The 213,886-nt window shown below is 42.3% G+C and overlaps 5 protein-coding genes across 14 annotated transcripts; 4 read left to right on the forward strand and 1 right to left on the reverse strand.

Annotated features, from left to right (window-relative positions):
• Positions 1-17,390: 17,390 nt before the first annotated feature.
• On the forward strand, positions 17,391-27,367 carry etnk2 (ethanolamine kinase 2). Of its 2 annotated transcripts, XM_089010621.1 has the most exons (10): positions 17,391-17,601; positions 17,688-17,770; positions 19,830-19,967; positions 20,049-20,170; positions 20,748-20,888; positions 21,641-21,783; positions 22,729-22,812; positions 22,921-23,081; positions 23,187-23,260; positions 24,352-27,367. In XM_089010621.1, exons 2-10 carry the CDS (start codon positions 17,714-17,716, stop codon positions 24,422-24,424), a joined length of 993 nt encoding a protein of 330 aa, XP_088866747.1. In that variant the 5' UTR covers positions 17,391-17,601; positions 17,688-17,713; the 3' UTR covers positions 24,425-27,367. The 2 variants fall into 2 exon arrangements, with proteins under 2 accessions (XP_088866747.1, XP_088866746.1); XM_089010620.1 differs by having other exon boundaries at positions 17,391-17,770.
• A 3,402-nt stretch (positions 27,368-30,769) lies between these two features.
• LOC148889846 (protein TMEPAI-like) lies at positions 30,770-41,606 on the forward strand. The gene is made up of 6 exons (XM_089010819.1): positions 30,770-30,921; positions 32,963-33,059; positions 35,110-35,270; positions 36,095-36,142; positions 36,220-36,530; positions 37,263-41,606. Exons 1-6 carry the CDS (start codon positions 30,919-30,921, stop codon positions 37,420-37,422), a joined length of 780 nt encoding a protein of 259 aa, XP_088866945.1. The 5' UTR covers positions 30,770-30,918; the 3' UTR covers positions 37,423-41,606.
• A 2,942-nt stretch (positions 41,607-44,548) lies between these two features.
• Positions 44,549-50,045, reverse strand: pck1 (phosphoenolpyruvate carboxykinase 1 (soluble)). The gene is made up of 9 exons (XM_089010118.1): positions 49,889-50,045; positions 48,871-49,105; positions 47,070-47,458; positions 46,807-46,994; positions 46,562-46,724; positions 46,261-46,485; positions 46,051-46,182; positions 45,466-45,561; positions 44,549-45,331 (listed from the first exon to the last, which is right to left on the reverse strand). The coding sequence occupies exons 2-9, from the start codon at positions 49,092-49,094 to the stop codon at positions 44,874-44,876; spliced, it is 1,875 nt and encodes a 624-aa protein (XP_088866244.1). The 5' UTR covers positions 49,095-49,105; positions 49,889-50,045; the 3' UTR covers positions 44,549-44,873.
• Positions 50,046-54,031: 3,986 nt separating this feature from the next.
• LOC148889848 (gamma-glutamyl hydrolase) lies at positions 54,032-60,763 on the forward strand. Of its 2 annotated transcripts, none has more exons than XM_089009494.1 (10): positions 54,032-54,279; positions 56,178-56,292; positions 57,459-57,509; positions 57,591-57,675; positions 57,788-57,926; positions 58,079-58,185; positions 58,275-58,365; positions 59,307-59,444; positions 60,373-60,507; positions 60,558-60,763. In XM_089009494.1, exons 1-9 carry the CDS (start codon positions 54,177-54,179, stop codon positions 60,492-60,494), a joined length of 951 nt encoding a protein of 316 aa, XP_088865620.1. In that variant the 5' UTR covers positions 54,032-54,176; the 3' UTR covers positions 60,495-60,507; positions 60,558-60,763. The 2 variants fall into 2 exon arrangements, with proteins under 2 accessions (XP_088865620.1, XP_088865619.1); XM_089009493.1 differs by having other exon boundaries at positions 60,566-60,763.
• A 139-nt stretch (positions 60,764-60,902) lies between these two features.
• On the forward strand, positions 60,903-188,296 carry ptprt (protein tyrosine phosphatase receptor type T). 8 transcript variants are annotated; one of them, XM_089009492.1, is made up of 39 exons: positions 60,903-61,358; positions 62,032-62,129; positions 79,834-79,932; positions 87,540-87,700; positions 87,789-87,899; positions 88,860-88,941; positions 89,836-89,951; positions 90,919-91,093; positions 99,931-100,224; positions 108,491-108,606; positions 108,726-108,906; positions 110,723-110,832; positions 124,269-124,470; positions 126,608-126,710; positions 128,247-128,523; positions 129,921-129,957; positions 131,930-131,986; positions 139,612-139,747; positions 143,527-143,559; positions 146,699-146,728; positions 152,441-152,595; positions 154,102-154,182; positions 154,820-154,855; positions 160,171-160,263; positions 160,923-161,032; positions 161,845-161,932; positions 169,248-169,324; positions 171,700-171,736; positions 172,015-172,112; positions 172,842-172,958; positions 175,771-175,925; positions 177,899-178,034; positions 180,244-180,393; positions 180,905-181,078; positions 181,144-181,275; positions 181,414-181,539; positions 183,025-183,188; positions 186,271-186,406; positions 186,490-188,296. In XM_089009492.1, the coding sequence occupies exons 4-39, from the start codon at positions 87,545-87,547 to the stop codon at positions 186,541-186,543; spliced, it is 4,335 nt and encodes a 1,444-aa protein (XP_088865618.1). In that variant the 5' UTR covers positions 60,903-61,358; positions 62,032-62,129; positions 79,834-79,932; positions 87,540-87,544; the 3' UTR covers positions 186,544-188,296. The 8 variants fall into 8 exon arrangements, with proteins under 8 accessions (XP_088865618.1, XP_088865610.1, XP_088865613.1 ...); XM_089009484.1 differs by lacking the exons at positions 60,903-61,358; positions 62,032-62,129 and adding an exon at positions 67,610-68,025; XM_089009487.1 differs by lacking the exons at positions 60,903-61,358; positions 62,032-62,129; positions 131,930-131,986 and adding an exon at positions 67,610-68,025.
• Positions 188,297-213,886: the final 25,590 nt, after the last annotated feature.

The following is a 213,886-nucleotide window of genomic DNA, read 5'->3' on the forward strand; positions in this document are numbered from 1 at the left end:
AAGGAATGAAAGTAGAAAAACAAAATACAGGAGCTGCTGGAAAGGCAGCCACTCTCACGGTGCCGTCTTCAACTCAAAAGAACAAAAAAAAAACACGAATTAACAAATAACATGACGACACAAAGACACAGAGAGTCATTCATTCTGAAGCACTTTCTGTACCCTCTTTGTTACACGAAGCAGTTCCAGATGAAAGAGGAGAGGATCAAAGGGTCTCTTCAGCAGTGGATCAGTGACATCGTGGTGGAATGGTGGATGAGTAACAAGAAAGCATCTTCTCTGAATCTGAAACAAAAAAATGGTGTCGGTTGTCCTTTAAGGTTTACATGCATATTTTACAACTTGTTAACTCCAGATGTTATGTCTGGAGTTATGCAAAAAATGTGTCCATTCCAGAGCCAGGGTTGTTGTCATTTTCATTCAAATTCCACGACCTACAGAATATTGAGTTATAGGGCTACATAAACATTCAATGCAGCGTAAGAAAGCTTCGACTCTCTCTTTGTCATCAGAAAAAGAGTTAATCCCTAAATGATACGGGTCGGGAGTTATATGATCTTGAAATGAAACACGCTAACCACGAGTGAGCCGTACTGCCCCCCTTGTATAATCCTATCAAAGCTATCAAGTCCAAAATAAACACCACGTGACGCTGCCCCCGTCGTCCGTTATGTCACCTTTACCACCAACGGCTGCTTGTCAACTCGTTGTTGACATCGTTGGCGCACTCGGCTACACTACGACCTGAGGCGACGGGGTCAATTTGTCAAAGTTTTGACCCCCAGATACAGAGTGTACTCCGACGGCCTCCCGTCGTCCTGCTGCCCGTTGCCCTTATCTTATCACCATAAACAGCAGTCCCTTTGATGGATGTCAGCATGCACCACTCTGCTGTCAGCTCAACAACTGGTAGGCATTCACACGTCGGAATGAACTGACAATACATTTCAAGATCTTATTTTTTTTTAGGGTTTTAGTTGAGCGTATTTTCTGGTGTATGAAGGCACACTAGAGTATAAGGCGCACCCTTAATTCGTATTCTCTTCCCACCTTCCAATCTCATATCAAAAGCCACCTATTTAAAGGACACACTTTTGTTTCCTAACTGACACCAGAAAAAAAAACGTTTTATAGCATCTAAAATACCCAAAACACACAGTATGATATTTGCAGTCAAATGCAAAACACCAATCAAAATGACTTCAAGTGTCCAAAATGTGTAAAAAAAAAAAATAGCTACGAATTGGGCATTTTCAGAAAGTCCCGCCCCCACTTTGTGATGTCACGCCAAGACGTCTTGCATTGCTGGAGAATCAAAACAATGGCTTCAGATTCGGAGAAGATGCTTTCTTGTTACGCATCTAGTTATGAATATGATTCAAATAGTTCTGAAGAAGAAAGCATACATGTTTGCAAAGAATTTATTCCATGCCATTTTGAGGTATCTGGGGGCGGGAAATGTAGCACCAAAAAGAGGCAGAAAATGGCGACCAACCTCCTGTGAGGAATTAATCAGCCCGTTTCCACAGGCTGATAAATTCCTTATATGGAGCTTGGTCGCCCTCCTCTGGCTCTTTTTGGTGCAACACGAAGTTTTCAGACCAAACAAGTACAGCATTGACGTGATGGAAGGACTGCTACAATGTGTCCTTTTTTCGGTCAGGGGCATTCCTTCAGTGACGTAAGGTGAGGACTCGTCAACAACTCAAAAACAAGACTTCCGGAATATTCAGAGCGCGTCTTAAAAGGTAAACTATAGCTACATGCGGTGGAATCTTTGTAAAATACGCTCAGTAGAAGTCAATTTAAGCCATTTTACAAATTATGGACACAACTTGGAGACGTCGGTTGTCCTTTAAAATTGCATTTTCTGTGTAGCTCCATTTCTTGTTTCTATTTATAATTGTATTTTATTTGTTATTGTATCTATGCTTGTCTGTGACTGTAAAGTGTCCTTGAGAACTTTGAAAGCGCTATGTATTATTATTATTATTATTATTATTATTATTATTATTATTATTATTATTATTATTATTATTATTATTATTATTATTAATGAATGGTTTATTTTCAAACTTTTTCCATATATAAGGCGCACAGGACTGTAAGGTGCACCTTCAATGAATGAAAACGTTTATATAATAATAATCCATTTCATTTCAAAGCGCCTTTCAAAACTCTCAAGGTCACTTTACAGTCACAGGATTCGTTTTTCTGTGGGTGAGCAACAGCAGCGATACGCGCCAGTGTTCACTCCACCCGGAATAACTCAAATAGATACAACGCTAGCTAGCTAGCTAGCTACCACTTAGTGTACATGAAGTGCGCCTTATACAGGGGAAAAGAGGGTATTTTTCAAGGGGTGTGGCATTTGACGTTGAGTCATCAGCCACGTTTGTCTCTGCTCTTTTTTTTTATTGTTCTCAGAAGGGGATTGAAACCTCATGTGAAACGGCGGACAGTGGACTGAAACCCTCCTGCGCAAGTACAGGCCGGTTTTAAGATGGCCGGTGACTCACTCGGAGAATGCACGAAACCAAAGTGGAACTTTTTGGCATCCATTTTGACAAGGCAAATGTGAAAATGTGAGTATGACCCAAAGAAAAACATCCCCACTGCCAACCATGTTAAGTGGAAACATTTGATATTTGGGGTGAAAGGGAGGTTTTAACGCAGTGAGGAGCTAATAAACGCAGCCGGGTACTGTCATGTCTTGGATGAAAGCCTTCTTTCAACAAGAAACAACAACCATAAAAGTGGAGACCTTCGTTTCTTTGGAAGTGAGCAAAGGTTCCAATTCAGCAGGGATCCTGATTTCCTGCCAGAAGCTCACCGACAAGAATGAACTTCATGAACTTTAAAGAACATCCCACCCCTGCACTCCCATTGATTCATCAGGGAATTTTTGGAGGCTGTCATCCATATAAATCCAGCATCGCGCAGGATTATGTTTGTCAGAGGACGATTAAGTCGGTTCTCTTAGGACACGCCCACTGGCTTCCTAATGCGCTGTTTCTGTTCAAGGCTGTGATTTATCGTGTGCCACAGAGGAATGAAAGATGCTTTGGTTGAAGGTAAACACGGGGAGGATATACAATATTTGACTTTACGGGCAATGCAGTACAGTTCCAATGACCAGGGCGGCGGGCCTGGTGGAGACTAGCCCGGCTTCCTGAACCGTCGCCCGCAAGGTACACGTCAACTGACAACTATCCGTGCTCACGTTCACACCTACTGGCGGTTTAGTGCAGTGTCTGGAACTTGCATGTTCCCCCTTGGCCTGCGTGGGTTTTCTTCGGGTATTCCGGTTTCCTCTCGCATTCCAAAAACATGGCTGATTGAACACTCGAATTTTTCCATAGGTGTGAGTATCAAGTGTCTCAACGGGAGGGAATTGGTGATGATCGACAGAAAAAATGTGACAAAAAATGAAAATGGCTTGAGTCACAACTGGAAAACCAAAATCTGAATCATATAGGTTAAACAAATCGGGGCTATCTTCACACCCCAAAAAGTCAGTATAGAAAAACGGGGCTGTAACATTGAAAGGTGTGAAAAACTAAGAGAAGTAGATGGTCCTGGTGAGCGTGACCTGTGGAAAAGCGACACAAGGGTTTGCCGATGCAAAGGCAGAATAGCAGCCTGTGAGACGACCACTCCTTGATTGAAGGTTGAGGGGTGGTTAAGAGCCAAAACTCTTGGGTCCATGGCGGGTCGGTATGTAGCATCAATGCTAAGAGTGGGATGAGGGCCCAGACGCAGGCATGTTCTGGACGTTGCAAAGTCAAAGTCTGTATCTATGTAACGACAAAGTAAGGAGAGCAGAAGACACTGATGACATCTGATACTCTAGTACAGTAGTTCTTAATCTTGTTGGAGGCACGAAACCTCACCAGTTTCATATGCTCATTCACCGAACCCTTCTTTCAATGACTGTGCCAACTAACTGCAGACCAGACTGAGGATCTGTGCGGCGGAGGATCCACCGGACCCCTGAGACCGACTCACCGAACCTCTAGGGTTCCATCGGACCCGGTTTAAGAACTCTAGTCGAAAGCTCAACATACCGACAACTTGTCTGTCACTGAGTATTTCATGTTTATAGACTGTAAGACATCAACCCTGAACGACAGAATCAAGATAAAAAGCCTAAAAGAGCCTCAGCAACTGCAGATCAACCAAAACAGTATGAATAAACGGTCACAACACAAAGTTGCGTCTAGACTAGAGGCCCCTTTCTTCATTTTCCATGTGTGAGACGACTTCTAGGGTTGAAAAGTTTTCCTTTTACATTTTATTTCTCAATGGGTAATGTCTTCAGACAATCAGGAACGCTAAAATGTTTCATTTGGCTGCGCCGTTTATAGCAATTTTGTGATCTCGCATCGCATGGATTCACCGTCCGAGATTTTGCTATGGGAAACCAGATGTCTCGAAAGTTGTAGCGTATCGGTATCTCGCCCCCTTGACGTCTTTTACAAGGAATGTTTTCCTTTAAATTCCGCCTTCTGAAGGTCAGCACTCCCTCGGCGCGCCGCTACTCTACTCTAACTTCATTGTTTTCCATGAATGAAATTCACTTGCCTGTGATGCTTGTGACATAGTCGCGTGACAGTAGCCAATATCTCCACAGACACTCCAGGCATTATTGAGGTTCTTTGTGGCGGGGTGGTCTCCCACCCCCCACCCTCACTGTCCTCCCTTGGGCAACAACGAGGGTGAGGTTGGGCAGAGGTGAAGCATGACAAAAAAATTACTGATTGGGGCCAACACTTGGAACACACACACGCACGCACACATACATACATACATACATACATACATACATACATACATACATACATACATACATACATACATACATACATACATACATACATACATACATACATACATACATACATACATACGCATTTTCATGTTTTCTAGGGACCATTTTTTGGATCATCACTTGAATGACTTGCAGCTTGAAAAAAAATCAGGCATGCACACGATGGCTGTGTCAGCTGAGACACATCTTTAAATATAAGACTATGTAGTCATGTTTGGTCCATGTCTTTTGGGGACCTCAGAAAAAAACGATTTTACGTGTGTAATGGGGACTCAATTTCAATTTATTTAAATGTATTGAAATAATTCACACACAATCCTTACCAGGTACTGGGTAATGGGGACCTCACACACACACACACACACACACACACACACACACACACACACACACACACACACACACACGCACGCACGCACGCACACGCGCGTACTCATACTTTTCCTGGAAAACATGTTGCTTCTGATTCATAAAGTGAGAATGAGAAAACAGCGGAACCCTAAAACGAGTGATGGAGGGACGGTTGGTGAGGCGTTGGGGGGGGGGCCTTTTCAGGAACAGGCCCAACTGTGCGAATCACACACACATCCCGCTACTCATCGGCTGAAAAACATTCCTGAGCCTACAGTAACGCGATCGAGTTTCATTGCCGGCTGGCTGACGTAGTAAACAGCCCAGCGCCGGGAAAGTCGGAAGTGGATGTGAAAACCATCAAGACAAGCGTGTCGGGACAATCTGGAGGCTGAAATAAATCTCCCGTTAGCATCAAGAGAGAGCGCCAGTGGAAAAGTCTGTGTGAGGTATCAGCATGGGGGCCAGTTACGCTTATCACAATGGCTCCATGTTGAAAACAGATGATGTTTACTTGCCTTTTCCAACGGCTTTCATGTCACGGAGAGGACGATGAAGCCGATTAAGCCTCAACTCATGACAAATCTCAAGCGGGACATTGACGATTAACATTTGCTTTGATGGGCTTGCGGTCTGAGGACCTGGTTCAAGTGGAGGTGGCATCTTGTTTTGTTTTGCTCAAAGGCGAACGGACCATGTGCTCAAGGTGGCATGTTAACTCATTGACTGCCAGACGATGTGCAAAAATGTGCCCACTCCAGTGCCAGGGTTTATGTCATTGTCAATTGCAGGACCCACAGAATATTGAGTTTTAGGACGACATAAACAGTAACCCAAATAGAACTGTATAGTGCCTACATTTTCTCCATTTTTTTGATGATACTAGTGCAGCGTGTTCTATCAGAGACACATTCCTTGTGGGTTCTACATACTTGGCGATAAAGATGATTCTGATTCTGAAATTATTGTGATCTGATACCTGAAATTATATGAGCTTGAAGTGAGGGTGCCTGTCATTGTCACTGAAATGCAGGACCTGCAGAATATTGATTTTAAGCCTACCTAAACCTTCAATGCAGCGTCAGAAACCTTAGACTTTCTTCTTTCATCAAGAAAAATAGTTAATTCCTAAACTACATGGGTCTGGAGTTATATGAGCTTGAAATGAGGGTGGCTGTCATTGTCACGGAAATTCCAGGACCCGCAGAAAATGGAGTCTTAGGACGACCTAAACATTCAATGCAGTGTTAGAAACCTTAGGCTGTCTTGTTTCATCAGAAAAAGTTATTTCCTAAATGATATGGGTCTGGAGTTATATGAACTTGAAATAAGGGCGGATGTCATTGTCACTCCAATTCCAAGACCCGCAGAATATTGAGTTGTAGGACTACCTAAACACTCAATACAGCATTAGAAACCGTAGACTCTCTTGTTTCTTCAGAACAGGTTATTTCCTAAATAATATGGATCTGGAGTTATATGACCTTGAACTGAGGGCGGCTGTCATTGTCCCAGAAATTCCAGGACCTGCAGAATATTGAGTTTTACAACTACCTAAACAGTCAATACAGCGTTAGAAACCGTAGACTCTCTTGTTTCGTCAGAAAAAAAGTTATCACCTCAATTAAATGGGTCTGGAGTTATATGAGCTTGAAATGAGGGCGGATGTCATTGTCACAGAAATTCCAGGACCCGCAGAATATTGAGTTTTACGACTACTTACACGTTCAATGCAGCGTGAGAAACCTTAAAATGGTGGAATTTGTGTTCTGACTTCCATTAAACTTGAATTGGATGTTATTGGTTTGATGTGAACGCTGCCAAACCACAAATTCTAAGCGGGTGTGCGCACTTGTGCAACCAAGCACATGATCTTAGTTGTTTACTTTGACTTCCCCTCTGAGAAAGGATTTGTTTTTCAATTGACTCCGATAGGTTGGAGGTCACGAATGATGCTAGAAAAAGAATTCTTGTACCCACCCGAGATTGGACGCCATCAGGGTGGTCATGCGTCACCTCTTCCACTTGATTGCTGTCAATTAAGATCTTTTTGTTTCCTGTGGATGAGCCTGAATGACGATGAACTCATTCACTGCCAACTGATTCGGGAATTGAAAATATGACACCATTCGGGTTTTGTTTTTTTCATGTTTGGGTGCCAATAAAGTGTCGGCCATGGCCTCTGACAATGTTTTTCCTTTCCACAAGGGGGCTGCGTTTACCTTTTTTCCATGTTAGCGCTTTGTTGCAGCTTCAGCTGTTGTTAAACCGCCATCTAAACCAATAGGAATGTTTTGGATTTTATTTTGGACAGTCACCACAGACACTCATTTCAAGCTTATATAACTCCAGACCCATATCATTTAATAATAATAATAATAATAATAATAATAATAATAATAATAATAATAATAATAATAATACACTTCCTTTCAAAACTCTCTAGGTCACTTTTCAGTCACAGGATATGTTTTTCTGTGGGAGAGTAGTGGCAGCCATACGCGCTAGCGTTCAGTAATCGCAGAAGGAAGTCAAATAGATAGAAAGCTAGAAAGCAAATAGATAGGTAGGCAATAGATAGCTAAAGATAAACAGATATCTATCTAGCAAGATAGCCAGCTAGATAGATGGCTAACCAGCCACATAGCTAATACATAGCACATAGATATATAAACTATAAGCTATATAAACCAATATTTATGTATTGCATTGTATTTTGGACAGCCGCCCTCATTTCAAGATCATATAACTCCAGACCCATATCCTTTAGGAATTAACTCTTTTTTTCTGATGAAAGAAGAGCTTCTAAGGTTTCTAGCGCCTTGTCCTTCTCATTCCCATTCCCATTCTCTGGCGAGGCGAGCTTTTTGGAAGACTGCTAAGACTCTGGAATTAGTCCCTCAAGGGAAGGGTACATTAAAGTTTCAATTTGCGACCAACAGGTGGCACTGCGGGTCTCTGACTGCAGCTGCACACCTGTTGGTCATTACCATTCGTGACAGTTAATAGGATTCCGGCGCCATTCAGGAGTTTGTTTCATCCTGTGAGGTTTGTTTGCTCTTGTCTGGTTTGCTTTGTTTTCAGTCACGGTTTTGTTTGTTACTTTGGACTCTTTTTTGTTCTGATGACTTTGTTGTTTTAGATTTAGTTCTGTATTTCATACAATTAGACGTCTATACCCTTTTCCTCCCTCCCGTCTGCTTTTTTGGGGTCCAAATCATGCCAATAACACCTCTCGTCAATACTATAGGCACAAAACACGCAAAGATTGTACAAATACGCACATAACCACACGCACACACGTCTCTGTAGTTTTAATGGTGCTTCCCGGGTGTTCTCGTTAACACACTAGTGGGACTTGTTCAACACAAGGCCAGTATGTCAACAGTTTGATGACTCCACAACATGAGGGATACCTGTTACACACATGCACACACACACACACACACACACACACACACACACACACATACGCACGCGGACCGCACGCACTGAGTTTGCAAGAGTTCATAACAAGGTACACAAGGACCCCTCTGAACTCTCCAAGTTGGCTTCTTTCCAAGGACTATCTCACCTCAGGAGCTCAAAGCAGAGGTCTTCACGCCCTCCTTAGGCCTCACAACACACACACACACACACACACACACACACACACACACACACACACACACACACACGCACAAAAACACGGCAGTCAAGACAAATTCCAAAACAAGTGAGAGGAACGCCGAGTGCAGCGAAAAGTCCCACGTTTGATCAGGCCTGAATGAGCCCAGGGTGACACCCCGGCACGATAGCGCGTCCAGACAGATGTGGTAACGAGCGTCCTTTGAAAACACAATGCTAAAGATGATAGCGGGAAAACAAGGATGTGGGGAGAAAAGAAAGACGCACGGTGGGAAGTTTTGGGAATGTTTTGGGCGAACAGAGAAGTCACGGATGGATAACAAGCATGCACGCACACACAAACGTGCAGGCAGACCTCACAACAGGCATGCGTGAAGAGTTTTAGTCAAGTATTTTCGGGTGTATAAGGCGCACCGTGGCATAAGGCGCACCCCCAATGAATGGTGTATTTTCAAACTTTTCCCATACATAAGGCGCACCTTCAATGAATGAAAACTATTTTCCAAATACAAAATATAAATGACGTATTTTCTGGTGTATAAGGCGCACCGTGGCATAAGGCGCACCTCCAATGAATGAAAAAAAATTCCAATTATAAAATATAAATGTAGAAAGGTTTTCCAAATATAAGGCAAACCACATTATAAGGGTTCCGCACTACTTCTACTCGGGAAAATGGAGTTGGTGGCTGCTGACAGTAGTTGCGAGAGCAGTTGTGAGTTAATAATGACTTCACATATAAGGCGCACCGGCGTATAAGGCGCAGGATCATCTTTTGAAGAAAAATCAAGGCTTTTGGGTGCGGAAAATACGGTAACTGTTGCTGTTCTTTTTTAGTTGTGTTTCAAGCGATTGGAAAAATGAATGAATGAATGAATGAATGAATGAATGAATGAATGAATGGCAAGTATGGAGTTTACATAAATACATTTACTTGCAAATATGCTCAAATAAAGAGTACTGTATTTTCCGCTGTATAAGGTGCAGCGGAGTCTAAGGCGCACCCACAATGAATGGTGCATTTTCAAACTTTTTCCATAAGTATGCTTTATATGACTGTTAAATGAACCAACGCCCAAGTAAAATTGCATCATTGTGTCGTACAAGGAAAATAATTGTGAAATTGTAAAAGAGCAAAATGAAACTCAAATGAGAAGGCAACTACCATTGGAGTTAAGTTTGTTTCTCAAAAAGAAGATAAAAAGCAACGTTATACTTTTCCAACCCCCCCCCCCCCCACCCAAAAAAAAAAAAACTACTAAAAATGCCATTTTAGTCCACATTTTATTTCACTTTATTTTTTGTTGATCATCACCTAAAAATAGAAGTCATCAATGAATGAAAATCAATGAAAATCCTACTGGACCCTCCGCACCCTGCCAACCACCTTTTCCAGGGACTCCCCATGCTCAGGCAGGCGCTACCGATCCATGCGCACCAAATCCAACAGACATTTCAACAGCTTCTTCCCCCGTCGCCATTCACTCTCAATAACAATAAGCCAAATAGAACTGGATAGTGCCTCTTTAAAAGTTTATTTGTAGAATGTAATGCTTTGTTTTCTTTGTCAAACTGTTCATTTGGGATTTTAAGACAAAATGTACATAGAGCGCGCTGATGACAGTTATTTTACGCTCCATTTAAGATGTGTTGCACATTGTGAAACACTACAATGTTTTGCATTTGCTTTCTTTACTGTACAAATATGACCTTGAACCGTGACCTTAAAATCAACTGTAACTTCAAACATACAGTATGTTTGTCCTGATTTGGTGCAAGAAAAAAAAGAAAAGACTCCATTCCACATGGAACATTTGTCCCTCATTATATCCGCTACCACTGGTAATAAATAAGCTAAAAAATAAAAATACGCACATAAAAAATAATTGGCCGCTCTGCAGATTTACATCAGCCTCCATTTCCAATTGGCGTGTTTACATTTTATGCGCACGCTTTTGACCCGTTTCCTGCATGTGCGCCATTGTTGTAGCTAAGGCTGAGTTTTTGTTATCACCACTCCTAAAATCAGGAGGCGGGGCCGCTGCCAAACTTTGCCGTTTCATTCTAATTCATTGCGTTTTGTCTGTGACTCACCGGCGCGCTACGTTCACAGCCTATGCGCTCGTTTCCCAGAAATGAGCGTAAATGACCAGAAATGAGCGTAAATCAACAGAAACGGAACTGCTCGTACGCGTGCGTGCGTGTGAGAAAGGTTTTAAGGCCTGTCATGAAACGAACGGGATAGAAAAACAAAAACATTACAGAACATTGTGATTAAAAAAAAAGTAAAAATGGAGGTTGCAACCATTTTGCAATACCCTTCTGTTATGAATCGTACATTCAGAACAGCGCTAGAAACCTTTCATCAGAAAAAAAGCGTTAATTCCTAAATGATATGGGTCTGGACTTATACGAGCTTGAAATGAGGGCGGCTGTCCAAATCAGAATCAGAATCAGAATACCTTTATTCGTCCCACAATGGGGAAATTTGCAGTCCACAGCAGCAATTGAAAAGGGATGGGGTTGGGGTGGGGGTGAAAGGATAGAAAACAAGATATTCTAAGCATAACAAAATAAAAATGTCAACTGTATACTGTGCAAATGTAAATGTGCAAAACCGTTCCATTAAAAAAAAAAAAAAAAAAATATCCAACTTTGCTAGCATGACATGGCATGTGTGTTTTTACATCCACGCACGGCTCACGATTGTCAGGAGGGCATTGGGGCCAGAAAGCGAGTGACCTCTCCATGCATGTTATTACACATCGATGAGGCCGCCCATCTGATCATTAACCCACTGTGTAATCATTTGTGTGTGTGTGTGTGTGTGTGTGTGTGGCCCTCTGTTTTTGCCACCCACTGTCTTTCATTGGACCCCATCGATTTCTCCCTGAAGCACCTCCTCAAGGCCTGCTTGCCAAAGGACTCTGCTCTGCACTTTGTGGCCGTAAACTTGTTATGTTCTGGAAAACACACACACATACACACGCACACACACACACACACACACACACACACACACACACGCACACACACACACACACACACACACACACACACACATGCGGCCTGTGATTGGGAATTAGCATCCCTGTAAAAATGTCCTTGTTAAGAAAAACAAGGCGCAGTTGCTCCTATTAATACATCACTGACACTTTACTGGGTGATCAATCATATTTCCCAGTGCTCATGTTACTTGTTTTGCTCCGCTGTGTTCTGATTTTTTTTGCTGCAAGTGCATTTCTTTCTTTTTTTTTTTGCACTCAAAATAAAAATTAATAATAGTATGAACTGGTTGCCAGCCAATCACTGATCATAATGAGAAGAATAAATAAATAAATGGAGTAAATGGAAGATTAATATTAATAACAACATTAATATAAATAATAAAAATTACGAAATTATAATATTATTGATTTATTATTATTATTAATAATAATAAAGAAATAATAATAATTCTCAATAATAATAATAATAATAATACTCACCCAAAGAAAAACTGTGACTATAAAGTGTCCTTGAGAGTTTTGAAAGGTGCTTATAAATGAAATGTATTGTTTATTTATCAGTAATAATAATAATAATAATAATGATAATGATGATGATAGTGGTCCACCTCACAGTGTTGAGGTCATTAGTTTGATGACCTCAACACTGTGAGGTCAAATGCAGCCAGGAGGAGGGTGTATTTGACAAATGGTATTAAATAAAGTCAGCTGGAAAAAAATCTTAAACAACAAAGTCATCAGAACAGAAAGGTCCAAAGTAGCAAAGAAAACCATGAGTAAAACATAACAAGATGAAAAAAACCTGACAAGGTGAAACAAACTATGACCCGACACTGAATGGTCGGGCCGGGAGTCCTTTGATTGCCACTGATTAAAATGACCAACACCTGTGAAATTGCAGGCGCGGCCTGACAGCGCCACCCGCTGGTCGCAAATGGAAACGTTACTGAGAGGGCGAGCTGGGAGATCCTTCGGTGACATGCATCGCACTGAAACCTAATGCTTCTCCTCGATCCCCCTCAGAATGATTGGGACCGGAATCCAGAGTGTCCTCTCCTCATTGGGTCTTCTAAATGTGTAATAACTCTAATTGGTAACCCTTGTTAAGTTGTGTTAATCTGCCCATCATATGCGTCGCCGAAAACATCATCTGCAAGGGAAGAGAAATCCACTTTATGCACTTTATGTGTGTCAACCTCATGCGTAAACCCCAGCGAGTCAATATCTGCTTTCACAACGTCAAGCATCATTTGCGCTTCGACAGCCTTGATTTTAAAGGGGAAGAAGGGAGCCATTTCCACTGCCTATATTCCATCCCACAAAATGGCTTCTTCCACTTGTGCCAGTCTAGGAAAAGAACAAAATCAAGAAAACACCACCCATGTGCGCAGTTAGACGGTGCTTTGGACTAGATCTGCTGAAAATAGGGCCCCATACAATTTTATTCAAAGTTGCTATTTTTTCAGAAACAGATTTTTTATAGACGTTATCCCATAAAAGAAAGGTACCATATTTCCCGGTGCACCAGAATAAAGAATAAAGGTATAAATAAATAAAGGATAAAGGAAGAATAAAGGTGCAATGGTGTTTTTCGAAACATTTTCCACAAATAAGGCGTGCCAGAGTATAAGGTGCACCTTCAAATAAACAGACAAAGATCGAACGACGGACCGTTCGACCGACCGACAGAAAGACCGACAGACCGCCCGACAGACTGACAGATAGAATGACAGAAAGACCGGCAGAAAGACCAGCAGACTGACCGACAGACAGACCGACCGACAGACCAACGAATGAACAAATAAACAGATACATAGATAGACAGACACAGAGACAGACACCAACAGACCAATAGACCGACCGACAGACCGACATACAGACCGACCAACAAACATCAAACAGACATACAGACTGACTGACCTACGGACAGACAGACCGACCGACCAACGAATGAACAAATAAACAGACAGGCAGACTGACCGACCAACCGACACAGACAGACAGACAGACAGACAGACAAGCACAGCTGTGATGTTGATGCCTTCGACATGAACTGTGTTCCCATTTAGCATCCTTTGGAGAAAGCCAAGATCCGGTGACGTCTTTGTGACCCCTCGAGGAGATGTATGTCTGTTTGTCATTAAAGCAAGTCTGTCTGTCAACGTGACCAGATCACATAAATATTATCCCGCCTGGCAGTTGCGTGTGCGCGTCTGTGTGTGTGTTTGTCCGTCATCCTTTTTTGTGCAATCGTGGGTCCTCTGCCAGTACAACTTGTGTCTTATTGTGAAATTAGAGGGACACATGGACGCCTATTGCGGATGGAACAACTTTCATATTTACGGCCCTCCAAAGATATTATTCTTTTTGTTATATGACATTTTCTGAAGGCTTGCGGTGTGTGTTTTTATGATTATTGTTTTTGTTGTGGTTGTTGTCAGAACTACTTTTTGAACTGATTGTGAAGGTGTCCATGTCGATTTCTGACCCTGGTCACAAATGATGCCTGAAATGTGATTGGTTAAATGTTTTATGGACAAAATATAATTAATCGGTCTGTGATTCAGATATTTTTTCGGCCAGCAGAGAAGACCTTGAAGGCCGCGACGGCCCGCCACTGGAATCAGCACACATCTGCCACCATTTATAGTGCTTCTGATCAGCCCTAAACAAATTTCAGATGTTCTAATTCTCTTTTCCAGACATTTTGGACATCACATTTGAGTACACAAGTCACAGTCCGCAATGAGCTTCCAGATGATCATATGAATCTTATTGTTCCAAGTTTGCAAGTCAATCAAAAGAATTTCCGTGGCATGAAATATACTATAGAACACAGTGAAGAGCGTCATTATGATGTGGAGAAAATATGCCACAATGGTGCCAGGATGAATGAACTGGATGTTCCTAAGAAACGGATGAAAAGAGAAAAGAAATGATCATGGAGGTTGCCAAGAGGCTGACAGGGACATGGAAGAGCAGCGGGAATTTTTGGCAAGTACTGGTCCTACTGTTTCGTACATGTTGACAAGATCACATCTCGTAATTGGGGAAGGCTGGCAAGCCGCGAGGCCAGGAAAACATCCACATCCTATCGTGTGGGAAGATCTGTCATACTAGGATGAAACCAAGTTGCAACCTTTTGCTCATTCGATAAGGGATGTTCATTCATTCATTCATTCATTCATTCATTCATTCATTCATTCGTCTTCCGAACTGCTTACTCCTCACTAAGGTTGCAGCTGTCAAACGCTGCCAAAGTCAATGCGGCCAAGGTTTTTGTCATTGTCACTCCAATTCCAGGACCCACAGAATATTAAGTTTTAGGACTACATAAACATTCAACGCAGCGTAAGAAAACTTAGACGCTTTCCTTTCATCAGAAAAGAAAAGTAAATTCCTAAATAATATGGGTCTGGATTTATATGAGCTTGAAATGAGGGCGGTGTGTCCAAAATACAATGCAATCCATCCATATTGATTAATATAGCGCTTTAACAACAGCTGAAGCTGCAACAAAGCGCTAACATGGAAAAAAAAGAAATGCTGCCCCCTTGTGGAAAGAGAAAAACACACTGCCCGGGGTCTGGCTAGCGCTTTATCGGTACCCAAGCACGAAGAAAAAAAACAACCCAAACACATTCAGGAATGGCGCTCTCCGTCATATTTTCAATTCCAAAATAAATTTGGGAATGGTTCAAATCAATGGTTTGGCTTGTTCTCATTTTGTCATATCACAAAAAGCTTGCATTTGAAAGGTTTTTGCCATCTGGAGGTCAAAGCGTTGGTCAGCGCTGTTGACCAAACCTAAACCTCACGATCCAGTTGCTCTTGTGTGACTGACACAGATTCAGCGATGGCATCTTGTTTGGCTTGAACCCAAAGCGCCCTTTTCCGCCGCACACAAAAACACGGCCAAGTATGCCAAGAGTTGTAAGAGGCCACGCGGGAGTAACTTTACTTTCCCAATTACTCTCTTTGCTTTGGAGTCAAGCCAAGTGTCATTCACCTGAAATGTGCACAGAGATGAACTCAAAACACGTGTCATGTGTTCATGTTGTACCCACGTTCGCCAAGAGGTGTGTGAGCATGTCTTTTGTAGCTCAAAAGAAAATGGCAATTTGTGTATACCTGTAAAATTCTTTTCAAGGTTAGTACATTCTAATACAGTGAGACCTCAGTTTACGAACCCCTCGGCTTACGAACGTTACATTTATGACAATTTTACCTTGGCACACGAACAGTTAAAATATATGGGATATTTTAACTGTTTTTTTAATCAATTTTCTCACTATTCTCACACTCTCACACTTTTGTTCAGGCTCCACAAATAACCCGCACATGCCATCTGTACAATTGATGCAAAAAGCGATCAACCCAGCTAAACAGATCACAATTGATGAAGAACTAGGTCAAATTATCACAGAGAAAGCACCTAGAAGGGATCATTCCTCAAGATGGTGAAAGAAGAAGGTTACGTTCCTCATCAAGTGTTTCATGCTGAGGAAACCGGACACTCCATTCCATCACGCCATTAACAACCATCACAAAGGTCAATAAAATTACTTTATTGTACAGTACAGTTTATTTCTTTAATCATAATACTAGAGCACATTTATTATACATAAAATAAGGTTGTGTAGTTTTAAGGCTTAGAAAATAAGAAAGTAGAAAATTATGTTTTATGGGGATCTGGGAACAGATTATTCTCATTTTAATGGTTTCCTATGGGAAATTAATTTTCGGGATAAACACTTTCGCCTTACACACTCTGTCCGGGAACCAATTAAGTTCGTAAGCCAAGGTCCCACTGTACAATATATCTGTACAATACGAGTAAAACGTATAAACTGACAGCTATCTTCTTCTTTTCCTTTGGGCTTTTCCCTTGACGGGGTCGCCACAGCGAATCAGCGTCCTCCATCTTTAGAGCTTTGATTGGCATGTTTGTTTTGGCCAAGCTTTTACGTCGGATGCCCTTCCTGACACAACCCTCTGTATTTATCCGGGCTTGGGACTGGCACAAGAGGACTTAAGTCCCTTTGTGGCTACAGAACAAGCAACTCGCTCAATAAAAGGCTCCCAAACACAAAATGGTCACAGCAACATTCAAAGAAGCCAAAACTATCCTCACCAGTTGATGAGAATGCTCTGATCTTACCGTGAAATTGGCATCTCTTTCCCCATACATCCTAATTGCCACATTAAGATGTCACACTATAAAACTTCTAGTGCAAATAGATTAAGTGCTGTAATAAAAGTCAAAGATTCTGCAACAAAGCATTAGTTTAAATGTATCCACATTTATGCAACCAGCTTAGTGAAGCCCCCAGCCCCACAATAGATTTTTAACTCAATTGAAATGCAGAGTATAACAACTGTATACTAATTGTGAAACATATTTTTAAATGACGAATGAGCATCGAGGCCGAAGAGCATCGAGGTGAAAATTCACCACTCTCAATTCTTCGGGTACCATCGTGTAAACTCGGAAATAATGGGCGTGGCCGGATGTGTCGTCAGAAAGGGCGGTAGAATCGGATGATCCCCGAATGGGGCGGAGACAAGTCGGAGGAAGTGCTAAGAGGCTGCTGACGCCTGACAGTTTTCGGAACCGGTCTCGTGGGTCTTTAGGCACACTATTCTACATTCTCCGCCTTATCCAAAGAATAGGTCACACCCTTGCGCCTCTCAAACATATCCTCAACCAGTCCAACCAGTCGGTTTGCGTTCGAAAGTGACATTTGTATGCTGGCGTTTCCCGAAGGGCCCGGAGATTAACGGGTAATAAAAAAGCCACCGTGGGATGGAAACTCACATCCATGTGCCTGTCGGCTCGCCGGTGATACGAAGGCTTCACCTTTTTGTAGACGAGCACAACGTGACGGAAGGAGCGATGAAGATCATGAAGGAGCTGAGACCGGCGTGGGAGAACAACCGGCTCAGGACGAAGGTACGGTATGTCAACCGCCAAGCTAGCCGTGCGTTGGATGCTAGGCTAAACTTCATTCACAATTCACAGCAGCAGAGTTATGAAAGGAAGAAGTAAAGAAATACAAATTATACATTGTATGCTCAAAAATAAGGCAAGGAATGCAGCGCTATTCAAGACTTAATCATCCTCAAATTACAGTCAATCAAAGTCGAAAGAAATACACTCCCCTCCATATCACCCTTAAAGGACATCCGACATCTCCGGACAAGTTGCGTCCATAATTTGTAAAATGACTTCTACTGAGCGCATTTGACAAAGATTCCACCGCATATAGCTTACCTTTTAAGACTCCCCCTGAATATTCATGAAGTCTGTTTTCGAGTTGATGACTATGCCCTAAGTGACGTTACGGAGGGAACGCCCCTGGCTGAGAAAGCGACACACAATGCATTTTGGGTACCTTTTTTTCGTCTGCAAACACCATGTTGATCACGGAATTAGAAGGAAAACTACATCAATTACGCAATGGTGAATCGTTGCAGTAACACTCATAAAGAAGGTGTAAGTTGACACAAATTCCCAGCAGACAAATAGGCCCATTTCCAACAGAGCTTGTGCGCCGTCGTGTGCATTTTCTGGACGCTACATTTGAGTCCTGACGGCTCGAATTGACACGGAAGGACTTCTTGAATCGATTGCAAACATTTATGCTTTGCTCTTCAGAACTATTTGAATCATATTCATAACTGGATGAGTAACAAGAAAGCATATTCTCAAAAATTGAACTCTCTGAAGCCATTGTTTCTGAAGCAAGGCAGTTTGTGAAGAAGTATCCTGGCGTGACGTCACGAATAAGGGGGCGGGACTTTATGAATTTCCGCAGTTCCAACCTAACTTTGTGGCAGTTTTGAGACACTAAGTCATTTTAATGTGTGTTTTGCATTTGACTAAAAATATCAGCCTGCCTGTTTTGCGTATTTTAGATGATATAAAACATTTTTCTGATGTCAGTTAGGAACCCAAAAAAATGGTGTCAGTTGTCCTTTAAAAAAAAACCTAAAGAGACAAAGGTACGCCACAGATAGATGACAGTCCGGCTGGAATAACCTCCTCACCCAGACGTGAACCTCGGCTGAATGTTTACGTCCGTCTGGTTGCAAAGTTGCTGTCCGTCGACATATTTATTGGTCAATGGTTTTAGCGCTGTATTGTGTGGCAGGTGGACGGGATCAGTCGCCGTCGTAGACAAGGCTGTTTTTGCCAGTGTGTCCACAGTCATAACAAGGATGGCTAGACGTCCACCTTTGTGGTTGGCCATGTACGGAATGTCAGACATGTGCTCGTGAGCGCCCGAGATTTGACATACAGGCCTTGTCCCGTGTTGTGTTGAAATTGCATTTTAGCCAGCTCATATTTTCTGTTTTGGAAAATTTTCCACCCAAATTATGATGTTTATTCTATAAGGATAAACAGGTAACATCCGAGTTAGGACCACGACCACAGCCGGCAACGCGTACTACAATTTTGGCCAGCCAGCATGTCACACACTCACACAGCAACCGACTGCGTGACTACACTCCATACAGTAGTTATAGTGCAGATACCGTCTGGGCAACATCTCCTGTAGTACTGTAGACTCCTTTTTCCCTTTGGCGTCCGCCCGAGTCCGAGCGTGTATGTTGGGCGACCTCTTCTGGCCGTTAGCAGGGACAGCAGGTTCATTTATAAATGAACTGTACAGTAAACAATTTTGGATACATTCCGGGTACATACAGTTATACAGTCATAAAAATACGAAATATAAAATGATAAAAACGCCAGCAAAAAGTAAGTATAACATTTATAAATGAACTGTACAGTAAACAATTTTGGATACATTCCAGGTATAGTTACACAGTCATAAAAATCGATAATATGAAATATAAAATGATAAAAAGAACACTAAGTCGTAATGTTACCGGGACTTGTCATTTGAGTCTTGGCCTTTCCAAACACCGCCCGTGTCCGTTGCTCAAATCACAGGGTACCAAAAGAGCATTTCTTTCTTTTCTTTGTTTTTTTTTTTTTCTTCCTTCAGTTATTCACTGATGGGACAACCAACAAACTGGTGGGCTGCTTTACGGACGATAATCCAGACGATGTGGTCTTGGTGCGTGTTTATGGCAACAAGACGGAGCTAATCGTGGACAGAGACAATGAGCTCAAAAGCTTTCAGGTACGTCTAATCTTCCAGTGTGTCAAAATGCTAACGTGTTCCGCTTCTGAAGGTGGATGTCTTTTCTTGTTGCTCCTCCAGGTGCTACATGCTAACGGTTGCGCTCCTCGTCTTTACTGCACCTTTCAAAATGGCATTTGTTACGAATACATGCAGGGGGATGCTCTTGGGCCACAAGATGTTCGGGATCCTTCTTTACTCAGGTAAACACCCACTTAGAAATATATATACATCGTATTTTCCCGTGTATACGGCGGACTGGAGTATAAGTCGCACAGCGTCATCTTTGGAATAAAACCAAGGCTTTTGGGTGCACCTTATACATCGCAAAATACGGTAATTGTGTCTTATTGTACACAAAATATGCTAATAATATTTACAGTCTTTGCAGTGGGCTGTTAAAGGACAACCGACACCTCTGGACAAGTTGCGTCCATAATTTGTAAAATGACTGCTACTGAGCGCATTTGACAAAGATTCCACCACATATAGCTATATTTTACGTTTTAAGACTCGCGCTGAATATTCAGGAAGTCTTGTTTTCGAGTTGACCACGATGCCCTAAGTGACGTCACAGAGGGAACGCTCCTGACCGAGAAAGCGCCACACAATGCATTTTGGGTACTTTTTTCATCTGAAAACACCGCGTTGATGGCGAAATTAGAAGGAAAACAAAATAAATAACGCGCTGGTGAAACGTTAAAATACACAAAAGGATAAAAGACGACAGAACACTTTAAATCAAAGTATGAATATTTGCACACGTATGTCTTCCCGCAGACTGATTGCCGCAGAAATGGCTCGCGTCCATGCCATTCACGCCCATAACGGTTGCATCCCCAAGCCCAATCTCTGGATTAAGATGCAAAAGTACTTCTCCCTCGTGGCGACGGAGTTCACGGAACAAGCTTCCAACATCAGGTGGGAAGACAACTTCCAAGATTCTTTGAAAGGCTTGAAAAAGTTCATTTCACTCCCAAGTAGAATGTTGTCAATTAGTTTGAACTCATTCACTGGCAATTCAATGGGTCCACTCCAGTGCCAGGGTTTTTGTCATTGTCACTCAAATTCCAGGACCCACAGAATATTGACTTTTCGGACGGCATAACCACCGATGAAAAGGTTTCTTCAGCCGTCATCTGTACTTCTTTGAAGGTGTCGGACGTTTTGCTCCTCATCCGAAAAGCTTTGTCAGAGAACAAAAATTTTGCTGGTAGCTCTGGCCCTTTTTTACTGTACAGTATATCACTGTCTGAAACTCATGATAAAAAGTTAGCGGACACCAGGGCAGACAACTCTGAAAAGTTGCCTGCCCTGCCATAAAGTTGCCTACCCCATTTTTCACTACTTGAAACACAATAAGACGACTAATTGCAAAAAAAAAAAAAAAAACATTGTTCCAAAATATTAAGGATTGGTTTTACTAAGGATGTACCAACCACAAATGCGCTGGTATCATCTCATCAGCATGATTAATTCTACGTGGTAACGATCTAAGAAGTCTGTTGTAAGTACGATCCAAATTGAACCTCACACCACTATGGCGATTTAGTGAAGGGTTTTGCTATTTTACAAAAATAGCTTTTTTTTACTCCCCTTTCAGACCATCTCCACCATATTGGAAGGTTTTGTAGCAATCTTATTCACATTGTGCGCCGTGTCATCCATTTTAGAATCCAGAAGGAGGTGCCAAGCAAGGAGTTGCTGGAGCAGGAGATGCAATGGATGAAGGAGCATCTGTCCACGCTGGGCTCGCCCGTGGTGCTCTGCCACAATGACCTGCTCTGCAAGAATATCATACATAACAGCAAAGACGGTAGCCGTACATTTTCCTATATACCTGCAGCATATTAAGTTTTAGGACGACATAAACATTTGAGAAACCTTAGACTCTCTTCTTTAATCAGAAAAAAAAGTTAATTCCTACGTTATGTGGGTCTGGAGTTATATGAGCTCGAAATGAGGGCAGCAGTCCAAAATGCAATGTAATACATCCATATTGGTTGATATCGCGCTTTAACAACAGCTGAAACTGGAACAAAGCGCTCACATGGAAAGAAGGGAAATGCTTCCCCCTTGCGGAAAAGAAAAAAACATGGCCAGAGGACATGGCCAGCGCTTTATCGGCACCCAAGAGTTAATTCTTAAGTGTTATGGGTCTGGAGTTGTCTGAGCTTGAAATGGGGGTGGCAGTCCAAAATGCATTACAATACATACATATTGGTTTATATAGCGCTTTAACGACAGCTGAAGATAAAACAAAGCGCTAACATTGACAAAAAAAGAAATGCTGCCCCCTTGTGGACGGCAAAAAACATTGCTGGAGGTCAAGCCAGCGCTTTACTGGCACCAAAGCATGAAAAAACATAAACGGTGCTGTATGTCATATTTTTAATTCGGGAATGGCAGTGAATGAGTTAAGGTTAGCTGAAGCTGGAACAAAGCGCTAACGTGGAAGGGCAAACATTGCCAGAGGCCACGGTCAGAGCTTTATCTGCACCCAAGCATGATAAAACAAAATCCGAACAAATTGGGGAATGACGCCCTACGTCATCTGTTCAACTCCCGACTAAATTTGTGAATGGCAGTGAAAGAGTTAATTGTGCAACTGCATTTCTGTCATTTTGAGAGGGAAAAAAATCTTGATGGATGCATTTTCTTTTCAATAAAGGACGGTGGAAAAGAAAGCAGCTTCTTGTTGTTTGCGCTGTGACGCGCCAAACGTCGCGTTGACTTTGCCCTTCCTTGTGTTGTCTTTCAGCTCGCGTCCGATTCATCGACTACGAGTACTCCAGTTACAACTACCAGGCCTTCGACATTGGCAACCACTTCAACGAATTTGCAGGTGCTTTAGCCTTTGACCACATTGTCTCCTCTATTTCGCCATCTTTTTTATGTACAGTGATACGTCAGTTTAAGAAGGCTTTAGCTCACGAACCTTTCGCCTAACTAGGCATGGCGGAACTGGACTACGGCCTGTACCCGAGTCCGGAGATGCAGATGGACTGGCTCCGATTCTACCTGCGAGCTTATAAACATTTCACCAAGAAAACGGAAGAGGTTAGCGCGAAAGAACTGGAGACGCTCTACGTGCAGGTCAACAAGTTTGCTCTGGTAAGGAAACCCAATTGAGTATGAACGCAAGGCTCATCCACTGGCGAAGAAAAGAAAAACAAACCCTGACACCCGACAACGACACTTTATTTTGTCTCTTTGAAGGCTTCTCACTTCTTTTGGGGTTTCTGGGCCCTCATTCAGGCCAAATATTCCTCCATCGACTTTGATTTCCTCCGGTAAGTAAGTGCACGTCTCAGAAAATATTGACATGGTAACGGCCCGATTGGCCGATATTGGGGGGAGCAGAGGACTACTCCCTGCGGCTCCACTGATTGCTTCTATTGTCTTGACTGGCCTGATTGGACAGTAGGGATATATAAATATATAGGGCCGAAACTACCAGTAAGACTTTAGTTTGCTGACGAAGCCTCTTGGATAAGAAGCGAAACGTCCGACACCTTGAAAGAAGTACAAATGACGGCTGAAGAAACCTTTTCATCGACCAACCTGCTGAACTTGCCGGATGGGGTTGAAATTTGTGTCATGCAAAGCGGCACGCGACGGGCTGTCAATTTCATTTGCAATTTCAAAATTGACACAATGTTGTTGACTACCGATGAGGAAAGCTCTTTTCACAATACAGAAACATATTAGCGTGGCAAAAACGTTAGCGGTGAACACTCAGTGGGAAGTCATTTTAATTAATTCACTGCCAGACGAAAAATTGTGTCCGCTCCACTGCCAAGGTTTTTGTCATTCTCACTCGAATTCCAGGACCACAGAATATGCAGTTGTAATAATAATAATAATAATAATAGTAATTAGTCATTATAGTAATAAGTAATAATAGTCATAATAGTAGTAATAATCATAATAGTAGTAATAATAATAATAGGAATAATAATAATAATAATAGTAATACATTTAATTTCTAAGCGCCTTTCAAAACTCTCAAGGACACTTTACAGTCATGGTATAAGAACTTTTTTTTTGTGCGGGTGAGCAGTGGCAGCCATTCGCACCAGCACTCTGCCCGGACGTAACACAGCAGAAAAGTTACGAAAGGGAGATGAAAGGAAAGAAAGGAGTTTAAAAAAAAACAAAATACAGGAGCTGCTGGAAAGGCAGCCACTCTCGCAGCGCCATCTTGAAGTCAAAAAACAAAAACAACAAATAAGATGACAACACAAAGACACAGAGAGTCATTCATTCTTCAGCACTTGCTGTACCCCCTTTGTGACATGAAGCAGTTGTCGATTCGGGAATGGCGCTCCACATGATATTTTCAATTCCTGAATAAATGGAGTGAATGCGTTTTGTGTGGCAGGTACGCCGTGTTGCGCTTCGATCAATACTTCAAGATCAAGCCTGCTGTGATGGCCATGCAGATTCCAGAGTGAGAAGAAAATGGAGGGCGAGTTCTTCTACTCAGGTTGGGGGTGTTTGCAACAATTCATTTTTCTTCTTTGTGACACTTTGCTCTGGAGCAAGTTCCCAAAAAGTTGACTTGATTCCTCCCAAAATGTTTGTCTGATCAACACTGAATGGATTTCTGGCTTGATGGCAGCTCAACCTTTCGCTTCGCTTCGCTTTGCTTTTGCCTTTCATACAATTCACTTTTGACGGGGAACGCGTGCCACTTCGTCGTCAGGGAAGTCGAGAGACGGCGGCATTTGGTCAGGTGCTTTCTCTCCTCCACCAATGAGAATGACACACACCTCATAATTGGCCTCTGGCTTCTGTAGTCACCGTATTTTCTGCACAAGTCGCATCTCAAAGAAAATGTTGTTGTTTTTTTTTTTTTTTCAAAAGCTGACCGTGCGCCTCATCATCCGGTGCGCCTGATGTATGGGAAACGTTTTAAAATGTCATTCGTTGAAAGTGCCCCTTATAATGCGGTGCGCCTGATGTGTGGAAAAGGTTTTAAAATATGTCATTCGTTGAAAGTGCCCCTGATAATGCGGTGCGCCTGATGTATGGAATAGGTTTTTTTTTAATGACATTCGTTATATTCCAGAAAATACGGTAATTTTATGTATTTATTTTTAACGGTGCAGTGTTCCGAATCAGTGCCTCAAGCAACCATTAATAAGTGCTGAAGTGGAACGAGCCACTTTGGAATGTGCATTTGATAAGCGTTGCTTCTTTCTATTGTGTTATCCAATTTTCATCCAATCCGGTGCTTAAATTTTAGCGGAACCTGAATTTGTGGGATTTATTTGGGGACGGATACAATGAGAAAGCTCTTTGGAGAACTTTTGAGCTGTCAACGCAAGTGGAAAAGCAGCGTTTCTTGGAAAGACCAGTTCAGCACCTCAGGTGAAGCAACTGCATTGACAATGACGTTCCAACTTCCAAGGGCTCTGACCATCAACCACTTTTTTTTTGTTTCCCCCCACCACCTTGACTTTTATGGCGGCAGTGAGCCGCTTTGTTGATCTTTCCATCGAAACTTTCCAGACCTCACTCATGGAAAATCACCACCTCCATCACCTGAGCTGAGGAAAAAGTTGCCGCCGGTTGCATCCTCCTCGATTAGCTTTCAGAGCCTTTCCATGGAGACAACTCCTAAAAAAATGCCGTTGACCACCACGAAAAATTCTTTTCTGCTGCAGAAAATATGTCAAGGGACCTCATAATCTTAAAGGACGAGCGACACCATTTTTTTGTTTCCTATCTGACATCAGAAAAACATTTTGTAGCATCTAAAATAGCCAAAACACGCAGACTGATATTTTTGGTCAAATGAAAAACACTAATCAAAATGACTTCAAGTGTCCAAAAACGACTTCAAAATGAAACCAGAAGTGGCCAGTTTCAGAAGGTCCCGCCCCCTTGTTCGTGACGTCACGCCAGGACGTTCTTGCCTTGCTTGAGAATCAAAACAATGGCTTCAAATTCGGAGAATATGCTTTCTTGTTACTCATCCAGTTATGAATATGATTCAAATAGTTCTGAAGAGGAAAGCATACATGTTTGCAATCGATTCAAGGAGTCCTCCCATATGAATTCGAGCCGTCAAGGACAGCATGTTGTGTCCCAGAAAATGCAAATACGTAAAATAGGCTCAGTAGAAGTCATTTGAAGTGATTTTACAAATTATGGACGCAAATTGTCCAGTGGCGTCGGTTGTCCTTTAAACCTCAATCTTGGGCTTGTTTATTCAATATATTGCTTGCCCTTAACTTTTACATCAACTAATGCATTTAACTCATTCACTGCCAAACCATGTGCAAAAAATGTGTCCACTCCGGTACCAGGGTTTTTGTCATTGTCACTCAAATTCCAGAATATTGAGTTTTAGGACTACATAAATAAGGGAAAAAAACGAAAGAAGATAAATATTCAATAATGTGTTGAAACCTTAGACTCTCTTCTTTTCCTCAGAGTTAATTCCCAAGTTATATGGGCCTAGAGTTATACGAGCTTGAAATGGGGGCGACTGTCCAAAATACAACGCAATGCATACATATTGGTTTTAGGTAGCGCTTTAACAACTCTTAAGCTGGAACAAAGCGCTAACATGCAAAAACAATAATTCTGATTGCCAGAGGTCATGGTCATCGCTTTATCTGCACCCAAACAAGAAAACAAAGCAAAAGAATTCGGGAATGGCGCTCGACGTCCTATTTTCAATTCCTGAATCAATGCGTGAATGGCGGTAAATGAGTTAAATTAAGTGTTTGTGGTGGAAAGTCAATCAAGGATGGTTTAAGGTTTTTGCACTCACATCAATGATTGATTAATTCAGTTATAGTTATTTTGGAGTTTCAATGTGGATTTGGTTCTCACACTAACTAGAAAAGCCTGTTGATTTTATTTATTGTTGGGGTCAAACTGTTTCGCATGATTTTGTGTTGTTGTTTTATTTAAGAAGAGACTTTCAGTCAAGTGAAAGTCAAGCAGAAAAGTGAAATGCTGTATCAATGATGAATTTGATTAGTATTATTTATTGAGTGGGAATTACGTTGAAATCATACTGAAAGCCTTGCTTTTCATGCGTTGCAATTCATTTGAGATTTGGATGTGACGCCGTGGGTGGACTCTTGACATGATTGACGAATCACTATCCAGATGATGGATTATTTATTTTTCCTTTCAACTGATTTTTTTTCTAAATACTTTGCCTTGACAGGAAAAAAAGATAAACCCAGTGATGCCTATGTGATACATGGGCTCACTGACTGCTAAAAGATGTACAAAGATGAAGTCTGTAAATATTGTCTTCACAATTACTGTAAATTATTTCTCTGACACGATTGTTGAATTTACAAGATGTATTTAACATTTATTTAAGCGTCTTATTAAAATGGATTCAATATGTTCGTTTTATTGCCTTATAACTTTTGTGCTTTTTTGTTGATTGTCGCCATTTTATATTTTTTTTAATTAAGAATATCGACACTTGAAAAAAAAAATTAAATCGCCGTTTTAGAAGATTACAAATATTTGTAAATCGCCATTTTAACTTAGTAACTTTTATTTGACTTCTAATGCGATCCCTTTCGCCCAGTCACTCTCTCGTCTGGTCCTTGACGCCCCTACTGACGTAATCACCCCGCGACACTAATCTTGCTGTCAACGATTAGACCACAGTTTATAAATATACACAATCAGATTGGATTTTTTTTCGTTGACTTTGTGTTGAGATCGGTCTTTATTTTTGTACTTTATATTTTATTTTTGGAGCACTCCATGTTGAGTATGTTCAGAAGAATACACATTTAAAAAATGATATACGTATTGTATACTTTTTTTTACATTAGTAATTGGTTTTACATCTGATTATACATTATTCTTTTGGTACTAAATTAATTTAAGCAACAAAAAAAACGAGGAACCATTTGGCAGCCGAGAGAGCCCGAATTCCCATCACGAAATAATACGAAAATCAAACACGCGCATGCGCAAAGGGTACACCTTCCTTTCCCGCGTTTTCTGTGACGTGGAAACCCCGTGGTTTGTATCCACCAGTTAAATTCAAACGCTCAACCGACCCCGGAAAAGGAGCAACGCCCGATGACGACAGAACACGGTAGAAAAATGGCAATTTGTTTGGCAAGTTGGATTGAGTTGTGAACTCACTCGATGTTGTGTCACATTTGTGCGTTGCTTTGGTGTATTCTGTTACACCGTTTCGTGTTTAAGCTTTTTATTTTTGACATTGTCGCCTTTTGCTGCTCTTTTCTGCTGTTTGCCTCCGATGCATATCGAACTGTCAGTTTTGGCAGGAAATTGTCATTTTGTGTCCCGCTTGTTGCATTTTATGTCCCGCTTGTTGCATTTTTGTGTCCCGCTTGTTGCATTTTATGTCCCGCTTGTTGCATTTTTGTCTCCCGCTTGTTGCAGTTTGTGTCCCGCTTGTTGCATTTTTGTGTCCCGCTCGTTGCAAAACTGTGCACACAACCAGCAGCGTTTGGTTGGCTGTTCCGATGTGTTTCAAACCGATAAAGCGTTGTTGATATGATACGAAGAAAGCACTGTTTTTCACTTGAACCGCCAACCCTTGGCCTGCCCGGCTTCGCTTGCCATGTTGCCATTTTGTCATTTTGTGTTTGAAATGTCCTACATCGAACGCTAACCGATTTGTTCTGCCCCTACAGAGATTTTCATTGAGTACTTCTTTTTGAGTAGTAGAACGCATTGCGTTGTTCTTGTGCGCATGCGCTTTTAGCAATTTGTTGGTGCACTTTCAAGCATTGTTTGTAATCCCAACGCATTTGTTCTTTTTGACTGCATTTTCTGTGCAGCTCTTTCTCTTGTTTCTATTTATAACTGTATTCTATTTGTGATTGTATTTTATTAATTATAATACCTATGCTTGTCTGTGACTGTAAAGTGTCCTTGAGCGCTTTGAAAGGCGCTTCAAATGAAATGTAGTACAGTGAGACCTCAATTTACAAACACCTTATTTTACAAACTTTTCGTCCTACAAACATTTTGTCATTTTTGTGTTTGAAATGTCCTACATCGAACGCTAACCGATTTGTTCTGCCCCTACAGAGATTTTCATTGAGTACTTCTTTTTGAGTAGTAGAAAGCATTGCGTTGTTCTTGTGCGCATGCGCTTTTAGCAATTCGTTGGTGCACTTTCAAGCATTGTTTGTAATCCCAACGCATTTGTTCTTTTTGACTGCATTTTCTGCGCAGCTCTTTCTCTCGTTTCTATTTATAACTGTATTCTATTTGTGATTGTATTTTATTAATTATAATACCTATGCTTGTCTGTGACTGTAAAGTGTCCTTGAGCGCTTTGAAAGGCGCTTCAAATGAAATCTAGTACAGCGAGACCTCAATTTACAAACACCTTATTTTACAAACTTTTCGTTTTACAAACATTTTGTCATTTTGTGTTTGAAATGTCCTACATCGAACGCTAACCGATTTGTTCTGCCCCTACAGAGATTTTCATTGAGTACTTCTTTTTGAGTAGTAGAACGCATTGCGTTGTTCTTGTGCGCATGCGCTTTTACCAATTTGCCGGTGCACTTTCAAGCGTTGTTTGTAATCCCAACGCATTTGTTCTTTTTGACTGCATTTTCTGTGCAGCTCTTTCTCGTTTCTATTTATAACTGTATTCTATTTGTGATTGTATTTGAATAATTGTAGTACCTATGCTTGTCTGTGACTGTAAAGTGTCCTTGAGCGCTTTGAAAGGCGCTTCAAATGAAATCTAGTACAGTGAGACCTCATTTTACAAACTTTTCGTCTTACAAACATTTTGTCATTTTGTGTTTGAAATGTCCTACATCGAACGCTAACCGATTTGTTCTGCCCCTACAGAGATTTTCATTGAGTAGTAGAACGCATTGCGTTGTTCTTGTGCGCATGCGCTTTTAGCAATTTGTTGGTGCACTTTCAAGCGTTGTTTGTAATCCCAACGCATTTGTTCTTTTTGACTGCATTTTCTGCGCAGCTCTTTCTCTCGTTTCTATTTATAACTGTATTCTATTTGTGATTGTATTTTATTAATTATAATACCTATGCTTGTCTGTGACTGTAAAGTGTCCTTGAGCGCTTTGAAAGGCGCTTAAAATGAAATGTAGTACAGTGAGACCTCAACTTACAAACTCCTTATTTTACAAACTTTTCGTCTTACAAACATCAAATTTATGAAAATTAAACCTTATAAGCACTATTTTCATAATACACACCAACCACGGCTGGCGGAGTGCTCTTCGGCGGAAGCACACGACCGAACAGCACCAACAGTCCTCATGGAAGGTGACTCTCCTTCCATCAACGACCCTCAAAAAGGTAAATACAACTATTTTACAGCACAGTTTGTTTCTTTAATTACAGTCCTCATGTAACGCGCCTTTCTTTCCAAACAGCAATTCCCTTTGACCTTCGACCTCCAACGCCATTCCATCAAGCCATCAATGACCATCTTGAACAATGCCAAGCTAACAAATGCGATGTGTCTTTGAACAAATGCCAGCTAAAACCGTTTGTTGATGGACTTGAACAATGCCAAGCTAACAACCGCGATGTGTTTTTGACCAAGCTATTATACGCGTGACAATGTCTGTCATTGACTGTAAAGCTCTCTTGACCACATACATATGTGTGGAAAGTCTTGCATCATTCTGGACTCCCTTGTTCCGGAATGGAGGCGACAAGCCATCTCTATGGCCCGTTTCTTGACCACAAACGTGGAAACCTCTTGCCTTCATTCTGGACTCGTTCGGAATGAAGGTCTTGCCAGCTGGATGGCCACTTTTTTCCCCTCCGTGAGCCGTCACCTTATCGTGGTGGAGGGGTTTGCGTGCCTCGGTGATCCCGGGACCTTAAGTTGTCAGGGGGGGGCTTTCTGCCCCACCTGGCAACCGGGTTCTGGGTGAGGGGCCAGACTAAGAACGGCTCAACAGACTTTCCATGCTGGATCAGATCAATGGTGGAGTATCCTTTTTTACCTTTATTTCTTTTTCTCTTTTTTCTCTCCTCTTTTTCCTCTATTTTATTTTTCTCATTACTGTTCTCATTACAATCTTTCTCTTCTCTTTTTTTGATTTTATCTTTTCTACCCTTTTCTATCTTTTTTTCTCTTTTTGTCTCCTTTCTACTTTTTTCTCTTTTCTTTTTTCTTTTTCTCTTTCCTTTATAACTTTCTATATTTGTCTTTTTTCTTCTTTTTTCGTTCCTCCTCCTTTTCTTTTTGTTTTCTCTTTCTTTCTTCTCTTTCTCCTTTGCTGCAAAAAAAAAAAAAAAAAAAAAAATTAAGGAAGAACGGGTCTGTCTGACTGCCTCATTGTAGCTTCAACGTTCAAACACATGGTGGCACTAAAGCCATTTAGTAACAGGCCAAAATGGCACATTTGCATTGTCCACTTCCTGGATGCACACGCCTATCTCATAATCACTTCACATAAATGCATTCTGTGCAAGAAAGATATATTTTACTGCAGTTTTCAACACACAGCGAGACATAAACTCATTCACTGCCAGACTTGCAAAAATGTGTCATGTGAATTCTTCTGAGTTTGGTGATGTGATTTCGCAGTCAGTGTCCCACTTTGTGATACGAAATAAAAATGTGAGTGACATTGCAAAGTGTTTAGAAATGACTCCGGTGAAGCTTTCCACAAGCATTTGGATAGCCAGTACAAAGCCTGAAACCCTCTGCAATTGATACCGCAGTGCTTCACGCCTCCTCCCAAGGGTCAACAATCGGACTATATAACACACACACACACACACACACACACTCAGCTGTCTTTGCTATTTGTGAGCGTCCAGACTGCAGAGTCACGGGTGGGACTGGTTGACGGTAGAGGGAGGGGGCGGGGTGTCTACTACTCTTTTCTTCACTCACTTTTTTTCACTTTCTGTCTTTTTTTAACCTTAAGAATTGTGAGACTTAAATGCAATCCCACTTTGTGCACATGCAAATGGATGCTTTGTTCCCATGCGTTGCTGTTTCATGTGTGTTTTAAAGGACAACCGACATTTTTTTGTTTCCTGACATAAGAAAAACGTTTTATAGCATCTAAAATACCCAATGCTGATATTTTTAGTCAAATGCAAAACACCAGTAAAAAAATGTCTTCAAGTGTCCCAAAACTGCCACAAAATGAGCTTAGCAGATTCACAAAGTCCCACCCCCTTGTTCATGTCATTTTAGGTCACAAACTGCCTCGCTCCAGAATCAAAACAATGGCTTCACAGAGTTCAGATTGGGAGAAGATGCCTTCTTGTCTTCTAATCCAGTTATGAATAGGATTCAAATAGTTCTGAAGAGGAAAGCATAAATGTTTGCAATTGATTAAAGAAGTCCTTCTGTATCAATTTGAGCTATCTAGACTCCAATGTAGTGCCCAGAAAATGCACAGGATGGCGCCCAAGCTCCATTGGAAATGGGCTGATTTGTCCGCTGGGAATTTGTGTCAACTTACACCTTCTTTATGCGCGTGACCGCAATTGGCAGTGACACACAACGATTCACCATGGCATTATTTAAGTATTTTTCCTTCTAATTTTGCCATCAACACTGTTTTCAGATGAAAAAAGTACCCAAAATGCATTGTGTCGCTTTCTCGGTCAGAGGCGTTCCAAATTATGGACGCAACTTGTCCGGAGGTGTCGGTTGTCCTTTAAGCCAATGCAGGATATCCTTTTCCCACGTTGAAGTTTGAGTGAACATTATACGACCCCCCCACTACCCATCTGTCTGAGCCAGACAGCCCCCCCACCCCCATCAACAGTGCCGCCCTTTTGTTCGTGGCCTTTTGCAGAAAGAAAGCACGATGGCGGGGGCAAAGTGGGCGTCACGGTCAGCTGTTTGAGTTTTGTGTGGGTATGCGAGGGGGAAAGAAAAGAGGCCAAAGTGGATTGGCAATCGCAGCGACTGCATTTCGGACGGCCGGGGACGACGCACACTCTTTCATTCATGTTTGTTTGTTTGTTCATATTTTTCATTTTTTGGTCTCAATTTTGAGTGCGGGAATATCAACATCCCGACGGACGGGTTTCAAACTATGCATCCTTCAGCGGCGGTGCAGAGCCATGACAAGTGTGTGCCGACACAGCTGTGTGGTGAGTCATCTGATGGATATCACCATAGGATCAATTAATGGGGGCAAAAATGAGCTTTTTCGGGAAGAAATGTGGAGACAAAAATATTCCAAAGTAAATATAAGATGTATGACCAAAAAAAACATTTTAACAATTCTACTAGTCTCTCAATGACATCAATGAGGTGCTGAGCAAATTGTCAAACAAATCAAATAATTGAATAGAGACGATGACAGGACCTAAGTGTGCTCTTATGATTTTTATTTTTTATTCCCGCACTGCATTTGTGGTCAGCGATATATTGAATGAAAGGATCAACAAGTAAAATATTTACTATTAATAATATTTATGAAAATGTGCCGTTTGTGCAATATTATTTTGTCATTTTCATCATGATCTCACAACACAGCAATAACAGCTTCAATATAGACATCAAATAATTACATTTTCTTAATTTTTTTATGGCAAAATTACTTTGTGATAAAACAATATGATTCACACATTCAATTAAGAAAACAATGAAGAAAATTCGTGAATTTCCTAAACTGTCAAACTAGAAATCATATGTAACCAATTGCCATATGTTGCTATCAACTGCATCACAACATACTGATAATGTGATAAATTGATATTTTTGGCATGCGGAAAACCAATTAAACTTGACAAAATAAATGATTTCACAATGCGAAAAGGGCATAATAGATTCCCGAAAGATTTTATTGGTGCTGAAATCACAATACTGTGTAAATGTGTGTGTGTGTGTAGTCAGAAGACATTTATAGCACTGTGTTTACTGTCTAGACATTTGTGTGTGTTTGTGTGGTCACAGGACATTTACAGCACTGTGTGTACTGTCTAGACATTTTGTGTGTGTGTGTGACCTCTTAGTGCACCCTGTTAAAAAAAAAAGTGTGAGAACAGCCCTGTGTGTGCGGGTGTGCTGGGAGGCGGTGGAGCATTTCGAGCAGACTGCTGCTAAACAAAGCCCACCCTGTCTGTCTGGTCTGGAGTGTGTGTGTGTGTGTCTACGTGTGTGTCTACGTGTGTGCGCATGCATGCATGTGTGTGTCTGGGTGTCTGACTCACTAAACCTGCTGCATCTCATCATGACAGAGCAAATCATTTGCAGAGGTGGAAAAGTACCACAAAATGGAGCTGAAATGACAACCGACGCTTCCGGACAAGTTGTGTCCATAATTTGTAAAAATCACTTCAAATGACTTCCATACAGCTAGATTTGACCTTTTAAGACTCGCGCTGAATATTCAGGAAGTTTTGTTTTTGAGTTGGTGATGAGTCCTCGCCCTACGTCACTGAAGGAACGCCCCCGATCGAGAAAGTGACACACAATGCAGACAAATCAGCCCATTTCTAACGGAGCTTGGGCGCCATCTTGTGCATTTTCTGGGCGCTACATTGAAGTCCAGAGGGCTCGAATGGATACGGAAGGACTTCTTTCATCGATTGCAAACATTTATGCTTTCCTCTTCAGAACTATTTGAATCATTCATAACTGGATGAGTAACAAGAAAGCATCTTTTTCTCAATCTGAACTCTCTGAAGCCATTGTTTTGATTTTGGAGCAAGGCAGTTTGTGAAGGAGTATCCTAACGTGATGTCATGAACAAGGGGGCGGGACTTTCTGAAAATCCCCCATTTTCAAGCTCATTTTGTGGCAGTTTTGGGACTCTTGAAGTCATTTTTATGACATTTTATGACGTTATTTTGCATTTGACTAAAAATATCAGCCTTTGTGTTTTGGCTATTTTGATGCTATAAAAGGTTTTTCTCATGTCAGTTAGGAAACAAAAAAAAATGGTGACGCTTGCCCTTTAAGATTTTTTCATCTTTCATTTTGCGTTTCAAAACATGAAAGTGTTTAGAAGTGAAAGCAAATATACAGAACTGTTTTCATTGTCCAATGTTTTACAGTGTGTGTGTGTGTGTGTGTGTGTGTGTGTGTGTGTGTGTGTGTGTGTGTGTGTGTGTGTGTGTGTGTGTGTGTGTGTGTGTGTGTGTGTGTGTGTGTGTGTGTGTGTGTGTGTGTGTGTGTGTGTGTGTGTGTGTGTAGCCCAGCTGGAGTTGGTACAAATGGTGGTGATCGTGGTGGTGATGATGGTGATGGTGGTGGTGGTCACGTGCGTCCTCAACCACTACAGACTGTCAGCGCGATCTCTGCTCTGCAGACGACCTTCTCACCCGGGGGCGGGGCCATCGCAAAACCTCTCCACGGTGAGTCGGCCTCCTATGACGGATCCCCTAATTTGAATGTGTCCACATTGGTAAATTACTCGAATGAGATTATGGCTATTGCTAGGTTAGAATATTACAAGCTAATATGAGCGTAAACAGTTACATTTAATCTTTTAACAATTTTGAACGGAATTAAATATTGACCTTATTGCGCAGTTTTAACCTAACAGTTATCGCGTTTGTTGTGAGAGGGATGACCAAAAAGCCGGCAAGTTACTCACGGATAATTTAGACCTAACAATTTGATCTAAGACAGAATTCTGGTGGGTCTCAGCTCACAGACACAGAAAATATTTGTGTGCCTCCAAATCAGTAAGAGAGACGAAAGACTAAGACTGACAGTGAGACGCCCAGATTTAAAGGTGTACCACATGCATCTGCTGATCAAATTTGGCCCACCCAATCAAGCCCCCCATTTGGTCCTTCCTGGGATCTGGTTCAAGTCTCTGTTCCCCAGGTATTTCCCCGAGCGACCTCCAGGCGGGGTGGAAAGTCGATCAAAAGTTGCGTCCTGCCGAGTCAGTGTTTGGTCACTTCCTTTGGTCTGCGTTGTCCATCCTTTGGCCATGTTGTCCTTTGTATCTGCCAGCCGGCTCCCCTTGGATCTCCTGGCACCTGAAACATTATGTCTCCAACTGCACACCACCACTTTGTTCTCTTATCTGTCTTTTACAAACAAAGCAATATTTCGACTGATTAAACTTTTGATCTTGCGCAATGTTTAATATGGCGAAATAAATGAAATGTATTCATTAGAAAGATGACAACTTATTATGGTTATTGTCGATGTTTGTGGCCATCAGGCGGCAGGTCTGTGGAGCTCAGAGTGTCCTAGTGGCATCAGGAATGAGGTAACGGCGACTTCCTGCTTCCTTCTTTCGGCTATGACCTCACAGTTGCATGACCTTCTGCCTTTGGCTTTTGGCAGCCGGGATTCGGTTCAGAGCGAGGGGCGCCTTACCTCCCGCGGCGTTTCCCGCCGGGTTGTCCTGCTCCCGTCGCCGCCCGCTTCCAGCCGACGTTTCCGTTCCTGCGCCACGACCCGATCACGGATCTGCCGCCCACCATCTCGCTGTCAGACGGCGAGGAACCGCCTCCATACCAGGGTCCGTGCACCCTGCAGCTGCGGGACCCCGAGCAGCAAATGGAGCTGAACCGGGAGTCGGTGCGACCGCCGCCGAACCGCACTGTTTTTGACTCGCACCCACTGGACCCGCCCACGTCCTGTGTGCGCGCCAGGTAATCCGTAACTGCCGTCCTCGCAAAATCTCACTTAGAAGAAGAAGGTTTGACGAGGTTTAGGGCTCATCTTTCGCTTTCGGTGCTTTTACTTTGGAGTAGTACCTTTCCTTTGCGAGTCGAATTGTCCACCAAGACTTCAACCTTGACTCCGGGCTAGACCCTTTGAGATGAGATCCTTCTCGCGGGATTAAAGTTCTCTCTTGGAACTGGATCTTTCTCTTTGTAACCATCATTTGAGATCAGAATCTTCACTTCAGTCCAGAACTTGGGCTCAAGTGTCCTTTTGTTGGGAATAGGACCTCTTCTCAGAACGAGTTTTTGTGTTTGGTTTCGAACCTTTTAATTCGGCCTGCAATCGGCTTTGGGACAAATTCCTTCTCTTCAACATTCTTTCCCTTTCACTTTGTTTTGGGGAGTTAGGTTCCAGGTTTTCATGTACTGTTTGGTTTTAAGGTGAAGACAGACTTGCTTTAGGGCTACCGTTAAGATGAAGGCTTGTGGTTAGGTCATTAGTGTTGGAGCAATGTTAAGGTTAATGGATCCGTTTCCTGATGGTTACGGGAAGGAGAATGGATGGTCGATACGGTCCGATGGCGCTTCAAGATTAACATTTAGGTGTAGGATTATAGTTTGAGTTTCATGTGGACTTTTTTTTGGGATCCAAAGTGGCGGATTCTTGATTGTCACTCACTTATGCTCTACTAACAGGTGTTTTTTTTTCCCCAACAGCTTCCAAGTAACCCGGCAGCACAAACAGAAAGGAGCTCCCCCTTCCTATAGCAATGTGGCAGGACATCTCTACCACCCGCTGCCGGAACTGGATAGCCGGAACGCTAGGAGCAAAAAAAGGGAAATCTTCAGACCTTCAATAAGAGTGACTCCACGCTAGCTAGCGACCTAGCTCCGACTGGTCGGTAACCTGTGACGACCAACCTGCGCTCTGATTGGTTGTGAATAAGAGGTAGTTTGCGCCTCACCGCCAGAGATCTCATTTCTCGTTGCACAACATTGTCCTTCCCGTCGAAGGATTGTTACATATTTACTTGTTTGTTCGTCTTCTTCAAGCTTCTTCTTCTTCTGTTTGTTTTGTTCACTTGAATGGTGTTCGTCTGGCTGTGTCATATTTCAATAAGTGACTCAAATAAGGTACATACAAAGGATCGGAGGTGAATTTTTGGGTTACTGAGTAGATCCTTGCGTCCGGGGCACTATTTCAAAATGTCCACTTTGATTCTTAAACGGCTGAGGACATTCCAAAGCCATGTGAGGACATTCCTTTCAGAGGAGGCTTACAGACAAAACCACATTTTCATAGTCCTCAAATTGATGTCATTTAATTTCATTGGATCGCGGTCCGCGAACTATGCTAGCACTGGGAAATACTGTACTTGTATTGGGCCATAGGATTGTTGGGTCCATAGTAGCACTGAGACGTACCATACTAGCACACGTAATCATTTGATCTTTTTCCCACTTAGCATGTGTGCTAAGAGCTCTGCCTTAAATGTTCTCCACTGGATGGAAGCGACAAAGCTAATCGATTAGCTGGTGAGATTCTTGAAAGACAATTTCAACAAAAGCTTTGCACACACAAAAAAATCAGCTCCAAAATATTTGTGATGAGCAACATCATTTCTAATCAGTAAAAGTCATTTGTTTTATTTTAAGGGAGAAAAAAAAGACTGTTGACATCCTGTCTTCTGCCTACTTGTTACCAAGCGGGAATTTTGTTGATTTTATTGATATGAAAATAATTGCACTATTTTGTTGTGTAATAGACTTTTTTTGGAAAAGGAGCTCTGTTCATTGGACTACTACTTTTTCTTTGAAGTTGACTTTGAAAGACTCAATTCTCAAAACAAAGAGTAAATAAACGCATCGTGATACCTCCCCTGTCTTTGGCAAAAGATTGTCCCTCCCCAAAGCACAATTTATCCTTTCCGTTTGGAACTGTTCGTCTTCAGTTCGTACACTTCTTCTTGTCTTTTCCACCTAGAGGGACAACAGACGTGGGAAAACACATTTGCCCCAAACACACATTCTTGTTTCTATGGTGTTGTGGGGATACAGAAGCATTGGCGGGTGTGTGCGTGTGTTTTGATGTGAGCACTTTACTGCGTAGGACAAAAGAAAAAGATCCCAAGCAATCCAAATCAGCCAGCTTTGCCATCCAATCAGACAACAATGAACAGCCAATCCTCCATCTTCTTTTGTGATGCTTCGGCGTGCGACTGGTCGCCACGCTGCAGACACATGGAAGTGTTAACAAATGACACGAGTGTCAGTGGCGACCTGTCAACAAAAGCGTTGCAAGAAAGGCACTGCCGACCCAACAAATCCAGACCCCGCTCAGCTCCGGTCTTTATGCAACAGCGCACTCCGCAGTTAAACGGACGCACCGCATGCCCTAATGTTAGCATGGTCGCTAAAGTTAGCTTGGTTGTGGTGCGGCGGTCCCGTTTGGGAGAGTCGCGGCGGGTAAGACAAGACCGGACGGGTTCTGATCAGGGATTCTTCGGTGCCTATGTCATTTTTAGCTGAATACTGATTGGTGGAGGAGGTGGAAGGGGCGGGGCTCTTCGAAAGGCTCAAACAGGTGGCAGCAATGTCAATTTTGGACAGACTGCAATTAGATTGAAGGGCCGTCTGCGCGTGTGTGTGTTAGTCTTATCTTGGGTATATATATGTATATATATATATATATATATATATATATATATATATATATATATATATATATATATATATATATACATACGTCCGCACACACGTACTTGTTTTTGTCAAATTGTGGTACCACTGGTTTCAAGTCAGAACATTGTCCCCGTCTTTTGTGTTTGTGTGTGTATATGACTACTCTTGTGAGGACCACTAAAATTTTATACCCAACGTAGTACGGACATTTTTGACAAGTGAGAACCTTTTGGCCGGTCCTCGCAAGTTTTTCAGTCTATGGGCTTCTAGAGGGTCCATATATGCATCTGTTAAAGTTTCAGAGAGGTCCTCACAAATTCACCCAAAATGTTTTTTCGGTGTATATTTTCACTTCACTTGGGTACACACACGTTTCACTCACTGTGTGTGTGCGCGTTTGATGAGAGGAAAAAGTTCATACCACAGAAAGTCAAACGATATTTTAACCAAATTCACTACAGGGGTGAGGACTTTGAATGTACCCATTCAGAAACCTGACTCCAGCTGTTATTTCAGTTTCAAGTCCACTTTGTATTTCTTTGTTTTTAAAGAAGTTGAAGTGGGAAATGGGCTGACATTTAGTCTTCAAATGGTCCTCACTCCTTATGTGGAGTTATCCAGACCTCACAAAACCATTGAAACAGGAATGTGTGTGTGTGTGTGTGCGTGCGCGCATGTGCATCCTGGGAAAGCCCAGCTGCTGTCTAGACTCTTAACCAAACACATTGAGTAGACTAAACAAACTCAGCACACATTCACACACACCTGGTTGGCCTCTAAAGTTGCCCTTACCTCCTCCTCCTCCTCCTCTTCCTCGCACCACCTTCCTTGCACCACTTCACTTCCCGCCAGCGCTTCCTACTTTTCCCGTCCAATGACAGAGCTCCTGATAGTCTCCATCACCATGTTTTTTTTCTTTTTTCGATGAGAATGGCCTGTTCGAAAAAATATCCTGACTGTAAAGTGTCCTTGAGAGTTTGGAAAGGTGCTTAGAAATGTATTTTTTTTCTTTTTCTATGATTATTATTTTTCTTTTTCTCATTCCTCTTATTAATCTTTTTTTTCTTTATCTTTTTTTCTTTAATTTTTCTTTTTTCTCATTATTCTTTTGATCTTTTTTCTTTTTTTCTTCTCTTTCCTTCTTTTTTCTCTTATTCTTTTTTCTTTTTCTTTCCCTTTTCTGTTATTTTTCTTTATTTTCTTCTATTTTTCTTCGTTATTTTTATTTCAATCATCCTGGCACACGCTTCTCTCATGGCCTCAAAGCTGATTGGATAATGACTGGCCTACGATGATGATTTTTGTAGTGAGTGTTTCAATCCATCCACTGTTTGCCTTTTTTGTGCTAGTTAGCTTAGAGTTGTTGTAGTAGTATGTGCTGATTTTTCTGCACGCATTTCCACGTCATTCCGTCTGTTTCCTGTGTTCAATCATCCCCGAGATTTCAACTTTTGTCAAAGTGTCTTTGCGCTAATCACGGCGTCTACACACGCGTGCCTTTCTGCTTCTTCTGCATGTTTTAATGCAACAGATTGCCTCCAATATTTGTTTGTTTTTTAAAAAAGGACGAATAATCATTCATTTGTCAAGTTGTGATGCTCGCTGTGGAGAATTTGGAAAACATTCACTTTGAGATCAAAACTAGGTAACGCTACATCAAAAGACCAAATAAATAAATATACCGTGATCTTCAAAAGAACCTCCAAGGTAGAACACAATCCTTCCTATGATAAATTGAGTTTTAAAATAAATAACTTTATTGGTCATGTGCTCCCCCTTCATTTTAGCATTTTTAATCACATCACTCCAAAACTATGACATCCAATAAACGTATTACTGCAATAAAATAACAAATCAAATAAACCGAATGATTGTTGTTATTTTTATTATGTTGATCATTTACAAAAATAAATAAGCATTTAAACTACAATTATATAACATGTTATTAAATTGGATTAAATTCATTGACTGTACGTAGATGTATGTAAAATACTCAAAACTTGAAATTGTTGCGTTTGACATTGGAGGTTCGGCTGGCAATTCACTTGAAGGTTAATTATGAATAAAATGTGTTGTGGAAGGTCAACTTTTGAGCACTTTTCCCTGCAAGTTGCTGTTTTCCATGTTTTCTCAAACACACAATCGGTGTTGTGTTAAAACATCAAAAATTGGTCCAGGATTCAAATAACTCGTACAATTTCTACGTTTCATAAAAGCTTCCGGAAAACGTTTTGGATGAGGCTCATGAGGACGTCTAGCACAATCCATTCTTGTTACCTGCTTTTTTTTTGTAGAAAAAAAAAACGTTCTTTTATTTTGACAAAGAAGAAACGTGTGGCTCTTTTTTTGTTTGTTTAAGGACCCGACCTGAATAGATTTTTTTTTTTTAATTAGGACGATTCAAATGCTAGATGAATAAAATTCAGATGACAACTTCATTGGAAAATTATCTGATGAATAAAATAACTTTTTTTTGTCTGACAGATTTGAATAATTTATAGGGAGATTATTTGTTGTGTTTAGCTTGAAAACTGACACAAAATGTAATGAGTTGATGTGTGTAATTAAAATTAAACAGAGAAAAATGTCAGTATTTTCAGGCGAAGAAATGGAGCCCTCGTTGTTTTGTTGTGCTCCATTCCCAAGTTGACGCATTCAATGTGTGACGTTTGCGTCGATGTCGCCAAGAAAAACAAAACGGTCCCTAACTCTTCTTGTTGTCTTTTGATGGTTGGAATCATTTCAATTTGTTCGAAATAAATTTCTTTTGTACACAACTTTTGTGCTTTTTTTTCTTTTCACGCAACGATTGAAACTAGTTTTGGATATTTGGAAATAATAATAAATAACCTACGTTGATTTTAGTTAAATTAAATACAATTAGAAAAATAATTTGCCTACACGTATTACTTCAATGTTTGTCTTCAAACTCTTGTTGAAAAAAGAGACACACAAAGTACGTATATTTATTTTATTTGGTTAAATTGACCAAATAATCGCTTTACATGCATGGCACCACACTGCCATCAAGAGGCCAGAAAGTGAAGTTATTTATGTCTGTTTTCCTTGTATTCCTCTCGTGTGAGGCTATTATTTCATTGTTGATCTTTTTAAATCATTAAAAGTTTAATTTTTGTCTTTTAATAAATGCTATGATTTAAAATAATACGTCGTTGTGTTTACTGGTGTATATTTAATCATACATGGAAAGTTTCAGAAATCATAAATCGGGAGATTTTCGTTCTCGCGACTGTGTTGTATGTTAAAATAATGTGAGCGTTACAAAAGTGTCAACTAGAAGTAAATAAAACACAGAAATGCTTTCATTGTTTATACATTCGTATTGCTTTTTTACGTTCTTTTGTTTCACCTTACAAATGAACTGTTTATTGTGTCAATAGTTGCTTTATAAAGTGAGTATTGTAATCAAAATCGGGAGTCTCCCGACCAAATCGTGAGACTTGACATATATGCCGGTTGCTATCTATTAGCAATCTATATAGCTAGCTATTTGGCTATCTATTAGCTAGCCAGCTTTCCATCTATTTGAGTTACTTCCGGTTTGAGTGAACGCCGGCCGTGTGGCTGCCGCTACTCACCCTCAGAAAAACTGATCCTGTGACTGTAAAGTGGCCTTAAGAGTTTTGAAAGGCGCTTATAAATGAAATTTATTAGTATTATTTATTATTTATTGTTATTATATACAATGTATATTGTAATCTGTGTGTAAAAGTGCCATGGCAGCTCGTATGCGACAGGTGGCAGGCTTGAGTATGAACACGTGCATTGCCTTACTTGTTCCTTTCACATTTCTCCACTCGTTGAAACCATTCCAACTTCAAAAAATGTTTTGTTGAATCGTGCCATTTAGGAACTATTAATTTCTCCCAAAATTCCAAAACGAAGAGATCGCTCACACATGTACCTCCACATTCTTTTTTTTTAATTGATCAATTCAAATCATTCCAATTTTTAACAAGTTATGTGAATGAAATCCCAAATGACGTTGACTGCGTGCTTCCATTCGAAACGTGAGGACTCCGGTTCTTGGTGCAGATGGTTAATTCTTTCATGTGATTTCACTTGCATCATGAATCACCAACGACACCACCACAAGTGGCACCACTTTGCCCGCATTCCGCTCTGAAATGGAAGGTTTGATCTTCGTCCTTTTTATCTTTTCTTGACTAAACAGTACCGCGATAAAGCATGTCCATTCTTGCCGTCTTCTCAGTAAAATGAAACTGAAGAAGCGCGGAGAGTAAAACCTGTACCGAAAGTGACAACAAACCAAAGTAATAAATGTCCAGAAAATACGGCAGAGACATCTGCTGGTCAACTATGGGATAGCAGTTATAGACAAATGTATCAACAGCTTTACAGTCTGGATGTGACGGGTCGATGGAGACAGAAAGCGTATGTACCCATAAACATGTTTTTCTAAGAAGTAGACCTTGTTCCGTTTTTTTTTTTTTTTGTGTGAGTGCCTGTGCACGTGTGTGTGTGTGTGTGTGTGTGTGTGTGTGTGTGTGTGTGTGTGTGTTTCCCTGAAGTGTGGAAGTTAAAACAAATGCTGTTGAAAACATGTCAGTGATTATTAACCTGTTCATCTTTACGTTACGCAACAGCTGAGAGGAACAACGCCCAAGAATATTTTCACCACTTTGTCGTTCCACATTTTATTTTATCATCCTTTCGGTTTGCGTAGTTTTTCCACTAATGTCAGTTGTTATCATCAACACAAAAGATGGGGGAACTAACTTTTTTTAATGACATTTTATATAGGGTAGTATTTGTACCAACTCTTGTTTACATTGCTAATTGTACATTATATCTGATACTTTAATGACATAAAATAAATGTGTACAAATTCTTCATTGTCAACAAAGGCAACATAGTTGCTGATGAGTCGTTTTCTCTGGTTCGTGGCTCTTCACGGTGTTAGAAGATGGTAGTAAAATCAGCAGGAATCAAGGTGATAAACAGAGATTATTTTAATCTTGGACAGCAGAGACATTGTGAGGTAGAAGTAGGAAGGCCATTGAGAGAGAAGCTTCTGCCCCCCCACCCGAGATGTTATTTATACAGAGGACGGGAATGACATCATTTCAAAGGGGGGCTATCAGCTACAAGATAGAAGGGGGAAATATGATATTAGACTGCAGAGAACGGTTGGGTACGGTACACACTACAAATACGTTAGGTTTTAAGATAAGATAGATGGATATATCACTCGATCGATCTCTAATTGGAGTGCACTAAGCCATTCAAAAACCTTGTTCCAAGAGGCAGGGGGTGGTCAGAATAACTACACAGTCAAATCTTGCTATCTCCTGTTGTTTATTACAGTTGTACAGAAAAAGGTTTTCAAATCAGATTTTCGCCAAATCTCAGAAAAATTGTTGTACAATGTATAAAAATAAATTAAGTCAGAAAATGTGAGAAACAAGAAATCCAAAGTGAGTTGTGGATGTTATTCGGGTATGACGTGCCATTAAATAGGGTAGGTAGGACAAACAGTTTTCCTGAGTGAATCGCTAGCAGTTTGCGCTTTCATTTTACTTTCAGTTAGCAAAACTCTATTAGCATGTTAAAAGAAGACTTCCAACATTTCTCATTTTCTCATGCTGCATTCCCTTTTTGTTTTTATATTTGGTTGACCCTCTGCCGAAGGAGTTCCAGCTGCCTCGCCACCTCGTCGGGAAGGTCGTCGTTCACCTGTGTGGTGAAGTACTTCCCAATCTCTTCCACCTCCTTTTGCCAAAAAACCCGGTCCAGCGCAAAGAGCTGTTCCAGGTCCACTGGGTCCCTCAGGCCATCCAGGTGTAAGGAATGACTGCATGGTAGGTAGCCTACGGCAGACGGCGTTGCTCCGGTCTCGCCATTCAGTCGGCGGAATATCCAATCCAGGATGCGGATGTTTTCACCGAAACCGGGCCAGAGAAAACCAGCAGTGGGGCTTTTGCGGAACCAGTTGACGTGGAAGATCTTGGGCAGCTTGACATTGGGTTGCTCTGCCATGCTGAGCCAATGTGAAAGATAATGGCCGAAGTTGTACCCAAAGAAGGGGCGCATGGCGAACGGGTCGTGCATGATTTCCTTGCCTGGGACCAGGAATGATGACAAGTCAGTTGAGGACAATTGTTGGTGTGACTACTTGTCATTCAGCGGGATTCGATCATCTCGAGTAAATCTGAAGTATTAATATTGGAGTACTCAAGCATCTTACAAGACCTACCTTTGTGTTCCGCCGCAGCAGTAGCCTCTGAACGCATGGCGGCTCCGACAAAGACTCCGTGCTGCCAGCTGAACGCTTCGTAGACTAGTGGGACGCCTGATAATCAGAAAGATACCTTTAGTCGTGAACGTTATTGATTCCTTAAGGGTCCTTTTACATCTACAGTATTATTGGATTTCTCTGGTCCAAATTTTTTCATGATCTATAAACATGATTCATTTGTGATAGTGCTTTTTATCGAGATGACTTTGACAACCGAGTAGGAGAACTAGGAGATACTTGAAAAACTGCAAATGTCTAGGTATTCTTTTGGTATTCTTTAAGTAGAAGCAATGGCTGGAAACATGGGGGTATTGGTTTCCATCCCGAGAGTGAAGTCCTCCAAGTGGACGGGGTTTGACTGGCGATAAGAAAGTTTGATTTCCCTACGGAGACCAAATTAAATTGACGAATGAATGGCTATCTTGAATGTTTCACTGACAGAAGGGAGAAGACGGTACCAGGATTCCAATCAGGGTGAACTGTCGTTAACCGGACTGAAAGTCACAGAAATTGTATCTAGAACGTTTGCTCTTTGCTACTCACCCTCGGGCCGACGTCCCCCAAAGATGATGGCTTCAATGGGGACCCCTTCAGGTGATTCCCACAGTGGATCAATGATGGGGCACTGGTCGGCCGGAGTACAAAAGCGGGAGTTGGGATGGGCGCAAGGTTCTCCTAAACACATAGGGGGAACCGCTCTCAACTCATCGTCTTGCATTTTGGGCATTTTCTGCTGTTTTCATCATCTCTCACCATCCTTTGGGCTCCATGGTTTGTCCTTCCAGGATGTAACGGTGACATCCTCGGGCAGAGCTTCGTCCATGCCTTCCCAGTGCACGCCTCCGTCACTGGTCTCTGCCACGTTGGTGAAGATGGTGTTCTTGGAAATGGTGGCCATGGCATTGGGGTTGGTCTTTGCGGATGTACCGGGTGCGACTCCAAAGAAGCCGTTCTCAGGGTTGATGGCTCTCAGGTGACCTAATGAGAAGGGAATGAGGGGAACAATAAGAACAAGACATGAGAAAGAGGAGAAAGGTTCCTGAGGGTTCCCAACCTTGGTGGTCAAACTTCATCCAGGCAATGTCATCTCCCACACACTCCACCTTCCAGCCGGGTAGTGTGGGGCTGAGCATGGCCAGGTTGGTCTTCCCGCAGGCGCTGGGGAACGCAGCCGCCATGTACTTTTTCTGGCCTGCGGGGTTGGTGATGCCCAGGATCTGTGCAACACACAAGTTCAGTACCGGGTAAGTTCTCCCGCGTAAATTCTGGCAGGCAAAGCAAGAGCATTCAGCATTTTACCAGCATGTGCTCTGCCAGCCAGCCTTCCTCCTTGGCAAGGCGCGAGGCAATACGTAGCGCAAAGCACTTCTTGCCAAGAAGGGAGTTCCCACCGTATCCGCTCCCGAAAGAGACAATCTGTCGCCGTTCTGGGATGTGGGCGATCAGTGTCTGCTCTGGGTTACAAGGCCAGTTGTTCACCAGGGGCCCTGATGACAAGGAGACATCCAGCATTACTTTCTCGGAGGATGCCTTGAGTCAAGTTGTAAGAGAAGTCAATGTACTTTTTAGTGGTAGTGGACAACCGACAGAGTGCAGACAACGAACAAAGTCGTCGGTCCCTAGCGCAGTTAAAACCGCCTTTCCCATGCGGGTCATCACCCTCATGCTAGCTACCACGTAGGGCGAGTCCGTCAGCTCCACGCCGATTTTGGATAGCGCAGATCCAACTGGTCCCATGCTGAAAGGGATCACATACATGGTGCGACCCTTCATGCAACCCGGGAAGCGTTGCGCGACAGCTTTGTCCAATTCCTCCGGGGACATCCAGCGGCCCAGCTGGCTGACGTCGCCCTCCAGAGGGGTCGGCACTGTATCGTGGCGGTCACGGGTCACGATCACCGTCCGACTCTCCACGCGGGCTACGTCACGTGGGTCTGTCCTTGCCAGCCAGCTGCGGATGGGAGAAGCTCAAGTTGAGTAATAATAATAATATTTTATTTTGAGTGGTGCCTTTTCAACGCTCTCAAGTACACTTTACAGTCACAGACAAGCATAGGTACTATAATAAATAAAATATAATCACAAATAGAATACAATAAATAATATACAAATATAAATAGAAACAAGGGATAGAGCTACACAGAAAACACAATTTTAAATAGGTGGCTTTTGAGATGGGATTTGAAGGTGGGAAGAGAATCCATGTTCCGAATGTTGGGAGGAAGTGAGTTCCAGAGTTTGGGGGCAGAGCAGCTGAAAGCTCTGTCCCCCATCGTGTTGAGACGGGCAGGGGTGGGGCACACAGAGGTGGAGGGAGGAAGATGATCTGAGCGAACGAGAGGGAATAGAAATTTGAAGAATGTCAGATAGGTATGGGGGGGGGGCAAGGTTATGGATAGCTTTAAATGTATAAAGAAGAATTTTAAAGTCGATTCTATGTTTGACTGGGAGCCAGTGGAGCTCTTGGAGGACGGGGGTGATGTGGTGACAGAACGAGGTTCTGGTGATGATCCGGGCTGAAGAATTTTGGACCAGTTGAAGTTTGTGGAAACGTTTCTGAAGGACACCAAGGAGAAGTGAATTGCAATAGTCAATCCGGAGGTGACAAGACTATGAACGAGGATAGCAGTGGTGTGAGGAGTGAGAGACGGGCGAAGACGATTGATATTGCGTAGGTGGAAGTACGCAGATCAGGTTAAATTATTGACATGGAAGTGGAAAGATAGCGTGCTGTCAAGAATGATATTAGGCAAAAGACCTGATGGGAAGGACAGACGGTCCAATTGCCAATAGTGAAAGAGACACTATTAGCTTTGCTCCAGGTGGATTTTGTAAGTTGAAGGGGGAAAAGTATTGTGACACCTACAAGGAGGTATAAAGCATCACCAAAATGTGAAAAAAAAAATGCAATTCCAAAATGAGTTAGGACAGAGGTATTTGGGAACCAACTGTGGAGTTGGTATTCAGTGCAGTGTTGGGAAGGGAGCGACAAGTAAAAATGATGACATTGAACCAAAGTACTGAGACATGTACAGCAACCAAAAACGAAGGAAAATACGGCCATTAGAACAAACGTGTTGGGACACACAAAAGACAAAAAAAACGGGGTGAGAGTTTTGGTATATCTGACAGAACTCAAACGAGTGGGAAACAAGTGGATTGGGGACAAAAGTATCGGGACACTTAAAAATAAAATGAAGGTGAAGGAAATGTGGAGATTGTCAGCTGTTGCGAGGGGTTTGTGTTGACTGGTTTTACTGGTTTTCCATTAGATCTGTTGTACCAAAACAAGAAAATCCTCTTGGAGAGCCGTGACATTCCAGATTCAGTAGAGGCTTTAAGCATTTTGCGTACTTCGCCTACCAGTTGTGGTACTTGCGTAACTTCTTGATCACGCCTTGCTCCTCCAGCTGAGCCAAGATGGTGCGGTTTTCCTCGTCTGAGCCATCGCAGATGTGAAGAGCATCTGGCTGGCAGAGCGTCACGTTGACCTCCACAAACTCCCTGACGGCCGGGTTGAGGGCATTCAGCTCGCCCTGCAGCACCCGAGGAACGTCTCGCTTTGGAGACTGTAGCTGAGGAGGCATCGCGATTGACCCTGAAGGACGAGAACATAATTACAAACGGTAATTTAGAAACTAATGACGGAAAAAAGACACTAACCAACTCATTAACTCACCACCTCACTTCATCACAAAGTGGCATATCAAACTGAGTTGATCAAGTAACCCACGAGTAATAGAAGTTGCCAATAACTAAGTCAGTGGTTCTTCATCTTGTTGGAGGCACCGAACCCCACCAGTTTCATATGCTCATTCACCGAAACCTTCTTTCAACGACTCTGCCCGCTAACTGCATATGAGGCTGAGGGGTAGATCCCTGAGACCGACTCACTGAAGCCCAAGGGTTTGATCGAACTCACTTAAAGGACAACCGACACCATTTTTTTGTTTCCTAACTGACATCAGAAAAACGTTTGATAGCATCTAAAATACCCAAAACACGCAGGATGATATTTTTAATCAAATGCAAAACACCAATAAAAATGACTTCAAGTGTCCCAAAACTGCCACAAAATGAGCTCGAAACTGGGCAGATTCAGAAAGTCCCGCCCCTTTGTTCGTGACGTCACGCCAGAATACTCTTTCACAAACTACCTTGCTCCAGAATCAAAACAATGGCTTCAGAGAGTTCCGATACAGAATAAGATCCTTTCTTGTCACTCATCCACTTATGACTATGATTGAAATAGTTGTGAAGAGGAAAGCATAAATGTTTGCAATCGATTCAAGAAGTCCTTCCGTATCAATTGTCCTTTAAGAAACAAGATAGTCAAGTGACCGATGATAAGACACATTGTGAAAGGTGTATGGTGACTGACCTGAATTGTTCTGATGTTTCCGCTGCTTCTGGTGATGTCATCCAGCGTTTGAGTGGCTGTGTGTGTCTCGCGAAGGTGCGCTCTTTTTATCTTCTGGGACGTTCCTCACGAAGGTGGGGCCGGCCGGGCCCGGCACGGCCCAGCATGCCTTGCAGCGGGCCTGCGACGCATATGGACCAATTGTTCTTTCCACGGTCAATCATTCATTCTGGAACGTTTAGGCCGCTGACCCAAGTGGTTTGATGAAAACTTTACAGTCTATTGATTATTGATCATCTTATCTGCGGCCCCCAACTGCCACATAGATAAAACATCCCATCGTGAACAGCACTAGTCTTTGAACTTTGACCCACTTTGACGTAAGTTGTTGGCATGACTCATGGGCGTCTTGTCACCTGAGCCAATTGAAAAGGTAAAAACATTCATGTAGTGTACCTGCTGTATCGGACATCCTGTCTGTATCAGTTTGTTGAAAGTACAATCTATGTTTGCCTTTCTTTTTATTTGTTTTCCACATTTGGTTGTTTATTAATTCATTGATTGATTTATTTATTCCTTTCTGTGTGATCAGTCAGTCATTTTGTGTTGCTGTTGTCCAAGTACAGCACTTTGTATGTTTGAAAGTGCTCTATAAATACAGTAGAGTTGAGTTTGGAGCTGAGTTGTTGTCTTGGTTGGTTATTGAGGTAGCTGCTTAGTTTATTTGTTCACGCTGTCATTAGTTACTTAGTTACTTCGCTTGCTGCCTTCTTAGGATGTCCACTATTTAGTTGTTTAGTTAGGTAGATGAGTAGCTATCGAGTTAGTTGGATAGTTAGCTAGCTAGTTAATTTTTATTCTGCTTGGTTACTGAGTTGCATTTTTTTATGTATGTATTCATTCAGGTTTTTTTGTTTCGATTTACATGTCAACATGCTTTGCTCTCTGTGTCTTATTTACAGGCAAACAGGAAGGAAGGCGATACAATCACAGGACGGTCACACCAGTGAGAGCACACACACACATACACACACACACACACACGTGTTATGTAAGACCCTCGGTGCTGTGGTTTATGACCTACACACTTAATTGCATCATTCAACAGGTTTTAAAAAACATTCTCTGAATCTTTACACCGCTAATTAAAAGACTTTGGAGGCATGGTCAGTGCTGACCTCAGCACAAGACATTGCAAGCCAACTCACAAATTGTCTTCCGCTTCAACAACACCAAATATGATTCTGAAACAGCACATTTTTAATCCAAACGGGTTTCAATTCTAGTTACTTTCATTCTATTTTTTTTTTTTTATTCAGAGGATTTTGAGCTGTAATAAATTTGAACTGTGATCTTAGTTGGTTACCTCGCTCAGATTTTTTTTTTAGTCCGTAATCTTGTTGGCTTGTCTGGCAGTTTAACAGAAACTTGTAGCTATTTAGTTGAGTTGGCTGGTTAGTTTATTTGTTCACTCTGTCATTAGTTACTTAGTTACTTTGCTTCCTGCCTTCTTAGAATTTCCACTATTTAGTTGTTTAGTTAGGTAGATGAGGAGCTATTGAGTTAGCTAGCTAGTTGGATCGTTAGCTAGCTAGTTAATTTTTACTCTGGTTGGTTAGTGAGTGAGAAACTTGTAGCTATTTAGTTCTATAATACGTTAATGACCAGGCGTGTCAGTCATTTTTTTGTCGCGGGCCACATTGTAGTTATGGTTTCGTCTTGAGGGCTGTTATGAATTTGGGGAATCCATTACAAAGTAAAATCCCCTCCACATATTACATATAGAGCGCACAACAAAATAATTAATAACTAGTTTGTCAAGAATAATGACTGTTATTGTGGTTTACATCCAAAAATATGACGTTTTGGTGAAGATTTTAGCAAGCGTCCTGGCACTTAACGTGCTTGATTTGCTTTCGCGGGCCGAAAAAAAATGATGTGGCGGGCCGGATTTGGCCCCCGGGCCTTGACTTTGACACACACATGTGATTTAGACAGTTAGCTTGTTGTTCAGTGATCGGTTAGTTAGTCAGTGTTGTAATTCTTTTAGTTCATTCATGTCATTGTTTTGATTATTTATCAGTTACCAAATTAGTTACTTCTTTTGTCGATAAGTTTGTCAGTTCGGAACCCGGTTTGTTTTGTTCATTAATGAGTGGGCTGCTCAATTTGTATTGGTCCAAAACAAAGATAAGTGCTTTGACGCTAAGCGTTTAGCCTCTTGACTTCAACATCAGCATCCATTACATGCACATCAAACAGTGTTGCAATGCAAACACAAGTCAACGTATAACTCGTGCACACACGCATACAAGGTTGCTGACGTCAACGTGTGGATCAAGGTGCACACGTTTGACCACACATGAGCAAGTACCGGGAGAGGATTATCGGAAAGGGACTCAAACAGGGGTACGGGCTACTGGAGAGAAAGACACTATTATTATTATTATTATTATTATTATTATTATTATTATTATTAGTCTCGCAGAGGAGAAATTCATATTTTACAGCAGCAAGGTTATGAAAGGAAGAGGAAAGGAAATAAATAAGCCACTGTCGCGCCGCCATCTTGAAGTATGTTTCTAACATCTCAGAAACAGTTGTTCCTGATGTCACCTATTATTTAATTGTTTTGTCTGGATTTTCACATCTGGGTAAAAATGACCCACAACATAATCAACGTGATTTTTTTTTCAACATAATATGGAGGTTTAATTTGTCAAAAGGGCTTGTCATCGGTTATTTCTGTCCATCACTTTTCATTTCTTGTCGGTGTCCGCATACTTTTGTCCATAACAGTTGAGGCCTGTCAAATTCATGTTCATTTGAGAGGAGCGCCACTTTGAGCTCATCCTTTGTAACGACACCTATCTATTTTCATTGACAGGTCAAAGTTGACTCTTTTTGTCTCTCGCTGTTGCCATGGTGATCTAGGGGAGCCAGCCATCCCCGCAATGACAGTAAACAGGTTAGTCAGTGTGTCACTTACAAACACGTGGAACATGAGCAAGCCTGAGAGGTCGTACACTACATCACACGCAAACACGCAAACGCACAGTGCAAAAGATGACGGAGCCCATTTGAACATCAGGATGAAATATGGTAAACATATTTTTCTAATAATGATGGGAACATCTGCAGTAATATGACTGTGTGTAATGTGTTTTTACAGTAAAGTCTCGTTATATCGATATTCTCGGAGGTCAGAAAAAAAAATCGATATAACCGGACAATCGATATATCCGATCCTGCGGCGAACTGCATTAAAAGTGGGCGATAAACGGGGGATCTTTGATTTTCCATGTCATTTTCTCCTTGAGTTCATTGATTGCGTGTCTAGCATGCTTTTGTAATGTAGTGAAGTGAAAAATTAACTTATGCATGAAATCAAAACGTCTTTCCACTTTTTTAATGAGTATTTCTTTTCTAAAATTCAACCAATGCAAAATCCTCACACTTCAGCAGACAAAACCATAAACATTGTTGCAAAAAAATGATTGCATTCATATACATAACACAATTCGGTTAAAGGACAACCACTGACATCAGAAAAACGTTTGATAGCATCTCAAATAGCCAAAACATGCAGTGTGATATTTTAGTCAAATGCAAAACACCAATAAAAATGACTTCAAGTGTCCAAAATCTGCCAAAAATTGAGCATTTTCAGAAAGTCCCGCCCCCAGTTCGTGACGTCACGCCAGGACGTCTTGCCTTGCTCGAGAATCAAAACAATGGCTTCAGTTTGGGAGAAGATGCTTTCTTGTTACTCATCCAGTTATGAATATGATTCAAATAGTTCTGAAGAGGAAAGCATAAATGTTTGCAATCAATTAAAGAAGTTCTTCCAGGTCATTTTGATGCATCTGGAGAGACTATCTGACTAATGACTGGCCTGATTGCCCCACTCCCTCCGGTATCACCCCATCAGCATTACCTATGTTGCCTAAGCAGGCTATTGTACGACCGATCCAGCAAAAGAACATAGATGGTTTAAAAGGGGAGTAAAAGAAGCAATTTTCATTAAACAAAAGCTAAATCCTTCATTAAAGCGATATGGTGGGGTGAGGTTCAATTTGGATCGACTACTATCGAACGATATCCAAGTCAGGCGCATCAAGCAGACAGGCGCACCAATGGCGCTTCCGGTAGCTTTCGAAGTGGGCGGGGCTTGCATCCCAAACGAGACCCACGCGTGCTTCGCTCCACACGCGAGTTTCTCCTGCGTGTACGTAAGGCGAGTCAGTCTCCCGGAACCCAACGTCGCCTCCGCCATCTCCATCTGGCGTGCTGCGGTTCCGAAGTCGGGATGAGCGTCATCACCGAGGCTCTGCTGGCTCTGCTGGCCGCGGCCGCGTCGCTCTGCTCGGCGGCGGCGGCCGGCCCGCTTCCCAACCAGCGGCCCGTCATCGGTGAGTCCCGGCCGGCGGCCCGTTCGTGGCATCCGCGAGCAAAGGAATGTTCTGGAAAGTCACCGCCGCGAGCGAGATTCAGCTCGTTGTACGGACGACGTTTCACCTTTGCTTGTCTTCGGTGTGCTAAAAGGACGGCTCGGATAAATCACAATTTGTTTTCAAAGGTGCACTTTGGAACCCTCAGGTTTTTCAATCTTAATTCATCACGCATTTTATAATGCCATATTCAAGTGCAGTTAAATCGCTTTCAAATGATGTATAGATTATTGTTCTATCGCAAATAATAAGGAAATAACGGCATTTTTAATTTTGGAAATATGAGGGGATTTTTCTGCCTGTAATGACAGTTAAAACAATGAAAATCTGTGACCGAGTTCTTTATTACAATTGAAACGATCATAACTTTCTTATTTTTGGGCAGATCTTAACGAGTAAGGTACCATTGGAAAGCTTTTGAAATTCTAATCAAGGACAAATAACACACGTTGTATTCGGAAATGTCACAAAAATGCAATGATACGACTGCGAGTACAGAGTGCGCTCGGTTCACTGGACAGAAACAATCGCGGTGGATTATAGCCAACTGTAGCGTACCTCCTTGTTGTTTCAAGAGGTGTTTTATTTCATGAAACAAAAAGGGGCATCTTTGTGGAAACCCACCGAGATTAAGAATTAAATTGAACGCTTCGATGATATTCTGAAAGGATAATACCTGGAACCTTGCTACCAGAATCTGAGAAACCAGAATCATATGGCAGTGGTCTTCATTATTTCCAGAGTTAAATACAAAAAAAAACGCTACAAGCATATCAGGATATGAAATGCATACAAAAATGGAATTTGAAGAGTTTAAGACAATGCGCTTGCTCTGCTTTAAAGGACAACCGATGTCACTTTTTTGTTTCCTAACTGACACCAGAAAAACGTTTTATAGCATCTAAAATACCCAAAACACGCAGTATGATATTTTTAGTCAAATGCAAAACACCAATAAAAATGACTTCAAGTTTCCAACATCTGCAAAAAAAATTGAGCTGCGAATTGGGCATTTCCAGAAAGTCCCGCCCCGAGTTCGTGACGTCACGCCAAGAGGTCTCGCATTGCTGGAGAATCAAAACAATGGCTTCAGATTCGGAGAATATGCTTTCTTGTTACACATCTAGTTATGAATACGATTCTAATAGTTCTGAAGAGGAAAGCATACATGTTTGCAATCGATTAAATAATTTAATCCATGCCATTTTGAGGCAACATTGGGGGGAAATGGATCACCAAAAAAGAGGCAGAAAATGGCGACCGAGCTCCTGTGAGTAATTAATCAGCCCGTTTCCATAGGCTGATAAATTCCTTATATGGAGTTTGGTCGCCCACCCCTTGTTTTCAGATCAAACAAGCACAGCAAAATGCATTGACATGATGGAAGGACTGCTACAATGTGTCCTTTTTTTTGGTCAGGGACGTTCCTTCAGTGACGTCACGTACGGACTCGTCACCAACTCAAAAACAAGACATCCGGAACATTCAGAGCGAGTCTTAAAGCGTAAGATATAGCTATATGCGGTGGAATCTTTGTAAAATACGCTCAATGGAAGTCATTTAAAGCCATTTTACAAATTATGGACACAACTTGTCCGGAGACGTCAGTTGTCCTTTAAATATGCATATGCAACAGCGCATGGGTTTTGAGTTGAATATATTTGTTTAAATTTCCAATAGAATTGTACATTTAATATTCAAATTGAGTATGTTAAGGATTCACAACAAACTTGCTCTGAAATATAACCCATCAATCAATCAATCAATCAGCCAATCAATCCATCCAATCATCCCTCCATCCACCAATGAATCCATTTTCAACATAGTGACTCCACATTTGTCCCGCTTGGTGTTCTCAGGTGTGTTGACGCAAGAACTCCTGCCGGAAGACCGCTTTGCCACCGGATCCTCCTACATCGCCGCCTGCTACGTGAAATATTTGGAGAGCGCCGGCGCACGTGTGGTTCCCATTCGGTATGTCGGGGAGAGGACTGATGGCCGCACGTCGGCGTGGTGGTTAGCGTCCGATGTTTTGCGCTTTGGAGGTGACGGTTCTTGTCTTAGCCAAAGATTTCCCAATAGAAGAAAGCCATTGACGAAAGGTGAAGCTTTCACTGAAGCTTTCTCTGAAGAATTGACCAGAGTGTGCTGGGACCTCATTTGCATAAGTTCACCCACACATTTACACCCAAGCAGCATTTTGAGTGAAAGTCACACCTTTCACAAAAGACTCCCGTTGCTCAAGTAGCAGTTTGGTAAGACGCAGCCCCAAAGACAACCTTCAGGCTTATTTAATGGCACTCACACACTTGCACTGCATATTCATGAAGTCTTGCTTTCGAGTTGGTGACGATGCCTTAAGTGACATCACGGAGAGAACGCCGCGGACCGACAAAGTGACACACAATGCATTTTGGCGACTTTTTTTTCTGTCTGAAAACACTGTGTTGATCGCGAAATTAGAAGATGGCGATGGTGAATCGTTGTGTGTTGCAGCCAACTGCGGTAACATACATAAAGAAAGTGTAAGTTGACATAAATTCCCAGCGGACAAATCAGCCCATTTCCTACAGAGCTTGTGCGCCATCTTATGCATTTTCTGGGCGCTACATTGAAGTCCAGACGGCTCGAAATGATACGGAAGGACTTCTTGAATCGATTGCAAACATTTATGCTTTCCTCTCTAGAATTATTTGAATCATATTCATAACTGGATGAGTAACAAGAAAGCCTCTTCTCCGAATCTGAACTCTCTGAAGCCATTGTTTTGATTCTGGAGCAAGGCAGTTTGTGTATCCTTATGTGACGTCACGAACAAGGGGGCGGGGCTTTCTGAATCTCGCCAGTTTCAAGCTCATTTGTGGTAGTTTTGGGACATGTCATTTTTCTTGGTGTTTTGCATCTGACTAAAAATATCATACAGTGTGTTTTGGGTATTTTAGATGCTATAAAACGTTTTTCTGATGTCAGTTAGGAAACAAAAAAGTGGTGTTGGTTGTCCTTTAACGCTATCATCAAAATGAACATCCAATTAAAGGGCTTGAGACTAGTAATCAATTGTTTTAGTAGTTCTATTAACTTTCAACCCCCTAACTGCCTAACATGACATGTCTCTCTTTGTTTTTTTAATTTATGGGCAGGATCAATCGTACCGAAGAGGAATATATCCGGATATTCTCCACGATTAACGGGTGAGCTCGGCTAGTTGCGTCTTCGTTGTCGTTGTCATCAAACTTGACAGATTATTATTATTTTTGGCTCATTTTGTCCAGGTTGCTGTTACCGGGCGGAAACGTGGACATTGAGACGTCACTGTCCACACGAGCGGCCAAAATCTTCTACCGCCTCGCTGTCAAGGTAGCTTCCGAGCGACATTCAGATCCAATTTCCTACCAGGTCCTACCTGCTGCAAAGGATGAAGCTTTCCAATCACCAATGTATTGTCCAAACGTTATGGCGCCCTCTGCAGGCCAACAACGGTGGTGACTACTTCCCTATATGGGGTACCTGTCAAGGTTTCCAACAGCTGACATTGTTGACGGCCGACAGGAACTTGCTGACCATCACCGACACCAAAGGCGTGGCTCTGCCGCTCAACTTCACAGAGGGTGAGGCCTTGCACGTTGTTTCCTAGTTTTAGCTAGCTTCATAGCTAGCTAGCTCAAACTATGCGCCAAGCTTCTCTTTTCTTAGCTAGCTAGCTAAAACGTAGCGGCTTACTTGCCAACCTTCTCTTGTCATTTCTTTTCCCTTCGTCCAGACTCCTCGTCCAGCCGTTTGTTCCGTAGCTTCCCCAGCGACTTGATGCAGTCTCTGTCTGAAGACAACATCACCGCCAACTTCCACAGCTGGAGTCTCTCGCTTCAGGTAGTTTGCTTTCCAGTCTGTGTGCGTCTTGGCTTCCTATCTTATTAACACTACGTCGTGACTGGCTGCCCGCCTACCGATCCCATCAGAACTTCAGCCGCAGCGCCAAGCTGAAGAGGTTCTACAAGGTTCTGTCCACCAACACGGACGGCACGACGGACTTCATCTCTACGATGGAAGGTTCTGCGCCTCCGGCTCCAAATAATAATATTACATTCAATAATAATAATCATAATACATTTCATTTGAAGCACCTTTCAAAGCTCTGAAGGACACTTTGCAGTCACAGACTAGCGTTGGTACTATCATAAATAAAATACAATCACAAATAGAACACAATAACTAAAATACAATTCTAAATAGAAACAAGCGAAAGATCTACACAGGAAATGCAATTAGAAATGTGTGGCTTTTGAGATGGGATTTGAAGGTGGGAAGAAGAGAATCCATGTTACCAATTTTGGGAGGAAGTGAGTTCCAGAGTTTGGGGGCAGAGCAGCTGAAAGCTCTGTCCCCCATCGTGCTGAGACAGGAAGGGGGGCACACTGAGGTGGAGGCAGGAAGAGGATCTGAGGGAACGAGAGGGAATAGAAATTGGAAGAACAGATAGGTATGGGGGGGCAGTGTTATGGATGGCTATAAAGGACAACCGACGCCTCCGGACAAGTTGTGTCCATAATTTGTAAAATGGCTTCAAATGACTTCTACTGAGCGTATTTTACAAAGATTCCACCGCATGTAGCTATATTTTACGTTTCAAGACTCGCGCTGAATATTCCGGAAGTCTTGTTTTTGAGTTGGTGACAATTCCTGACGTGACGTCACTGAAGGAACGCCCCTGACTGAGAAGGAACACACTGTAGCAGTCCTTTCATCACCTCAATGCGTTTTGCACTACTTTGTTTGGTCTGAAAACTTTGAGTTGATCCGTGTTGATGGCGGAATTAGAAGGAAAACACATAAATAACACGATGGTGAATCGTTGTGTGACCAGACAACAAAAAAAGTGACGTCGGTTGTCCTTTAAATGTATAAAGAAGAATTTGAAAGTTGTGAAAGGTGAAATTCCGGCTGGATAAAAGATCAAAAATGTTGACGCGTTTATGTTTGTGTGTTCTCAGCCCAGCATTACCCATTTTACGCGGTGCAGTGGCACCCTGAGAAATCTCCATTTGAGTGGGTGGACAAGCCCGGAATGGTCCACGCCCCCCAAGCTATCCGAGCGTCCTTCTACACGGCCATTTTCTTTGTTTCCGAAGGTGAATGCAACACTGAGTTATACCGTCCCCACCGCCTTCTTTTTCGTTGGTTACGAGCAAGGATAACCTGTTTTCTCTTTGCGGAAGGGCCGAACTGTGCTGACGTACCTCTTGGTCAGATTTTCTTCTTCACGCGTGCCTAATTAAAGGACAACCTACACCATTTTTTTGTTTCCTAACTGACATCAGAAAAACGTTTGATAGCATCTAAAATAGCCAAAACACGCAGGCTGATATTTTTAGTCAAATGCAAAACACCAAGAAAAATGACTTAAAAGTGTCCCAAAATCTGCCACAAAAATGAGCTTGAAACTGGGCAGATTCAGAAAGTCCCGCCCCCTTGTTCGTGACATCACATAAGGATACTCCTTCACAAACTGTCTTGCTCCAGAATCAAAACAATGGCTTCAGATTGGGAGAAGATGCTTTCTTGTTACTCATCCAGTTATGAATATTATTCAAATAGTTCTGAAGAGGAAAGCATAAATGTTTGCAATCCATTAAAGAAGTCATTCCGTGTCATTTTGAGGAATCTGGACTCCAATGTAGCGTCCCAGAAAATGCACAAGATGGCGCCCAAGCTCCGTTGGGTATGGGCTGATTTTTCTTCTGGGAATTTGTGTCAACTAGTATCAAATAGTAGTCTTGGTGCAACACACAAGGATTCACCATCGCGTTATTTATGTGTTTTCCTTCTAATTTTGCCGTCAACACGAAGTTTTCAGACCAAACAAAGTACCGCAAAATGCATTGTGTCCCTTTCTGGGTCAGGGGCGTTCCAAACATGACGTCACGTGGGATCGTCCTCAACTGGAAAACAAGACTTCCGGAATATTCATCGCTTTCATTGCTACTGAGTCAACTTGTTTGTTACCTTTGTGCCTCCTTTCCTTTCCGCCTTCCTTCACCGTCGTCTTCTCTCTTTCAGCAATGAAGAACCAGCACATGTTTTCGAGCCCTGAAGAAGAAGAGCAAGCCCTCATCTACAATTTCTCTCCCGTCTTCACAGGAGTCAACTCCATCTTTGTGCAGAACTACTACTTCGATTGACAGACGAAGAAAATGTGTGTGTGTGTGTGTGTGTGTGTGTGTGTGTGTGTGTGTGTGTGTGTGTGTGTGTGTGTGTGTGTGTGTACATTTGCTGCAAAGTAAAACGTGCGCTTGCAATTGTCTTCCGCTAGATGGCACCCTTTCACTTTGACTACTGGATGTCATAAACGTCGCCGGAGTCCAGCGTGTCTTCATCGGATACAATTTAAAAAAAATAACGGTTAAAATAATGACACAATGTGTTCAAAATAAATACATCATAAATGCTATACTGGAATGACAAATAATGTGATTTTCGATCACTTCTTTTGAAATCTGCTTAAAAAGGAAGAATCACACTCAAAATGTTTGTTTTGAGTTTTTAGTGGTGAAAAAAAAATAATTTCAGAATTCATAATTTCCCTGTTATCTCTTGCCAGCAGGCACAGCTCCTCAAACGCATGTGCTCACTCCGCTGTGTGTGTGTAGTCAGGATTAGATTTAGTGGCGAGGATTATCCAGTGTGAGGATTTCCCACCTCTTTCTCACCTGCCAATCATCCTCAGGAGCCCCCACGACAAAGATGACACCCCCACCATCATCATCATCTTCTGAGAATTAAATTCCAACCACCTTCAAATGCTTTCAGTCTGAGTATCAGAAACCACCGTCGGTGTAATGCAATCCACATATGATTGACAGCGCCACTCAAAAATGATCGTTGATATTTTGTGAATGCGATGAGGTGCTGTACCTAATCAACTGTCCATCCCAATTCGACAATGATTGCAGGCAGTCCGGCGTTTGTCGCCATAATCCAATCTCAGCTGCGCTAGGACACGGGTGCGTGTTTAATGGAGTGGGAACGACGTGGATTGTTTTCTGGTGAGTTAAATGTGAACAGTTCAAATTGTTAGGAATAACATCAATATTGGCCAATTTGAACCAAAATGGCCGACTTCCCCTGTCTCCGGGCATAGCTTCTTGAATTTTTAAAATTCATGTTAAGTCAAACTGAGGCTGAAGAAGACCAATCTATGTGAAGAGGGTCTAAAATTGCCACTTTAAACCAAAACGGCCACCTTCAAGCACCCTTGTGGATTAAAGGGCTTGTTTTTTGTTGGTCGTAATTGTGCTGTTATAAGTAATTGGCTCTCGGGTCGAAAAAAATAGCAGAATCGGGCACTTTGAGGCAAGATGGCCGACGTCCCTCGTCTACTGCCATGGCTTCATGAGCCGTTGATACGGATTTCATGCTGAAAAGTCAAAGCGGCTTTCAGAGCTGAAAATGTAAATATGATTCACACTGTTATTTGCGAAAAATTCCACAGAGAAAATTAAACAATTTCAAAATGAGTCTAAATTGACTTTCTATAAGTAAAATGGCTGCTTGTATTCACAATGGCTACATGTCTTTATTACATTTTGTCTTTGTGTGCTGACACATAATGAACACAGTTACCAAATGTCTAATTATTAGCTTTGGTGACTTAAAACCATCGAAATGAAAAATAAAACTGACGTGGTAAGATTAAACCAAACCCATTCTGTCCACTAGGTGGCCCCAATTCGCAGATAATCTAAAGAAGACGGAAATTGACCGCGAGAAAGAAGATGGACGTCGTTGAAAACGCCCAAATGGAAGATCGAATTGGAGTAAGTTTTAAACATTCTCAATCTTTTTAAGAATTGTTTCTTCAGAAGTCGTCCTCCGTCCAGGTAGGACTGTAAAAGTCAAACAACACTTCTTTCCCTTTCAAGTCTTTTGAAACACTAAACGTTAATGGCAAGCAAAAGGTAAACATTTAAGCAACTGGGGGGCGAAAAGAGTCTAAATTTCATGCAAAATGAATGAGGCAAATGTGGATTTTTATCACTCTGTGATGTTGCGAACAGGCTGCATGAATTATTCAACAGAAAAGGAATCAAAAGCGACCAACAAAACAGCAATTAAAGGGGAAGATTGCCAACGTTTAGTTCACTTTGAAAATGGCAACTAACCACCCCAATAGCAAAAACAATCATCACAATGACTATTTTAATCCTAACCACAACAACAGTGGTCACTAAAAAGTTGCCTCACCAACGTGAAAGAATGTCCAGTTACCTTCAGTGGCAACGTTGCTACATTTACTGTCAGTCATGTAACTGTGGTAAAATATTGACTGCGTTTCAGTCAAACATAAATCGCATCGCGTCATATTATGGTTCAGTTTTTGTTTCGGTATAGTGTTAAATATTTTGGATATTTATTTATGCATTAATGTACTTTTTAAACCATAACAAAGAGTTTTCATATAGAATACTAAAGTATCTGCAGCCAATAAAATAAAGTGTATGTATCCCCCTCAAAAAGGCTTGTTTTGATCAAATCAGTGCTTCGCCGCAACACTGTGGCAATCTGTGCCACGGACCTGATTGTGCAGCTTCGTTTGGACAAAAGTCGTGCCTTGCCGCTATCCTGTACCACATGTCATGACTCTGAATGAATGAATGAATGAATGAATGACGCTCTGTGTTTTTGTGTTGTCATATTATTTGTTATTTGTTTTTTTTGATTTTCTTTACTTTATGTTATTTCCGCGTTGAGTGCACGGCAGGCGGACGATAACGCACGACATTTCATTCCCGTGAAAGATACGCAAGAACAAAAAGAAATGAGTCGATGGATCAGGAAATGGAAGATGATGGAAAACAATCGGGGGTGGAAGAGATGGGTTGGTCGATGAAAAGAAATATGCGTAGATAGATGTCATAATAATTATTAGTATGCTGTTGCTTGTTGAACGTGGTCTCATGACGTCACTCATCTAACCCGTTAACTTGTTTATATTTACGCTTATGTGTGTGTGTGTGTGTGTGTGTGTGTGTTTGCACTTGTACTTGTAAGGTGTCCACAGGACGTTTGTGTCATTAAGTATGTCCTCACTAATGGAAGTGACTTTGAAACGTGTGTGTGCGTGTAGTGTTGTTGATATTTGTGTGTGTGTGTCTGCTGAGAATAAATCCAACATGAGGGTTTCATATCTGTATCAAAGGATCTATGAAGGATTCAAGTTTGCCCTTGGGCAACCCCACGGGGACACACACGCACACACCCGCATGCACACAAACATACAAGTTGAAATAGACACCAAAGAGAATAGTTTATACATACATACCACTCCCACCCCTCCACACCTCTGAGATCGAGACAATGAAATGTATTAAAGGACAACCGACACCATTTTTTTGTTTCCTAACTGACATCAGAAAAACGTTTTATAGCATCTAAAATAGCCAAAACACGCAGGCTGATATTTTTAGACAAATGCAAAACACCAATAAAAATGACTTCGAGTATCGTAAAACTGCCGCAAAATGAGCTCGGAACTGGGTAGATTCAGAAAGTCCCATTCATTTTCAGAAAGTCCCGCCCCCTTGTTCGTGACGTCACGTCAGGACGTCTTGCCTTGCTCCAGAATCCAAACAATGGCTTCAGAGAGTTCAGATTGGGAAAAAGATGCTTTCTTGTTACTCATCCAGTTATGAATATGATTCAAATAGTTCTGAAGAGGAAAGCATAAATGTTTGCAATCGATTAAAGAAGTCATTCCGGATCATTTTGAGGCATCTGGACTCCAATGTAGCGTCCCAGAAAATGCACAAGATGGCGCCCAAGCTCCGTTGGAAATAGTCTGATTTATATGCTGGGAATTTGTGTCAACTAGAATCAAATAGTCGTCTTGGTGCAAACACAACGATTCACCATCGAGATATTTATGTTTTCCTTCTAATTTCGCCATCAACACGAAGTTTTCAGACCAAACAAAGTACCCAAAATGCGTTGTGTGTTGCCTTCTTGGTCAGGGGCGTTCCTTCAGTGACGTAGGGTGAGGACTCGTCACCAACTCAAAAACAAGACTTCAGGAATATTCAGTGCGAGTCTTAAAACGTAAAATCTAGCTATATGCGCTGGAATCTTTGTAAAATACGCTCAGTAGACGTCATTTGAAGCCATTTTACAAATTATGGACACAACTTGTCCGGATACGTCAGTTGTCTTTTAAAATTTAATGTATTATTATTCTGAAAACAGCTCAGGAGGTGACGTCACGGGTGGTGATTCTGAGTGAGCTTTTAACGTCTTCTGCTCACGTGACGTCGGCACGTGAGCGCCGGGCTGTCCTGTCCGGACAAAAGCAAAGTCGACACTTGCGCCTCCTGAGTACTGATGCGTACCTTGAGTGCACGGACGGGACGTCAAGGACAAGGACATCGTTGGCGGGACAAAAATGGGTTGCTATGGAGAACCCTAAACTATCGCAGTGACGTCACAGACATCTCGGCGGGCACTGACATCACCGACAAGATGACACACGGGAGGAGCGTTTCTACTTAAACCGGGCTCAAGATGTCAAATTCGGCTTGAACCAAGTGCGATTGGGGGGGGGGGGGGTTTGCCTCATACAGTGATACCTTAGCTTACGAACTTTTCGGTTTACGAACATAAAATTTATGTTCGTTTATGAACATTTTACCTTGGCATACGAACTATTTTTCGGGATACACACGGTGCTGCCTCAATGAATCTTGTTCTAACAACAAAATGGCAGATGGCTTGTTTTGGTCCTCTATTCCCCGCCCCCAGTCGTCAATTAAAGCCACGTGATTGGTCAAGAACGCAGCAGTCTGGGGGGTGTTACAGACAGAGAGAGAGTGAAGCCATTCTCCAAAAAAGAAAATGGCAGCCGACATTTTTTTTTCGTTATTTATTCTCCGCCCCTAGCCTCGGGTAAAGCCACGTGATTGGTCAAGAACGCAGCAGCGAGAGGAGATGGTTTAAACATTAAAGAGACAGGCAGACGACAGAGAGAGAGAGAGGAAGAAAATGGGTAGGAAACAGTGACATTTGGACTCGTTTCAACTTGGATAGTTCAAAGGCAGACACAATTGATGAAGCACTAGATAAAATGATAGCAGAGAAAGCACCTACAAGGGATCATTCCTCAAGATGGTGAAAGAAGAAGGCTACGTTCCTCATCATTGTTTAATGCTGATGAAACCGGCCGCTCCATTCCATCAAGCCATCAACGACAATCACAAGGGTAAATAAAACCACTTTATTGTACAGTTCAGTTTATTTCTTTCATTATAATACCATAGCACATTTATTAGACATAAAATAAGGTGTGTAGGTATAAGGCTTATTTAGTTGAAAATGATGTTTTATGGGGACCTGGAAAGGGATTATTCTCATTTTAATGCTTTCCTATGGGAAATTAATGTTTGGGATACACACTTTTCGCCTTACACACTCTGTCTGCGAACCAATTCAGTTCATAAGCCGTGCTATCACTGTATTTGAATTTGGACACTTTTGAATCCAATTTCTAAATGAGGCTTAGTTTGGCATTTTGTCCTTCATTTGCTCGTCCCTTCATTCCTCACTCCCGTCCTTCCATTTTGTAAATTGTGTTTACTCCCCCCCACATTTTCAACATTTTTTTTCTTCCTTCTTTCAGGCCTTGTTGACTTTCTCACTTCCATTCCTGCCTTCCATTCCCCGTCCCCCTTCGTGTCTTCCTCCCAACCTTTTTAATTGTATTCCTCTTTTCCTCTCATGTGCATAATTGATGAGTAATCAATCAATAGTGAAGTTGCAGGAAATCCAAAGTGATGCTTTGGCGCGCGACAACGGTGATGGTGATGCAAACGAGCCATTGATTGGGCGTCACTTAATCCAGCAAAATATTCATCAGCTGTCAAGTGGGCACGGAGTGACCAATAGAGTGGAAAGGTCACATGGAGAGAAGTTTAAAGGACAACCGACGCCTCCGAACAAGTTGTGTCCATAATTTGTCAAATGGCTTCAAATGACTTCTACTGAGCGTATTTTAATAAGATTCCAGCGCATATAGCTATATTTTACCTTTTAAGACTCGCGCTGAATATTCCGGAAGTCCTGTTTTTGAGTTGGTGACGAGTCCGTACGTTACGTCACTGAAGGAACGCCCCTGACCGAAAAAAGGACACATTGTAGCAGTCCTTCCATCACGTCATTGCATTTGGCTGTACTTTGGTCTGAAAACGTCATGTAGGACCAAAAAGAAAAAAAAAAAATCAGCCTGTGGAAACGGGCTGATTAATTCCTTACATGGCTTTGTCACCATGTTCTGCCTTTTTTGGGTGCGACATTTCCCACCCCTGATGCCTCAAAATTACACGGAATAAATGGATTAATCGATTGCAAACATGTATGCTTTCTTCTTCAGAACTATTTGAATCATATTCATAACTGGATGAGTAACAAGAAAGCATCTTTTCCCAATCTGAAGCCATTGTTTTGATTCTCGAGCAAGGCAAGACGTCTTGGCGTGACGTCAGGAACTGGGGGCGGGACTTTTTGAAAATGCCCAATTCGCTGCTCACTTTTTTGCAGATTTTGGACACTTGAAGTCATTTTGATTGGTGTTTTGCATTTGACTAAAAATATCAGCCTGCGTGTTTTGGCTATTTTAGATGCTATCAAACGTTTTTCTGATGTCAGCGAGGAAACAAAAAAATGATGTCGGTTGTCCTTTAAAACTCCCTCCCTCCAATTTGCCTTTCAGTTCGTCTTTTGTACTTTGTCTTACTGACAAATCAGCAGCAACAAGATGGCGCGTGTGTACTTACTACAACCAATCAACCGTAATGACGGAAAAAAAGTCATAAAAATATGATATCACGTGAATTGAGGTCAGGGATGCTGCTTTGCGGGTCGCGCTCGTCACACCGGCGGGAAACAGCACGTAGGTGAACGGAAAACCGGATGTGCGTCCTTTCCAAAATAAAAGTGGTTTGACGCTGCTGCCTCGCCAAAGCGGAAAACGACAGATATCTTGGAGAAAGTGAGAGAGAAGAAACAAGTTGCTATTTGTGAGCCAGTTATCCAAAAAAGGCCATTTACTTGAGGGGAAATTCTTCCTGTCTGTCCTTTTCCCCTTTCTTTCCTTGTTCACTTGCTTCCTTCCTTCCTTCCTTCCTTGCTTCCCCTTTCTCCCTTCTATCATTTCTCAACCCAACCCTTGTAAAAAACTACTCTTATTTTGAAACCGAGCGAGCTCGAAACTCACCGCCGATCTCGTGCGCGCGACCGCCATTGACGCGGGCGCGAGCGCGCCTGTCAGCGGAGGTACGCGAGCCGCCTCCTCCTCCAGCAGCAGTCAGTCAGACAGACAGACAGACAGGCAGTCAGACAGACACTCGAACGGCGACTCTGTCCGCGTACCCACGCCGCCATCCGCGCAACTTTGTCAGTGGGCGCAAATGTGAACCTTAAAGTCCGCCATTTGTATTTTCTTTTGACTTTTTTTTCTTCTTTATTGTTTTTTTTTTTTTTGCGGTGTGTGTCTGGAATGCAATAGCGAGGAGGCGCGAGTATGTGAAACAAGTGAAACCAACGGAAGGATAAAAACAATTGAAGAAGAAGAAGAAGAAGAGATGGACGCCGGGAATCACTTTGTGATTTGGCGCTTACTTTTCTTCTACTTGGCGCTCGTGGGACGTAGTGGCGCGCAGTTTTTCCCAGGTGAAGTAGTGACATCGTTGTTATGATCGTCATAAGTGACGATGATAGTTGTTGATTGCTATATGTCATTCATTCTTTCCAAAAAAAACCTCTCATTGATTCTCCATTGTTTTATTGTGTCATTAGTCGCCATGTTTGGGTTGTTTGCTGGCTTGGTCGGTCGGGTGCACCTTAACGGTGTGTGTGTGGGGGGGGGGGTGTCCCCATCGTGTAAAACGTGAACGCTGTTTGGGAATTTTATTGCAACAGAATGAAGGAATTTGTTTATCTGTCTATAGTTATCCTTCTGTCCATCTATCCGTATGTCTGTCTGTCTCTCTGTCGCTGTCTGTCTGTCTCTCTCTTTCTGTCTCTCTCTCTGTCTGTCTATCTGTCGCTCTCTGTCTATCTGTCTATATTTATCCTTCTATCCATCTATCCGTCTCTGTCTCTGTCTGTCTCTCTCTGTCTATCTCTCTATCTCTCGTCCTTATGTCTGTCTGTCTGTCTGTCTCTCTCTGTCTATCTATATATCTCTCTCTCTGTCTCTCTATCTATCATCCTTATGTTTTTCTTTTTGTCTTTCTTTCTGTCTGTCTGTGCAAACTTTGTTTCTTTTTCTCGGCTTTTCTGCTTGGTATTCAACCCACGATTGGACTAAGCACCGGCAACCCCCCCCCCCCCGCCACATCCCCTTTGGTTTGCTTCAACGAATATTTTGGGGCATTTCCAGATTGAAGACGCCTTTAACTTCTGTTGGTGTGAATCGAGAGCGATAAAACGATCGTTGGATCGCTATGGATTGTATTCGACGCTTTGTAGGCGCGGCGCGTGCTTGGCTGCGCCTTGTTGTTGTTTTTTGTTTTTTTGAGAGAGAGCTTGGACAAGTTGTTGCACCTGCAGTGCCCTGTTGGATCGCCAGAGGGCGGTAGTGGATCATCTGATGACACCCGGTTGTGTTGATCCTGTTTTTCGATGTTTCTTGTCTTCAAAATGATCAAACGCGATTGTTGGATGAGGAAGTACCCATTTTACTTTGATTTTCACTTTTGTTACTTTACTCAAGCGCTACAGGCTTTAAGTTATGTTTTTTTTTTTTTGTATATCATGACGCATACTGGCTCGAAGATATCCAAATAAAAAGCAGTTTTCTTGTTAACTTTTATGAATTGACTGAATTAGAACTTGTATTTTTTGGGGGGAGGGGGAACAAAATCAATCAGTGTTTTAGAGATGATGGTTATTTTTTTGTAACGTAAATGACTTCATATGGTTAATAATGACAGATAATAAGAACAATTAATTGTAATAATAAAACGCAAAAATGCTATATTAGGAGTTACAATAGCCCCCTAAAAATTCAGCATGGATGAAAATTGGGTTTGAAAATGTTTGCACCTATTTAAATAATAGTTTCTTGCACCTATGCCTTTAATTTGTGTGATTTTGTGCATGGCGTCAGGAGTCTTTGTCGGAAAGCCTATTCTAGCATTTTGAACGATGCCACCATGATGCGTCTACTCAAAGTTGACCTTGGAGAGGAACTCGCCATTGACCTTAGAGCAAGTCTCGTCTTTGGAGGCGAAATTGCACTTAAGGAAATGTGTTTGACACTGTGTGTTCTTGTCGTTTACCTTGACGGCCGGTAAAGGAGGATGTGGGGGACGGGGGGGTGTAGGAAAGAAGAGGGCGAAGAAATAGAGAAGGATGCCTCACATACGGTCTTGGGAGGCCTTCACCAAATCAAAGTAGTACTTTGGTGCCAATTTGGGACGTCTTGGAGCCAAGGAACTATGTTGCGGCGAGTTTGGGAACTTCGTTTGAACTGAACCTGCCAGACGATGTGCAAAAAAGGTGTCCACTCCAGTGCCAGGGTTTACGTCATTTTCACTCAAATTGCAGGACCCGCAGAAGAGTGAGTTTTAGGACTACGTCAACATTCAATGCAGCGTGAGAAACCGTAGACGCTCCTATTTCATCAGAAAAAAAGCGTTAATTTCTAAGTTATATGAGTCTGGAGTTATATGAGTTTGAAATAGGGGCAGCTGGACAAAAGGCAAATGCTGCGCATTACATTAGCAGAGGTGAGGTCTGACCAACACTTTATTGGCACCCCCTGCAAGAAATACCAAACCCCAAACAAATACGGGTATGGCGCTCCACGTCATATTTTCAATTCCCGAATAATTTTGGGAATGGCAATGAATGAGTTAAGTAGAGCTTTTCTGCCATCTTGTGTTGGAAATGAGTCGAGGGGTTTAATTTTGCGCAAAAATAGTGCTTTGCCACCATACTGTGGCATCACGTTACCAAAAAAAAAAAACAACTAGGTTGTAGTTAATTTTGGAGCATCATATGGATATAAGCAGTGCTTTGTCGCCACCTGGTGACCACCAGAGGAAATGATGCATCTCTTTAAAGAGTTGAACTCATCACGCGTTATGTGTGACCTGAACTTTAGTACGTTTATTTAGATTGACGCAATTAATATAATGACAAATAAGATACAAATGTTGTTTTCCTGCGTTGAATCTCTTTCGGCTCTTTTTTTCCTGCATTTCGTGAATCAAAACTAAATCAGAATCAGAAAACCTTTATTCGTCCCCCAATGGAGAAATTTGCAGTCCACAGCAGCAATTTGAAAGGGCGGATGGGGTGGGGGTGGGGGTGGGTTGAAAAGATAGAAAAACCAGATATTCTAAGCATGAAAAATGTCAGCAGACTGAGATGTATAATGTGAATGTGCAAAAGCACTTCATAAGAAACTGTACGAAGTGCAAGTACCAAGAAAGGTACAAATTGGAGCAATATGGAGCTGTATTGCATCAAGCCATATTTGCAGTACAATCAGTTTTTTTCCCGCACATGTGATTGTTGAGAATTGAGAAGCCGTCGGACAACAGTCGGTAGAAACGAACGGCGGTACCTCTCCTTCTTGCGGGGCGGGCGTAACAGTCTCTGGCCGAAGGAGCTACCCAGGGTGGGCGGGAGGGTCTGTCCGTCATAGCTTTTCCGTCCGTTGCCCACCTCCTCCGGAGAGTCCGGCCAGCAGCCCAGGACAGAACTGGCCCTCTTGACCAGGCGATATAGTCTTTTCCTGACCAGCAGACAATTCCGTAGTGGATGGCTGAAGCCACCACAGAGTCCTAGAAAGTCTTTAGGAGTGACCCCTGAACCCCAAAAGACCTCAGTTTCCTGAGGAGGAAGAGGCGACTGTCCCTTTTTGATGAGGGCGTCCAGTTTATTGTTGAGAGTAACACCCCGGTACTCGTAGGAGGTCACCCTCTCAATGTCCGAACCTTGGATGTTCATCAGTGCAGGTGAAGATTGTTTCCTGTAGAAATCCATCTCAAAACTCGTTTACATAAAAAAAATGTCATGAACATTTTCCTGTATTTAATTCAATGAAATGAAAGCAGTTAAACTCTGCAATGGTTTTCAACGTCGCCTCGTGCGGACATGTTGCTCTACCCCCACCCCCACTTCATTCTGAGGCCATGGTTGCCAATCCGCCGCAAGCGAGCGTCGATGTACGTACATTCGTCCGCATTAAAGCCGCGCAACGGCGGCAAATTGCGGGGCGCACTTAGCGCTCTCTCCGCCGCGGCATCGGCGGAGATAATGGGGACATAAAACACTCGCAAAAGCGTCGCGTGCGAACCCCGAGTGCACGACCCATTTGGCAAAGCAAAGCGGCGAGTCAAGTCCCAATTATTGAGGGAACGGCGTCAAGTGGGGTGTTAAAAACACTCATGACAAAATGGGAACGAGGCGGTGTCGGGGTACTGCTTGTACATCTTTTTGATTTTTATCCTTTTTTTCACATGGCATTTTTTTATTATAATAATAATCATTAATAATACATTTCATTTATGATAGTGAGCGCCGTGACCAATCATTTCCATGCGGTATGTCGTAAACCCCTAAACAAAATAAGGTCTAGTCTCATTTTCAATGGTATTTTTTCAAAAATGTGGCAAATATTTTTTCGGGCATTTTTCTAATCTTCAAAATTTTGGCAACTAATCTTTCAGGGATTTTTCTAATTTTCAAAATTTTGGCAAATCATTTTTCAGGGATTTTTCTAAATTTCAAAATTTTGGCAAATATATTTAATTTTTCAGGGATTTTTCTTATCTTCAAAATTTTAGCCAATATTTTTCTAATTTTCAAAATTTTGGATGTGGATTATTTCGTTGTTGTGAATTGTGTCATTGGGTAAGACACTAACATGCAAAACAATATGGCGATGATGCTAACATGCTAACCGCTAATATTTTTTTTCCTAAATGAAATGAAGTGAAAAGCATGCTAACATGCATAACTAACATGCAAAAAAATATAATAACGTGGATTCCATTTTCTCTGAGTCGATCGCTTTGAAATTAAATGGATTATTATTATTATTATTAGAGTGTTCTGTCACCAGACAGAGATAGCAGGCAAAACAGGAACGCTTGTGAGCATTTTAGCATGTGCTAACCTAGATTTGCTCTCCAAAGCTGATTTGATATGAAATAAAGCAGAAACAAATGGAAATACAGAGGAAACATGCCTTAGCCTTTTAGCACATGCTAACATTGATCTGTATTTTTCACAAGACTCTGAAGTTGTTTTTGGTACGAATCACATCACCAACAGACAGATATAGCATGGGCAGGCACGCTCGTTAGCGAGTTAGCACGCATGGCTGCTAAGTAGCTAATGAGGGTGAAAACAGCTGCAAAGAAGATGCAAGCTCACTTTTCCATGAAAGCCAGTCGGAGCGCACGAGCGGAACGTTTAGTCGCGACTCATTGAGCTCACAATCTGGACGAGGGGGAGGAGTTGGGCTTTAACAACAACAAAAAAATCTCAAGAAGGATCCGGGTTTCAAACGTGCGTTGGGTTGTACATAGAAAGTGTCATGTTAACATTTGATTTACAAACCTGGTTTATTGTTTCATATTAATATTTGTAGGCAGACTTTACATTTCAAAGTTAAATGATAACCGACACCTTTTTTTGTTTTTTTCCTAACTGACATGAGAAAAACGTTTTAGAGCATCTAAAATAGCCAAAAGACGCAGGCTGATATTTTTAGACAAATGCAAAACACCAAGAAAAATGACTTCAAGTGTCCCAAAATTGCCGCAAAATGAGCTCGGAGCTGGGCGGATTCAGAAAGCCCCGCCCCCTTGTTCGTGACGTCACGCCAGGATACTCCTTCACACACTGCCTTGCTCCAGAATCAAAACAATGGCTTCAGAGAGTTCGGATTCGGAGAAGATGCTTTCTTGTTACTCATCCAGTTATGAATATGATTCAAATAGTTCTGAAGAGGAAAGCATACATGTTTGCAATCGATTAAAGAAGTCCTTCCGTATCAATTTGAGCCATCTGGACTCCTATGTAGCGCCCAGAAAATGCTCAAGGTGGCGCCCAAGCTCTGTTGGAAATGGGCTGATTTGTCCGCTGGGAATTTGTGTCAACTTACACCTTCTTTATGCGTCTTACCGCAATTGGCTGCGACACAACGATTCACCATCACGTTATGTATGTAGTTTTCCTTTAAATTTCGCCATCAACACGGTGTTTTCAGACGGAAAAAAAGTACCCAAAATGCATTGTGTGTTGCTTGTTCGGTCAGGGGCGTTCCTGACGTGACGTCACGTCAGGAATCGTCACCAACTCAAAAACAAGACTTCACGAATATTCAGCGCAAGTCTTAAAAAGTCAAATATAGCTAAAATATACGCTGGAATCTTTGTCAAATACACTCAGTAGAAAGTCATTTGAAGTCATTTTACAAATGATGGACGCAACTTGTCCGGAGGTGTCGGTTGTCCTTTAAACCTTCAAATTAGGGTGCCAATCATCATAATAAAGGCAAATCCGATCCAATCTTTGGCCGTGGTCCCAAATTACATGTTTGAGTCTGCGTGGATTTTGTGTGTGTGTGTGTGTGTGTTCACGTGAAGACAAACGGAAGTGAGTGAACGCGTCCTGGGGCTTTTACAAGTAGAGGAGGTTCTGACCCGAGCCCGAGGCCATCCGTCCGAGTTTGTCAAGGAGATGACAGGCACGCCATTGGCGCGTGTGTTAGTGAAGGCTGTCATCGCAAAAGTGGAGGTGAAGAGAAGTCCCCGAGGTGTTTTATTATTTTTTGGGTGTGTCTTTGCATGTGGAAACACACGCTTTGTGTGTGTGTGTGTGTGTGTGTGTGTGTGTGTGTGTGTGTGTGTGTGTGTGTGTGTGTGTGTGTGTGTGTGTGTGTGTGTGTGTGTGTGTGTGTGTGTGTGTGTGTGCTCACGCATGCAGAAGTGTGCGTGTTCCGCTCGAGCACCTCAGCCTAGACCGTCTGTCAATCAAGTAGCCTCCCTGCCGCCCCCGAGGGTCCCTCGACCTCAGCCCACCATGCAGATGATGAGACCACCAAAAAAAAGACCATTAAAGACCATTAAAAAAAAAAAATTCAAGACATTTCTTGTGTCCAGTATGGAAGGAAAGTAAGATAAACAGTAGACATAATTCACAATGTCAAGGTAAAAAAAAAAAAATCCACCTGATGCTTTGAATTCGTCATCAAATACAGCGATACATCAGCTTACGAACTTAATTGATTCCCAGACAGCGTGTGTAAGGCGAAAAGTGTGTATCCCAAAAATTAATTTCCCATAGGAAACCATTAAAATGAGAATAATCCATTCCCGGGTCCCCATAAAACATATTTTTTCTACTAAATAAGCCTTAAAGGAAAACCGACGTCTCCAGACAAGTTGTGTCCATAATTTGTAAAATGGCTTCAAATGACTTCTACTGGGCGTATTTGACTAAGATTCCACCGCATATTTTAGCTATATTTTACCTTTTAAGACTGGCGCTGAATATTCCGGAAGTCTTGTTTTTGAGTTGGTGACGAGTCCTCACGTCACGTCACTGAAGGAACGCCCCTGACTGAGAAGGAACACACTGTAGCAGTCTTTCCATCACGTCAATGCATTTTGCTGTACTTGTTTGGTCTGAAAACTTCATGTTGCACCAAAAAGAGGCAGAAGAGGGCGACAAAGCTATCGATTGGCTAGCTCGTTAGCTTTGTATCTATTTGAGTTACTTCCGAGTTGAGTGAACGCTGGCGCGTGTGGCTGCCACTGCTCACCCGCAGAAAAACTGTCATCCTGCTGATTTTACGACCATCTTCTAAAACCGTGAAGAGCCATGAACCAGAGCATCCTTATATGCCGTGCAGGATTACCTTGTGCATTAAAACAACAACTGGACATTTTCCACAATAAAAGTGGATGCGAGAGGGAGCCCCTGGGTGGCTGTGTGGGTCCAAGGTCACTGATGGGGTGGGAGCGAATAGGAAGTAGGCCAACACACACACACACACACACACACACACACACACACACACACACATAAAGCATGTCCAGTTCTGAAAGGTGCGCACACCTGTCTAAAAGTATAAACATAAAAAAGGAACACACAACTACGCCCTCAGCTACGACCGTCCTTGCTCTCTCTCTCTCTCTCTCTCTCTCTCTCTCTCTCTCTCTCGTTCTCTTACACACACATCCAGACACACACACACACACGCACGCACGCACACACACACACACACACACACACACACACACACACACACACACACACACACACACACACACACACACACACTGTTTAACCTCAGGTGGTGAAAACATACACACACACGTGCAGAAATTCTGACCCGATTGCTCCGGATGGAACCTCAGGTGGAGAAAACAAACAGATGCGTGCCGACGTACCCACAAAAGCTCTTGAAAATTGGACATGAAGTGTCTCTTTTTCAGTATATGTCTGCGTAAGCTCTCAGTCGTTGATAGAGATTAGAGAATAAGAAGTTATCCTATTTAAAAGTTCCATGCTGTTGTATGCTTAGTCAACACTTGTGACTCAATACACAAGTGTAGCACGGGCAACCTGGGGACAATCAGGTCAACATTCACAGCAATTTAACAGGAGAAATGTGGAGAAATTTACATTTCACAGCAGCAAAGTGATTTGACTAAGATTTTAACCTCATCGTCGTCAAATGTGTGGTTGCTAGCTTTTAGCTGCATATGTACTGCAGTCTTTACACACAATAAAAGCACGGTGGCGTACAAATGATAGTGGTTCAAGATGTTGACCGTTCATTGATCAAATGATTTGAAAATCATTCATAGGCATTGATTATATGATAGGCGGTGCACTGCAAGTATCTAGAAATAGAGTATCATTGATGTGATGTAAACATACTTCGCGACAAGTGTACAAACATGTAAATATCCAACTTGAATACAAATCGGATCTGCTTTTTGTTTCCTTTCTTTTAGATTTGAGCTTTGCGGTGTTTTTCTTCTCCTGATGAGCTCAGTAAAAAATAAATACATCAAAACAAAACAAAACAAAAAAAGGAAAGGAATCAGCCCCTACAGTAAAATGAGACTTTTCCTATTCAAGGCTGCTTGGAAATGATGAATAGATCCATATAATAAAAGGCCCAAACTCATAAAATGTGTCACCTATGGATGATTAGCAACACAGGCAAGCACGCACGCACGCACGCACACACACGCAAACAAACACACAATTGCACAAAAATACATAACATATGCTTACACAGACGCATCATTGCACAAAAACACAATACATGCTTACACTCACAGACACACACACACACACACACACACACACACACACACACACACACACACACACACACACACACACACACAATTGTACACACAAAAATACATAAGAAATGCTTACACAGACTCACAAAGACACACAATTGCACAAAAACACAAGACGTGCTTTCACTCACAGACACACACCCACACACACACATTTGCACAAAATACATAACACACACAGGAAACTTTGGTCGGAATGTTGTTCGTTGTGGGCCTCTTGGGTGTGGGGGGGAGGGGGGGGTCGGGGGGGCTTTTCGATGTTCTGCGACGTGTCGTTCCGCATCATTTTCAGCCTCAAGTCATTTGGAATGGAATTCCCACAAGCTTGGCGCACCTAAACTTCCATTGAGCCCGATGCTAATAACTGGCTGCGTCTCCAGGGGGGCAACTGAGCCGCTTTCAAGGCATATTATGAATATTCACGCACATTTCTCAACCTCGGGCTCCGTTTGGAAGGCACGCGAGCAAACAACAACAACAACAACAAGGCACGCACGCCTAAACACGAGAACCCTACGGTGTTGGAGACGAATGGCTGGCCCGGCTGCCGCGGCTAGCTAACCCGAGGCGGCGGCGCGGCTATCGGCGGCCTTTCACGTGAATTTACGCTAACGCGCGGCGACACGAGGCGGCCAGTCGCAAAAGCTAAGCCGTCGAGACGAGCGGCAGAGACGGGATGAGACGGGACGCAAAGACGAGACGCAAAGACGCCCCCCCCCCCCTTGCCCCCCAGCCATGCGTTCTAAACACTCTCTTTACTGCTCACTTAGATCACGTCGCCGGCCGGCACGCTTACGTACGTCAGCGTATGCTTTTTAAGCGGCTTAATGGGAATCTTTCAAGACGTCGGACTGCTCGCTGACAGCTGATTTAATGACCGCTAAAGAGCCCGCGTTGCGGGAAGGCGCACGGAGAAGAAATACGCACACGCAATGAGTGCGCTAACGCACGCGGTCAACAACTTGACTGTTTTACCGTCTGCTCATCGCGCTAATACTGTTGCTAATGTTAGATATCATTTGTAGCTTGCGTTGACCACCGCAAATCTTTCCGAACACGTCATCCAAATCTGCAATTTACGTTTTTGTACCTGTTCACTAAATTCAAACTGGTTACAAAGTGCACTTTTTTTCCTGAATGTGTTCATCAAAACACCCGGAAAAAAAAACATTATTATTAGCTATCTATCATTTAGCTAGCCTGCTTTCTATCTATTTGAGTTACTTCCGGGTTGAGTGAATGCTGACGCGTGTGACTGCCGCTGCTCACCCACAGAAAAACTTATCCTGTGACTGTAAAGTGACTTTGAGAGTTTTGAAAGGCGCTTATAAATGTATTATTATTATTATTATTATTATTATTATTATTTAGACACGGCGTGATGTGATACTGCGACACCGAAATACAGCCCAACCCAAAGTGTGCGCAGGTGTTTGGGAACTTTAATTATGTGCAACATGAATTGGGTTAGGCTACCTTGTAAATTTTAGTTCCACATGAGAGAGCACATGAGGCGCTGGATGTCAATCATATACACACACACACACACACACACGCACACACACACACACACACACACACACACACACACACGCACACACACACACACACACACACACACACACACACACACACACACACACACACAGACCCACACAAGGATCCGAGGCCGTCAGTGTTGCCGCCTCATCAGGCTGGAGGATTATGTCATCGCCACCACTTTGGAAGTCTTCTAGCAGCTCAGTATGTGGACATACTTTGGAATCAAGGGGGTGGGGGATTTATTTGGCAGCACACACCTAATCCTAACACCCCCCGCCCCCCAAGAAGACACGATGGTGCCGCGAGAGTGGCGTCCTTGACAGCAGCTCCTGTATTTTCTTTTTTGACTTCTTTTCCTTTCCACTTCCTTTCATCACTTTGTTGCTGTAAAATTTAACATTTTTCACTGTGAGACTAATAAAGGCTAATCTGATTTAAACTAATCTAATCTAAACTAATCTAATTCAAATCTAACAGACAATGAAAAACACAATATTTAGGCTGAAGAAACTAGCATTAGTGAAAAAAAAATATATAAATAAAATAGATTTGTAAGCTTTATTGTCAAACATTTTGAAACCCGAATCAAGTTCCAAACCTGAATTTGAAACCCTCCGGCTAATTTGAAAGCCCAACCCTTGCATGTAAACACATTTAGAAACCCAAATCTGAAACGTTGTTTTAAAAGGAGGAACTCTTATCTCAGCGACGGAATTGTAATTTCAAACAAGTACACCGAACGCTAAGTGGAAAAGCCGTAAATTGAAACCTTAACCTTTAAAATAGGAGGCCATGAAATACTGGACGCCCGCCAATTGTCTCTCCAGCGTACGCCTGCTAAACGCCGACAGCGACAAAAGCGTAAAGAAGAAGCCGGAGCTAATTGATTCCACAAATAAATCCATGCAATTTAAACGCCGCGTGTCAGAGCATACGGCTAATTAGCCGTGCGCGCATGGGAGTGGGGGCGGAGGGGGCTTAAAGGCAGCGAAGAAGGGTGGAGGGGGCGTATTTAGCGCCCCGGGGCTAACGGCGAAGGCTAATGTGGCGCAAAAGGAGCGTCATGGAGCCGCGTAATGGCGTTGACACTTGGATGGCGCAGCGCCACCGCGTGGAGCAATGCGCAACGTTTTCAACCTTAACCTTGTCTTTCAAACCATTGGATTCGAACCCCGAACTAGATTTGACACCTTAATTTAAAACTGTAAACGCAGCCTGAAATGATAATTGAAAACCCTAATCATTGTTTTCAAAGCTAACCCTGTCTTGAGATGCTAATTTTAAAATGTAACCTTTGTTTATGATGTGAAATATGAATTCCAATTTAGAGCCCTAATTTAAGCAAGTCTTGAAAGCCTGACTGAAATCGCTACCTCTTCATAAAACCCGAAATAGGAACCATTCATTGCTACCTATAGCCCTAGCCTGTCTTGAAACCTTAATTTGCAGTTTGTAAGCAAAAGCCTTGATTTAAAAAGCCCGACTCTGGTTTGACACCTTAATTTGCAACTTGTAACCGTGATTTGCGGCCATTGCCACAATTTGAAAAGGCAACTTTTGTTGGTGACCGTGATTTTCTCCGTCGCAGGCGGCTGCACCTTCGAGGACTCGTACAGCGGCTGTGGCTACAGCGTGTCGTTGGGAACCAGCGGCTTTACGTGGGAGCAGGACCGAAGCGCGCACACAGGTACGCCCGCTCTGTCCGTCTGTCCGTCTGGCACGCGGTGGTGTGCCGTTCCCACCGGCAACTGAAACACACCAACGGAGCGCAGCAATCTTAATTTGAAAGTCTGCCTTCGAAGCTTTGTTTCATACACTTTTATGAATTCAGACGTCATTTAAAACCCAGACGTTGGCTCAAAACCCTAATTTGAAAGAATAAGACGGGCCAATAAAGTTCAGTTTGAAACCCTCGACTGTGATTTCAAACCATAATATGAAACCGTTGTATTCTCTCATAACCCAAATTTGAAACAATAACCCTAATTTAAAACCCTAATATTGTCTTGGACCCTAATTTGCCATCTTCCCAGCCCTGTTTTTGAAACACACTTTTATCTGGAAAGTCTGCTTTACACAAAACCCTCATTTGAAACCCGATCCACGGTGTCAAGATTTCCTTCAAACCCTAATCCAATCTTGAAACCTGACTTTGTTCCCCTGCCCAATTCGTGGTGCTCAAAATCATCGCAGATCTTCTGACATCATAACACATCTGTCTGCATCAAAATTACCACACACCCGCGCATGAACACACACACACACACACACACGCATACACACACGAAGGTGCGGAGGTAATGGATTGTTGCGATGGCGGTGTTTTTATAGGCGTGCTGTAGGCAGAGGTTGAAGGCCCGCTGGGCTGTGGGCCGCTGATTGGAGAGCTCTCGTCTGGTGATTGCGAGGCTGATTGTTGGGCGTGAGCGCTTGGCAAAGCCTTGCTTGTTTTTATGTTTTCATTGATTTATTTTTAGATGAGCTTTTTTTTGTTTTTTTTTGTTGTTGTTGTTGCACGCTACACGTGATGGCTTACGTGTCTTGCTTTTTCACTCACCTTCTTTTTCTCACTTGCATCAACAGATCATCGTAGAACATTTTGCAGTTTTTATAGTTAGTAACCGATTACCAATAAGTTAATTGATTAATCAATTAACATATTAACCGATCAATCAATCATCAATCAACCGACACACCAATCAATCAATCAATCAATCAATACACCAACCAGCCAACCAATCAATCAATAAATCAATAGATTAACCAATCAATACACCAATCAATCCATCCATCCATCTATCGAACAAGCAAGCAAGCAACGAATTAATTAGTCAACTAATCAATTAATAAGTATTCAATTAGTCAAGTACTCAAATAGTCAATGAAAATATTAACCGATTAATCAGCAAATCAATCAATAGATTAATCAGTTAATCAATGAATCAATCAATCGACTAGTCAATAATCAACTTGTCAAGTATTCAATAAATCAATGAATAAGTAGTCAATCAGTCAGGTACTAAATTAGTCAATTGACCTATTAATCAAGTAATCAATAAATGATCAATCAATTAATTTAGTCATTTAATCAATGACTCTTTTTAGAGCCGATCCCAGATGTCTCCGCAAGGGACACCCTGAACCGGTTGCCAGACAATCGCAGGGCAAACAGAGACAAACAACCAATTACACCTGAGGACAATTTGTGTTCGATTAACCCGCCATACATGTTTGGTGAATGTGGGTGGAAACCGGAATACCCGGAGAAAACCCACACAGGCCCGAGTTCATGGCACCGTCTTGACATTTGGACTTATTTTGTCCTCATGCACTCAGGTGTTGACGTGTCCATAAAAAACAACAACATTGGGGGCAGGGGGTGGAGTCTCAGAAAGGCCGCCATTTTGCGGTTTCTTTTGTCAGTTTTGAGCAAACGCTTAAAGGACAACCGACGTCACTTTTTTGTTTCCTAACTGACGTCGGAAAAACGTTTGATCGCATCTAAATTAGCCCAAACACGTAGACTGATAGTTTTAGTCAAATGCCAAACACCAATAAAAATGACTTCAAGTGTCTAAAAACTACTTCAATTTGAAACCGGAAGTGGGCAGTTTCAGAAGGCCCCGCCTTCTTGTTCGTGACATCACATCATGATACTCCTTCACAAACTGCCTTGCTCCAGAATCAAAACAATGGCTTCAGAGAGTTCAGATTGGGAGAAGATGCTTTCTTGTTACTCATCCAGTTATGAATATGATTCAAATAGTTGTGAAGAGGAAAGAATAAATGTTTGCAATAGATTCAAGAAGTCCTTCCGTCTCCATTCAGTGTAGCGCCCAGAAAATGCACAAGATGGCGCCCAAGCTCTGTTGGAAATGGGCTGATTTGTCCACTGGGAATTTGTGTCAACTTAGACATTCTTTCTCACCTGCTTGAATTGATACGGAAGGTTTTGGTTCTGGAGCAATGCAGTTTGTGAAGAAGTATCCTGGCGTGACGTCACAAACAAGGGGGCGGGACTTTCTGAAAAGGGAGATTTCCTTTCATGTCTCATCTACCAATTCATGGCTTTGCCTGATTGCAATTTAGCGCAGGCGTCTGTTGATTTGCGAGCGGCCGCGGTCCACCCCGTGGCCGTCCTCGGCGGGGGGCGATCGCCCGTGGGAAAGTTTTCCATCGCCATCGTGATGTAAAAAAAAAAATCTACCATGAGAGATAAAAACATTCTCAAAGAAATCATCAAAGCTAACATCCACGCTGTTTAATAAACATCAAAAGCAGCATTTTCATCTTACGCTTGTGAATGTGTGTGAGAAATGCCCTCAGACAGAATCAGTCCAAAAAGAAATAAACTAAAAATGGAAGCAAAGCAGACAGTGGCGGAGCATCCATCAGGGGGGGCAAGAAACGAGCATTTTTTTAAGAGGCAGGCAGCGTATAAAAGCCGGCGCGCTGGAGTAATGGCTCCCGCGGGCACCGGATAACTCGCGCTTTTTATTTGGCCATCTCAGAGCCTGCGCCAATAATGGCGTAAAATGACACGGCGGCCGACGACGCCGCTACAGACGCGACTTGGGTTTTTCTTTCTCCTTCATTTGCAGTTAGCGGAGCTGATGATGATGCGGCGCGACTTCTCAATTACTATCCGCCGAGACCCCGCCCCCCCTCCCGCCTTTCCTAAATCCCCCCCAAGCCTGCCCGTGTTGAGCTTTTGTGTTCTCTTTGATGGCAGCGGGATAGTCCCAAAAGTCATTTCCCGCCTTCAGTGGAATAGAAAGCAAAGAGCCACTTTGGACTGGAAAACCATCGGCGCCAACGTTGCCAGTTTTCAACAACATCAAAGATAATTTCAGCTTCAATTACTGTGGGACCTTGGCTTACGAACTTAATTGGTTCCCAGACAGTGTGTGTAATGCAAAAAGTTTGTATCCCAAAAATTAATTTCCCATAGGAAACCATTAAAATGAGAATAATGCGTTCCCAGGTCCCCATAAAACATAATTTTCTACTTTTCTAAGCCTTAAAACTACACAAAATATACCTTATTTTATGTATAATAAATGTGCTATAGTATTATGGTTAAAGAAATAAACTGTACTGTACAATAAAGTCATTTTATTGACCTTTGTGATGGTCATTAATGGCTTGATGGAATAGGGTGTCCGGTTTCCTCAGCATTAAACACTTGATGAGGAACGTAGCCTTCTTCTTTCACCATCTTGAGGAATGATCCCTTGGAGGTGCTTTTTCTGTGATCATTTTACCTAGTTCCTCATCAATTGTGTTCTGTTTAGCTGGCTTGATCGCTTTTTGCATCAAGTGTACAGATGACTTGTGCGGGTTATACGTGGAGCCTGAACAAAAGTGTGAGAGTGTGAGAATAGTGAGAAAATGGATCGAAAACAGTTAAAATATCCCATAGATTTTAACTGTTTTCTATCCATTTTCTCACTATTTTCACACTCTCACACGTTTGTTTTTTTTTGTTTCAAGCTCTGTCATGTAACGTTCGTAAACCGAAAAGTTTGTCAGCCAAGGGGTTCAAAGTTTTCCAGTGGGTGAGCAGCGCCAGCGTTCACTCAACCCGGAAGTAACTCAAATAGATAGAAAGCTAGGTAGCTAGCTAGCTAAGAGTTGGCTAATAATCACTCATGCCAGAAGTAATCAGAATCAGAATCATCTTTATTGCCAAGTATGTAGAACACACAAGGAATTTGTTTCCGGTAGAACACGCTGCACTAGTATCATCGTCAAAAAACTGCTAAGTGGCTAAGTAAGTCAAATAGATAGAAAGCTAGCTAGCTAGCTAAGCGTTAGCTCATAATCACTCAACACGGAAGTAACAATCACAGTGTAAAAAAAGTTGAAAAAGAGAATATTTTATGTAGCCGTTTTTTGGAAACACCAAAGGCAAATAAAGTCCTTTGGTTCCAGTCGTGATTTTGTCAACGTCAGACATTTTGAAAATGTCCACATACATGAAAAAAAAAAGTATGCTAGCCTTCAAAAACAACTTTTCATCCAACCTGGCCAAATTAATTGCCAATAAAACGATTTAAAGTTGATTTTACACAGGACCATTAGCTCGTCAATGACGCTGACAATCTTCGGCAAATATTTCCAAAACAAAACATCTCAAGAAGCCATCGCAAACAAATTTGTGTTCTCAGCAAAGCTAACCAGACTTGTTTTTTTGACATTAAAGTCATCAACGAAGGCGCCATACACCTTCCGGCAATCATCAAGGAACGCTTTTGAGATGTCGACAAAAATAACAAACAGTAGACAAAGAAAAAAAAACATGTACACAAAATATGCTAATTAGCAGTTCGCGTTAGCATCCTTTCAGTACAAGCTAATGCGAATGATGTCATCTTTGATGGACTTTATTTTGAACTATTATTTTCTTTTTCATAGTGTTGCTCTTTTGGTTGTCAGCTCGGACACAAACTGTTGGATTTTGTTGCGTCAGGCTGCTGAAGAAGCCTTTTTCCACCCCTTTTGTCTTTTTTTTCCCACTCGTCTGCTGACAGCCGGCATCGAGAGGCATAAATTATCCATGTGCCGTGTTGCCATCGCAAGCGGCGGCACAAAGTCAAAATCTCGTGTCGCCGCCGAGTCCTGCGGGTGCTAAAGAGACGCCTTTTACATCTCCGAAGAAGAACAAGAACCGCAGAAAGATGAAAATACAAGAAGAAGGTGGCACCCGCGCTGCTAAAGTTCGAGAAAAATACATAGCTAAACTTTGCTGAGTTTGACCTTGTTCCTTCAAAGTGCCACCGTGATTGGAAATTCTCCCTTCAAAGGAAATCTTTGCTCTGTTTCGTTGTCTGCGGGCTTGAAAGTAGCACAAAATGGCCGCTTGGAACCAAAATGGCTGACTTGATGTCTGTTTTCAAGTGTGGTTCTTCTCTTGTTTGGTTACGATTGACGTTTGTGCAGCCAATTTCACATTGAAACTGGTGTTGAGTGCTTTTTGTTGGGGGACGGTGGGGGGGGGGGGGGGGGGGTGTTCTTCAATTTTACGGGAGGGAGGGAAGAACCGAGTTTTTTTTTTCCCTTCAAATTGAAGTGGCTAACTTCTTGCTGAATTCCCGTCGTGAGTCCTTGAGGCGTTTTCCTGAGGCCTCTTTTCATTGACGTATCTGCCCAATTTCATATTGATTGATAAAATTGGTCTCCGCTGATTGGTGGCTATTTTTTCTTGACCATGGGGTGCTGTTGTGCGCGTGCATGTGTGTGTGATGTCTGTGTATGCGTGTATGTCTGTGTATATTATATTGGGCATATATATATATATATATATATATATATATATATATATATATATATATATATATATATATATATATATATATATATATATATATATATATACAGTAAAGTCTCGTTATATCGATATCGGATATATCGATAGTCCCGGTTATATCGATATTTTTTCGACTCCCTTGAATATCGATATAACGAGACTTTACTGTATATAGTTTTGAAAAGGGCCTTAAAAATTACATTTATTATTATTATTATTATTGTTATTATTTTTGATGATAATGATTATTATTATTATTATTATTGATTGATTGATTGATTGATTGATTGATTGATTGATTGATTGATTGATTGATTGATTGATTGATTGAATTTATGTACGGTATATATACTTCAATTACTTGCATTCCCCTTTTCATTTTCCATATTATTTTTGCCTTTCTACATTTTTTTATTGTTCCTGGGCCTTTCATTCCAATTGATTAATCCCTTAATCAGTTTTTATCTCCGCACGCACACACAGAAACGCACGCACACGTGTGCGGAATGATTGAGGATGTGGAGAAGATGGAGTAGCGTGTAAATCTGGCGCTGGCCTGTGGCGCCGTTCCACAGAGCAGACCCGTGTCGTAAAACACCTTCAAACACACTCGACGGGCAGAAGGTTTTTTTATGTGGCTGCTCCCGGCGCTCGGGGAGGCGGAGACCGCGTACACATTCACACACACACATACACACGCACACGCACACACAATGGAATGACCGTGATACTCTTGAATGTGTTCTAATCCGAGACAAAGGAAACATTTGCGCCTCATGATTCCGACGAGAATCACGTTTGTTCCGTTATACCATAAATCTGTATTCATGATAGTGCAAAAGGCAACGGACGGTGTATACCTGCAATCAGTAGAAGCGCAGATAAGTCGCGGCAACTACAAATAATCGTCAGGTTGTTTTGTAAATGGAATGGAAGCGTGTGTTCCGTCAATCAATTGAAATGACACAAGTTGGAGAAAGCAGCGAGAGAATCCAAGTTTCAACATATTTTCTGTCTCGTAAATCGTAAGACAATCATGACAAATGGCTTAGTTGGATGAAGGGAAAATCAATTGCGCCCCCATAGAAACCAACCACAACCAAAAAACACCCACGTCAAAGTCACCGTTGTTTGAATGGCTGCCACCTTCTGATTTCATTGACCTGATTGGATGGACACGAGTCAGCCGCTAAATCAGAAATTCATTTGAAATGTCGTCAAGGAGTCAAAAAGGTCTTTAACTCATTCACCACCAGACGTTGTGCAAAAATGTGTCCACTCCAGTGCCAGGGTTTTTGTCATTATCACTCCAATTCCAGGACCCATAAAATATGGCGTTTCAGGACTACATAAGCATTCAATGCAGCGTAAGAAACCTTAGACTCTCTTCTTTCATCCGAAAAAAAGACTTTATACCTAAATTATATGGGTCTGGAGTTATATGAGCTTGAAATGAGGTTGGAATGTTGCCCCCTTGTGGAAAGGCAAAAAAAATCCCGCCGCCGCGGCCAGCGCTTTTTCAGCACCCAAACGAGGAAAATCAAAACCAGAACAAATTCGGGAATGTACAGAAAGTATCTGGACGACTGCGTATTTAAAGGACAACCGACACCTCCGGACAAGTTGCGTCCATCATTTGTAAAATGGCTTCAAATGACTTTTACGGAGCGTTTTTGACAAAGATTCCAGCGCATATAGCTAGCTAGATTTGACCTTTTAAGACTGGCGCTGAATATTCAGTAGTATCCTGACGTGACATCACCAACAAGGGGGCGGGACTTTCTGAATCTGCCCAATTTCGTGCTCATTTTGTGGCAGTTTTTAACGTGTGTTTTGCATTTGACTAAAAATATCAGCCTGCGAGTTTTGGCTATTTGAGATGCTATCAAACGTTTTTCTGATGTCAGTTAGGAAAGAAGAAAAATGGTGTGGGTTGTCTTTGAAAGTGTTCTTTTTGTCTGCTATCTTCTTATGCGGGCCACCAGGCGGTATGATGGCGGTGAACGCGTCGGGCCGGGCGTCGGGTCAGCGTGCGCACCTCTACATGCCCAAGCTGAAGGAAAACGACACGCACTGCATCGACTTCCTGTACTCCATCTCGGGTCGCGATGGCGCCGGCCCGGGCACCCTCAACGTCTACATCAAGGTCAGTCATACGTGCTTCGTTAGCAACGTGAGCTAAGCTAGCCGTGCGAAATCGTCGACTTGTGAAATACGTCAAACGTTGCGCTCAGGTGAACGGCGGCGCTCAGAGCAACCCCGTTTGGAACGTCAGCGGCACCGTCACCGACGGGTGGCTCAAGGCCGAGCTCGCCGTTTCCACTTTCTGGCCCAACTCCTATCAGGTGAGTCGCGAAGCACGACAAACGCACCCCTGGATTTTAACACGCGCGCACACACCTCTTTGCCATCTAACTTGTTTATATTCAAGCCGAGCGGTCACAGTGCTGACAAGTGCTGGCTAGTGCGTTTGTGCGTGTGTGCGTGCGCGTTTGTACGTGTGGGTCATCAGTGCATGACGGGGCTGGCAGCCTGTCACTCTGCTGAATGTTAAAATGGCCCCCAGACGTGAGGAAAGCTTTCACTTGTTGCGACCGGATTTTAGGTTGGAAGAGGCAAAAAAAATACACGTTTTAACACAACATATTTTCTGTTTGGTAAATCATAAGACGACCATTGATCCAGTCACGGTGATTTGAAAAAATAACGTGTTATTCTAGTGCAAATGTGTCTTTATGGCTTTGTTTTTCAGAATCAGAAAGCTTGTCATCGTCCCACAATGGGGACATTTGCAGTCCACAACAGCTATTTGAAAGGGGAATTGGGGGGTGAAAATATAAAAAACAAGATCTTCTAAGCATAATAAAAATGTCGGAAGACTGTGGTGTACACTGTAACTCTGCAAAACTGTTCCATAAAAAAACTGCAAAGTGCAAGTATCAACAAAAAGTATAAAAATTGAGCTATGTGCTAGTGTCCCCCCAAAAAACATATATAAGCAAAAAATATTTGTAAAAAGAAAAAAATCCCTAATGTCTATTATATATTTCTATGCACGCACGAGAATATACACAAACAGGGTCGGTATCTCAAAGCCCGGTTTGTCCAGATTTTTGACGACTCCCTTGAATATCGATATAACACACACACACGCAAAAATATTTGTAAAAGGAAAAAACATGCACACACGCTCTCATCCAAAATGTCTCTCAACCTGGTTGTATCTTGCCACGCGTACACGTAGCGGGCACTCATCTGTTTCAGTTTTCTCCCTCCCTCTTCCTCTTCCTCCTCTTCCTCTCTAGGTAATATTTGAAGCCGTTTCCGTCCAGGGCCACCCGGGAGTCATCGCCGTTGACGACATTCGAGTTCTGGCTCATCCCTGCCGTAAGTGACCGGCTGTGCATGAGCGCCCCTGTGTGTGCATGTGTGTGTGTGTGTGTGTGTGTGTGTGTGTGTGTGTGTGTGTGTGTGTGTGTGTGTGTGTGTGTGTGTTTTCCATGCATGTGTTGTAATGGCTGACCCTGCACAACTGTGTGGCCTCATTGACGATTCTCTGCTTCCACACACACGCACGCACGTACGTACACGCACGCGCCCAGATTGCAAGGCTTGGAGACGGATTGCATGGAGGCAGGAAGAAGGTCTAAACTCAGGGTCTTCATCGCTCACATTTGACAAGAAAGTGGCTGGCAACAAACTAGAGAACCGCAAACCTCTAAAGTAGTATAATGACACCATATTGAATACATATGTGCCTCGATTCTACCATCTTGTACATCATGTTTAATCATGTATTATTTATCACATTTCAGCTCTTCTAATCTCATGTAAGATGTTCACTTCTAATGTTGCCTGTGTTCATCCTCCTTAGTGTTTATGTCTTTCATTTAGCATCATGATATCAAATTTAATGTGGGTACCTGTTTTTTTTTTTTTATGGAACGCCATTGACATCATATTTAATAGTTACTATTTGCCGTAAAATGACATTGAATGTTTTGTAAAATGTTATCCAATTGAAAGTCACCTAAAATGTAATGATGGGCTTCCTTGTTACCACAACATTTGCATATGATGTTATCTTATCCAATGCGGACTGTTCTGCACACCGCAAATGACTGTCGCCGCACTCTTGACGGGGGAGGATGCCTGTTTTGTGTGTGTGTGTGTGTGTGTGTGTGTGTGAGTGGAGGGTGAATTCGGAGGGGGTGATGTTGGCCAATTTCCCTCCCGTTTGAGGTCGTTAAGCACGTTTTTTTTTTTTTTTTACACTTTCAGGTAAGGCGCCTCACTTCCTGCGTCTTCAAAACGTGGAGGTCAACGTGGGTCAAAATGCCTCCTTCCAGTGTACGGCGGGGGGCAAGTGGTCTCAACATGATCAACTCTGGCTGCAGGTTTGTATGTCCAGCTTGTCTCCAAATTGTTTTTCTTTATTTATTTTTAGCAAGATACTTATTTCCTCACAATGTAACAAAAGGCTAAGAAAGAACCGCGGCATGACAAATGTGGTAAATTTGGGACAAAATGAAGTCAACGAAAAGCAAAGAATAAAATACAGTAAAGTCTCATTATATCGATATCGGTTATTTTGATAGTGCTGCTTATTCCGATACTATTTTCATTTCCCGGCAAATTTCTAGCCTTTTATGATGTAAGTAGTTCCGGTTATTACGATAATCCGGTTACTACGGTGCCCTTTTCATCTCCCGCCACCCAATTTGCTCTGCTTATATCGATACAAAAGCACCTTAAAGGACAACCGACGTCTCCGGACGAGTTGTGTCCATAATTTGTAAAATGGCTTCAAATGACTTCTACTGAGCGCAAGATTCCACCGCATGTAGCTATATTTGACCTTTTAAGACTCGCTCTGAATATTCAGGAAGTCTTGTTTTTTAGTTGGTGACGAGTTCGTACGTTACGTCACTGAAGGAACGCCCCTGACCGAAAAAAGGACACATTGTAGCAGTCCTTCCATCACGTCAATGCATTTTGCTGTACTTGTTTGGTCTGAAAACTTTGTGTTGCACCAAAAAGAGGCAGAAGAGGGCGACAAAGCTCCATGTAAGAAATTAATCAGCCTGTGGAAACGGGCTGATTAATTCCTTATAGGAATATATCGGATATATCGAGAGTCCCGTGATTTTTTTTTTCCCCGACTCCCGAGAATATCGATATCACGAGACTTTACTGTAAAAAGTACAAAATATGACAAATAAAAATGAGCGATCTCAAACGGTGAGCAAAGCACATTTGCTGTCCAAAAGTGTGACAAAAAGGGCCCAGTGTGTGTCACTTCTTCTGGCATTTTGTTACGTTAGCTTTGCCGGCTAATGCGGCTAACGTATGTGCCGTGCGCAGCAGTGGAACGGCAAAGACACGGCCCTGATGGTGACCCGGGTGGTCAATCACCGTCGCTTCTCATCTACCGTCAACGTGGGCGACACGTCGCAGCGCGGCACCGCTCGCTACCGATGCGTCATCCGGAGCGACGGGGGCTCCGGGGTCTCCAACTACGCCGACCTCATCGTCAAAGGTAAGGCCGCTTCCTTTTCTTGTGCAATTTTGGGACGTGTCAAAAGATGTCTTCCTTGCATAGTCGCCATCAAAACATCCCAAAGATAGAAGAAGAAGAAGGTCTCCTCCGTAGTCTCGACTTGGTTGCCTTGCTCCATTTTTTTTTGGGGGGGGGGCTTGTCTGCTTTTGAGCACGTTTTTGTCTCATCTCAGTATCAAATGTGTGTGTGCATCAAAGTGTGACAAAGATAAATTATCTCTTTGTGCTTCCAGTGTCGATTTGACAGCAAGCAGCGAGCGATCCATTTTCTGCTTGTCTTCAATCTCCTCTCTAGATAAAGTGTAACATTTTTTGTGTGTGTGTGTGTGTGTGTGTGTGTGTGTGTGTGTGTGTGTGTGTACCATAGTCTCATCTCATGAGAACATTTGGTTCCATTATGTGCAATGTTTGTTGTTATTTAATTCAATTTTATAAAATTGTTATTTTTATCAATTTTATTTGATGTTATTTTATTTTACTGTATTTTATCGTATTTTATTTTTGTTCATTTTATTTTATTTTTTGGGGGGTGAGTTGGGAAAGACTAATTATGTATTTATTAATTTGGGTATTATTTATTTATGTATTTATTTATATACTTATTTTTATGTATGTATTTATGTATTTATGTATGTATTTATTTTATTTCTTTTTATGTATTATTTATTTATCTATTTATCTATCCTTTATTTATTTATGTATTTATTTATTTATTTATTTAATTAATCATTCATTTATTCATTCATTCATTAATTCATTGACATATTCATTGATTTATGGATTTATGGAGTTTGTATGTATTTTTTTTATTTAGTTGTTTATTTTTGAGTTGAACGATTTGTCGATTATTTGAACAGTTGTGGATCGTTGTTAACTGTCGCACCGCAAAGAAAAATTTGCAGCCCTTTGGCGACCTTTTAGCTTCGATATCAGCGTCTCTCCTTTTCCAAAAAGGAAAACAAAAGGTCTATTTGGTTGTTTCATTTCCCCCCTGGCGTGCGTTCAGGCGCTCCAGACACGACCCATCAAATCGTCCATTTGACGTCATGTTTTCCTTTGACCGCATGCAGAGCGGCTGTCGTCAAATAAAAAGGCCCCAAATGTCATCTCCCGGCTGCTCAATAAAGCGGCAACAGAATCCTCCCGACAGGAAACATCCTGCCGAGCGACTTATTGATGCGTGGAGGAGGTCGCCGGCTCATAACGTCGTTGCGCCGCCGCTGATGGAATTACGGCGGCGCGACGATCGCTCGCAGTCAGCCTTAATGACATTCCGTGTCCCGCCTCGCTCCTCTATAATGCCGAGCCTCCATCTTGACACGTTGCCTCCGAGCAGGAAACTCCGCCTCCAGCCAGGCGGCGGCCCTTCAACAAAAAAGCCCAACTTTTGCTAATTGACAACACATTTGTTTTTTCTTACAGTGTTTTTTTTTTTAGGTGTTCAATTAAACTTTTGCTTTTTGTTCTTCTCCAATCAAAGTTGAAACATCTCAGGCGGCGGCCATTTTGTCTTGTGCCTCGCTTTACGAGCCCTTTGGCTTACAAACTTTTCGGTTTACGAACGTTAAATTTATGAACATTTTACCTTGGCAGACAAACTATTTTTCGGGATACACGCGCAGCGCCACAATGACTGATGTGTCAGTCGCGAACGAGCCCGTTCTCCGAACAAGGAGAACAGAACACAGATTGATGAGGAACTAGGTAAAATGATCGCAGAAAAGCACCTACAAGAAACATTCCTCATCAAGTGTTTCATGCTAAAGGAACCGCCCACTCCATCAAGCCATCAACGACCATTACAAAGGTCAATAAAACCACTTTATTATATAGTACAGTTTATTTCTCTAATTATAATACTATAGCACAATTATTATACATAAAATAAAGTATATTTTGTGTAGTTTTAAGGCTTAGAAAATTAGAAAGTAGAAAATTATATTTTATGGGGACCTGGGAATAGATTATTCTCATTTTAATCATTTCCTATGGGAAATAATTTTTTGGGATACACACTTTTTGCCTTACACACTCTGTCTGGGAACCAATTAAGTTCGTAAGCCAAAGTATCACAGTACTTACCATTCGCTGCCAACTGAAAAATGACATCCCTGCGTCAGCCTTGCTCAATTTACCGAAGTCACATGACCAAACCTGGAAAGCAGGTGAGCCATGACGGTCGTGAGCTGAGCCCACCTGGCGCCGCGATGCCATTTTAAGTCGACAGGAAGTGAGTGTCGAAGACAAAATGGCCGCCTCCTCAGACGGATCGAAACAGGTGCATTTTTTGCTGTATTCAATATCGATCTAACCGGACTATGGATATATCCGATCCTGCGGCATGTAAATTTTATAGAAATAGTATCGTAATAAGCAGTACTATTGATATAACCGATATTGATATAACGAGACTTGACTGTATTCAAATTTGAAACGCGGCCGCTCGACAGATGGACAAGCCTCAATTGTCAAGCATTTGAGCTTTTGCTGTCGCGTGTGGGCGGAGCATGACGACGTCGATGTTATGAAACAGGAAACGCATTACCCTTCAACTGTGTTCTGTTCTATCTACATATTTGCTTTGAAAATTGTATTTAAGCCTTTAATAGCCAATAAAGATCCTGGATTTGGATGCAAGTTGGAGTGTGTTAGCATGTGTGTGTGTGTGTGTGTGTGTGTGTGTGTCTGTGTGCGTGCACGTGTGTGTGTGTGAGAATGTGTATGCGTCTGAGCCTACACGCATGTGTACCCGCAAGCGTGTCACGTTCTGATGAGTTCAGGGACCCAAACTGTCATTACCATCTGTTAGTAAGACACACACTCATCCACTGTGTGTGTGTGTGTTTTTTGTTTTAGTGTGTGTGTGTGTGTGTGTGTGTGTGTGGCTGTGAAGCTCAGGTGTTGTTAGCCAAGCGTTGTGCCAGGGGAAATAGTCCATGATGCCATCAGTGAACAATATCGCACACACTCTCTTGAAGCCTCTCGTATATGTGTGTGTGTGTGTGAGTGTATATGTGTGTGTGTGCATGCATGGACGCGCTGCTAAATCTGGCTCCTGTGTTATCGTCCCTCTGGCAACATGTGTCTTTTTTTTTCAGATTCGGATGTTAACTTTAGTTTTTTTGAGTTGTGTGCACCTGTGTGCATTAAAATCATTGTGTGTATGTGTGTGCGTCTGTGTGTGTGTGTGTTTGAGTGTGTGTGTGTGTGTTCATTCGTACTTTTGTGTGGCTAAGTGAAATCAGGGTTAATTAGTGTTTCGAGCACTCAGGTGTGACTATGCCAAAGAGGCTAGCGATGTGCATGTGCGTGTGTGTATGTTTGTATGACTGATCTTGTGAGGACCACTAACATTTTATACCATCTGTAGTGACGACATTTTTGGCCGGTCCTCACAAGTTTTCATTCCAAAGGTTTCGAGAGGGTCTAAATATGCTTCTGTTAAAGTTTCAGAAAGGTCCTCACAAATTCACCCAAAATGATTTTTTTGGTGTGTATTTTCACTTCACTTGGATACACGCTTTTTACTCACTGTGTGTGTTTATGTGTGTGTGTGTGTGTGTGTGTGTGTGTGTGTGTGTGTGTGTGTGTGTGTGTGTGTGTGTGTGGTTAATGAGAGGGAAAAAGTTCCTACCACAAAAAGTAAAACGATATTTTAACCAAATTCACCACAGGGGTGAGGACTTTGAATATAGCCATTCAGAAACCTCACTTGTGCTGTTATTTCAGTTTCAAGTCCACTTTTTATTTCTTTGTTTTTAAAAAAGTTGAAGTGGGAAATGGGCTGACATTTAGTCTTCAAATGGAACACGAGTTCGGTGGTCCTCACTCCTTATCTGGAGTTATCCGGACCTCACAAAACGTTTGAAACAGCAACACACACACACACACACATATATATATATATATATATATATATATATATATATATATATATATATATATATATATATATATATAGTAAAGTCTCGTTATATCGATATCGGATATATCGATAGTCCCGGTTATATCGATACTATTTCTATGCACGCACGGAGAAAATTACATGCAAACAGGGTCGGATATATCGATAGTCCCGGTTATATCGATATTTTTTCGGACTCCCTTGAATATCGATATAACGAGACTTTACTGTATATTTCTTTTTAATTTCTTGGGTTCTGTCCTGACGTGATAGTGTCCTTTTCCATTTCGTGTTGCTCAGTCAAACTGGCTGCGGGGGCTGAATTTTCAAATATTTGGCAGTGCTGTGTCGATGCATCATCGTGTGTAGTTTGTAGCGTCCTGCTTTTATTGTGTGTGTGTATGTGTGTCGTCTGTCCGTCAGAGATAAGACTCGGTAAGGTGGAGCTTAGATACACCACTGCCAATCAAAACCAGTGGAGGTGTGTGTGTGTATGTTCATGTGCTTGTGTGTGTCCCTCTCCGGACACTCCTGGTGGTCCTGAAACTGATTGAGGTCCCAAAATAAAATCCCCCGTTTCTGTGTGTGTGTGTGTGTGTGTGTGTGTGTGTTGCCTTGCCCACATACATCCGCTATATATTTCTCCACATAATAAAAATACCAATAAAAATCAATAGATGCGTGGACAGTCCTGGTTCTGTGGAGGCCCGTTTGGTTCCTCAGTCCGCCCGCCGTCCTCCTTTCGAAGCCCTCACAGCAGCGCCACCGCGTGTTCACTCTTATCAATCAGAACAATAAAAAAAGAACATTGACAGAGCAATTTTTGTGGACATATTGAGGGAATGAGGAAGTAAGATGTCAGCATTTATGTTGGAATCCCGTCTTGTGAAAAAAATCCAAAAAGATCGGAGTTTCAATTTGGAATGGTTTGAATTGTCTCCCAAATCGTCTTTTCCCATTGAAATGAATGGTAATGACATTAATCCGTGCTCCCGCCTCACACCAAGTAATTTTCACACTTTTTTTTCCCCCACAGTTCATAAACTGAATCTGTTCTGTTGTTTCTCAGCTCCTCTCACAGCTCATTAGTGCGTCACTGATATTAGTCATTTGACTAAGTATCTTCATTTTCATGAGAAAATTGTCTTCTTCAGTCCAGCCCGAGTTGAACAGTTTCATATTGACGTGTGAAATATGTGAACATTTGGTGTATCACATACAAATGTAAACAAAAAAAGTCTGTCTTGTTGTTTCCAGCACAGGAAGTTGTAAAGTCAGTGGCATCGTTGATATTCCGTCACCATCCTTCCTTTTCTTTCATGTACAGCACCCTCTGTGTGTGTGTGTGTGTGTGTGTGTGTGTGTGTGTGTGTGTGTGTGTGTGTGTGTGTGTGTGTGTGTGTGTGTGTGTGTGTGTGTGTGTGTGTGTGTGTGTGTGTGATAGCAAGATAGGACGCTTCTTAGAGAATTTCTGAGGAGGAATATAAGTAATGCATGACCAGGTATGAGCTGGAGAGGATGACTGAGGAAGAGGAGCAAAGGGGTGAAAAGTTGAAATAAATCAAGCAGAGGAAGAAACCTTTTCATCGATGGACCACTCCCGTATGACTGAGAGCTTACACAGACGCAAGCAGAGGAAGAACATGGAAACATGAGTCCAAGTTGGCTTGGTGGGGTTTCAGGCGCCGGTAAAGCAGTCAAAAGTTGGGTTTCAAGTCCAGTTGAGCTGACATAGTTTCAAGGTCGGAAACAAACCTTCCGCTTTCAAGCCTTCGTTTGGCTAAACAAATAAGGATTTTGAGCCGAAGTTAGGGTTTCCAGTTGATGACGATGCCTTAAGTGACGTCACGGAGGAAACGCCCCTGACCGAGAAAGCCACACACAATGCATTTTGAAAACACCGTGTTGATGGCGAAATTAGAAGCAAAACGACATCAATAATGTGACGGTGAATCGTTGTGTGTTGCAGCCAATTGCAGTAAACGCATAAAGAAGGTGTGAAGTTGACACAAATTCCCAGCGGACAAATCAGCCATTTCCAACGGAGCTTGTGCGACATCTTGTGCATTTTCTGGGAGCTACATCGGATTCCAGACGGCTGGAATTGATATGGAAGAACTTCTTTCATCGATTGCAAACATTTATGCTTTCCTTTACAGAGCGATTTAAATCATATTCATAACTGGATGAGTAACAAGAAAGCATCTTCTCCCAATCTGAAGCCATTGTTTTGATTCTCGAGCAAGGCAAGACGTCTTGGCGTGACGTCACGAACTGGGGGCGGGACTTTCTGAAAATCCCCAGTTTCGAGCTAATTTGTGGCAGTTTTGGGACACTTGAAGTCATTTTTATTGGTGATTTGCATTTGTCTAAAAATATCATCCTGCGTGTTTTGGCTCTTTTAGATGCTATAAAACATTTTTGTGATGACAGTTAAGAAACAAAAAAATGCTGTTGGTTGTCCTTGAAGCAACAGTGTGGGTTTGACTTGAGCACTTGAGAATAAACGACTCCTGTAGACAGCTGTCAATCAAACACGGACACGCGCAACCACACATGCAAACACAAACAAGAGCTCACTCCAAGCTTGCAGGCTGCTGTCAGACTGTTGAGAGCTTCATTTGAGCCGCTTGTTTTTATTTCTCTTATGCACAATGGTTATGCTTTGACATGTGAGCACAACTTGTTCCATGACCATTATTGAGTGTATATGCAAATTAAAGTGATACATTAGTAAAACATCGTTTTCTCCATTAGAATGCCACGTTCTGAGCGCAAACAGCTGTAAGCAATAAAACAATGTCTCTTCCATGAACTGATAAATTTGTAACCTGACTAATGAGCTCTTCCTGTGAAGGAGTCTCAAGTCGTGAATTGCTTCGGTGATGAAGGAGTTTCCCAAGTCCTAAATTCTGTCCAAGGCCAGATCTTCTCGATGAAGATGACATTTTGAGAGGCTGTGTCTGTTTCACTCAGATTGACTGTGGCCATTTGCGCCTTGACTGTGTCCTATTGTTTGTTTGTCCAGCTAAGCATGAAACTTTTAACTGTGATAACTTCTTATTCTGTCGAATCTCTATCAGTGGTGCTCCGAAATGTTTTATTTAGTCTAAGATTAAAAAAACAAACACCAAAAAAACCCAAAACGTCCAGGTGGTCATTGTATCTCAAGGCACCATTCATTGTGTTGCTCGTGGTTGCGAAAAAATATGAGCGAGTGTGCTTGTGTGTCTCTACTTGAGTGAGTGAGTGATTGACAGCTGGCTGGCCGGCCCTGCAGACTTCATCCATAAATTGTATTCATAAATATTCCGAAGCGGCCTTCAGGGAAGCCAAATATACGGGTCAGTGCACCTTCTCCCACATGTTAATAAAGCCAGTCAGTGTATAAATCTAAATCCAAATATAAATATGAGTACAAATGTGTGTGTGTGCGTGTGCGTGTGCGTGTGTGTGTGTGTGTGTGTGTGTGTGTGTGTGTGTGTGTGTGTGTGTGTGTGTGTGTGTGTGCGTGCGCGCGCCTGAAATTGAAGTCGTAAAGAAGCCAAAAGCTTTTAGATGTGACAGCCCGCTTCTCGACTTGCTGTCAACAAACGTGACAAATGAGTTTTACAGCTAAAAACTTTTACTTCTTACATTTAATCAAACCTTTCTTCTTTTATTGTTTTATTTTGTATTATTATAATTATTTTTTTGTTTTACTTAATACATCTGTGTAAGCTCTCAGTCGTAGAGGAGTGGTCCATCGATGAAAAGGTTTCGGCCCTATATATATTCCCTACTGTCCAGACCTGGCGGTGCCGGACACTGCTATGATAGTTCCCTGCTCTCAGGTTGGGGGGAGCAGAGGACTACTCCCTGCGGCGACACCGATTACTTCTATTGTCCTGACTAACGACTGGCCTGATTGCCCTACTTGCTCCGGTATCACCTCATTAGAGAGCAGGGACCTATCATAGCTGTGTCCGGCACCGCCATGTTTGGACAGTAGGGATATATACACAGGGAAATACTACCAGTAAGACTTAAAGGACAACCGACGTCTCCAGACAAGTTGTGTCCATAATTTGTAAAATGGCTTCAAATGACTTCTACTGAGCGTATTTGACAAAGATTCCACCACATATAGCGATATTTTACCTTCTAAGACTCGCGCTGAATATTCATGAAGTCTTGTTTTCGAGTTGGTGACGAGTCCTCGCGTTACGTCACTGAAGGATCGTCCCTGACCGAAAAAAAGAACACATCAAGCAGTCCTTCCATCATGTCAATGCATTTTGCTGTGCTTGTTTGGTCTGAAAACGTCATGTTGCACCAAAAAGAGCCAGAAGAGGGCGACCAAGCTCCATATAAGGAATTTATCAGCCTGTGGAAAGGGGCTGATTAATTCCTCACAGGGAGCTTGGTCGCCATTTTCTGCCTCTTTTCTGGGACGCTACATTGCAGTCCAGATGCCTCAAAATGACACGGAACGACTTCTTTAATCAATTGCAAACATGTATGCTTTCCTCTTCAGAACTATTTGAATCATATTCATAACTGGATGAAAGCATCTTCTCCGAATCTGAAGCCATTGTTTTGATTCTCCAGCAAGGCAAGACGTCTTGGTGTGATGTCACGATCTGGGGGCGGGACTTTCTGAAAATGCACAATTCGCAGCTCAATTTTTTTGCAGATTTTGGACACTTGAAGTCATTTTGATTGGTGGTTTGCATTTGAATAAAAATATACGTCGTGTTAATATTATCAATATTCAATGTCAATAGTATCAATATTGTGTGGGTCCTACAATTTGAGTGAAAATGACAAAATCCCAGGCACTGGAGTGGATCGTCTGGCAGTGAAGGATTTAACGACAAAAAAAAAAAAAAAGAGCCATGGCTCCTAATAATTGTTTTGTTACATTTCACAGCGCCGCCCACCCCCATCGCCCCACCTGAGCTCCTGGCGGTGGGCGCCACCTACCTGTGGATCAAGCCCAACGCCAACAGCATTATTGGCGATGGGCCCATCATCCTGAAGGAGGTGGAGTACCGCACCACCTCAGGAAACTGGGCCGAGACCCACGTGGTGGACGCGCCCACCTATAAACTGTGGCACTTGGACCCCGATGTGGAGTATGAGATCAAGGTGCTGCTGTCCAGACCCGGCGAAGGAGGGACGGGACCGCCCGGACCGCCTCTGGTCACCAGAACTAAATGCGCTGGTATGTGATTCATTTCTCATCTAAATCGTAGACAGAAGTGTAGAATTTTGTGGGTTGAATTATGATTGACATGTCTGCCAAATTTCACTTTGAGTCAAACTGGCTATCAAGGCTGTGTTTTCTTTTAAATCCTTGTGAGACAAAAATGGCCGCATCAAATCAAAATGGCCGCCCTCTCGGGTGTTGTGGGGCACGGACGGCCCTTTAAAGGACAACCGACACCTTCGGACAAGTTTTCGTGAGGTGATGACGCTGCTCTAAGTGACGTCACGGAGGGAACGCCCCTGACCGAGAAAGCGACACACAATGCCAACCCATTTCCAACGGAGCATGCTACATGGGAGTCCAGACGCCTCAAAATCACACGGAAGGACTTCTTTAATCGATGGCAAACATTTATGCTCTTCACTTACACTTTCTTTATGCGTCTTACTGCAATTGGCTGCGACACAACAATTTACTATCGTGTTATTGATGTAGTTTTCCTTCTAATTTCGCAATCAACGCAGTGTTTTGAGATGAAACAATGTACCCAAAATGCATTTTGTGTCGCTTTCTCGGTCAGGGGCGTTCCTTCAGTGACGTCACGTCAGACTCGTCATCAACTCGAAAACAAGATTTCACAAATATTCAGCGTGAGTCTTAAAATGTAAAATCTCGCTCTATGCGCTGGAATCTTTTTCAAATGCGTTCTGTAGAAGTCATTTGACAAATGATGGACACAATTTGTCCGGAGGTGTCGGTTGTCCTTTAAGCAACTCAATACTGAATTGGCCCATTTCACGCTGAACATCTGTCTTCTCGAAAATAAATAAATAAATAAATAAAAAGACCCAATAAAAGCATGCGCAGGATTTTTGGGAAGCGGAATTGGGAAGTGATGAGAAGCCATATGAAGTGCAAAAAGAGAAAAGCGGCGATTGAGGCAGAGGTTGGCGAGGTTAAGCACCTGAAGGGGCCTTCTAATTGGCTGACAAAGGAAGAGTGACGGGCCCCCCCGGCTCAACTCCCACCCAAGGGGAGGTGACGGTAAATGTCAGGGAGAACGTCACAATTGGCCTCGTTAGGCTAATGTCCTTCGGCCAATTAGAGCCTCCCGTGTCCCTTCGCAAGGAGAGAGAAACGGACTTTTTTGGGGGGGGGGAATTCCCACTGGCTCATCTGAAACGTCCCCCCCCCCCCCCAAAAAAAAAAAAGCCATAAAAAGCAAATGGATTGATGAAAGCCGTAGGCTGCATGCGTCGTAAAGTCACATCAACACGTCTTGTTCCGAGCGTGCGCTCGTCAATCTTTCCTGCCGCGGCTCGTCGCCGTCTTTTCGGGCGATAGTTGGTTTAGATTACCAAAGGTAGCCATCCGCCAACGTCTTGTCAATCAATGTCAGGATACGTACATTTCGCTCTTCATCCGAAAAGCTTCGTCAGCGAATTAAAGTTGTGTTGTCAAACGACAAAACCCTTCACTAAATCACCCTGGTGGTTTGAGGATGAAAAGGTTTCTTCAGGCGTCCGTTATCTGGACTTCTTTGAAGGTGTCGGACGTTTCGCTTCTTATCCAAGATGCTTCTTCAGCAAACTAAAGTCTTACTGGTAGTATCGGCCCTATATATATATATCTATATCCCTACTGTCCAGACGTGGCGGTGCCGGACACTGCTCCGATAGGTCCCTGCTAGTTTCGGCCACGTAGGCTTAGTCATGTTGATGAGGTGATACCAGGAAGAATGGGGCAATCAGGCAGTCATAAAATATGATATGACAGAAATAATCCATTTCATTTCTAAGCACCTTTCAAAACTCTCAAGGTCACTTTACAGTCGCACGAAGTCACATGAAGCAATTCTAGATGAAAGGGGAGAGGATCAAAGCTTCCTTTGCACCAGTGGACGTCGTGGTGGAACGTGTACGTCTGATACAAGCAAAATGATGAAAGCAAACACATAAGCTGTAGCATCCATTGACGAAAAGACATTGTCTCACATCTTCTGTCCCACGTAAATCCGCTTCAATTCCAAGCCGCAACTGTTCCACATACGCATGGGCGCAATTCAGGGTGTCCCCCGCCAAGCGCCCAAAGACAGCTGGGATAGGCTCCAGCTCCCCCTGTCACCCTAATGAGGATAAAGCCGTCTAAAAAATGGACGGAAAAAGAAAGCAGCATTTCATAATAATAATAATAATACATTTCATTTATAAGCGCCTTTCAAAACTCTCAAGGACACTTGACAGTCACAGGATATTTTTTCTGCGGGTGAGCAGCGGCAGCCACACACGCTAGCATTCACGCTACCTGGAAGTAACATGAAGTAAAAAAAAAAAAACGCTATATCAATCAATATGTATGCATTGCATTGTATTTTGGACATGTGCCCCCATTTGAAGTTCATATAACTCCAGATCCATATCATTTAGGAATTAACTTTTTTTTTTTTTTTTTTATAAAAGTAGAGAGTCTAATAAAGTTTCTCACGCTGCATTGAATGTTTGTCATGCTACAAGTCAAAATTCTGTTGGTCCTGCAATTTGAGTGACAATGACCCGTTAGCGACCTCGTCAGCGACCCCGTTAGCGACCTCGTTAGCGACCCCGTTAGCGACCGGGTTTCCTTCCGTTTGGCCAACTCACTCATGATGAAAGAAAGTATCTGTCGGATAAAAATAACACAACATTTTAAGTCTTTTCCGTCCTGATGAAACATTTTGCAAAAAACAAATATTGGCAGTGTGGTAAAAAAATGTTTGATCATTTGAGTCGGGAGAACTCAAAATATTGATATAATATGACAAAAGCTTTTTTTTTTGGGGGGGGGGTCCTCACCGAATCGTCCTCTTTCTTGTCTCTTTTTTGTGTGTTACGCTTTGTAGAGTGTGTGTGCTCACCCCCACCCGCCCGCACTTTCCAATGCATCTCTTTTCCCTGAAGCTCTCGGTGCTCGTTAGACGCTGGACAGAGAACAGAGGGGTCACTCTAGTCTTCTAATGAGCTCCCCGCAAAGACACACACATACACACACACACACACACGTAACACAAACACACGCAAAAACGCCGTATGCCCCTTAGAACACAGACGCACTCGATGATGCGTTCGGTGAACTCGGTTCATCTCGGTTGCATGGCTAAGTGTGTTTTTTTCTCACATCCTCCAAACTGGTCCGGCAATGAACCTCTTAACATATTCTCCAACCTTGCTTCATGTCATTTGATGGCGTTCACGTCAAGATGTGTGCAGACGCTCCCCAATTTACGAACTAAATACGTTCCGAACGGTCGTTTGTAAGTTGAATTTGTTCGTAAGTTGCTTCACTGCTATGTTTTGTATATATTTAAGGCTAATATAAATATGTTTAAAGGACAACCGACACCTCCGGATAAGTTGCGTCCATAATTTGTAAAATCACTTCAAATGACTTTTACTGAGCGCATTTGACAAAGATTCCAGCGCGTAGAGCTACATTTTACCTTTTAAGACTCGCGCTGAATATTCATGAAGTCTTGTTTTCGAGATGATGACGAAGCCTGACGTGACGTCATGGAGGGAACGCCCCTGACCAAGAAAGCAACACACAATGCATTTTGGGTACTTTTTTTTGTCTGCAAACACCATGTTGATGGCGAAATTAGAAGGAAAACTTGCAGACAATTGTGCATGTTCTGGGCGCAACATTGTAGTCCAGATCGCTCAAATTGATATGGAAGGACTTCTTTAATCGATTGCAAACATTTATGCTTTCCTCTTCGGAACTATTTAAATCATATTCATAACTGGATGAGTAACAAGAAAGCACCGTCTCCCAATCTGAACTCTCTGAAGCCATTGTTTTGATTCTGAAGCAAGGCAGTTTGTGAAGGAGTATCATGATGTGATGTCACGAACAAGGGGGCGGGACTTTCTGAATCTCCTCAGTTCCGAGCTCATTTTGTGGCGGTTTTGGGACACTTGAAGTCATTTTTATTGGTGTTTTGCATTTGACTAAAAATATCAGCCGGCGTGTTTTGGCTATTTTAGATGCAATAAAACGTCAGTTAGGAAACAAAAAAAATGGTGTCGGTTGTCCTTTAAGGCTTGTATAAGTAAACTGTATAGGTTTGTACTGATCACTAAACCTTTAATAAAATATATGCTCGATAAATATATGTACTTGTACAACTGGAGAGAATACTTCATATGTAAGAGAGAGGGAGAGAGCTCTCACAGTGCCTCACATCGGTATTAACGGCGGAAAGTAGCACGACACGGAAAAAGGCAAGTAATACAAAAATCTATGATTATTATAATTTACAGCATCTCTGTCTGAACATTTTTCAACATACCCGTAAAAAATGTTCGTATGTATCGTCGTTTGTAAGTAGGGGAGCGTCTGTCGTTGGCTAAGTCTTCCCGAGACAAATGAACAAAGCCGCAAGACGAAAGAAGCTGGACCACGTAGCTTTTCCAGGCTCCTTTGAATGTTTTTCGGCACCGGTTGACATTCTCTTCACGCCTCATTGCTGGTCTCTTGACTCTTCTCCTCCGATACGAACATCGGCTCTCGCAACCCATCCACCCGGTTGCCCACCCCCCCTTCCCTCTTTTGGCCCCCCGCGGATACTAACTTTAGTGAAACTAGCTCGTTGCCCGGGTAACAAATCTGCCCCAACAGGCCAATTATGGAAGCAGACCAATTAAAGCCCAACCTGTGTGCTCTTTAATGCCTTTCATGCTGTCAGCCTTTGGCTAACACACACACGCATACACACACACACACACACACACACACACACACACACACACACACACACACACACACACACACACACACACACACACACACACACACACACACACACACACACACACACACACACGTGAGCCCTCTATATGGGCCATCAAAGACTGAAAATGATTTTTTAGATTTTATCCTCAAGTGGCCCAGACACACACTCACACACACACACACATACACACACAGACAGACAGACAGACAGACGGACAGGCACACGCACACACACAGAAACATACATACAAATGCATCTTGGCTTTGACAAAATGCTCAGACACACACACGCACATGCACACACATTCACACAGAAAAGACTATGAGAATCATCACCATGATGAATGATAATGTGATGCCTCAGTTTCGTAAGACCTTACAAGTCAGAAAGCAACAGGTGTCAATTAAGAGCCACCAAAGACCATCACAAATGTAAATAAAGTGACTTTATTGTACAGTGCAGTGTATTTCTTTCATGACAATACAATAGCACATTTATTATACATAGAATAAGATATCTGATTTAGAATAAGATATGTTGTGTGTAGTTTTAAGGCCTATTTAGTTGAAAATTATATTTTATGGAGACCTGGGAACGGATTATTCTCATTGTAATGGTTTCCTATGGGAAATTAATTTTTGGGATACACACTTTTCGCCTTACACACTCTGTCTGGGAACCAATAAAGTTCATAAGCCAAGGCCCCACCGTACACAAATGCATCTGGGCTTTTACAAAATGCTCAGACACACACACACACACACACACACACACACACACACACACACACACACACACACACACACACACACACACACACACACACACACACACACACACACACACACACACACACACACACACACGTAAAAGTACATCCAAGCCCACATTCATGAACATATGGACACTATATAGTCCTATATTATAGGAAGATATACCATTTGAATGTTTGAGTATTTTGTTTTCTTCCACATTTTGTCCTCAAATAAATGAATTTGACGCGTTCGAAGATCAACACGCACACGCAGACGTGCGCGTGCACGCGCACACACGGGCCAAGTCTGTTATTGCAAGGCCGTCAGCTGATGGGATTTCTTCCTCATTAATGGTGCAGACAAGGGCTGCCTGTTGATGGCCTCCGTCTGGCGCTAACGCTAACGCACGCGCACGTCATCGTATACGCGCCCACACTTGGGGATCCAAATGGCCCCTTATCTCGCTGCCGACGGCAGACATCACTGGTGTGTAACTACAAAGGTGTGTCATGAATAGAAAGAAGATACGCTCCGACCAGACGCCAATCGAGAAAAGAACGCAGAGAAATAAACGGGTCTTCGCTGTTGTGTTGCGGGCAGATGAAAAGGCAAACGCAAGAGCACAGAGAGACTTGGAAGCTACGATTGGATTGGACCACTGCGGTTAGTTGTCAAGTTGATACAACTTTCCAAAGTTGACCTCAAACCCCCCCTGGCCCCCCAGCAACTTACTGAGCTTTTATTTTGAAAGGCAAATTTGGTCTCTTCAATTGACTGGTTACCTCGTCATACATCTGTTATCCATCCACCTACATGTTGATCACGTTACATGTTACATCCATCCATCCAAGCAACCACCCAAATTCACCCACCCATTAATCCATCCATCCATCCATCCATACATCATCCATACATACAACATCATCCATCCATGCAAGAATCCACCAAAATTCACCCATCTATCTATCTATCTATCTATCTATCTATCTATCTATCTATCTATCTATCTATCTATCTATCTATCTATCTATCTATCTATCTATCTATCTATCTATCTATCTATCTATCTATCTATCTATCCATCCATCCATCCATCCATCCAGTCAAGCGTTTCAAATCTGTCTACTGCGGGCTTCATTGCCCACCTGCGGGGCTTGATATCTTGCAACCAACCAAAGGGTTTATTTCAAGAAGTTAATCTGGGTTTGTGCACCAAATTCGCGTTGCTCTGCGGAGCAGTCAGATTATCCGTCCAGATTAGCTCCTCTCCGTCCATTGCCAGATTAACAAAAAAATGGCTGCCGTTCATCCGAGTAGCCAAGCAACTTGGAGTCCATCGGAGGTTTTTGTTAAGGGCCTAATCTTGCTCAATCTGATTATTTGTCTGCGTCTCCTGCGGGATTGAGACATGGAGGCACAACAAGCTGCTGTGTGCGAGCAAGTCTTTTTGTTTTGAGTGAAGCAGCATGAGGCTCATGAGCCACTGTGATATCAAATGCCCTTTTGCGATCATGATGGTGCGTCCATCTATCAGATCGAGCTATTGCGTCACCACAGAAATTAAAGTACAGGATATTGCTTATACACTCGAAAAATATTCATGAGGCACACAGCCTGTGGTGTGGCCATTTTGTTTCACTGAAATATGTTTAATGATGTCAATATCTCATCTGGAGTCAAATGGCGCATCCCCGTTTCGCTGTTTCCAATAAACTAAGAAAACGCCACCAAACAAAAACTGCAGTTGCGACTTCTCTTCACGAGAGCTTCCAAATGTCCATCTTTGACCAAGAGTAGATTAGATGGATCCAAAAATCCGAAGATTACTTGACGGGATTGTTGCCTTTAAATCGACATGCTGATTCCTGAAAGCACGACAGGCTTTGTGCAGGGGGGCCTCAAACAGGCCACATGATACCTCCCTCAAAAAAATTAGCAGACCGTCACTGACCCCCCCCCCCCCCCCGTCTAATCCCGTTGCTCACTACTCCAATCGATCAAACTTGATCCCGATCAGATGGCTTTGATCTGCGTCTAATCTCTCATTGCGGCTAATCTTGCGTGGACAACCGACACTATTTTTTATTTCCTAACTGACATCAGAAAAAGAAGTTTTATAGCATCTAAAATAGCCAAAACACGCAGGATGATATTTTTAGTCAAATGCAAAACACCAATAAATAATGACTTCAAGTGTCCCAAAACTGCCACAAAATGAACTGGAAACTGGGCAGATTCAGAAAGTCCCGCCCCCTTGTTGGTGACGTCACGCCAGGATACTCCTTCACAAACTGCCTTGCTCCAGAATCAAACCAATGGCTTCAGAGAGTTCAGATTTGGGAAAAGATCCTTTCTTGTTACTCATCCAGTTATGAATATGATTCAAATAGTTCCGAAGAGGAAAACATAAATGTTTGCAATTGATTAAAGAAGTCCTCCGTATCAATTCGAGCCGTCTGGACTCCAATGTAGCGCCCAGAAAATGCACAAGATGGCGCCCAAGCTCCGTTGGAAATGGGCTGATTTGTGCGCTGGCAATTTGTGTCAACGTACACCTTCTTTATGCGTGTTAGCACAATTGGCTGCGACACACAACGATTCACCATCGCGTTATGGATGTCGTTTTCCTTCTAATTTCGACATCAACACAGTTTTTTTCAGCTGAAAAAAGTACCCAAAATGCATTGTGTGCTCATTGCGGGTTAGCTTGAAAGACTTTTGACTTGAGACCCAAAACATTGTGCGTGTCTCCCAGATCCCGTCCACGGGCCGCAAAATGTCAACGTGGTGGACGTCCGCGCCCGACTCTTGACCATCCAATGGGAGACGTTCGGTTACGCCGTCACGCGATGCCACAGCTACAATCTTACGGTACATAAATATGCCTCCCCACGCCGCCGCCACAACCCCTTTTTTTTCCGTATGTGTCCCAATACTTTTTTCTCCAGTTCAGGAAGCGTTTTCAACACAGGCGCTGTCTCCCCCTGCAGGTGCAGTACCAATACGTGTTCAATCAGCAGGAGTTTGCTTACGAGGAGCTGATCCAGACATCTTCTCGCTACACCCTGAGGGACCTCCGGCCGTCCGTTACCGTCAAACTGCGACTGGTTTTGGCCAACGCCGAAGGCAGCAAAGAGAGCGAGGAGATCGTCAAGCAGACCGAAGAAGACGGTAGGACGCGTTTGGCCAAACTCAGACCAGCGGCTCGCTTGAAAACAAATCCAAGCAAAGAAGAGAAGAAAAGCAATCATGTCACAAATGGCGGCCACATGTTTTGGTTTTTTCGTTGATCTGCGACAGATGTAATCTGAGCAAGCGTCGTTTAGCGTCATTCCCCGCACGAATCATTGGCGACATGAGCAAAGATTGCGCTGGAACGTGCCCATTACTGCCTCGTGTCGTCGCTAATGACAGGAAACGTTGTGTGCAATGATTGCAAACAATACAAAAAAAATAGTTTTTTTTTTTTGGGGGGGGCGTAGATTTTTTTTTTTCAAAAACACAAAGAAATAATTTAAGACAGGAGCAGGAAATATGAGAAAATGTGTATTATTACAAATAATAATAATAACACTACTACTACTACTATTACTACTACTACTACTACTACTACTACTACTACTACTACTATAATAATAATAATAATAATAATAATAATAATAATATTTTGGGGGTAGATTTTTTTAAAAACACAAAGAAATAATTTAATACAGGAGCAGGAAATATGAGAAAATGTGTATTTTTAAAAAATACTACTACTACTACTACTACTAATAATAATAATAATATTTTGGGGGTAGATTTTTTTTGAAAAACACAAAGAAATAATTTAATACAGGAGCAGGAAATATGAGAAAATGTGTATTTTTAAAAAATACTACTACTACTACTACTACTAATAATAATAATAATATACAAAGCTGGGTTAGATGGAGGACATTGATTCACTGTGGCGACCCTTGACACACTAACACAAAAAGCAACAAACATGCAGACACTCACACACATGCACACACGCACAGCGGCGAATGATAATGTGGCGAACGTAAAGGACAGAATGTAATTGCATTTCTTTGTGCGACTGATTTGATTTGCGGGTGGGACTCATCAACGCATTTTAATGACCAAATGAAAATGGTCTTTGTAGCGCTTTGCCGGCTATTTGTTAACGTGTCCGTCTGCGGGGAAAAAAACATTCTTCATGACACGGCCAAGATGTCGCCGGCGCGCCGCTTGATGGATCGCACTCATTACGGCCTTTAAAACGCTTTAAATCGCCTTCCAGTTTGATTTTGTTTTGCTCTTTTTTTTAACCCCCCAAAAAGCAATGGAAAGAAAGGCCATTGATCCGAGCAAACGATGTTATTGCGCTTGATTGTTTAACTCGCCATCCCTTGTTTTGTGCTTGGTGTGAGACGTGCGTATCTCGTTTGCTAGAAAACTGGTCGCAAGGATGTTGCAACAACATCGTGCAATGATTCACACAACATGGATGACAAAAAATTGCCACTAAAATAAAACCTGTTGTTTTTCACGAGCACCGAGAAGCGGCAATTTGTGGCTTCGTCGCATCTCGGCTCGATGACTGTAATACGCTTGACTTTGGAGTCAGGCAATCCTCCACGAAGCGTCTCCAGCTGGTCCACAATGCCGCTGCTCGCCTCTTGACTGGTACTCGTAAGAGGGAGCACATAACTCTAGCTACTCTGGCATCCCTTCACTGGCTCCCTCTACATTTAAGAGTTCTTTTTAAGATCTTATTGTTATTTGCAGGAACCAATTCAGTTCTTAAGCCATGGTCTCGCCGTATGTGATTGCTGTCCACGTTAAACGCTTTGTAACAGCTTCAGCATTTGTTAAAGCGCGATCTAAATGAATATGTAGTGTCTTGTGTTGTGTTGTTGCGTTCTTGCTCTCGCCAGGACAGTTCCCGAAAGCGCACTTGTTGCTAGGCAGATTTCCGATGTTTTTGCGCGTGTGTTTGCAGTGCCCGGCTCGGTGCCCAAGGAGTCCATACAGGACACGCCCTACGAGGACAAGATCTTCCTCCAGTGGAAAGCGCCCAACGAGACCAACGGAGTCATCACCCAGTACGAGGTGAGTCCAAAGTCCAACCACAAAGCGGTCAGCCCCTCGCCTTTGATTTTGATGATATGAGAGTTTGGACAATGGTATCGTCTATTTTCCTGCTCTATTTATTGGTGAGTGCGACTAAAACAACTGCTAACAAGGAGGTGGAAGATTTTTGCCCAATGTTCCCCGCCCCCGATTCTCCAGCATTCTTTCATTTTTGAATTCAATACTCCAACACCCCACTGCTACTCAGAACAGATCCTCCAACAACAAAGAACCACATGCTGCTTCACCAGGGCTTCATAAAGCTCCATTTGCGACGCGTCCGTCATGGCCTCTTTTTGCGCGCCATTGGCTTGTTCGTCCAGCAACTCCATGTTTCCGCGTCACCTTCTCCGGTGTGTCGTCGCAGCACCCTGGACTAGTTTTTACCTGTGTCTCATTAATGCGGGGCCTGGCGCCATCTATTAAGCTCGCCGTCATCTACTAAACATATCACAGGCCCGGCACAAAGCTTCCCATTAGAGATAATGACCATAATGACTCCTTTTGTGGGATTAAAGGCATCATCTGCTACTTCTGAAGGCCTCTGTTGTCTCTTGCGTCTTTTCTTTTTAACCCGCCTTTGCTTTGGAGGACCAAACATCTCGCCCTTGGACAATGGGCTGGGGGCATTGCGGGGGTAGCGACGAAAGGTGCAGGTGGAGCGCGAAAAGCGAGGAGAGATAAGCCGCTGCGTTCCAAGTAGAAGCGGCGATACGTGAATGCAAATCAGTCGCCTCTCTTGAATGTGTTGAGATAATTGCGGCTAATTACGGGATTAAAGCGAGCGGGTTCGGTTGAGAGGCTGTGGAGGGGGGGGGGGGGGGGGGGGGGGCTTTTCCCCGGACTGTTTAGTTCACCACTAAAGTGCAATATTTCACCCATCGCTGTAATGCGATCGTTGGTGACAATAAAGAAATAAACAAATCATGGAATAAACAACTAACTGTGCACTATGTACAGTTTTTTTAGGAAACGCTTTTGCACAGTATACACTTGACATTTTTATTAGATTAACTCTTGCAATGCCATTCCCAAGTGTATTTGGGAATTGTAAATATGACATGGAGCGCCATTCCCGAATTTGTTCGGATTATGTTTTTTCAAGCGGTGGGGGGAGTGGGTGGTGCCAATAAAGCGCTGTTCGGACCTCTGGCAATGTTTTTTTCCCTTCCACCCGAAGGCAGTATTTGCCTTTTGTACAGCCGCCCCCATTTCAAGCTCAGATCACTCCAGATCCATATCGTTTAGGAATTAACTCTTTATTTCTGATGAAAGAAGAGAATCTAGGGTTTCTTACGCTGAATTGAATATTTATGTTGTCCTAAAACTCAATATTCTGTGGGTCCTGCAATTTGATTGGGAAATGACAAAAACCCTGGCACTGAAGTGGACACGTTTTTGCACATTTCTGGCAGTGAATGAGCGATGAGATTAATAGATGAAGAGATAAAGTAAAAGTAAAAAAAAATTGGTGTGCAAAAAAAAAATGTCTGCCTTCTCGTTTCAATGCAATCTGCAAAAATGATAAATTGACCCCTAAAAGTTTTATTTCATCGCAACAACGGGACACCGCAAAGCGCTCCCTCAAAGCCCCAGAAAATTGATACCAGTGGTCATGCCAACATCAAAAGGCCATATTTGCTCACAAAAGGCTCCAATTGAGCTCGAAAGGAGGACGGTGATGAGCCCGGAAGGCTGCCTGCATGACAAGAAGCAGAAGCCAGGAAATCTACCTGGATGCGAAGCCGTCTGGAGATCATTATGGCTAATTATGGGATAAAAGCGAACGAGGGAGCGAGCGCCACATGAAAAAGAACAGAGACGATAGCAAAAAGCGAGAAAGACAGAACCAAGATGAGAGTTTCAAGGACAAACGGACAAACACCGTACTAGAGACCCTCACGTTGTGTTGTACACTGCAAAAATGACACTTTTGTCAACAAAAAACTTCCATGTTGAACAAAAGTTGCATTTTTTTTTCTCCATAAGGTTGTTTTGCCCGTGAAAAAAAAGCTGTGGGAGGCTTGAATTGTGCCTTTGCAAAGAAATCGTTGTGAGCTCTGCCATTGACATCATTTTCACCATTTGTGTCCAAAATTGTGTGCACAAAAAGGGCTTCGAAGCGCGAGGGCTATGGAACACTTTCCTGTTTTGTGGGAGCTCTCAGTCCTACAGGAATGGTCCATCGATGAAAAGGTTTTCTTCAGCCGTCATCTGTACTTCTTTCAAGGTGTCGGATGTTTCGCTCGTTCTTCATACGAAAAGCTTCGTCAACGAACTAAACTTGTGTTGTAAAACAACAAAACCCTTCAATAAATCACGATGGTGGTTTAAGGTTTAATTTGGATCGTGCTTACAACAGACTTCAGGTAGCTGGTAGCTCTAGCCCTATATATATATATATATATATATATATATATATATATATATATATATATATATATATATATATATATATATACAGGCAGATAGATGGATAAATAGATAGATAGATAGATAGATAGATAGATAGATCCCTAATGGACATAGGAGGCGGAGCCAGACCTCGGCTTTGATAGGTCCCTGCTCTAAGGTTGGCGAAGTGGACGACTTGCTGAAGCTAATCTGATGACCTCTTTTGTCCTGTCTGATTATTGTCTATGATAGGGTCTGATTGCCCCATTCGCCCTGGCATTCACCTCATCAGCATGACTAAGCCTATGTGGTAACGATCTAAGAAGTCTGTTGTAAGCGCGATCCAAATGAAACCTTAAACCACCATGGTGATTTGGTGAAGGGTTTGGTTGTTTTACAACACAATTTTAGTTTGCTGACAAAGCTTTTCGGATGAGGAGCGAAACGTCCGACACTTTCAAAGAAGTACAGATGACGGCTGAAGAAACCTTTTCATCCAAGGTTTGCCGTTTTACCATTTCAACAAACAAAAGAAGTGATTCGCTCATTTAAAAACAAAATGTCATATTTTGCCATGACCAACTACAAAAAAAACAGCCAATGGTGAGACTGTGTCGGCCCACCCGCAAGTTGTAACAAAAGTCTGGTGGCTTCACTTTTGCCGATGTCAAACATCCCGCATCGATTTACTCTTTGTGCTGTTGATTTGTTGTGGACATCCCTCCCTCCCCGGGGGGGGGGGAGGAGACCGCGGGGCCCCTGCTGTGAGTCGCAGCGAGTCGCAACATGCATCGACGGCAAACGTCAATGAAAATCAGCGACAAAGAGGAAGCGAATAATGTGAGAGCCTCTAATTGGCAGCTGGCGAAATGTCACTTTCAGCACAAGGAAGGCTATCCAACGATCAATGGCTATTCACTAAAAAAGGAGTTGAACGTGAACAGCGGCAAGAGAACAATGCGCAACAAATTCCAGACGCTTTTCACCACAGTGAATTAAGGTTGAATGGCCCTTCTTGCTGTTTGTTGTAAAAAAAAAAAGACAAATATATATATATATATATATATATAAATTTTTATTATAATGTTGTATAATAACATAATAATAACAAAGAAGGAACATGAGAAACTTGAGGAGCCTAAAAACTAGAGGAACCGAGCTAAAATGGGGGGACAGACAGCACCCATGAGGGGTGAGACGAGGATTTAAAAGAAAAAAAAATGTTATTATAATGTTGTTATAAATGCAATGCTTGCATTTATTCAGTTGGGAGCAAAAGCCCGAATGTCAATTGGCGTTATCCGCAATGTAGGAACAAGTACGCACACGCACGCGTATGTCCAATGAAGCGTCGTTTGTGCAGGTGAGGCGGAGTAATTTGACTTTCATGTCTTTGCGCTTCAAAAGTCTCCGCTTTCACTTCTTGGCCGATGAAAGGGTTGCGCGCTCGCTTCTTCATCCAACACCAACTTAGTAGGAATAACTCGCAACTCAGGCGGGACTTTAATCAATCACAACAATGCATACGGGCAACGCCGCATTTAGTGCAGTGGCTGCGGCGCTAAACTAAAAACCCGCTCTCGAGCATCACTCGTTTATTACAACAGTCAAGTTACTTTCTTTTCTTCTTTCCGCGTCCAAAACAACAAAACAAAGTGTTTTTCTTTTTGCGTCTTGCACAATTGCTCAAATAAAATTTTGGAAATCCACTTTTTAAGTGTTGACCTTTGACCGCACGAATATAGTCAACTATACAGGCAGCATTATTTACTGTATTTATGTACTTATTTATTTTGTCAGTTATCTATTTTGCAGTCTCACCCTGTAAAATTGAATGAATAAAACAATTGCCAGAAAAGTAAATGAGCTGAATTTTTCAGCTGTTGCGTTTTTCCAGCTAAGCTAATTGATTAATAGCAATTACGCTCCGTGTAAAATGAACAAAGCCTTCGTTGAATCCAAACACCAATTAAACAGAAATGGCACATCAATTCAACGTAGCCATTTGCCATACGATTGTTGTTGTTTTTTAATACTAACGCTATGTTAATTACAAACAATCAATTCACCAATGATTCAAAACATGACCGAATGAAAAAAAAAAACATTAATAACATTTCGATCCATTGATTGCCCGTCGAAAGAACGGTGAAAAGGATGCAAGAAATTTCACGTGACTCTATGCTGAAAAAACACGTACATTGGAAAATATGTGAGTTATTATTGACAACGAGATTGAGATTATAATAATAATTCCTGACACTGAGCTTTGTCACCCTCTTCTGCCTCTTTTTGGTGCAACACGAAGTTTTCAGACCAAACAAGTACAGGAAAATGCATTGACGTGATGGAAGAACTGCTACAATGTGTCTTTCTTTTGGTCAGGGGCGTTCCTTCAGTGACGTCACGTACGGACTCGTCACCTACTCAAAAACAAGACTTCCAGAATATTCAGTGTGAGTCTTAAAACGTATTATTATTATTATTATTATTATTATTAAATGAAGTGACTAAAGTCCAGCCGATTTCCTTCCTTTTTTTTGTTGTCAGCGGCGCGATAGAAAAGAAAAGGCTTCTTCCTTTTCGTCCAGCTCATATTGTTCCGTCGTCAGCGACACGAGTCGATTTCGTCAGGCTTTCAAGTCCTTGAGCCGATGACCCCATTTAGTCGGTCCTGCAGCCTCTTTTAGCCTACAGGGGCGACGGCAGCGGTATCGCTTACCCCTGTGTCGACCCTTTGCGGCGCCGCCACCCGCGCCCGTCTCATATGTTGGTCGCAGAAGCCGAGCTGTCTCGGCTACGTTCCCTGCGGAACATCCCGTGCGGGTAAAAGGCTTCGAGTTTCTGCACTGTTGCAGATCTTAGCGTGGCAAAGCGGCAGCAAGAGGAACAAAAATGACCGTGGTCTGTAGCCAGGCATTAAGTTCTGCAGTCCAGCTTCTGGAGCATCCTGATTGCTTTTTTAACCTTCCTGGCCGTAGGGGGCGCCGATGAATCTCAGAACGCCACGATTGTTGCACGCATGGTGTTTGGTCAAACATCTAAAAAGAGCAGAATCACCCCATTTTGGACATTTTGAAGCAAAATGGACAACTTCATGCTTTGTTTTGTGCATGGTTGACTGAGAATTTTTGTCAGTCTACTCATGATCAAACAACGCCACCAAATGTCCTGTTTCATCCACAGTGCCCCCCCAAATTCCACCAGACACCGCTCCCAAAGCTGCTTCTTTGTTTATCTATCCATCTATCCATCCATCCATCCAACCCCCAAACCCAAACAACCTACCTATCTACCGTATGTTTCGAGTATAACGCGCAAAATTTCCTGCCATAAATAACTCAGTTTGGGTGCGCGTTATAAACGAGGCCTGGGAAAAAAATTATCATCTATATTTAATGCTTTATCCCTTCCAGGAGGGGGCAGCATTTCCATGCCTATTCAGTTTGGATTCTCGGAAAGACCCGGATCACGTGTATTCCGTTCTTTTTGACTGTTGATTAGCATTTCTTTAGCTACGCTTCATTTCCTTTCCTCGCCTCGCCCACACTGAAACGTGAGTTAAGCATTGCTGTTTTGCACAATTACCAATATCCAAAGTTTTCATTCAGTGTTCCTCATATTTTAATTGATATACTGTTACCCGAAGAAAGTGAAGAAGTTCACATTGTCAATAAATGATTTTTATCATGGACGCATGTGTTGTCACTTACAATGTTTGGTCTGAGCCGAGACAAAGTGAAACAACATTTTATACGGATTTTTAATTGAAAATTACGGGTGCGCGTTATATACGTGTGCGCGTTATACTTGAATAAATATGGTATCTACCTACCTACTTACCAACCTACCTACTTACCTACCAAACCCATCCACCCCACACCCAAATCATCCACCTAAACACCCACCAAACTCACCCAAGCACCCACCCACCTACCTACCTACCTATATATAATTTTTCGTTTCCTTATTTATTTATGTACTCATTTGTTAGTTTATGTGTGTATCTATCTATTTATTTGCATATGTATGTGTGTGTGTGTGTGTGTGTGTGTGTGTGTGTGTGTGTGTGTGTGTGTGTGTGTGTGTGTGTGTGTGTGTGTGTGGTGGGTGGATGTATGTATGTATGTATGTATGTATGGATGGATGCATTTATTTATTTTGTGGGTGTAAAAAAAACGGGGTTCATGGGCAACATTTTTAACTTAAAATGTGTGCTTTCAAAACAAAATGGCCGATCTTCCATGCATCGTAGCGCACGCCTCTTTGAAATTTGATCGTAGCAGTTTGCTCTGCCAAATGAAAAGTTTCCAGCAGCATCAGGGTCTAATTTGACTCCTGCACTCATTTCAACAGGCTAACAAAAGTTAGCGACCATGTTCTTTAGCATGTAAATGTAACGGTCCAGTAAAAGAAAAGAAGGAAAAAATGCGTATTGCGCTTGAGTGGGCTGTGACAGAAGAGCAATGTGCACTGGAGCGCTTCATGAACACGCTTGAAGGGGGGATCTTCAATGGCCCTCTGATACCTTGCAGTCCCTTAGAGACCGGGTCCAAGTGTCCTTGAGCAAGACACTTTTATGGCCCCGATGAAGTCTTTCACACCGGCGTGGGCGAGAGAGAGAGAGAGAGAGAAAGTGCGTGTAAGCGTGAACGAGGCCGAGGCGTCTGCTCTCTAAGTACCATTAAGGGAGCGCCGGTGCCGTGTGAATACATCCATCTCCATTTTGCCATACGCAATTATCCACCATGCGCTCATTCGTCACAAGCACGACAACTGGGCCGCCCGCCCCAGATGAGCCTAAATCCTCCTAGCCAATCACACACCACAAAGACAAAGGCGGAGAAATAGCTTCAGCTAGCTAAATGGCTGTTGCATGCTATGTGTGCGTCAGTTCAACGTCAGATAAGTGGCAGTTAAAGGACAAGCGACACCTCCGGACAAGTTGTGTCCATCATTTGTAAAATCACTTCAAATGAGCGCATTTGACAAAGATTCCACCGCATAGAGCGAGATTTTATCTTTTAAGACTGGCGCTGAATATTCAGGTAGTCTTGTTTTCCAGTTGATGACGATGCCTGACGTGACGTCACGGAGGGGACGCCCCTGACCGACACACAATGCATTTTGGGTACTTTTTCTGTCTAAAAACACCTTGTTGATTGCAAAATTAGAAAGAAAACTACATAAATAACGTGATGATGAAACGTTGTGTGTCGCAGCCAATTGCGATAACGCGCATAAAGAAGGTGTAAGTTGACACAAATTCCCAACGGACAAATCAGCCCATTTCCAACAGAGCTTGTGCGCCACCTTGAGCATTTTCTGGGCGCTACATTGGAGTCCAGACGGCTCCAATTGATACGGAAGGACTTCTTTAATCGATTGCAAACATTTATGCTTTCCTCTTCAGAACTTTTTGAATCATATTCATAACTGGGTGAGTAACAAGAGCGCATCTTCTCCAAATCTGAACTCTCTGAAGCCATTGTTTTGATTCTGGAGCAAGGCAGTGTGTGAAGGAGTATCCTTTAGTGACGTCAGGAACAAGGGTGCGGCATTTTCTGAATCTCCCCAGTTTCGAGCTCATTTGTGGCAATTTTGGGACACTTTCAGTAAATTTTATTGGTGTTTTGCATTTGACTAAAAATATCAGCCTGTGTGTTTTGGCTATTTTAGATGCTATAAAACGGTTTTCTGATGTCAGTTAGGAAAGAAAAAAATGGTGTCGGTTGTCCTTTAAGCGACAGTTGAGGTTCAGGTAAATGGCAGTCATACAAATGTCAGTGACGCGTTGGTCAAACATCGGACAAATGTCGATAGCTCATCAGATGCACGTCGGCCATGTGGCCGTCGCGCATTGGGACAAAAGGGCAAATGGTGTGCCGGTTTAGCATTGGAGTCATTGTGATGAGTCATTTGATGGCAGTTCGTTAGTGGAACAAACATCACGAGGGCTCTTGCTAACTAAGCTCTTGCTAGCTAGGCTCTTGCTAGCTAGCCAATTCCGTTCCTTTCTGTTGCCCAAAAAAAACAATAAATTGAACTGTGATCAAGTTTCCCAGAAAGGCTGGCAGGACTCCTTTGCTGATCCGAGCGTCGGATGAAACGATTGAGGCAGCTGTCGCCGAGAGATTAGCATCGCAGCTGCTGCTGGCGTTTGTTGAGCGTTGCTCCGCCACTTGTTGTCTTTGCGTCGCTCTCTCGTGTGGACTTAACGAAGCCACAGCAACTGTTTCTACTTCAGATTACGTTCTATGAGTTGGGGGTGCAATAGCTTGGGTGTGTGTCGAATAACATGACAGATATATACACGGCAAGTTCATGATAGCATGGTTATGCTTTTGTATTATTATTTTTTTAATTAGCATGAAAGGACAACCGACGCCTCCCGACAAGTTGTGTCCATAATTTGTAAAATGGCTTCCAATGACCTCTACTGAGCGCATTTTACAAAGATTCCACCGCATATAGCGATATTTTACCTTTTAAGACTCGCACTGAATATTCCGGAAGTGTTGTTTTTGACTTGGTGACGAGTCCTGACGTCACGTCACGGAAGGACACACTGTAGCAGTCCTTTCATCACCTCAATGCATTTTGCGAAAACTTTGTTTGGTCTGAAAACTTTGTGTTGATGGCTAAATTAGAAGGAAAACACATAAATAACGTGATGGTGAATTGTTGTGTGTTACACCAAACAACTATTTGATATTCGCTGACAAAAATTCCAAGGAGAAAAATCAGCCCATTTCCACGGAGCTTTGTCGCCATCTTGTTGCTGCTACATTTCTCTCCAGGTGCCTCAAAAGGACATGGAATGACTTCTTGAATCGATTGCAAACATTTATGCTTTCCTCTTCAGAACGATTTGAATCATATTCATAACTGGATGAGTAACAAGAAAGCATCTTGTCCCAATCTGAAGCCATTGTTTTGATTCTCAAGCAAGGCAAGACGTCTTGGCGTGACACCATGAACAAGGGGGCGGGGCCTTCTGAAAATGGCCACTTCCGGGTTCAAATTGAAGTTCAAATTTAAGTTATTTTTATTGGTGTTTTGCATTTGACTAAAAATATCATCCTGCGTGTTTTGGGTATTTTAGATGCTATAAAACGTTTTTCTGATGTCAGCGAGGAAACAAAAAAGTGGTGTCGGTTGTCCTTTAAGGCTAGTGCAGGTAGTACAGTGTGTGAGCACAAAATCTCATGTGTCTGGTTTGGTAGCGTTTGAGTTGTTTTTTTTTTGTGGCGTGAGGTGTGTAAACAAACTGTTAGGTTCTTGTAGTTATTTTTCTTTCACGTGGTGTTTCACAACTGCAGGACCGAAGAGGTGTTTCACCACCAATTTAGCTGCAAAGCGTGGGCGTCAAAGCCTGAGGGACGCTGCCCAGCGAGCCCACCGAGGCTTCCTTCCTGCCAGCTCGGCTGCATGCCTTTAATTTGCTAACAAGGTCTTTTTTTGTTTTTTATTTTATTCCTTCCACTTTTTTTTGGGCACAACATAATAGCTGCTGACGTCTGGCTGCTCACTTTCAGCGCAAGTCTGTGAAAGCCTGATCCCGGAAATAATTCAGCCCAAATTCAACATTAATTTAACCTCATTCTTTTGTTGTTCCCTTAAAACAAAATATACCAATTTAAAAAAAAGTGGGTTTTTTTTTACGTATTTTCAATTTGTGTATGCTTTTTGGCATGTTTTATATGCGCATCTGATACTGCGCAGAACACTCAAGCTTTCCTAGTCTCTGGTAGAGGACCCGAGCTAAAATGGGGGACAAACATCACCGATGGGGGGGTGAGACGAGGATTATTTATATATATATATATATATATATATATATATATATATATATATATATATATATATATATATATATATATATATATATATTTCGGTTGTATACAACGGTTGTAAAAGAAAAACAACAGTTTTTATATATATATATATATATATGTATGTGTGTGTGTGTGTGTGTGTGTGTGTGTGTGTGTGTGTGTGTGTGTGTGTGTGTGTGTTAAAAACTGTTGTTTTTCTTTTTTTTTGTAAGCATACACAGGTTTAAAAAACCATCAATTACATTCAAGTAAACAGGAGGCAGCTTAAATCACAAGGTGTGAGCTGGTGTTTTTTTCACAATAAAAACAAACACGAGCAATCATAAAAGATGGAAAATGAAAAAAAGTCAAGTGAAATAAGGCTGCTGCTGCTTCTGCCGCTGCTGTTGTATATACACATCCCACGGCACAGCCTCGTAAACATTGTTTATTACACGGAGAAACACACACACACACACAAACGTACGCATTGGCACACAAGGCAAAGTGAGCAATAGCTTCTTCTATGTGCAGGGGTCCACGCACAGTCCACACACGCCTTTGTCGTCATTAGGCTCAATAATGACGGACAGTAGATCATCGGAAACAACGCCGCCTTTGACATCTTATTAAAAAAAGGCATCTAGCGTGTTTTAATAAATGTCAATACTTCATTATTTCCTCTTGATGAACTCTCCAGGGGTCGGAGAGAACTTCTCGCGGGGAAAGGTTGAGCTGGTGACCGCTGCGCGACTCGCATTGTAAAAAAAAACAAACACGTTGCTTCCTTCGTCATGTTTATTTAAACGTCAGGGCAAAAGGCGTGTGTTAACACATTTGTGTGTGTGTGTGTGTCTGACAATAATTGAAACATTCAAAAAAACAAAAAACAAAACAAGCATGTCTTTTCAATGACTTCATTCACTGCCAGACAATGTGCAAAAAAAAACGGAGCCATTCCAATGCCAAGGGTTTTGCACTTCTTTCACCAGACAAAAAGAGTTAGTTCCTAAGTTATATTAGTCTGGAGTTATCTGAGCTTGAAATGGAGGCGCCTGTACAAAATACAATACAATACATCCAGTATTGTCCATTTCGAGGCGTTTGGACTCCAATGTAGCGCCCAGAAAATGCACAAGATGGCGCACAAGCTCTGTTGAAAATGGGCTGATTTGTCCGCTCGGAATTTATGTCAACGTCAGGCATTGTCATCAACTCGAAAACAAGATTTCATGAATATTCAGTGCGAGTCTTAAAAGGTCAAATATGCGCTATATGCGCTGGAATCTTTGTAAAATGCGCGCAGTAGAAGTCATTTCAAGTCATTTGACAAATTATGGACGCAACTTGTCCGGAGGTGTCGGTTGTCCTTTAAAGGACAACCCACGTCTCCCGTTGTTCTTGTTTCTAGTGGATATTTGTATTTGCAAAGGATTTATACTGATGAAACTCTCTCCAAAGCATCAAGTGAAAACCAGAACAGGTCGCCTCCGAAAAAGGACTCGGTTAGAATTCAGGACAAACTTCGCTCATCAGTTGTTTAGCAATTACAGAAGGAAAAGAAAAAGAGAATGCATGAAGGAGAATGACACTGTTGCCCTCCTTCATTGGCCAGTACAATTGGATAAAAAGAGAACATGTAATGAGTGTGCAAAGAAGAAAATTCTGTCTGTTGCTGTGAGCAATGCAAGGTGTACCTATGCATTCCATGGTTGAAACCATACCACAAATAAAAACATCCTGAATTATTGTCAATGCATTCTAGGTTCATTTCATGCATATGTGACTTGTTGTGAATGCATTTTGTTGTAATTTGCAGGTTTTGGAGAAAAAAAAATCTTCATTAACGTTGCAATAATTTTGTAAAACTTGTTATGTTGTTATGAAAGTGTACTGAAGGTTTCATAACGTTTGAACAACAAATAAATAAGTTATAACAGTTAGCTAGTTCTGAATTTCCTGCTGAAACCTCCCAGGGAGCACACTACAAAGCTAGGCTGCAGGCAGAAATGCAAAATGCCTGCTAGGGAGGAAAGAGTTAAGACTTCACATTTGGATTGAAATTCATGATAAAACTCATTTTAAATTCATTTAAACGTCCTTCATATTTATTTGAACGCCAAAGAAAACAGGCTCTTTCGCTCTTTTTGTGGTTGCACGCAGTTTGGTGCCGGTGTCTTTTTGCCGCCGTCGTCAAGTGAAAAGCCAAAGAAGAAGCAATCCAAAGTAGGAACGGACCCAGCAGATGATGTTTCATGGCGGCCAAAATGCTTAGTGAGCGCTCGCTCGCTCGCTAAGCATTTCGAGTGCGCCTTTCTTCACGTTGCTGGAATGTTATCAGCGAAAGGTTTTGTCTCGAGAGGCGTTGAACGCCTCGTTTAGCGGCGGCGGAGTTAAATGCCAAGACAAGAAGGTGAAAGGGGATTGTTTTTATAAAACACACACACACACACACACACATACACACACAAATCTAGAATATTGTTCATTGCGCATCCGTTCAGAGCGAGGATGACCTCCGCCAAGACTTGACTTTTGAAAATGTCATCCTGACTGAGACTGTTTTACACTCAAATGAGCGACGGCAACTGGGGGGATGTCGCCACTGCCGCTAAAACGTTAGCTGCAACAGAGTCCAGATGCACCTCTCTGTCTCTCTCTACCAGTCTCTCTCTCTCCACCTCTCGGGCTACGGGCTTTGTAATGTTATGGCTGCGTTAGAGTGCCTTGTTGTTGGCCATGCGAGTGTTCACTGGTCAATGAGAGAAGGCATGATCAACTTTTCTTTGATACATTTTGTGCCACGTGGAAATGAATGTTGAATTGTGCCACTTGCTACTTCAGCAGGACACGATTTATGTGAGTACAGCCTGCCATGTAGGTGGTGTGTGCTAGTGCACTAAAATGTTTCGGATGAGTCACTGGTCTGTCTTTGGTTTTTGTTTTTTGTGCTTCTTGTTCCCACCTTGCCCCCGCGTTCGCTTATAAACCGGACTCCACATACACGTTGGAAGAGGCGGCTGAGCTCGGCCAGTTCTTTTCAAGATGTATTCATTTATGTTGTGGCTGAGAAATACTTTGAGACATCGATCGGCTTAAACAAATGCTCTGGAAAGTTAGCATGCTAATTCAGCTTTGACGAGTACAAAAAGTTTCAACTTTCAAGAATGTTTGACGTCAGATTTGGTTCTTGTCTACCTCCAGATTGCATATAAAGGTCTGAGCTCTCTGGACCCCAGTGCTGACCTGACCACCCAGTGGGGGAAGGTGACCAAGCCCACCAATGAGACTCATCACCTCTTTGTTGCCCTCCACCCGGGCACCACCTATTTCTTCACCCTCAAAGCCTCCACCAGCAAAGGGGCCGGCCCACCCGTCAACACCCACATTACCACCAAGATAGCAGGTAAACATCGGGGGCCATCTTGGAATCATTGTGTATTATTTTGGGGATGTCAGCCATTTTGTTTTGAAGCCACCATTTTATCGGCCAATCAAAATGCATTTCCAGGCATTGCGTTGTCAGCTTTCACTCAGAAACTTGAAATCATCATCGACGTGTCCATGAAAAGTAGACGCACAAAAAGGTTCCAAGAAGCCATGTTTGATAAAGCTCTGAAAATCAGCCATTTTGAATTTAAAGCAGCCATTTAAAATTCACTTTGGCTAGTTGGCTCGTTATTTTGTTGTTCTTTAAATTTGGTCTCCAAAGTCAGTTTGACAAAGTCACTTGAAATCTTCATAGACGTGTCGGTGAAGACTAGACGCACAACAAAGTTCCAAGAAGCCATATTTGATAAGGCTCTTAAAATCAGCCATTTTGAATTTAAAGCAGCCATTTTAAACTCAGTTTGGCTAATTGGCTATTTTTTTTCATTACATTCATTCTCTGAATTCAGTTTGACAAAGTAATATGGAATTTGGTATATGTGTTTACTCTACTTTTAGCAGCAAAATGTGAAGAAATCATGCCTGAAAAATAACAACACAGAAAGTGAGTCATTTTTGGTTTGAAGCTGCCATTTTATGGGCTGTTTAGGATGCATTGGAATGGCAAGGATCCGGACTTTTTGGTTCTTCCCATTTTCGGAAAATATTGAGGATATTTTCATCGACAAATTTTGGTCTCCTGATTAAGTTGATTCGTACAAATTTTTAAGAACATTTGAACAAGAATTAAAAATTTTCTATTGGCCTTATGGGCGGAGCCTGTTGGCAAAATTTGATGACTCGCCATCAAATATGAAATTGTAATAAAGCACATTTTTTTCCCGCTACAGACTGCCAACGTCCGCATCAAAAACAAGCGACGATAAATAAATCAAACAATTTATTCAGATTGGTTGTGACGGTGACTTCACCTCGAAAGTCAGGGGCTGACCTTGTATTGAGATTCTGTGTCGCTCAGTGATACGTCTGTATAAGCTCTCAGTCGTACAGGGGTGGTCCATCGATGAAAAGGTTTCTTCAGCCGTCCGTCATCTGTACTTCTTAGAAGATGTCGGATGTTAGGCTTCTTATCCAAGAAACTTCGTCAGCAAACTAAAGTCTAGATTTTAGTTTGCTGACGAAGATAAGAAGCGAAACGTCCGACACCAGATGACGGACGGCTGAAGAAACCTTTTCATCGATGTGTCGCTCAGTGCTTTTCTTCCTTGCCTTTTTTTTTTCTTCCTCTGGCCGCCTTCCTCTATCCCATTCCGTTTTTATCTTGACTTTTACCGCATGATTGTCAGCCGCCTCGCAAATGTCACCGCAATAAAAGCAACGCGGTAAACTTTACAGGCCACTGAAGTGGAGGGAGAAATGAGAGCGCCCGGTGTGGCTCTGTCAAGATCAACACAATGGCCAAGGTCTGCTTCGCTTCGCGTGGAGTAGCAGCCACATTCTGGTCTTTGCGCGTGATTGAGATTGCAGATTTCCGTATGGGAAACTTGGTGTGCGAATTACAGGGAATCGCAAGAACGGAGAGATCTTCACTTTGAAAAATAAATACATCATTGACCGTTTTTTTGGTCAAAGTATTCCCCAATGACTTTTTTCATTGCGATTTAGATGCTTTCCTCAAGAAATGAGAGTTAGCCATCAACGTTTATCCATGTGACCTCTGCTGTTGTCACGCATGATTGTTACGGACATACCTTGAGCAAGATCTGCAGTCGTCCATGTTGCCAGGAGACACCGAGTAACAAAAGAATAACAAAACACAGCTTGTTTTTTGAATTTTGTTGTTATTTTTCCACTTGATGACAGCGACGGATCACTTGAAATGTCACGTCGTCAGCCATCTTGTTGATCTCCCTGTGGAGCGTGAAGATCAGATAATCGTGTTTCAATTAGAAGTCTAGTCTGTAGCCAGGTTGGAGGGAGGTAGAGTGTTCATGACTGAAATGTCACAGCAAATGCTGATGTTTGTGGGGCATGTTCACACGTCGGTGACCTTCAAAACAGCAAAGTGTCACGACCAATCCGTCGTCCGTCTGTGTCATGGGGTTTCGCTTTGCACAAGTGTGACTCGTCTTGCTTTTCGTCTTTCTCCTTAGCCCCCATGATGCCCGAGTATGAGTCTGAGGCGCCTCTCAACGAGACCGAGTCCACCATCACCGTTGTTCTTAAACCTGCCAAGTCCCGGGGAGCGCCCATCAGGTAAATGACCAAAAAAAAAGCATTTTTTGGATGTGTTTATTTCATTTGGTCGGATTAGGATTGAGGTTTGGTTACTCCCGTGGCATTAGGGTGAAGGAATTGGCGTCCTGTGTTTGAGGCGAAGAGAAAAGTGAGTAAGGTAGGGTTCAGACTTATTTTTGAGTGAATGCTAGGGCTGTAAAACTTCCTCCGTGGGACAACTTCTGCGCCCCTTCTCATTTGCGAAAGAATCACTAAATAGCATTCATCGATGAAAAGGTTTCTTCAGCCGTCATCGTTTTGGATAAGAAGCGAAACATCCGACACCTTCAAAGAAGTACAGGGCAAAGACTAGGCTAGAAGTTCTAAAATACTGTGAGAAGAGTCGCTAGGTTTCCTGTTTAGATCAGTGACCTGACTGTCACTTGGGGTGGTTGGGTTATGGATTTCGGATTCGGTTATTGAGGCTGGTTTTGGGCAGGGTTAAATTGAGGTTTAAGATGAGTCTTTGGCCCCGACAGTGTTTGTTTTTTTTATTTCCCCCCCTCCACATGTCAAGTAAGTAAGTGCATTGTGTGCTCTTTTATTGGAATTCATGGTTCAGCTTAACATTGAATCCGGGAACTGGCAACTGGGACTCCTCATCCCGATGAAGCGTCACCAGGGAGCGCCATCTTCATCCGCTTTGAAAGGCAACAGTGCAAATTCATTTGCATGTTTTCCTTGCGGCGATCTTGTTGTTTTTATGAGTTTTTTGCATGAATCCCTCCTGCAAAGCCTCCCGATTTACCCGAAATACAATTTCAACTCTTGGTGCGATGGAGGAGGCCCGCTCTCTAATTGCTCAGCTGAATCCTATCAAAGACAGAAGGTGCGCCTGCTCATTTGATTTGATTTTATTTTCCTGGGCTTTTATGTAGTCTGGGAGACAAACGCGCTCCCCGGCGGTGCTCGCAAAGGGGCTTTGCAAAGCGATGTTTCGTCAACAAAAGCACAAATAGGGAAGACGGCCGATCCAGCTCATTTTGCGGTCATCAGCAATTCACGTCTTAATGAAAGCTTGGCCAGACGGGATCGAGCCGCGATTGGTCTCGGCAAACGCACATTTGCTTAATTGCGTGTAATTGCGTGATGGCGTGAGGGAGATAATTGCAGAGGGACGCCGCTGAAGAGCCCTTAGCCAATCAGGAGACAGAAAAGACAGCAGCAGCCTTTGATATGCTACCATACGTAGAAGGATATGATTCACTCCGATACAATTAAGGATGTGATACAATTGGAGGAAAAAAAATAATAATAACAAAACAAAACACGCATTGCGAGGAGATACGATTCACTTCAATTCGATTTGAATCACTGCAACTGTGTCAGAGCCACCGGGACAACGTCCCCGTTTACTTTTCAGTGAAGGAAATACCGTTTTTCATAAAGGGCAGCAAATACAGTGAAAACAGAAGGGAGGCAAAAATCAAACCCTGTAGAACACCATGATATTTTTGGGGGGAGAAATTGTTGAAAATCAAAACAAAGTGATGACTTTCCGCATGGTGTCATTAGTTCCTACCAGTTGGTGGTGAAGGAAGAGCGCAAATCCAGATCACGTCGATCCACCTCGGAGAACCCCGAGTGCTTTTCCGCACCCTTCAGCTTCCGCAACGCCTCCGCCTCCAACTCGCCGTACTACATGGCAGCGGAGCTACCGCCTTCCAATCTACAGGCGGCCAAGCCGTTCACGGTGGGCGACAACAACAACTATGGAGGCTTCGCCAATCCGCCCTTGTCACCCGCCAAAAGTTACAGCATCTACTTCCAGGCCCTCAGCAGAGCCAACGGGGTAAGTTCTGACTGGTGAACTGAATGTTGTCAGTGGCCGCTATGATCGGGATCCACTTGGAGGGCAATGTACGCGTCGTGGAAACTTCAATCCGGGATGTCGGACTTTCCACATCTTTTTGGCCTTGTCTTCTTGACACTTTTTTGTCTATCAAATTTGTTGTACGGTGGCACCTCAAACTCACAAGGAACTTAGAATAAATTCAGACGACAGAATAATTCCTCTGTATTAAATATAAAACAGGGCTTACAGGACTTAGTGAAAGTAGAAGCGGGTTGCCTCAAGTTTGGATCTGTTATCCATCACCCTTAGGTGCTTCTTAGTCGCCATTTTGCATTGTTTTTGGGCATCAAAAAAGTGAGCAGCTGTTGCGAATAGAAGACAATTTTCTTTGACAACACCTACGCTATGTAAATTTGTCGCCAGCTCAAATCTTTGGCCACTTCTGTGCCTTTTTTTGTCCTCATTAAAGAAGCACATTTTGTATGATTATTATTTATTTATTTAAGTGCAATGACGAGTGAGCGCCAGCGACAGAATTATGAGACAGGTGGAAACATCTGGAAGGAAGAAAACAAAAATTACATTGTATTAAAAGATACCTCTGCTTATGAACTTAATTGGTTCCCAGAAAGTGTGCGTAAGGTGAAAAGTTCATCTGCCAAACATTAATTTCCCATAAGAAACCATTAAAAATGAGAATGATCCGTTCCCAGGTCGCCATAAACCATACTTTTCAACTAAATAAGCACAAAATAGACCTTATTTTACGTATAATAAATGTTCTATTGTATTGTAATTAAGAAAATAAACTGTACTATATAATAGAGACGTTTAGTTTACCTTTGTGATGATAGTTGTCAATGGATGACGAACTTCCAGGTTGCCTCTTGACGATATCCGAGTGAAGTTGACGTGCTTTCTTTGCGATAATACCCTCACTCACACTGTCCCCTGCTAGCTGCTTTTCGTTCATCCAAATCAACAGAAGTTTTCCAACCTCTTCTATTGCCTGAGACCGTTGCTTCGACAACACCGAAACGCCCTTAGCCACATGTAGCAATGGTCAACTTAGCATACTGGTAGTGGGACGCTAAGTCACACAAACGTTCGTGTTTCTCAATGATCTCCTTCTTCTGCTCTGTCGCAATTTTGTTTTGTGACATCATAGCAAAAGTATTTTTTGATAACAAACCACATATGCACTCAAGGAAAGGGGAATGAAAAGTAGTCCGCCAGCCACAGTGGCGCTCAGTGCGGTTTGGTACCTTTACCGAAAACTAGTCCGTATGCCAAGATAATATTCTCGCGAATTTTATGTTTGTCAGGTGAAAAGATTGTCAACTAAAGCGTTTGTAAGCTGAGCTATGCTGCGTCTGCTCTCTTTGTGGTTGCAGGAAACCAAAATCAACTGCGTTCGTCTGGCTAACAAAGGTACGAGCGTCCTTCCACATGTTGATGTTGTTTCCGTTTTTTTTTTTTCTGTTTATATTTCCAAAAAGGAACCGAGTAATGCTTACCAAGCACCCGCAGTTATGTCTAAAAGTATTTGGACGCTAACCACCATTTATAATGGATACCTTCGCAAGCAAAACATTTGACTTCAAAAGCTCATTTTTGTGTTCAATCAATAAGAAAATAAGATTATGAAGAAATGGATTTTATTTCAAGTGGATCCAAAGAATTGGGTGAAAGATCTGTCCAATTTGAAATCTATTGTGATCATTGAAGGCAAAAAAAAGGCTTGTCATTCTTGTCACTGTCCAAATACGTTTGGCCACAAGTGTAGCTTGTGTTGCTAGCACTCGTGCACACGCACACTAGCACTCGTGCACCCCTAAATTGTCCAGCCACCTCAATCTTCAACGACATGTTGTCCAACATGATTTTTTTTTTACTAAGCGTTATTTTGCCCTCTTCGCACCACCTGTCAGAGTTGTCCTGGTCTTGTTTCCTCCGTGCGTGTATGTGTGTGCGCGTGCTAGCTGTGTGTATGTGTGTTTGTGTGAGTGTTGATGCTGCATGTAACTTTGTGGCTAGCTGTGCAAACAAGGGATCACGGCCAGAACCAATCCTTTTGGTCTTTTTTAATTTTTTTTAGGGCAGACATCATCCAAATTTTGAGGTTCAGGGACCCCCAGATTAGGAGCTCCTACTAATATTTTGGCTATACGTCTGTGTAAACTCTCAGTCGTACAGGAATGGTCCATCGATGAAAAGGTTTCTTCAGCCGGCATCTGTACTTCTTTCAAGGTGTCAGACGTTTCGCTTCTTATCCAAGAAACTTCGTCAGCAAACTAAAGTATTGCTGGTAGTTTCATGGCGGTGCCGGACTCTGCTATGATTGGTCCCTGATCTCAGGTTGAGGGTGGCAGAGGACTACTCCCTGTGGCTCCACTGATTGCTTCTATTGTCCTGACAAAATATTGATGACAGTGTCATCAATATTTTGGCTAGTTGGAGAAAACATGCAGCTCTGAATGTTATTCTCCAAAATGGACACTTCAAGCTAAAATGTCAAAATTTATTTTCATGGCCCTTAAAAAAAGACTTTTTGGTTGGTCTTCTCTTCGTGATTAGCTAATTTTCCTGAAGTTTCAAAAACAATTCCAGGAGGATAGTGTCACGATTTGGTTGGCGACCAACGGGTGGCGCTGTCGGCCCCCGACTGCACCTGCACAGGTGTTGGTCGTTCCAATCAGTGGCAGTTAAAAGGATTCCCGGCACGACCATTCGTTGTCGGGTCATTGTCAGGTTTGTTTCATCTTGGCAGATTTTTACTCGTGGTTTTCTTTGCTACTTTGTACTTTACTGTTCAGATGACTTTGATGTTCGACATTTTGTTCCTGCTGACTTTATTTTAATGCAATTTGTCAATTACACCCTACTGCTCCCTCCTGCCTGTTTTTTTGGGATCCGCCACCTTGCAAACCGTGACAGATAGCACACTGCAAAGAGCCAAAATAGTTTCTTTGAACCAAAATGGCTGACTTCCTGTGTCCTTTAACGTTTTTTTTTTGTGGGCTTACTCATGATACCCAGGGTGGATACATCGGCCAAATTTCATGTTACTTCATTTTCCTCTCTTTTAGTCTGCTTATTTGCTTTGATGTTGACCAACTAGCCCAAAGTTTTTGTCCGCTCCATATTTTCCTTGTCTGTTCTTTTGTTTTGCTAGCCTCCATCCACCCCTAAACATGCCGGGCCCCAGGGACACCTTATTTGGGCGTCCTCTTCTTTCTCTTTTGTGTATATTGATCTCAATATTGTCAAACATGCCTTTTTTCTTAGACGATTTTTCTTCTTTCTTCTTCTTTCCCTTTTTTTGTGCTTGTTTTTGTTTTCCACCTTTCTTCCCCCTCTCACGCTGGCCGGCGGTGGGACGTGCGGCCCTGGTGGTCCTTAGTGGTGATAGGTAGGGGACAAATAACCACGCCGTACATTCTAGTCATCCCAAGCGAAGGTGATTATTGCTTTTCAGACCGAGTATTTGCTTCTCGTGTCATCACACAATCACCGTTGTCAATACGCCCCCCCCCCAAAAAAAAAACTACAAAAAAAAAAAAACAACTCACTCATGTTTGACAGACCCACCCATCACCACAAACCAGACCCCTCCCATCACCTTCATCCTTCTTTCATCTTTATTACTTCATTAGTTCTCATTTTATTTTTGTGTGTGTTGTGTGTGTGTGTGTGTGTGTGTGTGTGGTGCCATGGCCATTGTGCTGCATTTTGTCTGAGGGAACCCGTTTGAGCATTTCCTCCATATCTGGTGTGTACTAGTGCACTCTTTTGTCTATACGAGTCCAAAAATTCAAGTGGGCATCTTCAGATTGTTCTCGGTAGTCCAACCAGCGTGCCAACATTGTCCGACTAGTGCGCAAAATAAACAAACGCAAGCATGGAAAAGACGTTTCTTATAAGGCACAAAAGTCCCACATATCGTATTGAAGCGAACTGAGTTACATTTAACCATCTTACAAATGAGAACTAAAAAACGTACTAGTATGGTGACCTTGAGTTCAAGGAAAGTGCTTAAACGCCCCCCACCCCCACCCCTTCCTCCCAACCCCCCTTCCATCCGTGTGGGCTTTAACTGTGGTTGGCTGCGCCATTTCGAGTCAGTATTTGTCTTGCATGCTCTCACTACGATGTCCCGTGATGCGCCTCATTCAGAATCGGAATCTTTTTTTTTTTTTTTGGTCAAGTATGTAGAACACACATGGATTTTGTCTCCGGTCGGTCAAAGGCGATGCACTATTATTATCATCAACATGACATGACAAATAAGTATGGAAAGATATTCCGTGAACTGTTGCGCAGCAGTGGATCTGATTTTACTTTGACTAGAAGATGATTCACTTTGTTGCCTTGAGGCTAAAATGCGAAATATTAAAACTCCGCTTACAAATGGAGATGATTCACCAGACCTATAAGGGATAACAAAGATGCATGATTCACTGAAATAACAATGCAATACAATCCAAATTACAGTGATAACTTGGCTTACAAACTTAATTGGTTCCCAGACAGAATGTGTAAGGCAAAAAGTGTGTATCCCCAAAATGTATTTCCCATAGGAAACCATTAAAATGAGAATAAATCGTTCCCAGGTCCCCATAAAACATCATTTTCTACTTTCTAATTTTCTAAGCCTTAAAACTGCAGAAACTATACCTTATTTTATGTATAACAAATGTGTTATAGTAGTATGATTAAAGAAATAAACTGTACTGTACAATAAATTCATTTTATTTACCTTTGTGATGGTCGTTGATGGCTTGATGGAATCGAGTGGCCGGTTTCATCAGCATGAAACACTTGATGAGGAAGGTGGCCTTCTTCTTTCACCATCTTGAGGAATGATCCCTTGCGATAATTTTATCTAGTTCCTCATCAATTGTGTTCTGTTTAGCTGGGTTGATCGCTTTTTGCATCAAGTGTACAGATGGCTTGTGCGGGTTGTTTGTAGAGCTCCGTGTGTATCCCGAAAAATAGTTTGTATGCAATCTAAAATGTTCATAAATTTAACGTTCATAAACCGAAAGGTTCGTAAGCCTGTACATCAATTTTCAATTCTGACAGGATTTGATTCAGTCGTCACATTTCACATCTGAAGGGATTTACTACAGCTTTGATAGAATAAAGTACAATTCACTCCGATTGCTCGTCGATATGACTGATTCCACTCATACAATTGGATTCGTGCCGATCGCGTCAATTTCAATGACATTGAATTCGCTCCATATCAGTATGATTTCAATTTCGATGCGATATGATTCCAGGTTGCCGTTGGTTTCGTTCCGGTAACAAAATGGGATTCATTGAAATATGACGTGCTACGATTGCGACGCGATATGTTTGATGGACAATTCTGACGCTACACGATTCCCTCGAATTATAATGCGAAAAGATTTGCAGCAGTCGAAACACAATTCCAGTGAGATAACAATGTGACAGCATAGTACCGCTAACCTGAAATGACTCTAGTTACGTGGAAATGGAACATTTGTCCGTTGTGATTCAAGAAATCAATAAGGTAGTGACGCTAGCGTCCCTCACTTGTAATTGGAAATGACTAGTTGTAGATTTTTCATGGTGTGGGAAAAAAGGTGTGTGTGACATGTCACTTTCAATGCTTATTTCCATTAGAGGTGAGGTTGCCCGTAATTGTTGCGGTCGGAGGCGCTGATGCAAAAAGGTGCCGGCGGTTAGTTGAGCGGGGCGTGACGGAAATGTAAGACGAATTAAAGAGGCGCCGACAGCGCTGCGGAGCCATGTAAAAAAAAAATGGCCGTGAAGACCAAAGGCAACAAGAAAATCACCATTGATGTCAAACCCGCAACACGATCGAATATGATTGGTCTAAATTGCGAAACATCGGCTATGAAAAAAAAAATCTGATCAGTGAGATAACAATATTCCAATGCTAACTTCAATCGCATTTGTCAGCATTGAAAGTTCTGATATGAGTCGCTTCAATTCCGATGGGAAATGATTCACTCGGATTTTCTTGTGAAATAACATCGTGCCGATCGCAAAATGCGGTTCCGTTTGAAAAAAAAAAAACGATTCATTTTCGATTGACATGAAATGATTCGCTCCATTCACGCTATATCGTACGCTACTTTACCGGTAGGTAATTCAAGCACTCACCGAAGGTAGCCTGGAAATCGTAATTGACTCCACTTTACGATGCCAGCGAATCACGCTAAATCCATCGTTAATCACAACACTGCCATTTGAATACAACGCGATTTGCTCCACTTTTTGTAATCCGATCCACAACATCTATAGTACTACCACAACACAATTCCTTGCATTTGGGATGCAATCTAAGAGTCAATCCTGGATTCACTCCAGCCGCCATTTACACTAATTACCCATATACGCAATTTTGTTTTTGTGCCAAACATGTCTTTATATCTTTAGCCATAAGTCCCGCAATGACGCTCACGCTCTTGACTCGCTAAAATGGATGAAGGACCTTGACAACAAATATTTAGTGCTTACAAATGTACACGCGCAACAATACATGTCGGAATCTTTGAAGTACATGCACACATGCACGCGTGCACGGCAAGCGTCGTTCACATTCGTAATCCTGTTAAACGCACTCAGTCACGCTAACGCTAATCCATACAGGAGGCAAGCGCCCCCTCTCCCTTCAACTAACCCCCCTCCCGCATAAAATACACACGCGACATTTAACTTGTAACGCGCAACCGCTCACATTCAGACTTGACTTCTTTTAAAATGGCAGCAATTTATGTACGTATACTCAATAATGTTTTGAGTCAATACTCAATAATGTATGACTGCTTGCGTTCCTCCGCCGTGAGATTGCAAACATGTTCCGGCGGTCGCCAACGAACGCGCGCACGCGCGCCGGCGTAAAATAAAAACGCACCTAATATCTCATTCGGGGCCAGTACGAGAAGAATCAATCTTGTGTGTTTGGATGAGATTAAGTTTTTAATATCTGCGCTCTTCTGTGCAATTCCCCCCGGATCGCTTCATCATGCAATCCGAGTGAGACGGATAAACAAAGCTCGGGGAAAATAAAAATACATGTCCAGAAATGGTTAAAAATAAATATATGCAGGAACAACACCTACACGCCGGATGATGAGGATGATGATGAATAACAATACATGGCCTCGTTGTCGTGGTTACGGATGAAAAAAAAAAACACTTTAAAGCGATTAAGTCCTGTATTAATAATTCTTATATCCTGTGCCTGATATATCACATATTTAGATTTTCGACAAATCTAAAATATTAAAAAGGTATTTTATAAAAAAACTGTTGTAGCCCCCTCTCCCGACCCCCAATCATTCGTCATATCAAACACGCTATGTCCAGCCAGGTTGGCATTAGCGACTGGATAAGTAATGGGAGAAAAAAAGAAAATAAATACTGTACACATTTGAATTGACATGGGCTAAAACGCTAACTGTTCCTATGCTATCATAGAGCAATAACCTGAACACAAAACTCGCAGAGGCAGAAAGATTACTGTTTATTTCAATTTCCGATGAGTACTGATCAAATGCTAACATGCTAATAGTTCCTGTGCTATCTCGCTATCTATCATAGGGCAAGACCTCGAGTAAAAATCTCACAGAGGCAGATAGATTACGTTCATTTCAATTTCTAGCGAGGAATGATCGAGTGCTAACATGCTAACAGTTACTGTGCTATCTATCATAGTGCAAGAACTTGAGTATAAAATTCACAGAGGCAGATAGATTACCATGTATTTCTATTTCTATTGAGGATTGATCAAATGCTAACATGCTAACAGTCCCCGTGGTATCTGATAGGGCAAGAACCCAAGTATAAAACTCACAGAGGCAGAAAGATTACCATTTATTTCATTTACCACCGAGAACTGATCATATGCTAACAGTTCCTGTGCTATCTATCATAGGGCAAGAACTGTACAAAACTCACAGGGGCAGAAGGATAATCCTTTATTTCTATTGAAGTCTGATCAAATGCGAACATGCTAACAGTTCCTGTGCTATCGAGTATTGGGCAAGTACAGGAGTAAAAAGCGCAGTAAGATTACCCTTTATTTCACTATCTATTGAGGATTGATCAAACACTAACATGCTAGCAGTCCCTGTGCTATGAGACAGCAAGAACTCGAGTACAAAACTCACAGAGATAGATGGATTAATCCCCTTCATTTCAATTTATATCAATCAATATGTATTGTAATTTTTAGTGAAGACTAATCAAATGCTAACATGCCAACAAATGTAATATGATTTACTGCATCCCCCCCCTACCCGCCCCCAAAAAATGTTGTTCTAGTGTGTGTTTGTCCTTTGGTGACACACCTGTAGCACTTCCCCGAGGTCAAAAGGTCAAACAAGTCACCCAGCTGGCCTCGATAATGTCAGGACGCAGCTTGCGGTGTAAATGTCGAATGGGAATGGATCAAATGCTCACCCGCTAACCGAGCGCCGGAGTGCTTAGCGGATGCTCTCCGACGCGCACGACTGCCAAATGCGCTCAAGTGCCGACAAATGGGGGTCGGGCACTAATGTGTCAGCCGGCGCTGGGATGGCGGCCGCCTGCGGGGAGGATGATGAAACTACGCGACCCGATGAAACTGCAGGGGCGCCATGATGGCGTTTTGATGAAGCTCTCGCCGCGATTAGGAGGGCAGGGACTACACGGAGATGCGGGAACTCGCCCCAGGCTCTTCGCAGAATGACAAACGCGCAACTCGATGGGCTGTGGAGCGAGTCCCTCGTCGAGTGGGGTCATTAGCCGCCCCCACGCACACCCCAAAAAAAATACTGTATAACGCTGCATTGGGGAAAAAGTGGACATAAAGTTGCAAAAATGGCAAACCAAAATTGTATTTACCCCCCAAAAAAGACAAATATCTTTCAGTGTTCAGTGATCCCTCGCTACTTCGCTGTTCACTTATCGGCGCTTCAGTGCATCGCGGATTTGTTTGCAGGGGAAAAAAAAGTCATTTATTTATTTATGAATGCATGCAAATGTGCAAAGAAACAAAGTGAAAGAAACAGCACTGCCAATAAGACTGCAAACAAAGCTGAACAAAATCAAACGTACTGGCTTTGAAGCACTCACGGAGCATTCTGCTTCGAGAAATTGTCGGTTTATAAAAAAATCTTGTTTTAATGTTTGTTTCATTCTGCAGTATGTACAGTTTTGCATTGTGTAAAAAAAAAAAAAAAAAAAAAAGCTGACGACATTGTACTTTGCGGATTTCACCTATTTTTGGAACGTATCTCCCGCGATAAACGAGGGTTCACTGTAACAGATTTTTTTTTGTTTTTTTGCGATGACTGAATTGGTAACATTCCCGTCCCGAGACACGGTTCAGCACACGCGTGCCCGATTTGCTTTTTATCGCGCCGCCAAAGTCATCAAAAGCTTCCAGGCATTCCATTGATTTTGACAGCAGTAACAAGGCTAAAAGGTTTTTCATTCTTTCCGACATCAATTTTCCATAACGCTTATTCCACTCGGGTCACTCGGAAAGTGGAGTCAATTCTCCGCCGTCTGTCATCACAAGCGAAAATCCAAAGTATCGGTTGTATGATGCGCCATGCGAGGGGCGCATCTCACGTTGACAGAATGTGGAAAGTGGAAGGAGGTGGAAACAATTTGGGAAGTTGAGACGACACCCCGATTTTGTTTCATGGAGACTTCTGACACATCAAATGTGGATCCGAGAGTTGTTCAAAATGGCAGCCTGGGTCACACGCTCGCTAGTATCGTTCCTGGTTTTGTCATTTTCATGTGTTTTTTTTACGACCCTACGCGGCTTAGTTACAGGAGGGAAGAGTGACTGAAAATTGGGGAATCCACTCTTGGACTGTTTTACATTGAAACTGCTTCTTCCCGCCATCGCCATTAACTCTTTCAACACTAACCCAAATAGAACTGTCCAGTGCCTCTTTGCAATTTTTTTCTGATGATGATACTAGTGCAGCGTCTTCTACCGGACACACATTCCTTGTGTGTTCTAGAAAGTATAATCATAATATAAATAATATAATAAAAATGAAATAATAATATATAAAATATAATAATAATGTAATAATAATAATATACATAATATAATAAATAATAATAAAATAATATATGAAATATAATAATAATATAATCATAACAATATATATAATATAATAAATAATAATAATAAAAATAAAATAATATGTAAATTTAATAGAATAATAATAATAATAATAAATAATATAATAAATAATAATAAAAATAAAATAATATATAAAATATAATAATAATATAGATAATATAATAAATAATAATACAAATAGAATAATAATATCATAAAAATAATAATAAATAAATACAATAATAATTAAAATAATAATGTCAAAAATAATAATAATAAATAAATAAAATAAAGCATTGGCCATGGCCTCTGGCAATAGTTTTTCCTTTGCCTTTCCCTTTTTTCCCCAAGTTAGCGCTTTATTCCTGCTTCAACTTTTGTTAAAGCACTATATAAACCAATATGTATGGATGTATTGCATTGTATTTTGGACAGCTATCTTCATTTCGATCTCACATAACTCCAGACCCATATAATTTAGGAATTAACTTTTTTTTTCTGATGATTAGGTTTCTTATGTTCCATTGAATGTTTATGTCGTCCTAAAACATTCCTTTGACAATGAGGAAAAACCCTAGCACTGGATTTTTGCACATCCGGCAGAGTTAAACAGGGTTAGAGGAGTAAATTTTCAAAACAATTAAAAGGACCTGTAAAAAGGAACCACAAATCGTTGCTTTCAAACTAAAATGGATAACAAAACTCTGAAAACCTTTTTTTTTTTGTTGTTGTTGTTGTTCCACTCATGATACACGACTACAGAATTTCATGTTGCCGTGTTGCATGACGTTGACCTCCCCCCCTCCCCCGCCCGCATGACTTCACCCGAATACGATGCACCACATCTTCACTTTGCGATTGTTGCCCATGTTCATGCGTTTTTGTGTCAATTGTGTGACTTTATAACCCCTGGTGTGACTTTGTGTGTGTGTTTCTGGGTGTGTGCGCTTCCCACATAGGCGCCTCAACGCAAGACTCTGACGCCATGGAGCCCGAAAAACCCGTGGATGGCACGGTCAAGTTGGCAGGCGTCATTACGGGCATTCTCATGTTCATCGTCATCCTCCTCGGCCTCGTCCTCACTTTCAAGCGCAGGTGGGTCGTCGGCCACCGCGCACATCATGCAGTATTTCTTTCAAGAGCACCATTTGATCGAAGTTCAATATAATTGAATATAAATGCAAATGCACAGCTCTTTGTAGGACTACCGACATCACAGACATCAGAAAAACGTTTTATAGCATCTAAAATAGCCAAAACACGCAGTATGATAGTTTTATTCAAATGCAAAACACCAATCAAAATGACTTCAAGTGTCCAAAAACGACTTCAAAATGAAACCAGAAGTGGCCAGTTTCAGAAGGTCCCGCCCCCTTGTTCGTGACGTCACGCCAAGACGTCTTGCATTGTTGGAGAATCAAAACAATGGCTTCAGATTCGGAGAAGATGCTTTCTTGTTACACATCCAGTTATGAATATGATTCAAATAGTTCTGAAGAGGAAAGCATACATGTAAAGAATTTATTCCGTGCCGTTTTGAGGTATCTGGGGGCGGGAAATGGATCACCAAGAAAGTACATGAAAAATGTGTGGTCAAACATTTACATTTTCTCATTTTTTTTCTTTTTTTTTTTCACAGCAGCTTGCTGCCATTGCATCCCTCTCTCTTTGTGTTCTTTTTCTTCTTCTTTTCTTTGCTACAAATGCAGTCAACTTTTTTTGGGGGGGAAGAAGGATTGAAGACTGATTGTATTTTTTATATTTTTTTGTCATTGTTCAAGCTACTAAAACGGAAGTAAATGAAAATTGATGAGAAAGTTATCATTAGAATCCCCTCCCCCATTCGTTTCATCAAGCGTCTTTCCAAAACACCTCTTCTTCTTAAAGGACAACTGACACTATTTTTTTTTGTTGCCTAACTGAGATCAGGAAAACGTTTTATAGGGCTGCATATACCGAAAAAAAGCAAGCAATATTTTGTGCTCACTGATTGCTTTCGTCTCGTGCTCGCTTTTTTTTTCTTCCCCCGCCTCCTTTCAGACCTTGACGCTGCACTGCTCAGAACCTCCCACGCTATTTTTATATATATATATATATATATATATACTTTAAATGTATTTATTTATTTATCGGCATGAGAAATCGCAACACGTCGGAAGGCTGGAGTGGCCACTCGGCGCGGAATGTTGGTGATTGCCGAGGAACCGACAAAAAAAATGCTAATGCAATCAGCGTAAGCGTGGCGGCGCTTGTTTGTTGTGATTGCGTCGCTACCGTTCAAACTCTTAACAAGCGCAAGTTTCGTGTCAATTGAGGAAACTCTTGACCACGTATCAGAGATATAACAGTCACACACTGTGGACAGAGACTCGGTACCAGAAAGATTGTCCTTACTGCCGGCGGGAGACGTATCCATTCATGACAGACGTCTGAATTCTGCAGCCCTCTGCCAAGCTATTTATTGAGAGTACATGCAGATTACAGTAATACATTAGTAAAACATAGTTTTCTTGATTATAATACCACGTTCTGAGCACCAACACCTGTAAGCAATAAAACATTGTGTTTTTCTCCCTGAACTGATAAGTTTGTAACCTGGCTCATGACCTCTTCCTGTGATAAGAAGCTTCCCAAGTCCTAAATTCTGTCCAAGGTCAACTTTCGTAGATAAAGATGACAGTTTAACCAGCTGTGTCTGTTGACCTCAGATTGACCCCAGGTTGTCTGTGCTTCAATTGTGTATTGAGTCACAAGTGTTGACTAAACATATAACAGCATAAAAGTTTTTAAAATGATAACTTCTTATTCTGTCTAATCTCTATCACCACGGCATGCTTTGTTTCAGCCAATTAAGAGGCGGTCGGCGCACTTCAGATCAGAAAACCTTTATTCGTCCCACAATGGGGAAATTTGCCAACTTGTCACGCATCCGCTTTTGTGAAGTCATCAAATTTTTGTCGTCATGCCCAATGAGCAGAAGGAAAATTCTTTTTGCAATTTTGGTGTCATTCGTCCATTGAGGAGACGCGATTTCAATATGAAAGCAGCAGGACAGAAGATCTCGGCGGAGTTCGCCTTTGAAGAAACCATGCCAATAGCAGTGTCTGAAATAACGTCTGCCCAGACGCCCGGGGCGTGCAACTTTTCCGTCGAGCGTACAACTTATAAAACGTTTCCGCCCGGGTGGCCGACAAACTTCTTCAAGGAAGGAAAAAAAACGAAAGATTTTGTTTTTTTTTTTTCAAGTCAAACGTTTGCTTTATTTAATAAAGCAAACATTTGTCGTCAAGCCTCTTTTGAGCTTTGTCTGTTTTGCATCCATCACGCGTATTCCTGATGCCTCTGAAACTGTTTTGGCCTCTTTCAAAAAATATCTCACAAACCATTCAGAGACCATCAATTATTTCCAGCTTAAAAATAAAAAATAAAAAAATTCTTCATACGAGCACGAGCAACTGTCCGATTAATCTTTCAGCGAGAGTTTTATTTTCCCCGAGAAGGCAGAGGACATCGCTAATAAAGACGCCGGTGACGTCTTAATGGGAATGTGATGTTACCACATCCAGGTGGCCCTCAAGGGGGAGCGCCGGAAAGCAGCGCCTGAGGGCCCAAAGTCCACCGGCTATAAATAATAAACGCAGCCTAAAAAACATGATTGATATGACATGTGCTCTCTGATGGAATACGCTTGTTATTTAAACGTTGGAAACTCCGAGGATCTTTTTCTTGGAGCAAAAAAGGTCTCCATAAAAAAAGCTCGAAGACAAGATTGAACGAAACAGAAAAATGCAACACAATGCACTTAAAGGACAACCGGACAAGTTGTGTCCATAATTTGTAAAATGGCTTCAAATGACTTCTACTGAGCGTATTTGACAAAGATTCCAGCACATATAGCTATATTTTACCTTTTAAGACTCGCGCTGACTATTCCGGAAGTCTTGTTTTTGAGTTGGTGACGATGCCTGGTGTGACGTCACGTCTGGAACGCCCCTGACCGAAAAAGCGATCTACAATGCATTTTGGGTACTTTGGTTGGTTGGCGAAATTAGAAGGAAAACACATCAATAACGTGATGGTGAATTGTTTTGTGTTGCACCAAGACTACTATTTGATACTAGTTGACACAAATCAGCCCATTTCCACCGGAGCTTGGGTGTCATCTTGTGCATTTTCTGGGCGCTATATTGGAGTCCAATCGCCTCAAAATGAGACAGAAGGACTTCTTTAAACGATTGCAAACATTTATGCTTTCCTCTTCAGAACTATTTGACTCATATTCATAACTGGATGAGTAACTAGAAAGCATCTTCTCCGAATGGGACACTTTAAGTCATTTTTATTGGTGTTTTGCATTTGACTAAAAATATCAGCCTGCATGTTTTGGCTATTTTAGATGCTATAAAACGTTTTTCTGATGTCAGTTAGGAAACAAAAAAAATGGTGTCGGTTGTCCTTTAAGTGAACCTGTGTTTACAAATAACATAGTTTAAACTGTTTGTTAAAATCCAGTATTTGTAATAATTCCCTATATATATATATATATATATATATATATATATATATATAGATTACGAATAACATCAGTGCACCTGTGCTATGGTTGTGTTATACAGACGTGAATGTGATCAGAGAGTCCACAGCGGTAGTCCGCTATATTTATTTCTGTATATGCACGCACAAAAAAAAATTGGAGAGTAGGGGGTAGGTGTCACTAAAAAGAATCATCGGGGCCGGGGCGACTGTGATGAGTTGTTCACTGACTGTGGTCTCTCGCCCTTTTTTATGTCTCTCTCCATCCTGCGTCCTGGTTTTGGCTCCGCCCCTTCCTGTCCTGCCCCGTACCTGCCTTCTTGCCCTTCTTACTCCGATAGAGAGATTCACACGTGGAGAACTCTAAGCGTGGGGTATCGTATGTTTCCTTCTCCGCATTGTTCCTTTTCTTCCACCTCCCCTTGTTTCTTCCCGCTTCTTCTTCCACTTCTTTTCCCTCTTGAGTCATCGTCTGGGAAAACACGCCTGTGATCCATTCACAACTCTCTTCATGTCCAGTTTTGCTCCAACACATTTTCCCAAATTCGTTTGGATTAGAGTGATGTGAATAGACTTTTCTTCATAAATTCCCAATGAACGGTTTCCAATATTGAAAAATTGCTGTCATACTTACATACATACACAAACATACAAATAACTAAATAAATAAATAACAAAATAACTAAATAAAAAATATGTACATACATCCATCCATACATCCATCCATCCATCCATACATACATACATCCATACATACATGCATACATGCATGCATACATACATACATACATACATACATACATACATACATACATACATACATACATACATACATCCATCCATCCATCCATCCATCCATACATACATACATACATACATACATACATACATACATACATACATACATACATACATCCATCCATCCATCCATCCATACATACATACATACATGCATACATACATACATACATACATACATACATACATCCATACATACATGCATACATGCATGCATACATGCATACATACATACATCCATCCATCCATCCATCCATCCATACATACATACATACATACATACATACATACATACATACATACATACATACATCCATACATACATGCATACATGCATGCATACATACATACATACATACATACATCCATCCATCCATCCATCCATCCATCCATACATACATACATACATACATACATACATACATACATACAAATCCAAAGCAAGAACAAAGAACAACATGATTTCAAGTTTTTAACGCTCATTATATCATTGCAATCACTCAGAAATATGTCAGATGCAGCCGATGTATTCATTGCAACTTTGAATTATTTTGGAACTATTTGTCAAATTTCAAACGACCGCGTTCCTCAGGATCCACTGGAAGCGCGTTTCACATTTTTTGTGATGGTCCCAGCATTTCTGCGCATCATTCCATTTTATTTTAATGCATACATTAATGGAGACCTTTCCCAGATTCGTTTCAGCCATTTCAACATATCAGCACTTTCATTCCTTTCCAGTCGTCAGCGTTGCTGATTTGCTTGTCATGCCATTAAAAAAAACGTGCATTCTCCAGTTCTTAATTACGATCTCGTAAAAGGGCTTTCGGATGTGATGCGCGTTGCGGATGAGCTCAGCACAAGTGCTGCCTGCCCTCAACCTCAAATTTGGCTCTTTGTCGTGTGTTGCCGCATACGCCGGCCGAGTGTTTTTCCTGCCCCAAATTAATATTTATGATCACTTTTAACATGTACAGCTTTTATGGCGCAGCTCGAGGCGACCTGCACTTTATTAACATCGAGAGGAGGCCGTCGTGAAAAAAGCTTCTTGCCGATTGTCAGTGAGGAGAAGCTGACAAAAAATGTCGGGCAAGCAGACTTTGGCGTCGCATCGCCGTCTTGCCCGCGTGACTCGTGCCTCACTTAAAGGACAACCGACGTCTCCGGACAAGTTGTGTCCGGAGTTTGGAAAATGGCTTCAAATGACTTCTACGGAGCGTATTTTACAAAGATTCCGCCGCATATCGCTATATTTTACGTTTTAAGACTCGCGCTGAATATTCAGGAAGTCTTGTTTTTGAGTTGGTGACGAGTCTGTACGTGACGTCACTAAAAGACCGCCCCTGATCGTAAAAGAAAGACACATTGTAGCAGTCCTTCCATCACGTCAATGTATTTTGCTGTACTTGTTTGGTCTGGGGACCTTGTGTTGCACCCAAAAGCCGCCAGAAGAGGGCGTCCAAGCGCCATATAAGGAAATTATCAGCCTGTGGTAACGGAGGTGGCCACAGGAGGTCGCCATTGTGTGCCTCTTTTTTTGGATGAGAGATTTCCCCCCAATGTTGCCTCAAAATGGCACAAATAAATTCTTTAATCGATTGCAAAGATGTATGCTTTCCTCTTCAGAACTATTTGAATCATATTCATAACTGGATGTGTAACAAGAAAGCATCTTCTCTGAGTCTGATGCCATTGTTTACATTCTCCAGCAATGCAAGACATCTTGGCGTGACGTCACGAACAAGGGGGCGGGACTTTCTGAAAATGCCCAAATCACAGCTTAATATTTTTGCAGATTTTGGACACTTAAGTCATTTTTATTGGTGTTAAAAACTGTTTCCTATAGGTGCACCTTATAGTGCAGAAAATATGGTAAATAAATACATAAATACACTAATAAATACGTAAATAAATATGTAAATACATAAATAAACAAATACATAAATGAATAAGTACATGAATAAATGAAAAAAACACATTACATGAAAAATGAAAACATGAAAACATGAAAAGGCACTTTTACTAAATAAATTAATAAATACATTAATTAATTAATTAATTAATTAACAAACAGATAAATGAATGAATAAACAAATAAATAAATTTCAATTTTTGTAAATATTTTTTTTCTTTCATTTAAAAAAAATCTATAATAATAATACATTTAATTTCAAGCGCCTTTCAAAACACCCAATGACACTTTACAATAAAAACAATAAAACAAAGCACATAACAATAAAACCACAAGTAAAATGATAAATAATAAAATAGCAGAATGAATTAGACATTGAAAGCAATTTTAAAGAAATGGGTTTTGAGGTGGGACTGAAAGCTCTGCGTCACAAACTGGGGGCGGGACTTTCTGAAAATGCACAATTCGCAGCTTAATTTTTTGCTGACACTTTAAGTCATTTTTATTGGTGTTTTGCATTTGACTGAAAATATCATACTGCGTGTTTTGGGTATTTTAGATGCTATTAATCGTTTTTGTGATGTTAGTTATGAAACAAAAAAGTGACGTCGGTTGTCCTTTAATGGCCAATAAAAATAGAAATAACATTGCGAACAAAGAAACCTCAACTCGAAGCCAGCGGTACAGTTCCTGCCATTCACTAATCAATTGACTTGGTTGTGTGTGTCCTTCTTCTGGGATGTCGCTTGTCTTCCTTCCTTCTTCTTTGTTCATCACGGGCCTTCATCTTCACCACGCTTCAGAAGACATGCTTATTCCTACTCTTATTACCTGTAAGTAAACGCATCATGACCCGACATGCTCGCTCGCCAAACACCAAAATACACAGTCGCCTTATGTGTCCCAACCATATTCTTCTAACACGTAGCGCCACAAAAATAATTCTGAATTATTGGTCGCGAAAGAAAAGTCCAGTGTGGTCACGGGAATAATATTAGTCGGCTAAATGGATAATGTCCTTTTGAGGCAATGGCGACACAGCATTTTTTGATGGCCAGATTCACTTGACACTTCATTGGACCCCAGAACAAAACAAAAGCCTCCTCCATGTTTTTCATAGTTTATTTATGGATTTATTTCTTCATGATTAATATTCAAAAGTGTTTATGTATCGATGGATGTGTGTGTGTGTGTGTGTGTGTGTGTGTGTGTGTGTGTGTGTGTGTGTGTGTGTGTGTGTGTGTGTGTGTGTGTGTGTGTGTGTGTGTGTATGTATGTATGTATGTATGTATGTATGTATGTAGGTATGTAGGTATGTATGTACGTTCGTACGTGTGTGTGTGTGTTTGTGTGTGCATGTTCATATTTGTGTATGTCTATATGTATTGATTGATTTATTTATTTTACTGTGTTTGTTTTTTCTGTGTATTAATTTATTTGTTTATTTTACTGTATGTTTGGTTTTTCTGTGTATTTTTATTTATTTATTTTCATTTATTTGTGTCACATTGAAACAGGATTGCGTGTGTGTGCGTGTGTGTGTGCGTGCGTGCGTGTGTCTCTGAGCGAAAAACCTTCTAAATATTTGACTTTTCTGGCTTTCTTCGTCAAAAAGGTTCCCGACCCCTGTTCTAAATGCACATTTTCCACCCACCGGCAAACACGTCGACGTCCTGCCGTCATCCCCGAGCTGCGTCTGCCTGCCATCCTGTGACAGCAACATGAAAGTTTGTTTGGGTTTGGCCTGCAGCCGCCCCTCAAGCCGCCTCCAAAGTCGGAGGTTTGGCTTCGGGATATTTTCACGTGGCTCCCGACTCGACGCGCCACCTTTGGAGATCCCCACTATCACGTCCTGTCAATCTCAGAGATGACAAAAACAAAAGAAAATAAAGCAAACCCGTGGCACGTTCCACGTCGTGACTCCGAAATATCGTCCAATGCGCAGAATCAGAACGGCAGCCGCGTCGAATCGAGATTGCAATCAACCAGCGAGTCGAGAAATGTCAAAGTGACGGGATTAAGCAAGATTTCAGCCACTCTCTCTTCAAAGACTTTCTGATCTTTATTTTTATTTTTTTAAAGCAAGAACAGTATTGATTTGGACCGACAAGATATTTGAGGGATTACCGGCAGGCTTTGTTTGTCGACCTGCTTATTTTTAAGCCCATCCGAACCTTTTAAAGAAGGCAGTTTGACTAAGCAACGTCAAATTTGGTAGCATCAATCATGAATAGACCCACAAAAAAAGCCTCCAGAAACAATTCCCGAAAAGACACAGCGATCATGAGCTATCTATTAGCTGGCTAGCTAGCTTTCGATCTATTTGAGTTACTTCTGGGTTGAGTGAAGGCTAGCGCGTATGGCTGCCGCTGCTCACCCACAGAAAAACTTATCCTGTGACCTTGAGAGTTTTGAAAAGCACTTAGAAATTAAGTGCATTATTATTATTATTATTATTATTATTATTATTATTATTATTATTATTATTATTATTATTATTATCATTTCAGTGTCATTATGGAGACGGTCAGCGTTTTTTGATTTTGCATGTTGATTTATGCTAATCATGAGCAGACCCACCCAAAAAAAGTCTCAGGCAGCCATGGAAAAAAGATGTGAAATAGTCAATTCTTAGCAGTACTTAGTTAGTAGCTGTCATTTTGAAGGACAGCCGACACCTCCGGACAAGTTGCGTCCCAAATTTGTAAAATGACTTCAAATGACTTCTACTGAGCCCATTTGACAAAGATTCCACCGCATATAGCTATATTTTACCTTTTAAGTCTTGCGCTGAATATTCAGGAAGTCTTGTTTTCGAGTTGATGATGATGCCCTCAGTGACGTCACGGAGGGAATGCCCCTGACGCACAATGCATTTTGGGTACTTTTTTCGTCTGAAAACACCGCGTTGATGGCGAAATTAGAAGGAAAACAACATAAATAACGCGGTGATGAATCGTTGTGTGTCGCAGCCAATGGCGATAACACGCATAAAGAAGGTGTAAGTTGAAACAAATTCAGAGTGGACAAACCAGCCCGTTTCCAACGGAGCTTGTGCGCCATCTTGTGCATTTTCTGGGCGCTACATTGAAGTCAAGACGGCTGGAATTGATACAGAAGGACTTTTTTAATCGATAGCAAACATTCTTCAGAACTATTTGAATCCTATTCATAACTGGATGAGTAAGAAGAAAGCATCTTCTCCGAATCTGAACTCTCTGAAGCCATTGCTTTGGTTCTGGAGCAAGGCAGTTTGTGAAGGAGTATCATGATGTGACGTCTTGAACAAGGGGGCGGGACTTTCTGAATCTCCCCAGTTTGGAGCTCATTTGTGGCAGTTTTGGGACACTTGAAGTCATTTTTATTGATGTTTTGCCTATGACTAAAAATATCAGCTTGCATGTTTTGGGTATTTTAGATGCCAGAAAACGTTTTTCTGATGTCAGTTAGGAAACAAAAAAATGGTGTCGGTTGAGTAGTACTTGACCACGATCTAACAACCCCTTAGCACCAAATAACTATTTTGAAGTGAGCGGAGGAGCTTCATTCATGTGAAATGTAAATTTCTCCATTGTGAGACTAATAAAGGCATATCCAATCCAATCCAATCCATTTAGACAAAAATAGTGCCTTGCTGCCATCACGCGGCACATATTGTATTTTGATGGTCTTCTTTGAGAGAAGACTTCAAAGTTTTGATAACCACGCTCTCTGTCTTGAGCTTTCAGAACACAAAATGCCTTCATCATCAATTCAACCTCCCCCAAAAAAGATAACAGAAGTTTCGGATGATTTGAATCCCGTTCTTGTTAGCTGAACTAACCCTTCAGGACAGCTAATGTAGCAAAGGAGCGCCAATTAAGAGTCGTTGTTTTCCCTCTTTCTCCCCCCCCCCCCCCAACCCTCAAAGTGGCCTCGCTTCATCTCATCCGGCTCCCAGACAACTGCGCCTACCAGGAAGGAAGGGGCCACGGCGCTCGCCTCATCGCCTCCTAAAAAACATTCACGCGTCGCTCATTATCGACGCATCAAACGGCGGCAATTAACGCTCCGGGGGCACAAAGTAGTCCATGATTCCCGGAGCGGTTGGCGCCCACTCGCCTCACCTCGCCGCTTAATGAACTGCCGCGCGCGTGGCATTAATTCGAGAGGGATTAGGGCGCAGTCATTGCCACAGGAATTTGTCATTGAAACGAGTCCATTAACGGGATGAATATGAGCCAGGATAGCGGAGACCGTCGCTACTTTTACCTTGCAGTTAAAGCGAGAAGGCGCTACTGTGGCCGGGACACCTCCGGGCGCTATGCTGGGTCGACTTTGCTTCTCCACAACCCGGACGCTTGGACTTGTGATCTGCCGGCAGCCACAACTTGATAAAAATCTCTTGTGTTTGTTTACGGTCGACAACATCAACCTCCAAATTTGAGCATACGTCTACTTTTTTTAGCATCTGCTTTGTTGAGATACATCCGCTCCCCAATTTCCGAACATTCGAGTTAGGAAAAACGGTAGATACGAACATTTATGCGGGTACAGTATGTTGAAAAATGTTCGGACAGAGATGCTGTAAATTAGATTTTGTATTGCGCGACTTTTTCCGGCCGAGCTCGATGTTAACGCGACGGACTTAAAGGCTGACCAATCAGCGCCCGGCTATGCCAAAGTGTTGCCTGTGAGTTCAACTCACAATTGGTTGCGTCGAGTATGTGGGCGAGGAAAAAATCCCTCTTCCCAGTTGATGCTCCAAGAGGACGCAATGCATAATTAATGGGGGCTAAAAATTCAGTCATTACATGCCAGCAGCTTCAAGTCATGGCTTACAGAAGACCCAAGGATATACAGTGAAACCTCGGTTTACGAACCCCTTGGCTTACGAACTTTGCGGTTTACGAACGTTACATTTATGAAAATTTTACCTTGGCATACGAACTATTTTTCGTTCTCCTAACAAGAAAATGGTGGCCACTCTTTCTGTCCTCTATTCCCCACCCCCAGTCTTCGGTTAAAGCCACATGATTGGTCAAGAACGCAGCAGTGGGGGATGGGGTTACGGACAGAGAGAGATTAAACATTAAAGTGACAGGCAGACAGAGAGAGAGAGTGAGAAAACACACACACGAAAGGGAGATGACAGAGCTTGAAACAAAAAAAAAGTGAAAAAACAAAAGTGAAATAGTGAGAAAATGGATAGAAAACAGTGAAATTTGGACCCATTTCTACTTTGATAGTTCAAAAGCAGAGTGTAGACTGGAAGGTTAAAATATCCCATCAATCAGGCTCCACACATAACCCGCAGAAATCATCTGTACACTTGATGCAAAACCCTATCAACCCAGCTAAACAGATCACAATTGATGAAGAACTAGATACAATTATCACAATGAACGCACCTACAAGGGATCATTCCTCAAGATGGTGAAAGAAGAAGGTTACGTTCCTCATCAAGTGTTTAATGCCGACGAAACCGGACACTCCATTCCATCAAGCCATTAACAAAAGGTAAATAAAATGACTTTATTGTATAGTACAATTTATTTCTTTAATCATAATACTATAGCACATTTATTATATATAAAATAAATAAGGTATATTTTGTGTCGTTTTAAGGCTTAGAAAATTAGAAAGTAGAAAACTGTGTTTTATGGGGACCTGAGAACGGATTATTCTAATTTTAATGGTTTCCTATGGGAAATTATTTTTTGGGATACACATTTTTCGCCTTACACACTTTGTCTGGGAACCAATTAAGTTCGTAAGCCAAGGTACCACTGTATATCGTCATACTCCAGTAGGTGTGAATTTACTTTTCAACTGTTAGAGCATCTGTGTTTTCTACTTCCCTGTTCAGTGTTTGACTTAAATTACATTTCATACAAAATATAGCACTGAAGCAACTTACGAACAAATTCACCTTACCAACGACCGCTCGGAACGTATCTTGTTCATAAGGTGGGGAGCGTTTGCAGGTGAAACTTGAGCAAAAAATGTATCCATGTTTTTTTAAAAACGTTTTTAGGCATTTCTGCTAATGCTGATTGCACATGCAACCATGGTTGCCTTTGTACTTTGGACCACGGGGTTATTAAATGTGCCCACTTATGGTGATTGATCATGGGCCTACTTGAGACCTTTATTTTTTTCCGGACTGCAGTCTGCCATATGAAGGCATTGTAGACGTTGCAAACTGTCAGATTTTGAACCGCTGCATGTACAAACGTGTATAAAAACATACATCCCTCCTGTGTGAAAGGTTTTCGGTGTTGTTCAATCCCATTTCTTGGGGTCAGCGTGTGGTCGGTCAGCAAACAATTTTGCGCTCGCGGAGAAGCTTTACCGAGCGTTAGACTGCGGGCATGTTGTGTTGCGATTCTTCTTTTCTCTCTCCATCGTCTTGACTTCCTTCTTGTTCCCATCAACCCTCTTTTCCCCCGCTGAGCAATTTGAAAGCCAGATGCATGCGCCACATTTAGATCTGGGATTATGTATTTTCATGTGTTGTCAGCGATCTCGTTCACATTCCTGCGTTGTGTGGTTCTTACCAACAGAAAGTTGGCCAAGAAACACAAGGAGACCGTGAGTAGCTCCACACAGCAGAGGGAGATGGGTCCGGTCAACACGGCCGACAAAAGCACCGCCAAAGTTAGCACGCTGCACAAGGACGACCCCTTCTCCACCTCCAGCCAGGACCTCAACGGATTCAGTAAGTTCCTAAACGCTCCGATGGAGTGCGAGGGACGCTCGAATTGCGAGTCAATGTTTCAATGCTTCATCCTGGTAATTTGTCCTCCTTCACTCTCCTGACGGCAAAGCGTTTCGAGCAGTGGTTCTTCAACTGGGTTCGATTGAACTCTTGGGGTTCTGCGAGTGGTCACTTTCGAGGTTGTCTGTTTGGAAAGGAGTGCTGCGACAAGTGGTCTCCACGTGTCTGTGGAGTCCCCCAGGATTCTGTCCTCGGTCCTCCTTGTTGTAGTCGTTCGTTAATGTTTTAATTTTAGATGTGTCCTAAAATATTTGTCCGGATGTTATTTTGCCTCAGTTCTTTTCTCCAAACTCCAAATTTCTCAACTTTTCACTTGGTGGAAGTTTCCTGCTGGTTTTTATGTTTCTTCACCATGACTACAAAGTCATCCATCCAAGCTTTTAGATTTCTCTCCGCTGTGATGATTGTGCACATTTGTACCGTGCATGTGTGTGAGTGTGTGCATTTCCCCCTTAATTAGACAGAAGCATATAGGAGGGCATTTTTCTCTTGAAAATGTCACGCTGGCCTTTTGTGAGTGCTTAAGCATTGAAAGCCAAGGTTAGCAGAGAAGAGGGTACGAAAAAAGGAAGAAAGAAAGAAAAAAAGGCACTTGTAAAACCCATCACTGCGTCACTTTTGTTAATATTGAACCGCGGCTAACTTGGTAGTTGCGTGCGTGGGTGTGGTGGCCATCGGGCATTACAGGAGATCCCTGAATGGCCGCTTCACAGTTTCCGTTAGCTCTTTTTGCTGCACCGGTTGGGTATTTACGGTTGTGTAGTGGAGGACATTTTGTGTCGGCCTGGGTTGTTCTGAGTCTGACACTGACCCAGTGTCATGTGGTGTTCCACAGGGTTCCATTTTGAGGCCTCTAGCTTTTTTCCCCTGACTGATTCCTTAAGAAAGCTCGTCTGTTTAAGCTCTCAGTCGTACGGGAGTGGTCCGTCAGTTTCCGTTAGCTCTGTGTCTTCATGCAAATTTCCCCATTGTGGGACGAATGAAGGTTTTTTTTTCTGATGCTACTGTACCATGTTGTCTCCTTCCTTTAAAATGTTGAGGCCAAAAGAACACGAGAGCTTTGTTGTTAGCTTTAGCGAGCTAACTCGGGAGAAGAATGGATCAAAAGCGTTTTTTGCGGTTGTTGCGCAGTCGTCCGTTTTTGCGCTCACAATCAAAGTGTGGCGCGTTTAAGTGCTCTCTGCGTCTTTTCTTTGAGAAATTCAATATTTGTCGCCATTAGCGTTAGCGCGTTGTCGCTGCTTGTTTTGAATATGACCCATTGATCTCCCCACCCCCGCTTTCAAGGCGTTCTGTGATGTTTCTACTTACGCTTTTTCTCCATCCCCTCTTTCTGTGTCCTCCCGCTTCCTCATCTCGCTTCCCGCTGCTGCTGCTGCTGTTTTCCATCTCGCCTGCTCTTCACCTCCCCTTCCTCATCCTCCTCTTTTTCCCCCTCCTCTTCAGCCTCCCCCTCTTCTTGCTCCTTCTCCATGCAGGGAAGCAAGACGCTGCAGAGTAAATCCCTGCTCAATTCCTACTACTCAGGTATACACACACTCCCTCACACACCCAAATGCAAACTGACATTTCACTGGAAATTTTCCTCCATGTTGAGATATCGTTAGTGTAAAAGTGGGTGATGCGGTCCTACTTGGATCATCTGTCAGGCCTTTTCACGTGTTTTGGAAAAAAATATTTTGGGGGAAAATAATTAGTTTTTTTTTCTTATTTAAAAAATGATTAAAATGAAATTGCTAATTTTTTTAAACTTATTTGGTGGAATTGGTAGTATTGTCATTTTCCAATCCTTCCCACCCCCAGTTAAAATAATTACTCATTTATGCAAACTAGTGATGAAGGTTTTCACCAGTGCAGCCTCCCTCAACATTTTATTTTATTTTATTTTATTTTATTTTTTGTATTTTAATTGATTTTAATTCATTTCTTTATTCTATTTTTTGTTTTGTATTTTTTTATTTTTTATTTTTTATTATTAATTTAGTTTTTGCGATCGCAGATAACCATAATTATTTAACACAGCAGGGTACTTTGTGGGGCTATCTGTTCTAATGAAACATTGCTCGAACAAAAATGTAATCTGATCAATGTCATCGCAGTGCCTCGGTTGTCCTGGCGACGCCAACGTCGTCATTATTGATTATTGTGTTGTTGTCTTCCACAGTGTCGAAAGAGCCTGTACCTGCCACCGCGTCTTTGGGTAAGACGAAAGACACTTTAGCATTAGCATTTCCTTCACCCGCATAAAGCATCCATTGCCCCTTTTTAGCTCATTTCTGTGGTTTCTAGCAAATTTCCTGTGAGGTGAAAAGAAGAAAACGGTGCTCGGCTCAGGTGTTTGTCTCACCCAGATTTTCACACAACAATGCGGTGGCGTGAATCCTCGATGTTTTCCGCGGCGACAAATGGGACGCGCGCGCCAGGGTTTTTCGCGCACGGGAGTATGGGGGGGGGGGGGAGTTAACGCTGATGCCATGCAAATCCCAAGGATCAGGATGAAGGCCGGCACGATGTCGCGTCTTTTATGTGCAAACACGTCTACGGCTCTCGCAATCAATTTCCTTCGCCGCGTCTTCCTCATTCTGCGTCCTCTTCAGCCTTTTTGTGGCGTCGCAAGGACGACACCACAAAAGCGAAGAAAACTCCAGAAAAGAACAAGTCGTAGCAAAAGTAGACATGGTGCAAAATAAGCAAGTCCGAACACTCGTACGCTAACCGTACTAATTGGGATGTGTCTAAAAAGTACTTCAAATTGAACCCGGAAGTGGCCAGTTTCACAAGGTCCCCCCCCCTTGTTCGTGGTGTCACCCCAAGACATCTTGCCTTGCTCTAGAATCAAAACAATGGCTTCAGATTGGGAGAAGATGCTTTCTTGTTACTCATCCAGTTGTGAATATGATTGAAATAGTTCTGAAGAGGAAAGCATACATGTTTGCAATCAATTAAAGAAGTCCTTCCGTATCAATTCGAGCCGTCAATGACAGCAATGTAGCGTCCCAGAGAATGCAGAAGATGCCGCCCAAGCTCCGTTGGAAATGGGCTGATTTGTCTGCTGGGAATTTGTGTCAACTAGTATCAAATAGTAGTCTTGGTGCAACACACAACGATTCACCATGGCGTTATTTATGTGTTTTCCTTCTAATTTTGTCATCAACACGAAGTTTTCAGACCAAACAAAGTACCCAAAATGCATTGTGTGTCGCTTTCTCGGTCAGGGGTGTTCCCTCCGTGACGTCACGTCAGGACCAGTCACCAACTGGAAAACAAGACTTGACCTGAATATTCAGCGCGAGTCTTAAAAGGTCAAATCTCGCTATATGCGGTGGGGTCTTTGTCAAATATGCTTAGTAGAAGTCATTTGAAGCCATTTTACAAATTATGGACGCAAGTTGTCCGGAGGTGTCGGTTGTCCTTTAACTTAGTACCTGAAATATGAAAAAATGGAATGAAGAAATTATTTGTACTTTCCACATCTAAGGCACATTAGGTGTTTTTTTATTGAAAAAAAAAAACACCAGGGCTAGATCTCTTTCCTTTTGGAAGATGCTCGGATTCAATGTTTTTTTTTTTCTTCTTCTCTCCTCCTTCTCATCACCCCCCAGACTGGGCAATTATTCTCCCGCCGTCTCATTCAGCATAGCATTAGCTGAATGCAGGGTGATTATAGCTAATGGTAGCCATTTTGTGTGGCTGTAATGTGTCAGTGCTGCGTAATTGAAGGTGAGAGTGGGGTTGAGAGAGAGTCATTTTTAACCTTTATGTGCGGCCGGTCGGTTTAGACGCATCTCGACTCTCTGCTTGCACAGCTTATATTTGATATTGTATGCGACGCATTGCATTCACACCGCTCCTCACCGTCGTCATCGGGGTTTTTTTTCTTTTTCCACTTTCTCCTTTACAAAAAAAAAAAGTGTCAAGAAAAGCTTTTACCTTTGTAAACCGGAGCGAATTCACACGTTTTGTACTCTACCAAATGGTACCATATTAAGATAAACAGTAAAAAAGTCTGTCAAATAGTATCCTATCTGGATAGACAGTAAAAAGATTCTGGAAAATAGTGAGCCATTAAGGTAAGCAGCGAGACTCTTCTGTCAAATATTGATCCATTAAGGTGAGAAACCTCAAGAAAATAGTACACCAATTAGATAAGCGGCAAGAATCTAATGTCATATATATTTGTAAAAACAATAAAATAGCCTCTGCAAAATAGTTGTCCCATTAAGATGAATAGTGCACCTTGTTTTTTTGTTTAAATCATTAAAGGACAACCGACGTCTCCAGACAAGTTGTGTCCATAATTTGTAAAATGGCTTCAAATGACTTCTACTGAGCGTATTTTACAAAGATTCCACCGCATATAGCTAGATTTTACATTTTAAGACTCGCGCTGAATATTCAGGAAGACTTGTTTTTGAGTTGGTGACGAGTCCCTACGTGACGTCACTGAAGGAACGCTCCTGACCGAAAAAAGGACACATTGTAGTAGTCCTTCCATCACGTCAATGTATTTTGATGTGCTTGGTTGGTCTGAAAACATCATGTTGAACCAAAAACAGCCAGAAGAGGGCGGCCAAGCTCCATAGAAGGAATTTATCAGCCTGTGGGAACGTAGGTGGCCACAGGAGGTCGCTATTTTGTGCCTCTTTTGGATGAGACATTGCTGAGACCAATGTTGCCTCTAAATGACACGGAATAAATTCTTTAATCGATTGCAAACATGTATGCTTTCCTCTTCAGAACTATTTGAATCATATTCATAACTGCATGTGTAACAAGAAAGCATATTCTCTGAATCTGAAGCCATTGTTTTGATTCTGCAGCAATGCAAGACGTCTTGGCGTGACGTCACAAACCGGGGGCGGGACCTTCTGAAAATGCCCAATTTGCAGCTCAATTTTTTGCAGATTTTGGACACTTGAAGTCATTTTGATTGGTGTTTTGCATTTGGCTAAAAATATCAGCCTGCGGGTTTTGGCTATTTTAGATGCTATAAAACATTTTTCTGATGTCAGTTAAGAAACAAAAAAGTGACGTCGGTTGTCCTTTAAGAGGCTTCAGCAAAATAATATGCCATCAATTCCAACTGACAAAAACTACAACGCTATGTCAAAAACCTCAGCCAAATAATGCGCATGGACTTCAAACAGTGAAAAGATTCAGCCAACCAAATGTTCAGAATGCCAGCCTTATAATGGATCATTAAGACGAACAGTCATACGGTTAGCCAAACGGTACACCGTTGAAAGGACAAGAAACATAACAGAAGGCGTAAGCCAAACACACACACACACACACACACACACACACACACACACACACACACACACACACACACACACACAGTGGCAGAGAGATGTCTTCATCATTGTCAATGTTATGGAGCCACTGCTATGACTCCATTTCATGGCTGGCTTGAGGCACATGTGACCTTGCTAAATTCACACACACAGGTGGTTAAAAAAATGGATGACTCTCTCTGTGTTTGTGTAGTTTGTGTTTTCTCACTTGAACAAAACAATAGTGTCTGTTGGTTGTGCTCTTGGGCTGCAGCATACAACTAACGACCCTTCCCGTGCTTGCACTTTGGTTGTTATGAAGTGCTCGATACATCCAGCAGACTTGAGTTTTTCTCTCTGCACCAAATCCAGCTTCATGTAATCATTTGAAGAAAAAAAACAACGAAAACAAACAACACAGCATTCAAACGCTGATGACGCAACAGCGGGTCAGAACACGGAGCAAAATGATTCAGAGTTAGCAGAGCATGATCAACCATTTCAGTGTAGCTGCAGGGAGTAGTCCTCTGCTCCCCTCAACCTGAGAGCAGGGACCAATCATAGCAGAGTCTGGACAGTAGGGATATATATATATATATATATATATATATATATATATATATATATATATATATATATATATATATATATATATATATATATATATATATATATATAGGGCCAAAACTACCAGCAAAAGATTTTAGTTCGCTGACGAAGCCTCTTGGATAAGAAGCGAAACGTCTGACACGTTGAAAGAAGTACAGATGACGGCTGAAGAAACCTTGTCATCGCTAAATATACGTACAGTATAAGGCATATAAATTTATTTGGGAATTGAAAATATGACATCGATCGCCATTCCCGAGTTAGTTCAGGTTTTGTTCTTTCTTGCTTGGGTGCCGATAAAGCGCTGGCTTTTTTTTTTTTCCATAAGGGGGCCGCATTTCCCTTTTTGCCATGTTAGCAATTTGTTCCAGCTGCAGCTGTTGTTAAAACGCTATCTAAAATGTTGGTTTTGTAATGTATTTTGGACAGCCGACCTCATTTCAAGCTCATATAACTACAGACCCATATAATTTAGGAATTAACTATTTTTTTCTGCTGAAAGAAAAGTGACTAAGGTTTCTAAGGCTGTATTGAATGTTTATGTAGTCCCAAAACTCAATATCCTGTGAGTCCTGGAATTCAACTGACAATGACAAAAACCTTGGCACACAGCAATTGGACAAAATCTTTCAACTGCTTAAAAACAGCTACTTTTTTTCGTGGGTCGAGACACATTTACCAAAATTCACATGATGATGTCAAAATGCTTTAAAGGACAACCGACGTCACGTTTCTGTTTTTTTAACTGACATCAGAAAAACGTTTTATAGCATTCCCAAAACACGCAGTATGATATTTTTAGTCAAATGCAAAACACCAATCAAAATGACTTCAAGTGTCCAAAATCTGCAAAAAATTGAGCTGCGAATTGGGCATTTTCAGAAAGTCCCGCCCCCAGTTCGTGACGTCATGCCAAGATGTCTTGCATTGCTGGAGAATCAAAACAATGGCTTCAGATTGGGAGAAGATGCTTCCTTGTTACACATCCAGTTATGAATATGATTCAAATAGTTCTGAAGAGGAAAGCATACATGTTTGCAATCGATTAAAGAATTTATTCCGTGCCATTTTGAGGCAACATTGGGGGGAACTGTCTCACCCAAAAAAAGAGGCACAAAATGGCGACCTCCTGTTTCCGTTTCTGATAAATTCCTTATATGTAGCTTGGACGCCCTCTTCTGGTGGCTTTTGGGTGCAACACAAGGTCCTCAGACCAAACAAGTACAGCAAAATACATTGACGTGGTGGAAGGACTGCTACAATGTGTCTTTTTTTTTTCGGTCAGGGGCGTTCCTTTAGTGACGTCACGTACGGACTCGTCACCAACTGAAAAACAAGACTTCCTGAATATTCAGCGCGAGTCTTAAAACGTAAAATCTAGCTGCATTCTGTGGAATCTTATTAAAATACGCTCAGTAGAAGTCATTTGAAGCCATTTTATAAATTATGGACACAACTTGTCCGGAGACGTCGGTTGTCCTTTAAGGGCCCGGATTTTGTTCGATTGGCTTCACCATCGCATCTATACCGCTGTCTCCATTGAGCATTAATAAATCAATCCTTTTTTAAAAATGTTGTCGTCGTCACAGTCATCCTGACGCCATTTTGTCTTTGCTCACTCGCTTGACAGACAGCAGCCAGCCATCGCTCGCCCAGCCCTCGCTGACGCTGCCGAGCTTCCCGTACGGCGGCCGCGAGTCGGTGGAGCTCGCCTACCAAAGCGGTACGTCGCCTACGCCAAACTCGTATTCAGTTTATTATTCACATTATTCACATTCACATTATTATTCACAACACTACAAGAGACTGTTTAGGCAACATAGGCTTAGTTATGCTGATGAGATGATACCAGGGCAAATTGGGCAATCTGGCCAATAGTCAGTCAGGACAATAGAAGTAATCAGTGGAGCCGCAGGGATTAGTCCTCTGCTCCCCCCAACCTGAGAGCGGGGATCAATCATAGCAGAGTCCGGCACCGCCACGTCGTGACAGTAGGGATATATATAGGACCGAAACTACCAGCAAATTTTAGTTTGCTGACGAAGCCTCTTGGATAAGAAGCGAAACGTCCGACACTTTCAAAGAAGTACGGATGACGGCTGAAGAAACCTTTTCATCGATGGACCACTCCTGTACGACTGAGAGCTTCTTCCACAGACATTTAGTGTCAATGGTATGTTATCAAGACACAATGGAATATTAGTTTATTAATCTCCGTTCATTTTGTCACTCTTTCTCCAAAGTGAGATTTAAAAAGAAAAATCCATCGTCTAAAATGCAAAACAATGACCTGCAATTGTTTTTTTTTTTTTTTTCACCGATCGACTGGGTGAGTGAGTGACAGCTGTGTCCCAATACATTTGTCCGCTTGCCGATCCTTAGGTCAGTTCCAGGCGGGTCAGTTCCAGCCGGCCATCCGCGTGGCCGACCTCCTCCAGCACATCACGCAGATGAAATGTGGACAAAGTTACGGCTTCAAGGAGGAATACGAGGTGGAAATCCACACGCAGATGATTATTTCATGGATTTTATTTTTTTAAGCAGGAAAAAAAACATGACTCAACTCCCCAATGATGGACTACAAATTAGACCACCTTTTTTAATAACTGATAAGTTATCATTTCATATTAATAAGAAGGGGAAAAAAAGCCTATAGAAGAAATTTCGCCTGTATCCCTCGTGAGAAGCAGCTCGGATTCTGGATGGATGAATAAAATATTTCAAAAAGACAACCTTAGCGGTGTTTTGACAGGAATTTATTCTGATATTTTTATTGACGGTGTAAAGGTATTTATTTTATCAAAAGATAAGACTACAACCCCCCCCCACCCCCCAAAAAAAGTAAATACTTACGAACTTAATGGGTTCCCATACAGCGTGTGTAAGGCGAAACGTGTGTCTCCCAAAAATTAATTTCCCATAGGAAACCATGAAAATGAGAATAATCCGTTCCCAAAAAGGGGCTTATTTCAGGACACCATTGTTTTTTTGCACTTTTCCAGTTGCAGAAAGTAGAAAAACATGTTTGCCTGACATTTCTGACTGCCTTGCGTTGGTGTTTACCGTCGTAAATATTCATCGCACCTTTTCCCGCTTCCTGGCCGAACATCAGGCCCAGATTAGTACCCATAATGCACCGTTTTCATACTTACTCCAATTCTAACTCATGAATGTGTGTGTGTGTGTGTGTGTGTGTGTGTGTGTGTGTGTGTGTGTGTGTGTGTGTGTGTGTGCGTGTGCGTGTGTGTGTGTGTGTGTGTGTGTGTGTGTGTGTGTGTGTGTGTGTGTGTGTGTGTGTTTTCAGGCTCTGGCCGAGGGACAAACGGCACCCTGGGAAACCGCCAAAAAAGATGAGAACCGCAACAAGAATCGCTATGGTAACATCATTGCTTGTGAGTACTGACGCTTTTTTAATTTCCCGTTCTGATTTTTGTTGTTTAGCATTCGGTGCGGTTAGCCTTTTGCTAAGCTTTGCTTGAGCTATGCACTGTATTTTCTGGTGTGTAAGGCGCAACCCAATGAACGGTGTGTTGTGGAACCTGTTGTGGGTTATCTTTTGAAGCAAATCAAGGCTTTTGGGTGCGCCTTATACACCGGAAAATACGGTATATGTTGAAAACTGACGGCCATGGTTGAGTTTGCCGTAGACGACGTATCGTTTTGGTAGACGAGCTCCCCCGACTTGCGGCCGACGCACATCGGCTTTTGGGTGCGCCTTATATACTGGAAAATACGCTAGTCTTCATGGTATGAAGCAGTTGGTTCAAAATGGTGCCCAACTATTGATTTCTCTGTTTAGGATTGTTTTTTTAAAGACAGCTTGGGAAACATAAAATGTGATCACTAGAAGCCCTGGACATGCCGAAAATTTAACGACTACCAAGATTGTCACCCTTAACCTGGCAGACGGGCAACACGTCATCAGAAAATATTGTCCGAGGAATTCGATGTAGCTTAGCAGCAAGCATCGGCGTCTCACTATAAGACAAAGACTTCTCTTAACTACGACTAACCCCACCCCCACTTCCCCTTTCTGAATGTTATAACAGTCATGTCATATCATGAAGTCATTGCAATACGCAGGTGGGCCACTGATGAAGCAATTAACAGTTTGACGCACCTTGAAGGACAACCGACACCTTTTTTTTGTTTCCTAACTGACATCAGAAAAACGTTTGATAGCATCGAAAATACCCAAAACACGCAGGCTGGTATTTTTAATCAAATGCAAAACACCAATAAAAATGACTTCAAGTATCCCAAAACTGCCAGAAAATGAGCTCGGAACTGGGCAGATTCAGAAGGTCCCGCCCCCTTGTTCGTTACGTCACGCTAGGATACTCCTTCACACACTGCCTTGCTCCAGAATCAAAACCATGGCTTCAGAGAGTTCGGATTTGGAGAAGATGCTTTCTTCTTACTCATCCAGTTATGAATATGATTCAAATAGTTCTGAAGAGGAAAGCATAAATGTTTGCAATCGATGAGAGAAGTCCTTCCGTATCAATTGGAGCCGTCTGGACTCCAATGTAGCGGCCAGAAAATGCACAAGATGGCGCACAAGCTCCGTTGGAAAAGGGCTGATTTGTCCGCTGGGAATTAGTGTCAACTAACACCTTCTTTATGCGTGTTAGCGCAATTGGCTGCGACACAACGATTCACCGTCACGTTATGTATGTAGTTTTCCTTCTAATTTTGGCATCAACACGGTGTTTTCAGACGAAAAAAAGTACCCAAAATGCATTGTGTGTCACATTCTCGGTCAGGGGCCTTCCCTCCGTGACGTCATTTAGGGCATCGTCATCAACTCAAAAACAAGACTTCACGAATATTCAGCACGAGTCTTAAAAGGTAAAATATAGCTAAAATATGCGTTGGAATCTTTGTCAAATGCGCTCAGTAGAAATCATCTGAAGTGATTTCAGAGAAGTCCTTTAAGAGAGTGAAAACGCATGAAGGGGCATTTTTTGTCATGTTGTTGTATTGTGGCCGTTGACAGGTTAGAGCGGCGTGAGTGTGTGTGTGTCTGTGAGAGCATTTGAGACGCGCATACATAATTCAAGGCTCCATGTCGTGTTGGCGCCTCGACACGACGAGCAGAAGGCTTTTAAAATGAAAAGCGCAGGAAGAAATGAAATAAGCTGTCAAAAGTGTGGATTGGCCCGCAGGAACCATGATGAATTTGCTATTAGTACAAATGTTTTAATTACCGGCCGCCTGGTAATGGAAAGTGTCCATCTTACGCAAAAGCTCATTTTCTGAAAAGAAAATGTCGTCAAAAAGCCCCCCAGGGAGGCCGTGCGTTGACTTTGCCTCGATCACACGGCAAGGAAAAACATTTAGTTTGAACTCAACTTCACCTTTTTCGCTCCTTCCATCCTGGAAGCCAAGCGAAGCTTGTGTAAGATTTTGCGCATTGATCGGTTCGTGTTTGTGGCACGCCAGGAAAGCAAAAAAATACATACAAATAAATGACTTCTACTCTTCAGCAGTGCAAGCATCTTCTTGCTAACCCGTTTGGCTTCGACGTGGGTCGATTTATGTCCACTTGGCTTCCTTTTCTTCTATCTTTTTTCTTCTTCTTGCAAACCATTTTCATTAGCTGCGTTCATAGAAAAAGAACGACACTTCACATGGGTTGTTAGAATTGCTCTCAATCTGTCCAATTTCTGCTCATAAAAAAAGACAGTGGAACCTGGGTTCTCGACCATAATCCGTTTGAAAAGCGATTTGTTCCAACACCGAAATCATGTTTCCCATTACAAATAATGTAAATCGTTTTAATGCGTTCCAACATCCTGAATGTTTAACTTTTTAGTACTTTATACATTATTTTATGCATGAAATTGCACATTAAAATGCTGCCCAACACATACACAGAGAGTCATTCATTCTTAAGCACTTTCTGTACCCTCTTTGTTACATGAAGCAGTTCTAGATGAAAGAGGAGAGGATCAATACGTCTTTTCACCAGTGGATTAGGGACGATCATGGTGGAACGTGTACGTCGACTACAAGCTAAATGTTGAAAGCAAACACGCAGCTTTAGCATCCATTGACGAAAAGAGATTGGCACCTAAATCCGCTTCATTTCCAAGCCGCGACAGTTCCACATATGCGCCTGTGTGAACTGTGTGAGGTAATAATAAGCCACCGCTGTTAGATGTCGCAGACTCCACCCCCGCTCCGGTATAGACGTCATGCGTAACGCCAGCCTCTACGGTAGCGCCTTTTAATGTGGTGGTGCCTTAGATTTGGAAAACTGTTTAAATATCACATTTGGAAAACGTTTTTCATTTATTGAAGTTGCGCCTTATATTCCGGTCTCCTTTATATATGGAAAAGGTTTGAAAATACACCATTCTTTTGGGGTGCGCCTTATACACCGGAAAATACAGTATCTGGCCATTTTTGTATTTGTATTGATTCTAGCTCAGGGTTGCCAGTCATTGTAGTTACGCTTTCGTAAAAGGTGTTAAAAGAAAAGAAAAAAAAAATCAAGATGATATCTTCATCTCGTGTCATCCAAGCGTTCAAAAACAACAGCGACTCGTCGAGTAACGCCGACGAACGCGCGCCGCTGCGCTTCGTTATCGCTGATTGCGGCGCCGTCGGCGTTTGAAGGCACCGCTGCGTTGGAAAGATGACGATATGGAACTGCGGCGGCACTGAACAATCAGTGCCGCTTAATTATCTTTCCGCGGCGGGAGGAGGAAGACGATGATGAGGATGATGATGGATGATGGCTTGATATTTTCAGACCGTTTGATGAGCTTTCATGGGAGTCTGTCACCAATGCACACATACTCAGAAAAGATCAAAGATTTGGTGTGGGAGCAGATGCTTCTCGTGAGCAGACAGACCCAGAAATAAAGTCTCAGAATTTGGAAACATGTAAAACGACAATGTCGGTTGAACGTAGAAGCCTGAAATATGGCACACATTGTAATCATGAATAAGCCTTTACCAAAAAAAAGGAATCAGCCATTCCGCAAAAGATGCTAAAGTCTGCCATTTTGGTTCAAAGTCATTCTTTCAGTTGATGTTGGCTCTTTTTTGTCCGGAAGATATTTTCCCGAAAGCGCGATATGAATCAATATGTACCAGAACAAACAAATAATTATGGTTAACATTTTGGCTTGACATTCCACAAAATAAATATACAATACAATACAGTACATATGGATTTTATAGCGCTTTAGGGAAAATATCTTATATATATATATATATATATATATATATATATATATATATATATATATAGTCAGACAGCAAGAAAGAAAGAAAGAAAGAAAGAAAGAAAGAAAGAAAGAAAGAAAGAAAGAAAGAAGGGAATAATTTCTTCCTGTAGCTCATCCAGTTGAGTTTTTGGATTCAGCCTTTTCATCTACGTAACCTCTGCACTGTAAAGAGTAGCCACCAAATTGTCAAATGGAGCTTTTTTTATTCTTTTTTTTTATGTTTTGGAAAAAGCCAGTTTGACTTCACGGTGTGAAATTTACTATACATGGCGAGGCCATCAGAAATCGACCCTCAAGAAAGTATGCCTGACAACACGCCAAAAGTCTACCATTGTACTGTTCGCTTGCGCGCACGTGTGTGTGTGTGTGTGTGTGTGTGTGTGTGTGTGTGTGTGTGTGTGTGTGTGTGTGTGTGTGTGTGTGTGTGTGTGTTTATTTGTGCGTGTGCATGCACAAGTGTGAGTGTCAACATTCCAAGTTGTTTGACACATCAGCTGGAGGGAGCTGTGGACTTAATAGGCTATTACACACTTTAATACCCTCCACCACACACACACACACGCACTGCAGCCTGTTGTAGGCGGATGGATATCTAGTGCATACACCACACCAACACGTTTATAAACACACACACACAAACACACGCGCGTGCGCACGCAGAAGTCAGTGTATTAAACTTGCTCACGCCTCCAGCTTGGACGACTCGGCGGCCAGTTAACTGATTAGCGAGATCCGTGACGGACGCAAGCGTGCGTGTGTTTGTGCGAGTCGTGAAGATTTAGGCCAAGGAGGCAAAAAAAAAACATAAAAAATACGAGTGTTGTTCAGCACTTGCAAGATTTATTTATTATTATTATTTATTTTTTTGCAATTGCCTTCCATCACCTCGAGACCGGAGCACTCACATATTATATATATATATATATATATATCTATATTTTTCCTGTTATTGCTTATTTGCATTTTGCGGTTAGCTTTAGCCCGTCAGCTAACATGAACACAGTGCAGGGCTTCAGTTGTCTGTCTCCAATTAAAAAAAAAGATTCTTCTTTCCTTGGGCCTCCATATAAACACCGAGGTCATCTCCGGTCCACGTCTTCCTCTGCTAAACTTGCCCAGTAATGAAGAGGAGTTGACTTTTTTTCCTCTGAAAGTAAAAAAAAAAAAATGGAAGAGGCTGACAAGGTCTGGAGGAGAGCAAAGCTCGGCAAAAGAGTTCTGCTTGTTAATGACTGAATCGACTTGTGACTTTTAACCCTTCCAGCTCAACTCCACGTGGGCAACACACACTCCTTTACACGCCTATTAGCGCGTATGCGTATAGATTATTTTCTCAATCTTCCAAATAATGCACAGTAGCATCGTGCTACTGGCACTCTTGAAATATTCTACAGTTTGAGTCAGAACTGACGGTTTCCCGGACCTTTGCCCAACTTGGCAAATTGAGTTGGATGGTCCTCCGTATCAATTGGAGCCGTCTGGACTCCAATGTAGCGCCCAGAAAATGCACAAGATGGCGCACAAGCTCTGTTGGAAATGGGCTGATTTGTCCGCTGGGAATTTGTGTCAACTTACACCTTCTTTACGCGTGTTACCGCAATTGGCTGCGACACACAACGATTCACCAGCGCGTTATTTATGTCGTTTTCCTTCTAATTTCGCCATCAACACGGTGTTTTCAGATGAAAACAATGTACCCAAAATGCATTGTGTGTCGCTTTCTCGGTCAGGGGCGTTCCCTTTGCGACGTCACGTCGGGCATCGTTATCAAAACAAGGCTTCCTGAATATTCTGCACGAGTCTTAAAAGGTAAAATATAGCTATAAACACTGGAATCGTTGTCAAATCGAATTTTGACAAGTCATTTGACAACTTATCCGGAGGTGTCGGTTGTCCTTTAAAACTCGAAATACTGTCGAACGAGTTTCGATAGCACATACACACACATATATGATACACAAAATGCGCTCGTTCAAACCTGTGGACTGTGTCCAGCTCTTCTGCTGTTTTGTAGCCAGCACCTTCTGCCAAGTCGGACCAATTAGAGCCCCCCCCCACCCTCCCCAGGCTAGAGAGTAGCAGAGCGACCCCCTCCCCCTCCGCCCCTTGCAGGCTTCCCCACGCAGGTCAGCGCGGTGTTATGACAGTTTCTGACACGGGCCCAGTGCAATTACCAGCCGGCGGCGCGGCGACACGGCAGCCGGCTAATGGGGCGGGTCAGCTGGGATGGATGGAGGCAATGATGGACATTGGGGATGAGGGGGAGGGGGGGGGGGATGGAGGTACCGCAAGATGAAGTTATGGAGGATGAGTCCACGTGAGTCACGTCCCCCATTTTGACATCTCGCAAGAAAAGCAGGATGTTGACTCATTGGCCGGCGTGAAAGTCTCGATGATCGGTTCCATGAATACATTGATACCTCGGCTTACGAACTTAATTGGTTCCCAGAAAGTGTAAGGCGACACGTTTGTCTGCCAAACATTTATTTCCCATAAAGAAACCATTACAAATGAGACTAATCCGTTCCCAGGTCCCCATAAAACATAATTTTCTACTAAATAAGCCTTAAAACGACACAAACTATACCTTATTTTACGTATAATAAAGGTGCTATTGTATTGTAATCAAGGAAATAACCTGTGCTATATAATAATAATAATAATACAGTACATTTGAAGCGCCTTTCAAAGTGCTCAAGGAGACTTTACAGTCACAGACAAGCAAAGGTACGATCATAAATAATATACATAAATAAAACACAATCACAAATAAAGTGTTTTTATTGCCCTTTGTGATGGTCGTTGGTGTAGTTGCCTCTTGATGATATCCGAGTGAAGTTGCCGTGTTTTCTCGCCGATAATACCCTCACTCACAATGTCCCCTGCTAGCTGCTTTTCATTAATCCAAATCAACAAGTTTTTCAACCTCTTCTATTGCCTGAGACCGTTGCTTAGACAACACAGAAACACCCTTAGCTACATGTAGCAATTGGTCGACTTAGCATACGCTAAACGCTAAGTCACACAAAAGCACACATCGTTTGCATTTTTCGATGATCTCCCTCTTCTGCTCAACCGTCATTTTCTTTTGTGTCCGGTGGGGTCTTTTTCGGTCCCATCATGGCAAAAGTACTTCACTCGATAGCTAACCACATCTGCACTCAAAGTGTGTGTGGAAAGCTAGTCCGCCAGCCAACGTGGTTTGGTTCATCCGCAGAGATTATATTAAGATTCTATTCTCACAAATTTAATGTTCGTAAGGCGAAAATTTGTGAGCTAAAGCGTTCGTAAGTTGAGGTATTACTGGACACGGACACCATTTTTTGTATTGTTATGATGATGATTATTTTTGAGAGTAGATTTTTCGGGTGTCTGTGCCACGCAGTCAGTTGACTGCTGCGCTTTGGTGGGTCGCCTTAACTTTAGGCGCGTTGTATTTTGTCTGCGGTGTTATCTGACCCCACAGACGATCACACCAGAGTGCGACTGCAGCTGCTCGACGGAGAACCTCATTCCGACTACATCAACGCCAACTTCATTGACGTGAGTTGACCTCGGCTCTGCCCGTCACACCGCACCTTTTGCCCGCTTGAAAATTCACCCCCGCCAATCAAGTTGATACAATTCGATGGACATATCCATTGTGAAGTCATAGAAACCAGACCCTAAAAGACACACAAAGTCTGTTGTTTTATATTAGTAGACACATTTTAGGTGCGTTTTGGATGATAGTCCGATTTGACTGAGCGGCATGGAATTTGGTGGGCATGTCTATCACAAGTAGTGCCACAAAAAAAACTCATCGAAGCAATGTGTGCTTCCATTCGAAACAGAGGACTCCGGTTCTTTGGACTGATGGTTAATTCTTGAATGTGATTTCACACCACCGTAGAACTACAAACAAGTATAACGTATGCAATAAAATCGTACAAACCGCTTTGCCCGCTTTCCGTCCCAAATGGAAGTTCTGGCCCCGGGTGCCGGTTTGACACAGCAAGTTGAAGTTATGTTATGCACCACAAAAACTCTGATGACGTCACACTTTGAAAATAAGTCATCTGCTATGTTCGTTTCACGTGTCTATTTTGGGTATCATTTTGTCGAGGTTTTACCGCCTTGGAATTTTTCTGAAAATTTCAGTCCATCAAGCTAAAATTATATATATTTTTTTAGCATTTTTTGAGAGCCCTTTCTGCTCGACATTTTGTTTGTTGATTTATTGTGAAATTCAGCGGCAAAGCTATTTTGATTAGTCACCCAAAATTTGGACGCCATTGTCCATCATAAATAGACTGACAGTAAAAAAATCTGCAGATGAACTTTAGCTCCATTTTTCACAATCATTTGTACAATTGATGCATTTCCACTTGATAGACGCGACCAAATTTCAAATACACTCACTTTTCACCATCTTTGTGTAACATAAGAGGCACGCAAACAGATTTAATGAGAAGAGCGCGAAGGTGATGAGGAGGATAAAGGATATGAGGAGGACATCCGAGATAACAAACAAATGTGCTGTTCTTGGAAATGAGAAAATTAAGACGCTAAACAATGCGCCCCCACCCCGGGGACCCCCCACCCAGGCGCACGGTGATTATAAAAGCCTTCTCAGTGCGTGTTTTTCATGAAAATGTGAAAGTGATAAATGTTTTCATCTCTGTGGCGAGGACGAGGGTCAGCCGGCATGTGCTCGTTCGTCACTCTCACATGTCCCGTGGAGGGAAGATGAACATCCCACTCCCTCCCCCATTTCCACCCGCCCCCAAGCGTCCCCCAGGAAGCCCCGCTATTATTTAATAGGATATTTATGCATGAATACAACCTTGACTTGTGCTGCTGGGAGGCGGAAGATGGCTTGAAGATAATTAAGAGATGTAATGGAGCTGCAGGAAGGACGTCCGCTTTAAATATGACAACAATTAATTTCACTCTCGATGTCGGTGAGCTCGCTTTGGATTCGCAAGCGCCTGTGCGCTCTCCTGTCATAAAAGAAGCCGTTATTAATGGGAAATATATTGCTTACAGGGAACGCCGGGATCATTAAAGCCAGTAATGAAATCTATGCTTTTGTTGTTGTGGAATCAAACTGAAAACAAATATTTTCACCGTCTTCTGTGGGGAAAGAATTGAGCCACGGACATATTTCGAAATGGGAGACAAAAAAGGTTTTATTTTATATATACAGTAAAGTCTCGTTATATCGATATTCAAGGGAGTCCGAAAAAATATCGATATAACCGGGACTATCGATATATCCGACCCTGTTTGCATGTAATTTTCTCCGTGCGTGCATAGAAATAGTATCGATATAACTGGGACTATCGATATATCCGATATCGATATAACGAGACTTTACTGTATATATATATATATATATATATATATATATATATATATATATATATATATATATATATATATATATATATATATATGAAGGTCCATCGATGAGAAGGTTTCTTCAGCCGTCACATGTACTTTTTCAAAAAGTACAGATGACGGCTGAAGAAACCTTCTCATTGTTTCTTCTTTATAAATGTGAATAAATAAAAACAAATAAATATACATGTACATAGATAAAGATAAATACATACATACATAGAAAGAAATACATACATACATACATACATACATACATACATACATACATACATACATACATACATACATACATACATACATACATACATACATACATACATACATACATACATACAGAACAAAACTGCAAAATATCTTCATTGTTTCAAACGTTGAGCTATAGCAAGCAATTATCCCCCCCGCCCCCCCCATACATACCACATACAGTATATCAGGTTTGGCGACAGCAGCCCAAACGCACGCCATTTGCCATTGGGCAGACGCCCCAAAGCCTTTTGAAGGTCTTTCAAGCATTTGTGTTGTGTGTCCCTCAGGGCTACCACCGGCCCAGACATTACATCGCCACGCAAGGTAATTCTACGCACGAGTGTGTGAGTGTGTCTGCGCTGATCAGAGGTCCTTTTGGTCAGGATGCTATTACCTCAACCTCCTAAATTTAAACCGGCTACGTAAAAAAAAAAATCCCTTCAACAAATTTAAGAGTCCATTACCCCAAACTGGACTCAACTGTTGAGAATGTGATGGAGTTTTCCCACGAGTGCATTTGTGTGCGCGTGAGTGAGGTGTGTTGGCGTGCACACGCTCTGAACATGGGTGTGTTCAATATGCACTTAATGTGCGCGCCTCAGGTCCCATGCAAGAGACGGTGAGAGATTTCTGGAGGATGGTATGGCAGGAGAATTCAGCTTCTATCGTCATGATGACCAACCTGGTGGAGGTGGGCAGGGTGAGTGGCCAAATGCTAAAGCTAACGCTAACGTCATTAAAGTGTAAGCGGTTGAAAATACAATTGTTTTTGACATTGTTTAAAGGACAACCGACGTCTCCGGACAAGTTGTGTCGCTAATTTGGAAAATGGCTTCAAATGACTTCTACTGAGCGTATTTGACAAAGATTCCACCGCATATAGCTAGATTTTACCTTTTAAGACTCGTGCTGAATATTCCGGAAGTCTTGTTTTTGACTTGGTGACGAGTCCGTACGTGACGTCACTGAAGGAACGCCCCTAACCGAAAAAAAAGGACACATTGTAGCAGTCCTTCCATCATCTGAAAACCTCGTGTTGCACCAGAAAGAAACAGAAGAGGGCATCCAAGCTCCATGTAAGGAATTTATCAGCCTGTGGAAACGGGCTGATTCATTCGTCACAGGAGCTCGGTGGCCATTTTCTGCCTCTTTTTGGGTGAGACATTTCCCCCCATTTTTGCCTCAAAATGGCACGGAATAAATTCTTTAATCGATTGCAAACATGTGTGCTTTCCTCTTCTGAACTATTTGAATCATATTCATAACTGGATGAGTAAAAAAGTGACGTCGGTTGTCCTTTAACTTGAAAGCATGTTCATGAACTCTTTTGTTGATTTATAAGCTTGAGCAAAGCCCAAATTTGGAACCCTACCTTTTCCCCGATAGGTTCATTTAAAGTCCTGATCACCGGCGGCGTGTGTGTGTTTAGGTCAAATGTGTCCGCTACTGGCCCGACGAGACGGAAGTTTACGGCGACGTCAAAGTCACCTTGGTGGAGACGGAACCGCTGGCCGAGTATGTCATCCGCACGTTCACCGTACAAAAGGTGAGCAACACATTCCTGCGAGACGGTGGCCCATCTTTTTTTTCATCTCTGTTCACTTCTACTTCAGCAATTTGAGAACACACCGTTGGCTCATTTAAAGGACAACCGACACCTCCGGACAAGTTGCGTCCATAATTTGTAAAATGACTTCTACTGAGCGCATTTGACAAAGATTCCACCGCATATAGCTATATTTTACCTTTTAAGACTCGCGCGGAATAGTCATAAATTCTTGTTTTCGAGTTGATGACGATGCCCTAAGTGACGTCACGGAGGGAACGCCCCTGACCGAGAAAGCGACACACAATGCATTTTGGGTACTTTTTTTCCTCTGAAAACACCGTGTTGATGGCAAAATTAGAAGGAAAACTACATAAACAACGCCATGGTGAATCGTTGTGTGGCAGCCAATTGCGGTAACACGCATAAAGAAAGCGTAAGTTGACACAAATTCCCAGCAGAGAAATCAGCCCATTTCCAACGGAGCTTGTGTGCCATCTTGTGCATTTTCTGGGACGCTACGTTGAAGTCCAGATGGCTCAAATTGATACGGAAGGACTTCTTTCATCGATTGCAAACATTTATGCTTTCCTCTTCAGAACTATTTGAATCATATTCATAACTCGATGAGTAACAAGAAAGCTTCTTTTTCCCAATCTGAACTCTCTGAAGCCATTGTTTTGATTCTGGAGCAAGGCAGTTTGTGACGGAGTATCCTGAACTATCTGAGGTTATTTTGAAGTAGTTTTGGGACACTCGAAGTCATTTTTATTGGTGTTTTGCATTTGACTAAAAATATCAGCCTGCGTGTTTTGGGTATTTTAAATGCTATCAAAGGTTTTTCTGATGTCAGTTAGGAAACACAAAAAAATGGTGTCGGTTGTCCTTTCAACTACGCTAATCGCGATCACTTCCACGTGTGTGTTTATACTCGTGTGCGTATTTAGGTGTGTTTTTTTCTCGCGTGTGGCGAATGAATTTGCGTGCATGCGATTTGCCGTCGGCCTTGGCGAGCGCCTGCGACAACACAACAAAAGACGGCATGAAGCCGTGAAGCAGGGCAAGTTCGTCACCTGCTTAAGTCTTTTCATCGTAACATGGCCGCCCCGTTCATCGAAAGCTAATCCGCCGGGAGATTAAGGAACGTCAGAACGTGGCAGTGTGAGACTTTGCTCGGGAAAGCAATAAGGGTGGGGGTGGTTCTGGAGGGGGGACGTCATTCTTGTTGACAAGGTCAAGAAGGCAAAACGGTTGCCTGCATGAAAGAACGTGAATGGATTGAGTTTGCAAAGAAACGCGCCGAAGTATCGGTACACGAGGAACAACAACTTCACTGTAATCAGACATGACTGGAATGAAAGTCATGCTAGCTTGTTTGTTTGCTTGGTAGTTCGTTACATAAGTTCGATCCCTTGCTCGGCAGTAATAATAATCAACCATTTTATTCCTAAGCACCTTTCAAAACTCTCAAAAAAACGATTGTCTTGTTGTGTGTCGTGTTTAATTATTAGTTAGCTTGTTGGTTGGTAGGTTGGTTAGCAAGTTGGTTGTTACTGTTTGGATGTTTTGCTGGTTTGTGAGCTAGCTAGTTAGCTTGTTTCTCAGAGAGTTGTCTCGTTTCTGAGGTAGCAACGAGCTTTGTCGCCCTCTTCTGCCTCTTTTTGGTGCAACATGACGTTTTCAGACCAAACAAGTACAGCCAAATGCATTGACGTGATTGAAGGACTGCTACAATGTGTCCTTTTTTCAGTCAGGAGTGTTCCTTCAGTGACGTCACGCACGGACTCGTCACCATCTCAAAAACAAGACTTCCGGAATATTCAGCGCGAGTCTTAAAACGTAAAATATTGCTATATGCGGTGGAATCTTTGTCAAATATGCTCAGTAGAAGTCATTTGATGCCATTTTACAAATAATGGACACAACCTGTCCGGAGACGTCGGTTGTCCTTTAATATTTAATATCCCTCGGATGTACATCATCGTCATCCTCCTCCACATAATCACCGGCGGACGAGCGGTGGATTTTGCAACATTTGTGAGGAGATGTCTTGGAGAGGAAGAGCAAGTTTCCATCATTACTTTTTTTTTTCTTTCTTCCCATCTACTGGTGGATCCATACCTCTGCGCACCTCCCTCTTCAATAATTCACCGGAATCGATTCCACCCACGGAGCCATAGACCGAGCAGGTCCTCAAAGGAGAGGGTCTCGTCCTTCTCTCTTCAGGATCTCTGGGGTCATTGTAGCGCCACCCCCTCCACCCCCGCACCCTCCATTCCGAGCTCAGGTGGAGGATAAAGGGATGACCAGGCACACTTCCCACAGAGGACAAACGCAAGGTTGCGAACGTGACGATGGAAATCTTCGTACGCGGGAACACGGAAGGACGCCGCTACACCACACTTTCCATTAGATTACGTCCCAATTTACTCGCTATTTGTGCATTGACGTACGATTGAAAGGGTTTACTGTCCAGGTTTTTCTAGATACAAGCTGTTGTTTTGGCTAATTTTAATTAGATATTTGTGTAGTTATTTATTTATTTGCGTTGATTGTTTGGGGAAAACATTTGAGGTAAGAGATCTGGATACGGTAGTAAAAATGACATGGCGACCATTTGCCGTAAGAAGGGATGTTAGGTGGAAGTGAGTTCCAGAGTTTGGGGGCGGAGCAGCTGAAAGCTCTGTCCCCCATCGTGCTGAGACGGGAGATGGATGCATCTCTGTGTGCTCTGTTATTAGCTTGCAAGCGGTTCAGGGTATCCCCTACCGCCCCAATGATAACATATGTATCTCCTTTATTTTCCTTACAGAAGGGTCACCACGAGTTACGAGAACTGCGCCAGTTCCACTTCACCAGCTGGCCCGACCACGGCGTTCCTTGCTATGCCACCGGGCTGTTGGGTTTCATACGACAGGTCAAGTTCCTCAACCCTCCAGACGCTGGGCCCATTGTGGCTCACTGCAGGTACATCTATCTATCTATCTATCTATCTATCTATCTATCTATCTATCTATCTATCTATCTATCTATCTATCTATCTATCTATCTATCTATCTATCTAGCTATCCAGCTAGCTAGCGCTCTCTCTCTCTGTCTCTCTCTCTCTGTCCGTCCGTCGTTGACCTACCTACTTCTCTTTCTCTCTCTTTCTCTGTTTCTCTCTCTCTTTCTCTCTTTTTCTCTCTCTCTCGCTCTCTCTCTCTACCTCTCTCTCTATTTATTGATATGCATATCTACAGTAAAGTCTCGTTATATCGATATTCAAGGGAGTCCGAAAAAATATCGATATAACCGGGACTATCGATATATCCGATATCGATATAACGAGACTTTACTGTATTTATTTATATGTGTATTTATGTATTTTTATTTGTTTGTTAGTTTATGGGTATCTGTTTTAATGTATTTATTTGTGTGTTTATTTATTTTTGGTTGTTGTTTGGGGTGACCTCAATAGTTGTCTTTGTATTTAATTCCATGCAAGGGAAGGTGGAAATGTTCCCAGAGTTGAGTCAAAATGCAACACACGAGATCCAACGAAGACAGCAGCTTTGATCGCACTTGGGCCTTTTGATCACAAACGTTACAACTGCTAGTTTATCTGCCGAGGACTTTGTTTACTGCATTCCGTGTCTCTTGTGTACAATCTCTCGTTCATCCTTTGAAAGGGGTCGAACGAGGAAGACGACTGCGGGGGTTTCCCAGTAAACAATCGTACCTTGATGCTCACGAGGCGGCGGACTTTGCATCATGCATTTTGGATCTGCCCTTTCCCATTTTTTTTCACTTCCTTAAAACAACTTTTGGTGTTTGTTTCTCCGGCAATCCTTTTGTATTTCTCTCATCTCGGTGTTGAGTGAAGGTGTGATAGATAGAAAGCTGCTTCCACGCTCAGCGGAAGTACTTTGTCAAAGTCAGCTTTCTTGTCAAATATGCTAATATGCATGACATCCAGCACGGATGAAATGACTGTCCTCTCGGACCCAGCGTGCAAGGCACTTAGAATGACTTTATAATAAACATAAAATTTGCCGGGAGGGAGAGGAGAGCCGCTGCGCGTTCACGCGCCGCCATCTTGGGAAAAACAAAACAAAAATAACAAATAATATGACAACACAAAGACACGGAGAGTCTTTCATTCTTCAGGACTTGCTGTACCCTCTTTGTGATGACATGAAGCAGTTTTAGATGAAAGAGGAGAGGATCAAAGCATCCTTTTCAGCAGTGGATCAGGGACGTCATAGTGGAGCGTACGTGCACGTCAACTACAAGCTAAATGATGAAAGCAAACACGAAGCTGTAGCATGAAAAGACATTGTCTCACATCTTTGTGCATTGCTCTGTCCAATATCTCCTTATCAGTCCGTTCGGACACACTTTTTTTACGACTCAAATATTGCTCTTTTAAAAAAAATAAACTTTTTTTTACACAAACACACACACAAGCACGCGCACACACACACCTAAAGTGTTGCCAAGTCGACATTAATCACTCAGGTGACAGGTAATCTGCAGAGACCCCCACCCCAGCCCACTTCCCGCCTTTCTCTCCTCCGTCTCATTCTTTTCTCCTCCTCACACCTCCCTTCTCCATCCATCCATTAATCAATGGATCCATCCATCCGTCCATCCATCTCTCTCATGGCTCCCTCCCTCCATCCATCGCTCAGGATGTGTCACATAAACACTTGACGTCATGTTATGAAAGTCTGTGGCATTTTGTGACATTTTTCTACAAAAGGGAAACAAAAGTACAGCGATGCGACTCAAAAGGGAACGTAACACCAAAATACAATTTCACTCGTTGTGTAATTGTGTTGCGATCAAAGCAAGAGATTGATGGCATCTCAATTTATTTCTCTTTGGAAAATTGTTCTAAGTGTTGTAAGCAGTCTAAAATAGGAAAATGATCAAGTGTGTGGCTTTTTTCGTGACAGCGCTGGCGCTGGCCGGACGGGCTGCTTCGTTGCTGTGGACATCATGCTGGACATGGCGGAGAACGAAGGCGTGGTGGACGTCTTCAACTGCATCCGTGAACTCAGGTCGCAAAGAGTCAACATGGTCCAGACGGAGGTAAGGAAGGACTTGTGGGACAGGGATTTTGAAGACTTATTTTTGTGGACTTGTTCACGATAAAACATTCTCTACCAATGTTTACGCTGCTCAGGCAAACAATTTGGGACATCACCTGAAAAAAAAACAGAGCGACTCCAAGCCGAAATCACAGACTGTTTTGTCTTTTGTTGGGCTATTCGTGATGGGAATGAGTTCTAAATTTCCTTTTGCTAACTTTAGGCAGTGTTTGAAATAGCGTCTGTCCGGCGGCCAGGGGCGTACAACTTTTACGTCGGGTGTACAACTTTCAAAACGTCTCGGCCCAGATGGCCGACAACTTTTTTTCAAGTGATTTTTTTTTCAAGTCAAACCTTTGTTTTATTCAATAAAGCAAAAGCTAAAAGCAAACCGCTACAAGCCAAGTGGACTCCTCTTTCTAAGCGCCTTTCAAAACTCTCAAGTACACTTTTCAGTCATGGTGTAGTCCGAAGCACGAAACAGGCTTCTGATTGGCTACCAGTGCCGAGTGTGCAAATGACAATTTTGCATACTCGTTTTACACGTTTTTCTGATGTCAGTTAGGAAACAAAAAAGTGACGTCGGTTGTCCTTCAATTAAAAAAAATCCTTTATACTTCGCAACAATGTTTGTTTGTTTTTTGTTGCGATTTTCGTCTTATTGTGTTTCAAGTTGTGAAAAATGGGGCAGGCAACTTTCTGGTCAGGCAGGCAACTTTTCAGAGTTGTCTGCCCGCGTGTCCGGCAACTTTTTGACATGAGTTTCAGACGCTGCTTCAGGGCTAATTTTTTTGCATCTAAAAAGTTCTTTTCAATTCACAATGGCCGACTTCCTGTGTATTGTCAAATATGGTTTGTTGAGAGTCATTTTTTTTCCTCATCTACTCGGGTAATTTGAACAAAATAGCCGTTTCGCTATTAGCCTTGTGGATTTTGAAGCTTCAAAATGAAGGAACGATGTTTAATGTGATTCAAATTTGGTCGTAGTCAGACAAAAATGAAATATACCTGGACGGCTAGTACGCCTGGACGCTACAATGTCTTCTTCAAACCAAACGCCAGACATCCGATCTACCCCCCCCCCCCCCCCCCTCCCCAACCCCCACCTGCATGCACAAATAGAAACTCAGCTAATCCGACGCTTTGACACTTTAGTTCAATCGATATTTACCGTACGTTAAAAAAAAAAAAAAAAAAAACCTTTGACGTCACCTCCGGAATAGAAGACAACAGAGCGCTCCGGCTGCATGCTGTTAGTGTTGATTGACAGCCGTGAACAAATCGCTAGTGAATGGCGTGTGCGTGCGTGCGTGAGTGCGCGCGTGTTCACTGAGTGAGAGTCATTTGTGTCAGTGTCGAGGCTGCTGGATGCGTCTGTAATCCTCGTCTAAACTGCGCAGAGCAATTAATCTTCTAAAAGGCAGAGGTGGAGGAGTTTGCCGTGTGTGTGTGTGTGTGTGTGTGTGTGTGTGTGTGTGTGTGTGTGTGCATGTGCATGTGTGTGTGTGTGTGTGTGCGTGTGGCCTGTCACGAGCGTAGACAATGGCCTGGAGGGGGTGAAACCATTTTTAAAAGTCTGCCCTCCGCCGGGGCCGAAATCAACATTCAGCGCGGCAGAGTTGCAACAACAGATGCGCCGGCGCAAAGTGGGCCGAGAGGGCGGCGACATTAGCATGCGGCGCGCCCGTTGGAGCACAAAGAAGCCGCTTGATCCCGAGTGCGGGAACATTGCGGCGCAACCTCATTTTCAGTCAGCGGCAAAATCTGCAAAATGACTTGCAAAATAAAAAATACAAATCACTCAAGTGTTTTGAGTTGAAGTAATAATAATAATTAAAATAATAATAATACATTTCATTTATAAGCGCCTTTAAAAACTCTCAAGGTCACTTTACAATCACAGGAGAATTTTTTCTGTGAGTGACGCAACATATCTGGAGGTGTCGGTTGTCCTTTAAGGCTCTGTTTACCCAGTTTAATATTTATCTTTACTTATTTTAATCCAGTTTGGTGGTAGAGCTGAAAAAGTCTTTTCAGACAATCCTCAGATTGTTGTTTTTTTTTTGGGTGGGATGGGGGGCGGGTCTTCTCAAGATTGAAATTTGACATTGCTTGGTCAGACTATCCAATGGGGGTGAACTTTGGAAAATGATTTCCAATGAGCACTTCAAACCTCGTCATGAAGCCACGGTGGCGTTGTGTTTATGCAGGAGCAGTACGTGTTTGTCCACGACGCCATCTTGGAGGCGTGCTTGTGCGGCAACACCGCCATTCCCGTGTGCGACTTCCGAGCCATCTACTACAACATCAGCAGGCTGGACCCTCAGACCAACTCCAGTCAGATTAAAGACGAGTTCCAGGTCAGAACGTCTGGCACCCTTTTCTTCCTCAGATGTAAAATTGATATTGTCCGAGATTTCAATCATTTTGATCATCAATAAAAGTATTAGTCTTAATTAATCTAAATTAATATGAATTAATCTGATTTCTGTTGAAAAATCCTGTTTGTGAAACCTATTCTTACTCTCGTCAAAGGATAGGAGACAATAGCGTCAATAGTCAGTGTGTTAGCTTGATGCTAACATATGTGGCGAAATACCAGGGATGGGCTAATGAAAATTAGCATCAGCTTCCATTCTTGAAATGTATGGACCATCGAAACAATTGGACCCGAGTCCCTCGCAAGAAATGTCACTGTGTGAGGGTGCTTTTGTTCATCAAGGTTTATCTGATGGAAATTGCTAGCTTCCAGGCTAACATCACAATTGCTATAAAGCAGTTGCTTCTTATTATTTACGTGTTTATGTATTTATGTATTGATTTATGCCTATTAATTCATTTGTGAATGTTTTTTTTCTTATATTTTGCCAGACTCTCAACATAGTGACCCCTAGAGTGAGGCCGGAGGACTGCAGCGTGGGTCTGCTGCCCCGGAACCACGACAAGAACCGGAGCATGGACGTCCTCTCGGCCGACCGCTGCCTGCCGTTTCTCATCTCGGTGGATGGCGAGAGCTCCAATTATATCAACGCGGCCCTCATGGACGTAAGTCAGGACTCGTTTGAAGCAAGTCAGAAGATATCCCTCCTCACCTTCAACACCCCCCACAGAGCCACAAGCAGCCAGCGGCCTTCATCGTTACCCAGCATCCTTTGCCAAATACCACGGGTGACTTCTGGAGGCTGGTTTTTGACTACAACTGCTCCTCTATCGTGATGCTCAACGAGATGGATGCCGCCCAGGTAGTGCAAGAACAACTTCAAACGTTCCTTCGTCCCAGGATTAAATACATCAATAGACAAATACATAAGTTAATACATCCGGAGATAAGTAGATGAGAAAGAGAAATAACACCCATCAATCACCCCTCCTTTGGGCAGCTGTGCATGCAGTACTGGCCGGAGAAGAGCTCGTGCTGTTACGGTCCCGTCCAGGTGGAGTTCATCTCGGCGGACATTGATGATGACATCATCAACCGCATCTTCAGGATCTGCAACATGGCGCGGGTACGAGTCCCCCCCCCCCCCCCCCCTTTGCCGTGATCACTGTCTGACGAATCCGGAGCACCGCCCGGTTGTCGTTCTGCTCCGCCGTTGTCGAGCTCTCCCCATTTGTGGCACTCGGAGCCGGCCAAGCGTGAAATAGTGGCCATTGTGTCTACACGTTGACGCCGCTCGGGGGCAGAGGTGGAATTGAGGGTGTTAAGCCGGGAGGCGGGGGGGAGGGGGGGGACGACGACAGACTTTCTCGCATGTTTGCTGCAACATTCCAGAAAATGTATTTGGGGAAAAAATAGCCTTGGAACTGCCAACCCTCTCCCGCTACTAGTGGAGAATAGAAATGAACGCTTAAATGACAACAGACACCTCCGAACACTTGAAGTCATTTTGATTGGTGCTTTGCATTTGACTCAAAATATCAGCCTGCGTCTTTTGCCTCTTTTAGATGCTATCAAACGGTTTTCGTCATGTCAGTTAGGAAACCAAAAAAATGCTGTCGGTTGTCCTCTAAACGTGGCATAATTACACAGGAGGGTAGTATATAAATAAATACATCGGCATAGTTCCTTGGCTCCAAGATGTCACAGAATCATGTCAATGGAGTGCCTCAGGTCACTTGGAAATAGTTCCTTAGGCACTAAAATGCCACAAGATGGCAGCGACACACTGCTTGTGTCAAAGGGAAGCTCCTCAACCAACGTCAATGTAGTTCCTTGACAACCACTTGTCACCAAACTGTAATTGAAAGCTCTCTATGAATTCAGTCTCGATCCTCCCGTCGAAAGGGAAGCGCTCAACTCACTTCAACTTAGTTTCTTGCAGCATTACTCTTGTTTCTATTTATAATTGCATTTTATTGATGATTGTATCAATGCTTCTCTGTGACTGTAAAGTGTCTTTGAGAGCACTTTATTTGCTAGCTCTTTGCTATCTATTAGCTATGTAGCTGGCCCGCTAGCTATCTAGCGAGCTATCTATTTAATATCCGGCTGGCTAGCAAGCTAGCTATTAGCGTTCTGTGAGCTGGCTAGTTAGCGTTCTATGAGTGGGTTGAGTGGCGTTGGCGCGTGTGTCTGCCGCTGCTCACCCACAGAAAAACTTATCCTGTGACTGTAAAGTGACCTTGAGAGTTTTGAAAGGCGCTTATAAATGACATGTATGATTATTATGATTACGTTTGGAGCAGGTGAACGTGTTAATTGTTGGTGTGCATTTAGGAAATGTGGGAAAAATGCAAAGTAGTGAATTTTGTGTCGGATGCCAAGGCTGCCCCGGGGGGCCCGGCGCAAACTGGGAAATTGAATGAAGGGGTCGGGGGGGGGGGGGCTGTTTAAGGCAGGATGAGGACGCAAAAGTCACAGTAGCTCATTTCCGTCAAAATGATTAAACGGGAGCATTCCCAACAGCCACTTCCTGCTTGACGTTGATCATGTTCTCATTTTGAACGCTCGCCAGTGTCAATGTTTGTTTGTTTGTTTGTTTTCTGGTCAGCCTCAGGACGGCTACCGGCTGGTGCAGCACTTCCAGTTCATTGGCTGGCCGGCCTACAGGGACACGCCCCTTTCCAAGCGTTCCGTCCTACAGCTGGTACGGCGACTGGCCAAGTGGCAGGAGCAGTACGATGGCGGAGACGGACGCACGGTGGTGCACTGCCTGTGAGTTACAACTATTGTTTCCTTTGCAAAAGTCACTTTTCCTTTACTTACTTATTTATTTACTTACACGACAGGATAGTATACGATGTCAATCTGTTGTTTTTAAAACAAAGAGGGTACAGCAAGTCCTGTAGAATGAATGACTCTGTGTCTTTGTGTTGTCATATTATTTGTTTTGTTTTTCCCAAGATGGCGGCGCGTAAACACGCAACGGCTCCCCTCGGCAAATTGGCGTTTTCATGTTTATTATGTTTGTTAAAGCCATTCTAAGTGCCTTGCATGCTAGGTCTGAGAGGACAGTCGTTTCAGCTGTGCTGTATGTTATGCATATTAGCATATTTGACAAGTAAGATGACTGACTTTTTCACTCCATTGGCCAAAATGACATGATTCTGTGGCATCTTGGAGCCAAGGAACTATGCCGATGTGAGTTGAGGGGCTTCCTTTACCCTTTTTATTTATTTATTTATTTATTTATTTATTTATTTTTAAGCACCCTCCTGTGTAATTATGCCATGTTTAAAGGACAACCGACACCATTTTTTTTGTTTCCTAACTGACATCAGAAAAACGTTTTATAGCATCTAAAATACCCAAAAGTATGATATTTTTAGTCAAATGCAAAACACCAATAAAAATGACTTAAAGTGTCCAAAATCTGCAAAAAAAAAAAATGGCCCCCTTGTTCGTGGCGTCAGAAAATAATGGCTTCAGATTGGGAGAATATGCTTTCTTGTTACTCATCCAGTTATGAATATGATTCAAATAGTTCTGAAGAAGAAAGCATACATGTTTGCAATCGATTAAAGAATTTATTCTGCAATGAATAAATTTTTTAATCAGCCCGTTTGATAAATTCCTTACATGGAGCTTTGTCGCCCTCTTCTGCCTCTTTTTGGTCCTACATGACATTTTTGGATCAAAATACATAAAAATGCAATGACGTGATGGAAGGACTGCTACAATGTGTCCTTTTTTCGGTCAGGGGTGTTCCTTCAGTGACGTAACGTGAGGACTCGTCACCAACTCAAAAACAAGACTTCCGGAATATTCAGCGCAAGTCTTAAAACGTAAAATATAGCCATATGCGGTGGAATCTTTGTCAAATACGCTCAGTAGAAGTCATTTGAAGCCATTTGACAAATTATGGACACGACTTTTCCGGAGACGTCGGTCTTTAAGCAACATTTTCTTTTGAATATTATTATATACTGTTTACAGTTCATTTGTCCATTTTATAACTTTTAGTGTCATTTTTATCATCATTTATATTTCATATCATCTCAGAGAGACAACCTAAATTGGTGTTTCACAGCACGGCTTCAAAAAGAGCCGGCCAGCGTTAAGCTATTTCACAGTTTTTTCGTTGTGTGATGAAGTTTTGTAAAGAAAGCGTGTGACCTCCTGGCCAGGACATCATTTTGTAAAGCCTTTCAGACGGACTTTGAGAGCGAAAAGAAAAGCCAGCATCAAATAAACCCCAAGTAGCAACGTCAAACATGTGTCGTGTGGACACGAAGCTAATCGCTACCGGCTGAAAAGAAAGAACAAACTGCAGCGCCTTGATTTTGCGCAGTCAGTTTGTTAACCTCCGCTCGCCCACGCGGGCATTCATCGAACGCCAAAACATGGACACGTATTCACAAGGACTTTTCTTCTCGACACTTGAATGTCACATGGTCATCGGTCACAACAGTGGGTGGATTTTTTAAAGGACAACCGACACCATTTTTTTGTTTCCTAACTGACATCAGAAAAACGTTTTATAGCATCTAAAATACCCAAAGCAGTGCAGGCTGATTTTTTAGTCAAATGCAAAACAATAGAAATGACTTCAAGTGTCCCAAAACTACTTCAAAATGACCTCAGAAATGGCGAGTTTCAGAACGTCCCGCCCCCTTGTTCATCACGTCACATTAGAATTGGCCCACCCACAAACTGCTCTGCTCCAGAATCAAAACAATGGCTTCAGAGAGTTCAGATTCAGAGAAGATGCTTTCTTGTTACTCATCCAGTTATGAATATAATTCAAATAGTTCTGAAGAGGAAAGCATAAATGTTTGCAATCGATTAAAGAAGTCCTTCCGTATCAACTCGAGCCATCTGGACTCCAATGTAGCGCCCAGAAAATGCACAAGATGGCGCCCAAGCTCCGTTGGAAATGGGCTGATTTGTCTGCTGGGAATTTGTGTCAACTAGTATCAAATAGTAGTCTTGGTGCAACACACAAGGATTCACGATCGCGTTATTTATGACGTTTTCCTTCTAATTTCGCCATCAACATGAAGTTTTCAGACCAAACAAAGTACCCAAAATGCATTGTGTGTAACTTTCTCAGTCATGGGCGTTCCCTCCGTGACGTCACGTCAGGAATCGTCACCAACTCGAAAACAAGACTTCCTGAATATTCATCGCCAGTCTTAAAACGTAAAATCCAGCTATATGCGGTTGAATCTTTGTAAAATACGCTCAGTAGAAGTCATTTGAGGCCATTTTACAAATTATGGACACAAGTTGTCCGGAGGCGTCGGTTGTCCTTTGAAGATTTTTGATGTGAAAGTTGCCTTCAAAAGATAATAATCATAAGAAGAAATTTGATTTCTAAGCGCCTTTCAAAACTCTCAAGGACACTTTACAGTCACAGGATTTTTTTGGGGCGGGTGAGCAGCGGCAGCCATTGACGCTAGTGTTCACTCTACCTGCAAGTAACACATCAGCAAAGTTATGAAAGGAAGAGGAAAGGAAATAAAGGAAACAAACAAAAAAAAAACTAAATAAATATAGAGCGATAGAGATAGAAAAATACAGTGGTATCTTGACTTACGAACTTTGTATAAGGCGAAAAGTGTGTATTCCAAACTGCAGTGAATGTTTATGTAGTCCTAAAACTCAATATTGTGTGGGTCCTGCAATTTAAGTGAAAATGACAAAAACCCTGGCACTGGAGTAGACACATTTTTTTGCACATGGTCTGGCAGTGAATGAGTTCTAAAACACAGGTTTCTACAAGGTTCGATACGTTCCAAAGTCTGATGTTGGCGTTCTGGTCTCATTTGTTGTTTTCCTGCTCCGTCCGGCGCAGCACCGGCGGCGGCCGTTCGGGAACCTTCTGCGCCATGTGCAGCATCAACGAGATGATCCAGCAGCAGAACATCGTGGATGTTTTCCACACGGTCAAAACGCTGCGCAACAACAAGACCAACATGGTGGAGACCATGGTCAGCGACCAGTCTTTCCATTGCTCCTGTTTCTCACCAAAGACAGATGCGTGACTCACACCCCCGTTTGTCTCTTTGTGCAGGAACAATATAAATTCTGCTACGAGGTGGCTTTGGAGGCCCTCAGCTCCTTCTGAATGGTCGCCGGGCTCTTTTGCAGGCGACGAATGGGATGCGCAAAGCGATCGGTCGCCGGGACGCTCCGTGTTGACTTCCGTCACATTGATGGGCATGAAACAAGTTGAACGGAGCATGTCGTCGTCGTCCTTGTACAGTCGCTTACACTTTTGAATGTTGTGTCCCCAAACACCCCCAAACACTCCCTCGCCGTGCGCACTCATTGCCTTTGCGCTCCATCCAAGACGCTACTTTTTCCTCATCCAATTTGCTCGTCCTACAATGAGTGTAAGGATGTGGATTTACAAGTCATTTTTTTTTCTCCAAAGCGATCAATGTGAAATTGATGAAAAGGTTTCTTCAGCCGTCCGTCATCTGTACTTCTTTGAAGGTGTTGGACGTTTCGCTTCTTATCCAAGATGCTTCTTCAGCGAACTAAAGTCTTACTGGTAGATAATATGAGAACGGGTGTGCCATTTTTTTCCAGTTTGATTTGGAAATTACACCACCCCAAATCTTCGCAACATGGACCCACAAAAAAAAAGGATCAAGATGCATGAATTTGGATTCATTTGGAAGCTCCGTTTTTAGGTCCGTGTTCCTGGTGTCGTTGTGATTGCTACCAACATTTGCAGGCACAAGACGATGACGCAAAATTGACAAAATTGACATTTTTTTTGTTTCGTCAGTGTTTGAAACAGCATCTGCTATTTCGGACGTCCGGGGTGTCCAACGTTTGCGTCGGGCCGACAACTTCTTCAAGAAAAAAAAAGAAAAAAAAAGTTTTTTTTTTTAAATCATACGTTTGCTTTATTTAATAAAGCAAACGTTGGACCAATTTTTATTCGAAATCTTCATTCGGTTTGGAAATTGGAATTTCAGTTTGTTTCTGCAATTTACATACTCGGCACGGCAGCCAATCAGAAGCTTGCTTCGTGCTTCGGACTTTCCCGAGCGTTATAAGGTCGTGCATTTGCATCTCATTTTCCAAAGTAGACGCACACAAGCTCAGCCCCAGAAGAAAGCTTCAAAAGAAGCTAACAACATTTATGACGCTACAAAAGGTAAACGTACATTATCCCGTGACTGGAAAGTGTCCTTGAGAGTTTTGAAAGGCGCTTAGAAATTCAACGTACATTAAAAGCATCGTGGAAAGAGGAGTTCGCGTGGCTTGTAGCAGACGACGCTTCAACAGCGTGTGGACAAATGACCCAACTGGAGCAAAATCATGGAATATTTACGATAAATTAAGCAAGGGAGCATTTGTGGTAGGTTACATCCTTAATACTTTGCAACAATGTTTTTTTTTGTTTTTTTTTTGCAATTAATCGTCTTCTTGTGTTTCAAGTTGTGAAAAATGGGGCAGGCAACTTCATGGCCGGGCAGGCAACTTTTCAGAGGTGTCTGCCCTGGTGTCCGCTAACGTTTTTGTCATGACTTTCAGACACTGGTTTTGTTCTTGTTGTTGTTGCTTGGTGACTTTTGCTGACCAAAAATGAAAAGCTAACGGGTTCTGCCTGTCTTCCTAGTGGAAGAGTTAAAAGTGGCTAGCGCTACGCTAGCTAAAGTTGGCCACTCGCCAGTTGCGCCGACGGCCATGTGTTATTTTTTCGTCGTTACCGTAACGCGATGATTTGGTTTGTTTGGTTGATGACTAGCGACCTTTCAATTTTATTTTTTTTTTTTTTTGTGTGTGTGTATGCAGCATGTAGCTGTGTGTTTCAAATGCTTATTTATTTTATTTATTGTTTTTTTATTCTTTGGTTTGTTTGTTTTTTTTTTTTTTTTTTTTTTTTTTGCTGTGCCCGGGCAATCCCTTTCTATTTTTTTTTTATGTTCAGCCTACATTTCTTCTCTGTGTTATCAGAATCAGAATCAGAATCAGAATACCTTTATTCGTCCCGCAATGGGGAAATTATGCATTGATTATGTTTTTATTTATTTTTTATTTGTGGCCTCAATGGTGAAGCTTTTGAGTGTTGCACTTAAAGACACTTGATTCAATTTTATATTTGCTTTCATGGATTATTTTTCTTTGTATTTGTTTTGCATCATTTGAAGAAAAAAAAAATCCAGCAAAGTGTTTTGGGGTTTGCTTGTTTGAAAATGTGCTTATGGTATTAAATAATAAAGGGACCAAAATACTGAATATTTTGTTTGTTTTTCTTTGCATTGAAGCTCGTCTCAAAGACAAAATTACATCAAAGACATGTTTACGTGCACCCAGTGAGACAAAAGTGTGTGTATCCAAGTGAAATGAAAATACACACCAAAAAATCATTTTGGGTGAATTTGTGAGGACCTCTGTGAAACTTTAACAGATGCATCTATAGACCCTCTAGAAGCCTTTAGAATGAAAAACTTGAGGACTAGCCAAAAGGTCCTCACTTGTCCAAAATGTCCTCACGACGTATGGTATAAAATGTTAGTGGTCCGCACAAGACTAGTCATACACACAAACACACACACACACAATCGCACAGGCGTTTTATCTCCTCAATGCAGCTGCAAGGAGACAACCAGATTGGACCACAAGCTACAAATACTTGTTCGAAGACCTTCTCGCTAGCATGCAAGCAGGCAGGCGGGAAGGCAGACCATAAATACACCTTGACTCTGAGCTCACACTGTGCTGCCAAACGTGATTAAACAGGACATAAATCGCTGGATGCAGCTTCCTACACGCACGCGCCCAAACGCATCCGCGCGCGCAGTTCGTATCTGTCGCGCTCATTAGCAGCATTAGCGAAATTAGCATAAAGCTGTTGAGAGTCTTTCGCGATCAGTGTCAACCTTTGACTCCCTTCAACCCCCCCCCCCCACACCTCTTCCTTTGATTTTCTCTCCGTTCCTCTTCTCTTTGTTCTGTTCTGAAAATATTGATGATCCACGGTTGTCCTTTATTGGGCAAAAAAAAACCCCACTTATGATACATGGTCTTTCTTTTAATGCCTTACTTTAAAGGACAACCGACGTCTCTGGACAAGTTGTGTCCATAATTTGTAAAATTACTTCTACTGAGCGTATTTTAATAAGATTCCACCGCATATATTTTACTTTTTAAGACTGAATATTCCGGAAGTCTTATTTTTGAGTTGGTGACGAGTCCTCACGTTACGTCACTGAAGGAACGCCCCTGACCGAAAAAAGGGCACATTGTAGCAGTCCTTCCATCACATCAATGCATTTTGCTGTACTTGTTTGGTCTGAAAACTTCGTGTTGCACCAAAAAGAGGCAGAAGAGGGCGACAAAGCTCCATGTAAGGAATTAATCAGCCTGTGGAAACGGGCTGATTAATTACTTACACTGCTTTGTCGCCATGTTCTGCCTTTTTTGGGTGCGGCATTTCCAACCTCTGATGCCTCAAAGTGACACAGAATAAATTCTTTAATTGATTGCAAATATGTATGCTTTCCTCTTCAGAACTATTTGAATCATATTCATAACTGGATGTGTAACAAGAAAGCATCTTCTCCGAATCTGAAGTCATTGTTTTGATTCTCCAGCAATGCAAGACGTCTTGGTGTGACGTCACGAACTGGGGGCGGGACTTTCTGAAAATGACCCATTCGCAGCTCAATTTTTCGGGAACCTTTTTGACTAAGAGAGCCATAAAAGTAAAATATTTAGATTTTTTTTTCAGTGAGAGCCACGCACACACACACGCACACACACACACGCACGCGCACACACGTGATTTCAACAAAATGTCAGAATATATTATTTAAAATAACTGTGCTAATACTCACATGAATAGTTTTCAGTTGATGTATTTTTCTGACATTGAGGATCTTGTGAGCTTCTCCGTTAGCTGCGTTGAAGGCCTCCACGCAAACATTTGGCCTATCTTTTGTTGCGCTCACTGTGCGACGTGGCTGCACGGAATGTTCGACTTTGCCTTCATTCTCCCTCCACGTAGCGTGCAACTCGGTGGTGTCATTTCACAGCTTTTGTGTCCAACGCCACATCTTGGCTGAGTGCGCATTCGGAGATTACACACACACACACACACACACACACACACACACACACGTGTTGGGGTTCATTTCACAGCACATTGGCAGCAGCGTTTGCCATTTGTGCCAATGGCCGCCATCATTTGGACTTCATTGCGAGAGGATTGAAATTGTTCCTCGCGCTCAGATCAGCCTGACCTGCGTGTGTCTGTTAGCGTGTGTCTGTTAGCGTGTATCTGTTAGCGTGTGTCTGTTAGCGTGTATCTGTTAGCGTGTGTCTGTTAGCGTGTTCGTGTGTGCACTATTGTGAGGTATAATGTGCTGATGTGATTGTGCGTTTGTGCATGCATGTACATGACGGTGTATGTTTGTTTGTGTAGTAGCATGTGTGAATGTGTTTGGTTTGGTTTTGTGCGGCGAAAGATTTATCTGAGGTGATTGTTTGCGTGTGCGTGCGGGCGTAAATGAGAAAGCGCAGACAAGACACAAGTGAAGACGACCTCCTGAGACAGAACTGTGTGTGTGTGTGTGTGTGTGTGTGTGTGTGTGTGTGTGTGTGTGTGTGTGTGTGTGTGTGTGTGTGTGTGTGTGTGTGTGTGTGTGTGTGTGTGCGTGTGTGTGTGTGTGTGCACAGCGAAATGAAAGCGAGCAGGCACAGCGGTGATTGCCAGCAATCATCCTCGTGGAAATGATGAGGTCATCAAGGTGTCAAGCCGGACGCGTGTACGCCGCCACCCGGTGAATCAGTGACCAGCTGTGGCGGCGGCATGAAGACAACAACGTGCGCACCCCCATGTCCTCCCTCAACGCCCACACCATGAAAACTTGCCTTCCTACGTGACTTTTAAAAGTAAGTTGAAAATACCAACCCTTGTTTGAAACCACAATTTAAAGGACAACCGAAGTCACTTTTTTGTTTCCTGACATCAGAAAAACACTTCATAGCATCTAAAATAGCCAAAACACGCACTATGATATTTTTATTCAAATGCAAAACACCAATCAAAATGACTTCAAGTGTCCAAAATCTGCCAAAAAAAAAATGAACCCGGGAGTGGCCAGTTTCAGAAGGTCCCGCCCCCTTGTTCGTGACGTCACGCCAAGACGTCTTGCATTGCTGGAGAATCAAAACAATGGCTTCAGATTGGGAGAAGATGCTTTCTTGTTACTCATCCAGTTATGAATATGATGCAAATCGTTCTGAAGACACAAAAAGAGGCAGAAAATGGCTCCTGTGAGGAATGAATCAGCCCGTTTCTGCAGGCCGATAAATTCCTTACATGGAGCTTGGATGCCCTCTTCTGGCTCTTTCTGGTGCAACACAAGGTTTTCAGACCAAACAAGCATTGACGTGATGGAAGGACTGCTACAATCAGGGGCGTGTCCGTGAGGACTCGTCACCAACTCAAAAACAAGACTTCCGGAATTTTTTTGGTCATGCGGTGGAATCGTTACCTTCAGTGACGTCACGTACGGACTGGAGGTGTCGGTTGTCCTTTCACCCGAACCTTAACATGAGCTCTCCAGCCTCAGATCAATGATGTTCCTTGCCCACCACAAGGGGTTGTCAAAAAACAGAAGAAGAAGCCCTCAAGGCGCACGCACGCCACCATGAGGTTAAACGCAGCTTAGCTTAGCACTTAGCCTGCACACTTTGGGGTCACGGCAGGATCCAGACGCTCCACTTAAAGGCTACATTAGCGGCGGCGGCGGCTTAAGCGCTTAGTAAGTCAGCCGGTCCGTCAATAAGCGCCTTTGTGCCGCGAGTTGGGAACAATGGCCGCCGCTGCTACACGCTAAACAGATTAGCCGCTCCGGGGGCTCCTTTTTTGGACGTGCGGTAAACAAAGCTTAACGGGCAGATTTTGGACTTTGGAGGACTATCGCTTTCACTCGCGACGCTAACGCTTTGTTAGTGAAGCTAAGCTAACGTCACTTAGGGATTGTTTACGCAAATGTCAGAGGCCCCCTCGTTGCCCGAGCCGCTTTTATTCCCCAGCCACGCTGTTGTTTTATGCATTTAAAATATGTGCTGACCGCAACGGGAGGGGGGGGGGGGGGGGGGTGTTGAGGATTGGGGGGGGGGGGGGCAGACATGCTGACATGAAGGCAAGCGAAGACTCAGCACATTTCTTAAGTCGTTTTTTGTTTGGCAAAGGAGGATTTTACTTTGGGTCCTTTCAAGTTTGTTGCACTTGACTTTCAGCAGTTACCAGTCAACAGTATTTAAAGTCGATTTGGAAAAACAAGCCAAATTTGAAAACTCGACATCAAAAAAATTACATAAAAACAGAAATGCTACAAATACAACAAGCTAAACAATTAAGAAACGTAAAGTCATCAAAAAGAAAGCTTTCAAAAACTACATAAAAAGAATGTAAAAAAACAGAAATATTTCTTTTGTAACGAAAAATTAATTAAAAAAAACATTTTTTAAAAATCTTTAAACGTTATTAAGCTTGAACAAAACAATACATTAAAAAAAAATAACGAAAAAAAAGACAAAACATGTAATGTGACTGTAAAGTGTCCTTGAGAGTTTTGAAAGGCGCTTAAATCAAATGTATTATTATTATTATTATTATTATCACATCAAAAAACAAATACATACACACACACATACATACATACATACATACATACATACATACATACATACATACATACATACATACATACATACATAAATAAATTGATCATTATACAATTAAATACAAAATGGCTGGAAAAACAAATATAAATAAATAAATAAATGAATGAATAAATAAATAAATAAATAAATGTTACTTCCGGGTAGAGTGAACGCTGGTGTAAATGGCTGCCACTGCTTACCTGCACACAAAAAATCCAGTAACTGTAAAGTGCCCTTGAGAGTTTTGAAAGGTGCTTAGAAATTAAATGCATTATTAATATTAATATTAATAAATTAAAAAATCCATTTTCAAAAAGCAACTCCTGCACTCAGCGATTTCACTTTTTTTTAATTTTCTTTTTTTTTTTTGGTGGTGGAGGGTAAAAAGAGCAGCGGCGAAAGACAATCCAGATGTTTGAATGTAGCGCGTCCACTTCGACACAGCGGGGAATGAAGGGATTAGCCATCCAACAAAAGGGATTACGCCATTAGTGGCCTTGACCTCCTGACCTGCCGTGGCACCAAAGCCCGCAAAAAAAAAAAAAAATGGACGCACGCCATACAGCGAGCGGGTATCGGATTCTCAGAATCAGAATGAGAATCATCATTCTTGCCAAGTATGGAGAACACACAAGGAATTTGTTTCCGGTAAAACACGCTGCACTAGTATCATCATCAAAAAAATTTGCAAAGAGCCACTAGACACTTCCATTTGGGCTACTGTTCTGATTCTGATTCTGACTCTGATTCTATCGGCTCTGCTCTTTGCCTTGTAAATCATGTTGACTGACTCCTCGGAAATGAAGCGCTCACCTGCCCCACGCCGCCCCGGCGGCCTGTCAATCATGTTCCCAAATCAAAAGAATTCATAATGAAGATTCCGCGCCTCATCTCGCAAAGGCGCACCTTCGCGCGCGGGTGCGCCAACGAGGCGCTGATTATGCCGCGTCGTTGAAGTTGAAAGTCTTGTCGACGCTTTGCTCCTCGTTAGCCTCTCGAGCGTTTCCCTCGTTAGGAGCCGTCACGTCAGCGGCGGTTTGTTGACGGGCGCCGTCAAGGTGCGGTTAAGCGTCTAATTCAGCGCGACGCCTGCGAGGTCCTCGGAATGTTTCATTCCTTCGGCATTACAAACACACGCCAGGCCTGAAGATGAGGATGGCAGCGGAGGAACCACGGCTTGGAGTCTGGTAGAGGCTCCAGAAGGTTTGGAGTTGAAATGACACTTTCAGAGTTAAAGGACAACCGACACCATTTTTTTCTTTCCTGACTGACATCAGAAAAATAAAAAACGTTTTATCGCATCTAAAATAGCCAAAACACGCCGGTTGATATTTTTAGTCAAATGCAAAATGACTTCAAGTGTCCCAAAACTGCCACAAAATGAGCACGAAACTGGGCAGATTCAGAAAGTCCCGCCCCCTCGTTCGTGACATCACGCCAGGATACTCCTTCACAAACTGCCTTGCTCCAGAATCAAAACAATGGCTTCAGAGAGTTCAGATTAAGAGACGATGCTTTCTTGTTACTCATCCAGTTATGAATATGATTCAAATAGTTCTGAAAAGGAAAGCATAAATGTTTGCAATCGATTAAAGAAGTCCTTCCGTATCAATTCGAGCCGTCTGGACTCCAATGTAGCGCCCAGAAAATGCACAAGATGGCGCACAAGCTCCGTTGGAAATGGCCTGATTTGTCCGCTGGGAATTTGTGTCAACGTCTTACACCTTCTTTATGCGTGTTAGCGCAATTGGCTGCGACACACAACGATTCACCATCGCGTTATGGATGCAGTTTTCCTTCTAATTTCGCCATCAACGTGGTGTTTTCAGACGAAAAAAAAGTACCCAAAATGCATTGTGTGTCACTTTGTCGGTCAGGGGCGTTCCCTCCGTGACGTCACTTCGGGCATCGTCATCAACTCGAAAACAAGACTTACTTCATATTTGTTCCATCTTGTCATGTTTTACTCACGGTTTTGTTTGGTACTTTAGACCTTTTTGTTCTGATGACTTTTTGGGGATTTAGTTCCTGTTAAATCTAGTTTGTACAATTTGTCAAATACACCCTGTTCCTCCCCCGTGCCTGCTTTTTTTTGGGGGGGGGGTTCACCACCACCTTGCAAATTGTGACAGAATAAGGGTTGAAAAATGACGTTTTGGAACAAAAGTGTGCTTTTGAAAATGTCGCCTGAGGTTTGATCCGTTTTTGTCTTCCTGACCTGCATCAAAGCCTTGGAAATGGGGGCATGGAAAAAGTGGTGGTGGTGGTGGTGGTGGGGGGGGCTTTGGTGCAACCGTTTGCGCCGAACGAAAGAGCTCAATCTTCCCCGTTGGCCTCGGAACACTCGAAATCAACAGCAGCTGCATGTTTGTTTGTTACGCGCACGCACGCACGCCTTTGATGGCACGCCAAGGAAACGCCGAGGTACAACGACGGCATATTTTCATCCCCTCTCACAAAGGCTCGCTCTCCTTCGAGTCTCAAAGATGACGACGACGCTTTCGTCGTGGCTGCAAATACAGTGATACCTTGGCTTACAAACTTCATTGGTTCCCAGACAGAGTGCATAAGGGGAAAAGTGTGTATCCCAAAAAATCATCTCCCATTGGAAACCATTAAAATCAGAATAATCCGTTCCCAGGTCCCCATAAAACATAATTTTATATCTAATAATTTTTTCATAATTAAAGAAATAAACTGTACTATATAATAAAGTGGTTTTATTGACCTTTGTGATGCTCGTTGATGGAATGGAGTGGCTGGTTTCATCAGCATGAAACACTAGATGAGGAACGTAGCCTTCTTCTTTCACCATCTTGACGAATGATCCCTTGTAGGTGCTTTCATTGTTATCATTGTATCTAGTTCTTCATCAATTGTGATCTTTTTAGCTGGGTCGATAGCTTTTTGCATCAAGTGTACAGATGGCTTGTGCGGGTTTGTTGTGCAGCCTGATTGATGGGATATTTTAACCTTGCAGTCTACACTCTGCCTTTGAACTATCAAAGTTGAAACGAGTCCACATTTCACTGAAGCGCTACAATGGAGAAGTAATAAAAGGAAGCCGAAAGACAATTTGGTATTATTTAATAAGAATTTGTGGACAAAATATAATTAACATTAGTCTGTGATTCAGATATTTTTAGGCCAGCAGAGAAGGCCTTGCAGGCCTTGGCGGTTTTAACAACGGCAAACAACGAGTCACGCGTCGGACTTGGCTCATTTTGTGTTGTTGGTATTCGTGTTTGCCATCTTGAGACAACAAACTTACGGCGCGGACATCAGTTAGCTACTTCCAACCGCCAAAGAGGCCGACAATGGGAGATTAGCAAGGGCTTTTAAACATTCAACAAATAAATATAAACTTCCTGGGATTAACTTTCTCCATGGCCTCCGCCGGCGAGGGGATGTTAAAAGGCCGGAAAGCCCCCCCGCCCGCTAGCCGGCTAATAACATGAGCTCGGCCGGCTCCATTACATTAATCCAAAGGCCAACGCTATTGTATGAAAACAGAATGCCCGAGGCACCAAGTGGAGACAATGAGAAATCATGTCATCCACACACTTATTTTTTTATTTATTTTTTTTGGTCTTTAAATGTCAGGGAAGCGTCTCGGGAACAAGGCTTCATTCTCCTCTTGACAACACTGAACAATGGAAACACACTATTATTGATAGGTTCTCTGTGATTATTGGCAAAAATCCATCCTTCCAGTTTTTCTTAATCCACTGCAGCCTATTCCGTCTTCGGGAAGTGGACGGGGGACACCCTGAACCGGTTGCCAGCCAATCGCAGGGCAACTGGGCAAGCATTTGCGGTCACACGCACATTCACCCCGAGGGACAATTTTTGGAGTGTTCAGTCAGCCTGCAATGCATGTTTTTGGGAATCTTTTGGAAGATTTTTATGTACAGTAAAGTCTCATTATATCGATATCGGTTATATTGATAGTACCGCATATTACGATGCTATTACTAATATACTAACTAAGCCTATGTTGCCTAATGATGGGGTGAGGTTCCATTTGGATTGTTCGTACAATAGACAGCTTAGGCAACATAGGCTTAGTTATGCTGATGAGGTGATACCGGGGCAAATTGGGCAATCAGGCCAGTCGTCAGTCAGGACAATAGAAGCAATCAGTGGAGCCGCAGGGATTAGTGCTCTGCTCCCCGCAACCTCGTAGCAGAGTCTGGCACCGCCACGTCTGGACAGTAGGGATGTATACAGTAAAGTCTCGTTATATCGATAGTACCGCTTGTTACGATACTATTTCTATGAACGTAAGGAGAAAATTACATGCGCGCAGGGTCGGATATATCGATAGTCCCGGTTATATCGATATTTTTTCGGACTCCCGTGAATATCGATATAACGAGACTTTACTGTATATATATATAGGGCCGAAACTACCAGTAAGATTTTAGTTTGCTGACGAAGTTTCTTGGATAAGAGGCGAAACGTCCGACACCTTCAAAGAAGTCCAGATGATGGCTGAAGAAACCTTTTCGTCAACCTCAAAAAAGAAATAAAAATACTTAAGTCGCTTTGAAATGAGCCTTTTAGGTGGCCAGGTTTTGTGCTGACGATCAGGAAAAAGAAAAAAGTCCGAAAATACTGAAAGGATCAAAGCAAATAGTCAGGAAAAAAAAAGCACAATATTTGACAGTTAGCAGCCTGACAAGAAGTAGTTGAGCAGCTTTGACCGTGACAATTTCCATGAAATTGTGCATGTGTGCAGACTTGAAGAGATCACCGAAGAGTTTCGTTTTGCCGCCGGCAGGAAAAAAAAAACAAAAAATGGAATGATGTTCTTGTTTTTGGACGTTCCGCCGATTACATTCAGGCAGATGTGAACAATCACGGTGACGAATTGCGGAAAATCCTTCCCAAGAGCGACCGCTTACTTTGCTTCCCGCACGCATGCAAGCGCCGTATTTGTTGTGCACTCGTCGTCAAAATTGGAAATGGAAACAATTTCCTTTTTTTTAACGTCTGCACTTCCTCGTCTTTTAAATTCTTCACTGCCATTCCCGAATTTAAAGTGTGACATGGAGCGCCATTCCTGAATTTGTTCTAGTTTTTTTTTTTTTTTTTGGGGGGGGGGGGTGAGGAGTGCCGATAAAGTGCTAGTCAGACCTCTGGCAATGTTTTTGCCACGTGATTGGTCAAGAACGCAGCAGTGAGAGCAGATTTCTTACGCTGCCTGAATGTTTATGTAGTCCTAAATCTCAATATTTTGTGGTTCCTGCAATTTGAGTGAAAATGACAAAAACCCTGGCAGTGGAGTGGAAACATTTTAGCACTTTTCTGTGTCACGATCGGGTTGGCGACCAACGGGTGGCGCTGTCAGCCCCGCCTGCAACTCCACAGGTGTTGGTACTTCCAATCAGTGGCAGTCAAAAGGACTCCCGGCACGATCATTCCGTGTCGGGTCATTGCATCGTATGCATTGAATGTGTTTGATTCACCCTGTCAGGTTTGTTTCATCTTGGCAGATTTTTACTCATGGTTTTCTTTGATACTTTGTACTTTTCTGTTCGGTTGACTTTGATGTTTTCGATTTTGTTCCTGCTGACTTTATTTTAATACAATTTGTCAAATACAACCTCCTGCCTGCTTTTTTTTGTCTGGCAGAGAATGAGTTAATTATGCGTTGAGTACATTTCTAAAACACGTCGTCAAGTTTCAGATTTCCTGGACACGGTGTCGTGGATTTTAGTCGTTCTCCGGGGTGACAATTTTCTGGGTTAGGGCGGGAGTCATTAGGGGATATTTCGTGTTCCCAGAGAGGAGATTATTAATAAAGTCCTTCCTCTGTTAATGAACCGCTTAATTGGCTCATTTAAATGTCTCTAATTAGTTTAATCACTTACATTCAATTTGCTGAAGAGGCGGGTGAAGGGGGGGGATGTCTGGGTGGAAGAACAAAAAAAAAAAAGAGGAAAAAGAGTGCGAGGGATAATAAATGTGTTTGGAAGTAATAAGCGCTAACGACTGGAGTAAATGGATCAGTTTGTCGTAATTGATTTCAGCTTGTTAGGCGCATGGCGTCCTCTCGCTTAACAGCCCACCAAATGGATCCCGGGGTCGGGGGAATTCAACATAACACCGAAGATCAAGCGAATTGTACTTTTGAAACACACGGATGAAGACAAAAGCCCATGACGGGAAAGACAACAAAGCACTTTGTTGTCGCCTGATTTGCGCAATTTACGTGTCACGCGTCAATCAATAAAATTGAAATTTACGACGCACTTGTCCTCACGCAATCGCAATTACAGTCTGTTCACCAATTCATACGACTCGCAGAAATACCGCCACCCGTATACGCAAAATGGCTGCCACGTCAGCACACGGATCTCTCGGCGGTTTGGCAAACAACAGCACAGTAAAGAGCTCCCGTCTGCGGCGTTCACGGTGAAGCCCGCTTGAGAGACCAGTCAAAGTTTACAGCATGTCAGTAAAAAATTAGCTAGCTAATGGTTTGTTCATGGCTCGGACCGTTTTTAGATGCTAATTTTGATGTCATATGCTAGCTTAGCAGCAAGCGCGTTGAATGTGATGTAAATACGCCCCCCTTTTTTGTATACAACATTAAAAACATTCAATGAAATGTAAAACTGCAACAATGGATGCGCATAGATGTTAAATATCACACTTGATGTCACGATCTGGTTGGCAACCAACGAGTGGCGCTGTCGCCGCCACCTACACCGGCACAGGTGTCGGTCGTTCCAATCAGTGGCAGTTAAAAGGACTCCCGGCACGACCATTCGTTGTCGGGTCATTGTATGTGTTTGCATTACCCTGTCGGATTTTGTTTCATCTTGGCAGATTTTTACTCGTGGTTTTCTTTGATACTTTGTACTTTACTGTTCAGATGACTTTGATGTTTGCCATTTTGTTCCTGCTGACTTTATTTTCATACAATTTGTTGCTGCTCCCTCCTGCCTGCTTTTTGGGGATCCACCACCATCACCACCTGGGAAAGCGTGACACTTGAAGTGTGTCGATGGGAAATATAAATAAATAGGGCAACTGGTACCGATTCCCTGCCGTCACTCCTGTTTAGAGCTGACATTTATTTGCCCAAATGGATCTTCGAGGGGGGCCGAGAAGATTGCGGCGGATACCACTTCCAAGATGATATCAACGTGTGCGTGTGTGTGTGTGTGTGTGTGTGTGTGTGTGTGTGTGTGTGTGTGTGTGTGTGTGTGTGCGTGTGTTTGTGTGTATACATGTGAAGGTGTAACTTCAAACTATCATTAAATCCTTATTGATTTTCAAACACCCACAGACACACACACACACACACGCGCACACGCACACACACACACAGACACTTGCAAACATAAACACACATATCCTTTCAAAGTTTGCTCAAACTTTGGCCGTAAAGTCAGGCGGATGCTTCGCAACACGAGATTTGGTCTCCCACAAGTTGACCTACAAAAAAAAATAAAAAAAATCTCAAGAAGCCTTTGCCAAAATGACCAGCGGTTTCTGGCTACTTCCTTCAAAATAAACCGGGATAGATAAATAAATAAATACATAAATCTAAATTTCCAGAACTCTGAACATGCTGTATGTCATGCATATTAGCATATTTGACAAGAAAGCTGACTTTGACTTTTGACTTTGATTTTGAATGAAGCGGATCCCTCTAAAGTTTAGCCGTTTGTAATTTGGTAGGCGTGTTTAGCATCACTAGTACAGTACCACCCCAAAAAATGTCTCAAGAAGTTATTACAGAATAGGAACAGGAAGTCATCCATTTTGTTTGCGAATGTTCATTTCTAGCGACGAGTTTCATCCCTGCGATTTAATTCGCTTGCGGTGGTAATTGGCGTAAAAACGAGCGAGTGATACACGCCATTAAAGACATTAACGGCGTGATTAGAAATCTGTCAAATCTGTCCCGCTTTCCGCTGTGAGATACCGATTGGGATTTCCCCACGCGTGACTGTTAGGTGGTATTCAGGCTCACGTAGCCCCTTGTCAAATATTCATTCGCCGCCTTTCCCGTGAATCATTTGAATATTGACAGCGTCGTTATTATTCACGCTTGGAAAACATGCGAGAAATCCTTTAAAACCAACATCGGACGCTGCTTTCTGACACTTTACACACACACACACATACATCCGATGTCTCCCGGGAACGTGCCAGTGCAGGTTTGGCACTTTAATCATCCGACATGACGTTTTGCGCCAGACAACAAAGTCCAAATCCCTTCAGGAGGCAGCCCGCGGCGCTACAAGCTCATCTTGATATTCCAGTCCTCGGAGACGGTCACCTTCATGTTCGCCGAGCGCTCTTCACTACAAAGGAGGAGGAGGAAGATGGCGGAGGAGGAGGAACCACGTGGAATAAAGCAGCCTTCCGGAATGTACTCGTATCGCAAGTCAAAGTCTCCGAGGGAACGGCCGTGCGAGACTTGCTTTTGTTTTCTTTTGGGAATCGACGGCGACGCATTGAAAGTTTTGACGGCAGCGAACACTTACTACCAAACAGTAGTCAAGGTCAAAGTTCCTCAAAGTCTCTGCTTCGATCTAATAATACACAACATTTTGTTGGCTCGTGTGCCAGGAGAGAAGTTTTGTGTTTTTGCAACCACGATGTACGAATGACGTTGTTCGTGCTCAAAATGGCCGCCGGTGTGTGATGTCACTGTTCGCCTCAGCGATTCCCCCCCCCCCCACACACACACACGCGCACACACTTTTATCTGGTCTTCTAAAACACGTCAAAACGTACGAGAATATCACAGCAGAGTCTTTTCCTCTTGTTACTTGTCAAACGCAGCCGTACAAAAATATACAACTCTGCTCAAGGCGGAAGAAGGCTCAAGTCTTACTTAGTCTGACTGAAACAAAAAAGAGTTTTGAAAGGCGGTTAGAAATTAAATGTATTATTATTATTATAATAAAGCGTGTCCATACAGACTTGTACACGGAAGGGCTCGCGCCAGAGCGTGCGTGTTTGGCCAACCTTGAGAGTGAAGAATGGTTGTGTCTTGGCAGCTTTTGCTCAGCACACATTTATTTGTCCGTCCTGTAAGCAAGCGTTACTTGGAGCACAAACACACACCCGCGTTAAATGGACACACGGCATTTTACACGCGTAAAAACTACAGCCAAGCACAATTTGAAGGCAGGCCGACACACAATAAATGTATACATTTGCACACTTTATCACTTTGATCGGTTCTCACAACCCTAACCCATTTTTTTAACGATTTTGACGAGACTGTAATAACAATTGTGAGATTTCCACGCAAATCCTGAATTTGAGTGAGAGCGGTGGTGCACTGCCGCCCCCTGTTGGCCGTTAAAAACAAGAAGCCCCAAACCAGTTGACAAAATCGGCTTGGGGAAATTCAATGAAAACAAATAAAGGGATTTAAAATACGCAGGAGTCCCAGAAAAGAATAATACTGTCATTTTAAGAAAAAAAATGTGAATTCACAGATCATTCTTTATGTGATAGCCAGTTTATTCATTTATGTATTTATGTATTTATTTATTTTCTCCGAACTGCTTTTTAATCACTGGGGTGGTGAAGTTAATTTTGATTATTTAAATTATTTTATTGAGACATCGTCATCCTCATCCCTCCCCCCTGGCCACTTGGGTTTGTCCATCCTTTAGTCCTCTCATCGTCTCGTGTCATCATCATCCTCATCCTCATCCTCATCATCATCCTCATCACCCCTTAATCTTTGCTTCTCCTCCCGTCCTGGTCTACCTTTACTCCTTTTCCGTCTCTTCAACCCCCCCCCCCCCCCCCCATCCTCTTTCACCTGTTTTTTCCTGATCTTCATCATCTCACCATTTCCCTCATCTTCATCCACTCATTCTGGAGTCTCTCATTCCATTCCTTGCCTTCTCGAAGATTCCCTCCTGAGTAAGGCAGCGGGGTAATCCCCGAATTCATTTGCTGCCCCCCCCCCCCCCCCCCACACACACACGCACACTCCTCAGTGAGAGATAAACACATCCGTTCCGTTCCGACCAAACGGCCGTAAGTCAAAACGGTCGTAAGTCGAAATCCATTCTAAATGTTGAATAGAGACTCGGAGGCTAAATGACTGGCAAAGTACCCCTTCTGGTGCCATTACTCGGTCGATTGCTGTGCGAGCGTGAGATGCTGGCTGGCTAACAATTGTCGTACACATTGCCGGCCTGCTAGCGCGTTGCGGTGCCAGGCTTTTGACGAGACTGTAATAACAATGGTGAGATTTCCACGCAAATCCTGAATTTGAGTGAGAGCGGTGGTGCACTGGTGCACCATAGTCAGTCGGTTTGTAAGCTAGTTAGTAATCATAGTATAGTCAGTCTGTTTTAAAGGTTGTTCATGAGCGTAGCATAGCAAATCACTTTGTAAGCTAGTTAGTTAACATAGCATAGCCAGTCAGTCAATTAACATTTTTAATGTCGTGGTCGTAAGTCGAGTCGGTCGTAAATCGGATGTCACCTGTATTTAACATGTATAATATTTGTGTGTTAGCTAAAAATAAAAGGAAAATACAATGATCGAACATATATGACTATTTCACTCATTCACTGCATAATTTTAGTTAGCATAATGTAGACAGTCTGTTTGTAAGCTAGTTAGTTATCATAGCATAGTCAGTCAGTTTGTACGTTAGTTAGCATTGCAAATTCAGTCAATTAGAAGATAGTAAGCGCAGCCTAGCCAGTCACTTTGTAAGCTAGTTGGTTAGCATAGCGCATTTGGTCAGTTTGTAAGCTAGTTAGGTAGCATAGCATAGTCAGTTGGTTTTTAAGCTCGTTTGTAGGCATAGCATAGTCAGTCGGTTTGTAAGCTAGTTAGTAATCATAGTATAGTCAGTCTGTTTTAAAGGTTGTTCATGAGCGTAGCATAGCAAATCACTTTGTAAGCTAGTTAGTTAACATAGCATAGCCAGTCAGTCAGTAAGCTAGTTATTTAGCATCGTGTATTCAGTCAGTAAGATAAGTAGGAAGCATCGCAGTCAGTGGGTTTGTAAGCTAGTAAATTAGCATATCATGGTAAATCATTTCGCCCTTTCATTTATTTCTTGGATTGGATTGGATATGCCTTTATTAGTCTCACAGTGGAGAAATTTACATTTCACAGCAGCAAAGTGATGAAAGGAATTTATGAATTACTCTGTCACTTGGTCAGTCAACCGATCAATGATTTGATTGATTAGACAAGATCAGAGTGGTTAGTAATTAGTTTGCCATTTGTTATTGTTGTTTTTTATCAGCAACCCTGACGAGGGGATTATTTTTTTTTTTGACGACCATATAATAATGCACGTAATAAGGTATGAGTTAAGCGCGCCAAGTGGAGCGGTCACCACCCACGCCACTCCTTGCGACCCATCACGACGACGACGGCACGTTGTATTATTCAACGGCGACCGCTCAGGTGGAGTCGTGAAACACAAACGAGGCGCTAAACGCACACGGCGACATGAATCATGCATGAAGGCGCATCACTTGAAATCCCAAATCAATGCATAATGCATGACGAGCGGGAGCCATTTGCATTCCAAACACAATGGCGGCAATATGTCGGACGCACCGTTAATTGCGATTAAATCTGTTTGGGGGGGGGGGGTATCCAGGGGGGATACAATATAATAAAATAAACATGTTTAAAAAAGTTGTATTAAGTTCATCCTGTCTACTTAATATCCAACTTAAAACAGAACTGAAAAAAGGCGTGTCACAACAACATCCGTGACACTCTGACGAAGGTTGAACACTTAAAAAACACTGTAAGAAAAGAATCTGTTTTAAAGGACAACCGACTTCACTTTTTGGTTTCCTAACTGACATCAGAAAAACGTTTTATAGCATCTAAAATACCCAAAACACCCAGTATGATATTTTTAGTCAAATGCAAAACATCAATAAAAATGACTTCAAGTGTCTAAAAAGGTCCCGCCCCCGTGTTCTAGGTGTCACGGCAAGACGTCTTGCCTTGCTCGACAATCAAAACAATAGCTTCAGAGAGTTCAGATTCAGAACAAGATGCTTTCTTGTTACTCATCCAGTTATGAATATGATTCAAATACAGTAAAGTCTCGTTATATCGATATCGGTTATATCAATAGTACTGCTTATTACGATACTATTTCTATGAACGCAAGGAGAAAATTTACATGCAGCAGGATCGGATATATCGATAGTCCGGTCACATCAATATTTTTTCAGTCTCCCGAGAATATCGATATAACGAGGCTTTACTGTAGTTCTGAAGAGGAAAGCATACATGTTTGCAATCGATTAAAGAATTTATTCCGTGTCATTTTGAGGTATCTTGGAGGGGGTGGGGGAATGTAGCACCACAAAGAGGCAGAAGATGGCGACAAAGCTCCGTGGAAACCGGCTGATTAGTTTCCTTGGAATTTTTGCTAGCGAATATCTAATAGATGCTCAGTGCAACACACAACGATTCACCATCGCGTTATTGATGTGTTTTCCTTCTAATTTCGCCATCAACACGAAGTTTTCAGACCAAACAAAGTACCGCAAAATGCATTGACGTGATGAAAGGACTGCTGCAAGGTGTCCTTTCTCGGTCAGGGGTGTTCCTTCAGTGACGTGACGTGAGGACTCGTCGCTAACTTAAAGCGTAAAATACGCTCAGTAGAAGTCATTTGAAGCCATTTTAGAAATTATGGACACAAATTGTCCGGAGGCGTCGGTTGAGTACTTTAAGTATGTTTAAAAAAGGATTTGCTTTGTGACTCTCGTTGCCTGGGACGATTCATTAGGAACGCTAATGCAGTCGTTTGTCATCTCAGAAATGGCGATAAACAGTTCCCATTCGGATTCGGACAGTAATGACGAAAACAACGAAGAATTACAGCCCAATGTTCCGACAGGACGGAAAATCAGACTTTGCTTTGTAGTTTCTTTGGCTTTTTCAATGCGGCCTTGGAAGCCAATCATTTACTGACCAGTTGGTGGTTTAAAAAGCCTGCGAGTTGCGTCGTTGCCGTAGTCGAGTCAGTCAGGTGCCCGATTAGTCGCGAGTTAAGCGATTGAGTGAGTTTCGGGTTCAGTTGGTCGTCTGTTTCACTGCCAGACTTTATGCAAAAATGTGTCCACTCCAGTGCCAGGGTTTTTGTCGTTTTCACTCAAGTTGCAGGACCCACAAAATAGCCGCCAATCTAGCTAGCTTGCTATCTATTATCTCTATAGCGATTCTTTGCGTCCCTTGATGACAAAAGACCTCATCACACGATTGCGGCGGATTGCTTCTTCCTCATCCCAGTCGCCGCCCGAAGCCATTTTGGCTCAATCAACATTAACGCCCTCCAAGCATCGTTTTCTCCTCACACACTAATTATCTCTCGCTCTCCTTTTTTTTTCTCCCCCTTTTCGGTGAGACAACGCAAAGCGTCTCTCTCTAACGAGGGCGTCCATCTGTTCCCCGACGTTCCTCCACAGGACGTCCTCGTCTTCAATCATAGATGAGGGCTAGCGAGGGGCACCCGTTAAAAACCAAGCCTGGCAAGGTATAAAATGAAATTGGGGGAATTGGAGGGCGAGGAGGGAGAGGGGGGGGGGGTGGTCTCAGGCTGTCGCCACGGTGATGGATCACCAATACCCCTTGCCTGGAGGAGTCGTCAATCTGTGAGAGGAAGCTCACCGTTGTGGACTTTGAACCCTTTTTCATTCGGACAAAAAAAAAAAGGATTGTGACACCCTTTGAAATAAGTCCTTCCCAACCAGTCGAAAACTGTCACGATTGCGTAAAAGCCCTTCCTGAACAGGCTTGCCCACATTTTGATTCTCGGCATATAAAGAAAGGACAACCGACGCCATTTTTTCAGAAAAACGTTTTATAGCATCTAAAATAGCCAAAATAGCCTGATATTTTTAGTCAAATGCAAAAACACCAATAAGAATGACTTAGGGCGCGGAAAATCTTACTGGACCCTCCGCACCCTGCCCACCACCTTTTCCAGCTACTCCCCTCAGGCAGGCGCTACCGATCCATGCGCACCAAATCCAGCAGACATTTAAACAGCTTCTTCCCCCAAGCCATTAACTCTTTGAACTCTTTCAACAGTAGCCAAAATGGAACTGTATAGTGCCACTTAGCAGTTTTTTTTGACAACGATACTAGTGCAGCGTGTTCTACCGGAAACAAATTCCTTGTGTGTCCTACATACTTGGCAATAAAGATGATTCTGATTCTGATTAGTGTCCCAAAACCGCCACAAAATGAGCTCGGAAATGGGCAGATTCAGAAAGTCCCGCCCTCTTGTTCGTGACGTCACTGTTGGTCACACACTGCCTTGCTCCAGAATCAAACCAATGGCTTCAGAGCGTTCAGATTCGGAGAAGAAGCTTTATTGTTACTCATCCAGTTGTGAATATGATTCAAATAGTTCCGAAGAGGAAAGCATAAATGTTTGCAATCGATTAAAGAAGTCCTTCCGTATCAATTGGAGCCGTCTGGACTCCAATGTAGCGCCCAGAAAATGCAGAAGATGGAAATGGACTGATTTGTCCGCTGGGAATTTGTGTCAACTTACACCTTCTTTATGTGTGTTACCGCAATTGGCTGCGACATACAACGTTATTTATGTCATTGTCTTCTAAATCCGCGATCAATACAGTGTTTTCAGCCAAAAAAAGGGCCCAAAAATGCATTGTGTGTCGCATTCTCGGTCAGGGGCGTTCCCTCTGTGACGTCACTCAGGGCAGTGATCCCCAACCTTTTTTTGCGCCACGGACCGGTTTAATGTCAGACAATATTTTTACGCACCGGCGGATAAATACAACAAAATAAGAAGTTTGATTTTTACTCATTTTGCTAGCTTACGGTGGGCTAATTTTAGCGGTATGTATCACATGATCTAGACAAGCGTTTTGACATGCGTCAAGAGTAAGTCATCGACGGATGTAATCTGGTCATTTTTCATTTTATGTGAATTATTTCTCTGTCAAATGCGGCCAGTAGAAGTGATTTTCCAAATTATGGACGCAACTTGTCCGGAGGTGTCGGTTGTCCTTGAAGGGAAATTCTAACTGGAAAGACCAGCACGGTGCTCCATTTCAGACGTTTTCCGCGTTAAAGCAAACAATAAGAAACGTTTACTGCGCCTTCAACACGCTAACGAGGGGAGGAAACATTATTGAAGGTTATTAACTTCTCATAACATTTAATGGTGCCGCAAAAAAAACAAGTTCAAGAATCTCAGCAGGATGGCGGCTGGTAATGGCGTGATTATGTTTTTTTATGCAAAAAGCTCAGCACGCGATACACATGTTGTCGTAAACACCCACTGGTGTCAGTGCGTGTGTGCATCTTTGTGTTACTTTGCACTTTGTGTGTGTGTATATATATATATATATATATATATATATATATATATATATATATATATATATATATATATATATATATATATGTGTGTGTATATACAGTAAAGTCTCGTTATATCGATATTCAAGGGAGTCCGAAAAAATATCGATATAACCGGGACTATCGATATATCCGACCCTGTTTGCATGTAATTTTCTCAGTGCGTGCATAGAAATAGTATCGATATAACGAGACTTTACTGTATATGTGTGTATATATATGGATAGATAGATAGATAGATAGATAGATAGATAGATAGATAGATAGATAGATAGATAGATAGATAGATAGATAGATAGATAGATAGATAGATAGATAGATAGATAGATAGATAGATAGATAGATAAGGCGCTTTTAAATGACAATTTTTCTTCTTATGATATAATGATAAAGAAACCGTTGCTATTAGTCAACTGGAGGGGCAGTAACCATGGAAGTCCAGCAGAGAGCAGCATGGGTCCACGGCCAAGCGGCATATCTGAGACAACTTCCTGTTTGTTGGATTTGACTTCCCTTTTCTCCAGACACAACTTCCTTTTTGTTGGCTTGAACTTCTGTTGTGCTGCCCGTGTTACCTGAAGTCCTGTCACAACTTCTCACAATCCTTTCACCCAAGTTTCCTCAACTTCCTTTTGACTCGTCAGATCTTCGTGTCCTTCTGCAGAGCTTTTGGTTTCACTTCTGTGGAAAGCAATTGCGGCCTATGACACTTTTGTTCAAAAATGTGTCATCTTGTGGAATGTTCCTGGTTGAAAACACATTGCAGGAACCAAACAACAGCAAGACTGGAGGAGGTGTCCGTCGTGATGTCGCCGATAGAACTTTTTTGCTTTTCTTTCTCTTCATCTGCATCCGCATTCCACAAGCAAGGACTAAAATTGTTCAATCCAGGGTTATCGCAACAGGTGCCCAAATACAGTGATACCTCAGTTTACGAACCCCTTGGCTTACAAACTTTTCGGTTTACGAACGTTGATTTTATGAAAATTGTACCTTGGCATACAAACTATTTTTCGGGATACACACGCAATGACTGATGTGACTCAGAACACATTGGTGAGGAACAAGGTAAAATGATTGCAGAGAACGCACATATAAGGGATCATTCCTCAAGATGGTGAAAGAAGGCTAGTGTTTAATGCTGATTAAACCGGCCACTCCATTCCATCAAACCATCAACGACCATCACAAAGGTCAATAAAATGACTTTATTATACAGTACTGTTTATTTCTTTAATTACAATACCATAGCACTTTTATTATACGTAGAATAATGTCTATTTTGTGTCATTTTTAAGGCTTATTTAGTAGAAAATTATGTTTTATGGGGACCTGGGAAAGGATTATTCTCATTTTAATGGTTTCCTAGGGGGAATTAATATTTGGGATACACACTTTTCACCTTTGACACTGTCTGGGAACCAATTAAGTTTGTAAGCCAAGGTATCACTGTCTTGTCTTGCGTGACTCTCTCAACAGATTTCAGTAAAGGTTGTTTTGTGTTTTGTTGTTTTGTGTGTTTTTTTTTTACATTGTTTTCTTTCTTTCTTTATTTTGAATTAAACCAATCTCAGTAAGGAATTAATCGGCCTGTGAAAATGGGCTTATTAATTCCTCATATGGAGCTTGGTCGCCATTTCCTGCCTTTTTTGGGTGCGACATTTTCCACCCCTGATGCCTTGAAATGGCACGGAATAAATTCTTTAATCGATTGCAAACATTTATGCTTTCCTCTTCAGAACTATTTGAATCATATTAATAACTGGATGAGTAACAAGAAAGCATCTTCTCCCAATCTGAAGCCATTGTTTGCCAAGTACTTTTTAGACACTTTAAGTCATTTTATTGGTATTTTGCATTTGACTAAAAATATCATACTGCGTGTTTTGAGTATTTTAGATGCTATAAACTGTTTTTCTGATCTCAGGAAACAAAAAAAAGTGGTGTCCGTTGTCCTTTAAAGCTAGACTAAAGTGAACTTTATTTCGCTGACGAAGCCTTTCGGATGAGGAGCGAAACGTCCGACACCTTCATAGAAGTACAGATGACGGCTGAAGAAACTTTTTCACCGATGGACCACTCCTTTTGCAAGATATGTATTTGGGAGTCTATTTTCTATAGACTGGCAGACGAGAGTCATTTTTGGAAGCGTCTTGCTACATCTGGCTTCAATGTAACATTTCAGACGAGGATGATCAGAATAACGCCCCAATATTGGTTGCGGTAATGTGATCGACCGGGCGCTGCTTTGTTCTTCAGAGCCTGGACGATGTGCTTTGTGTGATTGACGAAAATGCTGCTCAAGTAAGACCTTTTATGGTCTTTAAAAAATGTGTCTTTGAAATGTTTGGGGGTTTAATCTTGACTCATGTTTCCATCAGTTGATTGGTCTTAAACAATCGCCTGGGAAATAAACAAAAAGCGTTTTTGACCATGTTCAGTTAAAGGACAACCGACACCTCCGGACAAGTTGCGTCCACAATTTGTAAAATCACTTCAAATGACTTCTACTGAGCGCAAGATTCCACCGCATGTAGCTATATTTTACCTTTGAAGACTTGCGCTGAATATTCAGGAAGTCTTGTTTTCGAAGTCCCTGAAGCCATTGTTTAGATTCTGGAGCAAGGCAGTGTGTGACCAATAGTGACGTTTCGAACAAGGGGGCGGGACTTTCTGAATCTGCCCAGTTCTGAGCTCATTTTGCGGCAGTTTTGACACTAAGTCATTTTTATCGCTGTTTTGCATTTGACTAAAAACATTATCTCGCGTGTTTTGGGTATTTTAGATGCTATAAAACATTTGTCTGATGTCAGGAACAAAAACATGGTGTCGGTTGTCATTTCAGCTCACTTTGTCACAGTTTTTTTTTTTTTTTTTTTTATGAAACAGGATAGATAGCCAATAGACAGCTAATATATAGCCAAAGATTACAAATAATCAAAATAATCCTATTCAAAACTCTCAAGGTCACTTTACACTCACAGGATAAGTTTTTCTGTGGGTGAGCAGCGGCAGCCACACACGCCAGCGTTCACTCAATCCGGATGCCAATATATTAATTCTACATGCGGGCCAGACGTTAGTGATTTTATGACGGAGGCTGCAGGCAGGATGAAAATTGACTACGGGTAGCATTTAATAATAATAACACATTTGATGTATAAGCGCCTTTCAAAACTCTCAAGGTCACTTTACAGTCACAGTTTACGTTTTTCTGTGGGTGAGCATTTGGCCCCCAGGCCGGACTTTGGACATGTTTGTTGTGCACTAAGATGTGGTCGTGCATAAGTTCGACGTAGTATCCCCCCCCCCCTATCTTCAGGAAGTTACAATTTTCTTCCAAAACAAAAGTTTCTTTTGTCATCGCAAAAAGAACATAAAAAAAAAATCTTTTTGCGCTCTTTAGTGACAAGAGTTCACCAGCGTCATTTACTGCTTGCAGTTTGCGGCCAACGAGCACTCATGAGTCAGAATTGTAAACGTTTGGCTGACGTCAAATGTTTCAAAAAATAAAAAAAATCAAAAAACAGACTTTTCAGTCAAACTCAAGTGTTTTGTTAACATCAAAGACAGGAAAACAAACAGAACTAGAGATGTCAAAGTCAATTTAGAGTCACCATATGGGGACATATGTTGGTAGTTTTCGGAAAATGCCTCTATGATATATGGTTCGAAATGTAGACTTCCTGCAGTGCGCCCTCAATAAACTAGAGACGGTTGAACTCATCCCTCATGTTTGCGACGTGCTCGACTCCGATTGGTACCTTAGCACCAAATATTTGACACCCGTTTAAAAGACAACCGACGTCTCCGGACAAGTTGTGTCCATAATTCGTAAAATGGCTTCAAATGACTTCTACTGAGCGTATTTTACAAAGATTCCACCGCATGTAGCTATAGTTTACCTTTTAAGACACGCTCTGAATATTTCGGAAGTCTTGTTTTTGAGTTGGTGACGAGTTCTCACCTTACGTCACTGAAGGAATGCCCCTGACCGAAAAAAGGACACATTGTAGCAGTCCTTCCATCACGTCAATGCTGTACTTGTTTGGTCTGAAAACTTCGTGTTGCAACAGAAAGAGCCAGAAGAGGGCGTCCAAGCTCCATGTAAGAACTTTATCAGCCTGTGGAAACGGGCTGATTAATTCCTCACAGGGAGCTTGGTCACCATTTTCTGCCTCTTTTCTGGGACGATACATTGGAGTCAAGACGGCTCAAATTGATACGGAAGGACTCTTTCATCGATTGCAAACATTTATGCTTTCCTCTTCAGAACTATTTGAATCATATTCATAACTTAATTGGATTGGATTTGCCTTTATTAGTCTCACAGTGTAGAAATGTACATTTCACAGCAGCAAAGTGATGAAAGAAATGAATGAATGAATGAATGAATGAATTAATTAATTAATTAATGTAGCTGGTGTGAGAGAAGAGGATGCACAAAACCGGGACAGATGGAGGACATAGATTCGCTGTGGCGACTCCTGAGGGGAAAAGCCGAAAGGAAAAGAAGAAGAAAGTGATGAAAGAAATGTTTGAAAAACAAAATACATGAGCTACTGGAAAGGCAGCCACTGTCGCGACGCCGTCATGAAGTCAAAAGAACAAAAAAATGACGAGTAACGAGAAAGCATCTTCTCCGAATCTGAACTCCCTGAAGCCATTGTTTTGATTCTGGAGCAAGGCAGTTTGTGAAGGAGTATCCTGGCATGACGTCACGAACAAGGGGGCGGGACTTTCTGAATCTACCCAGTTCTGAGCTCATTTTGTGGCCGTTTTGGGACACTTGAAGTCATTTTTGCATTTGACTAAAAAAATCAGCCTGCACGTTTTGGCTATTTTAGATGCTCTAAAACTTTTTTCTGATGTCAGTTAGGAAACAAAAAAATGGCGTTGTCGTTTAAGAGCTGCATGACGTTCGGAAGCCGCGGGTTGGCCAGGTCCGCTCTAAAAGGAGCCTGGCGATTCCGCACCTGATACTCATCATCTTGTTACTTACCTGCCTTTAAAAGCTGCGGCACGCTGACAACTGCCGGTTTGATTATTAAACCTCGCTCATGACTTCAAGCGCTCTTTTCTTTTCACAACATTAACTCAATGTTGTTGTTGTTGTTGTTGTTTTCTACGGTGGTTTCTGCCACCACTTGACAAAATATCTGCTGGTAAATTTCTACCTAAACTTGTTTTTCAGCCGAGTAGGTGAATAAGGTCACGCAAACCACACACAAACACAAGCCATTTTTTCTGGACAGATGTCATTGTTTTGCCCTAAATCTTTTGAGGACCGCCGTCACAGTATCGATGACACAAATTGAGATTAACACGTCTGCCTCGAGGGAGGAGGCGGGGGTTGTTGCGGCTTCCCACAGTCCCCTCGGCCAATTCTCATT

The sequence above is a fragment of the Hippocampus bargibanti genome, linkage group LG12 (genome assembly GCF_051943395.1).
Source record: "Hippocampus bargibanti isolate YZ-2025 linkage group LG12, ASM5194339v1, whole genome shotgun sequence".
NCBI classification, from domain to species: domain Eukaryota; kingdom Metazoa; phylum Chordata; class Actinopteri; order Syngnathiformes; family Syngnathidae; genus Hippocampus; species Hippocampus bargibanti.

Coding starts and splice junctions, on each gene's coding strand:
- ptprt (XM_089009484.1), top strand. CDS start 67,938: ATGGACGCCGGGAATCACTTTGTGATTTGGCGCTTACTTTTCTTCTAC. Junction 91,094..99,930: donor CGCCGACCTCATCGTCAAAG/GTAAGGCCGCTT, acceptor TACATTTCACAG/CGCCGCCCACCCCCATCGCC. Junction 180,394..180,904: donor AGATTAAAGACGAGTTCCAG/GTCAGAACGTCT, acceptor ATATTTTGCCAG/ACTCTCAACATAGTGACCCC.
- LOC148889846 (XM_089010819.1), top strand. Junction 35,271..36,094: donor CATCGCAAAACCTCTCCACG/GTGAGTCGGCCT, acceptor TGTGGCCATCAG/GCGGCAGGTCTGTGGAGCTC. Junction 36,143..36,219: donor CTAGTGGCATCAGGAATGAG/GTAACGGCGACT, acceptor GGCTTTTGGCAG/CCGGGATTCGGTTCAGAGCG.
- etnk2 (XM_089010620.1), top strand. CDS start 17,624: ATGGAAACTCACATCCATGTGCCTGTCGGCTCGCCGGTGATACGAAGG. Junction 20,171..20,747: donor CGGGATCCTTCTTTACTCAG/GTAAACACCCAC, acceptor GTCTTCCCGCAG/ACTGATTGCCGCAGAAATGG. Junction 21,784..22,728: donor CATACATAACAGCAAAGACG/GTAGCCGTACAT, acceptor GTTGTCTTTCAG/CTCGCGTCCGATTCATCGAC.
- pck1 (XM_089010118.1), bottom strand. CDS start 49,094: ATGCCTCCTCAGCTACAGTCTCCAAAGCGAGACGTTCCTCGGGTGCTG. Junction 46,725..46,806: donor GGCTGGCAGAGCACATGCTG/GTAAAATGCTGA, acceptor TGTGTTGCACAG/ATCCTGGGCATCACCAACCC. Junction 46,486..46,561: donor GATGAAGTTTGACCACCAAG/GTTGGGAACCCT, acceptor CCTTCTCATTAG/GTCACCTGAGAGCCATCAAC.
- LOC148889848 (XM_089009494.1), top strand. CDS start 54,177: ATGAGCGTCATCACCGAGGCTCTGCTGGCTCTGCTGGCCGCGGCCGCG. Junction 57,510..57,590: donor ATATTCTCCACGATTAACGG/GTGAGCTCGGCT, acceptor CATTTTGTCCAG/GTTGCTGTTACCGGGCGGAA. Junction 57,927..58,078: donor GCCGCTCAACTTCACAGAGG/GTGAGGCCTTGC, acceptor CCCTTCGTCCAG/ACTCCTCGTCCAGCCGTTTG.